This window comes from Lissotriton vulgaris, chromosome 1_1, assembly GCF_964263255.1.
Source record: "Lissotriton vulgaris chromosome 1_1, aLisVul1.2, whole genome shotgun sequence".
In the NCBI taxonomy this organism is placed as follows: Eukaryota; Metazoa; Chordata; class Amphibia; order Caudata; family Salamandridae; genus Lissotriton; species Lissotriton vulgaris.
Window position 1 is genome coordinate 36186828 of NC_141685.1, and position 205419 is coordinate 36392246.

Below are 205419 nucleotides of genomic sequence, written 5' to 3' on the forward strand. Positions count from 1 at the left end.
AGCTCAGGGGCTGGTGTGCCCCTGGAACTGGTTTAAGCCGGCATATGCACAGTGAGCACCGGGGTGCCACTTGCAGTCACCTTCCTCTCAGCCCTGCCTACCTGGGATACACAAAACCCTGTCTGGGATGGTGCTAGCACCGCCCCTGACAGGAAACCCTTTGTCCGAGCTCTCCTCGCTGGAAGGACTCCCAGCAGCAGGAGGTCAGACTTGTGTCTGTGGTGGCAGCATCCATTTTGTGATGCTGAGGCTCGAGTTAACTTTAACCGGGGTTCACAGTTACATACATGTCGTGTCCCTCTAAAAGGGTGGAATGCTAACCCCGTCGCCAGAATTGGCGAGGGTTTAGTATTCCAATTCGTATGACACCTTACTCGACATGTTTTGATAAAGCGATACCAACGTTGGCAAATAACCGGGAGGATTATAATGCACTTAAGAGGATATGGTACGCGTTATCATGGAACAGCTATTAGGACTTGGTTCCGCAAGCTGCAAACGGGCTCAGCTCATGCCAGAGCACCATCTCACATAATTCCAAGCACTCTGCCTTCAGGATTGTTAAGGCCTGCCATAGGAGTGACTGATAGGAATACATGTGTCCATTTTAGGGTTAGATATAGGGATACTATATCTAAAGCAAAGGGTGTTTACACTCCTTGCCCCAGCTGTCGTGCAGCCAGTTGTGTCAGATTTGGATGACCAGCCAGGGGTGGCACAATACATGCTGCCGCCCCTGGTAGGCCCTGGGTACACCTATGCCCTGGGTACCTAAGGGACACTGTACAGGGACTGATAAGGTGACTCAGTATCCAATTAGATATGTACCTAGGGTACATGGAATCCATTTTACAGAGAGAGCAGTGGGCCTGGGGCCCTGAATAGCAGGGTCCCAGGTCAACTATGTCGAAAAACCAGCAAAACACCAGTCAAAAAGGTGGGGGTAACAATAGTCAGATATCCACCTTCCTACACATGGAAGCTTCTATGCCTTGATAGCCAGTCCGCACATTTATTGCGTAGCTGGTCCCATGACTCTTGCTGATCCCTCTTTAAAGTAGGTACTCCTGCCAGTACCAACACATAAGGGCAAGCAGCAGGCGTCAGACTCAGGACATCTTAATTAGCCATTCATACTTGGGCCGGCAGGAACATTAATCAGGGGTGTGGAATTTAATGAAATATGTACTTGTCCATGGGACAAGTAGCTTCATAAATCTACTTGTCCTGTAACAAAATCCACTTGTCCCTTTGGTGCCACGTAGTGCGCCGTCAAATAATGGCAGCAATCTCATTACAGAAGAGCTCTGATAATAGCCTCTCTGGTTATGTCAGGCTAATACTGTAGATGGATTTGAATTTTGGGGTTTTTCACCAGCTCTTCTCTAATCTTTCCCATACTGAGAATAGTCAGAAATTTACCCCCGACAACGGCAGAAGTAAAGTTTCTTCCAGGGCTGGAAAAAATGTGGTTGGAGAAAAAGTGAACTTGTAAACACTCAACAGGTTTCCTCTGGGGCACATTCATATTTGCTCATGCTAAGATGCAATTCACAAATATTTTCTAGGACTACGGTTTCCTGGCCTACTTATGGAAATTCATTTGACTTGAAAAAAATGTAAATCTGCATTAATACAAAGACATATATCATGGGTGAACCTTTGTGACTTTCTTTAACATTTGAGCCCCTAATTAAATCGGAGTTGACCAAGACCTTTTGTTTTTATTAAAATGCTATCTCTTCCTATCTATCAGCTGGCTTCATTGCGTGTGACCGCATTCTGCTCTTTTTTCAGTGCCTGGAATTTCTATGGCAATGTAGCCTTTGTGAGACCAAATACTGGGGTCTAGTAAGAACACGCTGGCAAACACTACCTTATAATCCCCAGGTAGAGAAAGGAGCATAGTGTAGGCCAAGTGAGTAACCAGAAGATTAAACTACCCCCCACTTTGATCCAAAGTTCTTATTACACCAAGCAAGCAAAAAAAGTCATTGGAATCCTTTCCAGAATAGCTCTCTTGTCTCTTCCATCTAAGCATCTATCCATTCATCCTTTCACCCACTGATATCTAGCATTTCACCATTACATTGTCACCCATTCATTCTTTCATCCATTAGCCTTTTACCAATCTGTTCGTCCATCTGTTTATCCGTCAGTCCATCCGCTCACCCATATCCAAACCTACCCATCTATCTAAAACCTATCCATTTCAACCATTCATCCATCTGCTTATCCATACACCCACCCTTTCACTTCATCTATCCACCCTCCCTTTCACTCATCCATCCATCCATCCTTCCTTTCACTCATCCATCCATCCATCCTTCCTTTCACTCATCCATCCACCCACCCTTCTACCCATCCATCAATCCATCCTTCCACTCATCCATCCATTTATCCTTTACACTCATACTTCCTTTCGCTCTCTAATCCTTACGCCCTGTAACCCATCCACTCATTCACCCTTTCCTTCATTATAACATCCATTGTCCATTCACCATCCCGTCACTCAACCATCACTGTCGCCAATTCATTCATCCATCTAGCCACACTTACACTCCCTCATCCTTTCACCCACACATCCACCCATCCTTTCACTCACACCCTTTCACATTAATTACGAGTGTTTGTCTGCCGAGCAGCAGACAGAAGAGGCCCATCAAGAGCTCCACCTCTACTGTTGCTACTAAAGCGGGGCGTTTACGAAGCCCCTGTTCAAAGCTATCCTTCCATCTCCAAACCTATCAATCAAACTGATCCATCCCACCTTCCTTTCACTCATCCATCCTGTTGCTCATCCATCCATCCTTTCACCCCACACATCCTCCTTTTCACTCATATTCATCCACCCTTTCACTCATCCCTCCATTCACACCATCTATTCACTCCCTCCATCCTCCTTTCCACTCATCACTCCACCTACCCTTTCACTTCCTCCATTTATGCTTTCGCTCATCCATCCACCCTTTCACCCCATTCATCTTCCGTTTTGCTCATATATCCATCCACCCTTTCCCTAATCCCTCCATCCACCTCTACACTCAACTCTCCACCCACCCATCCATCCATCAATCTATCCATCAACCCTTACACCCACCCATCCCCCTACCCACTCAGCCATCCATTCATCTACTCTATCTCTCACCCATTAATCCACCCTTTCAATAAGCCATCCATCCTTTCACTCATGAATCCACTTTCAACCCATCCATCCACTCACCCATCCCTTCATTTACCCTTGCACTTAACCTACTATTCTTTCACACATCCATCCTTTTACTCATTCATCCACGCATCTATCCATTCACCCTTTGACTTCACTCATTCATCCATCTATCCATCCAGCCTTTCATTCATTCATGCATCTATCCATTCACCCTTTAACTCATTAATTTACGCATTTATCATCCACTTGTGAACGTATTCATCCACTCTTTCACTTATTCATGCATGCAGCTATCCATTCACACTTTCACTCATTCATCCATGCTTCTGTTCATCCAACCTTTCACTCACTCACCCACCCACCCGCCCTTTCAGGGCCATTATGGGCCTTTGTCTGCGGACCTGCATACTGAAGAGGCCCATCAAGAACTCCACAGCTGCTGTAGTTGCTACAGCGGTGTGTTCACAATGCCTCTGGTGGAGACACAAAGTGAGATGAGAGGCCTAGTGCAAGGACAGAATTGGGGGGTGGCCTTCAGCCTGCAAGAAAGCCTCATGGGGAAACTAATGAGTTTGAATGTAAGCCCTCGATGATGAAAGATATGAGAGGCCAAGGTGAGCAGGGCAGGGATGTCCGAGAGGGCGGCAGAGGGTGGGGGTGGGGTTAGCAGGTTCAGGCACCGGGTGTAACATAAGGTCTATAGGAAAGGCAAAGTGCAAAGGAGGGGTTGCATGAGAAGGGAAAGCAAAGTGAGTTTAAGATGAGCAGGGATATTGGGGCCCTATGAGGCCCAGGAGTGGAGCAGAGCATACAAGGCAGGGATCAGACAGTTCAAGTCAGAGCAAGGGGCCAAGAGGCAGCTAAGGCAGCCTCTTACATGCCATCGCTGCCAGTGTACTGGAGCTGCAGAAGCTCGATGTCTGTCTCAGTGGAGCAGAGCATACAAGGCAGGGGTCAGACAGTTCAAGTCAGAGCAAGGGGCCAAGAGGCAGATAAGGCAGCCTCTTACATGCCATTGCTGCCAGTGTACTGGAGCTGCAGGAGCTCGATGTTTGTCTCATGCTTGAAGAAAATAAAAGGACCAGGAAAGGGCCTAGAAGCCACACGAGTGCAGGCAACAGCTTTTGCATTAACCCTTTCACTGCCAATAAACTGCTCAGAGCAACTTATTAACTGGCTGTGACCTACAGGGTTGAACAGCTGTGTATCGGATTACCATAAAACTGTCTACTTGTCCTTTGGACAAAATACAAATTAAAACCTCTTGCACTCCTAGGAAATCTAGATGTCTCGGGCGTCGGGAGATAGGAATTCCCCACCCCTGATTAATGCACGAGGTACTAGACAACCTGTTCTGATTCGAGCCCCTGGGCCTGTTTAACCTATTAGCACCATCCCTGGCGGGGTTGGTATTTGAAATGGTTATTGGTATAGGGGGGTGGGGAGAGGGGAGGACCCATTTCTATCTATAGGAAATTGAGGCAGCCCCTGGATTTATCGTCTATCGGGTGAAGTGTGATTGCGGGAGCTGTAACTCTGGCGGTTTGCGACACAATTTCGGCATCTAAAATACTCATACCAACACCTACACTATCGATGGCCCTGCTCCCATCAACCTCTTTGATTTCGGCCACCTTTTCCCCCAATGTCCCCTTAAAATATTTGGCTACTAAAATAGCCACCCACCTTCTTATCCAGGTTAGATGAAAAGAACTGCTGGGGAAAGAGCCGTGACCTCATTCTATGCCAATCTTTGGAGAGGAGCTGTGTCTCCTGGAGGAGGCACACGTCTGCCTCCATGTTACCCAGGTAGGAAAGGATGGACCTCCTTTTATTGGGATTGTTGAGACCTCTCTCATTGAGATAGAGAATTTTCAGTGTGGGCTGGGAAATACTGTGTCATAGTGAGTGCACCAGCATTGGCCAGTATTTGGGTCCCTGTGATCCCTCTTCCCCCTGAGCTCCCAACGTCTGCCCAGCCTCCATTGCCCTTTGATCCTCTCTTCAACGCCTTTAACCTGCATACCAGTTCTCCACCCTCTCCTCCCTAACCCCAACTTAGAAACCCATTAACCTCAAATTGTCCAGGGCCCGCCATTCGTGCGTGCGCGTCCTTGGAAGACGGAATAGTTGGGAACGTGTGTGGCCAGTTCCCTGTGTCTCTACACTCCCGTGTCTCTACGCTCCCCGCAGACTTCTTCGCCGCCCACCCAGCCATGCCAATGTCACTTATCTGTCTCTCAGTTGTTCACAGTGTCATCATGGGGGAATGTCTCCTTCGACAATGGCCTCCGGTTTCCTCTGACTTGGCAGTCGGCTCCAGAGAGACGAATCCATGCCCGGGCTTCTCATCCATCGTCACCTTGTGATTCTTACAGCGTTACTGTTCATATCTCTTTCCCCTTATTGGATTTTGTCATTTTATTGTCATTTTGTTCAATACATTTTACTTTAATTTTCTATTTCGGTTTGGGTTTTTATTGTTTTGCATTTTGACTTTTACCTTTTTGGTTTCTGCATAAATATTTTACATATTACCTTAAGTTAAGCCTGCCTGTTCGGTGCTTAGGTACCAGGGGGTTCATCCTAGGTTAATTGAATGGCTTTGAAAGTTCACTCTGACAACGGTTGTGATTGTTCCTCATCTACCGCAAATAATAATTCAGTTTCTTACAGAAACGATCTGAAATTATCTGCAAAACTGCAAATGATAACCTACCAGGATTGAAACACCCTGTGGACAAACTGGAATATGGGACTAGTATTGTGTGGCAATAGAACCTCTAAAAAAATTCAGCTTGCAGATGAACCAAGAATCACGCTTGAATGTCACACCTTTTTCAAACAAGATAGCCAGGAAAGTGTGAGAAATATATTGCAGCTCTTTGCATTTTGACAGCCCTAAGCAAATTTGAGAACAGAGTGGATGTATGTAGCAGAGGCGAGTCTGTTCACCCAATGGGAGTGGTCAGTGGGGGGGGGTGCTGGGTTCTTGCCTTCACCGGTTTTTGATGCCTGCTTGTGATGTTCTGCCAATTTCTTTTTTGTTTGGCTCCTGAGGTCATAAAATCGTTTTTTCAGGTCCTCTGTGTCTCTGGTGGTCACCCCAACTGCATTTACTTTGTCCAAAATGTCCAGCCAGATTTTTCTTTTGGCAGATTCTGCCACAGTGAGGGACTGCCTGCCAAACAGTTTGTGGTGCACCTTCACCACCTCCTCCACAAGGACCTTCAACTCCATGCTGCTGAATTTGAGTTTTCCCCTCCTCTCAGGCTGCTCTTTATCTTTGCTGCTTGACATTTTGCAGTTTTAAAAGTGCACCAAACCCTTTCTGCTGCTCAGTGACTCAGCTCAGCTCCAACTGCCTTTCCAGAAGCTTCTAATTAGTTGCAGCTGCCTGTGTAGCCACTTCCTGGTAGGGAGGGGGGTAGCACCTGATTGGCTGCCTACTCAAGTTTCACTTTTGTTTGCTTTCCGAATCGGTATTTACCGATTCGGTCGGTAAATACAGAATCGGTGAATACAGAATCGGTAAATACATAATCGGTAAATACCGATTGGGTATTTTCCGATTGTCCGATACCGAATTTTACCGAATCGGTATTTTTTACCGATTTTTTTTTTCTACATACCATTTACCAATTCTAAAATATCGATTCGGTAAAATTCGGTATTTTAGAATCGGTAAAATCGGATTACCTACATCTGGCCCTAGATGTCTTCTTTGACTACTACGGCTAATTCCTGTACTATGTGCTTGCAGGCCATGGTCTACGGTTTCCTCTGACTTGGCAGTCAGCTCCAGAGACTAATCCATGCCTGGGCCCCTCATCCATTGGCACCTTGTGATTCTTACAGCGTTACAGTTCATATCTCATTCCCCTTATTGGATTTTGTCATTTTAGTGTCATTTTGTTCAATACATTTTACTTTAATTTTTCTATTTCGGTTTGGGTTTTTATTGTTTTGCATTTTGACTTTTACCTTTTTGGTTTCTGCATAAATATTTTACATATTACCTTAAGTTAAGCCTGCCTGTTCGGTGCTTAGGTACCAGGGGGTTCATCCTAGGTTAATTGAATGGCTTTGAAAGTTCACTCTGACAACGGTTGTGATTGTTCCTCATCTACCGCAAATAATAATTCAGTTTCTTACAGAAACGATCTGAAATTATTTGCAAAACTGCAGTTGATAACCTACCAGGGTTGAAACACCCTATGGACAAACTGGAATATGGGACTAGTATTGTGTGGCAATAGAACCTCTAAAAAAATTCAGCTTGCAGATGAACCAAGAATCACGCTTGAATGTCACACCTTTTTCAAACAAGATAGCCAGGAAAGTGTGAGAAATATATTGCAGCTCTTTGCATTTTGACAGCCCTAAGCAAATTTGAGAACAGAGTGGATGTATGTAGCAGAGGGTAGTCTGTTCACCCAATGTGAGTGGTCAGTGAGGGGAGGTGCTGGGTTCTTGCCTTCACCGGTTTTTAGGTCTCGGCTAAAAGACGCGCGGAAGCGCGTCTCCGCCGAGATCTTATGTCAGCGACTATCATTCCCAGGAGACAGTCCTGGCCACGCGCATCCTTCCAGGCGATTTGTAACTGGAACGCGCGCTGTGGCCAGGCGCTGTCTCCTGGGAAGCGCAAGCACCCCACACGCATGCGCATACACACACACACGCGCCCATGCACGCACGCACATACATACATACAGAGACACCACCCCTGACTCATACACACACACGCGCACACACACAAGTGCACCGAGGCCCCCCCTCCCCCTCCCCCGCCGTCACCGTTGCGCACATACATACACACACACACACGAGCATACACACACACAAGTGCACCAATCGCGCTCCAGAACTTACCTTACCTCAGCACGCGGCGCCCAACCTCCTGCTGGCGCGGCCCCGGGGCTCTACACCGCTCACAGGAGCCCCGGGCCGCGAGACGCTACGACTCCGCCTGCCTCCTCTTCCGGTGTGAACGTGGCCCCGCCCCCGTCACAGGCGACCGTGCCTGACTTCCGGGGCGGCCGCGAGTTCAATGAAATGCAATAAATACCATAAATGCAATTGTATTCAATAGCTGATTAATAGGTTTTCCAAGCCCTCACCTAACGGTGTTTAAACAGGATTTAAATTAATGCTTACAATTCTGCCCGGAGCATCCTGCTCCTGCTTCATTCTAAGAACAAAGTTACCATAACTCCTTGCTAAGCAAAGCTCAGCAGTTGTATGCACCCGTGTTTCATCTGCCAACAATTTACATGTTTAAATTATGAATGGTTGAGTATGCAATCATCCCCTTTTGTACAACACAAATACAACACAGGCAACGTTCCAGGGATTCGCTGTTAGTTCTCAAAATGGACACTGATGAAAGACGCTTTGTTTACATCACCCATTGATTGAACTCATGCAAGAAAATCGCTTGCCGTACTGCCAAATTCTGTCTCTCTCTCGTTGAACCCGCATCAACATTTTGGATTAAAGCATACAGTGAATTCCAACAGCCCTCAAGCCAACGTGCGATAGAATGTGAACGTTTATATTCAAACATATTCAGAAGGACGCGACCACAGAGTTAAAAACAAGCATTGGAAAAGCCAATAGGTCTCGTCTACATAAGGTATTGGGTTTGTCAATGCTTGGTGGTGGTGAGTGGTGAGTGCAGAGTGGTGAGGGCAGAGTGGTGAGGGCAGAGTGGTGAGTGCAGAGTGGTGAGTGCAGAGTGGTGAGGGCAGAGTGGTGGTGAGTGCAGAGTGGTGGTGAGTGCAGAGTGGTGGTGAGGGCAGAGTGGTGAGGGCAGAGTGGTGAGGGCAGAGTGGTGAGGGCAGAGTGGTGAGGGCAGAGTGGTGAGTGCAGAGTGGTGAGTGCAGAGTGGTGGTGAGTGCAGAGTGGTGGTGAGTGCAGAGTGGTGAGTGCAGAGTGGTGAGTTCAGAGTGGTGAGTGCAGAGTGGTGAGTGCAGAGTGGTGAGTGGTGCAGAGTGGTGAGTGCAGAGTGGTGAGTGCAGAGTGGTGAGTGCAGAGTGGTGAGTGGTGCAGAGTGGTGAGTGGTGCAGAGTGGTGAGTGGTGCAGAGTGGTGAGGGCAGAGTGGTGAGTGCAGAGTGGTGGTGAGTGCAGAGTGGTGGTGAGTGCAGAGTGGTGGTGAGTGCAGAGTGGTGGTGAGTGCAGAGTGGTGAGTGGTGAGTGCAGAGTGGTGAGTGGTGAGTGCAGAATGGTGGTGAGTGCAGAGTGGTGGTGAGTGCAGAGTGGTGAGTGCAGAGTGGTGAGTGGTGAGTGCAGAGTGGTGAGTGGTGAGTGCAGAATGGTGGTGAGTGCAGAGTGGTGGTGAGTGCAGAGTGGTGAGTGCAGAGTGGTGAGTGCAGAGTGGTGAGGGCAGAGTGGTGAGGGCAGAGTGGTGGTGAGTGCAGAGTGGTGAGGGCAGAGTGGTGGTGAGTGCAGAGTGGTGGTGAGTGCAGAGTGGTGGTGAGTGCAGAGTGGTGGTGAGTGCAGAGTGGTGAGTGCAGAGTGGTGAGTGGTGAGTGCAGAGTGGTGAGTGGTGAGTGCAGAATGGTGGTGAGTGCAGAGTGGTGGTGAGTGCAGAGTGGTGAGTGGTGAGTGCAGAGTGGTGAGTGGTGAGTGCAGAATGGTGGTGAGTGCAGAGTGGTGGTGAGTGCAGAGTGGTGAGGGCAGAGTGGTGAGGGCAGAGTGGTGGTGAGTGCAGAGTGGTGAGGGCAGAGTGGTGAGGGCAGAGTGGTGGTGAGTGCAGAGTGGTGGTGAGTGCAGAGTGGTGAGGGCAGAGTGGTGAGGGCAGAGTGGTGAGTGCAGAGTGGTGGTGAGTGCAGAGTGGTGGTGAGTGCAGAGTGGTGAGTGCAGAGTGGTGAGTGCAGAGTGGTGAGTGCAGAGTGGTGGTGAGTGCAGAGTGGTGGTGAGTGCAGAGTGGTGGTGAGTGCAGAGTGGTGAGTGCAGAGTGGTGAGTTCAGAGTGGTGAGTGCAGAGTGGTGGGTGCAGAGTGGTGAGTGCAGAGTGGTGAGTGCAGAGTGGTGAGTGGTGCAGAGTGGTGAGTGGTGCAGAGTGGTGAGTGGTGCAGAGTGGTGAGGGCAGAGTGGTGAGTGGTGAGTGCAGAGTGGTGAGTGCAGAGTGGTGAGTGCAGAGTGGTGAGTGCAGAGTGGTGGTGAGTGCAGAGTGGTGGTGAGTGCAGAGTGGTGGTGAGTGCAGAGTGGTGGTGAGTGCAGAGTGGTGAGTGGTGAGTGCAGAGTGGTGAGTGGTGAGTGCAGAGTGGTGAGTGGTGAGTGCAGAATGGTGGTGAGTGCAGAGTGGTGGTGAGTGCAGAGTGGTGAGTGCAGAGTGGTGAGTGGTGAGTGCAGAATGGTGGTGAGTGGTGAGGGCAGAGTGGTGAGGGCAGAGTGGTGGTGAGTGCAGAGTGGTGAGGGCAGAGTGGTGAGTGGTGAGTGCAGAGTGGTGAGTGCAGAGTGGTGAGTGCAGAGTGGTGAGTGCAGAGTGGTGGTGAGTGCAGAGTGGTGGTGAGTGCAGAGTGGTGGTGAGTGCAGAGTGGTGAGTGGTGAGTGCAGAGTGGTGAGTGGTGAGTGCAGAGTGGTGAGTGGTGAGTGCAGAATGGTGGTGAGTGCAGAGTGGTGGTGAGTGCAGAGTGGTGAGTGCAGAGTGGTGAGTGGTGAGTGCAGAATGGTGGTGAGTGGTGAGGGCAGAGTGGTGAGGGCAGAGTGGTGGTGAGTGCAGAGTGGTGAGGGCAGAGTGGTGAGGGCAGAGTGGTGGTGAGTGCAGAGTGGTGGTGAGTGCAGAGTGGTGAGGGCAGAGTGGTGAGGGCAGAGTGGTGAGTGCAGAGTGGTGGTGAGTGCAGAGTGGTGAGTGCAGAGTGGTGAGTGCAGAGTGGTGAGTGCAGAGTGGTGAGTGCAGAGTGGTGGTGAGTGCAGAGTGGTGGTGAGTGCAGAGTGGTGGTGAGTGCAGAGTGGTGGTGAGTGCAGAGTGGTGGTGAGTGCAGAGTGGTGGTGAGTGCAGAGTGGTGAGTGGTGAGTGCAGAGTGGTGAGTGGTGAGTGCAGAGTGGTGAGTGGTGAGTGGTGAGTGGTGAGTGCAGAGTGGTGAGTGGTGAGTGCAGAGTGGTGGGTGCAGAGTGGTGGTGAGTGCAGAGTGGTGAGTGCAGAGTGGTGAGTGGTGAGTGCAGAGTGGTGAGTGCAGAGTGGTGGTGAGTGCAGAGTGGTGGTGAGTGGTGAGTGCAGAGTGGTGAGTGCAGAGTGGTGGTGAGTGCAGAGTGGTGGTGAGTGGTGAGTGCAGAGTGGTGAGTGCAGAGTGGTGAGGGCAGAGTTTTATTTTTGATTTAAAGAAAAAAAATGTCATGCGCAATGCCAATAGCTCTACCTTTAATGATGCCGAGACCATTGCATTGCAAATGCTTGTTGATGCCTGCTTGTGATGTTCTGCCAATTTCTTTTTTGTTTGGCTCCTGAGGTCATAAAATCGTTTTTTCAGGTCCTCTGTGTCTCTGGTGGTCACCCCAACTGCATTTACTTTGTCCAAAATGTCCAGCCAGATTTTTCTTTTGGCAGATTCTGCCACAGTGAGGGACTGCCTGCCAAACAGTTTGTGGTGCACCTTCACCACCTCCTCCAAAAGGACCTTCAACTCCATGCTGCTGAATTTGAGTTTTCCCCTTCTCTCAGGCTGCTCTTTATCTTTGCTGCTTGACATTTTGCAGTTTTAAAAGTGCACCAAACCCTTTCTGCTGCTCAGTGACTCAGCTCAGCTCCAACTGCCTTTCCAGAAGCTTCTAATTAGTTGCAGCTGCCTGTGTAGCCACTTCCTGGTAGGGAGGGGGGTAGCACCTGATTGGCTGCCTACTCAAGTTTCACTTTTGTTTGCTTTCCGAATCGGTATTTACCGATTCGGTCGGTAAATACAGAATCGGTGAATACAGAATCGGTAAATACATAATCGGTAAATACCGATTGGGTATTTCCCGATTGTCCGATACCGAATTTTACCGAATCGGTATTTTTTACCGTTTTTTTTTTCTACATACCATTTACCAATTCTAAAATACCGATTCGGTAAAATTCGGTATTTTAGAATCGGTAAAATCGGATTACCTACATCTGGCCCTAGATGTCTTCTTGGACCACTGCGGCTAATTCCTGTACTATGTGCTTGCAGGCCGTGGCCTCCGGTTTCCTCTGACTTGGCAGTCAGCTCCAGAGACTAATCCATGCCTGGGCCCCTCATCCATTGGCACCTTGTGATTCTTACAGCGTTACAGTTCATATCTCATTCCCCTTATTGGATTTTGTCATTTTAGTGTCATTTTGTTCAATACATTTTACTTTAATTTTTCTATTTCGGTTTGGGTTTTTATTGTTTTGCATTTTGACTTTTACTTTTTTGGTTTCTGCATAAATATTTTACATATTACCTTAAGTTAAGCCTGCCTGTTTGGTGCTTAGGTACCAGGGGGTTGATCCTAGGTTAATTGAATGGCTTTGAAAGTTCACTCTCACAATGGTTTTGATTGTTCCTCATCTACCGCAAATAATAATTCAGTTTCTAACAGAAACTATCTGAAATATCTGCAAAACAGGCAGTTGATAACCTACCAGGGTTGAAACAACCTGTGTACAAACTGGAATATGGGACGAGTATTGTGTGGCAATAGAACCTCTAAAAAATCAGCTTGCAGATGAACCAAGAATCACGCTTGAATGTCATCCCTTTTTAAAACAAGGTAGTCAGGAAAGTGTGAGGAATATATTGCAGCTCTTTGCATTTTGACAGCCCCAAGCAAATTTGAGAACAGAGTGGATGTATGTAGCAGAGGCGAGTCTGTTCACCCAATGTGAGTGGTGAGATCTTCTTTGCTGATCTGCCTGAAGTTATGATGCTGCTGACAGTAGCGTGTCTGCTAAAAGCGTGACTGTGGGAACTATAAAGCCAAATAAAAGAAAGTTATCTTCCGACACCGCAGTCTTCGCGACTGAGAGCAGTAACACTGAAGACTCTGAGACTCACAGCAGTAATTTCTCCTTTCACAGCGTTATTGCTGCAGATGGAGTGAAGCCAAGAAGTAAGCACATTACCAAGGTACCAACAAAGTTTAATATTGTTCATTTGTATTAACTGTATCTCTTTTGCAGCATTTGGAAATGTATTTTCTAGTTTTGTTGCTTTTTCTTTAGTTTTTTATTGTAGGCTGTTATCTTCATTTTAAAGGGAAAGATGTTGTAGTGTGTGACCTTAATGCTGCAGTTTGCATTTCATTACCATCATTTGCTTATCCTGGAGAATCTCCAGGGTGGAGGAGGTTTGCTGTTCCAGAGTTCTTTCTTCAGCTTCTGGGCAGTTGTCGCTCTGTGGGGATCGGTGGTCCTGTTTCTCTGCTCTTCTTGTAGCAGCTCCTATCAGAGCTTCATCCTCCCGCCAACGATAATAAGATGTCAGGCATCACCCAGCACACAACACAGCCTATGATGGGCTAAGTCCATCTGCTCGGTGTAGTTAGAGCGCGGATAAAGTTCTCCGGACCCATCAGGCTGTGAATGTAACCTAAGGGCTTAAGATGAAATGTAGAGCTTACCTCCTTCCTGAGTGGCTCCAGTCTGCTGTGTGCAGACCCGATAGCTGGCAGCACCCTGCAGTATGTATGTATAAATCAGATTATGTTGGAAGTAACCTGCAATACAGTGGCAGCAGCACCCTGCCATAGAGTAGGATTTCTCATAGTGTATTGTTTCCTGGCACATTAACGGAGATTGTCTTTTAACTGGCAGAAGAACAACACTGACCATACATTTTTCTGGGTTTGTCTTTTAAATGACATACACATTAGGAATGGCACTTTGTTCTGCTGGAATAATAACAGTTATCTTGCGCTCTATGTTGTTGCCCGGATTGTTTTTTTTTTTTTTTGGAAAACCTTTATTTGAAAGTCAAGGCACACAGCTATTCAGCCTTACATCCCAGAGGCTAGGCAGCATTATAAGAGACGGATATATGGTGTACACAGTACAGGTTGAAAAATCGTATCAGGTTTAATTTTATAATACGGTAACAATAAACCTATAAGATAACAACCTAAAGAAACACTAAGAAAGGGTAAAGAGGCAAGGAAAAGTACGAAAGCGACAATACCCAGTTCCAGGGGGTGGGAAGGGTCATAAGCCCACAAAGTGCAACTAAACTGTGTAAATTAAACGACAACGGGGGGGAAAGAGTCAGGATGTCAGTGGAACAACAAGTAGGTTGGAAGTGAGGGCTAGGGGGAAAGTCGAGCTTCCAGTGGGTCAGCGTCGGGAGGTAGGCAGATATCACCTCTATATTCATTCCATGCCCCCCAAACCGTTCTCCACCTCCTAGGCTTGCCCCTGACCACATACACCGTCTTTTCACGGACCATGCACCAATCCATATTGGTCTTCCATAGTTCCACAGAGGGGGGCGAAGGGGCCCCCCACTTCTGGGCTATGTCCCGCTTCGCCACCATATTCCCCAGGGTAACCCATTGGGTTTGAGCATTATTGTAATCCGTGGGGCCCCACACATTCAACAGGCAACGCCGGGCCTCCGCTGACAAAGCCACACCAGTCACCGCACGCATCACCGCATGAACTCGCCTCCAGTAAGAGGCTATAGCGTGGCACTCCCAGATGATGTGCATGAATGTGGCTAGTTCTCCACATCCACGCCTACAAAGACCATCCACTGAGAGTCCCATATGGATCAGTCTGGGGCCAGTCACGTAGACTCTATGGAGAATTTTCAGTTGGACCAGACGTAATCTAGCTGGAATTGCCACTTCCTTAGGAGAAGACACCGCACACTGCCAGTCCTCATCATCCAGTTCCACACCATCACGCACCCATTGTTCCCTCACCCCCGACAGGAGGTCCGTGCAGACATTGATCAGTTTTTTGTAAATCAATGAAATGGCACTGTCCGGCATATGGCCGTTCAGTACCCTGTCCTCCAGCGGGGACGATTCAGGGACCTTCTCTCCCACCGGCAGCACCGCCATAAGAGCGTGTCGCAATTGGGCATATCTAAAGTATTCTGTCGCCCCCAGTTGAAACTCCGTTTGTAAAGCGGCAAAAGACTTTATCTCGCCCCTGACCATCATGTCATCCACTTTAGAAATACCAATGAGGTCCCACCGATCAAACCCCTTTGTGTGCCACAGTTTGCCCAGCAAGTCAGAGTCATAAAGCGGAGTAGCCAATGTAAGCCTGCCCTGCCACCCCTGCGCCTTCGTGACGGCCCTCCAAATATGTACAGCTGTCTTACTGGAACCTGTCATGCCTCCATCCAGAGATCTCGAATATAGCGCTCTGTAGTACTTCCCATCGTCGAGGAGCCACCGATCCATGGCGTACCCCGGATTATCAGCCGATCCGTAGAAACCGTGGTTAAGGGCGGCCAACTGGGAGGCCCAGTAGTACCGCCGGATATCCGGCAAATCTATACCGCCGTCGTACCAAGGGAGCATTAATTTGGTGATAGCAATCCGCGGCCTCCCCTCCCAAAGGAGGGTCCGCTGCAACCCTTCAATCTCCCTAAAGTACCCGGAGGGAACAGGGTCCTGTGTGGTCTGGAGCACGTACAAGAATCTGGGCAGGCACATCATCTTAAACAATGCCGCACGCCCGAGCAGGGACAGCGGCAACTTGCGCCACCCCTCCACATCGCGCCGAAGGCGTGCAAGAGGGGGAAGCAAATTATTGGAGTATCGCATCCGGGCATCGGTTGAAATATAAATGCCCAGGTATTTGAACCCCTGCCTCGCGATCTGTATAGCGCAACCCCTGGGAAGACGCGGAGTCTCCCCGTTCAGTACATAAAGGTGAGATTTAGACCAGTTTATAACCAGGCCCGAATATCTACCGAAAGTATACAGAACATCACAGGCCACAATCAAGGATTTACAAGGGGAGGTGAGGTAGAGCAGAATGTCGTCCGCGTACAATGACACGCGGTCCTCAAAACCGGGTGACCACTTCATCCCACAAATATCTGGGTGGGTCCGTAACCAGGCGGCAAGAGGTTCAAGCGCCAATGCAAAAAGCAGTGGCGACAAAGGACATCCCTGTCTGGTGCCTCTTCGCAAAGCAAAAGAAGCTGACACCCGCCCGTTGACCGTGACGTTGGCCATTGGGTTAGCATATAGAAGTCTGACCCATCTGATAAATTCAGGGCCAAACACGAACTTCATCAGTACTGCCCACAGGTAATTCCACTCAAGGGAATCAAATGCCATCGTCGCATCCAAAGAAGCCAAAGACGGACGGCTCCCGGAGTGTGTTGACCCTTGACATAACCGCATGGAGTCTCCTGAGGTTGAGGGCAGTGTTACGATGAGGTATAAAACCTGATTGGTCCGGGTGAACCAGGTCGGCAATCACACCCACCAACCGGTTGGCCAATAACTTAGCCAGGATTTTAGGCTCGGCATTCAACAGGGAGATCGGGCGATATGACCGGCAAAGGTCTCTAGGCTTCCCATCTTTATGAATGACCACAATAGTGGCCAGTCGCTGGTCCGGAGGGAGCTCACCCGCCTTGCGCGCCTCCAGGAACATGTTCCGCAAAGGCAAAGCAATGGCATCGGCCTTTATTTTGTAAAGCTCTACCGGAAGTCCGTTGGGGCCGGGAGCTTTGCCAGACCTTAAGGAGCGTATCGCAAGCGCCACCTCATCCACTGTAATACCTCTGTCTATGTCGTCACGTTCAGTATCAGACAAGCAAGGAAGTTCAATCCCTGCAAGGAGAGAGGCAGAGTCCGCCTCAGTCATATCAGAGGCCGATGTGTATACAGACTCAAAGTAGTCGGCAAAGACCGTAACTATAGCACTGGGGTCAGTGACAACCGGTCCGTCTTCACCCTTCACCTCTGGAACCACTCGGGAAGCCATCTCCTTCTTGTCAAGCCACGCAATAAGCTTGCCTGCCTTATCCCCTACATCATAGATCCTCCCCTGCTGTTCTCTGCCCATCCCCTTGGCTGCGTCAGTAACAGTGGCTCGGTACTCCGCCTGCTTGAGCGAGAGAGCATGTAACAGGGCAGGCGTCGGATCAGTCTTCAACTGGGAATCAAGATCCTCAATCTCTGATTCCAGCCGCACCACATCCTCATCCCTGCGTCTGCGCACCTCGGCTATTAAGGAGAAGGCCTCTCCTCTCAGGACAGTTTTAAAGGCCTCCCATAGAGACGAGGCCGACGTCACAGAGCCCGTATTTTCGGAAAAATAAAGGTCAATGGCTTTAGCCAGGAGGTCTCGAGTCTTGGGGTTACGGAAATACCACGGATTGACCGGCGCTACTCTAGAGGCCACTACGATGTCAAAATCAAAGGACACCCAGACCGGGGAATGGTCCGATATGCCCCTGGCCATCAAGCGGGCCTCAGAGATGGCTGACGCATGGGCAGCCAAAGCCAGTACGTAGTCAATCCTGGAGAGGCTGCCGTGCGCTCCCGAGTGAAAGGAGTATTGCCGCTGAGCGGGATGGAGAAGTCTCCAGCAATCGACAAGCCCCATGGTGTTCAAAAAATCGGGAAGCCAGGACTGCGAGCTGCGAAGATCTCTGGATGGAAAACGGTCCAAGGTCCCAGACCCAACTGCATTGAAGTCCCCACCAACTATAAGCAAGCCCCCTGGCAAGCCCAAAATGGCGCCTCCAAGATCTTGAAAAGTAGTCGTCTGTAAGCCAGGGGGGACATAAACAGAAACCAAAACCAGGGTACGTCCCTCCCATCTGCCCGTGACGGCGACGTAGCGTCCCCTCTCATCGACCACACTAGTCTCCACCTCAAACGGGAGAGACATGCGCACCATGATCCCCGCCCCGAGGAGAACCCTGAGTGTGCCACCATTTTAAAGCCTTTTCTGTTGAGTGCGTGGCATGTATTGCCAATGAGATGAGTTTCTTGTAACAAAATGACATCAGGCATGCATCTTTTAAACATTTGCAACATGTCCCCTCGCTTAATGCGATCACCCAGCCCATTAACATTCCAACTCAGAATATTTAGCTTCTTACCCCCCATCGTCGATGTACAGGCCCCCGCCAACCCCACAGGGAACAGCCGCTATAGCATATTCATCAGAAGAATAATTACCTTGCCATGGGAAAGAAAAGAGAAAGAAAACACACAAGAAACAGTTATACCAACCACCCCCCACCCTGCACCCCTGCATTAGACTAAAAAGCCCCCCCAACTAGCAGTGTGCCTGTCGCCCCAAAAAACTAATCTACGAAAAGCCCTTACAGGAGTAAGGAGTCAGCCTATCCCCCCCGTATCCCCCGTTCCCTGAGAAAGAATGTCAGCAAAACACAATAGTCCGTGACTAACTGCCTGAGCAGACTCATCGTCCGAAGATGGTCCGAAGGGACCTCTCACTCCTGAAGATCGGGGCCGCCCGACGCCCCTTCCGACTGTTCCTCGGGCATAGGCGTGGGCGGAAAATCCGTTCCGCTCGCGGATTTTGCGGATTTTCGGGAAATCCGCAATCCGCGAGATTTGCGGATTTCCCGCAAAATCCGCAAATTCGCACAGAGCGGATTTTTTTGGCGGCGCGCGGCGTTGGTGATACAATTTTTGCGGCGCGCGGCGTTTATCATCGTTTGCCGAGTTGTTTTTTTCGATAGTTTGCGAGTGCTGCGCCATTTTGGATCTTGCTGTGTGATCCCGCGGGAATTGGCGAGCGCGATTACGTCATCGCGGCTTGCCAGCGATAGTTTGTCAACGCGAGTACGGCGAGATCACGTCTCGCGGTACTTCGCAATTGCGAGATTTGAGATGCGGCGAGCGAAAATATAAATTTGCAATTCTGCACAAGAAATCCACCAGCAAGCAGCATAAACCTTCTAGAAATGATGATTTTTATGTGAATAACTCCTTAGTTTGACATTTGCCTGCACTTTTTTAGCGAGGAGTCCATTTTGGGGAGGGGGCAGGGGGGTGGGAGGAAGGAAGTGCCCCATAGTCTTCAACTTCCTGTTCCTGTTCAGCAGGCTCCTCCCAGTGCTTTGTCCATCTCCTGGTCACTTTTCATTTGGATGTGGACCTGGAAGGATTACTTTTTGTGGATGCTGCTGGATCTTTGGATTTGAGGCCTTTTTGACTTTGTTTGGATCACTGTTGGATTAGAAATTTTACAAGTAAGTTTGTTTGGGGCATTACAGTTGCTGCAACTAAAATTTTGGGATTTTCGATTTTTGGGCTGTTTTGGGGCCTTTTGCCCAGGGGTACTCAGTGGTGGGTGGACTGATTCTTTCTGTGGGTTGTCTTGAACTTAAACATCATGGAGGCCATAGATGAATTGGGATTGTGCTGATTTTTCTGTGTTTTTCGATTTTTTTTTTTGTAAAATTTTGTGTTTTTCGATTTTTGACCTGTTGTTGGGGCCTTGACCAGGGGTAGTGAGTGGTGCATGGGCCTAGTCTTTCTGTGGGCTGTCTTGAATTTAAACATCATGGAGGCCATGGATGGAATGGGATTGTGCTGATTTTGCAGTGTTTTTCGATTTTTGGGCCTGTACTTGTGGCCTTTTCACCAGGGGTATTTGAGTCTAGCATGGGCCTAGTCTTTCTGTGGGCTGTCTTGAATTTAAACATCATGGAGGCCATGGATGGAATGGGATTGTGCTGATTTTGCAGTGTTTTTCGATTTTTGGGGGTGTTCATGGGGAGGGACATGCCATGTGGCTGGTGGCCATTTTGAGTGCAGCTACAGGCACTGGCCATGTGCTGGCAGGCAAGTGGCCATTTTGAATGCAGGCTTTGTTGTTAGGCCTCCAACCATTTTGCCTACTTTTCAACCTTTATTTATGCCCAGGGGTAGTGAGTCTTGCATGGGCCTAGTATTTCTGTGGGTTGTCTTGAATTTAAACATCATGGAGGCCATGGATTGAATGGGATTGTGCTGATTTTGCAGTGTTTTTCGATTTTTGGGTGTGTTCATGGGGAGGGACATGCCATGTGGCTGGTGGCCATTTTGAGTGCAGCTACAGGCGCTGGCCATGTGCTGGCAGGCAAGTGGCCATTTTGAATGCAGGCTTTGTTGTTAGGCCTCCAACCATTTTGCCTACTTTTCAACCTTTATTTATGCCCAGGGGTAGTGAGTCTTGCATGGGCCTAGTATTTCTGTGGGTTGTCTTGAATTTAAACATCATGGAGGCCATGGATTGAATGGGATTGTGCTGATTTTGCAGTGTTTTTCGATTTTTGGGCCTGTACTTGTGGCCTTTTCACCAGGGGTATTTGAGTCTAGCATGGGCCTAGTCTTTCTGTGGGCTGTCTTGAATTTAAACATCATGGAGGCCATGGATGGAATAGGATTGTGCTGATTTTGCAGTGTTTTTCGATTTTTGGGCCTGTACTTGTGGCCTTTTCACCAGGGGTATTTGAGTCTAGCATGGGCCTAGTCTTTCTGTGGGCTGTCTTGAATTTAAACACCATGGAGGCCATGGATGGAATAGGATTGTGCTGATTTTGCAGTGTTTTTCGATTTTTGGGCCTGTACTTGTGGCCTTTTCACCAGGGGTATTTGAGTCTAGCATGGGCCTAGTCTTTCTGTGGGTTGTCTTGAATTTAAACATCATGGAGGCCATGGATTGAATGGGATTGTGCTGATTTTGCAGTGTTTTTCGATTTTTGGGGGTGTTCATGGGGAGGGACATGCCATGTGGCTGGTGGCCATTTTGAGTGCAGCTACAGGCACTGGCCATGTGCTGGCAGGCAAGTGGCCATTTTGAATGCAGGCTTTGTTGTTAGGCCTCCAACCATTTTGCCTACTTTTCAACCTTTATTTATGCCCAGGGGTAGTGAGTCTTGCATGGGCCTAGTATTTCTGTGGGTTGTCTTGAATTTAAACATCATGGAGGCCATGGATTGAATGGGATTGTGCTGATTTTGCAGTGTTTTTCGATTTTTGGGTGTGTTCATGGGGAGGGACATGCCATGTGGCTGGTGGCCATTTTGAGTGCAGCTACAGGCGCTGGCCATGTGCTGGCAGGCAAGTGGCCATTTTGAATGCAGGCTTTGTTGTTAGGCCTCCAACCATTTTGCCTACTTTTCAACCTTTATTTATGCCCAGGGGTAGTGAGTCTTGCATGGGCCTAGTATTTCTGTGGGTTGTCTTGAATTTAAACATCATGGAGGCCATGGATTGAATGGGATTGTGCTGATTTTGCAGTGTTTTTCGATTTTTGGGCCTGTACTTGTGGCCTTTTCACCAGGGGTATTTGAGTCTAGCATGGGCCTAGTCTTTCTGTGGGCTGTCTTGAATTTAAACATCATGGAGGCCATGGATGGAATAGGATTGTGCTGATTTTGCAGTGTTTTTCGATTTTTGGGCCTGTACTTGTGGCCTTTTCACCAGGGGTATTTGAGTCTAGCATGGGCCTAGTCTTTCTGTGGGCTGTCTTGAATTTAAACATCATGGAGGCTATGGATGGAATAGGATTGTGCTGATTTTGCAGTGTTTTTCGATTTTTGGGCCTGTACTTGTGGCCTTTTCACCAGGGGTATTTGAGTCTAGCATGGGCCTAGTCTTTCTGTGGGCTGTCTTGAATTTAAACATCATGGAGGCCATGGATGGAATAGGATTGTGCTGATTTTGCAGTGTTTTTCGATTTTTGGGCCTGTACTTGTGGCCTTTTCACCAGGGGTATTTGAGTCTAGCATGGGCCTAGTCTTTCTGTGGGTTGTCTTGAATTTAAACATCATGGAGGCCATGGATTGAATGGGATTGTGCTGATTTTGCAGTGTTTTTCGATTTTTGAGGGTGTTCATGGGGAGGGACATGCCATGTGGCTGGTGGCCGTTTTGAGTGCAGCTACAGGCACTGGCCATGTGCTGGCAGGCAAGTGGCCATTTTGAATGCAGGCTTTGTTGTTAGGCCTCCAACCATTTTGCCTACTTTTCAACCTTTATTTATGCCCAGGGGTAGTGAGTCTTGCATGGGCCTAGTATTTCTGTGGGTTGTCTTGAATTTAAACATCATGGAGGCCATGGATTGAATGGGATTGTGCTGATTTTGCAGTGTTTTTCGATTTTTGGGCCTGTACTTGTGGCCTTTTCACCAGGGGTATTTGAGTCTAGCATGGGCCTAGTCTTTCTGTGGGCTGTCTTGAATTTAAACATCATGGAGGCCATGGATGGAATAGGATTGTGCTGATTTTGCAGTGTTTTTCGATTTTTGGGCCTGTACTTGTGGCCTTTTCACCAGGGGTATTTGAGTCTAGCATGGGCCTAGTCTTTCTGTGGGCTGTCTTGAATTTAAACATCATGGAGGCCATGGATGGAATAGGATTGTGCTGATTTTGCAGTGTTTTTCGATTTTTGGGCCTGTACTTGTGGCCTTTTCACCAGGGGTATTTGAGTCTAGCATGGGCCTAGTCTTTCTGTGGGCTGTCTTGAATTTAAACATCATGGAGGCCATGGATGGAATAGGATTGTGCTGATTTTGCAGTGTTTTTCGATTTTTGGGCCTGTACTTGTGGCCTTTTCACCAGGGGTATTTGAGTCTAGCATGGGCCTAGTCTTTCTGTGGGTTGTCTTGAATTTAAACATCATGGAGGCCATGGATTGAATGGGATTGTGCTGATTTTGCAGTGTTTTTCGATTTTTGGGGGTGTTCATGGGGAGGGACATGCCATGTGGCTGGTGGCCATTTTGAGTGCAGCTACAGGCACTGGCCATGTGCTGGCAGGCAAGTGGCCATTTTGAATGCAGGCTTTGTTGTTAGGCCTCCAACCATTTTGCCTACTTTTCAACCTTTATTTATGCCCAGGGGTAGTGAGTCTTGCATGGGCCTAGTATTTCTGTGGGTTGTCTTGAATTTAAACATCATGGAGGCCATGGATTGAATGGGATTGTGCTGATTTTGCAGTGTTTTTCGATTTTTGGGCCTGTACTTGTGGCCTTTTCACCAGGGGTATTTGAGTCTAGCATGGGCCTAGTCTTTCTGTGGGCTGTCTTGAATTTAAACATCATGGAGGCCATGGATGGAATAGGATTGTGCTGATTTTGCAGTGTTTTTCGATTTTTGGGCCTGTACTTGTGGCCTTTTCACCAGGGGTATTTGAGTCTAGCATGGGCCTAGTCTTTCTGTGGGCTGTCTTGAATTTAAACATCATGGAGGCCATGGATGGAATAGGATTGTGCTGATTTTGCAGTGTTTTTCGATTTTTGGGCCTGTACTTGTGGCCTTTTCACCAGGGGTATTTGAGTCTAGCATGGGCCTAGTCTTTCTGTGGGCTGTCTTGAATTTAAACATCATGGAGGCCATGGATGGAATAGGATTGTGCTGATTTTGCAGTGTTTTTCGATTTTTGGGCCTGTACTTGTGGCCTTTTCACCAGGGGTATTTGAGTCTAGCATGGGCCTAGTCTTTCTGTGGGTTGTCTTGAATTTAAACATCATGGAGGCCATGGATTGAATGGGATTGTGCTGATTTTGCAGTGTTTTTCGATTTTTGGGGGTGTTCATGGGGAGGGACATGCCATGTGGCTGGTGGCCATTTTGAGTGCAGCTACAGGCACTGGCCATGTGCTGGCAGGCAAGTGGCCATTTTGAATGCAGGCTTTGTTGTTAGGCCTCCAACCATTTTGCCTACTTTTCAACCTTTATTTATGCCCAGGGGTAGTGAGTCTTGCATGGGCCTAGTCTTTCTGTGGGTTGTCTTGAATTTAAACATTATGGAGGGCATGGATGGATTGGGATTGTGCTGATTTTGCAGTGTTTTTCGATTTTTTTGTGCTCTATAACTTAACTGATGTTCCTCTGTCTTCCATTTTTTTTAGGTGCACAAGACTCAAGAGAACCACCAGTGCCAGGAAGAAGTCCTGCAGCGGTGTGTGTGTGCAGCATAACGTCACGCGACGTCACGTCTGGCCTCAGACAACTCTACAATTCGTGCAACTGCGGCCTGCTGTCTGACCTGCTCTGAAGAAGATGGCCCCGCCCCCAAAGAAAGTTCTCCGTAGCTCCTCTAGCAAGAAAGTTGCTAGTAAGGAGCAGAAGAAGCAAGTTACCAAGGAGGCTGGTGTGCCACCCGCCACTTTTTTTGGGAGCAAAAAAAAAAGTACGCCTGCAGCAGCAGGATCTGCTGGGGACCAACCTGAGAGCAGCACCCCTGCTCCATTGGGTTCAGTGCCTCCACCACCACGCCAACTTAAGTCAAAGCCCTTGAGTGCTTCAGAGGCAGTCAGTGTACTTCTCCAATCACCATCGACCAGTGATGTTGGCTCATCGCAAGAAAGTAGCAGCAATGTCCCTGAATCAACACAGGTTGTTGTAACTCATCTGACAAGTGTTGAACAACCACAGCCGCAACAACAACACCATGTGCAAGTACACGCCCAAGTACATGTGGAAGGAGAGGCAGCAAAAGGAGATGCGCAAGCAAAGGTGCATGGAGGTTCACAAGTGCCCACAATAGTTGTTCCTCCCGAAGTAGGGGCACATTTGGAAATCGACATTGAAGCTGAGGTATCATTGGAAGCCACTCCTCCTGATGATCATTCATTGTCTTCCACATCCCTAGCAAGGAAAAGATCAAGGGGGGTGTCTACATCTTCTTCAAGCCCACCTCGTTCTGGTGCAAGTGATCTGTCTTGGGAACCACAACTGCGGTCTGACAGTGAGGCAGAGGCACACCATGATCTGACACCGGTACCTAAGCGTAAAAGGAAGGTCGTCCAAAAACTCAAACCTATGGAGTGTGATGAGGCTCAACAAGAAGTGACAGATACTGCTGGTGATGAAGCCTCTCACGATGACGACGAGCCAGTCATCACAAAGGTCACTGCAGCCCCACCGGGCATGCAGCAAAGAGACATTTTGACCCTATCCCGAGAAGCTGCTGAGCGTGATGATGATGTCGGCGAGGAGGCAATGGAAATGGAATCATTAGATTTGGAGTTAAGTAGTACACCAAAACCTACCGCTTCCATATTTCTTCGCAAGAAGGTACCCACCTCGTCCTCGACCTCAATTCGTGGTGGTGAAAGTGCAAAACGTACTGAAGTTCGGCAATCCACATCCTCCACTTCATCTGTCATTAGCAGCAGGACCACCACCACCAGTATCGCCGCCTCCTCCGGCCCCCGAAGACATTTCAAGTCTCCAGTTTGGGACTTCTTTAGTGTTTGCCCAAAAAAGGAAAACGTAGCCATTTGTAGCCTTTGTAAGCTTCGATTTAGTCGTGGTAAGCTTGGTTCTAACTATGGTACCGGAGGCCAGAGAGGTCATCTTGAGAGAAGGCACGCTGTCGAATGGTTTCCGCACCTAGAGGCGGTCAAGAAAGCCGGAATTGCACGTAATGAAAACGTTGATTTGTCATCTGCTGATGACGAGGAGGTAGAAGAAGACGATTCAAACACTTCACTTACACCCAGTTCCCATGTCAGCAGCACACCCCATGGGAGCCACACTAAGAGTGTGGGAGAGAGTGAGACATCAATGCGGAAAAGTTCATCAGCGAGCGTAACTGGGTCGAAGAGATCATCATCATCCCGTAAATCATTGATCCAGGGCAACATTAAAAAGATGTTGTTTACAGAAGCGCAATATGAACGCAACCACCCAATGACCCGTCTGTATAACACTAAGCTGGCTAAAATGCTAGCTCTGGACCTTCTCCCTTTTTCTTTTGTAGAAGGGGTTGGTTTTCTAGAATTAGTGACAGCGCTCTGCCCTAAATGGAAGGTTCCTAGCCGGTTCTATTTTGCCCGAGTTGCGGTTCCAGCACTACATGAAGATGTTCTGAAGGTGATTGGGGCAGCTTTGCAGAAGAGTGCTGTTCACACTATACATCTGACAACAGACATGTGGACCAGTGGCGCAGGCGCTGATTACATGTGCATCACTGCACACTGGGTCTCTTTTTCAGGGGCTAAAGCAAAGCTAAACTCAGGTGTTGACACTAACATTGTTTTTAAAGGTGCTCGGAAACATGCAACACTAGCCATGTTTGGTTTGGAGAAACGTCACACAGCAGAAAACATTTTGGATGTCTTTAACACAAAGGTCCTTAACTGTCTGTCCCCACTAAAACGCAAGGTTGGTTATGTTTCCACGGACAATGGCTCCAATATAGTTAAGGCCATGAGGGACGGTTACTATTTCAGAGTGCCGTGTTTGGCGCACTGTATAAACCTGGTTGTCCAAAAATTCTTGGGTAATAAACGCAGTGCAGCGTACAGTGTATTGGAGAACTGCCGAAAAATTTGCAAGCATTTCAGGCATTCTTTTAAGGCCCGGAAGCAGCTGAGGAGCATGCTATATCAATGTCAAATGCCAGTGAAAGCACTCATCCAGGAGGTGGTAACACGTTGGAACTCAACCTTCTACATGCTTGAGCGTCTGTATGAGCAGTATACGCAACTCGATCAATATTTCTTGAAAGAGGGTATAGAGGAGCTGAGGATGGGTGGGCCGCAATGGAACATAGTTGAAAGCCTAACACGCATGCTTCGTCCTTTTGAGGTCTTCACGCGTGCAGTCAGCAAGGAGGACTCTAATTTGGGAAAAGCTATCCCATTGTTGTACATGCTGGAGGACCAACTGAAGGAGGTGTGTTCTGTGTTTGGAAAAGATGACAAAAAGAAAGACTCTTTGCTTCTGGCTGAGCAATTATTAGAGCTCCTACAAGGTGATGAACGTCTTAACAAGATCCACTCAGAACAGCATTACATTTGTGCTACTATTCTGGATCCACGCTACAAAAAGGCGCTGGCAGGCAGAGCATTCTTTCCTTTTGGTGATGAAGATGTTACAAAGTACAAACGTTGGCTAGCCTTGTCAGCCAAGAAGTTTGAAACAGAACGGCTGGAAATTGAAGGAAATGGCAGTACATCAGCAGGCCATCCCCAGTCAAAACAATCCACTTCTGCACCTGTGGCTGTGGCACAAGTGACCTCTCAGCCGTTAAAGACACCGGCAACCGGATCATCTGCACGAAAGACAACAGAAACATTGGAGGCTGAAGAGGATTGGCTAGCTCTGCGTGGGTTTGGTTCTCAAAAGGTCAGAGGCACAGCAAGAGCTACGCAAAGTGGAGGAACCTTGGAGGAGGACCTTGAGTCGATGGTGAAGGACTATCTGAATGACTCCACAGAGGTCTATGTTAATTCTGACCCATTGGCGTATTGGCATGGGAAAAAAGAATTGTGGCCACAGCTCACCAACCTGGCTTTAAACTACTTGTCTTGCCCACTCGCAAGTGTGTCTTCTGAACGGGTTTTCAGTGCGGCTGGTGGGATTGTAACTCCCAAACGGAGCCGCCTCTCGCCCAAAAATGTGGAGAGGTTAACAATGATCAAGATGAATCAGCACCTCATACCACCAGATATAAGAGTACGAGAGAGCGTGCCGGATGAAGAGGAGGTGGCCAGCAACATAGATGAGGGAATTTCTACTCTGTCAGGTGGCACTGACCTCACCCTGGCTGAATTCGCAGAGTATGATGACGAAGCCTTATTCTTATTCCTGGACCGTGATACCGACTTCGAGCCCTGAAAATGAGACAACGAATCAATAACTTTCTTTTTCATCCTTATTCACTTTTATTCCTGTGTGTCTGTCTTTCTTTGTTGTGCACAGTTAATATAATTCAAACTTTAATGACCTAATCACAAAAACAAGCCCATCAGCAGAACTGTCTTCACTTGTTTGCTTATTGATTTGAAGGTGCCGCAGTCGGCATTCCTCAGGTTCCCAAGTTCAGAAGAACATGCTCCTCTATCCTCCTCCTCCAGACTCCTATTTCCATCAAAGCAGAGGGCTGGTTTACGCCCAATGAAGAAAGACTCAGCACTTGTGGGGGTGTTGTTCTACCTCTTTGCAGGTGAGTTGACGGGTCTGGGGCCATTGCTGGGAAGCACTAAAAGTGGTTTGGACCAAATCCGAGGCGGAAATTTTTTTGTGTTTTTGATGACTTGCTTGCCTTTGAGGTGCTCTTAGGGGGGGTTCCGTCTGTTTGTGGGTGAGTTTCGTGGTCTGAGAGCATTGCTGGGACACTCTAATCTTGATTGCTTTTGCTTTTCAGGAAATCCGTCGTGCCAACCCCGACTTATGGCCTAGCTACGCAGCGCGTTTGGACCGAAGGCCCAGAAATATTGCAAGTATGAGATTTTGCTTTTGGCCTGTTTGGGGGTGTTATGCTTCTTGGCGGGTGGGTTGACGGGTCTTGGGGCATTCCTGGGAAGGTCTAATACCGGGTAGAAGTGGTTGGGACAAAATCCAGGCCGATTTTTTTTTGGCTATTTCTGACATTTTGCTCTATGTAGCGTTTTCGGGGGCCTGTTTGGGGGGCTTCCTGGTGTTTGCGGGTGAGTTTCGTGGTCTGGGAGCACTGCTGGGACACTCTAATCTTGATTGCATTTGCTTTTCAGGAAATCCGTCGTGCCAACCCCGACTTATGGCCTAGCTACGCAGCGCGTTTGGACCGAAGGCCCAGAAATATTGCAAGTATGAGATTTTGCTTTTGGCCTGTTTGGGGGTGTTATGCTTCTTGGCGGGTGGGTTGACAGGTCTTGGGGCATTCCTGGGAAGGTCTAATACCGGGTAGAAGTGGTTGGGACAAAATCCAGGCCGATTTTTTTTTTGGCTATTTCTGACATTTTGCTCTATGTAGCGTTTTCGGGGGCCTGTTTGGGGGGCTTCCTGGTGTTTGCGGGTGAGTTTCGTGGTCTGGGAGCACTGCTGGGACACTCTAATCTTGATTGCATTTGCTTTTCAGGAAATCCGTCGTGCCAACCCCGACTTATGGCCTAGCTACGCAGCGCGTTTGGACCGAAGGCCCAGAAATATTGCAAGTATGAGATTTTGCTTTTGGCCTGTTTGGGGGTGTTATGCTTCTTGGCGGGTGGGTTGACGGGTCTTGGGGCATTCCTGGGAAGGTCTAATACCGGGTAGAAGTGGTTGGGACAAAATCCAGGCCGATTTTTTTTGTGGCTATTTCTGACATTTTGCTCTATGTAGCGTTTTCGGGGGCCTGTTTGGGGGGCTTCCTGGTGTTTGCGGGTGAGTTTCGTGGTCTGGGAGCACTGCTGGGACACTCTAATCTTGATTGAATTTGCTTTTCAGGAAATCCGTCGTGCCAACCCCGACTTATGGCCTAGCTACGCAGCGCGTTTGGACCGAAGGCCCAGAAATATTGCAAGTATGAGATTTTGCTTTTGGCCTGTTTGGGGGTGTTATGCTTCTTGGCGGGTGGGTTGACGGGTCTTGGGGCATTCCTGGGAAGGTCTAATACCGGGTAGAAGTGGTTGGGACAAAATCCAGGCCGATTTTTTTTTTGGCTATTTCTGACATTTTGCTCTATGTAGCGTTTTCGGGGGCCTGTTTGGGGGGCTTCCTGGTGTTTGCGGGTGAGTTTCGTGGTCTGGGAGCACTGCTGGGACACTCTAATCTTGATTGCATTTGCTTTTCAGGAAATCCGTCGTGCCAACCCCGACTTATGGCCTAGCTACGCAGCGCGTTTGGACCGAAGGCCCAGAAATATTGCAAGTATGAGATTTTGCTTTTGGCCTGTTTGGGGGTGTTATGCTTCTTGGCGGGTGGGTTGACGGGTCTTGGGGCATTCCTGGGAAGGTCTAATACCGGGTAGAAGTGGTTGGGACAAAATCCAGGCCGATTTTTTTTTTTGGCTATTTCTGACATTTTGCTCTATGTAGCGTTTTCGGGGGCCTGTTTGGGGGGCTTCCTGGTGTTTGCGGGTGAGTTTCGTGGTCTGGGAGCACTGCTGGGACACTCTAATCTTGATTGCATTTGCTTTTCAGGAAATCCGTCGTGCCAACCCCGACTTATGGCCTAGCTACGCAGCGCGTTTGGACCGAAGGCCCAGAAATATTGCAAGTATGAGATTTTGCTTTTGGCCTGTTTGGGGGTGTTATGCTTCTTGGCGGGTGGGTTGACGGGTCTTGGGGCATTCCTGGGAAGGTCTAATACCGGGTAGAAGTGGTTGGGACAAAATCCAGGCCGATTTTTTTTTTGGCTATTTCTGACATTTTGCTCTATGTAGCGTTTTCGGGGGCCTGTTTGGGGGGCTTCCTGGTGTTTGCGGGTGAGTTTCGTGGTCTGGGAGCACTGCTGGGACACTCTAATCTTGATTGAATTTGCTTTTCAGGAAATCCGTCGTGCCAACCCCGACTTATGGCCTAGCTACGCAGCGCGTTTGGACCGAAGGCCCAGAAATATTGCAAGTATGAGATTTTGCTTTTGGCCTGTTTGGGGGTGTTATGCTTCTTGGCGGGTGGGTTGACGGGTCTTGGGGCATTCCTGGGAAGGTCTAATACCGGGTAGAAGTGGTTGGGACAAAATCCAGGCCGATTTTTTTTTTGGCTATTTCTGACATTTTGCTCTCTGTAGCGTTTTCGGGGGCCTGTTTGGGGGGCTTCCTGGTGTTTGCGGGTGAGTTTCGTGGTCTGGGAGCACTGCTGGGACACTCTAATCTTGATTGCATTTGCTTTTCAGGAAATCCGTCGTGCCAACCCCGACTTATGGCCTAGCTACGCAGCGCGTTTGGACCGAAGGCCCAGAAATATTGCAAGTATGAGATTTTGCTTTTGGCCTGTTTGGGGGTGTTATGCTTCTTGGCGGGTGGGTTGACGGGTCTTGGGGCATTCCTGGAAAGGTCTAATACCGGGTAGAAGTGGTTGGGACAAAATCCAGGCCGATTTTTTTTTTGGCTATTTCTGACATTTTGCTCTATGTAGCGTTTTCGGGGGCCTGTTTGGGGGGCTTCCTGGTGTTTGTGGGTGAGTTTCGTGGTCTGGGAGCACTGCTGGCTATATATACTTTACTTTGCAAGAGGTTTGAAGCAAATCCATGGTGGCAGAGGGGACTTAGGGCCTAGCTGCAGAGCGCGCGCGGAGTGATTTGGGAAATTTGTGAAAAAGTGACTAAGTCCCCATTTTTGTACTTTTGCTCTTTGGCTGTTTGGGGGTCTTCTACTCGTTTTCTCCTGGGTTGACGGCTCTGGGGCCATTGCTGGGAAGCTCTAATACCGGATAAAAGTGTTTTGGACCAAATCCCAGGCGGAATTTTTTTTGTGTTTTTGATGACTTGCTTGCCTTTGAGGTGCTCTTAGGGGGGGTTCCGTCTGTTTGCGGGTGAGTTTCGTGGTCTGGGAGCACTGCTGGGACACTCTAATCTTGATTGCATTTGCTTTTCAGGAAATCCGTCGTGCCAACCCCGACTTATGGCCTAGCTACGCAGCGCGTTTGGACCGAAGGCCCAGAAATATTGCAAGTATGAGATTTTGCTTTTGGCCTGTTTGGGGGTGTTACGCTTCTTGGCGGGTGGGTTGCCGGGTCTTGGGGCATTCCTGGGAAGGTCTAATACCGGGTAGAAGTGGTTGGGACAAAATCCGCGCGGAAAAGCCTTTAGTTTTGGCACTTTTTGTAACTTAGGGTTCGTTAGGGTTAGCCCTAGCAGCAGGATTGCATGTGTTTCGGGGTGTTCTAGATTTTTCAAACTGAGTTCTGGGGTCTTAGAGCACTCGTGAGAATGTGTAATTTTGGTTGCAAGTCATTTGAAGAAAATCCATGGTGGGAAAGGGGGGATTTGGCATAGTTAAAGAAAGCCTTTGCCACTATTCTTAACTTAGGGTTCGTTAGGGTTAGCAGTATTTCTATTGCATGTGTTTGAGTGGGGGGGATTTCCAGTCTTGGAGCGATGCTGGCTATGGCTACTTTTGCTTGGTTGCTTGCAAGTGGTTTGAATGCAATCCACGGTGGGTAATGGGTAATTTTCAAAAACATTGTACTGTCTACTAGGAAAAACAAATTGTGACTTTTTGCACTCCACAGCCTACATACCTTATATTTATTTATCAGTGGTGTTGTAATATTATATCACTTCCTGTTTTTCGTTGAATAATTACAGGCCGGGTTTCAGTCTCTGCAATGGGGAAAAAAGGATGGAGTCAGGCTTCACAGTAGCGAGCCACAATTCAGCATCAGGCAGGCAGTGGACAGGGTGTCTTCTGGTGACCAACATCGATGGACGAAGCGTCGGCTGCAATGGAGGAGTGCCGCTAATAGGAGGATTTTTTTTCTGCGGGCAACTTACTTACCACTTCCAACAGGACCACTACAACCACATAGATACAGTATCCCTTGCCTTTTTCTCTGACTGTGACTGCATTTCTTGGCTCTCTCTCTGCTTCTACATTGATCCCTTAACACATCACTTAGTCCACTCCACTATCACATCTGCACCACACATAGTCATTTGTAAGTGCTCCTACGTAATTCGCAAGTCGCAGCACGCCCCAGGCCGTAGAGGACTGGGATGGCCCCAATGATGAAGCATGTCACCAAGGGGCAACCCTGGTGAGTGAGGGGACACCTAGAAAAAAAGCAATTTCTCCTTTTCTATCTACTATACCTTCTGTCAGGTTACGCAGCCCCTAAGCGCCTACCGTACTATGAAACTACATTTCCCATGAGTAGGCGGGAGACTTGCAGACTATTTAGTGAGACTATATGAGAGTACCCTTGTATGTTAGGACAGCACTTCACTGATGCCTGTCTTGTCTTCTGTTACAGGTATCCTTTCCCTGCTGACCCTACCTTTACCCATCCCACATTTTTTATTTTAGTTTGTTATTTTTCTCCCCCGCCTAATGCCTCGAACACCCTGTGTTTACACTTCTGGGTGTTGGTGACATTTGGAGGTGGAACCATATTTGCATCGACTGGATCACGGGGAGTAAACCTGACACCTTCCAGACCAACCCCATTGAGTGTTGTTGTGAATGGATTTATAGTGACCAGCAAGGCTCTCAGGTATCTGGCTACAGAGACCTTATGTTGAATATAGTTATCAATATTTCCACCCACGCCCTGTACTGTCGCATTCTTTCTTCCACAGTTGTCGAAAGTACTACTTACTTTTAACTGTCATGCATGCAGTTACAGTAGTGTATGCACTTTCAAAGATTGATGGATAGGTTTGTACCCAAAGATTTGTTTATGTTCACAATTGTTCGTCCATGCTGTGCTACTTTTTCTTGTCTCCCAAAACCTTTCCCAAAAACCCCCGTACCCATCCATTTTTCAAACCCTAACCCTCTTCCCCCGGGCTGTGTGGTTTTGATTGATGTGTGACTAAATTACAGCAATAAATCCACACACTTGCTGGGGAGGATAAGGTGATAGCAACAGGCTGGTGAAGAAATCCCAGGATATATTCTTACTCTGCTTGACAAAGACCCATGGCTAATGTCAAAGAACTTCAACCGAATTAGTTATACTTTAACATTTGTTAGGCTACAACGTGGCACTGTTCTAGTGTACTTCTGTCACCTGCTATATTCTGTATTGTACCTTTGTATTGCTCAGGAGGACAAACCAGATTTAATTTTCTTTTTTTCATAGGCAAGCAACTGCCACTGTGTCACACCACTAGTACCACCGCTATGAGGAAATTTTATCCGCCCAGGATTGCCAACCTTATTTGCTGTTTCCCGTGGAGCCAGCCCTGGGCCTAGCCCTACTTGCAAACAGAAATTACAGGTAAGATAGGCGTTTGGTTGGAGGTAGTATAATGGAGTATTAGGAGAGACGAGAGATTTGATTGACGGTAGTACTACTAAAGTCCTAGGACTATTCAGGAAAACAAACTTACTGTTATGTTAAACCCCCACCCACCAGACTCAAAAGCAGTAAAAAACAGGTATGGTCAGATAAAGTTTCAAAAAGTATATTTTTATAGCCCTAACAAAAGAATCTCCCGCAAGACCCTCCCTAACCCCAACGATTGTCCTTCAAAAGTCCCCAAAAATCACAACTCCCAATTCCCACCCCCCAAAAGTCTCTAAAAAAGGGGCAAGGGACACTATGGCAGGGTGCTGTTGGAATTAGCAGCCAGGGCATCATGCTCCTTGCGGAGGGTGGCAAGTTCGAAGCGGAGGCCCTCCACCACGTTCTTATAATTATGGACCTCCTGCTCCAGGTAGGACAGTCTGAGGGATAAGCGGCGCCGGTGTGCCTTGCAAATCCTGTGAGGGGCAGCTGCTTTCTTTGCTGCTGGGCGGTGGCGTTTGGCTTTGGTAGCCCGGCTCCGTACCGCTGGAGCACTGCGCTGGCTGGCAGCCCGCACGGAGGAGGAGGCAGCTGTCCCAGTGGACGTTGTTGTTGTTCCAGACTGCGTCTCCTCCTCCTCCAGGGCCACCAGCTGCCGATATTCAGCAACAGTGGCATCCAGCCTCCGTTGCCGGGCCATTAGAGCCAGCTCCTTCCTCCTTGATGGTGTCTTGGATTTGGAAGGAGCAACTACATGAAAAAAGAAAGACATAGTCTGTAACCAATGCTCCTTAAGATTAACACAAAATGATTGAGCAGAAAGTTGTCACAGTACAAGTAGCAAATTGAAAGCACAGTGCATAACTATTGAGGACAGTATCTATGTAACCTCCGACTTCTTCATCCTTGCTCTAACATTAGTGGGAGTTTAAGGAACAAATTCTACGAGCACTATGGACTTCTATTACAGTCGACTATGACAGTACACCACTCTTATTCTTCTTCTTCTCTCTTGTTTAGGAAAATTGGTACGTTATCTTATGCAAGCCGGCATAATGCCAGCGCAGTGAACTTGCACCCGAGAAAAACAGACGCACACCATGGTGAGTGAGACAGACTTGCGTTACTGTACCGGTCCAGTACATGCAGGTGGTGAAGCTCTTACTTTTCTATTATGGGTGGCACTGAGAATACTCTGTTAAAAGGGCTACTGCTTAATTAATTTAGCTTTCACCCTACAGTGCAAATGAGTATTAGAAAAGGAAAATGAAGAAGCTAAATTATCTGATTATCTATCACTTCACATAGGATGTATTTGATGACATATGGGATGACTTTAGGTGCTTTGCTTATTATTGAGTGAACAGTGATACCCCCACACATGAATGACGTACTACTACTAAACTAAAGTTATTAAGGGAGGTAGGGAGTGCCCACCGTAATAACTGCATATATGCTGTGCTTGCAGTTGCAATACAAACTACTGCTACTATTCATGGTAGTCTTTGGACAACGTTACAACTTCTTTTCCTTGCCTTTCCTACACTGGAACGGACGTGCGGGTGCGGTGTTACATGCTCTTCAAAGTAACACTTAGTTCATCCAGTGACCGTCTACTCTCTCTAGATTCACATATGCTATCTAAGAGTCAGATAGTACCATGAATGATCCAGGCATCCATCCATTCAAAGTATATTGCACACATACAGTTTCTGTCTCACCCACCCAGGCTGTTCTCCTTCCACCCATCCTTGCTTCATCATTCACCCAGCCATGCACCATACCATTTTCTTACCTTCCCAGCCACCTCGGGGACCAATCAAACACATATCATTCTTCTTTGCCAGTCATCATTACATTTCTCGTGCTTCCACACTTACTTACACCCTTCTTTCGCTTTTCGTTCATCCCATCCATCAAGTTCACCTCAGATCTGATTGGGATTCTTCTCGCCAAAAACTTCACAGCTAAGTCGAAGTACATTTAGAGGAGGCTACTACCTGCTTTTTTTATAATACACCCGTGAAGAAAGCACACTCTGCAGTCTTCAATCTCAATGACTAAGGAATGTATAGCTTACCTCTGCCCGCCACCACCGTGTGAACCCTCACAGGCATGTTCTTTTCCGGCACTTGCACCGCCTCCTCCCCAGAGTTGTCCTCCTCGTCCAATGCCACCACCTCCGCGCTGGCCCCGTCTCCAGATGTTCCACCTACAAAGTACATTTAATAATGTTAGAATACACCACTCACTACTATATAATATTTGGTCTAGGAGGAAGAAAGAAATGTGAAAAAAAGTGTACAATTTAATAATTTTTGACTGTGTACTCTAGAGTAAAAATGTCCCTTTTTCCAGGGAAGGCTGTTGTCTTGCTGCACTTTTTGGCACAACTGATGAATGTTTGCTTTTTACTTTTTAACACGCACCACTTTTTCTCCTAACAGACAGAACCTTGACTTCTAAGAACACGAGCAGGATCAAGTTCAAACCAGGTGAGAGCTCGGCTCGACCACAAGAAATGTGTCCAATTAATCGTCAGCACTAAGCACTTTTCCATTTTCAGTTACACGTTCACTTTTATGACAAACTTGAATTTAATAAATGTGTTTACTTTTAATAAAGCTTTTAAACTTAAATAGACTCTGTGGTTTTTGGTCCTCCAGACTAGAGTGGATGAGCTAAAGGTTTTCGAATTTTTGCAAGCATGAGTCCGTGCCTCTGCCATCGGTGACTTTGGGAGCTAAATGACTCTGCCACACTATCTAGTCAGTAAGGAGATTGGGGGTTCAACTACAAAGTCTGTTATCACTGAGGTATGTGGAAAGTCTAACAGTTACAGCACCTATTATAATTGATAAGCTAAGCGATGCATTATTTAGTGTCCATAGTTCTGTTTGTGCAGATTTGTCCCTGCAACAGTAGTAGAATGGATTGTCCTATCCAAACCAAAAGTAAAGTAGTATCTTATTATTTCTTGGTGGTGGTCATTCACCTTTTTATTGTTGGCAATGGTCAAAGCATAAACATTTAGAATACTTGAAAAGACATTATGGACAATCCCAGAGGACTACACTCAGTGCATAGAGCTATTGCTGACTAGAATGGGAGTCCAATGGAAATGCCAAATGTGCAATCTTAGTTAGCTACACAGACAGACTAATAAGAATAATCTAGTAATACCACACGGAGTCATAGGGATAAGAATTTAGATCCTGTCTACAAGAAGATCAAAGACGATTTAGAAAAAATCGAATGAGGAACGCTAGGAAAAAATAAGTACTCTATATTAAAATTAAAACTTACTGGGGCCAGCAAAGGAGCCCTCGACTGCCCGGTCCTGGCCTGCATCGACAACAGCACCCTCCTCCTCCTCCTCCTGTGTCCTCCTCTTGCCCCTGGGGGAAGCTGATGTACAACATGAAAGAAAGAAAAACAGAAAACATGGATGATATTTATTTCTCAACCAAATCAAACATTTAAAAAAGAACTAACAAAGTAACAACATATTTTTGCGAAATAGCAAATAGGGAACGACTCCACGGGATATATTATTGACCAATCTCATGTGGTCGACTACATCATTACTTTAGTATTGCTTGATTTGCGGACCGTCGAATTGGAAACTACCCTATGTAACTCAGTAAACAAAGTACTAAAAAGGTTTGCCTAGGATTGGCAGGCAGCAGTCCGCAGCACGCAAAGTGACAGCCAAAGTCCATCGTGATTGAAGATCAGCGACAACACTAAAGTTTCCTACTACATTCACCAGTCATTAAAATACTCAAACTATTAATCCACCACCACTATTTCTTCTTATCGCCATGTGTACAAAGGAAGGACTGGACTTGAGTCTGTAGGGGCTGATTTATAAGGCCCTTGCGGCTCTTTTGCTCCATTGTTGCGTGACTTTTGTGACGCAGCGACAGCACAAAAGAGGCGCAATGGTGCGGCGTATATTAACAACGTGACGCATCTGGGAGATGCATCACGTTGTAAAGCCCTGCGCCAATAGGGGTGTTCCGGCGCAAGGGAGGGCGTTCCTGCGCAGGAACGCATCCTAAAAGTGGCTGAGGGAAATCTAGAAGATTTCAATCAGTCACTTTGAGGACAATGATGCGTGACTCAAACCCTGCGCCTGCTTGAAGCAGACGTACGGCTTGACGCAGCATTGGGGAGATAGGGCACCCCAGAGAATTGATGGAGCTGCACCATCGTTGCGACGCAACTCCAGCAATGCGCCACCTTTACGGCACAGATGCGTAACGCTTTGGTGACGTTTTGGGCCCATGGCGCGCCGCATTGTAATACGGCGCACCATGGGTGATGGTGGCGTGACGCACAATTACTGGCGCATCCCTGCAACTTTGCAGGGATGCGCCGGTAATTAAAAATCTGAACCTTAGTGTGTAGCATTGCGCAGTTCTTTCAACTACACTCATACATAATTTCACAGGCCAATGAAATGAACACAAAATCTAAAACAAATAAGCATAGTAGCAACACTACTGAGAAGGAGAGCAGTGTACCTGAAATGCACAGAAGATTTTGAAATAAAATGTACCTACAATGTAATGAGCAGCATTATTGCTCTTGGTAAAAAACAAAAATTTGCAATATAATAACACAGCAGGAGAAAACATAGTAGTAAAGACATAGCTACTACTACTCACCAAGCCCGGGGATCTCAAGGCCAAGGAGGTCGAGCAGATCTCGCTCACGGGTCAGGACATCCGTCCAGCGGTGGGTGGCCTGGTTGTAGGTGCGCCAGACCCGAGAGTGGTGGTAAATGGCCTGGCACACCTTCTCCCACCGCTTCCGGCGCTCCCGGGCCCCGTACCCGGCACTGATCTTGCCGCCTCCCATGATGGTCCTGGGGAGGCGGCGCTGAACATAAAAAATGAGTTGGGCCACCTCCTCCGGGGTAAAGATCTCCCGTGGCATCACTAGCTCCCCCCTCAAACGCCCGCACGGGAGCCGGACACGGGGTGCGGGACCCTTCCCCTTCTCGGGATGCTTCCCGGTTCCCTTCACCATGGTCTGGGCGGAAAGGAATAAAGAAAATAGAATAGGGAAGAGAAGAAAAGAAAAGAGTTTACAAAAGTAGTTTAAAATTAACCAAAAGTAGCAGTAAACACAAAAATATAGGGCTAGAAAAATAGAGGGATAGATAATAAGTAAAATAGATAAAAAAAAACTTCAAACAAGCAAAGGATGGCAGAGATTGACAGAGGATACAAAGACCATGCCCAGAACCATAGCAATGAATGAGAAACAAGATGGCCGCGCCCGTTCACGACCGCGCGGGTAAGTTCGCGCGAGATTTTCCTTGCGAACACGCGCAAGACTGTACTGGCAAGCCGCGGACTTTGCGAGATTACACTTCGCGCCCGGAAACGGAAATACGTCAGGCAAACAAGATGGCTGCGCCCTTGAACGACCGCGAGGGTAACTTCGCGTCTTGCGCTACGAGCGGCTCGCAAAAACGCACAAAACCTTGCCAACTAACACGCCGCAAAAAAAACAAATTGCATATTCGCACGAATTTGCGGCTTCCGAATCCGATCTTGCGCGTGTTCGCACCCCGCGAACCCCGCGAAATTGCAGAAAAACGAGTTTTTCAAAAGTGAAAGCACTCGGCAGGGGCAAGAGTTCAAACTCATCATTAGTAACAATTCCCGGTAGTGCTTCCTGACTGGGGCCCCTCCAGAATTCAGTTGCTAGTTGCAACAATTGTATGACCCTGCTCTGACCCTCACAGCAGGCTCATACAATAGCTACAAGTAGGCCACAAAGAAGGTCCTGGGGAAAAAAAATGCACTGCAACAGAAAGCAAAATTACAGATAAGGAAGCAGGTGCCAGACTGGAATTTTAAAACAGTGACACATTAATAAACTAACCCCAAATTAATTCATCTGAGTTGAAGCAGGGATGGTGTGCTTGCTTTTCCCCCCCATAATCTACAGTAATGATGAACCAGAGGGTGGCATTGATGTAACAGAGGGTTGCAGTGGTGAAACAGAGGGTGCTGGGAACCTGTGATGATGAACCAGACGTAGAAACAACATAATTCGCGACCGTTGCGCGACGAAATGTAAGTTCGCAATTGCGAACTGGTACGAAACCCTCGCGAACTGGCAGAAATCCTTGCGAACACAAAAAAAAAAAAAAATCCGCAAGAATTTGCGGATTTTGCGGATTGCGAGTTCGCAAATCCGCAAATTCGCGAACGCGAGATCCGCAAAATTCGCCCATGCTCGGGCACGCTCCGGTGTTGGGGAAAGTGTCCAGCCAGTCCCCAGCCGCTTCTGGCATGTCGAAGAACAATGCTCGGCCATCATGTTCGATACGCAGTTTCGCTGGGAATAGCATTGAGTACTTCATCCCCAACTCTCTCAGCCTACGCTTCACGCCCATGAAACTTTGCCTACGCTTCTGCACCGCTTGGGTGAAGTCCGGGAAAAAGTTGATGTCAGCGTTCTGAAACTTTAGCGGCCCACCTCTCCTCGAGGCCTTCAGGATAGCGTCTCGGTCCCTAAAATTGAAGACCCTGGCGATGATTGGGCGCGGAGAGGCCCCCAGTTTCGGTCGGCCTCCAGGTAGTCTATGCGCTCGCTCAACCGAGAAGACCTTGCTGAGTCCACCGGGTGCTAGATGGTTCTGAACCAAGTTCTCGACAAAGAGATCAGTAGCATCCTCCTCCGCACCCTCCGGAACTCCAGTAATACGGACGTTCTGGCGCCTGGCCCGTCCTTCAAAGTCATCAAGCCTGCGGGCAAACAACATGTTCGCAGCTTTTAGGTCGCGGATCTCCGACTGTAGGTCCGTCACGTCAGAGGTTAAACTCGACGATTTTATGTCGAGCGACTTGACTCTGTTGTTAGTCTTGCCGAGATCGGCCCTGATCAAATTGATCTCGATGGCTAGTGTATTGACCTTATTTGTTAACACCTCATGTTGCTTATGCATCCCAGCCTTGATGCCCGCAATGGCTCCCATGACGTCCCGGAGGGTTGGATCTGAGTCATCCGGCGACACATCTCGCTGCATGTCTTTAGGCCGTCCTGTGACTCCGGGCGATCCCTTTGGGAGGGCGTAGCGATCGGAGATAGGGTTGAGAAAGGGACGTTTTCCTGCTGACTCTAGGTTTTCCTTTGTCTGAGTCTCCTCTGCCCGCCATGTTGGGCAAGAGGGTCTTTCAATCAGGAAGACTCCCCGGTCGTTGTTGAGGCCCCAAGTTGGTAGGCGTTAGCATCCGCCCCCACCGCTCATCCAACACTTCAGTCCACAGGATGACCTGGCCAATGCCTCAGAATGGGGCGGCCTTCCTCTCCCCAGACTGCCACCTTGTAGCAGCGCTGCAGTCGCCCACCTAATTCCGGGCTATGATGGCGTCGTCGTCCCCAACTTTCAACACGGTGTAACTTCACCTAGAAGACTCGGATCCTCGATCGGAGAACGAGTCCAGCGTCAGCAGCAGTTCAACAGCATGTTCCCACTACTGTGGGGCAGGATAGGCGACAGGATTAATTCGGAGGATCGGAGGGTCTTCGGAGCTCCGAGCTCACGCGGCCATCTTGGTTGCCCGCGAAGCTCCTCCCTCATTGCACGGATTGTTGGCTGCAATGCATTCCATGTTTCATTCAAACGTGCTTTCTACAGGGCACATATATGATTTTTTGCTGTAGTGAAATAATGCTCCTGTGTACTGTGGCAGACTCAGAAATATTGAAAAACTTAATGATTTCTCTTTCAGCACTTCATAGTAAAACCTTTCAATTTTTGACTCAGTCATTTGGCAGAAACATAACTTTGTACCATTAAAATAGTTGTGATGGGGGACATTCATGTGGGGTTAGGACTGGCTCGACCAGAGTGCTTGCTGACTTGGAGGAGTATGGAGTTGACCACCTTGCCTGGTCCGGTGTGGAACCAAGCCAGCGATGCTTTGCTGCAGGCTCATTTGCCCTGATACCTGGTCAACAGTTTGAGGAGGAGGAGGTGAAGAGCTGGCTAAGTGTGCCATGAGGCTGGCAGTTCAGTGCATCCCTGAGAAGTGAGCTTTGAGTCAATGTAGTGTTCCTCTTATACCACATGCAATTCATACTCTCCAAAGCCTCAAGAATTCCTGGGTCTAAAGGGCGGCTGATTCTGATTGGGTGCTTGATAGTTTTCCAGAAACTCATGTTCTTGATTGTTCATGTTTGTCTATAGTTCATAAAACAGGCTCAGGCGTTTTATCTCTTCAGTTGACACAAGCTGCAATATAAGTTTCTTTGTCGTTGCAAAAAAATATGATTGGCCAACGAGTCTCTGTAGGTCAAAGAATGGAAGGGCTGGGGAACTGTCAGTCATCTCACTGCTAAGCAGAGCAGTGTCATGCTTCATCCTCCGTCAGGCCTCTGATTTTAACTAACATCGCTTAGAACACTGGGACTTTAGAGACTATCCTTTTAATGAGAAAAACAAAACTACAAGTCCCATAAGCAATAGTGGTGGAAGGTGTCACACATGACCTAGGACAACAACCGATTCAGCACACCCAGTTCCATTTTTTAAGTATTTGACACAATATTGAATTTATAACCTTTGTTTTTTATGGTCATGAGTCACCAGAATACTAAAAACGTGTCTTTTATTTTCAAGGTCAATTAAGTAATGGTCACCAGCTTGGAAGCTCTGTTAATTTTTCAGTATTTGTCATTCATCTCCACATGTGGCTGGTTTGGGTCTGCCCCTTCATCATTCCTGATAACTCGCACAGGTAAGGAGCTTTTAGCAGCAACAGGATAAACCCATACTCGTCTGTAAGAAGTGCTCTCCGAGGCAGGTATCCGATCATTTTTGCGAAACAAGGAAGGGCCAATATCTGCTATGTACATTTGTTAAAATAAAACAGTCAAATCACAGTATACTGTTCCGGAGGTTAGGTCCCAGAGACATTATCTGTAACTGAACGCAGACACCCTAGGAAGCATGTGCTTTTAAGACAAGTTGCGTTCACTCACCTAAAGGTGACATGCTTCATCATTGCGCTATACTCCTCACCTGACGGGCTCCACAAGAGGGCACTTTGTCGCAGATCTTATATTAAGTACGCCGGATGAGCATAGTAGGACAGAGGATGTTTTGTCATAAGATGTGAGATTGGTGAAAGTATGAATATAAGATCAACTATCGGCCAGTTGCCGCAATATAGTTAATGTGATCTTCCTGGTCCATGTTGAGATTAAAAACAGTGGCAGAGAAATTGAGGAACTAATAGCCCCTATCACTGTGTGAAAGTATCGATCACCTATGGGCCTGCTGGTAAGCTGGGGTCTATACTTCAGGTCAACTTTTTTTATGCCTTGTGTAGTCATGGAGCAATCTGTTGGCATTTCATCAGGACCAAATATGGGAAAATAGGTAAATGTGACCTAATCTTCTCCACAGCGTAAGGAGCTCTGTAACTCAAAGCCCTGCACCGAGCATAGGTGATAAGGTGCCTAGTACCATCTTACTACCACAGGTGAGCGCTGCCTACCAGAGTGCACTACATATGGTAACCCTCCTAAAATTCAGGACATTTTGACTTATCCAATAGTGCCGCATCAGAGGGCAACTGGTTTTAAAAGCACATGCTTCCTAGAGTGCCTGCGTTCAGTTAGAGATAATGTCTGTGGGACTGAACCTCCAGAACAGTATACTGTGAGTTGATTTATATGAAGAATGTGTTTACTGGACTGTCATTTTCCTCAGCATCTCTTGTGCTATGTAAAATAAAACACAACACACCTGGAGGCCAACAAATCTATCATAAATTTAATGCAAAAATAGCAAAAGGCCAAGCAAACTAACAAGTGACAATTGTCTGTGCAATGGACGAGAGCATCCACCCTATAGCACTTTGGAGTATATAATGCTAATGCTCCCCATGTATTTTTATACACTTTTCTCCTAATCAATGAAACATGAACACGTGATAGAAACGGTTACTAAAACAACACTAATGAGTAGGAGGCAGGATCTTCTCTCGAGAGGAATGTGAGGAGTCCATGAGGTGCAGATAAAAGATACACAGACAAGCTGCAGAACTCACTGTTTCTGGAAATAACACTTCTGTTTGTCAATATTAAATTTACTACAAGATGCAGGAAAGTGTGCAGATGGACATCACTAAATAAAATGGTTCTGGGCCCTAATACAATCATGTAACTTTGCAGGCATATTAAGGCGAACAGACACATCAAATTAATATAAGAATATTATAATTTGGTAATGTAATATATCAATGCATGTTGTGGCTTTCATGTGTAACCAATTATCGGTATTAAAGAAACCAGTATATCCAGTTATGCTTTCTCAACTCCTTCTTCCTAGAAGCCACCACTGCTGCTAGCCAGCTGTATTCAGCAGTGCCTCTTGTGACCTGGAATCCTGCATTTAATCAATTCCAAAGGTTGTCAATGCTTCTAGCCAACTCCGGTCACTTGTGCCACTCGCACCCCACCACCCTTGGGCCTGTTATTCTTTTAGCCAGCTCCAGTCAGTAGTGGCCCCTCGGGTCTGTATGTAAGCCTACTAGCCAGCTCCTGTTAGTACTGGCCCCTGGGACCTGTTATCATTCTAGCCAACTTGAGTCATTAGTAGCACCTTGGGACTAGTGATCATACTAACCAGCTTCAGGCAGTATTGGCTCCCTGAGACCTATTATCCTGCTAAGTAACTCCAGTCAGTAGAGACCCTGTATCTTTAAATCCTGCAAATATTCAAAACCAGAGGTCAACTCTACTGCCAACCAGATCCAGTCAATATTGACATGTATTGTTACCCTGCTTGTAATGAATACCAGAGGCCAACGTTGTTGCTAGCCAGCTCCAGTCACCAGTGGCCCGTCACATATTATCCTCAATAGGATCAATGCCCATGGCCTGTGCAGCGGCTAACCTCCTCTAGTCAGTAGTGACCTCCCAGACCTGGTATTCTGCATATAATCAGCAAGGCTTCGGCCCTAATAACACCACCCCAATAATTTATTTACATCATACGGTAAGTACCGCACTATTTCACACAATCCCAAAAACAAAGATCAAAATCAAACCGTTCAGCACTCCACCTTGTCAAAAATGACCAAATCACATCAAGCACTATAGCCTACCACATCACATGGCACACTCAGCCACAACATGACCAGATACGACGACAGGGATTTGGGGCCATTAATCCTCTGTTCGAGGCATGTATACTGTAGATGCACATGTTTTGCATACTCCTGCCATCTTGTGTTGGGTCCGGATGTTTGCAAGTTGTTTTTCTTTGAAGAAGTCTTTCAAGTCACGAGGTAAGGTGACTCCTCCTTTCGGTGATAGTGCGCATGGGCATCGACTCCATTGTTAGATTGTTTTTTATCCCCAATGTGTTCGGATGTCTATTGCTGCGCTCTAAAACCGCTCTTCGGGTTCCCCTCAGTACGCAGTCCACTCTACCCTCAACGGTAATGTTTCAGTACCCGTTTACCTGTTCTCTGCGTTTAAAATAGATCGACAAACTCCCCATTCTCAATAGAAAACCTCTAGGGCAACTGTCGGGCCTTGCTGCATAGGGCCAGCCATCTGCAAATGGAACGGACTCCATTTCATTTCTGTCCTGGGTGCCACGCCAAATACCCTCACACTGACCTACATCAAGTTTGTAACTTGTGCCTCTCTCCAGGGCACAAGGAGGAAGACTGTGACGCTTGTCCAAGAGGACTCTACCCGATCATCAGGCTCGACGATGAGAGAGGCTGCGTCAAAGCATTCAACACACTTTGCATATCTTCGGGGAAGAATCTGACCAAGACGAGATAGAAGCGTCTGCCACAGAAGAAGAGGCCCATCTCTATGCCAGAGCGCAATCGATGGGGCATGCTGTTGTGGCCATGTGATTGCAATTCTACGTCATGCCAGTACCATAGGCAACTGACCAAATGTATAGGTTATCTTGTGCTCTTCTGGCATCTAAAGAGGCCTAATAAATAGCATTTGGGTGTCAGCTCAATGCTTAGTTGTGTGGCATGCACCATTTCTTCGACAGCTAGTTGCCAGAAGGAGTGTATTTCATCGCAGGACCATGGTTAATGTAAGAAATCGGCCCCCACAGTGTTTCAGCGCTAGCATATATCTGGGCAAGACCCGACCATTCGATGAAGGTGTTGTGGCGTTAAGTAGGTTCTTTGCAGAAAATTATAATGTATTAATCGAAAATGGGCATTACTAGAAACCATGCGTATTAGTTCACAGGCCCGCTGCCAGTCTTGATCTTCCATTGGAAGGTAAAAGTCTAAATTCCAGGCCTCTTGGGTCCGTATGTAGTGTCTACTGTATGTGTCGCATTGTTCTGTAAAGATGCATAATTAGGTGTCTACACGCTCCATAGGTTAGCAGTACCTCAAGGGTTTGAGTATGTGGCGGAGCTGGCGGATAGCATGGCCAAGTGTGCTTAGTTGTGTCTGCCAAGCACGCATATTATTTTTGTTTTTAAAAACAAAGAGCTTTTCTGGCTGGATCCAAAGCAGACTACTATCTTTATTCACCCAAAGCCAACAACAAAGAGGAAACCAGACCATTTACCACAAATTCCAGTTCCTCCAAAGAAGATTCACATAGCGACTAACACTTCACCGCCACCACCTGTTAACCCTAATTTAATTATTTTGCCACCATACTCTCCAGAATCAGAGGATAGTGACAATTCACAAGGGCATGGGCAATTGGATGAAAACATAATGCCATTAGATCCTGATGATTCACCACACGAACCAGACCCATGGCATGATTTTAGTACTGATCCCGATCTAACAAATGATCCGCACTTCTACCCCTCAAAACCATCCCCACCGGATGACAATGCGGGGTTTGCCCAACTAATCAACAGAGCTGCTACATATCACATGCTCAAGCTTCATTTAGACCCCGTAGAAGAAGATTTTTTCTTATTGGAGACTTTTGCCCAACCACATAAATCTACTCATGTCGTACCCATGCTACAAGGCCTCCTTAGACATGCTCCTGAGGTGTTCAAAGACCCAGTTAGAGCTGCTAGGGGTCTTAACCCCAGAGTAGATAAAAAATACAAGGCAGCTCCCAGTGACCCTATGTACATTAAGGGCAAACTTCCCTTAGAGTCACTAGTAGTTGCCAATGCACGCAAATGTGCAAACTCCCAAGGGTCAGGTGACACACCTCCTCCTGACAAAGAATCCAAGTTATTAGACGCGTCAGGTAAACGTATGGCGTCTCAAGCTGCTAATTCTTTGAAAATAGCAAACACACAAGCCCTTCTAGCAAGATACGATAGTGCTCACTATGATGAGCTGGAAAAAGCTCATTCAACATCTGCCCCAAGAATATAAGGACAAAGCCAATGACCTTATACAAGACGGCAAACTTATAACCAATACCTCAATCAAATGTGCGCTTGACGCAGCTGACACCGCGTTACGTGCAATAAATACTAGTGTTCTGCCATCATAGACACGCCTGGCTCAGGGTATCTGGATTAAAGCAAGAGGTGCAAAATACGATCCTAAATCAACCATTTGATCAACAGCACCTCTTTGGACCTGCAGTTGACGCATCTCTAGAAAAAATAAAAAAAGACACAAACAGCAAAGTCTGTGGGAGCCTTACAGTCACCATCTGCCAGAGGCTCCTTTCGGCGCTCATTTTATAGAGCCGGTTCCAAATCAGAACACCCACATCATCCTATAAATGTCCCAACCAGGGCTCCTTTTCTAGGGGATACAATAGAGGAGGTTACGGAGGTAACAACAATAAGGGTAGAGGCAGAGGTAACCACACCCGCATCTCCCCTAACAATAAAGAGTGACTTCCCTGTGCTTCCCCCCGATCAGCTCACTCCTGTCGGGGGACGCATCTCACAGTTCCTACCTGTCTGGAATTCCATCACAACAGACAGGTGGGTAAGACAAATTACTGAGTATGGTTATTGCCTGGCACTCACTTCTACTCCCCCCAACATTCCTCCAAGACCGTGTCCAATGTCATTAGAACACCTAACGCTCCTCAAACAGGAAGTGTTAGCAATGTTGCAAAAAGATGCAATAGAGCCAGTTTCGATAATTCATCAGGGGACAGGAGTCTACTCCCTTTTTTCCTAATCCCAAAAAAAGACGGCTCTCTAAGACCAATACTGGACCTCAGACCGCTCAACTTTTACATTCAATCAGACCACTTCCTTATGGTCACTTTACAACAAGTGCTTCCACTACTACAGCAAAGCAACTTTCTCTCCACTATAGATCTAAAAGATGCCTACTTCCACTTTCCAATACATCTCGCTCAAAGGAAGTATCTCAGATTTGTGGTAGATGATCAACACTACCAGTTCAAGGTGCTCCCATTCGGAGTCACCACAGCACCCAGGGTTTTCACCAAATGCCTTGTGGTAGTTGCAGCCCATCTCAGAAGACAACAAATTCATGTCTTCCCCTATCTAGACGATTGCTTCATAAAAGCAAACTCCCACAGCAGCTGTGTTCAACACACACTCCGGACAATACAGTTGCTTCACAGTCTGGGATCCACAGTAATTCTAGACTAATCCTATCTCCAACCATCTACAATGCAACAATATCTAGGGACAACAGTGAATACTTCCACAGCCCTAGCATATCCCAATCCCATCAGGATAAATGCTATATAAAACCTAGTTCAAAGATTTCAGCCACAACACTATCAGCAAGAGTGTTCATGCAGCAAATAGGTATGATGGCATCTTTCATTTTCTCGTCCCTCATGCAAGATTGTAAATGTACCCATTACAAGAATGTGTAGTACGTCAGTGGAACCAAGCTCAAGGTCAACTAACAGATCTGGTGTTGGTGGAAAACCACACCCATCGCTCTCTGCAGTGGTGGATCACAAAAAATCTTTCCAAAGGACGGTATTCGTGTTGCAGATCGGCCGTGCCGTTTCACCTCCTAAATGACAATGCATGTTTTATTATTTATTTGAAATGAGTGGAAAGTAATTTCGATCAGAAGCATCAAACAAAAGGGTAAATGTGGTACCTAACCTGATAGGCAGATATAGTCAGTAACATAAACCAAAGTGAGTGGGTGTGGGGCAGGCTCAGATCTCAGTGAGTGAGTGGATGTGTGGGCAGGCTCAGATCTCAGTGAGTGAGTGGATGTGGGGCAGGCTCAGATCTCAGCGAGTGAGTGGGTGTGGGGCAGGCTCAGATCTCAGTGAGTGTGTGGGTGTGGGGCAGGCTCAGATCTCAGCGAGTGAGTGGGTGTGGGGCAGGCTCAGATCTCAGTGAGTGAGTGGGTGTGGGGCAGGCTCAGATCTCAGTGAGTGAGTGGGTGTGGGGCAGGCCAGATCTCAGTGAGTGTGTGGGTGTGGGGCAGGCTCAGATCTCAGTGAGTGAGTGTGGGGCAGGCTCAGATCTCAGTGAGCGAGTGGGTGTGGGGCAGGCTCAGATCTCAGTGAGTGAGTGGGTGTGGGGCAGGCTCAGATCTCAGCGAGTGGGTGTGAGGCAGGCTCAGATCTCAGTGAGTGAGTGGGTGTGGGGCAGGCTCAGATCTCAGTGAGTGAGTAGGTGTGGGGCAGGCTCAGATCTCAGTGAGTGAGTGTGGGGCAGGCTCATATCTCAGTGAGTGAGTGGGTGTGGGGCAGGCTCAGATCTCAGCGAGTGAGTGGGTGTGGGGCAGGCTCAGATCTCAGTGAGTGAGTGGGTGTGAGGCAGGCTCAGATCTCAGTGAGTGAGTGGGTGTGGGGCAGGCTCAGATCTCAGCGAGTGAGTGGGTGTGGGGCAGGCTCAGATCTCAGTGAGTGAGTGGGTGTGGGGCAGGCCAGATCTCAGTGAGTGTGTGGGTGTGGGGCAGGCTCAGATCTCAGTGAGTGAGTGTGGGGCAGGCTCAGATCTCAGTGAGTGAGTGGGTGTGGGTCAGGCTCAGATCTCAGTGAGTGAGTGGGTGTGGGGCAGGCTCAGATCTCAGCAAGTGGGTGTGAGGCAGGCTCAGATCTCAGTGAGTGAGTGGGTGTGGGGCAGGCTCAGATCTCAGTGAGTGAGTAGGTGTGGGGCAGGCTCAGATCTCAGTGAGTGTGTGTGGGGCAGGCTCAGATCTCAGTGAGTGAGTAGGTGTGGGGCAGGCTCAGATCTCAGTGAGTGGGTGTGGGGCAGGCTCAGATCTCAGTGAGCGGGTGTGAGACAGGCTCAGATCTCAGTGAGTGAGTGGGTGTGGGGCAGGCTCAGATCTCAGTGAGTGGGTGTGGGGCAGGCTCAGATCTCAGTGAGTGAGTGGGTGTGGGGCAGGCTCAGATCTCAGTGAGTGAGTGGGTGTGGGGCAGGCTCAGATCTCAGTGAGTGAGTAGGTGTGGGGCAGGCTCAGATCTCAGTGAGTGGGTGTGGGACAGGCTCAGATCTCAGTGAGTGTGTGGGTGTGGGGCAGGCTCAGATCTCAGTGAGTGGGTGTGGGGCAGGCTCAGATCTCAGTGAGTGAGTGGGTGTGGGGCAGGCTCAGATCTCAGCGAGTGAGTGGGTGTGGGGCAGGCTCAGATCTCAGTGAGTGAGTGGGTGTGGGGCAGGCCAGATCTCAGTGAGTGTGTGGGCGTGGGGCAGGCTCAGATCTCAGTGAGTGAGTGTGGGGCAGGCTCAGATCTCAGTGAGTGAGTGGGTGTGGGGCAGGCTCAGATCTCAGTGAGTGAGTGGGTGTGGGGCAGGCTCAGATCTCAGCGAGTGGGTGTGAGGCAGGCTCAGATCTCAGTGAGTGAGTGGGTGTGGGGCAGGCTCAGTTCTCAGTGAGTGAGTAGGTGTGGGGCAGGCTCAGATCTCAGTGAGTGGGTGTGGGACAGGCTCAGATCTCAGTGAGTGAGTGGGTGTGGGGCAGGCTCAGATCTCAGTGAGTGGGTGTGGGGCAGGCTCAGATCTCAGTGAGTGAGTGGGTGTGGGGCAGGCTCAGATCTCAGTGAGTGAGTGGGTGTGGGGCAGGCTCAGATCTCAGTGAGTGAGTGGGTGTGGGATAGGCTCAAATCTCAGTGAGTGAGCGTGTGTGGGGCAGGCTCAGATCTCAGTGAGTGAGTGTGGGGCAGGCTCAGATCTCAGTGAGTGAGTGGGTGTGGGGCAGGCTCAGATCTCAGTGAGTGAGTGGGTACGGGGCAGGCTCAGATCTCAGTGAGTGAGTAGGTGTGGGGCAGGCTCAGATCTCAGTGAGTGAGTGGGTGTGGGCAGGCTCAGATCTCAGTGAGTGAGTAGGTGTGGGGCAGGCTCAGATCTCAGTGAGTGAGTGGGTGTGGGGCAGGCTCAGATCTCAGTGAGTGAGTGGATGTGTGGGCAGGCTCAGATCTCAGTGAGTGAGTAGGTGTGGGGCAGGCTCAGATCTCAGTGAGTGAGTGGGTGTGGGGCAGTCTCAGATCTCAGTGAGTGAGTGGGTGTGAGGCAGGCTCAGATCTCAGTGAGTGAGTGGGTGTGGGGCAGGCTCAGATCTCAGTGAGTGAGTGGGTGTGGGGCAGGCTCAGATCTCAGTGAGTGAGTGGGTGTGGGGCAGGCTCAGACCTCAGTGAGTGGGTGTGGGGCAGGCTCAGATCTCAGTGTGTGAGTGGGTGTGGGGCAGGCTCAGATCTCAGTGAGTGAGTGGGTGTGGGGCAGGCCAGATCTCGGGAGGCCGTGTGGTCAAACGATGAAGTCCTAGAAGGTGGAATCGGAATGATGCAGAGTGACTTTGGGTGTGATAATGAGGTTCGCTTTGGCAATTCTCCTACATGACTGCCACATGTATGTTTTTAGGTAGTCCACAGAAATGCTGAGGGGCGCTTTGAATATGATTTTCAACAACTTGTAGAGAGTGTTCTTTGCTTTCGGCGAGAGCCCTGCAGCTCCGTGCTGAAAGGGTGTGGTCGTAGTATTGGGTCTTATCCAGTGGGGAGAACGGATACTGAGAGACTTCAACAGCAGTGGTAGTAATCCAATCTGCTGTTGAGCAGTGAGTGAATCAGTGCATTAGTAGCGTGGAATAGTAGACGTGGATATATATTATTCATCGATGTGTTACTTGGTTTCATCCTGTGGTGACGGTGATAGTAATGAGCGCTGTTATACACAGTGAATGGTTGAGAAGCACTCCTCAGTTTCTAGCAGAAGAGGAGGACAAGGTACGAGGAGAGACGGGGACCAGGAGAGAGTTACGTGAGGTGATGGTAGCAGAAGAGGAGGTAAAGTAGACCTCTGTTGAGGATGAGTTCAGCAAGAGGGTCTCAAGGGCTGTCAAATGTTGAAGTGCATTGAGACATGCTTGATTGGATATGGGAGGACAGGCAGTGGCGGCTCCTCTGCTAAGGCAGAGGGGCGTTGCCCCACTACTGCAAAGCAATGAAAGAAAGAACAAATACATTGATAATAACTTGAGATTATCGTTGTATTTGTTTCTGCTGGGCAGTTTTGTGGTACGGGCGGGGCTGCTCTGCTCTCAGAGCAGGGGAGGTAGGGTTTGCCCACTCCCAAGTGCACAATGACTGTTTGGCCGGCCTCTCGGGCCGGTAAAACAGTCATTTTTTTGTTTAGGTTTGTTTATTGGGTTGTAGCATTCATTATGACAGTTATGGTTCAGTACATTAGTGCTATGCTGTGAATACACAACAACAATAATCACCAGATAAACATTCTTCTACATAAGCATTGCATTGTCCGACCTCCCACCATTCAAGTCAGAGGCCACTGAAGTCATTTGCGGCGTGCCTCAAGGATCTTCACTCAGCCCCACCCTCTTCAACGTTTACATGAGCCCCCTCGCGGCCATCGTGCGCCAACATGACCTCAACATCATCTCCTACGCTGACGACACTCAACTGATCCTCTCACTCACCAAAGACCCTAACACCGCCAAAACCAACCTACATGAAGGAATGAAAGAAGTAGCCGAGTGGATGAAGCACAGCCGTCTGAAGCTGAACTCAGACAAAACAGAAGTCCTTATCTTAGGTTCCTCCCCCTCCGCCTGGGACGACTCCTGGTGGCCAGAGGCCCTTGGAAAAGCACCCATCCCGACGGACCACGCACGGAACCTGGGCGTCATCCTGGACTCCTCACTCTCGATGACCAAACAAGTCAACGCCGTCTCATCCTCTTGCTTCAACATCCTCCGCATGCTCCAAAAAACATTTCGCTGGATCCCCACCGAAACTAGAAAAACGGTCACCCACGCACTGGTTACAAGCCGCCTGGACTACGGAAACACCCTGTACGCCGGTACCACCGCAAAACTTCAGAAAAAACTCCAACACATCCAAAACGCTTCAGCCAGACTCATACTAGACATCCCTCGCCAAGACCACATTTCTGGTCAACTGAAAAACCTCCACTGGCTTCCCATCAATAAGAGGATAACATTCTGCCTCCTAACCCACGCACACAAAGCACTTTACGATCTTGGACCTGAATGCCTCAACACACGACTCTCCTTCTACACCCCCTACCGCCAGCTGCGCTCTTCCAATCAAGCCCTTGCTGCTGTACCTCGCATCAACAAAACCACCATGGGAGGAAGATCCTTCTCCTACCTGGTGGCTAAAACCTGGAACTCACTTCCCACTCACCTTCGCCTTACTCAGAACCACCTAGCATTCAGAAAGCTTCTTAAAACATGGACATTCGACAAGTAATTTCCCCACCCTTCCTCAAGCGCCTTGAGACCCTCTGGGTATGTAGCGCGCTATATACATTTAATTGAATTGAATTGAACTGTTTGGTCCGTGTTTACATACATCCTATGCCTGTATCGGCCATGTTGTGCACCTTATAATTAAGACCTGTCGGGGGCAGTTGACACCTCCCTTCCAGCGCATTATCGCGTACTTGACGGGTTCAATGTAATGTGCATCTCATGTTGTGGTCCTGTCTTGTTTGTCAAAATGCCTCCCCCCCCCCAAAAAAAAACTCTGGTGGAGTACCCCTTTCCAACTGAGCCTTGGTGGGCTGTCCTTCAGCTGCCGTGAGGTGCGGGGCTGTGGCAGCGCGTGTTATGTGGAGGGGGTCGAGGATTCGAGTCGTTGTGGTGATCCTTACTCTGTCAAGGGGTGGCCATTCTGTATGGGTTCCACTCCAGATTGGGCTCGGGGTGGCGGGCGTTGTTGTGCTTCCTCTAAAATAGGGGATGCCGGAACAGCGGCTGGGCCTGTACGTGGGCCTGTGAGGCTATGGGTGTCTCCGGTGGGTTTGTTGTCTGTGTAAATTTGTGCATTAGTTGTGCCCATTCCAAAGAAATAGGGTGTTTGCGGACTCCCTTCAATTCTTCCTCCCGATGTGTCTCTTCCTCAGCTTTTCCCCATTTGATCATGGCGCCTATCCAGGCTGCTTCCGGAGGTCCCGTAGGGGATCTCCAGTACATGGCTTTCCCCTTTTCGCCAATAGGATGGCTAGGGACATGAAACGACATTGTACTTTCTCAGTTTTCCGCCTGCTGAAAATCCCGAGCGTACCTGCCTCCCATGTGGACATTGTTGTGATGTTGGTAATTGCTGTGAGTGACCGATGAACCCGGTCCCAAAAGCCTATAAGTGTGGGGCAGTCCCAAATCATGTGTTTGAAGTCTGCTGCTGGGGCTTGACAGCGGAGGCATGCAAAGTGTGTATCTGGGAAGAATTGATGAAGGCGGTGCGGTGTGAGGTAAGCTCTGTGGAGGATATTTAACTGTATGTTCCGGAATCTCGCGTTTCTTGAGACTTTTTTGGGGTATTCCAGAGCTGTGTTCCATTCTTTATCATGGACTACCCTCCCTATGTCCGTTTCCCACTTTTGACGTAGGGGCTGAAGGGATGGAAGGATTAGTTTGCGCACTGCCTTGTAAAGCCAAGTAACCAAATGGCACCTCACTCCCTTGTGTAGTATTGTGTGAATTACTGGGTGTGTTGGAGGTTCCCCTGTGTTTGGATTCCAGTATCTACGGCTGCTATCTAAAATTTGCCTATGCATTAGAAATTGCCCGGGTGGGAGATCATACTGTTCCATCATTTGGGCATATGTCTTCAGCTGTCCCTCTTCAAAGAATGATTCCATCTCTGTGACCGCCAGATCCGTCCATGCCTGGAGGGCGCCCGTTGTGTAGTATGTGTCTCCTTTTGGAAACCTCACTGGAGGCAGTAGGGGCGAGTACGGCAGCCGCGTCCCAGACATACGATGTATTCTCATCATACAGGTGCAGGCTATGGACACCTGCAGTGGCCGTGTGCGTATGGGTTTAGTACCCGGCAGTAGTAATCTGTGGATTGCCTGTTGCGGCACGGGGGCCCACTATGGTGATAGTCTCTCCTATATGGCGCCCCGCCGTCCAATACGATAGCCATTGGAGCTGTGCCGACAAGAAGTATGCTTCGAATGCTGGCGCTCCCAAGCCCCCCTCCGTCGTGGGTAGGCGTAATGTGGATAACGCAACCCGTCGCCGCCCTCCTCCCCATATAAGCTCAGTGAGGAGACTATCCAGTTCTTTAATGAATGATCTCGGTGGGACAACTGGGAGGTTGGTGAAAAGATACAATAGTCGAGGGACCATTATCATTTTTGCTAGTGACATGGGAGCCAGAGGTAACGTTTTCCAAAACCTCACTGCCGACATAAGTCCTGCTAGCGCCTTACAATGGTTCCCCTCGTACAGATCCTCTGGGGTGTGGTGCAGCCGCACTCCCAGATCCTTAAGGGCCTCTGTGTTCCATATGAGAGATTGGGTCCTGATCCTGGCCTCGAATGGGGCCAAGGGATGGCTCAGTGGGTAGAGCGAGGATTTCTCCCAGTTCACCTTAAGGCCTGAGACTTCCGCAAAATCTTTTAGTGATCTCCAGATGGCCGTCAGGTCTCTAGTGGCGTCCCGGACATATATTAATAAGTCGTTCGCATACAAGGTCAAACAGTCATGCGCACCTCCATGTTCTTATTCAGGCTGCATTACAGCCTGCGTGGAGAACATGCCCGGCCCCCATTCACTGGCGAGCACCGATCCACGGCGCTCAGCCCAATTACAATGCTGCATTTCAGTATTGTGATTGGCTCAGGGGAGGGAGCATGGCTGCTTCCTGTTCCGGGCCCCAGAGAGACAACATGGGAAAGAGCAGAAGAGGAGAGAGGAGGTATGGTCCCTCCCCTTCCTCCAGCCTGCCTGACGATCCCTGATCCGTGCAAGCTGCTACTGAGAACAGGGAAGGAAAAAGAAGCAATTATTTGGGTTCTCAATGTAGCAGTGTCAGGAGAAGTTAACTGGCATTGGCAAAAAAAATAGGTTTCGCCTATGTGAGATCTGTTGGCTATGTCGATGATTTTTTAGACCTGTTGTAACGGTGGTTAGTAAAAGTTGCTAAACCTTTATCTTTTCAAAATACTGAACAAGCATTTGCAATGCAATAGGTCTTGTATTTTTTAAAGTTAGAGCGATTGGCGTTGAAAATAAGAATGTTTTTTGCTTTTGTTTTTTAATTTGCAGTGGAGTTGTTTATCTGCTTAGCACTATTACCAATGGTCTAAAAAAGCAAGAGAAACAAAATTGTCATTTTCAACCCCAACAGCTCCAACTAACAAATACAAGACCTATTGCATTGTCAATACAATCGGTCTCGCATTTTTTGGAGTTTGAGTTATTGGCAATATAAATGGCAATATTTTTCACCTAGCCATGTTGCAGGGTGTCGTACCATATGTGGCCAAAAGTGGGCCCATGAGACCTCTTTTGGCCACATATAGTACTGCACCCGGCAGAAGATATGGTAAATCCACGCTACCATAATGCATTGCAATTAAGACAGTGCCACGAGTACATTCAAATAGCTATGTCCATATATACAATTAGTAGCTCTAAAATGTGACAAAAGAATTATGATATTAATTCCGGGTTAGGTTGTACTCTGTGTTGTTTTTTTATCTGCAGTGGAGTTATCATATTTGCATACCACTATTATCAATGGTATAAGAAAGCAAAAGTAAAAAACATTGTCATTTTCAACTTTATAAGTTGGGGGATTAAGTCCTGTAGGCGTGTCAATAGAAATAATCACACTTTGTCTACAGAGTGAAAACAACTCTTGAAGCGAAGCTCTTCACTGTAAGAACCCACAATAGTCTGCTATAGAGCATGTCCAGCTCTTACACATTAGGCACCGAGCCTGGGCTCGACAAGGCACACCCAGGAGCGACGTTTATAATGTTTACATGTTAGATCGCTATCCTACTGCAGGATATTAAGTTTCATACAGCCAAAGCACAAAGGTGACCCTGGAGCCACGCTTTTACAGTTAAACATGTAGGTGTGTACATGTACTTTGCAGCCCGCGCACAGTGGAAGGCCCCTTGTAAAGTTTGACTGGTTTCATTTATTTTGCTATCTTAACCCCATTTAGATCACTGCAGTTTGAGGATCAGGGCCCTAAGGTGACACTCGGAGTTAGGAGGTCGAGTTTTCTCAGTTTGAGACCTCCGCTTCGAATAGATGGCGTCATTGCAGATCATGCCTGTCTTAATTAAAAAATAAAAACACGGCTATTTCAGTTGAAGTGCAGTGTGTGTTTCAATTAGGTCCTCAGTGGCAGCCCCAAATAGTCCTAGTTAAAGTAATCCCATCAGCCGAATAACGTGCACATTACTATTCATCAAATTATCGGGCCATCACTGTATCTTGATTATAATTCCTGCCTCCATGTTCTGAGTGCAGATAGGACAATTCACGTAAAATTTAGCTTAAAGTAATGCAGGCACTGTTAGCAGCAGTCGTAGCAGAAGTCCATAACCAACTGCTGGGTGAAATCAGAAGCTTGCACATCATCTATAGTCACTTGCATATAAGGTAAAACTCAACCAGTCAGCTCAACGCCCACTGCTACAAAAAGTGAAATTCCATAATAAAATAAAGTTGCATTGATCCATTACATAGATATTATAAAAGAAGCTCTGGCAGCATAAGTAAGGATGTACTTGTTCAAAGCTGTCCCCAGGGTTAGCCATTGCAGTCAGGCAAACCCGAGCCTCATTCTCATGATAGCACGGATATAGAAAGTACAGTATTTAAAACAGAACATTTTTGCATATGATAGCATAGAAATCAAAAGTATAGTATTTAAAACATAACATTACGAATGCTGATGATAGCATGGAAATCGAAAGTATAGTATTTAAAACATAACATTACGAATGCTGATGATAGCATGGAAATCGAAAGTATAGTATTTAAAACAGAACATTACGAATGCTGATGATAAGAAAACTTTGATGCAGGCCTTGGTGCTTAGTAGATTTGACTACTACAATGCCCTCCTATTCTCAGCTAATCAATCTGCCATAAAAAGACTTCAGGTGGTGCAGAATATCGCTGCCCGACTTACTGTCAACGCCCCAGCTAGAACACCCTCTGCACCTCTCCTGAACCAACTCCATTGGCTCTCTATAGGAAAAAGGGTAAAATTCAAAATAGGCTGCATTATTCACAAAGCCCTCAATGGTCAAGGCCCTTCGTATCTTGCAATTAAACCCTCTGCTTACACCCCGGCATGAACTCTTAGGTCATGTTCTGATCATCTGAGTCAAAAAGGCACGTAGTGGTGGGAAAGCATTCTCTCATCTTGCTCCAGCATTTTGGAATAATTTACCCTTTCACCTGCGCTCTGGACTTACTCTGGCTCAGTTCAGAAAGATGTTAAAAACCCACCTCTTTCAATCTTTCCTTCGTTTCTGGTATTCCCCACTGTCTTAAGCGACGAGATACCCTCATGGGTGATTCAGCGCTATACAAGTCAATAAACTTCAAACTTCATATAGGATATACATGAAAAGACAGGGTCTGTGGAGCAAATACCTATAATGACAATAGAAATTTAACTAAAACACAATATTCAAAAATAACAAGTAACACACCAGGGTTGTCAGCTGTGCCCACAGATCCTGGCGATCAAACCGGACCCGGCAAGATGGTAACAGCAAGGGTGAAGAACTAAATATACAGCCACAATAGACAAAGAGTTAGCAAGGAGGAGTGCTTAACAGGAAAGAATTGAAAACAAAGGGCACACTTGGCAGAAAGTGAGAAGCGAAAACCACTAGGATACAGGTAGCTAAGGCTACAGTAACAGGAAGACAAGAAGGTAGGAACTGGAATAAGAGGTAAATTAAAAAAAAGGCAGGGACTAGGAATAGATAAATACAAAAGGAGAGCGACTATAAGGGTGCACTAAATTGTACTGGTTCAGGAATCAAGAAAAGAAGGTAGCACTGAAGGCAGTGTTAGTTCAAGGAACAAGGAATTAACTCTATCTCAGAAATCAAGGAATCAAAGTACAGAAAAAAAGGGGAAGAAATTGCACACTTGGCAGAAAGCAGGTAACAAGCATACAGGGGAAACCAGTAGCAAGACCGTAGGCACAGGAAGACAGCAAACTTGGAATGGGAACAAAGGTAATGGGAGGGGAAGCAAGGACTGGCAAAACGGAAATACAGTAGGGAGGCTGCAGGGGTGCACTAAACAGTACTGGTTCAGGAATCAAGCAAACAAGAAGTAGCTAAGGCTCAGGAGTGAAGATAGCCGTGAAAGCAGTGCTAGTTCAGTAACAAGGAATCGCTATAGCTCAGAAAGCAAGGAATAGGTATAGCTCAGGAACTTTGGAAACATTGATAACAAAAGCTCAAGAAACAAGGGTCGGCCTCGCAGGAACACAGCTACAGTGACCAACACTGGACTGAAGGGAGCTGGGGCTTCAAAGAGCTCACAGTATTCACATGCAGCAGGTGTGAACAGGCTACCAGTTGCCAGCTACAGGTGTGCTGTATTCCTCCACCCATGCTTGGCCTGCAGGGGCGAAGAGGGAGTAGTGAGCAGGGCATTATAGGTAATGGAGTTTCAAGCATGATCAGAGAGACTGGCTTCACAAAACCCGGCATGGATTGGGAATGGATGGGAAGTTCCAAATAGCATCAAAATGGCTGGAGGTCAAGATATGCATAGATGGGAAGGTCCAGAAGCTTATTAAAACACTGGAGAGTCTCACAATTCAGCACAATGGTGGTGGGCACAAGAGAGCAGGGAGCGAGTCATGACATTTAGCATTTGGACCATGAGGACTGGAGTCAGTTGGCCAGCGTCTACGCCAGGAGGATAAGGGACCAGGACAACAAGGGTATGCAGGACTGAGAAGACAGAGGGAGCCATAACCAGCGAAGACAAGAACCAGTAGTCTCGGCTACAAGAACAAAGACGAGGAGGACAAAGAATACTAGGACATGGCCCAGAAGCACTTTGACCTCAAGAATGAGCTGCAGCGACAGCAGGACCAGTGGGCACTTGAGGACTAGGATCAGGAGAAAAAGCAAGAACATATGGACCAAGACCTGGATATCCAGATGTTAATGGTTGGGACCCGGCCTTGAGGACCAGATCTAGGAAAACCAAGGATCTAGATTAGTGAGACTAGAATGAGTTCCAGCTGGACGACTAGTGTTGTGATATCCCTCTAGGGATGGGTGTTGCGCTCTATAAATACAGTAAACAAAATAGAACCATGACGGCCAAGTGTACAAGTACCAGCGCCATGGAGGACAAGGAGAGCCTGTGGGACCAGACCGAGAAGGACCAGTTCCTGAAAGACCAGGACTAAGTGACTTATACTGCCTGGTGCCCACCAGACTTATACTCTTTCCAAGTCAGTGCTTGCCCCCCCTCGCCCCAACTCCACCTCCAAAAGATAGAAATTAGTGCTGCTGCTTTCACATTTATCCGGGATCCAGCAGCACGTCAAATACCTGCTTCCAGGCGATATATTTTGGCAGAAAAATCCATTTGAGATATCAAGTTCGGTTTTGTATTTTTTCCACACAATGTTGTTTATTAGTGCGACACTATGTGTATTTTGTACTACAAATGTGCGACTTTCTGTGTTCCAAGTTTCTGTAGTTTAACACTAGACTATATGAATGATCGTATTTCATCACAGGAAACAAGGGATTATTCATTGATGAGGTGCAACTTTTTATTACACCCCGGTACTCAAGTTCTTGCAGGATTTCCCTAACTTGTTTTTTAGCTTCATGCTTAATGGAGTATTATCTTTGAGGTTATGGAATTGTCCTCAGTGGTACTTCATGGTAAGGGCAACTGTCATACCACCCTCAGGGTTGGGGTATAACGTAGGAGCTAGTTCTAGTGCCCACTCCTTGGCATACAAGTGTATAACCGATGCTTGAAAACTTGAGCGCGTATGGAGGAAAAATTGGTCAACGGAATCCAAAAATGAGTACAGAGCCGCTATCAAGCTCTACAAGAACTCCATAAAAATTACACAGGCCACCTTCTTCGAAGGAAAGATTGCAGCAGCGGCCAATTCTGCGAAGGAAACTTACCGCATTGTACGCCTCCTGACAAAAATCCAGGATCCCCTACCACCGCCAGACCCAGAGGGCGTTAGATGCAATCAAATGGCCGACTTCTTCTCCGCAAAAATCAACAAAATACTTACTTCACTCCCTATACCCATTGCCCCTCACCATGCCACCGCACCTCCCCTTCATCCTGAGGCTCCATACCTACGAGCCTTTGATCAGATCACCACGGAGACTTTCTTAGCCACCCTGCAAACTGTGAAAAGTGGCTCCCCATCTGACCCAGCCCCCATCAGCAAGTTAAAACTGGTTGCCCCCACGGTAGCCCTACCCTTCACCAACCTCATCAATGCCTCTTTCAAAAAGGGCACCGTTCCAGCCAATTGGAAGAAGGCTACCGTCAAGGCCCTCTTGAAAAAACCCCACCTAGACCCCACGGATCCCAATTTCAGACCCATCTCGCTCCTCCCCGGGATCAGCAAAGAGGCCGAACGAATAGCTAACCAGCAACTTTCCAACTTCCTGGAGTCGAATCACTTACTACGCGACTCCCAGACCAGTTTTAGACCGGGGCAAGGCACCAATACCGCCCTCCTGGCAGTTGTCGAAGAGGCGAGAAGCATCATAGACGCAGGAGGATCAGTGGCAGTGATCCTCCTCGATCTAAGTGCCGCCTTCGACACGGTGGACCACACCATTCTGGTCCACCGGCTAAGTCGAGTGGGAATCACCGATTCTGCCCTTGCCTGGATTAAGTCCTTCCTTGAGGGAAGATCCTTTCAGGTGTCAGATGGCACTTCCACGTCCAAAGCTCTGCCCATGCAGTGTGGGGTTCCCCAGGGCTCCTCCCTGAGCCCCACACTTTTTAACGTCTATATGTCCCCCTTGCAGACGTTATCACTCTTTTCGGCGTCAAGACAGTGATGTACGCTGATGACACTCAGCTGGTGGTCTCCATCAATCAATCAAACACCAGCCTAGAAAATCTCGCCAGATGTCTCGAAGGAATCTCACAATGGATGTGTGATTCTCGACTAAAACTTAATGGTGACAAATCGGAGATCCTTCTCCTTGGCAACCCGAACAAACTACCTACCAATCTCTCCTGGCCACCCTGCATGGGTACCTACCCAACCCCAAAAACCGAGGTCAAAAGCCTAGGCATCTGGCTCGACCAGGACTTTAATTTCAAAACCCAGGCTAGAAAAACCTCAGGGTCCTGCTTCGGCCTTATTCGCATGTCCAGAAAAATCCTCCACCTGATCCCCTTCCAGTCCAGGAAGTTACTGATGCAGGGGCTGGTCAACTCCAGGTTAGACTATGGTAACGTCTTGTACCTAGGAGCCCCTGCAGCAGTCATCCAGAAACTTCAGGTGGCTCAGAACGCGGCAACTAGAGTCCTTACAGGAACCAAAGCGAGATGCTCGGCGAAACCAGCCCTCAAAAGCCTACACTGGCTCCCAGTGAAGGAGCGCATCACCTTCAAGACACTATGCATCTCGCACAAAATTATGCACGACAAAGGCCCCCCAATTCTCAGACCCCTGATGAAGCCCCACCAGTCTACCAAAAATCTAAGATCTGACGCACTTGCCCTTGCCAACATCCCAAGAATAAAAAAGTCAAGATCCGGCGGCCGTTTGTTCGCCTACAACGCGCCAAAGCTCTGGAACACCCTTCCAGTAGCCATGAGGAGAGAACACAACCTCTTCTCCTTCCGGAAACAATTAAAAACTTGGCTCTTCCCTTAAAACCCTGTCTTCCCAACCGTCCCCCTCCCCCCTGGAAAAACTAGGTCCTCTCAGCGCTGGGATGCCCAAGGGTAGCTATGCGCTCTACAAATCCAATTCCAAATTCCAAAATTGAACAAGCTCGGAAAAGGCAGGTAAAATCACAGTTTCTCCGTTTAGGCAATCCATTACGAAATCAGGTCGACAATCCTTTTTAGCCAAAAGAATATTCTTAACCTTTAGTGAAGTCCTTCCAAAAGAGAAAATTAATGTTTCTAGGTACCTCCCCCTCCAATAGAAGTTGTATTTTGTATAAAAGATGGGGGACGCTTAACCTAATATCGGTACGAGCATCATGGCCTCTGGGGTCTCTTCCTCCTGGTGAGAGAGCGCGGAGCAGTCAGCCACCGGAATTCAAACGAGAGAGGAAGTGTAGCGCTGCGAAGCACATCAAGCAACTACAGCGCATTTGGCTATTTCTCCCCTGAGGCGGAAGCCGGGGGCGCTCTGTACTATCCCTGTTTACTCGTGAATTTCCCGTTTTTAAAAACTGTAGATATTTTAATCTGTCATTTTTAATTACCTAGTCATCCGTACTTCGGGGCGAGATTTGCGTCGCACTGAAGGCACCAACACCTCGTTTCCTCGCACGGCGCAGCCGATTCAGGCGCTGACACCGTGACTTGATCCACCTTAGCCGCCATCTTGCTGGGAGGAAAGGGTTGTGGTCCAGTTGTTGGACGCCTCCCACCCTCCTCTAACATGTATAAAAACACCTGGCCTTCCCGTCTGCGCCCGTCCGCGCCTGGACCGGGCCCAGGGCCGCTACCCCTGGTCCAGACGCCCCAGCTCCACGTGTCTAATACTCAAACACTATGCTGCACAAGTTGCGCCCACGCGATCATAATGACTGCCTAATGCTTGATCCTATATTCATCTCTGGTCCATCCATGCAGTCCTGCCCCCATTGTAAGGCCTCCATTCTTCTGGCAAATAAAACAATTCTCTCCGGCAACAAAAATACCCCTAAGAGCACACTGATAGCCCTTACCAATGTCCGTTCACTTGGTAAACATAGACAGGATATAGCAGACCTGATAGAGGATCGGAAATTAGACATATTATTCATGACTAAGACATGGATGGACAGCACATCTGACCCAGACTTAGTCATTGCGGTCCCAAGAGGCTTCACGGTTCATAGACAGGATAGACAGCGCAAAAAAGGGAGAGGACTAGCCATCATCGCTCGCGACACATTTAATGTGAGGACCTTCGCTATCTCCTCATCCTCTTGTGAAGCCATGCAATTTGCCATCAATCTATCCCCCTCTAATAATTTCAGAGGGATTCTCGTATACAAACCACCAGGACCATGGTCAGATTTCCTCACTGATTTAAGCTCTATCCTCGAGTCTCTTGCACTTGAAGAATCACTAACAGTACTGGGTGACTTTAATTTTCACTTAGACAAATTAGAGGACAGGGACACGTCCTCCCTTCTCTCGGACATGAACACCCTTGGTCTCCCCCTATTGGTCAATTCCCCCACTCACGACGGCGGTCACACTCTGGATGGCATTTTCTCCAATTTGGAGGATTTTCATATAACTCACATCCTCCCACTCACATGGTCGGATCACAATGACATTCTGGGCTCAATCACCATCTATGAAACACCTACACCCAAAGTACCCATTACCTGCCACCAACCTTTTAAAGCCTGGAACGACATAGATAGCTCAAGCCTAAAAACTTTACTCGATAATTCCCAGCCTGTATTTTCTACTGACCCCAACACAGCCACTAAGCAATTCCAGGATTGGCTGGGCACTGCCACTAATTCATTGGTTCCTCTCAAACATGTGACCAGAAATAGATCGGCCCCCTCTGCCCCTTGGTTTACCGAAGACCTAGGGACCCAGAAACAACACTGTAGGAACAGGGAGAGGCACTGGCGGAAGTCCTACAGCGAAGAAAACAAAATTCGCTATAAGGAGACGTTGGTCAAATACAAATCCATGATCACTGAGGCTAAGAAGAAGTACTTTAGCGAACGGATAGAACTAGCCAAGAATTCCTCCAAAGAACTTTATGATACTACCAAGTAGCTAGCAGGGTACTCCCCTGATCTAAACCCACCTCCCTCTCAATCCCTCTGTGATGCCTTGGCCACTTTCTTCTTTACAAAGGTCAACAAAATTTTTTTCAGCCTTTTCGGATAATATCAATACCCCCTCAAGTACCACTAACCTCAAACACCCTGTTCCCAAATTTACTCACTTCAAAGACATCACCGACGCTCAAATAGCGGATATCATCACCACGATCAAAACTGGTTCTGCATTAGACCCATGCCCCTTTAAAATTCTCCCACCAATCATGGATTCCCTGATACCCGCCATTACCCAAATCTGTAATGCCATGTTTAGATCAGGAACCTATCCAGATTCACTCAAAAAAACTCTCCTTAAACCATTATTAAAAAAAACACATCTTGATAAGGACGAACTGAAAAATTACCGGCCAATAGCAAGCCTCCCATTTCTGGCAAAAGTCGCTGAAAAAGCTATGAACTCACAGTTATCTGAATTCATAGAAGAACATCACCTACTTGACAACACCCAATTTGGGTTCTGTAGGTTCCATGGCACTGAGACCGCCTTGATTAAAGCCGCAGATGACATTAGAACTATCGAGATCAGGGAGGAACAGCAGTACTACTAGATTTATCTGCAGCTTTCGACACGGTCGATCATTCGATCTTGGTCGACCGTGTCGAAAAAATGGGCATTCAGCAAACAGCTAAAAAACTATTGGCATCTTTCCTGTCTGAAAGAACTCAGGCTGTTATACTGGGATCGTTCCAATCGTCCAACCTGTCTCTGCCATGCGGGGTTCCACAAGGCTCATCCCTGAGTCTGACACTCTTTAACATCTATGTGTCAGACCTAGCTAACATCATTCGAGCACATAGGATGAGCCTAACCTCATATGCGGATGACACGCAGTTAGTCCTGGCCATCAAAAACAACGGCGACAAGGTGGCCGAGAGTTTTAAAGAAGGAATGTTGGCAATTGGGGACTGGATGGCCTCCAATTGTCTAAAACTCAACTCCAAAAAGACGGAAGTTGTCATATTTGGACAACTTACTCCAAGTTGGTCCCCCGCATGGTGGCCAACGGCTTTCGGAACCCTGCCTAAACCTGCCCTCAAGGTAAGGAACCTGGGAGTTGTCTTTGACGACCACCTCAACTTCGTCTCCTATGCCAACCAAATCGCCTCCTCAGCCTTCCACAAATTACTTAATAAAGAAAATCATCCCCTTCCTTCCTGAAACTGCCGGTAAAACCTTGGTGACCTCTCTAGTGCTGTCCACTTTGGACTACTGTAATGGTCTTTTTGCAAACGCTCAGGTCAGGGTCATCAAAAAAATGCAGACTGTTCAAAACTCAGCAGCAAGACTACTTGCTAGAATCCCTAAATACAAGTCTGCGACTGACACCATCAGAAACTTTCATTGGCTCCCTATCAGAAGCAGGATTAAGTTTAAAACTCTCTGCATTGTATACAAGGCACTGCATAAACAAGGACCCTTGTTTCTCAAAGAACAATTAATCCCTTATTGTCCATCCAGATTGCTTCGATCTACCACCCTCAACGATCTAGTGGTCCCCCGCACCAAAACTGTTTCTTGGGGAGACCGCAGGTTCTTGGTCTCGGCACCTAAATTGTGGAATACCTTACCCCAGTCAATCAGGACCAGTCCCACTCTCTGGTCCTTCCGTAAACAGCTAAAGACCTGGCTGTTTAACCAGTAACACCGGAACACACTTTACGCAGCAGGAGAATTATTTGCAGATGTTGCAGCGCCGAGACGCCCACGGGCATTTGTTCGCGCTTAATCAAATGTCATAAAATAAATAAAAAATAAATCAGGTGTCTCAACGGTGATGTACTCACTCAGCGCTACTTCTACTAGACAATCCATCAGGTTCTGGCGAACTATTGTGACTGCTGTTGCGCTTTTTAGCATGGTCACTGCCCAGTCCCTGCTCAGAAGCAGTGTCCTGAATATGCGGGGCATCCCTGACTGTAAGTCCAGCTACTTTCTTCTTTTTGAATTGAGGTTTGGAAGGTTTAACTTGTTTAACCTGTTTAATGATGTAGTCAGATGAGCATTGGGATCCTTTGGTTTCACGTTCTCCCCCGATCTGGGCTTTGACCGTCCACCTCTCTCCAAATGTTTTTCGGATAACTCCTGAAAGGAACGAGATGAACATGTATCAGTATCCTGATACCTCTTAGGTGGTCTAATGTTATCGCAGTTAAGCAGATTGTAGTTTTTTTCAGTAGCTTCCTGTGTAGGAGACCCACCCTGTAGTTTTATTTTATATTTGTTTTTCTTATTCTCCGTCTGCTTCTTTGTTCAAAAGTCAGGTGCTTGTTTAGAGTTATCATTTGCAGAATAACTCTTCATTGTGGTTTACCAGGTCTGGCACTCAAATTATCTCTATCCAGCGTAGCTCATGTTTCTTCGATAATTATAGGAAATGTGCGCTCCTGCTATGCAGGAGCCAAATCCTTAAACGCTGGCATATCGCCAACGCTGCTGCTTCCCTCTTTATGTTAATTAACATTATGGAGGACACTGTTGCAAAATTGCCCATCAGTTTTATTCCCAAGTCCAGGGCAGGTACTACCCCGTACATTCTGGATCGGTTTAAGCACTTCTATCAAACCAGCCAATGAAGGGGTACCATGTGTTCTGATATATACTGCAGCAAAAACTATACCTCAAATTGTACAGTCTTCTAGTGAGGGAGCCATCCCCATTGGCAAGCTAATTGTTAATATTCTACGTTTTTCTAGTGAGTCCGCATGGGAAACACTGTCTTGAGCTGTCTTGTTTTTTGTACTCGCTGCTGTAGACAACATCCACACCCTCCTCGACCAAAGGCACACTGCAGCTCTGATCCTACTCGATCTCTGTGCGGCATTCAACACCGTCTCCCACTGCACCCTCACCGGCAGACTTTATGACGCCGGCATACAGGGAACCGCCCTTGACTGGATCTGCTCCTTCCTCACTGGCTGAACCCAAAGAATCAGACTGCCACCCTTCCTCTCCGAACCCACAGAAATCAATTGCCGAGGACCTACAAGGATCGTCGCTCAGCCCCACGCTCTTCAAAATCTACATGGCCCTCCTCGCCACCATCATCAAACAGTACGGACTCAGTATAGTATCCAACGCACATCCAGGTCATCCTCCCTCTCACCAAGGACGCTACACAATCAGACAATAGTACATCTACTTAACCAGTTGGGTTTTACAATCATTGCACAAAAATCTCACCTGTGTCCGGCACAAGTGCAATCCTATCTGGGTGCTTCCATCAACACTCTCAAAGCTCTAGCCACTCCTAATATAGCCAGGATTCACAATATCCAGGCCATACTATTACAATTTCAACCCCACCAATCATTACCAGCTAGAGTCTTCATGCAACTGCTGGGAATTATGGCATCCTGCGTTGCAATCGTACCTCATGCAAGGCTTACATGCGTCCTCTGCAACAATGTCTAGCAAGTCAGTGGAATCAGTCACAGGGGACCAGATGTACGACGTTATTTTGCATGCGCAAACGGGTTTGCGAACCCGTTTGCACATGCAAAATCACTGTTGGCCATGTACAATTCCAAAATAGCGAGTCACAGTTTATTTGCGACTCGCTATTTAGGAATTGAGAGTCACAGTTAGTTAGTCCCTTCCTAATTGCGTTCTCAATGCTATGTGTGAATGTATTGCAACCACAATTGCGGTCGCAAATTACCACCCTTTTCAAGAGGGTTGCTCCCTCCTTGCTCCTCTCCCAGTACTGCTGCTATCTTCCTGGGGATCGCACTGCTGAATCAACTTCACGGTATCGCCTGCATTCTTTATTTCAGTGGTATCGCCTGCATTAGACTAAATAGCGCCGTGTTTAAAATCGGCTCGCCTGCATTTCACAAATTTGCGCAGTGTTTTGTTTAATCTCATAGCTCTCAGCGCTTGTGACTATAGCGCCGCCCGCCCTGCACTGCATTTAACTGTATTGGCCCACCTGGCAGCAACGTGCATAATTGGATTTATTTTCGCTGGCGACCTACTGCCCCTGCCTCGCCTCCCCTCTGACCTCCATCTTGTTTGCTGTTGTTGTTTTCCCTGCCCCTCCTCCCCGCTACCGCCTCCCAGCTGCTGACCCTCCCACGCTCCGCCCCCTCCACCCTCCATTTATGGCCAATGTCTCCACGCGCAGCGTCAACGCGCTTCGGACACGCCGAAGGTGCGCCAAAGGTAAGCCCGTCTACGCCCGTCCGCGCCCAGCGCCAGACCCCCTGCCCCTCGCGCTGCCCTGCCCCCCCGCGTTACCTACGATGCCGCCACCCTCCTAGCCCTTGACCCCGGTCGCGCCCCCAACTGCGTCCAAGCCGCTCCTGGACGCACCCACGGACCGTTCTCCTGCTTCTCCTGCAAATTTAGCGGCACCGACAACATCTCCGCTACGACCACACCACAGATTCCCGACCCCAATCACCTAGAATGCATCCTTCTCAACACCCGCTCGGTCCACAGGCACGCCATTGACCTTTGGAACCTACTAGACACCATCTCTCCTGACGTCGCCTTCCTAACGGAAACATGGATGAACGCTTCCTCCGCCCCTGACATCGCCATCGCTATCCCTGATGACTATAAGATCACACGCAAGGACCGCACCGACCATACAGGAGGTGGAATCGCTATCGTCCATAAGAAAACAATCCGCATCTCAACCAGCTCTGATGCCAACCTCGCCAACTCCGAACACCTTCACTTCCAGATCCACATCGACCCCAAGACCACACTCAGAGGCACCCTCCTCTACAGACCACCTGGACCACGCGCAAAATTCAGTGAAGACATCACGGACTTCATCACCCCACACGCGCTCCCCTCCAAAGACTACATCCTTCTGGGAGACCTCAACTTCCACCTTGAAAAGATCAACGACCACAACACCGCTACCCTCTTGGACAACCTCGCCAACCTCGGACTTAAACAACTGGTCACTTCCCCCACCCACATCGCAGGTCACACTCTCGACCCCATCTTCACCTCCAGCAACCATGTCTCCTTCAGCCACACTACGGATCTCCTCTGGACTGACACAGCTGCGTTCACTTCACCTACAACAAGCCGAAACCCATCAACCACCCCCAACCAACTCTGCAAAGAAACTGGAACAAAATCACCACAGAACAGATCTCCACATCACTCCTTCAATCCTCCCCAGCCCTCTCTTCTAACGCCAACGAAGCCGCCTCCAACCTCACCCTTTGGTTATCCAACACCGCCGACACCTTAGCACCACTGAAAAAACGTCAACACAAACTTGGCTTCAAGAAGGCCTCATGGTTCAACGACGACCTCAAGAAATCCAAGAAACTGTGCCGCTCCCTTGAAAAGGCCTGGAAAAAAGACCCATCCACCAGCAACAAGGACGCCTTCAAAAGCGCCATCCGTACTCACCACCAACTGATCCGAAAAGCCAAGAAAACAGCATTCAAAGATCGACTTGACAAAAACGCCCACAACAGCAAGGAACTTTTCAACATCGTCAAGGAATTTTCCAACCCCTCGGCCAACTCCAACGACATCACCCCCTCTCAAACCCTCTGCGATTCCCTAGCCTCTTTTTTCCACAACAAGATTGCTGACATCCACAACAGCTTTGACAACCAACCCGGAAGGCAACCCACCCTACCATCAGCTGACCATCTTCCCCCCGTTAACTCCCTTAACGCCTGGAACCCAATCTCCACTGAGGACACCATCCGCCTGATGAATTCCATCCACTCTGGATCCCCCACAGACCCATGCCCTCACCACATCTTCAACAAAGCAGACTCCGTCATAGCTCCGCACCTCCGAGACGTCATCAACTGCTCCTTCAACTCCGCTACCTTCCCAGAAGACTGGAAACACGCTGAACTCACCGCCCTTCTGAAAAAACCAACAGCAGACCCCACCGAACTCAAAAACTACCGCCCCATCTGACTTCTTCCATTCCCGGCCAAAGTCATTGAGAAAGCTGTCAACAACCAGCTCGCCGCCTTCCTCGAAGCCAACAAATCACTCGACCCCTCACAATCTGGCTTCCGAGCCAAACACAGCACTGAGACCGCCCTCATCGCAGCAACAGACGACATTCGAACTCTACTGGACAATGGAGACACAGTCGCCCTCATCCTCCTCGACCTCTCTGCAGCCTTCGACACAGTCTGCCACAGCACCCTTCTACAACGCCTCAGAAACATCGGAGTCCAAGGAAAGGCACTGGAATGGATCACCTCGTTCCTCACCGGAAGAACCCAGAGAGTCCGCCTCCCACCATTCAAGTCCGAGGCCTCTGAAATCATCTGCGGCGTACCACAAGGATCCTCACTCAGTCCCACCCTCTTCAACGTATACATGAGCCCCCTCGCAGCCATCGCCCGCCAACACAACCTCAACATCATCTCTTACGCGGATGACACTCAACTGATCCTATCTCTCACCAAGGACCCCAGCACCGCCAAAACTAACCTACACGAAGGAATGAAAGAAGTCTCCGAATGGATGAAACAAAGCCGTCTGAAACTGAACTCAGACAAAACAGAAGTCCTCATCTTAGGTAAATCCTCCTCTGCATGGGACGACTCCTGGTGGCCGGAAGCCCTCGGAAATGCACCCATCCCGACAGACCACGCTCGGAACCTTGGCGTCATCCTGGATTCATCACTCTCAATGAACAGACAAGTCAGCGCCGTATCCTCTTCCTGCTTTAACATTCTTCGCATGCTCAGAAAAACATTTCGCTGGATCCCCTCCGAAACAAGGAAAACAGTCACCCACGCTCTAGTCACGAGCCGACTGGACTACGGAAACACCCTCTACGCAGGTACCACCGCTAAACTCCAGAAGAAACTACAACGAATCCAAAACGCCTCAGCCAGGCTCATATTAGACATCCCACGCAACGAACACATCTCTGGTCACCTTAAAGACCTCCACTGGCTACCCGTCAATAAGAGGATTACTTTCCGACTGCTTACCCACGCACACAAATCACTCTACGACATCGGACCAGATTGTCTCAACTCTCGACTGTCCTTCTACACCCCCTCCCACCAACTTCGCTCTTCCAGCCAAGCCTTCGCCACTGTACCTCGCATCAACAAGACCACCATGGGAGGCAGATCCTTCTCATACCTGGCTGCCAAAACATGGAACTCACTCCCCGCTTACCTTCGCCTCACCCAGAATCACCTAGCGTTCAGAAAGCAGCTTAAAACGTGGATATTTGACAAATAATCCACCTCCCCTTCCTAAGCGCCTTGAAACCCTCTGGGTATGTAGTGCGCTATATAAATGTTATGACTTGACTTGACTTGACTAATGCAGTTGCAATTTCGAATGGGTCCCCTTACTTTGTGACTGTGTCTAAAAATATTTTTTAAGAGCAGGCAGTGGTACCAGGGACCACTGCCTGCCCTTAAAGTATGAAACGAAAACGTTTCACTTTCTAAAAATTAAATGCATCCCGTTTTCCTTTAAGAAAAACGGGATGCATTTAAAAAAAAAAAGCTGCTTTATTAAAACGCAGTCCCAGAAGTGGTGGTCTGTTGAGCCCACCATCCGTGGCCTGCTGAGCTGGGGAATTGCGAGAGGCTCATTAATATTAATGAGCCTCGCAATTTACAAGCCCATTGGGAACCGCTAATTAGTGTAATAACAACAACTGTGCATTTCATTTAGCGCCTCACAATAAGTCGCAAATTGCGAGGCTCAAAATGAAAGGGTCGTACATCTGGCCCAGGGTCTATTAACTGATCTAGTGTTGGTAGACCGCCGCAACCATCGCTCGCTGCAGTGGTGGAACCCTCAAAACTTAGCAAAAGGACAGCCTTTCATAGACCCGATTCCACAGACACATCAATAACCGGTTGGGGTGCCCATCTTCAACATTACAGAGTCCACTGGCTGCGGTCGGACAAACACAAACGTCTCCACATCAACTACCTGGAACTTCTAGCAGTGTTCCTGGCACTCAGCTTTTTTAACCCAACGCGTAGGCAAGACTGTCTTAGTGTGCACTGACAGCATGACAGCAATGTACTACCTACAGAAACAGGGAGGGACTCACTCTCTCCAGCTGTCGTGCCTTGCACAAAGCATTTGGTATTGGGCGATTCACCAGAAAATCAATCTCCTAGCAGAACACCTCCCAGGAGAAGACCATTAGATGCAGACCTGCTCAGCAGACACAGGCAGCAAGTCCACGAGTGGGAACTTCATCCCCACTTCTTCTTCCCTACGTGCAAAAATGAGGTTTTCCACAGATAGATCTGTTTGCCACATTGCACAACGCAAAATGCCCAAACTCTGCATCCAGATTCCCACACCCAGCATCCAAAGGCAATGCCTATGGACGATTTGGTCAGGGATATTTGATTACGCTTTTCTGCCTCTCCTGCTAATTCCATTACTAGTTCGGAAGCTCAGACAAATGTCCCTCACTGATCTTATTTGCCTCCACATGTTCTCGTCAACCTTGGTACTCTCAACCTTAACACTATCAGTGGTTCCACATCAAAAGCTACATCTCACAACGGGGCCCCTGCGGGAGAAGTGGACGCATGATTGTGGGAACATTGAGGATTCGGAGTGGCAAGAGGCGATTGCGTCCCCGAAAGAATTAGGCATCCCCTCACTTCTCCGCTTGGTACAACTACGCATATTACATAGATCATATCTCACTGGTTAGAGGCGGCAGACCCGAGAGCAGAGGACGGCCCGGGACCAGGGTTCGATTCCCGGCGCGACAGGTTTCTGGACCAGGGTCAGCGGACTCGTTAATTCTCTCGCCTCGGTGCCCACTCTGATCAGCGATCACACTCGGCAACTCTGGGCATTAGCTTGCCTCATCTTCACTAACGGCCCCACCAGACCGCCGGGGATGCCTGGTCTCACCCTGGAGATACCCATTAAGGGACCATCTCTCAGGGAAGCCAGGAAGGGTTTCGCAGCGGTCGAAGCGCCTTGGGACCCTACGGGTAAGTAGTGCGCTATATAAATGCCTATACATTTACATACATTTACATACACTGCATAAGATGAGACGAATAACACATTCTTACTGCCTGCGGGGTTGTAGTGAGGAAAGGACCTTCTATCACACTATATGGGACTGCCCGAAAATTGCACCCTACTGGACACAATTGATGCGAACCATGTCTCAATCGGAGGGGGTCTCAGTACTACCAGATCCTAGACTTAGACTAGACTATCGCTATCAAAATCCCCCCCCCACCCTGCCTCCCTGCCAAGCAGATACAGAACCATCCACCACCCCCAACTGAGCAGAGTGCTTACTTCCCAGAACAAAATGTAGTGTTCTTGAGGGTGAGACTACCGTGACTGCTATAGCCTCCTTCCCACCCATCAATGTCCATGCAGCGATACCAACATCACGGTAGGTCCTACCTGTAGGAGTCTTCATAACTTGCCTGTGTATCGCGTCCTTAATCGACCCATTGTAAGGAAGGTCAATGTAACAGTACCCACCACCTTGTGCTCACCGCCCAATCTCGGGCCGTGTCCATATCATAGTCTCCTACTGCGTTGTTGTGAAGCGTGGCAGCCTGTGAGTTCCTTAATCCTTAAAAAGCCAAGTCATAGCGTCGCTTCTGTGATGCAGTTTGTTGTGGGCTTCTGTCTTTTCCATTATCGGTTATTATGTCTTGCGTCCCGGTTCCTGGGTTTCTCTGTCTGCCGCCAGCCCTCCAACCATTCTTGCGCATCTTTGGGCGATTCAAAAAACCAAGTTTTTCCCTCCGCGTCAACACGCAGCTTCGCTGGGAAGAGCATTGAGTATTTGAGTTCCCTAGAACGGAGTTCCCTTTTCACTTCCGTGAAATTTTGTCGTTGTTGTGCCACCGCTGCCGTGTAGTCTGGATAGAAGGTGACCTCTGCGTTGTCAATTTTGACTGTTGGAGCCATTCGAGCTGTCTGCAGGATGGCATCGCGGTCGCGAAAGTTGAAGATCCTCGCTAAGATTGGACGCGGTGGTGCCCCTGGTTTCGGTTTCCCCCCTGGCACCCGGTGGGTACGTTCCACTGAGAAATTATTTGACAGGCCCTTCGGTTGCAGCGTGGTTTGGATCAAGTCTTCTACAAATAGGTCCAACGCAGGCCCCCTGTTGTTTCCGGTACACCCACCAGGCGTACGTTGTTGCGCCGTGAACGGCCTTCCTGTTCGTCAAGTTTCGCCTTTAATAGCAGATTGTCATCTTCCAGTTTCTGTACTTTGTGTTTCAAGGCCGCCGTGTCGTCAGTTAGCCCCGATGTAGCTTTTTCCGCCTCAATCAAACGGTCTGACAACTTGGAGAAGTCCGCCCTTAGCAGGGAGATATCAGTGGAGATAGTGCCCATTGAAGTTTGCATTGTCTGCAATGCCGCCATGACGTCTTTCAGGGTGACCTGTTCGGCGTCACCAGGCGGGTTGGTCGTCTGGGATGATGTGCGTGGCGCTTTGCTTTCGAGTGACCATTCTGGGGTTCTTTTACATAGGCATATTTTTCCAAGCGCGGAGGCTGTTGCACCTTGGGCCCCTTGCCCGTCATGGTACTTGATCGCAGTGGACACGCACCCAAAAATTCGTGAGGACAGGAGAAGAGCCCTGTTTGTCAACTGTTCCTCGATGTGTTGTACAGTGTGTTCCTTGGTGACTCCGGGAATGCGTGTGGGCCTGCGCTGCGCTGGGCTGGTCCGCTGTGTAGGACCAGCGGCCTGTGGTACCTCCAGCTCCTGTCTTTCAGCCTTGGAACTGCTCCCTATAGCCCCCGCTGAGCTCGTGAGACTGCGCCGGTTGTCTTCTCACAGTGCTATCTAGGGTATGCCCCTTAAAATGCCTGCTGGTGTCACTGATTTGCAGCTAGTGCTTCGTGTGGGGCAGGTGAGCAGGCTGGTATGCTCAGCGGCGGTAACAGAGAGGCCGGTGGTTCCAGGATTAAGCCGCCATTTTGTGCCGCCATTTTGTGCTGCCGTACTGCGGCGTCCCCAGTCCCTGCCCGGTAACATCGGGTTTTCACTCAGAGCCCCCTCGCTGCCTCCTCTAGCAGTCGCCAGTACCTTGTAGTCCGAGGATGTCCTGTGCGCGCAGCCGCGTCCGTTTTGGTTTTCGCCGTCTTTATTCTGTGTTCAGGAGCAGTTCTTGTCGGGTCATCTGTATGCCGGGCCGCCGTGAAACTTTAGTCCCCGGCTTCCGTAGTGCTGTTAGGCCTCGGTTGCACTGTCTCGTAGCCGCTTGAGTTTTAGGAGTCTGGAGTAGCGGATTGCTTCACCGGGAACCAGAAGATCTCCCGTTTTTATACAGCCGTAGCAGCGCCTGCTGAAGTCAGGATTATTGTGCGGATTGTCGAGGAAGGTGCCCTGCAGTCACGGAGCTCTGCTGGAACGCGGCCATCTTTCTCGGCCGGTAGCCACGCCCGGAAGTGGTTTTTTATTAGTTTTTTTTCTTTGTTTCTTGTTAGATTCATAATTACTTATCCCATGTTAGGATGAGTTTGTCCACACTTTTTGGCTATTCCGCATACAACACCTCGGTGGAGCAACCTGGAGAAATTACCGTTACAGAAGGCCGTTGAGTTTTCTTTAGACCTATCTGCTGGCTTAGCAAAGTTGCATGATCTTTTTTTTCTTTTTTATCTTTCTCTCTAAGCTCCGGGGCATTTAGAAGCTGTATCTTTCATTTGGCTTATCTAATAAGAGGAGGAGCTGATTTATATTGATCAATGCACTTTGTCCACCTGTTATAATTCTGTTGAGGCTTTCTGATCCCCTGCGTGGGACCAAGTGATGATGTAATTTTTGCCTGTGGACTGTGGAAAAAAAAATTAATAAACACATTTTTGACATAAATCAGGTGTCAGGCCAAGGCTCCTCTGTGCCCTCTGTGCCCTGCAGCAGCCACCGCATGAGCAGCACCAGCAGCGCCTTAGCACCGCGGTGCTGGCAGCGGCCATTCCTGCCTCCATCGCAGATCTGTAGAACCTAAAGGGCCCGTATACCAGGACGCGGGTGAAGCGGGAACCGGTCACAAAACAAACCCTGGCAGTCGTCCCAGGCTCCGCTCCGCTTGCTCGTCAACTCCTCCTTTGCTCGGCCCCTCGGCTCTAATCGATACGCTCTGCACTCAACACCGAATCACAGGCCGACAACAACTGTGAACACCAACAGAGGGAAGAATTGTGTGTTTCCCCCAGTTAGTGAAAAAAAACAGCATAAGTCTTAGCTGCTTCTCCTGCACCCAGAGTCTTATGCGTCTTTTCAGTCTAAGTTTTCTGTCTGGAAAAAGATTGTGTCCTGGTTTTCTGCGCCCAGTAAATCCAGGTGCAGAAAAACCTAACAACTAATGATCAGGTGGAATAAAATGAACACATGAAAGTACGCCTTAATTTCATTGCCCTTGATTCACACTCTGGACCATAGTTGAGGGATAGGTCTAGGCATAGTCCTCACAGCACACAATAGATTTGCTTGAGGCAGAGGCCAAAGTAGGTGGTAACTCAGGGCAGGGGAAAACACCTGTTGTCTGTGGATGAGTCATTCCCTTCCCAGAAATCTGCATTACAAATTAATTAATAGTATATATTTTTTAAATATCTGTTTGGTGCCAGTCCATATGACTTTCATATCTGCCTTTGGGATTCTATGTTGCAACTCCATAGGGTACATGTATCCTTTGTGAGCTTAATAAAATGTTGAATATTCTACAAAACCTCATTCCTACATCCAAGTACTCTCAGGCTACCATTCTACACTCTGCTCTGTCTGAAAAACAGCTCAGCATATTCAAAATTCTGCATTGATTTGGCTTGTAAATTATATTTTTGGAAATGTACATGTATTAACTATTTAATTTGAATAATATAAGTGATTGAAATTACGGACGAAGAAAGCAAGATTTAGCACTAAGCAATTGAATGTCAGTGCCATAAGAAGGTTTATTTTGAAAAACTGAAGGACATCCAGCATTCTACGTTTAAACAATTTCCAAAAATCTAAGTGTGGCGAGGAAAGTACTATACCTGTAAGTGAAGTCTCTAATTTTGCATTTCATTAACCCAGAGCAGAGCCATATCTGTGCACACAGCATCAGAAATAATGTAGAAAGACCGCTTCAGCATCCTCATCTGAAATATTATCAGAAAGACAAATTGCCTCAGCATGACAGAATAACGTTCATCTGAAGCATCATGTAATTCTAGAGAGAAAGCACACACTACATAAAAGAAAGTTACAACTAAAGGCTTCTTCTGGATCCCATCAAAGAAAAGGCGCTGAAAGGAGACTCCGAAGCTGACACGTTAACAACCAAAAGATTGGAAAATCACCTTTGTTCAACAACCGTTTTTAACCAGTTATGCAAGTTTGAGACTATCTGCCTCGGGATATAACACCTCGACCCACTCTGCTCACTCTTGCGAAAACCTTAAAAATTCACCACTTTATTGTGTTCATGACCATCTCAGATTGTTTTCTTTTTATTGTGTACTGTTCTGTAATTCTAGGTAAATCGCCTCAACATTATCTGTTGTGCAGGAGTGATATCTAAAACTGTTAAATATAAAAATGGATTAAAGGAGCACCGTTGCGCTATATCTAATGTAAATAAATCCTCATCCTCAGAACTACAAACCTTAACCTTACCCCAAACATAGAAAGGGTAGAAGGAACTGATGTTCTGCGACTAATGATCCACAATAGTACTCTGCACGTTCTAACGCCCTCAGTTACTGCCATTACACCAGTGCAAAAAGGTGCTTATCAGTTTAATCATTAAATATCAGACTAACACCTTAATACTGCATTGCTAAGAACCTATACAAATAGATTTGAGAAAAACTTTAGTCACAAATTAAGTTGATGCCGGAGAGGCTATTACCTAAAGACTCTTATCTGTTAGAAAAATTTCAACAGGTGTTACAGGACTGCTTCCCGACATTTTTTGTTCCATTCAAGTGTTGAGAAGATTACACACAATTTCTTTTAGAGATAAGTGCTGAACATTATCTAAACAAGCCCGACTCTAAAATCGAGGCAAAATAACCGAAGTTAGGGAAAAAAGTTACCTGTGCCCAAAAAGAAACAGCCATAAATCTTATCTCACAGAATTTGACAGAATGCACACAGGGGAAAACCACTCTCAGTGCAAAATATGCCAAAAAAATTTAAGGCGTAAATCTTATCTCACTGAGCATATGAGAATCCACACTGGGGGAAAACACTCTCCGTGCAAAGTATGCCACAAAAGTTTCAGGCGTAAATCTTATCTCACTGAGCATATGAGAATCCACACTGGGGAAAAACTTTTTCAGTGCTCTGAATGTCAGAAAAGGTTTAGTATCAAACCGAGTCTATATCGACATGAGTTAACCCACTCTGTGGAAAAACTTTATCAGTGCTCTGAATGCCAGAAATGTTTCAATGAAAAAAGACATCTCATGCTGCATATAAGAACCCACACTGGGGAAAAACCTTATCAGTGCTCCGAATGCCCAAAAGATTTCAAACTTAAATCACTTCTAACTGCACATGTGAGATCCCACACTGGGGAAAAACCTTATCAGTGCTCTGAATGCCAGAGATGTTTCAGTGACAAAATGAGACTCACTAAACATACAAGGACCCACACTTGGGTAAAACGTTATCGGTGCACTGAATGCGACAAATGTTTCAGTGAAAAAAGCAGTCTCACTCAGCATATAAGAACCCACACTGGGGAAAAACCTTATCAGTGCTCTGAATGCCACAAATGTTTCAGTCAAAAAAGCAATCTCACTGAGCATATAAGAATCCACACTGGGGAAAAACCTTATCAGTGCTCTGAATGCCAGATATGTTTCAGTCGTAAAAGCAATCTCACTGAGTATATAAGAATTCACACTGGGGAAAAACCGTATCAGTGCTCTGAATGCCAGATATGTTTCAGTCAAAAAAGCGATCTCACTGAGCATATAAGAATCCACACTAGGGAAAAACCTTACCAGTGCTCTGAATGCCAGAAATGTTTCATGTACAAAAATAGTCTCACTAAGCATATAAGAATCCACACTGGGGAAAAACCTTATCAGTGCTCCGAATGCCAGATATATTTCAGTGTAAAAAGCCGTCTCACTCAGCATATAAGAACCCACACTGGGGAAAAACCTTATCAGTGCTCCAAATGCCAGATATGTTTCAGTGTAAAAAGCCGTCTCACTCAGCATATAAGAACCCACACTGGGGAAAAACCTTATCAGTGCTCCGAATGCCAAAAATGTTTCAGACAAAAATCTCATCTCACTGAACATGTGAAAATCCACACTGGAGAAAAAAAATTATCAGTGCTCTAAATGTCAGAAAAGATTCAGAGGTAGAGATGGTTACAAGGGCCATAAGAAAACACACCATCAAAATAATCAGTTCTCTGAATGCCAGAAAAGCATACATTTTAAACTCAATCTCACTCTACATGAGCAGACGCACACAGGGGAAAAACATTACCAATTTCTGTGAATGCCAGAAATTCCTATTTGATAGGCACAGCCTCACTAACCATAAGCGACTCCATACTGATGAAAAACCTTATAAGTGCTCTGAATGCCAAAAAAGCTGCAGAAAAAACGCTATTTCACCATGAGAAACTCCACATTAGAAAAATCCTTATGCCATAAAAGGTTGAATCTGAAAGACAGTGTTATGCTTTATGAGCGATCTCACTCTGGGGAAAAACCTTATGAGTGCTCGAAATGCAAGCAATGTTTTGGGTACAAATTACTTCTCACTTGACATGAACGAACTCACACGGGGGAAAAAAGCCTTATGTGTGTTCTGAATGTCAGATAAGGTTTAGTCTTGAATACAATGTCATTTCACATGAGAGAATTCACACTGGACTAAAGCCATATACAGGAGGGGAAAGCCAGAAACGTTATACTCAGAAAGGAGATATCACTAAACATGAGAAATGCATCCACACCAGGTGAAAAGTAAGGCGTATATTGAGTTGCAGAAAAGCTTCTAACAACATGACTTTACATGAGAGAGCACATATTGTAGTTGCAATAGAATTCACCAAGAAACTCTTGCAGGATAACGTAGGCTGCCGCATGCAACCTCCAAAGAAATGTCAGGCCTGGAAATATTTTTCATTGCAACAGAATCCACAATTTGAGTATCTGAAAATTACAAAACTCTCAAGGTCTTTACTTTACACAGGGAAGTGTTAGTGCTTGCAAAAATCAACTAATTGCCCAAAAAATCACAATAATAATGTCTTATATTTTACTTCACCCAAAAGGTTTCTACTCACCCTTGTTTCTTAACATATGACTGATATCTATTTTTTCATGATAAGATTAAGCCTATGCGGAGTTCCTCAGTGAGGAACTCCGCAAAGTGACAAAAAAACTCTGGCGGTCTACGCGGAGTTCCGCAAGCAGCGGAGTGCGTAAGGGTCATGCAGTTTGTGGTGATTTCATCCCATGTCGGAGGATCATGCGGCCTCGTGTACCACTTCTGCCAAGATTGCTGAAGAAGATCAAACGCGATCAGTCCCAAGTCTGGTACCCCGAGCTCTTGAGCATGGCCTTCGCTCCTATTATTAACAGATTTCTGAAGTGCATTACTCATCTCTTTTCTCCTTCTCCTTTCGTAATGCCCTAGTGGGAGTTGACCTCACTTATCTTATGTGTGCTCCCTTTGAGCGCCTACATAATTGTCCTCTTCGCCTCCTTAGAAGACTGCTTTTTTGCTTGCCATCACCTCTGCTTGCAGGATGAGTGAGATTCAGGCTTATCTTCCAGACCTCCCTTTCTTGCTGTCCATCCGAACAAAGTAGTCCTCCGTGTAAGCCCTATTTTCTGCCCAAAGTGATTGCCTCTTTCCACATAGGTCAGACCATCAGATTACCTACCTTCTTCCCACCTCTGTTGTGTTTTTCTCTGCCAGGCGCACGACATATAGACTGTTCACACACTTTCTGTAGTATGCTTTGTTCTGGGCAGATAAACTCTAATCCCCACTCTACTTCTATCCTCGTGTTAGTGCAGACCGATGTAAACAGTAATTGTAATGTATTTAGATTTACATAACACTTACTACCCCATACGAACTTTGAAGCGCTTTTTCGGCGAGTAGCACACTACTCTAGGATCCAAAAATGATTAGTGGTGAATTAGTATAGGGAAATATAAAATGTATATGAGAGCTGGACATGTTGGCCTGTTAGTTGGGTTAAAAAAGAATGTGGGGGGATAGAAGAGGGAAGGTTTTGCATTTATATAGCGCTTGCTACCCCTGATGAAGTGCTTTTCGGCGAGTAGCATGCTAATCCAGATCCCAAAAAGACGAAAAGACAGATCAATTATGGTGGGGAGGTTGTTTTATTGTATACACACAACTGTACACAAATTAATAAAATTCCGTTGTAAAGTTGTATCCAAGAGGCAAGTATAGTCTCTTATAATAATGTATACAATATTGATAAGTTTTAAGTTGGCTTGCCATCAAGACTGATGCCCCGTAATGTTGATGCAAAGTCATCTGTGCTGGAGTATCTTAGACTCTTGTTGAATTGTACCATCCACCTTGTAGGTACTGCTATTTGTATCAGGTCCACGTTGTAGGCAGACACAAACGCCTAAATTGTGCACTATTTAAATTAAGCATAATAAGCATAATGTAAGTGAGCAGATGACAGAAAGCACCTTACAAGCTGTATTCGGTGCTTAGAAGTAGAGTGACATAGAGGGCAATAAACACTCACTAAATCTTTTTTTATTATTATTAACAGTCCTCATAAGACCATACAATTCAATACGATGTACAAATAGCCCATTGGGGAACAGTTCAGGCATCATCTGGGGATTACACATCCGAGAAACACAAGTGTCTTTCATGAATACAAATTGACTACTCCTCCAAGGACTGCACTGTATTATTGACACGGGCGAAAAGGCAAACAAGCAGTCAGGAGGCGCACTGATTGTATACCCCCCACCTGACAGGATAGTGACAAACCCCAACCACCTGCAGGGGAAACGTGCCACCTCATTTAATAGCTGCCAGACGCTTTACTATGTTAACAGACTGGTGGTTTACAACTGCGCCTATGTTGGGGCACCACATGTTTTTTCCAGCATAATCTGGTGTGCTCCCCCCTGTGTGGGATGATAGCACCCACTGAAAACTGCACCGTTGTGTAGTCTGGGACAGTGCACCTTCCATGTAATTCTGAACTGGGCCTTTAAATACTGTACTATTTTGTGTGCCTATTTAATTCAGGTATACAAAGAATGTGGCACTACTTGTATACTAAGGTAGGGCAAGGAAGATTGAATTCCTACGGTGGCGGCAATGTTTTTTGTCAAAGTGCTTTATGCCCTAAATACTCTCCTGTACCCTGAACATAATGAGATTACATAGAATACACCTCTGTGTGCCTAATGCTGCCATTTGTATTTCAAGACCAGTGATTAATGTGGCTTTATCAAGTTTAAAGCCATTAGGCGTTTCCGACCTGTCTGATACTTGCATATGGAAAAGATGGGTCATTTGAACCTAAAGATAGATAAACATATTCATAGGTCACGATTTATGTCTGCATCTAATATAAAACTGTAAATTAGGAAAGGTGATAAGTGAGAAGTTAAAGGCTGCCGCTAATCGAGCTGCATTTGTACATAGGCATTCCTATATTATGATATCTATTCCTGCTTAAGTCTTTAATTGTAATGAATACTTTAATACCCAGGCATGGTGCCATCGTCGAGCTGTTTAGATAATCCACCTGTCTCGCCACCTCTTCCCGACTGCATCCTTAACCAGTGGCCTAGCCAGTGTGCCCTGGGCCCGAAGGCAAGAAAGGAAATGTGACCCCTGCCCTTTATTTGGACTGTGGAAAAAAACAATAATCATTGTTCTGTGGGCCCCTCAGGCCTCTGTTTGAACTGTGACAAACAGTAGTTATCAGGGTTCAGTGGGCCTTTAAGGCATCTGGGACCTGGTGCCACTGCACCTGCTGCACCAATGGGAAGCTAAGCCCCTGCCCTTAACAGCTTCTATTCTAGCCCCACTGGAGAACCGAAACAGCCAAGTACTGATCTGGCCATATATGCAGGCATGCAGCCGCCTCTTCCATTGAAGGGATTTAAGTCGCATGAAAGCAGCATGCGGGAAACAACCATTATCTGAGGCAAAGTCAACCAAAACCTCTTCTGTTCCAACCTGAATCCATTTAAAACCAGGGACGAAAAAACGGTTCATCGTCATCCCTTGCTTATCAGAAGGGTAAAACAGATGAATCCAACATTACAGTGTACCACATAACAAATTGTGATTCTGTTTACAAATTAAACTTGCAAGCATATAGAAAGGGCAGCCTTTGGCCAAAATAGCCATTTTCCCTACCCATACTTTTAACACATCTTATACAAAAAATGGTAATTACATTGTCATCCAGAAATAGTCAATAGCGCCTACTCATAACCAAATGCCACCCATAGAATTGTCTTTCACTTCAAGCTTTCAAAAGTAAATTGATATAAAAGCAGTATTGAATTTTTTGACGTTGTGCACTCTTACCAAAATTTAGAGCATCAATTTTATATGACACCATAGAAAAAAGGAGTTGTTTATATATACTAAACCTCCAGAAACGTTTGACTAAACAGTTATAAAGTCACGTCTAGCTTAATTAGTTTATAGTCTTCTTTTTTTTAATAGTAATTATTTCATATTGTTACTGAATGTGCATGGCTAAACACTTATGAGGTCCCAAAGGCGAGACCTATTGGCTATGACAATGCTTGTTATTGATTGAGTACATTGAGCGGCAGAACTTTTGATTAAGTCCTGAAGAATGCTGCAAACACCTCTTTGGAGGGTTAATAGGCTGAAACATGTTGACCTCTTATTGACTCTAACAGTGCATATATATTTCTCCCAAAGTGTCCTGTTTTTAATCCTGGCCCAGGGGCGTACAAATAATGAAAACCAAATACCCTTTAGCAAGTTTTAATTTTCACTCTGCTGCCCCCACTACCCTGAGCTCATTATTGTGATATTTAGTATACCTTTCTCTATAACAAAATATGCCTGAACTCCTCCCTCTTAGTGAGTGGGTTGTTTCATGGTGCAAAGAGATTCCCAATAAGGAAGCATGCCAACTATGTTGGGTGAGGGAAATCGTCCTTTTAAAGGGATATTTCATCTTAGCTAGGTCTTCATTTGCAACAGTAATCGTCAGAGACCCAAGGGTTTCCTGATTGTGGTAGAAATGCATTTTTACACCTTCATTGTTCGTTCAAGCACAGACCATTGCATGAAATGTTGTGATCTATGTAGGGAAAATACTCTGTGCACTGAGAAAATGTGTTAAAATAACAGAAAGTTGATACTCTCATTTAATACCTTCTCATACCTGGATTTATCTAGAAGAGAAGTCTGTTAATTCTATCATATTTTTGATACCACAAGGTATAAGAAATTAGGGGATCTTTATCTGATATCTTTATCAGTAAATTATCTGAAATTATTGAACATAAACTTTTCCAAGTATTATTTGTAAAGATTAAGGAATTGGTCTTTTCTAAACTAACCCAGTGCCTATGACTACAATAACCACCTCTCTCAAATCAATATTGTGCTTGTTTTAGTGAGAAAGCTAAATGATCTAGGAGAAACCAGGAACTGGCGTCAGTATTTTTCTTAGGAAGCTTCAAGTTAGAGAGTGAAAACACTTTTTAGAATGCCCCAAAAATTGTGATAAAGATATTTCAATATGTTTGACAAAAAGAATAGGTACATTTCATGACAATATTGAAAGGGGAACTAACAGGAACAAATATTTACACAACATTACAAAAATATTTGAGACTAAATTTCAGCAATTTAGGAAATACTGAGATTCATGTACTAATAATCCATTTGGTTAAAAGTGGTTGCTTGTAGAGTCTGCACACCACTTTGTCTGTGATAGCTTTTAAATAAGGCATTTTTAATGCACCCCATTTTACTTTCAGATTCACAAATGTCCCCTTGGGTTACTACCTCCTGTTACTGTTTTTCAGTCCACATATGGTTTCAAAGCTCAATATATTCCTTAACAATGTATTAAATATTCAGAAGGGAAACTATTAACATTCCCCTTCCAAATTCTGAATTGTTAATTGGGATTAGTACATTTCAAAAAGGGGTTTAGCATTTGCAAATTCTGTGAATCACTGAACCAGTGTATTTTTTTAACAATAAAACATGAGGCCATTTTTCTCAATTCCCTCCAAATTAAGTTTGCTAATAATGTTAGTTGGATGATAACCGGTGCATGTACTTATTTAGTGTTAGTGTTGCTTCAGATCAAATAAAAACCATCACACATAACTCTTACACAATACTTAAAGACAGAATTTCTGACATCCAGCGTTAATGTTGTGTTAAATATAATTGCAAATGTCACTTAAACAGGAAAGCAGCTAAAGCAGTCTCTGGACATAAAATAGGATGTAATCATAATCTTTAGATACATTTTCTGAGTTTCAGGAAAAATGTGTGTCTTCTGGGTTTACTCTAAACCACTATAATAAACATATTCAATGATTTTAGATTTGATCTGTTTGTACTGGTTTCTATTGCAGACAATAATCTGGATTTAGACTAAGGATCGATTCCACCCATGGCTTTTAAAATCTATTTATCAATGATCTCTATTAGTGTTATCGCAACTAAAACTGTACTAGAACTAATCTGAGAGATGGACCTTTAAGTATTATGCTCAGTCAATTTATTGAACACACTATGGAGTTTAAATCTGAATAGATTAGATGCACAGGCATTGCCTGACCACTGTATTTTACATCAATAGATTACTTATCAGCACATTTTCTCTAAGTACAATTCAGTCATCTTCTATTTTTCGGTGAGCTTGTGCTGGGTCTAATAGAACTCTATCAAAAATATGACATTTAAATGTCCAAAAAATCAGGAATTCTAGTTTCAAGTCTGGTCAAACCTTAATAAATGCTACACCAAAATATGCCCTTGTGTTCCTACATTTTATTGTGCACCATGATTCAGAAATGGCATGTTTTTGCTTTCGGAGGTTAAATTCTAAACATATTTATTGTTGTTGCCAGCCGAAACATTATCACTAATTGGGAAGATAACAAGTGGTCTTATGATGCTTGCTGGAATGGGGAGAGTTTAATCAAAAAGTGGATGGAATTCAAGTTTAGAAGACAATTTTACAAAAGTGTATGGATTTTGTATATATTTCAAATTGTTGATCTCTAAAATGGCCTAAATCAATAAATTGAATTGAAATTCAAGTTTATCATTTGAATCCTATTGTTGGAAAAGATGTGATTTTGAACCCCATGAGGTGGTTCCTTTCCAGAAAGCATTCAGGATGTAATCATGAGTCAAATAATGCTGAGGAGGATACAATATTCAAATTGAATTCTAATTACATATGAAATGTTCATTGTTCAATATATTTCTCTTAGTATTATAATGTGAGGACTTTATTGCCTAAGCAAAATAATTAGTATTTTTGTTTTTCTATATGTAGGAAGCATTATGTTATGTTATGTTAAGTTGGTTTTATATAATGCTCAGCTACTCCGAGGAGCAGCAGGGGCGGACAGACCGAACATAAGACTATTGGACAAAGGGCCAGGACTTTAGCTCCCTCCTGAAACCCAGAAGATTAGTGTTCAATCTCAGGGAGACAGGCAAAGAGTTCCAAAGTTTAGGAGCAAGATAGCGGAAGGAACGACCACCAATTCGGGCTCTTCTGATAGATGGAACATGTGCCAAGGCCAGAGAAGCTGACCTCAGAGTCCTCGAAGGCAGGTAGAAATCCAGTCGGTTTCTGATGTATTTTGCTCCTTCGCCATGGAGAGCCTTAAAGGTCAGTGTGAGAGCCTTAAAGGCCACGCTTTTTTTGATGGGAAGCCAGTGAAGTTTTTTTATTAATGCCGTTGCGCTTGTTCTGCTGTGAAAGCCAAAAATGGCTCTGGCAGCAGCATTCTGCACAACCTGCAGGCGAGAGAGGAGAACCTCCGGCAGGCCCAGGTAGAGAACGTTGGAGTAATCCAGGCGCGGACCTATCAAAGCCTGAACAGTCACTTTCCAGTGACAGAGAGAAAGCATCGGAAGAAATTTCCTAAGCATCTTGATGATGCTGAAACACTTGCCGACGAGGCCCAAGATCTGGGGTTTCATCGTGAGGCCATCATCGATCTGCACTCCCAGATTCTTGGCCATGGGGGAGGCAGCCGTGGGGGGAAACATGGCCGGCGGCCACCAAGATTGCCATCTGGGGTCAGAAGGACAGCCGAAAAACAGCAGCTCCGATTTATCGGAGTTGCATTTAAGGCTATGTTGTTCAAACCACTTGAAGACAGCCCCCAGACAGCCTGTGATCTGCCCGCCATCGAAGTCTGCACCCTTCTGACCGGTGAAGAGAAGCTGGGTGTCGTCAGCGTAGGACACGATCTGGGCGCCGAAAGACTCCGCCAGAGCCGCCAGGGGTGCCAAATAGATGTTAAACAAAGTAGGGCTCAAAACAGAGCCCTGGGGCACCCCTACCTCCAATGGCGGCATCTCGGCCGAGAAGGGGGGGGCCCAGACCGTTTGGCGGCGGCCAGCTAGGAAGGACTTAAACCAATGGAACACCGCTCCCCGCAGCCCGATCTCCCTTAATCTGAGAAGGTGACCGTCGCGGGGAACGGTGTCGAAGGCCGCCGCCAGGTCCAACATTACCAACATGGCCTTGCCTCCTGCGTCCAGCACCTCTCTGATGGCATCAGTGACCTCCAATAATGCCGTCTCCGTACTCATATTGGCACGGAAACCCGACTGGGTATCATGCAAAATGTTATTGTTTCCCAGGAAGTTTGAAAGAGAGGCGTGGACGTGCTTCTCCACAACTTTAGCCAAAGCCGGGAGGAGGGAGATAGGCCTGTAGTTAGCGTGCAGCAAAGGGACTAGATTAGGCTTCTTCAAAAGCGGTAGGATCAGGGCATGCTTCCAGGCCTGAGGGACCACGCCCGTGCTCATTGAACAGTTGAGCACCGGGTTGATAAGATCATTGATCACTGGGGCCATTTTTCCCAGGCACTTTGCAGGACAAGGATCCAGAGGTGAGCCAGATTTGAGTTTAGAAATCAGATCTAGAGAAGAAGTCGACGAAAGAGGGGAAAAGTTGGCCAGAAAAGAACCATCATCAGGAAGGAACATAGAGGAAGGGGCACCTATTTCAGACGGAGTTGTTAAAGTGGTAGGGGGAAAGGAATGGTCTTGATTTTAGAAATGAAGAATTTGGCCAGTTGAGACACCCAGGGTTCAGAGTGATGGTGCGTGGGCAGAACAGAGCTAGGTACAGTAAATTCCTTAACAATAAGGAAGATTTCCTTGCTGGCAACAGCTGCGGCCTCAATTCTTTTAGCGAGATATGCTTTCTTTTCTAAAGTGATGCTGCAGTGATAGAGCTTGATGGACTCCCTATATACATTCTTGTCCGAAGGATCATAGTAACGGCGCCAGACTCATTCCGCTTTCTTACAGCTACGCCGCATATCCGCAAGAGAAGCTGTAAACCACGGGGCAGAAGCCCGTTTACAGTTTTTACGTGAGGTAGTAGTGGGAGCTAGTTCGTCAAATCTCTCAACCAGCCAGCTTTGTAGGAGGTCTAGATAGGCTTCGAGGCTGCCAGTCAGCTGGCAGGGGTGGGAAGAGAGAGCTTGCACCAACATATCCGATTGAAGGCTCTCGATGTTTGACGCGAGCATTCTAAAAGTCGGGATGGATGTTTATTGGCCAAAGAGATCTGGAACTTAACAAGATAGTGGTCCGACCATAAAACGGGTTTGGGGGGAAACACAGCAATGGAGGTGGTGGAAAACACTTGGTCCAGGGTGTGTCCTTTGTTATGTGTGGGAGTAGTGATGAAAGGGACCAAACCCAATGGGGTGCTAACGTCTAATACCTTGATGGTATCAGCATCAGTGCCTGAGTCCATGTGTATGTTGAAGTCCCCCAGCAGCAGACACTGGTCCGTTTTAAGGCACAGAGCTGTCACAGCTGTGTAAAGCTCTTAAAAAAAAAGAGCCTAGGGGTCCCGGGGGTCTGTAAACTAGAAGCCCAGCCCAAGTTTGATGAGGGGATAAGGAGAGAGAAAACCCCAGGGATTCACAGCCCGCAATATCGTCGGTGGAAATGATAGTGCAGGGAAAACGTTTATCGACTATTAGGGCTAAGCCGCCTCCTCTGCCCTGAGCCCTATCTTTCCTGAAGATAGCATAGCTGTGGGGAATGGCTGACGCTAGGTCGGGTCCCGAACATTCACCCAATCAAGTCTCTGTAAGAAAGAGACACAGAGGGTTTGTGTCGGCCAAGAGATTGTAAATGTCCAGGGAGTGTCTAGTAAGGGACCTAGTATTAAGAAGAAGACAAGACAGAACTATGGGCTAGTCACGAGGAGATGACACAGGAGGGCCACCCGTACCCCATCCGCAAGCCGAACAACGTTTTTTACAGACATGTCTTCCGGGGAAGAATCTGTAGCAATTACTAGACTTTCCTCTTAAGGAAAGAAGCTCCTCAGAAGTGTATGTGCGCATGCTGTAAGAGGCCTAAGACCAAAAAGGATGAAGCTCCGCCCGCACCCGTCCGCCTCTGGGATGCTGACGGGCGCAGACGGGCTTACCTTAGGCACTCCTTTGGCGCGATAGTAGGTGCACCCGCACCGCGCGTCTGCTGCGCGGAGATGAGGGCCTCTAAATTTATAAAAAATCCGACGAAGGTGAGGAAGACCGCACCACTGGTCCGCCGACCAGCGTGCCAGAAATCCTCCTAAGATGGCCGCTGAATACAGAATGCAGCCTACTAGCCTACTGGTCCCAGGATACCTTGCGGCCCCTAGTCAGCCGGGCAGGTATGGGGAAATGAGCCAGAAAATCCACTGCGATGCTGATGCCACCCAGCAAGACGGGGAAAAGAGGTAAGGAAAAGATACGAAAGTCAGGAGCAGGAGAACACCCGGCTTTCCGCCTCAGGTGGTGAAAATGAGGAGAGCAGGAAAAAAGATGTACCGTCAGGTAGGCAGTGACACACAAATGAAACCAGCGCTAGCAATCAGCACGCAGAAGGTACAATACAGCACTAGAACAGCTATCTGAAGCGCTAGCAATCAGCGCGCAGTAGCAATAATGCACCAAAACAAAAAAAAAGATTTAAAAAGTTTTAAAAGGCGCTCTAAGTCAGCGCAAGTAACAGTTGCATTAATGAAATCACTGTATCCTACCTTCTTTGTTTCCTTTCCTGTTCTTTATGTACATTTCTATTGTTGAACTTTAAAGATTGCCCGAAATTAGGAATTGTGCTCTACAAAACTTTGCTGTGTTACAGTATGTTGATTTTTATGTACTACTTTTGTGTCTTATGTGTATGGCAACGGACGTTTTGTTTTGCTTTAAAAATCAGCTTATGTTTATTAGGTTTTATTATTTAATAAAATGTTTCAAACACAACAAATGGTAGTTGATATGTATTTACAACTGCAGCATTTTTATTGTATGGGCAGTTTCAAAGGGGCCAAAAATATGGTCTGTGGGATGACGGAGGACCACATTGGCATCAGCAGGGAGAGGTTTGGGCAGGTGATTGGGGGTACATGTAAGGTTGTAAGTGGGGGGAACAAAGCATGTATATTGTGTGGAATGTGACTCCTAGAGTTATTGTGAAGGATACCATGCTACCCGGAAAATGAATCCCCTAGTGATTATTATCAACAAACTTTATTCGGTTTTATAAAAAAAAAAACTTCTTCCAAGTTACAGATTGACAAATATAATATGTCCAAGTTAATCAGAACACAAGATAAAAATTCATGAATTACAGCAGTAGCATTTTGCGTCTGTGAGATCTCAATGAATGCAGTTATCAGAATCAGTAGCCGCTGGGGACAACACAGTGCATGGGCCGTTACTGGTTCAACCAAAGTATCAACATCCGTTGGCATGACTGATGGGAGTGTGAGACATGTGTCTAACACACATTCTTCTCCGCATAGCAGGCAGCATAGAACAGGTAGGATGCAATCTTGCCAAATTGGTCTGAATGACAGAAACCATGTGGTATTTAATTCTCTTAGACGAGGTAGTCCCAACATTTGGACGATGCGCTCACGACACTTCGTTGCTAGTAGAGTTTTCTCCATGGAGAACTAGGTGTCGTTTGTGAAATGACTTACCATATCGCAGCAATAGGAGCAAAAATAGTATTCCTGCAGCGAGTTCCAAAATGAGAGGCAATCCGCCAAACACAGAGTGCACAAAGTTTGGAAATATTACTAGGACTGCTTCTAAAGGTGCTAACAGTCCAGAAAATACGGTCTTAAATACATGTACAATACCACTCGTATCCGACATGTTTAAGATACGACTTAACATTTCTGAGAAACCTATAGGGCAATTTGTAGTTAAGAGGGCATGTAACTCTGCAGAAGTCCTTGCGACTTGCAGATCATAGGTTTCTTTGGCCGAGGTCAGTGGCACAGTTTTTAAAAAAAAGAATGGCTTTCATTCTGCTTAAAGTATCAATTTGTATAGAAGAGATGTTCAGTGAAGGCCAAAGTGGCGACTCGTGGCTGTCTTGGTTTTAGGAAACAATACTTGCATACAGCAAGTGACCCTGGCTGACAGTTACTAGATATGGTATGCCTGGCAACATGCCACAGCAGCTGCGATCATTCAATGTAAGGTAACTCCCATTCCAGAGTTGTCCAAAAATTGGATCAATCACCGCGGCTGGTGAACCTTGCAGGTGGCAGGATAAGTTTTTAAAGGAACTATTGCAGGCCCCGTTTATACCCTGAAATAGGAGTGAACCGCTTGGTACATTTTTACAATTTTCCCCGCTAAGAAGCACTTCACTACCCCCACTCCAACATCTGTATGTGTACGGCAATTCCCTGGATGTCTTGATGTATTATTTACCCAACCTTTTATATGTGCCTACTGGTATATGTTGTAGGCAATATTGAAAATAGAAAATTGTAACAGGCAGAGTGATTGTTCCATGTATAATCCATTCCATAACTGGCTTTTCAGCGACAGTAAAATGGCAATCTTTCCAGTTTTTCAATGCTCAGCACCGTATTGTCTGCTCCCCTATGTGCCAATTTGATCTGTTTATCAGTGAGATTGAATTCTGAAAACAGTGACGTAGTATTGATTAAATGTCACAGCACATAGCCTGAATGAAGGTTTTGCAACGTCCAGCCTAATAGCATGATAGAACGTAATTGCGACTGACCATGTTGCAACATGACCGAGTCCTGTTCCATGATGTCTATGGCAGAAGACACTATGCTACATAAAGAATATATCCTGGACCACAGAGTTGTTAACCCATTGTCAACCACAGAGAGAGATTTCTCAAAATGAATACGATCAATTTCTCGTATTCGTTCTGCAGTCTCTGCTTGCGTAATTTTCCATGCTTCATTATAAGCAGCAAAGACACCAGCATATATAAAATGTTTATGACGTGATGTTCTTGGTCCTAGCAACAATTCCCTAAGATCAGCGCCATCTTTAAGTAAAAATAAGTGTTGCTTTACTTCCTTAAGTGTAGATCTATGTATCCAATCAAGGCAAAGTTTCCCTACACTGTATGTTGTTACTATTCCTGGATGCTGTCCTTGAACATATCTTGGTTCTGGCCTAATGAATGTGAACCCCATTGTTTTATTCAGGAATCTATCTTGACAGTTGTTTGTGTCTGTGGGCCAAGATCAACCATTTATTCCAATCTGGATCTGTTCTGTTGTGATGCAAAATAGTATGTACATCGACTCCCCCCTCTGAAGTGTTATCACTAGCAGGTGTAGGAGCAGGAATAGACGGATTGTTCAAGTCTTTTATCTTGGCTAACCCAAGATAAGACATCTGTTGGACAGTGTCATTCAAAAACATAATTTGCTCAGGGACGATGTGTAGGAGAGTAGGGTCTGCTATCCTATGGTCACCCCATTATTTTTTGCTTTTTGCTTCACTTATTTTTGACTTAATGTGGCTGTGGGCCTGCTAATCAGACCCACAGCCCTGCTGTTCTCTCTCTAAATTCACAACCATGTATTTTAGGTACATCACCAATTGGGATTGGGTCACCTTATGAGCCCCTGTACAGAGTACTATAGGTATCCAGGGCATAAGTGCATCCAAGGCCTACCAGGGGCTGCAGCATATCTTTTGCCACCCCTGGCTGGCCATCCAAACTGACATAACTGGCTGATCACTCAGATGGGGCAAGGTCGTGTAATCACCCCTTGCTTAGATATTGTATACCTATGTCTAACCTTATATCTGGACACATATACACCTATAAGTCACTCCTATGGCCGGCCTTAACAATCCTGGAGGCAGAGTGCTTGGGTTTATGTGAGATGGTGCTCTAGCATGAGCTGAGCCTGTCTGCAGCTTTCGAATCCATGTCCTTATAGCTGTTCTGGGATATTGCCATACCATATACTCTTAAGTGCATTATAATCCTCGCGATTAGATGCTATCTTTGGTTTGGCTTTATCAAAACATGTCGTGTAAGGTGTCATACGCTTTGGAATACTACCCCCTCGCCAGTTCTGGCAACGGGGGTAGCATTCCACCCTTCTAGAGGGAGAAGACATGTTACTAACCTTAATCCCGGTTAAAGTTAACCAGAGCCTCAGCATCACAAAATGGACGCTGCTGCCACAGACACAAGTCTGGCCTCCTGCTGCTGACCGAAACTCTGGCAGGGGAGGCCTGGACAATAGGTTTCCTGTCACAGGGAGGTGCTAGCACCACCCCAGACAGGAGATAGTGGATTGGGGCAGGGAGGGCTGAATGAAACCAGACACTGCCTGGGGCACACAAGGTGGCCCATGCATAGCCCAGTTCAAACCGGTGCTGGGGCACTCCAGCCCCAGCTCTGGCGCGAAACTGGACAAAGGGAAAGGGGTGTAGCCACCCCCTTCCTGGGTCCCACCCGTAGGAGGGACCTAGCAGGTAATCCAGCCCCTTGATTTGGAATAAAGGTAGGAGCTGTGTACATAGACTTTAGATAATCCTGACTGAAACTTTGAAACGGAACTCTGGACCCTTCGACATCCTACTCGACGTAGAAGACTGAGGAATCTCCCTTGTGGTCAAGGAGGGACCACCCTGTGCAAGCAGGTACCATCAAGCGCTCAACGGTTTGCTTTATCGTTGCTCCCGCCGGAGCTCAAACAACAGAGCTGAAAAACCGGGCCTTATGGGCCTGACGGCGCAGGGCATGCCTAAAATCTCCGGGTTCACCTGCCTTGTCGGACGGAGACACGAGACACTCCGTTAGGCGTAAAAAAACAGGTTTATTAGCTGCAGCTGAGCACAGTTGTCCCAGAAGTACAGAGTAGGTTCTCAGGAGACTGCCACTTTGTGGCGCACAAGCTTTTATAGCACACATATTTACAACATATACTCCCAATACATACAATGGTAACCAATAGGAAAAGTTGGAAAACAAGCTATCAAGTGTCCCAAATACGCCCTTCTTTCAGGCCCTGTGTGTTACCCCTCCCCACAAGTTAATCAGTGCTAGTGCCTACAATCCAATTTGCAGGTGGCGGGACGTATTCGTGTGCCTCAAAGGATAGTTGTGTAATGAGAATACAAGAAGAGAATAGCGAAGGCCAGTCGGATAAGATAAAGTAAGGGAAGAATTGGGAAAGCCAAACAGTAAGTCAAGACAGGGATCAATCAGCCTAGAAATTGATTAGTGGACTTGGACAGACCCTGACATCGGTTTCCTAAACCAGGGCAGGGGATTACTTTTTAACAGAAAGACACATAGCAGCTGGAAAAGGCAAAAACACTCAGTTCGCCGCTTCGCCTGAGTGAGGGCAACACAAAATGGTGACAGGACACAAAATGGCGGCCGCATAAGGCGATGTCGGAAACCAAAGAACCTCAGAGCCTGACAAGAACCGGACTTCCAGACATCCAACAGCCCGATCCACAGCCACAGCAAAGCTGAGACCTGTGGAGGAGACGTGAGACGTGGGACCGGCCATCTTTGAAAGCCAGCTAAGTGCTTTCTGTGCAGCTTCTGAGGCACCCTCAAAGCTGTGCATTGGGGATTGAGAAGCCCCAGCCCCGAGCAGCTTTTGCACCGAAGATCCCCTCTCCACACTCACCGAGTGCTGCGTGGAGCCCTTTTGCATTTTCCTGCTCGATACGTCTGTCCGGTCACTTGCCCGTTGGCTAGTGGCCTCTGTGACGACGAGCCTTCGAATTTTCAATGCTTGTCTGGTTGCTCCAGACTGGCCCTTGCTCCCCTGAAAAGGAGCAGCCCATCAGACCTTGCTGGTCTGATCCAGAAGCCATCTTCGAATCGTGCGTGGGTTGCATTTGCCAAGGCCTGTTGACTCCGAATCGAGAACCAACACCGCCGACAGCGAGAGCCTTCGTGGGACAGTTTGTGTCCACCACCTGGTCGTCGTTGACACCTCCTGGTCCACGTGGCAGCGGAGACAAGCTTCACGACATCACCTGATAGCAACCCGACATCACCTGGTTCCTTCCTGGTTCCTTCCTGGTCACTGGCTAGTGACCCAGACTCTGCCCCCTTTTCTTTCAGGTACTCTACATCTTCGATCAACCCATAGATCCAAACGGACTCTTCTCTCCTGGTCGCCTGCAGCACCTTTTCTCCAAGGCTCCATAGAACTCCACGACGAAACCCGACACACTTTGACACCTATGCACCTGCTTCCTGTGGGTGAGGTAACGCGAGTACTGTGGTGCTCCTGTAGAGATTTACATCCCTAGTGTCCTAGTTTTAAGTGGTTAAGTTCTAGTCCAGCCGGAAGACTTCCAAATCTGCAACTTTCTAACTTTACGCACCCATTGACTTCTATAGGTGCACCCATGTGCATTTAGACACTGCACCCGCATCCTGTGGGCCTCCTGCTCCCTAACTGCTGTTAGTCCAGTGTAGCCCCAGCGATTCCCAAGGCCCTAGGCCTTACCATTGTTTGTGACGTGGTTCTTATACCACTATTTTAATATATGGTTTTAGGGGCCACCAGGGCCTATCCATATTTGTGCAACTTTTGTATGCTATATTAAGTGTCTTGTTATACGCTTGTGCTCCTGTGCTCATAAAGAGTTAAGGGGATTTGTTTAGAAATAAATACATATATATTTTGAATATATAACCTGTGTGGTGTCCTTTCATTTGGTATTAAAAGGTTTGCATATGGTAAAACAGCTGGCTTCAATGCCCTCTTGAGTTTAGCCTAAGACTGCTTTTGTCCATGCTACCACTAGGATAGCTGGTCTATAAGGTTGACTTTAAACCATGAGCATAAGGGTTGTTTGGACTGGTGCAAGGTGCTCACTAAAATAGTGAACATCATATACCAGGCTAACTTCTCACATGATGCAGGCTCTAAATAAAGCTTCTATCCCCTGCACTTGCCAATCTTTTGTGCCCCAGACAGTTTTTGTCTCAATGTTGTCTTTCCAAGATTAAAAACCTAGTGAAGACAGTTGAGCATAAAAGGCTGGAGAATAAATTTGCTTGGTATTTGTTAACATACTTTTCATTCCTGTTTTTGTTTACATTTTTTTAGTGAAATGATTCCGGATTGGATACATTGAACTCTGAAAAGTACGGACATTTTCTAAAAAACGTTTTTGAGCTACCCTTTGGTGGCGTAGGACAATGTTCCCATTGGTTATACATTAATAAATTTCTAGGATTTGCATATTTGTGCAAGAAATGATGACCATAGTGATTATAACAATACATGTGTTCATAATCTGATGAACTTTCTAAGTATTCATGATTTGTAAAGTCCGACATCATATTATTAACAGTCTCGAAGTCCCAATCATCAGAAAATTTACTAGATGAAACAAAGTCATTCAAGGAAATCTTGAACTGGTGTGGAATCTTCAACAGCTCTGACGGGCCAAACATGTCATAATTAGTTCTGTCCCAAGCTATACTCCCTGGTATAAGACCCGCTGTGATGTTCACTGATGACAAGTCTCTTTGTTCACGATGAGATGATTTGTGTGGCTTGAGAAGTAAGTTGATGTTCTTACTTGCTGTGTCCATTGTGACATATCTTCCATTTATCAGCATTCCCAAAGTTATTACCAGAGTCAACCAAAGTAGAATAAAAAGCACACCCAACACAATCCAAAGTTCAATCCATGGTGAAACCAAATAAGTCTTTTCCAGGTGATGAAAAAGGTCTGTTGGTTGTTCTTTCAAAGATCTTTTTACTGGCGCAGTTTTAGGTTCGCTTGGATCCTCGGAAAATGTATCAAAGTTAATGAAATAGCCAGAGGCAGTTCTGTCAATTGTTGGGATTGCATCGGGATTCGTTGAACTCGCTGGAACCTCAGGATTACTTGTAACATTTGTGAAGTCAGATGCTACTTCATTGTAGACAGGCGTTTCTTGACTAACTGTTATTTGGGTTTCAAGAGGTACAAGTGCCATAGCTTTGTTGCTTAGTCCTTCATTTCGCACTGCAGATTCTTCAAAGGTGATGAGTCTCTCAGTTTGAATCTCTTGGATAGGAGCCAGAGCTGGGCGTCTGCTACATTGGCGGAGTCCTCTTGGCCTACTGCTTATGATCGGCCACATGAGGTGGTTTGACCAAGTTGATAGACACGAACCTGCTCTCCTTTTTTCCAGCAAGGGGCGGCAGTAATACTGTTCTTGATCCGTGGATTGCTAGGACAGGTACGGGTTGTCAGTAAGAATGCCCAAATTCCTTCTTGTCCACGATCTTTTCTCTGACCAGATCACCAAGCATTGGGATCCAGAAAGGCCTTGCTGGGACGGTCCGTTTCTCTTCAGTGGTGGTTGGCTTCAGGAACACGTTACTTTGTTTTCTTCTTATTTCATTTAAGTCCTGTAAGACAGCCAAACTATCTTTGATATCAAAGAGTTTTTGGTCTACCATTAAAGTCTGACAATCGAGGTCCGCTCATCGACGCAGGCCGTTGGGCCTATCCACGCCGTGAGGCCCACACCTCATGGAAAGGATGCCATTCAAGAAATGCCCTGTGTGTGAAGCAAAGTTTCCATGCAGTGACCACCACGAGGTCTGTAACCTGTGCTTATCGCCAGAACACGACGAATTCAGCAGTACAGCCTGCGCGTCCTTTCGATCCAAGAAAACCATCCGAGATCAGAGAGCCCGTCGACACGACATGAAGAGATCAGCTCTGGAATCGGTGGATATCTTCGACGAGGAGGTACCGCTCGTTCCTGAAGAGGATTCCGATGATCTCCAAATCGAGGCAGACGACTCGGATGACTCCATACATTGGGTCAGTGCATGAGTACTACTGCCCCTGCACCACACACAGCACCCAAATCGAAGGCAAAGGTCAACACTCCGCCTCCGGGGCCCAGTCGAGACCGAAAAATCACTTCGAAAGCCCCGCCATCGAGCCCGGCTCCGAAGAAAATAAGTAAGCCTTCCGAGCAAGCCGCACGTGCAGATCCCACCAGCTCCATCGGCAACGAAACCGAAAGTCGTCTCTGCTCCTTTGACTTCTAAAGACAAAGGTGCGAAGCCAGCATCTGAAGCCTCGAAGCCGACGAGACCAGCTTCCACTCCGAAGCCATCTCCTTCGGTATCGAAACCGACTAGGTCTGATTCGGATGCACCCAAGCACTCGAAATAGCCTACCACACCGAAAACAACACCTTCGGTGCCGAAAACTACGCCAAAGGACACTGTAACACCTCCTAAGGCTAAAGACAAGCAGCAACCTCGTTTGGATCCGAAAAAATCGGCGCCGGCAAAGGTTACACAAGGAGAAGAACTTTATCAACCTGATCCTCTGCAAAAGAAGATCTACATTGATCCAAAGACAGGTGCTGTATCCACCATACCACACAAGAAGAGAAAGGCAGATACAACACCCACTGTAGTACCTACCAAGAAGAAGGACTCTGCCACATCTCCTGTGCACCGTTCTTCTCCTATACTTCCTTCTCCTTCATCCCCTGTTCCTCTTAACAATTCAATATAGTAATACCAACAAAACAATCTGGTGGTCTATGATATCTAAAAAACCAAAGGAGAGAGGAAACATAGAAAGAAAATGTTGGTACTTACAGACAAGTCGAATTCAAATTTAAACAACCTAAGAAATACGCACAACCCTATTCAGGGAAGATGAAAGAAGGATTTCCATCAACTGCCCTTCGTGGCCAGTGTCATCATTTGGAATCCTAGCTTCCCTGTCACATCACCCCATTAACTCAGGGGATGATACCGTGATCTGAGATTGTGACCCAGAGAGTCAGAACATCTTACACGACAATGTTAGATGACTAAAAACCTATAGTCCCAAGTACTCAGATTGAAACAAAAAATTGCAGTGCAGTGTTAGTGAGAGAATTTAAAAAGAGCATAGTAGTGAACCCAACAATTTTATTAATGTCCACTCATATGCCTTTTAAAAACAGTGCAGGTGCTGCGTTTCTAACAAATATGCCGCAGGTCTTAGGTCAACTAGTTTCAGCCAATAGAGCACACTGCCCCGGCTTTCTTCAGGACCTTCTTATATATTAGCTACTGCAACAAATAAAACAATAAAGAAATTGTAAAAAGAAAAAACATAATCACAGTGTTCACATTTGTGAATACCACAAATACCTCTATACAGGATGGAGGATTCCCACACCTACAGAGGAAGAAACACAACTATACCTTTAGATTAATCATGAACTGAGTACCACACAGTCCCCTCTCTTCTCCAATATAAAACTTGTAAGTAGGTACACTCACCTATCCTGTGTAGGGTTAGGCCTCACCTCACCTGGCACAGACTCAGGTTTTGCAGGAGACCCCGCCCTAGAAAAGAATGTGATGATAAACTCTCATTCACATTAAAACACATAAAAGCTATGTATGAACCACAGTGATTGCCTAAATGACGATCTCTGATACACTGTGATCTCTATCCTGTCTCCCTAACAAGCTAGACTGTCTGTCCTATTCTGTCAATGTGTATATACAAGGCATCCACAAGGTTTGATTTTAAATCCTGTGTCTTGTAAAAATGGAAGAGCTCGATTAATTGTGTGGAAAATGGTGTCACGAGGATTTAAAAGCGCTTCCCTTGTCAAACGGAGCCTGATTGACTCGGAAAAAGTAACCTGCCAACTGAGCTCAGACATTGCTCACGGCATCACCAGAAACACATGCGTGAGTGAGAACCCAGCTCCCAAGAATATATTAACCACAGCTTCATTATGCCGATTTGGGTCCCAATCCAAAAATAGAAAGCTGTAAAAGGAATATGAAATGCTACACCGAACTGAAAGAAAAACAAGGCCTGAGGAATATGTTAAATATGTAAACCACAGCTCCATTCTGCCGGTTTTGGTACCACCCCAGTTACCAAGTGCTGTCCCAAAAATATGCGATGCTACACAAAGCTACAAACCACTTGACCTAAGTAATTTATCCACCCTGCTTACCTTTCCGTCGGTGTCCCAGTCTGTCTTCTGAGCCCGGGGAAGGTAGCAAACACCAGCAAGCGGCCATTGTTAACTTTGAGTACGAGTCACATGCGACCAGTCACGTGGTCTCAAAAAACAAGACAACTACAAAATGACATCATCGCCATTCAAGGAGTAGTTCATTTATTATTCGAAACACCCTCACTGATCATAAGTGCAGATCTTCAATACCCGCTCTATGTCTAATGTGCGTGGTTCGTAAAGGACCAAAACGAAGTACAAAAGTCATGTTTATGTAGACTAAAAGAAGAAATCTAAATGTTCATAACCCTATTGCAAACGGCAGAAGCAGAAATTCTTACTGTTGCCAATTCTTAAGGTCACATTTAGGCATTTGTATGTTGATAAACACAAGCTGTAATTCATTTTGCCACATTCAGTCTGTTACTCCTATTTCTAGTTTGAAACACAGACTGCTCAATATCGTCGTCATGTCGTGCACTGTAATTGCCCAATATCGAGCTTCCAGAAATAAAAAGATATTTATTAAGATATTTATTTGAAAAAGCGAGGTCCAAAAACTTTGTGCTAATGTGGCCCTATCTTGATGTCTTAATGTTGCCTGCCTACCCCTAGGTAATCCATGTCGATATTTTGCTGTTAATAATTCCTAAGAGTGCATACACACATTTGCATGGTGATAAACATAGAAAAGGGGCCTTTTGCCAACTACAGTATGATACTCCTATTCTGAGGATAAGCCACTCATTGACCTCATCATATCGTAAACTGTAATTTCCAAATTTAGCACACTTGGAAGAACCCAGAAACGCGATAGTTGTACCACGCCAGCGCGGTTTAGCAGTTGTCTATCCTTCCAGCATCTGCAGCTGATAGATCTTCGATCCATCTCCATAAGACAAAGTTTAATGTGCCCACCACTAGAGTGGAACTAAAACATTGGGACGAACAGTGTCTATATGGGAATCAAGTGGCCCTCATAATAGGGTCCAAGGAATCTATGCAACCCCTACTAGTCTGGCAAGTGAACTATTCCGTAAATCAATGGCATGTAAATCACTACTGCAATATGACAGCCAACATCCCAAGTCTTTAAGGGACAATTTACCGTTTGGCAAATTTTTGCGCGTGAGGCGCAACTGTTCCACTATGGACAGGTATAAACATCATGCCAGTAACTTATCGATACACCAGATTGTTTTGTTGTTATTAAGTAGAGGATTGGGGGATTCAATCTGCTGTAGGTCTTTAAATATGTTCCCCTTGACCCTTACTTCATAGAGGATTTGTGTTTGTGGCAATTGTGTGCAGCTGATGGCTGCGGGTCTTTTATTTCACATTATTTGTTACCGGACAAGTACACACACGTGGGTGTATTGTGTTCTGTCCTGGTTCTCTAAAAGTAAGAGCCAGTTGATCTCTATATCCTGTCTTCCTTCTATTTGTGACTAGAAGTTTTTATCCTGTTCCAATCTTGCTGATCAAGACGTCGTCTGATCATGGCGGAGTTCAGCGGTTTGGCATTTGATGATGCCACCTATCAGAGTATACTTGATAATACTCCTAGTATATTAGACAACTTTATCAGTCCATCTACATCTGCAGCTGATGACTGGGATTCGGTTACCACCCTGAAGAAATCCCACTCACTCACCGTCATACATGGTGCCATTATGGCGAAGTATTTGCGCGGTAATTGCGCACCTCCAGGATTGATTGTGACCAATGCATCCAGGCTACTTTTTGCAGGACAAAGCAATTCGCAAGCATTGGTCCCTAATAGCCTGGGGGGTGTATCAGGGACTGGTTACTTTTAATTATATGCACTGCCAAGAGGATAGCTGATGCTATTTTGATGGAAATACAGGTGATGGAAGCCCAGATAAAGACCAAGGTCACTAGCATTATCTTCAAGAAAAATCAAGAAGAATCCAACAAAGCCAACAAAGATCTTAAAGATTCCATTCTTAAATCCAAAATTGATAAATTCAAAAAGGATTTGGCAAAGTTCAAGCATGAGGTGGTGTATCCTTACACCAGTGACGATTATGTGGCACCTACCTTTAACAACAGGGGTAAACGCCTGGGCTCTACATACTCTGGGAGTAGTTTGGATGGGATTCAAGTGATTCTGATCTCACAGTTAATAATTGTCAAAAGTATAGAGGCGGGTGGAGGAGATCTTTTAGGAGAGGATACAGTGGCCCAGCTTATCAACATTGGTGGCCACTGACCCCATGGGGTTTTCCTCCTCATTTTCAACCACCAGGCCCTTGGCAGTCATATCAACCGGAATTTCCTCACCAGCCTTTTTTAGGGGCAGGCCAAGGCAGATCAAGGGGCCGATGTTGGAACCAACAGAATTATCAAACACAGGTCCATTGGAACCAACCTCCGGAAGTACCCAACCAGATTGAGACCCGCTCCAAAACCAAACAAGGCCAGAATCAGGAGTAGAGGGAGGGACAATGCAACAAGATTTGATAGTCAACTTGAGTAAGAGGGTACTGACACAAGATGAGATCGCAGTCCTGAACAGGGGCCTGGGTTTTGTGACAACTAATAGTGGAGATGATTTCACAATACATTGTGAACTAGCACATTTTTTCCGCAAGGTTTGTTTGCACCATTTCTTTAAAGATAAAAACAGCCTGAAAATGAACAAGATCTTATCAATACGGGGCTGAAGAATCGGTCTACATTTAACCCTCCTCTGCACAGTGTGCCCCCTCAAGTACTAGCATTTGAAAGGGTGGTACTAGAAGAAGTCAAGACCCTCTGTGCCAACAAATTGGCTTTTGTAGTTTGGTTTGCCCTGTTCCCATCATGCACTGGGACAGGAACAGACTAATTTGCATACAGCCAGGTTCTGAAACTGGGATGGTGCAGTGAGCTAAAAAACGGTGTTGGATCTAGCCCAGATCTCTTGACTGGGTGAGAGTTTTCTGCTTAATTCAGAGACTCTGTCCCTCACCACCCCTTGTTGTAAATATTTTTGTCCACCCTAAGCGTGGAAGGGTATACTCAGACATGAGTCCCTTGCTCATTGCACCATCAGGATTCAAGCAAACCGGGCCGAAGACGGCTGTAATGCCAGAAACCGGTCCCCGGGAGCTTGTTTCCTTCCCAGTGTAAGAATTGGCTTTTGTAGTTTGGTTTGCCCTGTTCCCATCATGCACTGGGACAGGAACAGACTAATTTGCATACAGCCAGGTTCTGAAACTGGGATGGTGCAGTGAGCTAAAAAACGGTGTTGGATCTAGCCCAGATCTCTTGACTGGGTGAGAGTTTTCTGCTTAATTCAGAGACTCTGTCCCTCACCACCCCTTGTTGTAAACATTTTTGTCCACCCTAAGCGTGGAAGGGTATACTCAGACATGAGTCCCTTGCTCATTGCACCATCAGGATTCAAGCAAACCGGGCCGAAGACGGCTGTAATGCCAGAAACCGGTCCCCGGGAGCTTGTTTCCTTCCCAGTGTAAGAATTGGCTTTTGTAGTTTGGTTTGCCCTGTTCCCATCATGCACTGGGACAGGAACAGACTAATTTGCATACAGCCAGGTTCTGAAACTGGGATGGTGCAGTGAGCTAAAAAACGGTGTTGGATCTAGCCCAGATCTCTTGACTGGGTGAGAGTTTTCTGCTTAATTCAGAGACTCTGTCCCTCACCACCCCTTGTTGTAAATACTTTTGTCCACCCTAAGCGTGGAAGGGTATACTCAGACATGAGTCCCTTGCTCATTGCACCATCAGGAATCAAGAAAACCGGGCCGAAGACGGCTGTAATGCCAGAAACCGGTCCCCGGGAGCTTGTTTCCTTCCCAGTGTAAGAATTGGCTTTTGTAGTTTGGTTTGCCCTGTTCCCATCATGCACTGGGACAGGAACAGACTAATTTGCATACAGCCAGGTTCTGAAACTGGGATGGTGCAGTGAGCTAAAAAACGGTGTTGGATCTAGCCCAGATCTCTTGACTGGGTGAGAGTTTTCTGCTTAATTCAGAGACTCTGTCCCTCGCCACCCCTTGTTGTAAATATTTTTGTCCACCCTAAGCGTGGAAGGGTATACTCAGACATGAGTCCCTTGCTCATTGCACCATCAGGATTCAAGCAAACCGGGCCGAAGACGGCTATAATGCCAGAAACCGGTCCCCGGGAGCTTGTTTCCTTCCCAGTGTAAGAATTGGCTTTTGTAGTTTGGTTTGCCCTGTTCCCATCATGCACTGGGACAGGAACAGACTAATTTGCATACAGCCAGGTTCTGAAACTGGGATGGTGCAGTGAGCTAAAAAACGGTGTTGGATCTAGCCCAGATCTCTTGACTGGGTGAGAGTTTTCTGCTTAATTCAGAGACTCTATCCCTCACCACCCCTTGTTGTAAACAACAATAAACATGCATATAGTAACATCCCCTCCAAAGAGTTGAAAGCCTTGACTGCACTGACCAAAGATCAGACCATTACAATCAAACCCGCTGATAACGGCGGGGCCACGGTCATCATGGACACTGAGATGTACCGGGCTGAGTGTCTACGCCAACTGAGCGATAGAAGGTGCTATCGCCCCCTCAAAGAAGATCCTACTCCCAAGCTAAGCAGGATAATAATGGATTCTGTGGATGAGGCCCTGAATGAAGGATGGATCACGAGCCAAGAGTCGACTTATTTACAGACAAGTCACCCTGTGATGCCCTATTTTTATATCCTTCCAAAAGTGCATAAAGCACAGAGGCCACCACCAGGAAGACCCATTATATCAGATATTGGCTCATGTTTGGAACCATTGTCTACCTTTGTAGATTTTTTCCTGAGACCCATTGTACGGAATATGCCCACCTATTTGCAGGACATAAAGGATGTGCTGAGGCTTTTACCAAATGTGGATTTCGACCCTGAATGTGACCTTTTGGTTTCATTCGATGTCGAATCCCTCTATACCTCCATACCCCAGGACGAAACCCTGGAAACTATTTCAGACATTCTAAATAATACTGAATTGAATTCCATCACCCCAGTAAGTTTCATTATGTCATTAGCATTTTTGGCTATGAAGGAATTTTTTTTCCAGTTTGAGGACACGTACTATCTTCAAGTGTCCGGCACGAGTATGGGTAGTGTTTATGCGCCCAGTTTGGCGAACTTATACGTGCATAATTTTGAACAGAACCATGTGCTGACAAACACCAACCCCTTCCACAAGACGATTAGACTGTGGAAACGTTACATTGACGATATCCTGGTGGTATGGCGATGCAATAAAGACTCTGTACAATCATTTCACTCGTGGCTAAATGCACAGAGTGACTACCTGAAATTCACCCTAGAGGTGGATAGGTCCAAAGTCTCTTTTTTGGATCTGTCAATCTATGCAACCCCTACTGGTCTGGCAAGTGAACTATTCCGTAAATCAATGGCATGTAACTCACTACTGCGGTATGACAGCCAACATCCCAAGTCTTTAAGGGACAATTTACCGTTTGGCCAATTTTTGTGCGTGAGGCGCAACTGTTCCACTATGGACAGGTATAAACATCATGCCAGTAACTTATCGAAACAACTGAATGATAAAATGTATCCTCATAGATTGATCAAACAAGCGTGCAAACGGGCCTCTAACAACCACAGAGAGGTTCTTCTTGAACCGAAAGTGGAGAAAACTCCTCTGGGCCGGATGACTTTCGTAAACACCTTCAGTACCCTGAGTAATGGGATACAGAAATGTATCCGGAGAAATTGGCGGTTTCTGAATACTAGGACAGAAAAAATTCCATTGCCCCTGTTTGCTTTTAAACGCGGACGGAATCTGCGTGACACCCTTGTACATACCCGTCCAAGTATCCAAACACAAATTGAACCTAATACCCTGTGGAACTTGCCTCCGGTGCAGGGGCACTTTCCAAGTTGAAATTGTTCTGTATGTCCCCAAACAAGACAGTCGAAAACGGTAGACATTGGGACACCAAGACCATGGATACAATCGCATTTTTCGAATTGTAATAGCAACAATTTGAAATACGTCCCTTTCTTCCGGAATCAGCCATTAAAACATTGGTCACCTCTCTTGTCCTCTCTGCTCTGGATTACTGTAACGGCCTTTTCCTCAATGCCCAATCCAGAGTAATAACCAAACTACAGACAATCCAGAATGCAGCAGCACGTCTGCTCTCTGGTAAAACAAAATACGAATCAATATCCAAAAGTATAAAGGATTACCACTGGCTCACCATTCGAAACAGAATCCATTTTAAGTCCCTCTGTATCGTGTTCAAGGCGCTTAACAACCAAGGACCCCACTTTCTGAAAGAACAGCTACAACGATACAGACCTAGCAGAGTTCTACGCTCAAATACTCTCAGTCAACTGGTCGTTCCTCGCACAAAAACGGCATCTTGGGGCGATCGTCGCTTTTTGGTGGCTGCCCCAAAGCTCTGGAACACCCTACCCCTAAACATCAGGGAGAGTTCCTCCCTCCTTCAATTCCGCAAGATCCTAAAAACGTGGCTCTTCGATCAATAACTGCTCCTTCCTCACGCTAATTATCATAAATAACTGGTTTTATTAGCGCCAAGACGCCTGAGGGTATATGATGCGCTTTACAAATACCAAAAATAAATAAATAAATAAACATGATCGAGTGTCCCTGTAGAGATCGTTATGTGGGAATGACTACCCGTAAAGTGCGTCAGCGGATGTTGGAGCACAAAAGCACCTTGCGCTGTAGAAAGTCCAACACTAAATTGACAAAACATTTTACAGAGGCTAATCATAGGCCAGATGACTACCAATGGACGGTGTTAGAAAAACCCTGTATACCACCCCATGTTAAAGATAGAACCAAGTTCCTATTCCAAATAGAACAAAGATGGGTTTTCAGGCTTAATAGTGATACCCTAGGTCTCAACGACACGATTCCTTGGACCCTATTATGAGGGCCACTTGATTCCCATATAGACACTGTTCGTCCCAATGTTTTAGTTCCACTCTAGTGATGGGCACATTAAACTTTGTCTGATAGAGATGGATCGGAGATCTTTATTTTATTTATTTATTTTTTTTATATTCTTGTAAAGCGCCAGACTAGACCCCCGAAGGGGTATCTCCGCTCTATTGCTGCAACAAGGAGAGTTCTAATTTAAATTGTATGTCCAAACTAAAATAAAAAGCTACAGGGCATTATTTGCTAGGGTACAAATAGGTTTTTAAAATTTTCCGGAAAGTCAGGTGACTAGAGAGAGATCTTAATTCCGGAGGCAGAGAATTCCAGAGTATTGGTCCGGCATGGGCTAGTGCACGGCCGCCTTGTCTGGTCTTTTTTACTCTGGGTACTTGCAGTAACTGCTGATGACTTGAGCGCAAAAGGCGCCCTGGGGTGTAGGGCTGGAAAATTTTGGTCATGTATTTCGGGCCCTCCCCTATCATACTCTTATGGATAGTACATAGCGTTTTAAACTGGACTCGTTTCCTCACTGGGAGCCAGTGGAGTCTCATCAGCAGGGGATATGAGGGTGTCCTTGGAGGGGCATTCAGGATAATCCTTGCAGCTGTATTTTGGATTACCTGCAGTTTACTAAGTTGCTCCTCGTTAGCTCCAAGGAGCAAACCATTGCAATAATCAACCCTGCTGATGACAAGAGCCTGTACAAGCGTCTTTCTATGATGGTCCGGTATGAAGGGGAAAACACGTCTTAACATACCAATAGCCCGAAAGCAGTTTCCAGCAACTTGGTTAACGTGGCCTTTAAAAGTAAGTTGCTGATCAAAAAGCACTCCCAGGTTCCTGACTGTACTCTTGGGAATAGGGACAGGGCCCAGCTCTAAGGGCCACCAGTCGGATGCCCAGTGTGTCGCCGCTTGCCCAAAACACATGACCTCCGTCTTCCCTACATTACACTGCAGACAGTTAGATGACATCCACTCTGCAATGGCTCTCATGCCATCTGCAAAAGATCTTTTTATTGCAGGTGTAAGGTTTTTGAAGGGAAAAAGGAGTTGGGTGTCGTCGGCATACGACACTGGGGTGAAGCCGAAAGATCTAGCTAAGTTGGCTAAGGGGGCCACATACACATTGAAGAGTGTAGGACTCAAGCACGAGCCTTGTGGCACTCCCTTATTGAGCTCCCTAAGAGTGGATTTGTGGGAGCCCAGCCTAACTTCTTGATAACGACCAGTCAAAAATCTCTTCATCCATGCCAGAGCCTCTCCCTCTACACCCACCTCGCCTAGGCGGCTGAGGAGCACCGTGTGAGACACCGTATCAAAAGCGGCGGAAAGATCCAACAGCACCAGAATCATTGAGCTGCCTTCATCCAGTGCCATTTTGATGTTGTTGGTCACCGTCTGAAGGGCTGATTCTGTGCTGTGTTTTGGCCTGAACCCTGATTGCGAATGGTCCAGGCCGTCCGTCGCCTCAAGATGTTGAGAGAGATAGGTGTTCACATGCCTCTCCGTAACCTTGCCCAGGTAGGGTAGGAGGGAGATAGGTCGTAAATTGGAGAGGTCTGTCCATGGGGAAGATGCCTTTTTCCTAATCGGGTTCACCACCGCCTTTTTCCAGTCTGCTGGAACCTAACCTTTAGTTAGTGAAATGTTCACCAAATCTAATATGGGAGGTCCCAGGAGGGAAGTCATGGGGCCAATCATCTTGGCGGGAATAAGGTCACTTGGCGATCCTGATTTAATTTGGCTGCAAAGGGAGAGGAGCTCTGTATTAGTAATTGGGGGAAAGGATGTTAGAAGTATTTTATTGTTGTTTGTTGCCGGGGTCAGAGGATGACCATTGGTAGTTTTATTTATAGCGCTGTTGGCTGCTACTATTTTTTCATAGATGTTATTTATTTTATCCTCAAAAAATGTCGATACTTCATCACATAGGTCTTGTGAGAAGTCCTCTGAGCTCTCACATGCGGTCGGTTTAATGAAGTTCTGAAGAATATTAAAAAGCTCCTTAGAGCAATTGCCTGCTTGTGATATCTGTAGCGTTATGTGCTGTTTTCTGGCAAGTTTAATATTCTTGTAGTACTTTGATTGAGCGTCTAAGAAAACTGCTCTGCTACTCTCGGTTTTCCTTTTTCTCCAGGCTTTCTCAGCTCGCCTACAGTTTTGCTTTTCTGCTCTCAGTTCGTGGGTATACCAGCTATCTTGTTTGGACACAGGATATTGTTTATGCTTTTTTAAGGGGGCTACAATGTCGATGGCTTGCTTTATAGAAATGTTAAGTTTAGCTAAAGCCGTATCGGCTGTGTCTGTTGCCAAAATTTCCGGATCTTTCCAGAATTCCTGGATTTTGTTAGCAGTGACTTTGTGCCATTGTCGTCGCCAGATGGGAGGAAGAGAGACACTCTTAGCAGTACTTAATGGAGTTACTAATAAAAATTCTAACATTGAGTGGTCTGTCCATGATACTTCTTTTGCTGGAGAGCAGATGACTTTGGCACAATTAGAAAAAAGTAAATCCAGCATATGTCCTCCTCTATGAGTGGGACCTTGGTTTTGTAATTCTAGACCTAGATTAGAAAGGTCAGTAATCAGGTCAGTGGATTCGGAAAGTGTGGGTAAGTCTACATGTATATTAAAATCACCCAAAAGAAGAAAATCTTCTTTGGATTTAATGTGAGGGGCTAAAAATTCCTGCAGAGTAAGTGCAAATTTAGGGTTAGGTCCTGGGGGTCGATAGACCAGAGCACCTTTCCAGGTGATGTGGTTAGTAAGTGTAAGTTTAAAAATCATTGTTTCTAGCTGTGGGTGCATATGTTGTTCACTAATAGTCACTTTTATACAATCTTTATATATAATAGCAAGACCCCCTCCAGTTTTAATGTCTCTGTCTAAATGTTTGATTTTATACCCAGAGGGAATCCCCATAGCGATGGCAGTAACTGTGTGGGGTTTTAGCCATGTTTCAACAAGAAAACAAATATCTGGCTGCATAGTATGAATTAGATCCCAAACCTCATGTTGATGTTTGGGTAAAGATCGCACATTTAGTAGAAAGCTCTTAAGGCCCGGTAAGGGGGATTTAGGGTCTGAGGGAGGTATGTCATTCTTTGCAAGACGCCGACATTGCAAACAGGAGAAGGCTCCCTCTACACGGTGCCATGGTATTTTGGTGCTACATAGCAACGGTGGTCTAAGGGTCAGTAGCGTTTGGCGGGAATACGTAATTAGCCGTGAACCCTTACCGGTAGAGGCATTTTGCGAAATATCATAGTCCATAGCCCCTCGCCCCGTCCTGTCGCGGACGGGCGCAGACGGGCTTTTCTTCGGCGCTTCTTAGGCGCGCTTCTTAGGCGCCCCCTGCGCGCAACCGCTGCGCGCTTCCTGGAAGGGCGTGGCTAAATAGCCCGGAGTGAGGTAGCCACTAGAGCGCTAACCTCAACTCCGGGACAACCGGAAGTGCTGCCTGCCTGGCTCTGCCTGTCCGCCCTCCGCTCAACGGCACTGGTTGCCGAGTCGGACCGAGGCGGGCAGGCGATGGAATCGAGCCCAGGCTATCAGCTGCAGATGCTAGAAGGATAGACAACCGCTAAACCGCGCTGGCGTGGTACAACTATCGCGCTTCTGGGTTCTTCCAAGTGTGCTAAATTTGGAAATTACAGTTTACGATATGATGAGATCAATGAGTGGCCTCGGGATAAGAGTATCATACTGTAGTTGGCAAAAGGCCCTTTTTCTATGTTTATCACCATGCAAATGTCTGTATGCACTCTTAGGAATTATTAACAGCAAGAATATCGACATGGATTGCCTAGGGGTAGGCTGGAAACATTAATCATCGAGATAGGGCCACATTAGCACAAAGTTTTTGGACCTCGCTTTTTCAAATAAATATCTTTTTATTTCTGGAAGCTCGATATTGGGCAATTACAGTGCACGACATGACGACGATATTGAGCAGTCTGTGTTTCAAACTCGAAATAGGAGTAACAGACTGAATGTGGCAAAAGGAATTACAGCTTGTGTTTATCAACATACAAATGCCTAAATGTGATCTTAAGAATTGGCAACAGTAAGAATTTCTGCTTCTGTCGTTTGCAATAGGGTTATAAACATTTAGATTTCTTCTTTTAGTCTACATAAACATGACTTTTGGACTTCATTTTGGTCCTTTACGAATCACGCACATTAGACATAGAGCGGGTTTTGAAGATCTGCACTTATGATCAGTGGGGTGTTTCGAATAACAAATGAACTACTCCTTGAATGGCAATGATGTCATTTTGTAGTTGTCTTGTTTTTTGAGACCACGTGACTGGTCTCATGTGACTCGTACTCAAAGTTAACAATGGCCGCTTGCTGGTGTTTGCTACCTTCCCCGGGCTCAGAAGACAGACTGGGACACCGACGGAAAGGTAAGCAGGGTGGATAAATTACTTAGGTCAAGTGGTTTGTAGCTTTGTGTAGCATCGCATATTTTTGGGACAGCACTTGGTAACTGGGGTGGTACCAAAACCGGCAGAATGGAGCTGTGGTTTACATATTTAACATATTCCTCAGGCCTTGTTTTTCTTTCAGTTCGGTGTAGCATTTCATATTCCTTTTACAGCTTTCTATTTTTGGATTGGGACCCAAATCGGCATAATGAAGCTGTGGTTAATATATTCTTGGGAGCTGGGTTCTCACTCACGCATGTGTTTCTGGTGATGCCGTGAGCAATGTCTGAGCTCAGTTGGCAGGTTACTTTTTCCGAGTCAATCAGGCTCCGTTTGACAAGGGAAGCGCTTTGAAATTCTCGTGACACCATTTTCCACACAATTAATCGAGCTCTTCCCTTTTTACAAGACACAGGATTTAAAATCAAACCTTGTGGATGCCTTGTATATACACATTGACAGAATAGGACAGACAGTCTAGCTTGTTAGGGAGACAGGATAGAGATCACAGTGTATCAGAGATCGTCATTTAGGCAATCACTGTGGTTCATACATAGCTTTTATGTGTTTTAATGTGAATGAGAGTTTATCATCACATTCTTTTCTAGGGCGGGGTCTCCTGCAAAACCTGAGTCTGTGCCAGGTGAGGTGAGGCCTAACCCTACACAGGATAGGTGAGTGTACCTACTTACAAGTTTTATATTGGAGAAGAGAGGGGACTGTGTGGTACTCAGTTCATGATTAATCTAAAGGTATAGTTGTGTTTCTTCCTCTGTAGGTGTGGGAATCCTCCATCCTGTATAGAGGTATTTGTGGTATTCACAAATGTGAACACTGTGATTATGTTTTTTTCTTTTTACAATTTCTTTATTGTTTTATTTGTTGCAGGAGCTAATATATAAGAAGGTCCTGAAGAAAGCCGGGGCAGTGTGCTCTATTGGCTGAAACTAGTTGACCTAAGACCTGCGGCATATTTGTTAGAAACGCAGCACCTGCACTGTTTTTAAAAGGCATATGAGTGGACATTAATAAAATTGTTGGGTTCACTACTATGCTCTTTTTAAATTCTCTCACTAACACTGCACTGCAATTTTTTGTTTCAATCTGAGTACTTGGGACTATAGGTTTTTAGTCATCTAACATTGTCGTGTAAGATGTTCTGACTCTCTGGGTCACAATCTCAGATCACGGTATCATCCCCTGAGTTAATGGGGTGATGTGACAGGGAAGCTAGGATTCCAAATGATGACACTGGCCACGAAGGGCAGTTGATGGAAATCCTTCTTTCATCTTCCCTGAATAGGGTTGTGTGTATTTCTCAGGTTGTTTAAATTTGAATTTGACTTGTCTGTAAGTACCAACATTTTCTTTCTATGTTTCCTCTGTCCTTTGGTTTTTTAGATATCATAGACCACCAGATTGCTTTGTTGTTATTAAGTAGAGGATTGGGGGATTCAATCTGCTGTAGGTCTTTAAATATGTTCCCATTGACCCTTACTTCCTAGAGGAGTTGTTTTTGTGGCCTCTTAACAATTCACCACAGATTTCCCCTTCACATTCTCCTCTTCTGTCTTCACACTCACCTGAAAATGATGATGAGTATAGTTTAGGAAGAGGGATAGACCCAGATGAGCCTTTCCCATACCCTATAGATGATACAGACTGGGAGTACCCGAACCCACAGGATGCACCAGATATTCCTGACCCACAGTCATACCCATCAAAACCTTCTCCCTCAGAAGATAATATTAGTTTTGGACACCTGCTGAACAGAGCTGCCATTTACCAGGGAGTCACTATGCACTGTGATGAGGCAGAGGAAGATTTTCTTTTAGACACATTTTATTAATCGCAAAGGTCTGTTCAAATTCTTCCTATGATTAAAGGGGTCATCAAACACGCTCCAGAGATATTTAAAGACCCTGTACGTACTAGGATCCTAAACCCTAGAATTGAGAAAAAATATAGGCCTGCACCTGCAGATCCAGCCTACATTAAAGGACACCTACCATTAGATTCACTAGTTGTATCAAATGCTAGGAAAAGGGCAAATTCACAAACGTCAGGTGAGAGACCCCCACCTGACAAAGAATCTAAAGTAATAGATGCTTCAGGCAAAAGAATAGCTGTGCAAGCTTCGAACATATGGCGTATAGCTAACACACAAGCCCTCCTTTCAAGATATGATAGGACTCATTATGATCAGTTAGAGTAACTACTGGAACATCTACCTCACCAATATAAGGTGCAGGCAAACAACCTTATACAAGAAGGCAAGCTAATTTCCAATACCTCAATCAAGTGTGCACTTGATGTGGCAGACACTACACCCAGAGCTGTCAACACTAGTGTCATACTTAGAAGACATGCGTGGCTACGCATTTCAGGATTTAAACAGGAAGTGCAAACTACCATTTTAAATCAACCATTTAATCAAAAACAATTGTTCGGACCAGAGATAGACACATCACTTGAAAAGATGAAGAAGGATACATACACTGCCAAATCTATGGGAGCTTTACAGTCCGCACAAAGCTAAAAGTTCCTTTCGTCGCTCCTTCTACAGAGGAGGCTCCAAACAGTCTGGAGCAGACAATACAACATCCTTCAAATCTAACACACAAACATCCTCTAACAAGGGGTATTTTAGAGGAGGATATAGAGGAATCAACAACAAAGGAAGAGGTCGGGGTAACAACAATAATCAAACCTCTTCCACCACAAAACAGTGACATTCCTCTGCTCCCCCAACAGCATTCCACTCCTGTGGGGGGCAGATTAACACAGTTCCTACCTGTCTGGAATTCCATCACAACAGACAAGTGGGTAAGACAAATTATCCAGTCTGGCTACTGCCTGGAACTTACAGCAACCCCTCCACACATACCACCCAGACAGCGTCCAATGTCGGAAGAACACCTTACTCTGCTCAAACAAGAATTCCTGTCACTTCTTCAAAAGGACGCAATAGAAATAGTTCCTTTACAACACCAAGGAACAGGGGTTTACTCACTGTATTTTCTAATACCCAAGAAAGATGGGACTCTAAGACCAATTCTAGCCATCAAGCCCCTCAATAATTACATACAATCAGATCATTTTCACATGATCACTTTACAAAAAGTGCTCCCACTGCTGCAACAAGGCGATTTCCTTACAACACTAGATCTAAACGATCACATTCCTATGCATCCTGCTCACAGGAAGTATCTAAGGTTTGTACTTGAAGGACAACATTATCAATTCAAAGTCCTTCCATTCGGAGTTACAACAGCACCAATAGTATTTACAAAGTGCCTAGCAGTAGTAGCAGCACATCTAAGGAGACAACAAATACATGTCTTCCCTTATCTAGGCGATTGGCTCATAAAAGCCAAGTCATTCAATCAGTGTGTTCAACATACACATCAAACAATTCAAACATTGCACGACTTAGGGTTCACAATCAACTACACCAAGCCACACCCTCTCATACACATCAGTATCTAGGGGCTACAATAAACACGTCAACAGCTCTAGCGTATCCCAGTCCAGCAACGATACAGAGCATTCAGTCCTTAGTCGCAGTCTTCCAACATCAACAATCTCTGCAAGCCAGAGTGTTCATGAGACTGATAGGCATGATAGCATCTTGCATTTCCATAGTACCATATGCAAGACTGCAGATGCGTCCGTTACAGGAATGTCTAGCACAACAATGGAACTAGGCTCAAGGGCAACTAACAGACCTAGTGTTGTTAGACAACCGCACACATCGCTCTCTGCAGTGGTGGAACACCAAAAACTTGACAAGGGGGCGGCCGTTCCTCGAACCAGTTCCAGAAATAGTACTCACAGCAGACGCATCTCTCACAGGATGGGGAGCTCATCTCCTACATCATACAACTCAAGGGCAATGGACCACTCAACAAAGACTGCTCCATATCAACCATCTAGAGCTGCTAGCAATATTCCTAGCACTCAAAACATTCCAACTACAAGTACAAAACAAAGCTGTCTTAATCCGGACGGACAGCATGACAGCCATGTATTATATACAAAAACAGGGGGGGGGGACGCTCTCTACAACTGTCCCAGCTCGCACAGAACATTTGGAGATGGGCCATCCCACAAAACATATATCTTATGGCAGAGCACCTTCCAGGAGTTCACAATCAGATAGCCGATCTGTTGAGACGGCAGACACAACAAATTCACGAATGGGAACTACATCCGCAAGTTCTTCAACCATTCTTTCACAAGTGGGGGCAATCAAACATAGATGTGTTCGCCACACATGAAAATGCAAAATGCCCACTCTTCGCCGCCAGGTTTCCACACCCGCTGTCCAAGGTCTATGCGATATGGATGAACTGGTCAGGCAGATTTGCGTACGCTTTTCCGCCAATACCACTAATACCACTAGTAGTACGCAAGCTCAGACAACAGTCTCTCAAATTAATCCTGGTAGCTCCCACATGGGCATGCCAACCATGGTTCACCACACTGTTAGAACTCTCTCTAGTTCCACACCAAAAGCTACGTCTCACACCATCTCTGCTAACGCAGAACCATGGAGACATCAGACATCCAGACCCAAATCATTTGAATCTGGCGATCTGGCTCCTGAAGTCTTATAGTTTGGTTATCTTAACCTACCACCAGACTATATGAACATCATTAAAGAGGCCAGGAGACCTACTACTAGAACTATGCTGCTAAATGGAAAAGATTTGCCATTTATTGCACCAATAACCACATTGATCCTTTGGATGCTTCTATCCAAAATATTATTTGTTACCTTCTACATTTACAAAGATGTAACTTGTCACATTCATCTATACGCCTGCACCTATCAGCAATTGCAGTATATTTACAAAACAGACAACATCTGTCTCTTTTTAGAGTACCTGCTATTAAAGCATGGATGGAAGGATTAAAGAGAATCATTCCCCACAGGTTACCACCTTCTCCAGTGTGGAACCTAAACGTTGTTCTTACAAGGCTCATGGGACCACCTCATGGGGCCACCTTGTGAACAAATGTGAACTGCAATTCCTCACATGGAAAACAGCTTTCCTTATTGCTATTACCTTTCTTAGAAGAATTAGTGAGATTCAAGCTTTCACAATACAAGAACCATTTTTACAACTACATCGTAACAAAGTGGTTCTAAGAACTAATCCCAAATTCCTTCCAAAAGTCATTACTCCTTTTCATTTAAACCAATCTGTAGAGTTACCTGTGTTTTTCCAAAACCCTGACTCTGTAGCAGAAAGAGCTCTACAAACACAAGATGTTAAACGAGCTCTTCTCACCTATATAGATAGGACTAAATCTTTTTGAAAAACAAAACAATTGTTTGTATCTTTCTCTCCACCGCATAAAGGCAACCCCATCTCAAAGGGTGGAATTGCAAGGTGGATTGTAAAATGTACACAAATATGCTATCAAAAAGCAAAATGTACATTAACAGTTTCTCCTAGAGTGCACTCCACACGCAAACTAGGAGCCTCTATGGCTTTCTTAGGGAACATCCCCCTAGAAGACATATGCAAGGCAGCAACATGGTCTACAACACACACCTTCACTAAACACTACTGTGTTGATGTGCATGCCAAGCAGCAAGCTGCAGTAGGCCAAGCTGTCCTAAAAACTCTCTTTCTAACTACTGCAACAGATACAGGTGACCACCGCTAGGGTAGACACTGCTGCACAATCGATGCAAAGTGTAGTATCTGCAGCTCATATGCCTGGAACGGACAATGCTACTTACCAGTAGGCATCTGTTCTTGGCATGTAGAGCCTCAGATTACTGCACGCCCTCCCGCTTCCCCGGGACCTGTATCTGTTCCAGTTTTATCTTATTTAGATGGACATCCTTTTCTTTACTTCTGCTAACTCCATCATTTCCCATGGCGAAAAACAATCTAAGGATGGAGCCGATGCCCATGCACACTATGCCCAAGGGAGGAGTTACCTATCTCCTGACTACAAAAGACTTCTTCCAAGACGACGACAACATGCAATCATCTGAGCCCAACACCAGGTGGCGATCTAATGCAAAGTGTAGTAATCTGCAGCTCTACATGCCAAGAACAGATGCATACCGGTAAGTAGCATTTTCCTTCTCCCACATTGCCCCGATTTTAATCCTGGTCCAGGGGCGTACAAATAATGGAAACCACATACCCTTTAGCAAGTTCTAACTTTCACTCTGCTGCCCCCACTACCCTGAGCTCATTATTGTGGTATTTTGTATACCTTTCTCTATAACAATACATGCCTGAACTCCTCCCTCTCAGTGAGGGGGTTGTATCACGGTGCAAGGAGATTCCGAATGAGGAAGCATGCCAACTATGGTGAGTGAGGGAAATCGTCCTTTTAAAGGAATATTTCATCTTAGCTAGGTCTTCATTTGCAACAGAAATCCTCAGAGACCCAAGAGTTTTTTGATTGTGGTAGAAATACATTTTTACCCTTCATTGTACGTTCAAGCACAGACCATTGCTTGAAATGTTGTGATCAATGTAGGAAAAATACTCTGTGCACTGAGAAAATGTGTTAAAATAACAGAAAGTTGATACTCTCATTTAATACCTTCTCATACCTGGATTTATCTAGAAGAGAAGTCTGTTAATTCTAGCAGATTTATTATACCACAAGGTATAAGAAATTAGGGGATCTTTATTTGATATCTTTGTCAGTAAATTATCTGAAATTATTGAACATAAACTTTATTTCTAAAGATTAAGCTCTCAAATAAATATTGTGCTTGTTTTAGTAAGAAAGGTAAATGAACTAGGAGAAACCAGTAACTGCGCGTCAGTATTTTCCTCAGGAAGTTTCAAGTTATAGAGTGAAAACACTTTTTAGAATGCCCCAAAAATTGTGATAAAAATATTTCAATATGTTGGACAAAAATAATAGGTACATTGCATGACAATATTGAAATAGGAAATAAAATAACAAGAACAAATATTTACGCTACATGACAAAAATATTAGAGACTAAATTTCAGCAATATAGGAAATAATGAGGTTCATGTACTAATAATCTATTTGGTAAAATCGGTTGCTTGTGGAGTCAGCAAACTACTGTGTCTGTGATTTAAATATAGGCATTTTTTAATGCACCCCATTTTTTGGGGGGAAAACAGATTTTATTAGTCAAGTAGCACATATCAAGCAGCACCCTGTAACCCAGAGGCAACTGCACAATCATTACAACAAAGTCACAATTGCCCTTGACTGTTCGGTTCAAAGTCTTTCAGCCCCCCAGGAATTTCTGTCCCCAAAACAATAGCGTACAGAAACCCCCCCTCCCATACTCCCAACTCCCCCCCAAACATCCCCCCCAGGTCACTCAAGTTCACAGTTCCATAATCATAGTTATACAGAATAACCATATACCACAAGGCACTCACAGTCCACCCCACCACTCCTTCGGCACATTCCTTTGTATTCGCCTGCAATCTCCCCCTAACCCGGCAGTAACTGCTCATCAGGAGGGTCCAGCCACAGTCCCCGATATTCTGCCCACCTGTTCCAGATTTTATAATGCTTGTGTGGACACCCCCTCGCCACAAAAATAGGCTGCTCCAGCCCCATGCAAAAATCTAGATAATTTTTCAAGACTGCTACTGATGGGGCCCTTGTCGGTTTCCACGCCTGTGCAATGTCTCGTTTTGCTAAGGTGAGTCCTAACAATAAGAGGTGCCGTTTGTATCTGTTACCTCCCACCCCCTCCATATGCACCCCATTTTACTTTCAGATTTACAAATGTCCCCTTGGGTTACTACCTCCAGTTAATGATTTCAGCCCACATTTGGTTACAAAGCTTAATACAAACCTTAAGGATTTACTACAGTATCCTGAAGGGACCCTATTAACATTCCCCTTCCAAAGTCTGAATTGTGAAGTGGGCTTAGTACATTTCAAAAAGGGGTTTAGCATTTGCGAACTCTCTGAATTACCGAACCGGTGAATTTTTGAACAATAAGACCCTTGGTACATGAGGCCATTTTTCTCAATTCCCTCCATATTAAGTTTACTAATAATGTTAGTTGAATGATAACCTGTGCACGTACCTGTTTTGTGTTAGTGTTGCTTCAGATCAAATAAAATCATCACACATAACTCTTACACACTACTTAAAGACAGCATTTCTGACATCCAGCTTTAATGTTTTGTTAAATATATTTGCAAATGTTGTGACTTAAACAGGAAAGCAACTAAGGCGGTCTCTGGACATGAAATAGGATTTAATCATAATCGTTAGATACATTTTCTGAGTTTTAGGACCAATGTGTGTCTTCTGGGTTTACTCTAAACCACTATAATAAACATATTCAATGCTTTTAGATTTGATCTGTTTGTACTGGTTTCTATCGCAGACAATAATCTAGATTTAGACCAAGGATCAATTCCAACCATGGCTTTTAAAATCTATTTATCATTGATCTCTTTTAGTGTTATCGCAACTAAAACTGTAATAGAACTGATCTGAGAGATGGACCTTCAAGTATTAGGCTCAGTCAATTTATTGAACAAACTATGGAGTTAAAATCTGAATAGATTAGATCCACAAGCATGTATTTTACATCAATAAATTACTTATCAGCACGTTTTCACTCATCTTCTATTTTTCGTGGAGCTCGTGCTGGGTCTGTTTGAACTCTTTTAAAATATGACATTTAAATGTCCAAAACTTCAGGAATTCTAGTTTCAAGCCTGGTCAAACCTTAATGAATGCTACACAAAAAGATGCCCTTCTCTTCCTGCATTTTATTGTGCACCATGATTCAGAAATGGTATGTTTTTCCTTTCGGTGGTAAAATACTAAACATATTTATTGTAGTTGCCATCTGAATCTTTATCACTAATTGGGAAGATAACAACAAGTGGTCCTGTGATGCTTGCTCGAATGGGAAGTGTTTGATTAGAAGGTGGATTGAATTAAAGTTTAGCTGACAATTTTACAAAAGTGTGTGGAATTTGTATTTATTTAAAATTGTTGATCTCCAAAAAGGCTTAAATCAATAAATTGAATTGAAATTCAAGTTTATCATTTGAATCCTGTTGGAAAATATGTGATTAGGAACCCCATGAGGCGGTTCCTTTTCAGAAAGCATTCAGGTTGTATTCATGAGCCAAATAATGCTCAGGAGGTTAAAATATTCAAATTGAATTCTAATTACCCATGAAATGTTCATTGTACAATATATTTCTCTTAGTATTTTAATGTGAGGACTTTATTGCTTAAGGAAAATAATTAGTATTTGTTTTTCTATATGTAGGAAGCATTACATTAATGAAATCACTGTATCTCACCTTCTTTGTTTCCTTTCCTGTTCTTTATGAACGTTTCTATGGTTGAACTTTAAAGATTGCCCGAAATTAGGAATTGTGCTCTACATAACTTTGCTGTGTTACAGTATGTTGATTTTTATGTACAACTTTTGTCTCTTATGTGCATGGCAACTGATGTTTTGGTTTGCTTTAATAATCAGCTTATGTTTATTAGGTTTTATTATTCAATAAAATGTTTCAAACCCAACAAATGGTAGTTGATATGTATTTACAACTGCAGCATTTTTATTGTATGGGCACTTTCAAAGGGGCCAAAAAGATGGTCTGCGGGATGACGGAGGACCACATTGGCATCAGCAGGGAGAGGTTTGAGCAGGTGATTGGGGGTACATGTAAGGTTGGAAGTAGGGGAAACAAAGCATGTACATTGTGTGGACTGTGACTCCTGGAGTTATTGTGAGGGATACCACGCTACCCTGTAAATTAATCCCCTAGTGATTATTATCAACAAACTTTATTCGGTTTTATAAAAGAAAACCATAAAAGTCATATATAAAATGATAAAACATTTTCCAAGTTACAGATTGAAAAAATATAATATGTCCAAGTTAGTCAGAACACAAGATAAAAATGTATTAATTACAGTACAGAAGTTAATCGCAGCTTGACCTGAGTCTAACAGCGACCCGTAAAAAGTTAAGCGTATGCAAAACAGTGTCATCAGAGCAGTTATTAAAAGATAAGAGCTGGTCTCACCCTCCTAAAGAGGGAATGGGAATAATAAATAACTTTCTAGGGACAGCATAAAAACTACAAAACCTTAAAAAGTGCATCATGTCCTGAGGAGACTTCCCATTGCAGCCACAGGGCATGAGGCACAGGCCTCTGTGGGAGCCACGAGGGTGTGCCAAGAGGTAATGGAAGAGGTTGAGCCGAAACAGGGTCAATAGAAAACGATCATGGATGCTTTTAAGCCCTAGAAGATAAGGTTCGGTGGTTGGTACAGTTTTTAACACAATGTACTTACTCACACTGGACTTACACAGCTCATTTCCCTCTCTTTCACAGCAGCTCATTCTTAAAAAACACTCTTTGACCAGAGAAAGGTCCCTCTTACGTATGCACTCGGTTTAGCAAATAGTTTCTACCTACCCTGGAGAGACCAACTCTTATAACTGGAGCCATCGGATGCTTGAGACATGATCAAGTGAAAGTCATTCCGTAGGACATCTTTGCAAGTGTATTTTCTTAAACCCTTGGCTGCAGGGCATATTCCCCTGCTGTGCCGGGGGAGGGGAGGGGCGCGCACAGTGTTCCAGTGCTCATGACGAGCTCAGCTCGTCATAAGCCACGGTTCTTGTGTGCTCATGACGAGCTGAGCTTGTCACAGACACGCCCGTTTCAATAGAACGCTCAGCACAGCAGGGGAATAATCCCCGGGTGTGAGCATTCTAACGGCCGTGACGAGTTCAGCTCGTCATGAGCACACGGGAACCGTGGCTCATGACGAGCTGAGCTTGTCATGAGCATGGGAGGGGTTCATAAGCCCAAATATTAAGCCACAAAGACAGGGGACGGAAAGCCAGTACATCTGAGAGGAAAGAAATCCCCAACTCTTCGTGCATGACATAAAATGGGTTGCTTTGTGGGCAAGTCGCTGGAAAGAGTTTTCAACACTTTGCACTGACCCTACCCCAATGTGACCGCATATCTCACTCCCATAACTAACCTTTGAGATATATTTGGCTTCATATATCTTCAAAAGAGCCCCTATTGGCTTCCCTTCCACTCTGCTGGCAAAGTTAAGAACAGCTGCAAAAGCTTTCACTAGATCCCCTTTCTTGCAAGTCAGCAAAGGGCACCAACTCAAGGAATCGTTACACAACTCCTAAATAGGAGAAAAAATTGGTCTTCGGTATTGACAAAAGGTGAACTGCTTAGCTCTACGAGGTCCCACCTGCAAAAATGAACAAATTGGAATGATTAAACGAAATGTTCAAGTCCTTCATAAAAAGGGCAAAAGAATTAAGAAGAAGTTGTTGGCCCCTAGTTGTCCTCGCCCAAGGACTGCGTCGTCCGCGTAAAGGAGGACTGGCAGGCTACGCTTGCCTACCTGGGGACAATCAGCATTTGTGCTTTGCAACATCTACATGAAGTCATTACCGGTACTGATCATTCAATTTCACCTCACGTGCTATAACTATGCCGACGACACACAAATACTCCAACTGGAACACCCCAAAGACATTGGAAAATCCCCAATTTTCTGTTGTCTCAGAGCTGTGGATCAGTGGATGACTTGGAGCCATCTCAAATTGAATGCTTCCAAAATGGAAATACGCAAATGTGGCGATTGGAATCATTATGATCGCTTGCCGCCTGGCCTGATGAACTGGGATCACCGCTTAAAGTATCGAAGGAAGTTAGAAACCTCTGAATGACCATAGACTCCAAGCTATCAAAGAATACCCAAGTGGACAAACTAGCAAGATCAAGCTTTGTCACTATAACAACACTGCAACAAATTTTCCCTCATTTGGGATTTCCACACAAGGTCCAAGCTATGATCTCCCTTGTTCTGTCCAAACTCGATTACTCCAATAGCCTCTACCGCGGATCACATTTAATGACCATGAAAAAACTACAACGGATCCAGAACTCGGTTGCCAGACTACTCTTGCATATCAAACCAGGAGACCACATCTCATCTGCCTTGAAAGCCCTGCATTGGTAACCGGTTGCCAGAAGATTCACATTCAAGCTACTTTGTATCACCCACAAAGCACTACATGGAATGGGACCGCTCTTCATTAGGAATAAAATCACCAAACATATTCAACAAAGGAACCTCTGCTCTAAAGGGGGTTCTTGCCTCAAAATCTTAAGATACCAGAAAAAAACATGGGTGGCACATCCTTCTCTGTTCAAGCAGCCAAACTATGGAACTCTTTACCACCCTGAAGGAGGTAGACTTGAATGTGAACTCTATACCAAACCAATGGCGAGGAACTCTCTACTTGTTTTCAATAGTCACCACCCACGGGCCCTTACGTGAAAACCTCCCCGTCGGCCAATTCCTGCGGGTAAGAAGAAATTGCTCCTCCAAAGCATTGTTTGATAAACATGCAAAAACTCTATCCATGCAACTAAAAGAGCGACAATATCCTAAACATCTGGTCAAAAAGGCTTGGAAACGGGCATCCAATAATAACCGAGAGGCCCTTCTGGATAAGCGGCCTGAGAAGGCTCCACTAGACAGGCTCACTTTTGTAAGCACATTTAGTGCCCTCTCAAATAAAATACAAAAAGCAGTACGTAGGCACTGGGGCATCCTCAATGTAGCAGACACTAGCATACCTCTTCCTTTGTTCTCCTTTAAGAGAGCACCGAGCTTACGTGACAGCCTGGTCTATACGAGACCTAGAGTACAAACAATGGACAGCACCAATACACTTTGGAACCTCCCACCAGTCCAGGGTCACTATCCGTGTGGCTCTTGCAGCGTTTGTCCACAGACCTACAAAACAGATAAAGTAGACCTCTGAATGGGAAAACCTTGGCTACTCAAAAAACATACGAATTGTAACTCAGAGAGAGTTATTTATATGATAACTTGTCCCTGTTCACTTGGGTACATTGGTCATACAACCCGTAAAATTAAGCTTAGGATTAGTGAACACAAAAGCACTATCCGGTGTCACAAACAATCCACTCGCCTAACGAATCACTTCCTGTCCATGAAACATACACCTGAAGACATGAGGTGGGTGGAAATTTTTAATAACAGAATTTGTGGCTCCTGAAGAAGGCGTCCCTTGAAACGCCGAAACTCGCGTTGAGAAAGCATTGATTGCCACTCCTTGGTTCTTTTAAATATTATGTGATTATATTGCTGTAAAATTGTATAATCTGTTTTTTCTGGTCTTTGTCTAATTCTATGTAATGTTGATGTATGTGATATTTGGTTTTAACATGAACACTTATTAAATGAAATAGAGTTTTTTGTATCTAATTGAATTTGTGGTTCTTTTTTGCAATTACCCTTCCCTTCTGCTTGCCATGATTATTCTGTGATATACGCATTGTTTATAAACAGACACAACATTGGTGGGCAACTTGCAAGATCAAAAGATGCCTTAAAGATAAGCAGCAAAATTTGATTTATTCACCGTTTCAGTACAATTCGGTGATTGAGTTCACCACCTATCAGTATAAACATGTATATTGTAGAGGTATCATTGTAAGCCGCCAAAAACAAAGGCACTGGATGTAACCACTTGGTAGCAGGGCTCGGAGAACAGAGTAGCACAGCCCTGCCACTGCTGCTTTGTCTAAAAATAAAGAAAATGTCTTTACAACCAATTGATCTTCAATAGCCCGGTACGTCAATACAGATACATGGCCTAGAATACTCAAGTCGTTCTAATCTTACTGGCACTAGTCCTTTGGTGTAAGCTGTAAGACCGTTGTGCATTATAAGCAAACATCCAATTCATACATATGCCAACAGTCAGTTTGGGCTCCCACAGGGACTGAACAACCATATATCTGCAGTGGGGCACTCAACCTTTGAGTGAAAGACGGGAAGGGGGCCAGAAATGCTGCCCAATTTCCCATTCAGGAATACCCACCCTACACCATCAACCAGGTACTGGGCTGTGCCATCTGTGCCCCCTCTGTTTGCACCTGTGGCCCCTGCGCTGTACTGCCCTCACTGCCTACTCAGCTCTCCCCTACTGTGCCCCCTTGAGAAGCACTGAGGTCCTGGAAGCTATTGTGCCGTGAAGCGCTGTACCTGAGAAGCGCTATTACTTAGACTGCCTGTCCTGCTAGAACTGCTGTGACTGCCCCCATAGCGCGTGTCACCCAAGCGCTGGGCCCCCAGGAGAAGCGCTGCGTAGCCTTGCTAGCTCTGTGCTTTGAAGCGCTGAGGAGAAGCGCTGGTGGCCCCACTCACCGCCGTGGCCCTTGCCGCCCCGCCAGAGCCTCAGGCGCCGTTCGCGGCCTGTGCAGGCCCAGAAGCGCCGACCTCATCACCCCCACGGTGGCTCCCGGGGGCCAGGAGAGGACTGCCGAAAATCTTAGTCAGGCCGCGATCTGAGGAGAGGGCCGCGCTAGGCCCTGAAGCCTGCCTCCACCATCACGTCACAGGGGCATCGTCCTGGATCCTGCCCCCGTCAAACGCCACACAGCCAATGGTCCCCCACACCGTTGACATCACGACAGGCCCGGGAACCAGCAGCTTCACCATCGGAGGGCTCCGTAAGAGCCTGAGAGCCCCTCCGAGTTGTGACGCCCTCTGGGCCGGCCCTACCATCAGCGCGGGGCCCGTGCCGCCCTGCTGTGTCTGCAGCCGGTCCCTCTCACCCAGAGGCCTGCTGACATCGCCGCAAGGGGCCGAGGAGGCCTGAAGAGACCAGGTAACACCCAGGGAGGAGGGAGGAAGGCTATTGGAGGCCCCTAGTTCACCCCTCCCCTGGGGAATACTGTTGTTGGGCCCCGTTGGCCCTGTGAAATCCTTCCAAAGTACTGGAACTGGGCCGGAGCCCCAAGAGACACCTTTGGGGCCTAAGTTGGTCCAAGTTAACCCCTGGTTGGGCAAAGTAGTTGGTTACAGGTGACTGTTAGACCCTACTACCAGGAGTGTGGTGATTGCCTTACATAATGTTACTCCTGAGTAAGGAAATGTTTATACCTGCCGAAAGAGGAGGTTCACGCTGATTTAAGGATGTTGCCTAGTTTTCAATGGAAATGTCTATCCTGGCCTGATGTAATGTTCATACTGCTTATTTATTGAGAAGCTGATTGTGACCTCATGCACCAGATCTGCCCCTGCTAAATGCAATATTGAAGGAGGTTCCCACTAGTGAATTCCTTGAAGGGGGTGATACGATCTAATTTTGAAAAATAAGTTATTACCGTGTATTTTCTTACAGGTACTGACTAGGAGCAAGGCTGATGCCAGGCCTACAGTTATTTACTATTTATTATTTATTTATTTATCTGTTTATGGCTGAGAAATGAAAAGTATACTCTTTCAAGGAAATGTGAATTGAGTTAATGCTATTGTTATAATTCCTACGTTTTTATGTACATATTACACGTTGCTACAATTGCTACAATTGCTACAATCCACAATGTATTTATATACATGTTATAGGTCGCAAATAATCCTTTTATTAAGGTTGGCTATGCGCTAGCCCTACACAGGTTAAGGTATGTATTTTAGGTATGATGTTATTAATTACTTGGTATCTTCCTCCACCCCTCCCTCTCATTCCCCGTTGGAATGTTCCTTAGCCCTGGAGGCTGCTTTACAATGTTGACAGCCAGGAGTTGGATCTTGAGGAGAGCGATGTACTGAAGGGTCCTGTTATACTGGTGGCACTGTGGAGGCCGTGATTAAAGAAGAAGTTTAATCAGCTACCTGTCTGGTTTACTTTTTAACACTGGCGACATCTGGTCTGCATGAGGGAGCAGAGCGGCCATCCTTCCCTTTTTTATCATCCACCAGCTAACCTTGTGGCCCGCAAGGTTAAGATATTTTTATATTTCAATGCCATTGGACATTTCCTCTCCTTCATCAAGATATTAAGCAGTAGCAGCAGTATCAGCGCTGTAAATTATATTTTTCCTGAAGTAAAGCTGCCTTTGGAATAAACTGTCTTAGAGGTTAATTGAGACTTTGACATTTCCCTGCATTTAACACGTTCGAGAATTAAAGGCTTGTTGTTTCTGGCTATTGTCATTAATAGATCCAGTCTTTTTTTTTTTTCTTTTTTCTTTTTTTTTGTGTCCTCATATATGCCACCAGAAAGTATGAACTCTAGATGGGATCTCTCAGGGCCACTGGACAAACCAATTTTGATTCCGCCCCTGGATTGAGTGCTAGGCCTACAGAGGTCACCCAGAGTTAGGCTGTCTCCTTGTCCAACTCCCAATGCTCCCTCAGAGGACCGGACCACAAACCTCTGGCATAATCATATTTTTCGGACCATGCTTTCAACGCAGACCAGACCTTAATAGCACCCTCTTCCCTACATAACATATCAGACTGACTAATAGCCATGATGTTTCTTAGGCAATCGGCAAATCTTGGGGGGGGGGCTCAGATTTCCACTCTCAGCATATCTCCCTCCTTGCAATGACAAAAACATAGAATAGAAACTGTGAGGTGCTGTCTCTGATGTTATATCCATGTGGCAGGCCGAAGAGGATCAATCTTGAACTGCAAGTAACTGGTGTTAATAATACCTCCTCTAAAAACCCACACACCTGCCGCAAGTAACTAGTAATTTCTGGGCAGTCCACAAACATATGTATATCGTCGGCTGTAGGGAATTTACATCTTGGACAATAATATGAGTTCGCTGAAATCTTTGAAAGATTTCCGGGAGTCCAGTATACCCTACATGCAGTGAACAGGTGGTTCCTTCTGAGATTAGCAGGTTTTATGATCTATTGTGAGATTATAAATGAGTCTGTCCAGACCTTCAACATCTCATCAATATTGTCTATTAACAAGTTATCCCAAAGTTTCGTAATTTCAGACTATACTATCCTTTGCACCCACTAATGAGTTGTACCAAAATGAGACTTCCCCTTTCCATCCTATCCCTCTATTGACTGAGTCTAAGATCTGGATCTCCTCCTCTTTCCCCCAGCACTGCCTCCCCCACCAAGAAGACAATTGATAGTATTTAAATCTTGTGAGGGACCCCCCGTTAAGTTTGATAAAGATTCCCAGTCCATTAGTTGAAAATAATCGCTGAGGTCACCCCATTTCACAAAGCCTGCCTCCCTCAGTGGGAGAGCCAATCAACATTCTGGGGTGCCTGGGGAATCCCATATTGGGGCTTGGACATTATAGTACGGGATCCCCATAATCTTGCACTTAGACTGCCAGTTCTTAAGTGCCGCCTGTAAAAGCTTCAAGCGGACCTTTTTGTAGTATTTTTGGTCTCCAAATTGTAGAGGAAAAATTCAATGCCTTGTGGCTTGTCTGATAACATTGCTCGAAAGAGACGGCCATGCGAGGAAGGGTCCAAGTTATTGGCGAGGAGTCTGAAATTTTTAAATTGAAAAGCATAACAATAAAAGAGCAAATCAGGGAGAGCCAGACCCCCCAATTTTAACCTCCTTCTTAATTTCCTCCACGCTATCCTACGGGATTTAGTGGCCCAAATAAAGGACCCGATCTTCCCTTGAAGATTACTGATGTCTTTATGATTAAAGATCAGGGGAATATTGTTGAATAAGAAGGTGATTTTAGGGAGGATGATCATTTTGATCAAATTAATTCTACCATAAATATTCAAGGATAAACTGCCCCATCTGATTAACAGCTTGCTTATCTCCTTTACCACTGTCTGCCAACTAGTTTTTGAAACGTCCACTAATTTCTGGGTGAGGTATATGCCCAATTATCAGATTTTTTGTTTGGCACCTGGTATCGGGGTCGGAATATTCCAACTCATTATGTCAGTTTTTTCTTTGTTTATTTTATATCCTGACACTGTGCCAAATTCTTCTGCTAGCCTAAATAATCTGGGAATAGCTCAGCGGGGTTGGCAGTGTAGAGTAGAAGATCATCAGCATATAATTCAGTCTTTAATTCTAATTCTCCCAATTTAAATGGTATGATTACAGGATCTCGTCTCAAGGAGCAGACAAAGGGCTCAATATATATATCAAAAAGAAGCGGGGACAGGGGGCAGCCCTGCCTCGTTCCTCTGGAGATATTAAACCAGTTGGTTAAGCCGCCATTGATCAAAACCTTGGCACAGGGGCTCCTATATAGTGATTTTACTCCTTCAATAAAGGAAGATGGGAACCCAAACTTTGCCATAGTCTCCCATAGAAAGACCCAGTTGACTTGATCGAATGCTTTTGCAGCATCAATCGCTACAATGGCAAGTGGCAGTCCTCTCTCCTCAGCTACGTCTATTGCTCCAATCACCTGAAATGTAAGCTCGTTTAGCTGCCGGCCAGGTATGAATCCCCTCTGGTCTGAGTGAATTATGGTCTTGATCACTTTAGCCAGTCTAGTTGCTAATAATCCAGAAAATATCTTAAGATCAGAATTAAGGAGGGAGATAGGTCTAGAGGATTCGATCTTTTTAGGGTCTTTGTTTGGTTTTACTATCAAGGCGATGGTGGCTTCTGACCATGAAGGTGGAATATCACCTCCCTGTCGAAGAATTCTATTAAAGAGTGACAATAATACAGGTAGAATTTCCTCGAGATTGTCTTTATAAACCTCAGTCGGTAACCCAACCGGGCCTGCAGCCTTACTTCTACTCATCTTATTCACTTGTGCTCTCATCTCCCCCTCAGTGAAATCACTGGCTAAAACAATTTTATCAGACTCGCTCAGTTGGGGCAGTTCCCTCGAGTTCCACCACTGCTCCAAATCCTCAACTCCCAGACAACTATTTTCTTGATATAGTTCCTTCATAAAACCTCTTGCTTCTTCCCTGATCTCTTCATCATTCGTTAGCAACACGCCGGTGTCTCGCTGGATTAAAGAGTTGATGTTATTCCTACTCCTCTCAGATCTTGCTTTCCAGGTGAGAAGAGCACTGCATTTCCATACTCAAAGTTCCTAAGGTTACTGATCTCCCATCTGTCCTTGATTAATTTTTCCGCTCTTGCTTTGAATCGTGACTGTAAATCTAAAAGTTCCTTTTCTAATTTCGGGATTTTTTCTCTATTCTCCAGGACAGCCAGCTGTAACTGTTGTTCCTTCTTTTTAATAGAATCAAGGTCGTTAGAGTCCCTTTCCTTGATAGATCTTCTTTTATAGGCCATCTGAGAACTCAAGATTCCTCTCATATAAGTCTTGAATGATTCCCAGACTATTTGTTCTGTAGCTGTGCCTATATTAAATAAAAAGAACTCAGTTGCACTATCCTTGACCCTGACTATGATTTCCTCATCTAGAAGGAGTGTTCTATCCAGAGTCCATCTGCAATCTAGAGGTCTGGCCTTAGAAGTACCCTTTAATTCTACCACTGAGTGGTCAGGGAGACCTACTGGGATATATGCGATTGATAACTATGTCTGGTATAAGCACACGGTCTACCAAAAAATAATCAATTCTGGAATATTGCCTGTACTTTTTGCTGTAAAAGGAATATTCCCTTAAAGCTCCATGTTTAGCTCTCCATACATCTTTCAAGTTAAACTCCTTCATGATATTATTAAGAGCCAGAAAAGAGTTTCTTGGAGCATTATGCTTAGCTTTAGAGGTACGATCCAACTGACTGTCAAAAACTAAATTAAAATCGCCTCCAAATATTAGTGGCGCTGTGTGCTGTATCAAAATTGTAACTTCAGAAGGAAGCTGGAATTATCGTCATTAGGGCCGTAATATACTGCACACGTATAGGATAGACTGCCAAAAAAAGGACTGCCACCAACCATCTTCCAGACTGGTCAGTTTCCCAACTCTGGACCCTAATCCCCTTGTTTGCTCGAACAATTTAAGGCTACCCCCCTTTTTATTCTTTTTTTGCCTGGAACATAACACATCCTGAACCCAACTGAGTTTCGCGAAAACTTGATTACATAACTCGGCTTCTAGATGTGTTTCCTGTAATAAATGGACGTGGGCTTGAGTATTTTTTAGAAATTCACAGACCATTATTTGTTTTTTACAGCTCCCCATACCATTTAAGTTCCAGGAGAGAAATGTATTATTTATTAGTATGCTAACAGCCATTATCTAGTTTAATCCAACAGGTGGCCCCTCTCTGTAGTTTAAACTGCTGGCAGAACAAGTTTTTTCAAGTTTCAAGGCTTTATTCAACAGCATTGTCATAAAAGCATTTTTGCCCTACTCTATACATAATAAATACTATTCTAATTTGCAACAATTAAAATACACATTAAACAAAAAGTGCTGTCGCAAACATATTAAAAGGTGTACAACCGATTTAAAAGTAGAAACCTGATACACAAAATGGATAAAAAAAGTCATCTACAGACGTTCTACTAGTTTTAAACACAATTCATTAAGATAAAGTGCGGGTGCGTAAGATCCATGCCCAGCCCAAATATTTGGCTAGTGCAATGGCGAGACAAGGAGAGCAATTTGTTCTTAAAATTCTAAGCGCTTCTTGATAAAATCCTTGCAACGAGCACAGATGTTAACGTTACCAGGGGACCATTTTAATGTAAATGCATTAAGTGGTAGACAACCCACCCTGAACTGAAAATACAGCTTTCTGTCCAACGGTTTTGTAATCAAGTCCCAGTAATGTTCACAAGTTGGGACTAATTTATGTTCCAAATACTGGGTTGTTAACACCGAAGGCTGGTTAGATGACAGAACCGAGCTGAGTATCATGTCCCAGTACATTTTCTTTAACAAATCCTTGGAGGGAAAAGCTGCAGGGTCAGTAATGGTCCATAAGTGGTCAAGATGCAACTTGTTTAATAATTTCCTGATTTCTTTTAACCACGTGATTGTATGGAACGGTCAGAGTTGACAATGTCCATGAGTGCAGCAGCGTAGTGGCCCAGTTCAGGCGTGGTCTTTATGCGCCTCCAAAATAATAATGGGCGCAGCCGAGCCTGGTCCTCGATTTTTTTCCTCCCTAGATCATAGAGGAGAGGATGGATGGAGTGCTCTGCCGAACGCCAATCAGCCTACGTAGAAATGTATTCTCTGCAACTGTCAACTCATTGATATTGGCAAACCTCTATAATTCTGCTCCATAAAGACATGCACCAAGAACTTTCATGCTATAAATCTCCATAACCGGTTGGATAGGTTTTGTCAATGAAGATTTATGTTTCAGCGCTATAGCCCCTGACAGCTGATTGAACTTTAAAACCTCGGAGACAATATGCAATTTCCACTGCATGTTCCCTTGCAGATTAATACCCAAGTATGTAAAGGCATCCACCTCTTCTAGAACGGCCCCATTAAAATACATAGCTCCCTTAAACGACTTGGCAGGGTTCATGTTCATGAACTTGGTTTTTGCAGTATTTAGTTCCAAACCCCAAATCCTACAAAAGTCCCCAAAAGCGTTAATTGTCTTTTGTAGCCCACTAGGCGTTCGCGATATCAGCAGGGTATCATCCGCGAACATGAGTACCGGGACCCGCACCCCATCTAAAATAGGGGCATCAGTTGGTGATTTTCTAAGATGGTCCACTACTCCATTGATATAAAGAGAGAATAAGGTGGGGGCCAGGACACATCCCTGTCTCACCCCACGCTCTACGGGGAAAGAATCAGTGACCTCGCCCTGTGTCCCCCATCTAATCTTGGCGTAGTTACCCTCACGCATACGCACTAGTAATGACAATAGTTCAGGGCTAATTCCAAGTTCGCCTAGCACATTCCATAGTTTTTGCCGCGGAACTAGGTCAAATGCCTGTTTTAAGTCTACAAAGACAGCAAACAATGGGCCATCGGCTAGGGTGACATTTTTCCAATACAGGGTTAGGAAGTGGAAAACCTGGTCAATTGAGCTGGTTAGGGGGCGAAAACCAGCTTGGTATGGCGAGAGAACTCTGTTTTCATCTATCCAGTCTTGTATTTTATTTTGAATCATTCTACCCATCAATTTTTGCGCTGAATCGATAAGGCTGATGGGTCTATAATTAGATGGTAGGGCCTTATCTCCTTTTTTAAAGACTGGAATGAACTCTGCGCCTTTCCACGAGGCCGGTATTGCTGCTCCTTGTGCTATAGAGTTTGCAAGCCAGGAAAAGTACAGGCACCAATTATCCCGGTCCGATAAAAATACGTCGGCCGGTATGCCATCAATGCCCGGTGCCCTCCCTCTTGTCACCCTGTCCAGTGCTACACTTACATCGTTTTTTGTAAATACTTCCTCTTTGTAGAATACTGTGGGCGGGGTAATTTGACACTCAGGGGCATTGTACAGGAATATTGCGGCTTAAAGAAGTCAACCCAACATTCATTTGCCACATTGTTTTTTGGGCATTCAGCTATTCCACCCCTATCCCATTTTATAATTGACCAAAATTCTTTTTGTTGTTTAGCTGCACAAGCATTCTTTAAATCCTGCCACTGGCTTTCATCCCACAATCATTTTGCCCTGTTCTGGGCTTTTCTGTACTCGTCCCTAGCCTTCAGGACTTCTCCTCTATTTTTACTTCTTAATACCACGCTTAGATTCTGTCTCGCCCTTCTGCAGGCTTGATCATACCATCCTACCATTTTTAAAGGATACACACCCTTTTTCTGCTTGGCTTCCTTTAAAAAGAACCCCTGTATCTTTAAGAAGAATTTGGGATGTGCCTCTTCAATTAATTTATAAAAATCGGTGTCATTGCATCGGTCCTGCAAACCACTCACTTCGTTTGCCACCACCGCTTTTAAATCTTGCAGTTTTTCAGGCCTATCTAACAGTGCAGCCCACTTTATATGGCGTAGATTGTTAGTGGAGATTAGATCCAGGGGCAGGAAGCCCTTACCCAAACCTGGCACTGATACCCCGTGATTTAATTGGAAGAGCAAGCACAACGGGTTATGGTCACTCTCCACTCTAGGGGTGACCCTAATGTCCCTGACCCTGTTCCAGACTCTGACATCTACAAGGATGTAATCAATCCTGCTACTTGCCCTGAGGTTATCAAAAGTAGAAGCACCATATTGGTCTGAAGGAGTGCGTCCGTTTGCAGCCCTCAACCCCCTGGCTAAGCACATGCTCTTCAATTGAACGGCTGCCTCAGACCACTTCTTTATCGGAGTAAGTCTAGCTGCGGTATTCCCCATTTGGCATCCTCTTCTTGGGAAAGTTCACTATCTTCAGGACCCAAGGGTTCAAATGTGGTATTCACATCACCCCCCACCATGATTGTAGTATGCTGTGGCAGGACTTCCATGTTGTTATCTAGTGCTGTTACCACATCTGAACCTTTCCCCCCAGGAACTCCCCTGGCATAAATGTTAAAAAGGGCCATCTCAGAACCATTCCCCCAAGTAATCACAACTGATAGTATGTCACAGTTATTCACTGGCCTTACTTTTATGGTACATTGTAAAGATTGCCGTACCCATATGATTAGCCCGCTGATGGACACCCCTTGGGGTTCTTTTTTGCAGGAATAAAAAAATGTAGAAACCCTTGCCGATGGACAGGGAGCACTGCCCAGGTTTCCTGTAACATGATTATATCATGGAGCTGGATGAACTCCCCCATTCTGAAGACTCTATTTTGCTCAGGATTCCCGCCAAGTTCCATGATAGAATTTGGAGGCCCTCTTTAGCTAAGCCAACCCTCTCTTCTGGTGACAACAAATTGTGACTACAAAGAGGATATTGTAAATTAAGTGGAGGGCTACACGCCCTACGGTCATTGGGACCGCTGGCAGCAGAGGCTAAGTACCTAGCTGGGCCATGCACCACCTTACCCCGAGAGTGTTTACTCCCTTCTACTGATTTGATGGCAGGTAGGGGGATGAATTTAGGTACACTCCTCTCTACAATGACAGCCTCTCCAGATGGAATGTTGGCTGTGCGATCCATCAAGTCACTCTCCCTCTCATGCAGTCAAGCACACTCGTTTAGGCCTGATAGGGCTGAGAATCTGTTCTCCAAGGGCATACCCCAGCTACTTTTTGCGTCAGAAGGCTTTCCTCTCCGTATCACCGTGTTCCATTTCGTTCTCAGCACAGAGGGATTAAATTTATTACCTCTCCTTGCATAAAAGAAGTCCAAAGTTAGGGGGACTATCTCTGTAGATCTACGCTGTGGAGGATATATATTAGCCAGGACATTTGGCAACACCTCTGGATCGGAGAAGTGTAATACCACACAGTCCTCTCTGTATTTTTTGTTACTTCCCCCGATCCACTCTACTCTTCTAGCCTTTACCACCTCTTGGGCCAGTTGATCCATACCCCCCAGGGAAAAGGCCATATTTCGCGAAAGCCAGTGCAGTGATTTATTTATCAGAGAAGATGGATTCTCTATGTGCCCAGGTTCCAGATGAGGGACATTCGCAAGGACAAATACTAGTGGCGAGGCCTCGACGATCAATTCTACTGGGCCCTTTTCTATATTACACTCTTCGGATCTATCCCTTCTCCCCAACTCTTCAAAAGCCCCGCTTTCACCCAGTCCTCCCGGATCCTCCCCTCCAAGAGCATTACCCAGCGTGGACATAAGGGGGATGTTAACCAAGGGTTCTAGCCTGTGGGGTGTCTGGGTTTCTTTCGTCTCCACTCTCAGGATCTCCTGTCTAGGGGGATTTTCCTTTTCCTGAGTTGCTTTATCCAGGAGCCCCCCTAGTCTAATTACCTCTTCGGTTAGGTAGTCATTTTTGGTCAGGAGGGGTTTAGTTATGTTCTTAATTTTAATTTCTAGGGCACGCTTACCAGCCTCTTGAATTGATCATCGTCCAGCGTTGCCTTCCTTTCAGTAATATCTCTTTCATCTTCTCTACTCTTTTTACCTGGGGAGATGTCAGGACGTTTTTTGCCTGATCGGAGCCCGCCCCTCTTTGGCAGATTTTTGTCCCCCCCCTTAGTACCTCTAGGGGCTGGAACCGGTACTGGGGGCTCATCTTCTAGTAGAATGATTTCTTCATCTGGTATAGCATCAGCATCTACCTCAGCTAGGACCGCTACTAGCTGTGTCAGAGAGTTATTCTCCTGGGATGGCTGATGGAGTACCGTGCTACTAGTGTTAGGATCAGATGTAACAAGAGGCAAAGTTTTTAATGATGGAGTTTGGGGTGTTAAACTCAGGCCCAGGGAAGATCTCCTATCGTTATTTATCTTAGCGACAACTTGGACGAGATAATTGTCAAGTGTATTAACAGTTTGGGGTGTTTTGGGTTTTGACATTTTCAATAGATATTTCACTATGTTACCACAGTTATAACCCTTAAATGTAACAGAAAGGAAAACGCTATGTCCAAAGTCGAACAGATATTACGAAATGTGATTAATAGAGGTGGAGACTCACAGATGAAGAGTTGGGCAGAGTCCCTGGCCCAGTCCAGTACCGGCTGGTCCGGGACTGTCATAGACTGTCCCGCCCTTGTCCCGGGCTTAGCCCGGGCGCTCCCGCGCTCGTCTCGCGGGGTGAGAGGGCGGACTGTCCTTAAATGGCGCCTCCGGGCGCCCTCTGCGCGTCACGAGCGCGCCGCCCCAGAGGCTGCTGGGGGATGTGGTCCTGCGGGGCTGGGAATCTCCCGGCGCTCCCTCTCTGCCAAGGGTAGATGCAACCTGGTGCAGCCGCCGCCGTTTACCTCACGGCTCCGCCGACCCCAGAAGTCAGGTCAATCAGGGCTGGGACCTCCGAGCTGCTTGCAGGCGAAGACAAGTAAGTGGTTCGCACCCAGGGGCTCCTGGGCGGACTGTCCTTAAATGGCGCCTCCGGGCGTTCTCTGCGCGTCACGAGCGCGCCGCCCCAGAGGCTGCTGGGGGATGTGGTCCTGCGGGGCTGGGAATCTCCCGGCGCTCCCGCTCTGCTAACGGTAGATGCAACCTGGTGCAGCCGCCGCCGTTTACCTCACGGCTCCGCCGACCCCAGAAGTCAGGTCAATCGGGGCTGAGACCTCCGAGCTGCTTGCAGGCGAAGAGGCGAAGACAAGTAAGTGGTTTGCACCCAGGGGCTCCTGGGCGGACTGTCCTTACATGGCGCCTCCGGGCGCTATCTGCGCTTCACGAGCGCGCCACCCCAGAGGCTGCTGGGGGATGTGGTCCTGCGGGGCTGGGAATCTCCCGGCGCTCCCGCTCTGCCAAGGGTAGATGCAACCTGGTGCAGCCGCCGCTGTTTACCTCACGGCTCCGCCGACCCCAGAAGTCAGGTCAATCAGGGCTGGGACCTCCGAGCTGCTTGCAGGCGAAGGCAAGTAAGTGGTTCGCACATTTATACAATGTTATAATTTGAATGTTAAATGTGGGTTGTATAAAGCTTGGGAAAATGAAATTAAGGGGAGGGAACATAGAATCACGAATTTAAAGGAATGACTACATTAGTATGGTGTGGTGACCTCACCTCATCTTCTTGTCCAATCAGAATGGGGGAATACACGAATATTGAAACATTGAGGGGTGGTACATACACTAGAAAAGGGTATAACTAAGGTAAGGTTAGTTAGTTAGATGTCCGACTTCTCACAGACCTGTCACTGACCCAACTTGCTGTAGAAAAAGTGGATGTTGCTGAGGTTAGAGGGCTAATCGAGCACTCTGGAAGAAGAATCGAGTGAGGTAGAGGGAGAAGAATCATTGAATGCAGATGAGGAATCGATCCACTTAGAAGGGGAATCGTGAGAGTAGCATCAGAGAGGGGTGTAACGCTGGTGTTGCACTTAGAAGAGGGAACCTGTCCTATCCTGTACCTGTCCTGATCTCGGCTCCTTCAGCTGAGGAGTCTTACTTTGCAACCCTTGGACAGGGGTTGATCACCGCATTATTCTAGGTAAATATAAATCTGTGTGGTATGTCCTTGTACTGTTTCCTTTTCTCACCCATCCCAGGTGCCACTGTCATGAGAGTTTACTAAGTCATATTTTTGCTTTTGAAGTAATATGTCCTCTTAAATCTTGGTGTTTTGACATGTATTGGTATTTGACTCACAAAATATTTTGCATAGATAAAGGTTTTAAAAATCTCCTGCGTCTGTGATTATTTAGAGAAATATGATAAATGTTTTTTTATGCCTATTATTCTAACTACTTGATCCATTGACCAGAGGAAATCGAGACTAAGGATTGATAAGAAACAGGTATAAATAAATCCTTCAAATTGAGGAAAATTTGTTTTCTGATCATAGCGTGGTATGGCCAGCTTATGTATGAATGTTTATGGGCCCAGGTGAGTATGGTGTATTAAATAACCCAAGCTGGCATCAGGTGCCCTGTCTCTTCACTCAGACCTTGGTCAGCCTGTGGGTTCACTGTATGTTCACTCAGACCTTGTTCAGCCTGTGGGTTCACTGTATGTTCACTCAGACCTTGTTCAGCCTGTGGGATGTTGTATGTTCACTCAGACCTTGTTCAGCCTGTGGTCACGCTGTATGTTGACGCAGACCTTGTTCAGCCTGTGGGTGCGCTGTATGTTCACTCAGACCTTGTTCAGCCTGTAGTCGCGCTGTATGTTGACTCAGACCTTGTTCAGCCTGTAGTCGCGCTGTATGTTGACTCAGACCTTGTTCAGCCTGTAGTCGCGCTGTATGTTGACTCAGACCTTGTTCAGCCTGTGGTGGCGCTGTATGTTGACTCAGACCATGTTCGGCCTGTAGGTGTGCTCTATGTTCACTCAGACCTTGTTCAGCCTGTGGGATGTTGTATGTTCACTCAGACCTTGTTCAGCCTTTGGTCGCTCTGTATGTTGACTCAGACCTTGTTCAGCCTGTGGTCACGCTGTATGTTGATTCAGACCTTTTTCGGCCTGTTGGTGCGCTGTATGTTCACTCAGACCTTGTTCAGCCTGTGGTCGCTCTGTATGTTGACTCAGATCTTGTTCAGCCTGTTGGTGCGCTGTATGTTCACTCAGACCTTGTTCAGCCTGTGGTTGCGCTGTATGTTCACTCAGACCTTGTTCAGCCTGTGGTCGCTCTGTATGTTGACTCAGATCTTGTTCAGCCTGTTGGTGCGCTGTATGTTCACTCAGACCTCGTTCAGCCTGTGGTCACACATTATGTTGACTCAGACCTTGTCAGCCTGCGGGCGCGTTGTATGTTCATGCAGACCTTTTTCAGCCTGTGGGCGCGTTGTACATTCACTAAGACCTTGTTCACAAGGGATCATGGTTCATGCTGTGTTCATTGTAGTGCAAGGTTTGGATTTGGAGGAAGTTGTGTGTTTCGTCGTAAATACCAGGAGAATAAAATAAAAGGTTTTTAAAACAATTCTATTTAGCTGTAGACCAAAGGCGCTTTACACTGGTTTTGCTGATAAAAAGTGTTCCTTTAGCTTTGTAAGTTAAGGACGGTTGTTTGAAAGACAGGATGAATTGTGAATCATGTTTGATGCAAAAAAGCTCTGGTTGAAGCGTCTCTACTTCCTTTTAAGGTATTCTGGGACAGACCAGGCGGTGCGGTTGCCTCCCTCAGGGGGGCAATCAAAAACAAAACAACCGTCAGGTAAGCTTTCCTTTTACCTTCTGTTTCCTTTTCTCCTATTTCTTCTCTAATCTGTCTCTCTCTCTCATTTTTAGGTCTCGCCTACGCAGCGCTGCTTAAGAGCAGTCCTTTAGCCATTGGTCCCCTTTTTAAGCCACAACTGTGCACGCGTTCCATTGCCTTCAATGGCAACGCGTGCACGTGTGGCTATTCCCTTGCGGGCTTGAGCGCTGACACCATATGTTTGTAATTAAATTGAAAACATATGGTGTCAGTGCTCGTTCCCGTAAGGAAAGCAGGCGCAAGCCCCCTCCCCTCTCCCTCCCCCTGCTGCCAGCGCGAGGCGCAGCGCGCTTGTTTTTTTATGTCAGTCCCCCCGAGGCACAAGCAGGCATCCGCTTCTGTCCTTTTGTCTGCGATCAGCTGTAATGACAAAAGTGGATGCCTGCTTGTGCGCCCGGGGAACTGCAGGACTTCAGACACAGCTGCACATGCACAAACAACAAAAGTGCGTGCATGCCTGTCATCTGTATTCTTGTGTAGTTCATATAGCATGCGCGGACTCACCTCCAGGCACAATCTTCTGTTCAGATTTCTTTCATGCCTTCCCCAGGGACCGCCCCCAAGCCCTCCGATGGCCCGTGTACCGAGCCCAGCGCCGTGCTAGATCTAGCAGGGCCCCGCCACGCGCAGACTGTGCGCCACGCACCACACCGAGTGCAGCCGGGCACTACCTCCATATTTAATATTCTGATTATCGCACCCTCTTTATTGTAGACTCTCCGTGGCATTTATCACAGTTTAGATGGTGATCTAAGGGGGGTTGGACGTGTGCACTTAAATACACAAATTAATTCGTTTTTCAGTATATTTTATACTTTACTTTACTCAAAATTATATTTTTGCATTAATGAATGTGTATATCCATGTGTGCCTTGGTATGTTTGTATGTGTGTGTGCATACACATATATATGTGTGCGTGTTGTAGTGCGTACACGCACAAGTGCCAACTGAATTATACGTTTCCAATTATGTATATTCAACCATTGGTTATATTCTGTAATACACAATATAATTTCTATTTAAAAACAAACACATGCCCATACATTTTCGCGTATACAGATTTATGTGAATGTAGGCGTATGCACGTTATGTTATGTTAATAACAACTTCTAAAGCGCACGGTCACCTGTAGGTTTCATGGCGCTAATCATAAGGAATGTCGCAGCGGAGCGACTTTGCATAGGCCTGCTCGAACAGCCAGGTCTTCAAGGCTTTCCTAAAGCCCAGGAGGTTGTCACAACTCCTAAGTGCTAGGGGAAGAGAGTTCCAGAATTTTGGGGCGAGGTAAGCGTAACAGCAACCTTCTTGCCGTTTCCGTTTAAAAGAGGGGGTGGTGAGCAAGTGGAGGTGGGCCGATCGGAGACTTTGTAAGGGTACATGCTTTAAGATCATACTATTAATAAATCTGGGGCTTTTACCGTGTAGGGCTTTGAAGGCTAAGCAGCCAGTCTTAAAGGCAACCCGCTGGGCCATCGGTAGCCAATGGAGTTTCAACAGCAAGGGTCTGGCAGAGAGCCACTTTGGCTGTTTGTGAATAAGTCTTGCTGCCTGATTTTGAACTATTTGCAGGCGTTTTAATAGAAAAGCTGGCAGGACGAGGTAGATTAAATTCGAGAAGTGAAGCCGCGAAATGACCAAAGCTATCACCACCTGCATAAGGGCGAGTGAGTCAACAAATGGGCAATTTTCTTGATTTTATGTAATTGATGGAAGCTTGAGGAGATCATCGCTCCCACCTGTCCTCTGAGAGAAAGATCTGCATTGATGGTAACCCCTAGACTTTTCAACGAGGGGGAGGGAATAGGAGGAGGCCCCAGTTCCACCGGCCAATAATGCGGATCCATTCAGCGCTGGATGTGAAGCATGGTGGCCTGGAACTCAGCAGCGGAGTCAGCGGAGTCCAATGGGAATACAAGCTGAAGTTTGTCAGCATAGTTGAAAATGGTGAACTTTATATTTTTTAAAGCGTGGATCAGGGGCCTGAGATAAAGATTGAACAGCAGCGGGGAAAGCGAGGAGCCTTGTGGGACTCCACACGTGGAGGTGAGCTTGGGGGCAGTGAAAGCCTTACTGATTGAGCACGATCAGCGAGGAAGGATTTGATCCAGCTAAGTGGGGGTCCTCGCAGGCCTGCCTTCTCAACGCGGTTCAGCCGGATGTTATGGTCGAATGTGTCGAATGCGGCCGACAGATCCAGGAGCACCAGAGCCTGGTGGATACCCCCGTCTGCATTTGCTCTGATAGTGTCCATGACTGCCAGAATCACAGCCTCGTTGAGTGCGCTGGACGCAAGCTTGCTTGATTTGGCTCTAAGTATTCTGGTAATTCAATGAAGCTGGACAGGCAACTGGCCACATAGGCTTCCAGTATTTTGGCCAAGAAGAGGAAGAGAGAAATAGGACGGTAGTTCGAGGGATTTGCAGGGTCGGCACCTGATTTTTAATAAGGGGAACAACCGTAGCATTCTTAAAGGAGGAAAGGGAGTACACTGTGAGGCATAACGGAAAAGATGTCTTTTAAGACATGAGGGGGGCAGCTGTCGTTAGGTGACCCAGATCTAACACGGGTCATAAGCTCTGATAGTATTTCGGGGTCAATAGGTGGAAAAAAGTCTAATGTGGATTGGTTACTGGACATATCTTCCAGAGGTTCCAAGCTGGCGTTATCAGGCATGCTGACTTTGATGGCGGAGATTTTGTCCAGAAAGAAGTTGTTCAGGGAGTTGCATAGCTCTTGAGTAGGTGCCTGTGTGTGCAAGGTTCTCTCGTCATTGCACAAATCATTAACTATCTTAAAGATTTCCTTAGATTTATTGTGAGGGTTAAGTATTCTAGTACAGAAGTAGGCCACTTTAGTGTCCAAAATGGCTTTTTTATACTCTCTACGAGCTTTCGAGTACTGCTCCATGTCTTCAGTGGAGTATCTTAATCTCCATTTCCTCTCTATTTGGCGCAACCCGAGTTTTTGTTTTTTGAGGACGGAAGTGAACCATTTGTGGGCTTCTGAGTGGCGGGTGCGGGAGAATTTAGCAAGTGGGACGTGTACATTACATGCTGACAGTAGCCATTCAGAGATCTCCTCTTCCATAGATTGACACCAGAGCTGAATGTGAGTAGAGAGCTGGCTAGGGTGTTGATAAATTCAGCTTATTAAAGGACTTCCACTTCCTTGTCACACCACCCGCCGAAGTAAAGGGCTTGTTCTGACCACCGATAGTGATTGTGAACTGTATTAAGTGGTGATCCGACCAAATGCAAGGGGTGACTGTGGGCATTGAAAGTGAGAGATTATGGGACCAAATTTTATCCAAAATGTGTCCCTCTACGTGTGTAGGAGTGTGTAGATGCTGGGCCAGGTTCAAGTTGGAGAGGAGCTCGGAAAGTTCTGCAGCGGGGGGCCCGCCCGAGGCATCATTGAACCAGTAGTTCAAGTCTCTAACGAGTAGAACCTTGTCATGATTTACAACTAGGGTGGCCATTTGCTCACTTAAGGAGATAGGGAAGGTGGGCATTGCCAGAGGTGGTCAATAAATAAGTACTAGCGCTAATGACCCTGTGACAACAATATTCTAAACCTCCGGAAGGATAAGGGAGGTAATGGTGGTAAATTTGTGGTCTTTGTGGATTATGGTGGCAACACCGCCACCCCACTTCCCTGGGGGCCGGTTAGCCGACAGGATGTAGTAATCCGAGGTGAGCGCTGCTAGGATGTTGGGCAAGGAATCCTTGGTTAACCAGGTTTTGGTAATTAGGAGAACATCAGGTTTGTCCGATGTAAACAGCAAGAAGATGTCGAGTTGGTGCTTTACCAGGGAGCGTGTGTTGTGGTAAAGAAAGCGGAGGATGGTTTGACTCATTGTTGTGAGATCAATAATTGATGGGGGATGAGGGCTGGGAGTTGGAGGAAAGACAAGCTCCGGCTGAATTTGAAGGATGCCGTTAGCCAGTATACGACTGTATGAAGCAGGGTCCTAGGGAGGGCAAGATTGCGTGAATGATCTTAGCTTCCTGGAGGAGTAGTTGGTGATTTCACCATAATCCGTGGCCCCTGGGCCCGGCCGGTGGCGGACTGGCGCAGATGGGCTGGCCTTTGGCGTGACATCGGTGCACCCACTGCGCGCGTCCGCTGCGCTGCCCCAACATGACAGCGTTTTATACCTAGCCCCGCTTCTAGCTCCTCCTCCTTACAGCCGATTGGCTAAGGCCTAGGGGATGGAGAACGGGCAAGGGACGCCAGGGCTTAGCAGTAAATTATTGCAGTTTTAGTTTCAATTCTATGTTTTAATTCTATGCACAGGTAATTTTAAAACAAAGCAAATTACGAAGAGATTAATGCGATTTTAAAAACAAACGCTGGCAGACAAAGGAACTCGCAGCAACATTCAATTCAATTGCCCGTTTCCCGCGCTGCAGCCGCTTTTATACCTAGCCCTACTTCTAGCTCCCCCTCCTTACGGCCGGTTGGCTAAGGCCTAGGGGATAGAGAATTGGCAAGGGACGTCAGGGCTTAGCGGTGAATTATTGTAGTTTTAGTTTCAATTCTATGTTTCAATTCTAAGCACACGTAATTTTAACACAAAGCAAATTGCAAAGAGACTAATGCGATTTTAAAAACAGACGCTGGCAGACAAAGGAACGCGCGGCAACATTCAATTCAATTGCCCGCTTCCCGCGCTGCAGCCGCTTTTATACCTAGCCCCGCCTCCAGCTCCTCCTCCTTACAGCCGATTGGCTAAGGCCTAGGGGATGGAGAATGGGCAAGGGATGTCATGGCTTAGCGGTGAATTATTGCAGTTTTAGTTTCAATTCTATGTTTCAATTCTATGCACAGGTAATTTTAAAACAAAGAGACTACTGCATTTTTAAAAACAGACGCTGGCAGACAAAGGAACGCGCGGCAACATACAATTTGATTGCCCGCTTCCCTCGCTGCAGATGCTTTTATACCTAGCCCCACCTCTAGCTCCTCCTCCTTACGGCCGATTGGCTAAGGCCTAGGGGATGGTGCATGGGCAAGGGACGTCAGGGCTTAGCGGTGAATTATTGCATTTTTAGTTTCAATTCTATGTTTTTATTCTATGCACAGGTAATTTTAAAACAAAGCAAATTACAAAGAGACTAATGCGATTTTAAAAGCAGACGCTGGCAGACAAAGGAACGTGCAGCAACATTCAATTCAATTGCCCACTTCCCGCGCTGCAGCCGCTTTTATACCTAGCCCCACCTCTATCTCCTCCTCCTTACGGCTGGTTGGCTAAGGCCTAGTGGATGGAGAACGGGCAAGGGACGTCTGGGCTTAACAGTGAATTATTGCAGTTTTAGCTTCAATTCTATGTTTGAATTCTATGCACAGGTAATATTAAAACAAAGCAAATTACAAAGAGACTAATGCGATTTTAAAAACAGACACTGGCAGACAAAGGAACGCACGGCAACATTCAATTCATTTCCCCGCTTCCCGTCTGTTTCTTGTTTTTGTCTGTCAGATTCCTTCTGACTGTGGTGAGTTTTTGGATAGCGAGGCAGTAGCCTCATTACTCCATATTCATTTTGAATTTTTTTAGTCGCTGTTTAGGTTGTCCTATTGATGTGTGACGCTTTGTCACAGTTTAGGTTGTATCACAAGGTCAGCTCAGTGATGGCCCGCGCTGCAGCCGCTTTTATACCTTGCCCCGCCGCTAGCTCATCTTCCTAACGGCCGATTGGCTAAGGCCTAGGGGATGGAGAATGGGCAAGGGACGTCAGGGCTTAGCGGTGAATTATTGCCGTTTTAGTTCCAATTCTATGTTTGAATTCTATGCACAGGTAATTTTAAAACAAAGCAAATTACAAATAGACTACAGCGATTTTAAAAACAGACGCTGGCAGACAAAGGAACGCGCAGAAACATTCAATTCAATGAGGAGCAGCAGCTGTCGTCTCACGCACTCGGGGCACACACCATGCCCGGGGTTCTTTTGCAGCTCACTCGGGGCGCACGTGCACTTGTGGCGGCCGATTGTGCTGCAAGCAGGCGCGGTTCCTCCATTGGGGCATGGGGGCGAAGCCCCCTCTGCCGCCCGCAGCTCCCTCTGCATTTTTGAGTTAAGACTGACAATCATGTCAATGAATCAACATGACGTCAGACCGCCCTGCCCCTTCAGAGTCTGAAGGGGTGGGCGGTCTGGCGTCATGTTGATTGATTGACATGATTGTACAGTCACCAGGCAGGCAGCAACACAAGTGCGCATGAGTGGGGACAGAGGGTGAATTTTTACCCGTGCCCACTCATGCGCACTTGTGTTTCTGGTTCGTTACGCATGCCCATTAGTAGCCCTAATGGGCGTGCTGCGGGCGAGAAGGTACCTGTGCCCCTGGCGCCAGGATTGGCCGAGAGGGGCTGTGAGTCACAGGCTCAACCCCTCTCGACCAATCCTGGCAACAGGGGCGCTGTGAGCCTGTGACGTGAGGGGAGCAGAGCCCAGAGGTGGCGCGGACTGGGACCGGCTGTAAGGTAAGAGTGTGTGTTTTTCTTTTATTTTAAAGTGTTTGGTGCGAGCGTGCGTGTATGCATGAATGTTTGGTGGAGAGTGTTGCGAATGGATGTGTTTGTGTGTATGCGTGTGTGAATACATTTCTTTGAGTGTTGTGTATGTGTGTGGGTCCTGTGGGGGATGTATATGGGGGCTATTCTGATACGTGTCCAAACGGGCCCTAACAGTCAGTACTGGGGTCGAGCGAGACAGCCGGAAGTTGGAGAGTATAAAGGGGATGACGCCCTACTTAATCTCTAGGAGGCAGGATAGCTTTTTTGGGGGGTGGGGGCTGACGATTGATCACTGACTCGGAGTTCTTGAAGTGTATTTGACATCCGACCAAACAAACATATCAGGCGCCCACTCACCTGCCTACAGGCACCTGGAACACTCAGCAGGAAACGGGATTTACAGCTGACAGATGAATAAAAGGGTCCAATTAAATCGCTGTTTTCTCACAGAGTGTGAAGGGACCCGGAAAGCCCCTTAGCTCTATCCATACAGAGCGCACGAGGTTTCGGGATGTTTACCTTCAGTGCGTATTGATATTTGAAGGGCAGCGAATCCCTTTTGACAGCTTAGACAAATGTGCCTGCGCAGTGTTTCCAAAATACAAGTCGAATATGTTTATGATGATGTATCTATCTTATCCAGAGGTCTGCATTTGTGCACGTTTTTGCAAATTGCATTTTGAACATGAGCATTTGAAACCAGACAGCAGGACTTGTCATTAAGTGCATTTCTGTCAGAGTGTCGTGGCCGTGGGCCCTGAGGCAAACCCAAAACATTGACGGAATGGACAGTATTCATTGCATGCAGGCTTGCTTATCCGTTGGGTCCTCTTTAGTGAGGGAAGCAAACAGGCCATAAAGCAGAGGTGATCGGAGGGGCTTGTCATTTCTGCTGGAAACTTTTGTTAAATGGTGATATTGGAGTAAGGCTTAATGTCGATGAAAACGCATGTTTAACGGTGCAAGTTTGCCACTATCCATGTGTGCTATCTTCAAAGACATTGCACCGGCTCCAACCGCTAGCTTTATTGGAAATTGGAAATGCAAATGTCACTGGAACGAAAAGTTGAATAGTAAACATAAAGAGAATACTAATTGAAGAAAGACTGTTCTTTTATTTTTCAAGGGAAATACTTCCTGACAATCTTAAACAGTGATTTGTAGAGCTGCTTATCAAGTATGGTGATTTTTAGGTTTGGCCTTCGAGAGGACCTTTTATTTTAAAGAAAACTATATATACTATGCATGCTTACTTATGGGGCTGTCAGTCAGCTCTCTTCATCCACTGGCCTGCTGTATTGTTACTCACATTTTGCTTCCACCCACCACAGCATACCGCATGGGTTACAGCATCAGCATGGGTTACAGCATCAGCATGGGTTACAGCATACCGCATGGGTTACAGCATTAGCACGGGTTACAGCATCAGCATGGGTTACAGCATACCGCATGGGTTACAGCATCAGCATGGGTTACAGCATCAGCATGGGTTACAGCATTAGCACGGGTTACAGCATCAGCACGGGTTACAGCATCAGCATGGGTTACAGCATACCGCATGGGTTACAGCATCAGCATGGGTTACAGCATCAGCACGGGTTACAGCATCAGCACGGGTTACAGCATCAGCACGGGTTACAGCATCAGCACACTTGCACCATTGGCTTACCTGACTGTGAGTGACCGCATCCATTTCTTGCACAAAGTGCACATCTACATCTAGCCTGTGCGTGTGTGTGTGTGTGTGTGTGTGTCTGCATATATATATATATCTATATCCAATGCTGGTTTTACTTAAGCAGTGGACAATAGCTCCCCCCATCACGGATACCGGGACTCTTGTGTGAAAATATATGAACTAAATAAGCAAAGCCCAAAGGTCGGCAGCTAATGCCAATCCAGCTGGCTTTGCCAATGTTTGTTTTAGTTTTACACATACTTAAATGCATTGAGGTTGCTGTCTGCTTGTGTAGCCAAATGATATCTAATTCGTGCAAGACCGTTTGTTGATACATAGGAACCTTTACTTGAATGAGCGTGCATAGGGCATCTTATTAGTTCAAAAAGCAGAGGCACATTTTTCCTTGTGTTTTTTTCTAAAAGCATTCCTCTTCCCTGTTATTGTTGGCTATGAACCGTGTGCACATTTTGTTTTCCATGCATGCGGTGTTACTGTTGGTCAATGGATGTCTCATGAATGGTTTAAATGCTACATTTCTGTAGATTGGTATAACTAAGACTCCGAGGGGCATATTATCAAGGGGGTTTATCTCCGCTTTTTTGGCTTTAAAAGCCAAGAAAGCGGAGATAAAATTATCTCCCTATTACCAAGCTGTCGCTAACACCAGTTAGTGACAGCTAATAGGAGATAGCGACCATCTTGGGCCCCGCTTTGCATGTCAGTGATATTTATCACTAATGACATGCAAAGTGGGTGTGCCAAGATGTTAGCTACTGGAAACAGTCCCTAACATCGCTATCTCCTATTACCAACTTTTGGAGATATTCGCGCTAAGCGCGAATATCTCCAAAAGCTAACACCTGCCCTGAGCAGTTCTTAGCCATGTTATCCAATGGGAGGTGGATAACATGGCTAAGAGCATTTGCTCGATAATGCATGAATATCGCTGACTTTTCAGCGATATTCATGCATTGCGGCCGTTTTTTATCGCATTTGCGATAAACCTTGCTAATAGCAAGGTTTATCTGCGATAAAAATCGCCGATGTGCGGCGATAATTTTTGTCTCTAAACAAGTTAGAGACAAAAATTATCGCTAGTTGTTGGTTATATGCCCCTTAGTCTTTTGGCCACACACTTATAATAGTGTGAGTGTGCCCCGTCTGCCCCAGTGGAACAGGGGGCAGAAAGGCAAACAAGACGTTATTTGCAATGGCGGGTTTTAGAACGGGTTATGGGGTTTCCTGTCCTCTTATGTAGAGGGTCCAATCGCCGACACTACAGGCCACATCAGCGCTGGATAATGTCACCATCATTCCAAGCTATTCGCTTAACAGAAAAGACCCCTCAGTGCTCATTAGTCGATGAGAGGGCCATCTTCCCTTCATCTCAGCAGCACAATTAGTCTGACACCTGCATCTATTGATGTGAAGGGAAAATACTGCCATTCTAGCCTACCAGGGTATATACGTCTCGCATTCCAATGTACAATTCATATAGCGCTTCATGCCCCTGAGCTTGCAAAGCTCTCCAGTTTGTATCGGGTCCCTTGTTTATTTTATCACAGCAGTCGGTGCTGCAATCATGGCGCTTCTCGGCGCTGTGAGTCGCAATGTTGCCTCAGGAGGGTGGCTGAATCTAGCCTATGGTCTTCAGGTTTCACACCGATCTCTGCAGCAGGGGTATTATCCCACTGAGATATAAGAGCACAGCCAGAGCCACTGGAGGACAGGCAAGGTCTTCCTGCAGTACCAGTCATACGGGGAAGCAACTTGTCTGTATATAGTGTTTGCTGTGAAAGTCCCGTAGGTTCGCAGCACCATAAAAATGCTACAACACACTAACAAAAGCATGCACCCTAATATGACAATTCTCCTTGCATTTTGAATATACTAGTGTATTTGTTTTTTGAAAGAAGTAATTCTAATGCTTGAGAAAAGGTCAATGCAAGGAGAATTGGCATATTAGGGTGCATGCTTTTCTTCTTAAAAATGTATTACTACCCAGAAGGCCGGAAATATCATATTATGTAAATTATTTGTTTTTTCTTACAGCGTCTTTACTTAAGTTACCATGTATTTTTGGATATGCATTTGCAATTTGTTATTATCTAGACCGTTAGATCAAACTAGTTTCCTAAATTTCTTTCAGTTTGTCTGCGCAGGCTTTAGCAACTCTGCTGATTGCAGCTCATACTTAATGACTTTTCATTCCAGCGCCACCAGGTATTGCTTGGTGCTATGCTCATTTTCTCATCGTTTATGAAGGAGCAAATCTTCTTTCTTTCTGTCATTTCCTGAATACATTGTTGTTGTGTGTCTTTTCTCGGCCTCTTTAGCTTAGCTGGGAGCAGGTTTTTGCGCAGGTCACAAAGTAGAAATAGAGCAGGATTTTTATACGAATCCTTGTTCAAACCAGATACATTACTGGCATCCGTTTCTAGCACTTACATCCCTGTAAGAACAGAGAAGCACCAATTTTGCATTTTTTACATCCATGGTATGGATCAGAACTCCCTCATGAGGTCAGAGCACTGCCAAAGCCAGCAACCGCCCTGCCATCCTCAGGCACACCTTCGTCAACTAGCCACGGTCCACCCAAAGATGCACAGAGTACCCTACAGCCAGGAACTGGCTCCAGATAGCAAAGCACAACCACCTTGTCACCGGTCAACCTATCTGATAACCAGGCACACCCCATTCCTGTCAAGGAAGCCAATTTGACTTGGAGAGAGCACTTAAAAATGCTCTCTAATGGGAGTGATCAGGGTGTTTGAAATTCTAGAATTGTCACTTTTCAGTGGTAGCAGGACCACAAGAGTATATTACCTTAACATCGAGTATTTGAACAGCTAAACTCTGATGACAAGATGGACCCAATGAATGTCTTTTCTGTTAGGGCTATGTATGTGCTCACTCTCCAGGCCCACAAGCAGTGTCTGTTTCAGTGCCTCCAGCAACCTCTATGGCACAGTATTTGTGAGAAGTTGGCCTGATATGTAGTGTTTCCAATTCTGGAACCACTTGGTATCAGTCCAAACAAACCCCAAAGATGTCTGGTTGTAAGTCAACCTTGTTAGACAAACTATCCTAGTGGTAGCATGGACTAAGCAGCCTTAAAGGCTTAACTTAAGAGGTCGTGTTAAGCGAGCTGTTTTACCACATACAATCCTGTAATCAAATGAAAGGACACCACACAAGTATATATTATAAAAATATATGTGTTTATTTCTAAAATAATCCCTAGTACTCTTTATGAGGAAAGGGGCACAAGCGTTAAATCAAAAGCACAGTATAACATACAAAGTTGCACAATTTTGGATGAGGGCCGGTTGCCACTCAAACCATATACTAAAAAAATGGTATAAGAGATACCAATCGAACAGTGGTTAGGTCTAGGGAATCGCTGGGAGCAGTCAAGACTAGCAATGCTGAAATCGGGAGTAGCCCACGGAATTCGGGTGCAGCACGGAAAGTGCGGCTTGCACCAATGCAATGTCAATGGTGCGTAAAAGTTACACAAAGTGAGTTTAAAGATACTTCCGCTGAACCTAGAGGAACAAAACCTAAGACACAGACCCTAGAGGTGTGTACCAATGTGGGAACACCGACGTTGCAATGTTACCTCACCCACAGGAAGTGGGTGCACAGGGTCGAAGTGGCGTCGGGTTTTGACACGCAGGCTCTTGGTGCTTGGAGCTGAAGAAGCTGCAGGCGATGTGAAGCAGAAGTGTCCGGTGTGATCCAAGGGTGGATCGAAGTCGAAAAGTACCTGAAAGCAGAGGGGACAGAGTCTGGGTCACTCAGCAGTGACCAGGGTGGAACCAGGACGGAACCAGGCAATGTCGGGCGCAATCAGGTAGTTGTCGAGAGGCTTCTCTCCGCTGTCACGTGGGCTCTGGGGCATCTGCGACGTCCAGTAGCAGGTCACGATCTGTCCCACATAGGCTCTCGCCGTCAGCACCGTCGGCTTCAAGATTGCAGCAAACAGCACTTGGCAAAAGCAATCCACGCGGAACCGGGAGATTGCTTCTCACTCAAACCAGGAGGGTCAGAGTGGGGGCTCCTTTTCACAGGAGCTGGTGCAGATCTGGAGCAACCAGAAAAGCAAGTCGTATTCAAGGTTTCGTCGGCACAGGGGCCACAAGCCAGCTGGCAAGTGACCGGGCCAACACGTCGAGCCAACACAAGCAGAAGGGCCCCACGCAGCCCTCGTCGAGTGTGGAGGGGGTAGCTTTGGTGCAAGTGTAGCTCGGGTGGGGGCTTCTCAAACCCCGGTGCACAGCTTCGAGGGTCACTCGTGGGCTGCACGGTCAGCGTCTCGTGGCCTTTTCAAGATGGCGTGCCCCACGCTTCCGGTCGCCTCCACTGGTCTCAGCTCTGCAGGGACTGTGGATCGGGCTGGGAGAAGGCAGGCAAGCTTGATCTCGTCGATCTCTGTCGCTCAAGTTCCGGCGGGAACTGCAACAAAGCAAGGGTCGAGGGCTGGATGGTGCCTGTTTGCACAGGGTGGTCACTCCTTGACCACAAGGGAGATTCTTCCGTCTTCTATGTTGAATAGAATGTCGAAGGGTCCAGAATTCGTTTCTTATGTTTCTTCAGGATGATCTGAGTTGCATTGGCACTGCTCCCACTCTTATTCGAATCTGGTGGGCTGGACATCCTGCTAGGTCCCCTCCTATGGGTGGGACCCAGGAAGGGGGTGGTTACACCCCTTTCCTTTGATCCAGGCCGCGCTGGGACTGGGGCTGGAAGGCCCCAGAACCGGTTTGGCCGGATTATGCAAGGGGCAGCCTTGTGCTCCCCAGGCAGTGTCTGGTTTCTTTGAAACCTCCCTGCTGCAATCCACTATCTCCTGTCTGGGGTGGTTTGACACCGCCCTGCGACAGGAAACCCTTTGTCCAGGCCACCATTTGCTGAGTTTCGGTCAGCAGCAGGAGGCCAGACCCGTGTCTGTGGCAGGGGCATCCATTTTGTGGATCTGAGGCTCATTTTAAATCAACCGCGTTTCAGTAAAGTAACATGTCTTATCCCTCTAGAAGGGTGGAATGCGACCCCCGTCGCCAGAACTGGCGAGGGGGTAGTATTCCAATTCGTGTGACACCTTACACGACATGTTTTGATAAAGCCAAACCAAAGTTGCTATATAACCGCGAGGATTATAAGGCGCTTAAGAGTATATGGTATGGCATTATCCCGGATCAGCTTAGGGAGTTGTTCCCGACAGCTGCAGACAGGCTCAGCTCATGCCAGAGCTCCATCTCACATAAAACCACGCACTCTGCCTCCAGGATTGATGAGGCCTTCCATAGGAGTGGCTCACAGGCTTATATGTGTCCAGATATAGGTTTAGATATAGGTATACTATATCTAAGCAGGGGTGATTACACCCACTTGCCCCCAGCTGAGTGATCAGCCAGTTGTGTCAATTTAAGAACCAGCCAGGGGTGGCGAAAGCTATGCTTCAGCCCCTGGTAGGCCTTGGTGGCACCTATGCCCTGAGCACCTATAGTGCATGGTACAGGGGCTGACAAGGAGTCCATTTCCAATTGTGGTATGTACATATAGCACATGTATTATAAATTTAGAGAGAGAACAGCAGGCTGGGGGTCTGATTAGCAGGCTCACAGCCTCAGTAAGTCGAAAACCAGTGATGCAAAAAGCAAAAATTGGGGTGACCATAGGATAGCAGACCCTACTCTCCTACACAACCCCCCCCCCCCAAACGCAGGGACATTAAACTTAACCTTGACCAGATAAGTCTTCATGTTCTAAGTGGAAGTACCTGTAGAGACCATCTGCATTACCATGGTCAGTCCCTGGGTGGTGCTCCACTGTAAAGTCCATCCCCTGTAGGGAAATGGACCACCTGAGCAGTTTGGGGTTTTCACCCTTCATCTGATTTAGCCACAATAGGGGCTTATGGTCTGTCTGAATTAGGAAGTGAGTACCAAACAAGTATGGCCTCAACTTCTTCAGGCCCAAACCACAGCAAAGGCCTCCCTCTCAATAGCTGACCAACATTTCTCCCTGGGGGTCAGCCTTCTGCTAATAAAAGCAATGGGCTGGTCTTGACCATCTTGATTAAGTTGTGAAAGCACAGCTCCCACCCCCAACTCAGAAGCATCTGTCTGTACAATGAACTGTTTGGAGTAGTCAGGACTCTTCAGGATAGGTGCAGAGCACATGGCCTTCTTCAGGTCATCAAATGCCTTTTGACAGCTAACTGTCCACTGAACCTTTTTGGGCATCTTCTTGGATGTCAAGTCATTCAATGGTGTCACAATGGACCCATAGTTCTTTACAAATTTTCTGTAATACCCAGTCAGGCCCAAGAAGGCTCTGACTTGTGTCTGGGTAGTTGGAGGAGCCCAGTCCTGTATGGCCTGGATCTTGCTCTCCAGTGGTTGAACTTGACCCCCACCTACTAGGTGGCCCAAGTACACAACCTTGCTCTGCCCTATCTGGCACTTGGTAGCCTTGATAGTCAGGCCTGCCTTTTGCAGGGCCTCCAGAACCTTCTTCAGGTGGATCAGGTGATCTTCCCAGGTGGAGCTAAAGACAGCAATATCATCTAGATATGCTGCACAAAAGTCATCCAACCCAGCAAGGACTTGATTCACCAACCTTTGGAAGGTGGCAGGTGCATTCTTCAAACCAAAGGGCATTACCACAAACTGATAATGCCCACTAGGGGTAGAGAATGCTGTTTTGGCTTTTGACTCTTCAGCTAGTCTGATTTGCCAGTAGCCAGCTGTCAAATCAAATGTGCTCAGAACCTTGGCAGAAGCCAATTTATCAATGAGCTCATCTGCTCTTGGAATGGGATGTGCATCTGTCCTAGTGACAGCATTGAGACCTCTGTAGTCCACACAAAACCTCATTTCTCTCTTCCCATCTTTGGTATGAGGTTTTGGCACAAGGACCACTGGGCTAGCCCATGGGCTCTCTGATGGCTCAATCACTCCAAGCTCCAACATCTTTTGCACCTCAGCCTTTATACAATCCCTGACATGGTCAGGTTGCCTGTAGATCTTATTCTTCACAGGCAGACTGTCACCAGTGTCCACCTCATGGGTGCACCAATTTTTCTGGCTGGGTGTGAGTGAAAACATATGTCTGTGGGCCTGCAACACTTGTCTGCAGTCCACCTGTTGCTGATCAGTGAGGCTGCCTGCCAAGGCTACTCCATCAACTGAACCATCATCAGGGTTCTGAGAAAGCAGGTCTGGGAGAGGGTCACTCTCTTCCTCCTGATCCCCATCTGTGGCCATGAGGAGACTCATGTCCTCCCTGTCAACAAATGCTTTCAAACGATTTACATGGAGCACCCTGTGGGGGCTCCTAGGGGTGCCAAAGTCAACCACATAGGTGACTTCTCCCTTTTTCTCAATGATAGGGTAGGGTCCAGTCCATTTGTCCTGGAGAGCTGCTGGGCCCACTGGGTCCAACACCCACACCTTCTGCCCTGGCTGGAACTCAACCAGAACAGCCTTTTGGTCATGCCAAGCTTTCTGTAATTCTTGACTGGCCTCAAGGTTTTTGGATGCTCTCTCCATGTACTCAGCCATCCTGGAGCGGAGACCAAGTACATAGTCCACAATGTCTAGTTTAGGCTTTTTGAGAGGTAACTCCCATCCTTCCTTCACCAAACTCAATGGACCCCTCACAGGGTGGCCAAACAAAAGTTCAAAAGGGCTGTAGCCAACCCCCTTCTGTGGGACCTCTCTGTAAGCAAAGAGCAAGCAGGGTAAAAGGATGTCCCATTTCCGCCTAAGCTTCTCTGGTAAACCTTTTATCATTCACTTTAGGGTCTTGTTGAACCTTTCAACAAGCCCATTGCACTGTGGATGGTAGGGTGTGGTAAACTTGTAGTTTACTCCACACTCTTTCCACATTGCTTTTAAGTATCCAGACATAAAGTTGGTACCTCTGTCTGAAAGAACCTCCTTTGGAAAGCCCACTCTTGAGAAAACTGCAATGAGGGCTTTTGCCACCACAGGAGCTGTGGTGGTCCTCAGGGGAATTGCCTCTGGGTACCTGGTGGCATGATCCACTACCACCAGTATAAATCTGTGCCCAGATGCTGTTTGAGGATCCATGGGACCCACAATGTCTATTCCAACTCTTTCAAAGGGTACCCCCACCACAGGTAGTGGTATCAGGGGGGCCTTTGTTGTGCCACCTGACTTACCACTGGCTTGGCAAGTGACACAGGAGCGACAAAACTCCTTGACATTTTCTGACATGTGAGTCACAGGTGACCAGATATATGACGTGATTTTGCATGCGCAAACGAGTTTGCGAAACCATTTGCACAAGCAAAATCACTGTTGGCCATGTACAATTCCAAAATAGCGAGTCGCAGTTTATTTGCGACTCGCTATTTAGGAATTGTGAGTCGCAATTAGGAAGGGTCATTTCCTCCCTAATTGCGTCCGCAATGCTATTTGTACATGTTTTGTGACCACAATTGCGGTCGCAAAACACTTGCAAATGACCACCCTCTTCAAGAGGGTGGCATTGCAGTCGCAATTTCGAAGGGGTCCCCAGGGTACCCCTTCCACTTTGTGACTGTGTCTAAAAATATTTTTTAAGGGCAGGCAGTGGTGCCTGCCCTTAAAGAATGAAACAAGAACGTTTAATTTTTTTAAAATGCATCCCGTTTTCCTGTAAGAAAAACGAGCTGCATTTAAAAAAAAGAAAGAAAAAAAAGCTGCTTTATTAAAAAGCATTCCCAGACATGGTGGTCTGCTGAGCCCAGCAGGCCACCATCCCTGGTAGGGCTGGCATTCCCTATGGGCTCGCAAATTGCGGGATGCTCATTAATATTAATGAGCCTCGCAATTTGCGACCCCGACCTAGTGTTGGTAGACAGCGGCAACCATCGCTCGCTGCACCGGTGGAACCCTCAAAACTTAGCAAAAGGGCGGCCTTTCATAGGCCCGATTCCACAGTAACCGGTTGGGGTGCCCATCTTCAACATTACAAAGTCCAGGGCTGAGGTCGGACAAACACAAACGTCTCCACATCAACTACCTGGAACTTCAAGCAGTGTTTCTAGCACTCAGCCTTTCTCACCCAACTTGTAGGCAAGACTGTCTTAGTTCACACGTACAACATGACAGCAATGTACTACCTACAGAAATAGGGAGGGACTCACTCTCTCCAGCTGTCGTGCCTTGCACAAAGCATTTGGGATTGGGCGATTTGCCAGAAAATCTATCTCCTAGCCGAACACCTCCCAGGAGTAGACCATCAGATTGCAGACGCAGGTAGCAAATACACAAGTGGGAACTTCATCCCCAAGTTCTTCTCCCTAGGTTCAAAACTGAGGTTTTCCAGGGATAGATCTGTTTGCCACAGTACACAGCGCAAAATGCCCAAACTCTGCATCCAGGTTCCCACACCCAGCATCCGAAGGCAATGCCCTATGGATGATTTGGTCAGGGATATTTGCTTACGCTTTTCCGCCTCTCCTGCTAATTCCATTTATAGTTCGGAAGCTCAGACAAATGTCCCTCACTGATCTTAATAGCCCCCACATGTTCTTGTCAACCTTGGTACTCTCATCCTTAGAACTCTCAGTGGTTCCACATCAAAAGCTACATCTCACATCTTGTCTCCTCACTTAGAGCCATTGAGAAAGCAGACATCCAATTCCCAGAGAACTCAACCTAGCGATTTGGCTCCTAAAGTCATAGAGTTTGGTTATTTACAACTACAACCAGACTGTATGAATATTCTCAAGGAAGCTAGAAAGCCTACTACTAGAGCATGTTATGCAGCAAATGGAAACGTTTTGTTGCCTATTGTAAGAACAACAATATCAATCATCTTGATGCGTTTGTGCAGAACATCATTTGTTAACTGTTGCATTTACAGCAATGTGGATTCACTTACACATCCATTTGTTTACACCTGGGAGTCGTAGCTGCATACTTGCAAAATAGACAACACCTACCTCTCTTCAGAGTACCAGTGATTAAAGTCTTCATGGAAGGATTAGAAAGGGTTATACCGTCCAGTATTCCCCCTGCTGCAGAGTGGAACTTAAACATAGTTCTTCCAAGGCTAATGGGCCCGCCTTCTGAACCAATGCACAAATGTCAGTTACAATTCCTATCATGGAAAGTTGCTTTCCTCATAACGATAAACTCACTAAGGAGAGTTGATGAACTTCAGGCATTAACTATACAAGAGCCTTTCTTTCAACTTCACAAAGATTGAGTGGTTCTACGTTCCAATTGTAAATTTCTCCTTAAAGTAGTTTCTGCTTAGGGGTACTTCATGTGCGATATCAAATTAAAATAACATAACATTAGCGTTTTCATTATTAATTGAACCATCATTATTCTTGTATAGAATTTATGTGCTGCAATGATAATAGAGCAAAAGCACACAATTGATGGACGGAATGCAGAACAAATCAAAACATTCACCCCCAGTCAAGAGATCTGGGTAAATCCATCATTAGTTTGATCACCAAGCCACCCCAGTTCAGACATGGCCATATGCAAATCAGTCTTGACCCTGTACCTAATGGGAACAGTCCAACCCGAACTGCAATGATAATAGAAGCAGATAAAAATAATTAGCAAAATAAGCACATTGAACAGAATAAATAGTTCCACCATCTTTCTAAAACAACGTACATATGCCAGCATATAAAAACTGTATAGAGCGTTTTCCTACTATGCTTTCCCGTGTGTGTGTGTCTGTTGATCTCTGTGTTTCTGTCTCCCATTTCCTGTAGGGAAAGTATGTAGCTCCCCGTTGTAGAAGAGTCGGTCAAGAAGGAGCACACTGCATTGAATAATTTCTTTGTATGCATTTTTTATTAGTATTACAGGAAGTCACAATGATTGATTGTCTCTGTTATATTCTTCTTTCCCACAGGGTCTTCCTCTTCAGTCCCTTAGGTGTGCCTCGGCCGCCGTCGTCCCTCGGACAGAAGGAAAAGACTCAGGTAAGTGTTTTTGCTTTATGGTTTAGTCAAGGGAGGATGTGAGGGATAAATAATAGCTATGCATAAATGTGAAGGGAGGGTGTAGAGGTTGGAGCAACCAAAAGAAAAAGAGTAGCTGATGATTTCTGCTCTTGTCTTTGTTTCCGTCTCACTTATTTCCTTTTCCCTTGGTCCCTTTCACCCCTCAGCCTCCCCTCCCGTCCCTCTCTTACTCAGCTCCTTTCCAAAAGCCCCGTAGACGCCCACGCACCTGGAAGAGCCACATCACCCCGGGCCGTGGCGTGGTAACTCCGCGTCCTTCAGTGAGGTCTGGTGTTCTGCTTAGGCTTTCCCTCCTCTGCCAGGTTCGGGTGTTCTGCTCGCCGACAAGCTGTGACCTCCCCTGGGCGCCGGTTCTCTCTCTCGGAAGGCTGTTAGGCCTTCTCTGTCTTTCCCGTCTTCCCCCGCTGGTTTCTCCGCCTCGCGTTCCTGTGCTGCGTGCAGCTGGATCAACTACTGACCAACCTGACGCGCTTTCCACCCCTCCTTCTTTAAGCGTGTATCCTCTGATGTCCGTACTCTGCTTTGGCTTAAAGGGGCTGCCTGCCGATTCCCCTCTCTCCACTTCTTGATGACAGCAAAGTGGGCAACTGGTAAAAGGGGACTGTGTATATAGGAGGGGAGAAATATATGAAGGGATGCCATGGCACTCCTTATCCTCTATCCCATCGTCTACCACAGGGGCTACCTGACACACCCCAACCCCAGACACACCCAAAAATAGCTTATCCTAAAAACCCACCTCCCAAAAACAAGATACCAAACAAAAGGAAAATCTTAGGCGCTTCAGGTGATGTCCCTAGTGTCTGATTACTGGTGTTTGTTTAGGTTTACAGGAGTCCAGAGGTTACATAGCAGACCTTGTCTATGCATGTCGTGTATTTTTCATTCATTATTGTAGTGTTTATGTAATCCACTCATCGTGTGCCAGAAGGGAGATGTATTTGGCTACAGTTGTTTATATAGCGCCAGACTAGATCAGGTCTGTGTCTCCTGCTCCCCAGCTTGTACCCGTAAAAGTGCATCAATGTCTCCTTCCCTTGGAAGCAAATCCACTTGTATTCCAGTTTAAGCATATTTATTCTCATAGAATCACTTTCAAAATCCACTGTTCCGCAAGTAAATTCAAATTCAGTCTGCCCAATTCATTTTGGGGGTTCTCCCTTCATCAGGGGGCGCACGTGAGGAATCTATGTTGTATGTTGTGTGTGGAAAATATTGACATAAGAATTAACCTGCAATGCAATCTAATCCTACAGATACATAAATTAATAGTTTACTACATGTCCTGGTAGAGACTAACCGCAAGTCTGCGTTTGTGTTATACCAGGGTCTTCGCCTTTTCAATAGTGAGAGCTACTTCTGATCGAAGAGAATCATCCTGATCTACTGCCTTTATCATGTGGCTTAGCTAAGGGTAGATAAATGCCAAGCAACTCCATTGTTCTCTCTTTGTGAGTGTGAAGACAGAAGACTTCTATTATCTGGTGAGCTGCCCTCCTGTTCATTGGCTCCTGTACAGATCCTGGCCCTGCTTTAACAGTTCAAGATTAATGTTCAGTAGTGGCAGTCACAGTATAAGGTCTGTGAGCAAGACCTGCTGTAGAGTTTTCCCTGTCCTAGGAAAAATGTCTCAATGTAGGAAAGGGTCTGTTTTGGACATGGTTAGCCTTCACTTTTTACCGGGAAAATCATATAGTTTTGACTGTAAGTGCACAGGGTCCCTGCCAACCAGGTTCCATGAGCCCGATCTCCTTCCCTTAAGTGTACCTGTCGTTTCCACCATTGTCACCCCATTAGCTCACTTATAAGTCCCTTGTAAAAGATGCCTCTGGTACCAAGGGCCTTGTTGTTAAAGAGGGTATCTAAAGGCTGCAGCACAAATTATGCCACCCTAAGGGACCCCTCACCAATCACATTACATACATACATACATACACACATACATACTGCCACTGCAGCTGTGTGTCTTGGTGCAGACAAAACTGAAGAGTCGACATGGCACACATCCCTGCATGCGATGCCCATAGGGACTGTCTGAGATATCGGTAAGACACCCCTCTAGCAGGCCTTATAGTGCCCGCTGCTTTATGGATATCTCCTGTGAGGGCATATCTGCATGAGCAGATATGCCCCTGCAATATCCTTGTCAATTCCGGGATATTGCAAGTGACCAGGCAAGCTCTATAGTAAGTACATTGGCTGGACACTTGTCATTACGAGTTCCCCAGCCTCATGAAGGTTTCTCTGAAATATGGGATATTTGATACCAAACATCTCAGCATATTAAACCTGCATTGATTGCAGTGTCCGATTTATTAAAAATTGCGCACAGAGTGCCCCTTAGAGGGGTCCCCTAAGATCTACCAATCCTTAGTGTGATCATCGACTGGCCTGAGCCAGCCTGCTACCACCAGACAGTGTCCTGTCCTCATGGGTAGAGTGCCTGTGCATTCTGAGGTTGATAACAATGCCTTTCCTGAGTGGAGGTATTCACACCTCCCCCTGGTCAGGCAGAGCCATCTGTGGCAGGGATTTTCAAAGGCCTTGCCGCCTTGGTAATGCGACCCCAGCCTCTTCTGTTAGAGGGAGCAAGCGATCTTTCTGTCCTCACCCCCTTTTAGGTGCAATGACAGGTGGGAAACCTTAGATAGAACAGGAGGTGTGCCCCCCGCCGCCTCTGTTAACTCCATCCCTCAGGTGCTGGAGGCGAGGTGAAGTACACTTTGTAGTGCCCACTATCCTGAAGATGATGGGACTTATCCAATCAGGGCTAGGACTGTGCCCCCTTCCCACAGGAGGTGGGCATGATAGAGGGTATAGACACCCCAGGAAAGGGGCCCATTACCTGTCACTGCCTTGTAACACCCTTAAATCAAGATTTAAGGTGGCATCCCCAGACCCTGAATTTCAGTTCTTGGCGACCTAAGGGCACTGCAGCCTTCTCTGCTGGTGTGGATCTGCAGGGAACTATTGTCTTGGTCCCAGTCATACTGGCCTGTCTGCATCCCTGGATGATCCTGAACCAAAAGTTAAGTCGTCTTGCAGCCCAGCGACCTCCAGAACCTTGGGAGGACTACCTGCCTTCGATAAAGGGCAATCTAGTTTTATGTAGTGGGATTTGGCCAGGGAGTGTCAGGACAGGCCAAGCTATGCTACTCACTCTATATTTGCAGACTTTGTGTTTTTGGTCTAATCACTCTCACTAATGTGCACCGTATTTTCGGTGTCAACACCATCGATTGAGCACTAGTTCAATAAAAAGAGATTTACAAAGTACCTGTGTCTTGGCAAGATAAGCAGCGTGCAGGTCATTTATTCAATCGAGTCTGTTGTTGAGCTCTGAGTTCAAGGTGCCCTTTAATGTAAACAGGGTCATTGATTTGGCAGTATCAGTATCTGCAGTTAAATTAGACAAAAATGAGTTCTAAATGCCTCCTCCCTAGCATCCTGAATGGCCTCCACCCAATCGCCATCGCCAAGCGTGCCTAGATCCCTCTCCCACACAGCTCTCTGCGTCCCCACGGCATCCAGAGAATTGTAGATCAACTTCCTATAGATGGTTGAGATTGCTTTTTCGGTTGGGGATTAGTTAGCAGCTGGTCCTCCAGTCGGGATGCATCAGGCAACTGCCCCCCTTCCCGGATGTGACTTTGCAGAGCGTGGCCACCTGCAAATGTCAGAACTGTTTTTAGTCACCTAATTTATACTTTTGTTGTAGGATCGTGAAGGACACAAGTGCCTGTCCCCTCCACACATCGCCCGGCCGTTATAAGCTAATCAATCCCCATTTTATGAAGCCCTGCAATCCTCCCACTGCACTTAAGATATCACCATCATACAGTGGAGTAATTTCAGTCAGCTTACCTTCTCAGCCTAAATACTTGGTAGCCTCTTTCCTCACCCTTACCAATGTTTGGGTATGAGTAGGTAGGGTGCACTCATACTTTCTTCGATACAGCACCGGGGTGGGGTAACCTCTCTTGCCCATGGCCAATCTATCTACCCGGTAAGCAGGTTCCTCACAGTCCGCAAAAACCCAGTTGTTGACTGCCACCAGCTGCGTGGCCCAGTAATACTTGTGAATACTCCGGACCGCCGGTCCACCTTAATAAACTCCCCACTGCAACTTACTCAGCGTGACGTGCCACCATCCCACAACAGAAGCTGAAGTTCTCAGACTACCTTTTGAAAAAAAATGTCTGGTGGGAACTTAAAGGACATTTTTTGCACAATGTACAGGAGACCCTGGAGGGTCATCACTTTAAATAGGGCCACCTGGCCCAGTAAGGAGAGCGGGAGCGTCCGCAAGTGTGGGGCATCCCAGCGAAGACGGTCTAATTTCGGGAGTATGTTCCTGCCTGTGCTCTCTTGTAATGAATACAACCAAATAATTAAAGCCATGTAGTGCCCCCCGAACTGTGCACCTAGACTGCAGCCGCAGGGTCCCTGCCACCAGCAGGAATATTAAGGACTTCTTCCAGTTGATAATATATCCTGATCACTTGGAATACCCCATTTGAGAGGTCCTGGTGAACCCAAACAAGTGTGAAGAGCATAGGAGACAAGGAACATCCCTGTCGGACGGCAAAGACTCGGTAGACTGTATTATTGAGGCGCATGCTCGCTAAAGGGGCCACATACAAGAGCTTAATAGCAGCGCCACTGGTTCAGCAAAGGAATCCCCTGTTGCATGTGGTACTCCATTAAGGTGTCGGAGATTTAAGCATGTTCCCTGGTGTGGTATAAAGCCCGATTGATCAGGATGAACCACTGTTGCAAATACAGTCCGCAGGCAGATTGCCAGGGCGTTCGCAAGGACCTTAGTCTCAATATTAAGTGGGGAGATAAGTCTATAAGACCCACACTCAGTTGCCGGTTCGTCCTTTTTGGGATGACCGCCACCTCAGATGTTCTTTGGTCCTCCGGGAGACACCCTTATTTTCATATACTCTGGAGGTACTCTCTGATTTTATCCATCATGCTTTTATATAATTCTAACGGGAGCTAATCAGGTCCAGTCGCTTGCCCTGTTTGCAAGGTTCCTATTGTGTAATTTATTTAGTCTACTGTCAGGTCTTGGTCTAGTGCGTCTAGGTCCTTATTTGTTAGCATTGGCAGGGTCAGGTCTTTCAGGAAGTCTCTTACAGTATTTCCGTCCCCTTGTTGTCTGTGTCCTCAAGGATCCAGTTCCGTCCTATGTCTTGTCTCTCTAACCATGTAAGCAACTCATTGGCTTTATCACCGACATCATAGAAACAATGCTGGGTAGCCAGCGCATGAGTGCCCGCTATTTTCCATTAGTGCTCTTAATGTGTGCTGCTACAGTTGATGGTGTAATGGGAGAGAAACTGATTCCCCACTTACCAAGCGAACCTCCAGGAAAGCATATTCCTTGTCCTGAGCCTCGCACTTCAATTTACGTTCCTTCGACATTCTCCCAATCAAGGCTTGTGTCTCGCCTCGAATCACTGCCTTGAATTCATCCTATAGCACGCAAGCTGATTCAACAGGCCGCCCATTCTCCTTAAAATAGAATTCTGCTCTATCTCTCATATGAGCTTTGAACGTCTTGTCTTTTAAATATCACGGATCAACCCTTGGGGGTAGGATGAAGTCCACAACCGGACCATCAAGTTGCACCTCCACCAGCGAATGGTCTGAGATTCCCCCTGCTATGTGCGTAGCAGCTCTAAAATCAACTTTATGGCTAGTCTGGGTGAAAGGATGGTGCAGGCATGCCAGACTACCATGTGCTGCAGGCAGGTGCGTCTGGTTCTCATACCCTCTTCTCCTCTAGGGGCATTTAGGAGTATCATGAATATAGTATAGGTGCAGTTCTGTCACTCCAGTCACCCCAATGCGTGTATGCTCTGTCGTAAGCGTCTTATCCTTCCAAAGGATGAGTCAGTCTTGTCTGGGTCTCTTTCCTGTTTCCCGGCACTTGAATGGCACGCCCGAGCACTCAAGAGAGCAGTGACCGACCAGCAGACTATTGTGGAGCGCTTTTGTCCTGGATGTAAGGCTGCATACAGTAGGGCACTGACTCTGTCTTTTCTTTACCTTTGCCTGAAGATCAGCAGTCCCAAGGTAGCAGTCACACCTGGCCTGTCGGTAAGTGCAGCCCCTCTGGAGGCCCGACCGTCAGCAATTAAGCCCACACTGTGGCCGGCTGGACCACAGGCGTAAGCTCAGACAGGGTGTTCGACACTGGAGTAGTTGTAGTCCCTCATGGGCCTCTGACACAGAGTAGTCAGAAATTTAGCAGCTAAAAGCCCAACACAGGCTCTTCAGGAAGCCAGTAGATTCAGACCCTGTTGTGTTAGGAATTTGGCAAATGCAACCTTGAACGGGCCTGTTGGCAGCACACAATCGTCCTACTGGGCCTCAACAATCACGTTGTTGTAGAGTTTTATTTTCTGCCTTGAACTGCTGGGAGAGTCTTGGCATCCCTTAGACTTGCTGGTCCTGCTGGATGGCTCTCCGGCCCGCCCTACAAGTACCGGGGATGTGTCAGACCTGCTTCTTCCAGGACAGCCTTGTCCTCCTGCTGGATAGTCAAACTCCCTTCCCTTTCTTACAAGACAGGCAAGATTCTAGGCAGACTTCTAGGCTCTTCAGGACAGATACACAGCTTCTCTATTAAGTAATTCTGCCTGCAGGTGATGTCCCCTCGACTTAGATAGACTGTCAGGCTGACACAATCCCTAGTGGCACAGCAGGCCCCTGAGTACTTTGTAGAGCACATTATTCCTTGGTAACAGAGGACTTTGAACTAGGGTTTAAAAGAGGGATAGATGGTCCCACTTGCATACACAACTGGCAGGCAGGAGATGCGGTTTATCCTGTCGCACTCTCACATTGCTTTTATGCTACGCACACGAACACCCTAAACACACACTTGATGTTAGTGCAAAGTCTGGGCACAGGCATAGAAATGGAGCATTACATACGTGTGTCAGTAGGACGCCACTCCACTAACCATGATGCAAAGATCTCATCAGGCTATTGATCCTTACAACAGGATTCATTGCCATCACCGCTCTAGCTGTTAAACCCATGACAGTCCTCTGCCTTAAATAAGGGCACACTTGGTGTGACCCTCCAGGTCACAGGACCGGTCCAAGACTTCTCATAGTCCCTTGTTCGAAGTTGCACAGTACTGGGGTGTCAGAAAAATCTCATGTAATTGTTTTGTTTTTTTACTTTGTGGTACATTTACCCCAGTAACGTGCAGTCACAAGTTTGACGCCATGGACTGGGGAGTTGCCACGAGGAACAGATTCTTCTGCCTGTCAAACCACATGCCATTCTCTATTTCATAGTGTTTTTCTGCTTTTATTTACCACTAGTTTTAAGCAGGTGGTAGATATATGCATGTGGTTGGTTGGGGGGGGGCGATGGGTGAAGCAGGGGAGGAAAGGGTAAAGAAATGTCCAACAAAGGGAAGAATTGTGTGTTTCTCCCAGTTTGTAAAACAACAGCATAAGTCTTGGCTGCTTCTGCTGCACCCAGAGTCTTGTGCGTCTTTTCAGTCTAATTTTCCTGTCTGGAAAAAAATTGTGTCCTGTTTTTCTGCACCCGGTACATCCAGGTGCAGAAAAACCCAACAACTGATAATCAGGTGGAATAAAATGAGCACATGAAAGTACTCCTTAATTTCATTGCCCTTGATTCATACTCTGGACCATAGTTGAGGGATATGTCTAGGCATAGTCCTCGCAGCACACAATAGATTAGGTTGCCTTTGGGAATCTATGTTACAAGTTCATAGGGTGCATGTATCCTTTGTGAGCTTAATAAAATGTTGAAAATTCTATAAATCCTCACTCCTACATCCAAGTACTCTTGGGCTACTATTCTACACTCTGCTCAACATTTTCAAAATTCTGCAACTCTGCATTGATTTGGCTTGTAAATTATATTTTTGGAAATTTTCATGTATTAACTATTTAATTTTAATACTATAGGTGATTGAAATTACTGACGAAGAAAGCAAGATTTAGCACCAGGCAACTGAAGTCAGTGCCATAAGAAGGATTATTTTGAAAAACTGAAGGACATCCAGCATTCTACGTTTAAACAATTTCCCAAATCTAGGTGTGGCGAGGAAGTGGAAGACGAGGAAAGTACTATACTGTAAGTGAAGTCTCTAATTTAGCATTCCATTAACCCAGAGCAAAGCCATATCTGTGCACAGAATAACCTTCATCTAAAACATCATGTAATTCCAGAGAGGAAGCACACACTGCATAAAAGAAAGTTATAACAAAAAGTTTCTTCTGCAGACCATCAAAGAAAAGACGCTGAGAGAAGACTCCGAAGCTGACACGTTAACAACCAAAAGATTGGAAAATCACCTTTGTTCAACAACCGAGACTATCTGCCTCTGGGTAGAAAACCACGACCCACTCTGCTCACTCTTGCGAAAACCTTAAAAACTCACTACTTTATTGTGTTCATGACCATCTCAGATTGTTTCCTTTTTATTGTGTACTGTTCTGTAATTCTATGTAAATTGCCTCAACATTATCTGCTGTGCATGAGGGATATGTAAAACTGTTAAAGATAAAAATGGATTAAATGCGCACCGTTACGCTATAGGTAATGTAAATAAATCCTCGTCTTCAGAACTACAAATCTTAACCTTACACCAAACATAGAAAGGGTAAAAGGAACTGATGTTCTGCGACTAATGATCCACAACAGTACTGTGCACGTTCTAACGCCCTCAGTTACTGCCATTATGTCAGTGCAAAAAGGTACTTATCAGTTTAATCATTAAATATCAGACTAACACCTTATCACTGCATTGCTAAGAACCTATACAAATAGATTTGAGAAAATTTTCAGTCACAAAATAAGTTGCTGCCGGAGAGGCTAGACCTAAAGACTATTATCTGCTAGAAACATTTCAACATGTGTTACAGGGCTGCTTCCAGACATATTTTGCTCAATTCAAGTGTTAAGAAGATTACACACAATTTCTTATAGAGATAAATGCTGAACATTATCTAAACAAGCCCGACTCAAAAATCAGGTTCCCTCTTACCGTGGCATATAAGCAAGAGAAAACGAAACATAGAGATATTAACTCTAGGAATACACCTTATAAAAACAATGACTGTGAGAACAAATTCAGTGTTCAAAACCGCCTCAATCAAGGTAAAATAACCTAAGTTGGGGAAAAAAGTTACATGTGCCAAAAAAGATACAGCCCTAAATCTTATCTCACAGAATTTGATAGAATGCACACTGGGGGAAACCACTTTCAGTGCAATGTATGCCAAAAAAGTTTCAGACGTAAATCTTATCTCACTGAACATATAAGAATCCACACTGGGGAAAACCCTCATCAGTGCTCTGAATGCCAGGAAAGGTTTTGTAACAAAGAAAGCCTTTCTCAACATGCAATAACCCACTCTGTGGAACAACCTTATCAGTGCTCTGAATGCCAGAAATGTTTCAGTGTAAAAAGTAGTCTCACACGGCATAGAAAGATCCACACTGGGGAAAAGCCTTATCAGTGCTCTGAATGCCACAGATGTTTCAGTGAAAAAATCAGACTCACTGAGCATATAAGAACCCACACTGGGGAAAAACCTTATCAGTGCTCTGAATGCCACAAATGTTTCAGTTACAAAAGCAGTCTCAATCAGCATATAAGAACCCACACTGGGGAAAAACCTTATCAGTGCTCTGAATGCCCAAAAGATTTCAAAATTAAATCACTTCTAACTGCACATGTGAGATTCCACACTGGGGAAAAACCTTACCAGTGCTCTGAATGCCACAAATGTTTCAGTAAAAAAAGCGTTCTCAATCAGCATATAAGAACGCACACTGGGGAAAAACCTTATCAGTGCCCTGAATGCCACAAATGTTTCAGTGATAAAAGCGTTCTCAGTCGGCATAAAAGATCCCACACTGGGGAAAAACCTTATCAGTGCTCTGAATGCCAGAAATGTTTCAGTGAAAAACGCGAACTCACGGTGCATATAAAAACCCACACTGGGGAAAAACCTTTTCAGTGCTCTGAATGTCAGAAATGTTTCATAAACAAAGGAAGTCTTTCTCAACATACAATAACCCACACAGGGAAAAAACCTTATCCATGCTCTGAATGTCAGAAATGTTTCAGTTACAAAAGCAATCTCACTCAGCATATAAGAACCCACACTGGGGAAAAACCTTATCAGTGCTCTGAATGCCACAGATGTTTCAGTGAAAAAATCAGACTCACTGAGCATATAAGAACCCACACTGGGGAAAAACCTTATCAGTGCTCTGAATGCCACAAATGTTTCAGTTACAAAAGCAGTCTCACTGAGCATATAAGAACCCACACTGGGGAAAAACCTTATCAGTGCTCTGAATGCCACAAATGTTTCAGTGAAAAAAGCAGTCTCACTCAGCATATAAGAATCCACACTGGGGAAAAGCCTTATCAGTGCTCTGAATGCCACAAATGTTTCAGTGAAAAAAGCGGTCTCAGTCAGCATATAAGAATCCACACTGGGGAAAAGCCTTATCAGTGCTCTGAATGCCACAAATGTTTCAGTGAAAAAAGCGGTCTCAGTCAGCATATAAGAACCCACACTGGGGAAAAACCTTATCAGTGCTCTGAATGCCACAATTGTTTCAGTGAAAAAAGCAGTCTCACTCAGCATATAAGAATCCACACTGGGGAAAAGCCTTATCAGTGCTCTGAATGCCAGAAATGTTTCAGTGAAAAAAGCAATCTCACTCAGCATATAAGAATCCACACTTGGGAAAAACCTTATCAGTGCTCCGAATGCCTAAAATGTTTCAGCCGTAAATCGCATCTCACTGGACATGTGAGAATCCACACTGGTGAATAAAATTATCAGTGCTCTAAAGGTAAAGATTCAGAGGTAGTGATGGTTACAAGCGCCATAAGAAAACACACCATCAAAATAATTCAGTGCTCAGAACGCCAGAAAAACATCAATTTTATACTCAATCTCACTCTACATGAGCAGACGCACACACGGGTAAAACATTACCAACGCTGTGAATGCCAGAAATTCCTATTTGACAGGCACATCCTCACTAACCAAAAGCGACTCCATACTGATGAAAACCTTATGAGTGCTCTGAATGCCAGAAAAGCTCCAGAGAAAAACGCTATCTCACCATGAGAAACTCCACACTTGAGAAAATCCTTATGCCATAAAAGGTTGAATCTGAAAGACAGTGTTATGCTTCATGAGAGATCCCAACCGGGGGATAAACCTCATGAGTGCTCGAAATGCAAGCAAAGTTTTGGTTACAAATTACTTCTCACTTGTCATGAGCAAACTCACAAGGGAGAAAAAAGCCTTATGTGTGTTCTGAATGTCAGATAAGGTTCAATCGCGAATACAATGTCATTTCACATGAGAGAATTCACACTGGACTAAAGCCTTATACAGGAGGGGAAAGACAGAAACGGTATACTCAGAAAGGAGACCTCACTAAACATGAGAAATGCATCCACACCAGGTGAAAAGTAAGGCGTATCCTGAGTTGTAGAAAAGCTTCTAACAACCTGATTTTAGATGAGAGAGCACATATTGAAGTTGCAATAGGATTCATCAAGAAACTCTTGCAGGATAACTTAGGCTGCCTGCATGCAACCTCCAAAGAAATTTCAGGCCTTGAAGTTTTTTTAATTGCAACAAAATCCACAATTAGGTAGAGTTCCTCAATGAAGAAATCCCGCAAAGTGACAAAAAAACTCTGGCGCTCTACTCGGAGTTCCGCGAGCAGCGGAGTGCGTTAGGGTCATGCTCTTCTTGGTGATTTTGATCCAGGGGTGTTTGTCCCGCCCTGTAAAAATAATCGCGAAAGGCACCATGTGAAGCACAAGAGGGTGCAGTTGCTTCTACTCGAGCTGCAGCTTTGTCAATGTGAAGGAAGGTTTCTCAATGCGAGTGGTTGTGACCTGCCGCACCCACTTGCATTGAGAAATCCGACGACCAACTTTGAGAAATCTCGCCAGGAGGTTGATTTTCCTTGCCAACTAGACCTTGCTACGCCCCATGGAGCTGAGTTTTTAGGACTCTACGAGCTCCGCTGAGTTCACCACCCAGAATTAGATAATATACAACAGCAGGAAAACATAACAAACCAGTTACTTGCCTTCGGTAACGCTCTTTCTGGTGGATACTCCTTTACCTGCAGATTCCTCACCCTGTGAATATTCCCCACACACCAGACTGGATCCTCAAACTTTAAAGCAGTCTTGCTACATGCAGTAGGAGACATCATGCAGCTCAGTGTCGATGTCATTCTGCTCCAGAAGTGACAAGCGTAGACGCATAGAAGCACTTCCCATGTGCACTGTGAACAAATACAGGGGTCTGTGAGTTCATTATCTCACAGGTCTGTATCACATATACAGGCCCTGGCCAGATATTAATTCACAATTTTTATCATGATTTGAATTCAAATGAGGCCTTTTCATTTCCAAAAATTCTAATTGTATTCTCTGCAGCAAGTGTATATATAAAGTGTTGAGTGATGACTGCGCAGGGCTCAAGATGAAAGTGATATGATGATAAAACCGTCCGATCCACATTTTGTTCACAAAAACAGGGCTGAAAATACTTTCGTACAATAGAAGTTATGCAAAGGCGATTCTTAGAAGACATAATTTATATGAAATAGTCCCTGTATAGTCAATGTTTCGACCGTTCCAGTTAATTACCGTGGTCTCATCAGGACGTAAGATCGCCGCCTCTCCAATATGCTTCTCAACTATATTCAATACAACCCAGTACGGATTCTTCTGTATCTCGGGGCACCGTACCTGGGAGGAACTCACATTCAACTAAGCAGTTCCAGCGCCCGTTCGTCGGACCAAACAACTGCAGCAGGTGAATCCTCGTCTCACTGTCAAACAAGTTCAAGTGTGACACTTCCTAATGAGGCCATCGTCATTGACTGTCTTGTCTGTGAGAAGCTGCACCAGCCCTCCTGTGATGGTGGGCCGGAAGACCTTCACCGCCAAGTGAAATGCTCGCAACTCCAACAGCTTGTTGTGGAGTTGGGTCTCTGCCGGTGATAAGGGTTCCCTAGTCTCTGTCTCCCATATGGCCTTCCCAACCCAGAAGTGATACATCCGTCACCACTGTTAAGTCTGGGTGGAATAGGGAGAGGGGTCTGCCACTGGCATGATCTAATTCACTGGAGAAAATGTTGGATTCTGCCAACAATAGGGTGAGTCATCGTCTGGAAGGACACAAACAGGTTTTGCAGCTGCACCAGTTGTAGCAGCAGGTCACTCAGTGGCATGATATCCCGGACTTTGCCTTTATGTGCCATGGCCATGAAAGAACTGGGAGACCTGTTGGGTTTGCAGCAGGGTCTGGCGCTGGCAGTGTTGAAAAACCCCTCTGTAGCCAAAAGGGGACGAGATTTGTGATGAAATTGCGTGGCGGAGGGAGACAAGCAGTAAGGAGGCGCACTGATTGTATACCCCCCACCTGACAGGATGGTGACAGACCCCAACCACCTGCAGGGGAAACGTGCCACCTCATCTCATAGCTGCCAGGTGCTTTACTATGTAAGCAGAATGGTGGTTTACAACTGCGCTTACGTTGGGGCACCACATGTTTTTTCCAGCATAATTTGTTGTACTCCCCCTGTGTGGGATGACAGCACCCGCCGAAGACTGCACCATTGTGTAGTCTGGGACAGTGCACCTTCCCTGTAATTCTGAACTGGGTCTTTAAATATGGTAAATTTTCTGTACCTATTTAATTCAGGTATACAAAGAATGTGGTACTACTTGTATACTAGGGTAGGTCAAGGAAGATTGAATTTCTAAGGTGGCGGAAATGTTTTTGTCAAAGTGCTTTATTCCCTTAACACCCTCCCGTACCCTGAACATAATGAGATTACGTAGATTACACCTCTGTGTGTCTAATGCTGCCATTTGCATTTCAAGACCAGTGATTAATGTGGCTTTATTAAGTTCAAAGCCATTAGGCGTTCCCGACCTGTCTGATGGAGCTGCATTTGTACATAGGCCTTCCTATATTATGAGATTTATTCCTGCTTCAGTCTTTAATTGCGATGAATACTGTAATACCCAGGCATGAAGTCATCGTCGAGCTGTTTAAATAATCCATCTGTCTTGCCACCTCTTCCCCTCTGCATCCTTAACCAGTGGCCTAGCCAGTGTGCCCTGGGCCTCAAGGTAAGAAAGGAAATGCGACCCCTGCCCTCTGTTTGGATTGTGGAAAACATCAGTAATCATTGTTCTGTGGGCCCCTCAGGCCTCTGTTTGAACTGTGACAAACAGCAGTTATCAGGGTTCAGTGGGCCTTTAAGGCATCTGGGACCTGGTGCCACCGCACCTGCTGCCCTAATAGGAAGCTAAGCCCCTGCCCTTACCAGCTTTTATTCTAGCACAACTGGAGAACCGAAACAGCCAAGTACTGATCTGGCCATATCTGCAGGCATGCAGCCTGCCTCTTGCACTGAAGGGATTTAGGTCGCATGAAAGCAGCATGCGGGAAACAACTATTATCTGAGGCAGAGTCAACCAGCACCTCGTCTGTTCCAACCTGAACCCGTTTAAAACCAGGGACGAAAAACAGTTCATCGTCATCCCTTACTTATCAGAAGGGTAAAATAGATTCATCTAACATTACAGTGTACCACATAAAAAAATGTGATTCTGTTTACAAATTAGAACTAGCATGCATATAGAAAGGGGAGCCTTTGGCCAAAATAGCCATTTTCCCTACCCATACTTTTAACACAGCTTATACAAAAATGCTAATTACATTGTCATCCGGAAATAGTCATTAGCGCCTACTCATAAGCAAATGCCACTTAGAATTGTCTTTCACTTCAAGCTTTCAAAAGTAAATTGATTTAAAAGCAGTATTGAATTTGTTGACATTATGTACTTTTACCAAAATTAAGAGCATCAATTTTATGAGACACCATAGAAAAAAGGAGTTGTTTATATATACTAAACCTTCAGAAACGTTTGATTAACCAGTTACAAAGTCACGTCTAGCTTAGTTAGTTTATAGTCTTTTTTTTAACAGAAATTATTTTACATTGTTGCTGGATCTGCATGACTAAACACTTATAAGGCCTCAAAGGTGAGACCTATTGGCTATGCCAATGCTTGTTAGTGATTGAGTACATTGAGCAGCAGAACTTTTGATTAAGTCCTGAAGAATGCCGCAAACACCTCTTTGGAGGGTTAATATGCTGAAACATGTTGACCTCTTATTGACTCTAACAGTGCATATATGTTTCTCCCACAGTGCCCTGTTTTTAATCCTGGCCCAGGGGCTTACAAATAATGGAAACCACATACCCTTTAGCAAGTTTTAACTTTCACTCTGCTGCCCACACTACCCTGAGCTCATTATTGTGGTATTTAGTATACCTTTCTTTACGACAAAACATGCCCGAACTCCTCCCTCTCAGTGAGGGGGTTGTATCACAGTGCATGGAGATTCCTAATAAGGAAGCATGCCAACTATGGTGGGTGAGGGATATTTCATCTTAGCTAGGTCTTCATTTGAAACAGTAATCCTCAGAGACCCAAGGGTTTCTTGATTGTGGTAGAAATAAATTTTTACCCCTTCATTGTACGTTCAAGCACAGACCATTGCATGAAATGTTGTGATCTATGTAGGGAAAATACTCTGTGCACTGAGAAAATGTGTTAAAATAACAGAAAGTTGATAATCGCATTTAATACCTTCTCAAACTTGGATTTATCTAGAAGAGAAGTCTGTTAATTCTAGCAGATGTTTGATACCACAAGATATAAAAAATTAGGGGATCTTTATCTGATATCTTTATCTGTAAATTATCTGAAATTATTGAACATAAACTTATGCACTTATCTATACTAGTATTATAAAGAGAGAACTTGCACCTTTTGGCCAGGTAAACTCGGGAACCACAGCACCAATCACAACACCCAATACAGCGTTGGAAAGGGCACTTGCAGCAGAAGGACATAGGCTATGCAGACGCCCACCATATACATTTAAAATGTAAAAGAACCGTGCCAGCAAAGTAGTCCCTTTTGGGCGTGTCTTCATTGTGCTGTGGGTGTGTGCTGGGGGCGTGACAATCGCTGGGGGCATTCCGTCACGAGTGTTGTTTTTTCTTCCCAGGTTCTATACATTCCTGCTCCCTTTAAATAGTAATTCAGTGGTGGTCCCATTCTCTTAGAACCACCCCAAGCACAGTTATGGGCAAAAATACAACTAAAAGACCCTGCAAAGCATTATGGGATAAGCTTAGCATAATTTTTAGCATTCATGAAAGGGTTTCAATGTTTTTGAATTTTACTCATCAGGGACATCTTGGGACGACGAGGTGAACTGCAGCTTGATGTATAATATTTTAAATGCTATTGCATTTGCCTCATCAGGGACATCTAGGGACGGCGAGGTGAACTGCAGCTTGATAAATAATATTTTAAATGCTATTGCATTTGCATCATCAGGGACATCTAGGGACATGAGGTGAACTGCAGCTTGATGTATAATATTTTAAATGCTATTGCATTTGCCTCTTGGGGACAACTGGGGAGAACGAGGTGAACTGCAGCTCTTTGTAGAATTATTTGGATACTATAATATTCACTACCCACTGCTAATCTCGTCCCATAATGGTTTGCAGGGGCTTGATCTCAAAATCATCACCTCTCTCACTGCTTGCTGGAAGCTAATTTCACTCTTGTGAAATGACTATATGCATTTTAGCATGTAGAAATACTTGTTATTTTACCTTGAATATATGAGGTTTCTGTTTAAATAATTGGAAATCTGACTGAACGAAATATTGCGGATTTATTGTACCAAGTTTGCGCCAATTCCGCCCACCCCTACTTTAAATACCCCTGCACCCCATAATCATAACCCACCCTTACTCTATAAAAAACCCCAACACCCTTAAACACTAACCCATCTTAACCCTATAAATCTACCCTGTACCCCAAACCCAAACCTATCCCTAAACCCTAAAAATACCCCTGTACCCCAAAACCAAAACCTAGCCCTGAATCCTATAAATACCCCTGTACCTCAAAACCCAAACATACCCCTGAACCCTAAAAATACCCCTGTACCCCAAAACCAAAACCTAGCCCTGAACCCTATAAATACCCCTGTACCTCAAAACCCAAACCTACCCCTGAACCCTAAAATACCCCTGTACCCCAAAACCCAAACCTAGCCCTGAACCCTAAAAATACCCCTGTACCCCATAACCCAAAACTATATCTAAACCATTAAAATACCCAAACACCCCAAAACATATACCTCAGTACCCCAAAACATATACCCCTATACCCATTCTTGCCTTATCCAAACATTTTTTAAAAATATGCTTTTACCATTCATGCATTTATAACAAATTTCGTTGTAAATGTATGCGTGGTAAAAGCATATAAAATGTAATGTCATGCATTATAATGGCATTGCGGAGTCATGGTACTTTCGTAATGAAAGTATGCAGAGTGATGGTATGCGGAAAGAAATTTGCGGAATAATGGGTGTTTACCCTCCCCCGTAAGTACATTGGTGGCACGGCGGCCCACATCTCCAGCAACATACTCATATTTTTTCACCACCAATTGGAAAAATGCACAGGTCTCTCTCATTGATGCCCATCACCGACATACACTTTTAGACACACCTCCCACCACAAGTTCTAGAATTGCGAACTTTAGAGATGGGGAGCTACGTTAGAATCTCGGCATCAGCTCAACATCCTGTGATTCCAAGCAAATCGCTTTGTCTCCCCGTGCCTGCCACAAATCAATGTGTTCTTCTGTAATGTAAATTGTGCTCATGCCATGTTGTCGAGTTTGCGCTATATAATATTGCAAGGAAAATAAAGTAGGGAAACTCGAGTTCACACACTACTGAACGCGCACTCTTAAGTGCATCAGCAGTGCACTGTGAATCGGAGCGTTTCACAGGCCTGTCACAGATAAGAAATGCTATCAAAACGAAATCCTACGAAACAATATACTACTGGCCGGCAGCAATTCATACCCGGACAACGTCGGGACGGGCTGCTAGTTATTTCTAAAGATAAAGGAAGTTCTATATTTCTCTTTTCTAAACTAACCCCAGTGCGTATGACTACAATACCCACCTCTCTCAAATCAATATTGTGCTTGTTTAGTGAGAAACCAGGAACTGCGCATCAGTATTTTTCTTAGGAAGCTTCAAGTTAGAGAGTGAAAACACTTTTTAGAATGACCCAAAAATTGTGATAAAGATATTTCAATATGTTTGACATAAATAATAGGTACATTTCATTACAATATTGAAATGGGAAATAACAGGAACAAATATTTACACAACATTACAAAAATATTAGCAATATAGGAAATACTGAAGTTCATGAATTAATAATCCATTTGGTAAAAGTGGTTGCTTGTAGAGTCAGCATACTACTGTGTCTGTGATTGCTTTTAAATAAAGGCATTTTTAATGAACCCCATTTTACTTTCAGATTTACAAATGTCCTCTTGGGTTACTAACTCCTGTTACTGTTTTCAGCCCACATATGGTTTCAAAGCTTAATACATACCTTAAGGATGTATTAAATATTCAGAAGGGAAACTATTAACATTCCCCTTCCAAATTCTGAATTGTTAAATGGGCTTAGTACATTTAAAAAAGGGGTTTAGCATTTACAAACTCTTGTGAATTACCGAACCAGTGGATTTTTTAAACAATAAAACCCTTGGTACCTGAGGCTATTTTTCTCAATTCCCTCCAAATTAAGTTTACTAATAATGTTAGTTTAATGATAACCGGTGCACGTACCTATTTAGTGTTAGTGTTGCTTCAGATCAAATAAAAACCATCACACATAACTCTTATACAATACTTAAAGACAGAATTGCTGACATCCAGCTTTAATGTTTTGTTAAATATATTTGCAAATGTCGTCACTTAAACAGGAAAGCAGCCAAAGCAGTCTCTTTACATAAAATAGGATGTAATCATAATCTTTAGATACATTTTCTGAGTTTCAGGAACAATGTGTGTCATCTGGGTTTACTCTAAACCACTATAATAAACATATTCAATGCTTTGAGATTTGATCTGTTTGTACTGGTTTCCATTGCAGACAATAATCAAGATTTAGAGCAAGGGTCAATCCCACCCATGGCTTTTAAAATCTATTTATCAATGATCTCTATTAGTGTTATCGCAACTAAATCTGTAATATAACTGATCTGAGAGATGGACCTTCAAGTATTATGCTCAGTCAACTTATTGAACAAACTATGGAGTTAAAATCTGAATAGATTAGATCCACAAGCATTGCCTGACCACTGTATTTTACATCAATAGATTACTTATCAGCACATTTTCTCTAAGTACAATTCAGTCATCTTCTATTTTTCGCGGAGCTCGTGCTGGGTCTGTTTGAACTCTTTTAAAATATGACATTTAAATCCAAATGTTCAGGAATTCTAGTTTCAAGCCTGGTCAAACCTTAATGAATGGTACACCTAAAGATGCCTTTCTGTTCCTACATTTTATTGTGCACCATGATTCAGAAATGGCATGTTTTTGCTTTCGGAGGTAACATTCTAAACATATTTATTATTGTTGCCATCCGAAACATTATTACTAATTTGAAGATAACATCAAGTGGTCCGGTGATGCTTGCTGGAATGGGAAGTGTTTAATCAAAAGGTGGATTGAATTCAAGTTTAGGTGACAATTTAGCAAAAGCGTGTGGATTTTGTATATATTTAAAATTGTTGATTTCCAAAAAGGCCTAAATCAGTAAATTGAATTTAAATTCAAGTTTATCATTTTAATCCTATTGTTGCAAAAGATGTGATTTTGAACCGCATGAGGCGGTTCCTTTCCAGAAAGCATTCAGGTTGTAATCATGAGTCAAATAATGCTGAGGAGGTTAACATATTCAAATTAAATTCTAATTACGCATGAAATGTTCATTGTTCAATATATTTCTTATTATTTTAATGTGCAGACTTTATTGCTTAAGGAAAATAATTAGAATTTGTTTTTCTATTTGTAGGAAGCATTACATTAATGAAATCTCTGTATCCCACCTTCTTTCCTTTCCCGTTCTTCATGAACGTTTCTATTGTTGAACTTTAAAGATTGCACAAAATTAAGAATTGTGCTCTACATAACTTTTCTGTGTTACAGTATGTTGATTTTTATGTACAACTTTTGTCTCATGTGTATAGCAACTGAATGTTTTGCTTTAATAATCAGCTTATGTTTATTAGGTCTTATTATTCAATAAAATGTTCAAACACAACAAATGGTAGTTGATATGTATTTACAACTGCAGCAGTTTTATTGTATGGGCACTTTCAAAGGGGCCAAAAATATGGTCTGCAGGTTGACGGAGTACCACATTGGCATCAGCAGGGAGAGGTTTGAGCAGGTGATTGGGGGTATATGTAAGGTTAGAGTAGGGGGAACAAAGCATGTACATTGTGGAGACTGTGACTCCTGGAGTTAATGTGAGGGATACCATGCTACCCTGTAAATGAATCCCCTAGTGGTTATTATCAACAAACTTTATTCGGTTTTATAAAAGAAAACCATAAAAGTCATACATAAAATGATGAAACATCTTCCAAGTTACAGATTGACAAATATAATATGTCCAAGTTAATCAGAACACAAGATACAAATTCATGAATTACAGTACAAATTCATGAATTACAGTACAGAAGTTAATTGCAGTTTGACCTGAGTCTAACAGCGACCCGTAAAAAGTTAATCGTATGCAAAACAGTGTCTTTAGAGAGGAGTTGTAAAAAGATAAGAGCTGGTCTCACCCGCCTAAAACCCACTTTTTTGAGAATGGGAATAATAAATACCTTTCTAGGGACAGCATAAAAACTACAAAACATTATAAAGTGCATCATTTCCTGAGGAGACTCACCGTTGCAGCCACAGGACATGAGGCACAGGCCTCTCTGGGAGGCACGAGGGTGTACCAAGAGGTAATGGAAGAGGTTGAGCCAAAACCGGGTCAATAGAAAACGATCATGGATGCTTTTAAGCCCTACAAGATAAGGTTCGGTGGTTGGTACAGTTTTTAACACAATGTACCTACGCACACTAGGCTTACACCACTCATTTCCCTCTCTATCACAGCGGCTCATTCTTAAAAAAAACTCTTTGACCAGAGAAAGGTCCCTCTTACATATGCGCTTAGGGTTAATAAATAGTTCCTACCTACCCTGGAGAGGCGAACTCTTATATAGTGGAGCCATCGGATGCTTGAGACATGGTCAAGTGAAAGGCATTCCCGTAGGACGTCTTTGCTACGTGTATTTTCTTGCTCAGCCCAAATATTAAGCCACAAATCCAGGTAACGGAAAGCCAGTAAATCTGAGAGGAAAGGCATCCCCAATTCTTCATGCACGACATAAAACGGGCTGCTTTGTGGGACGGAAAAGGCCCATCACAGGAAAGAGTTTTCAGCACTTTGCACTGCCCCTACCCCAATGTGCCCCAATATCTCACGCCCATAGCTAACCTTTGAGATATTTTTGGCTTCATATATCTTCAAAAGAGCCCCTATTGGCTTCCCTCGGACTCGGTTGGCAAAGTTAAAAACAGCTGCAAAAGCTTTCCCTAGATTCCCTTTCTTCCAAGTAAGCAAAGGGCGCCAACTGAGGGAATCGTCAAACACAACTCCCAAATAGGAGAAAACATTGGTCTTCAGCGTTGATGAAAGTCCGAGTTTAAAAGTGAACTGCTTAGCTTTACGATCTTCCACCTGCATAATGAACGACTTGGCATGATTAAACGAAAGGTCCAAGTCCTCCATAAAAAGGGCAAAATAATTCAGAAGAAGTTGTAGGCCCCTAGCTTCCCTCCTATAGGACTGGCAGGCTACGCTCGTCTACCTGGGGACGATCAGCATTTGTGGCCAAAAGGGCCTTCTCTAAGGAATTAATATATAGGTTAAAAAGAAAGGGTGCTAAAATGCACCCCTGACACACCCCTCTCTTGAAGTCAAGCTGACTGGACACTTACAGATCCTTTGAATAGCGGATAACCGATGTTGAATCACGGTGAAGATCCCTCAGAATTAAAACAATGTTACTGTCAATGCCAATGGAGGACATCAGCTGCCACAGCTTGAACCTATTGACACAGTCGAATGCTGAGAACTGGTCCATGAAGGCTAGGTATATGGGGCTGGAACTAGCCACAGTGTAATTGTTCAGAACCATGTATAGGTTTAAACACTGTTCCACAGTGGAACGACCTGATCGAAAGCCGTTTTGGATATCAGATAAAAAGTCGTTTTCATCAGCCCAGGATACAAGTGTGTCAAAAACCATGCAGCCCACCACCTTCACTACAGAGTCCAGAAGAGAAATGGGCCTATAACAGTAGGTCCTGTCCCAATCTCCCTTTTTAAATACCAGGACTATAATCGATAAAGCCCAAGAATCTGGGCGGCCAACCTGGACTGCAGCATTGCTAACAGCTGTGAGGACAGGCACCCAGGTTTCTACGTGGGAGATGTAGAGATCTGTCGGGATCCCATCTGGCGCGGGGGCCTTGTTTTTAGACAGATTTTGCGTGGTGAAAATAAGTTCTGACTTGCCTTCCACCCTTTCCTGCCCCTCAGTTGGCGGGGTTCTGACTGGAAGATGCCCTTGAAATGATGTACCCAATCGTCCTCTGTGATATGGGCATCCAGTAAATTAGCATTATTCCCAGATAGAAATGGGCTGGTAATAATGCCCCAGAACTTTGAGCTATTACGCATTGTACTAGCCTCCACTAAATCGATCCAGGCCTCCTCCCTCAGGACAGACTTGCAAGTTGCTAGAGCAGCCTTATATGCTCTTTGTAGGCCTTTGACCGCCACTCGGTCTCGGGGCTTAACACCCAAGGCCTGTCTCAGGTTCCTGGAAGCCTGGGAGCACGCCGAGTCAAACCATTGTGGACCTGGTTGCTAACGGCCGCAACCCGGGTCCCGTGGTAACCTCCATATGACAGTAGACACGGATCCAAATGCACCCATGATGTCCGGAGAACTTGCCTCATCATCGAGACAGGTGGCAAACTCGGTGCGACACAGAGTTAAAAGGGACTCGTGGAGTAGCTCTGGGACAATACACTCCCACTTTACGCTCCTTCCCGCTTCCACCTCTTTAAGGGAGACACCAGCCTCCCGCCCACCTTGGTGTGTCTGAGTGTTAGGGTCCAGCCAGTTGAGACACAAATGGGGTTGTGGTCACTGCATTCACTCGCCTGCACTGAAAAATCGGCAACCAGAGAGTAAAAGGGGGTTCATACAAAGGTGAAATCAATAACGGTCTCACACCCTCTCCCAATAAAGGTGGGAGTAATGTCTGTTTTCCTCAGAGGCAGCTTATTTATTACAGATGTTAGATCAAATTCAAGCAAGATGGAGTTAAGCTCAACACCCTTGGGAGTATGTTCCATGTGTAAGCCTGCTTGTCGTGCACAGCCCATAGCTTCCACTCCTTACATGATGTCCCTACACAGTTATATTTCCCTCATCCGGGTGTGTAACTCCAGCGTTGAAGAAGTTACCAGAGCAGCTTGCTCCTTCCACTGGACAACAACATCACATGCAAATTGAGAGAGACATACAGTGAGGTATTGTAAGAAACTGGCTCTGTATACTGCACCAAAGTGAGGTACAGTGTGTATAGAGTCCAAGGGTCTCCAGAGGTCTGTACACTGCTCCAAAGTGAGGTACAGTGTGTATAGAGCCCAAGGGTCTCCAGAGGTAGGCGGAGGTTAAAGTTAGATAGAACCTTACTCTCTAAAGTGGTAGCTTGGACGAGCAGTAAGGCAGTATCAGAGGACAGTGTTAAGCATTTGATGTACACACTCAGTCAGCAAATGAATTCACACACTCAAGAACTGAACTCTAGGCCAATTGTTTTTGTATAAAAAAAATATACTGTTGTTTTATTTCTAGAACCAAGCAAGCCTGGTACAGGTAAGCATAAAATACTTTGCGGTAATCATTTACTTGTATGAACACAGTTCAAGTATGCAGTAGAAATTTTACTTTGTTTGATTTACAGGGGAGCAGTAGTATGCAACACTTAGCAAATACAGTACATTGAAATGAATAGGCTTTTTCACTAAATTGCAGGTAAGTTACTTTTTGCTTTACTTTTCTTACTCAGTGCTGGATACCTAGATTCAGCACTGGTACATTTCCTAGAAACAGCTAAGTAATTACGTTTTGGTTATTCGCATGATTTTTAAAGAATATTTTCTGTTTTCAAAACTCCACACTTGGAAACTTTTTTGAGCAGTACATTGAAATGAATGGGCTTCTACAATACACTGCAGGTAAGTTACTTTTCGTGTTACTTTTCTAACTCAGTGCTGGATACCTAGAGTCCGTCCATCATGCCCTTTTGTATCGCTTTGTTCGCCCTAAGTTGGCAGGGTATGCTCAGACGTGAGTCCCTTGCTCACCTTGCCACTTGATTCAAGATAGCCTGGCTGATGAGGGTTATGAACCTGAAACCGGTCCCAGGATACTTGTTTCCGGTCCAGGGAAGACATGGCTTGGCAGTTCGGGCTGGACTGTTCCCATGAGGCACAGGGTCAGACTGATTTGCATATGGCCATGTCTGAACTGGGGTAGCGGAGTGAGCTAAAGAATGGTGATGGATTACATCCAGATCAGTTGACTGGGGGTGAGTGTTTAGTTTGCTCAAACGCTCCGTCCATCATCCCCTTTTATATGACGTTGTTCACCGGAGTTGGCAGGGTATGCTCAGACTTGAATCCTTTGCTCACTATGCCACTGGATTGAAGAAAGCCTGGCTGATGAGGGTTATGAACCCGAAACCGGTCCCGGGATGCTTGTTTCTGGTCCAAGGAAGACATGGCTTGGCAGTTCAGGCTGGACTGTTCCCATGAGGCTTAGGGTCAGACTGATTTGCATATGGCCATGGTGAGTGCTTTTATTGTCAACGCTCCATCCATCATTTCCTTTGGTTTTGCTTTGTTCGCCATAAGTTGGCAGGGTATGCTCAGACGTGAGTCCCTTGCTCACTTTGCCACTGGATTCAAGCAAGCCCACCTGAAGACGGCTGCAATGCCAGAAACCGGTCCTGGGCAGCTTGTTTCCGGTCCAGTCAAAGTCAAATAATTTATATAGCGCACTACATACCCAGAGGGTCTCAAGGCGCTTGAAGAAGGGTGGGGAATTTACTTGTCGAATATCCACGTTTTAAGTTGCTTTCTGAATGCTAGGTGGTTCTGAGTGAGGCGAAGGTGACTGGGAAGTGAGTTCCAGGTTTTAGCTGCCAGGTAGGAGAAGGATCTTCCTCCCATGGTGGTTTTGTTGATGCGCGGTACAACAGCAAGGGCTTGGTTGGAGGAGCGTAGCTGGCGGGAGGGGGTGTAGAAGGAAAGTCGAGTGTTGAGGCATTCGGGTCCAAGTTTGTAAAGTGCTTTGTGTGCGTGGGTTAGGAGGCGGAATGTTATCCTCTTATTGACAAGGAGCCAGTGGAGGTTTTTCAGGTGACTAGAAATGTGGTCTTTACGCGGGATGTCTAGTATGAGTCTGGCTGATGCGTTCTGGATGCGTTGGAGTTTCTTCTGAAGTTTTGCGGTGGTACCGGCGTATAGGGTGTTTCCATAGTCCAGGTGGCTTGTAACCAGAGCGTGGGTGACCGTTTTTCTAGTTTCGGTGAGGATCCAGCGAAATGTTTTTTTGAGCATGTGAAGAACGTTGAAGCAAGATGATGAAACGGCGTTGACTTGTCTGGTCATCGAGAGTGAGGAGTCCAGGATGACGCCCAGGTTCCGTGCGTGGTCCGTCGGGATGGGTGCTTTTCCAAGGGCCTCTGGCCACCAAGAGTCATCCCAGGCGGAGGGGGAGGTACCTAAGATAAGGGCTTCTGTTTTGTTTGAATTCAGTTTCAGCCGGCTGTGCTTCATCCACTCGGCTACTTCTTTCATTCCTTCATGTAGGTTGGTTTTGGCGGTGTTAGGGTCTTTGGTGAGTGAGAGGATCAGTTGAGTGTCATCAGCGTAGGAAATGATGTTGAGGTTGTGTTGGCGTGCGATGGCCGCGAGGGGGCTCATGTATACGTTGAAGAGGGTGGGGCTGAGTGAAGATCCTTGTGGCACGCCGCAAATGACTTCAGTGGCATCTGACTTGAATGGTGGGAGGCGGACTCTCTGAGTTCTTACGGCAAGGAACGAGGTGATCCATTCCAGTGCTTTTCCTTGGATTCCGATGTTTCTGAGGCTTTGTAACAGGGTGCTATGACAGACTGTGTCGAAGGCTGCGGAGAGGTCAAGGAGGGCGCTGAGTTCGGCGTGTTTCCAGCTTTCCGGGAAGGTGGCGGAGTTGAGAGAGCAGTTGATGATGTCTCGGAGGTGTGGTGCTATGATGGAGTCTGCTTTGTTGAAGATGTGGTGAGGGCATGGGTCTGTGGGGGATCCTGAGTGGATGGAGTTCATCAGGTGGATGGTGTCCTCAGTAGAGACTGGGTTCCAGTTATTAAGGATGTTCAAGGGGGGTGAAGGTACGGCAGAAGGTTGGGTGGGTTGGTCACCGGGTTGGTTGTCGAAGCTGTTGAGGATGTCTGCGATTTTGTTGTGGAAGAACGAAGCTAGGGAGTCGCAAAGAGTTTGAGATGGAGTGATGTCATTGGAGTTGGCAGTGGGGTTGGTAAACTCTTTGACGATGTTGAATAATTCCTTGCTGTTGTGGGCGTTGTTGTCTAGTCGGTCTTTAAATGCGGCTTTCTTGGCAGTCCGGATCAGTTGATGGTGTATGCGGGTGGCGTTTTTGAAGGCGTCCCTGGTGCTGGTGTTTGGGTCTTTTTTCCAGGCCTTCTCAAGGGAGCGACAGAGTTTCTTGGATTTCTTAAGATCATCGTTGAACCAGGGGGCGTTTTTGCTGCCTAGTTTGATTTTACGTTTTTTCAAAGGTGCTAGATTGTCGGCGCTGTTGGTTAGCCATTGAGTGAGGTTAATGTTTCTTGGTTGGGGTTTGAAGAGTGGGCAGGGGGGTTTTGAAGAAGCGATGAGGAGATCTGGTCGATGGTGATTTTGTTCCAGTTTCTTTGCAGAGTAGGTTGAGGATGGTTGTGGGTTGTGGTCTTTTTGTAGACAAAGTGAACGCAGCTGTGGTCCGTCCAATGGAGAACTGTGGTGTGACTGAAGGAGATATGTTTGCTGGAGGTGAAGATAGGGTCGAGTGTGTGACCTGCGTAGTGAGTGGGGGTATTAACAAGTTGTTTGAGTCCGAGGTTGGCGAGATTGTCCAGAAGGGTGGTGGCGTTGCTGTCGTTGCTCTTTTCCAGGTGGAAATTGAGGTCGCCCAATGGAATGTAGTCCTCGGATGGGAGGGCGTGTGGGGTGATAAAGTCAGTGATATCTTCATTGAATTGTGCGCGGGGTGCTGGTGGCCTGTAGAGGAGGGTGCCTCTGAGTGTGGTATTGGGGTCGGTGTGGATCTGGAAGTGAAGGTGTTCGGCTCTAGCGAGGTGGACTTCTGAGCTGGTTGAGATGCGGATGGAATTCTTATGGACGATAGCGATGCCTCCTCCTGTTTGGTAGGTGCGGTCTTTTCGGATGATCTTGTAGCCTTCCCGGATGGCAATGGTGATGTCTGGGGCTGAGGAGGCGTTCATCCATGTTTCTGTTAGGAAGGCGACGTCCGGAGAGATGGTGTCTAGTAGATTCCAAAGGTCGATGGCGTGTCTGTGGACCGAGCTGGTGTTGAGCAGGATGCATTTTTGGTGGTTGGTGTCAGATCTCTGTTTGGTGTTAGTGGATGAAGAGTTGGTCTTGGTGCCGTCATACTTGCAGGAGTTGCATGTGAAGGGTCCATGGGTGTGTCCAGGAGCGGCTTGAGCGCAGTTGGGGAGTCAGCCGGGGTTTAGGGCTAAGAGGGTGGAGGCGTCGTATGTAATGCAGGTGGGGTGGGTGGGACGGGGGCCAGAGGGTCTGGCGCTGGGCGCGGTCCAGGCGCGGATGGGTGTAGACGGGCTTACCTTTGGCGCACCTTCGGCGCGAATGGGGCGCGACCGCTGCGCGTGAACGCTGCGCGCAAAGACATATGTCATATGTGGATGGAGGTGAGGGGAGGGGCAAGGGCGGGGCAGCTGGGAGGCGGGGTCGTGGTGTGGAACTGGGCTGGGCTGGGGGTTAAACAACAAACAACAAAATGGCTGCGAGCCAAGAGTCTACCACAACAGATGAGGGCACAACCTGAGTTAGGCTAGGGAAAGGGCAATGGCGCCAGCACAATCAAGGCAAAATCGATTCCACAGTTTAAAGGCACAAGGCGAAAATTATACAACACTCTGGTACACGTGGAAATGGCAGTAGTTTATTTATTTATTTTATTTATTTAGAAGTTTTCTATAGCGCTAACAAGACCCGAAGGTAGCAGAGCGCTTTACAATAGAGGGAATGACAGGAGAACAAAATGACACAAACCCAATAAAAGCGATCAGCGAGCGACAATTTGGAATGCGGAAATGTTCGGACAGCAGGACTTCTTGGTAACAGGATTCAATGTTACCGCATGGATTCAGGGGCCGCTTGCTGATCCAGGTAACCCGCAACCAAGGGAACGGATAAGGCACAAGGATTTGAGTTGGCTCTTGAATTCTGAATAGGACGGTATAGTTCTGATGTGCGGGGGATGGCGTTCCATATTTTGGGGGCATTTCCTGAGAAAGAGCAGTCCGCAGTTCTCTTCTTTCCGGTTTTTGGTAGGATGAGCAGCAGGGAGTTGGAGCTTCTCAGGTTTCTGGCTTGGCCTGCTTTTTTGAGCTTGTTTGCCAAGTATTCCGGTTTGCCGGTGTGGAGGGCCTTGTGGATTTTTTGCAGTCTGTGATCATTCTCGCTGCCGCATGAAGTGTTGTTTTTAGTGGGGCCAGGTGCGATTTGGGGATGCCTGTTAGGATTGAGTTCCCATAGTCCAGTCTTGATAAAACTAGAGATTGCGTGGCTAGTTTGAGGTCCTTGTTGGGAATGTAAGGTTTGATTTTGTTCAGAAGTCTGAGGTTGAGAAATGCGCTTTTCGCCGAGTTCTTAATGTGGTTTGTCAGGGTTAGTTTGGGGTCTAGGGTGAAGCCCAGGGATTTGACGGAGTCGGCTAGCGTGAGGTTACCTTTGAGAGCATCGATCAATTTTAGCCACTCAGTAATTTGAGGATTGTCTTCTTTGTTTGAGATGAGGAGTGTTTCTGTTTTGTCGGGCTTGAGTTTCAGGTGATTCTTTGTCAGCCAATGTTGAACTTCATTTAGGACATCGTTAAGTCTGTGGATGTCTTTAAGGGAAGAGGTTTCCAGGTAAATCTGCGTGTCATACGCGTAGAGTTGGAAGTGGATGTTGGCGTTCCTGAGTAACTTGGCGAGCGGTTCCATGTAGATGTTAAAGAGCTGAGGAGAGAGCACTGATCCTTGAGGGACACCCTTGTTGACCTGCTGGGTTTCGGAGGTGAAGTTCTTCATTTTTATTATTTGCGTACGGTTATGTAAGAAGGAGGAGAACCGCTTGAGAACTACCTCGCCAAGGCCGGCTCTTTCTTGAAGGGTCAAGATGAGGAGCTTGTGGTCCACCGTGTCGAACGCTGCGGAGAGATCAAGGAGTATGAGGAGGTAGCAATTGTCTGCGTCAAGAGAACCATGAATGTCGTCTATGATGTTCAGCATCGCGGTTTCTGTGCTGCGGCCTTGTCTGAAGCCGGATTTGAGGGGGTCCAGGAGATTGATGTGGTCCAGATGTTGCGTTAGTTGCAGGAGTACGCAGCGTTCAAGTGTTTTCGAAAGCAAAGGGAGGTTGGATATCGGTCTGAAATTGTTCAAGTCAGTTGAGTCGAGACCGGGTTTTTTCAGCAGAGGAGTGACTTGCCCTATTTTTAGACAATCAGGGACCACTCCGCTTTGTAAGGAGCTGTTTATGATTCTTCCCCAGATGGGCGCTAGGGTAAGCTTCATTTTTTTGATTAAAGAGGGGGGAATGGGGTCTGAGACGTGTGCTGATGGTTTGGAGGTCGAGATCAGAGAGATTATCTCAGTTTCCTGGACGGGGCGAAAGCTTAGCCAGGGGGAAGGAAAGGAGTCGGATGGGATTGCCAATGGGAAGGCCGGGTTGCTCTTCTGGAGGTGCGGGTTGTTGATGTCTAGAGACAGTTCGATTTTTAAGACCTTATCGTTGAAGAAGTTGGCAAAGTTATCACAGAGTTCTTTGGATGCCTGCAGGGATGAGGGCCAGGGCTTGGATGTTTGTTGTCTGATTATGTTGAAGAGCTCTTTGGGTCTGTTTTTGGATTTGACCAGTGCCTCGCGGAAGAAGCTGGATTTTTTGTTTTTGATATGGTTATTGTACTTCCTGCGGGCAGATTTTAGTTGGAGGCGGAGAATGGCGGTTGGGTTGTTTCTCCACTTTCTTTCTTTGGCTCTCAAGTTTCTTCTTTCTGCGTTGAGGTCCGCAGTGAACCAGGTTCTAGATGGAGTGGCTCGGCTTCTTTTGAGCTTTAGAGGAGCTAGATTGTCGAGTATGGAGACTAACCCCGCGTTGTAGTGGTCGACGAGATCATTGGTCGAGAGGTGCAGTGTGTTATTTGGAAGAAGTGAACTTAGCTGACCTTCCAGGATATCTTGGGGTACTTGGGAGAGGTTTCTCGACCATTTGGGGGGTCTTGCGGAGGTTTAAGTGAGATGATGGGGTGATTGATATGAAATAGGATCATGTGGTGATCTGACCAGTCAACGGGTAGTATGTGGTTGACCGTGATAGAATTCTTTTGGGCAATGATGGCATCCAGTGTGGCTCCTTTGTAATGAGTCTCCTCGGTACAGTGTTGGATGAGGTTGTTATCATAAAGGAGGCTAGATAGCGATCTGATTAGAGGGTTATGGGTCTCATTCCAACGGAGGTTCAGATCACCAAGAATTAAGATTTTGGAATCGCCAAGTGCGTCTTGAGCAATCAGGTTTGATAGTTGTTCTCCAAACTCATTATTTCTGCCCGGGGGGTGATAGAGTAGGTGGCACAGTAGAGAGTCGTTGTCTTTTGTCTTGATGACGGTGGATAGACATTCAAACGAGTTGTACTCGAAGGAGGAGGTTTCTGTGATGCTCCAGCTATCCTTGTGGATGATAGCGATCCCACCTCCTCGTTGTTTAATCCTGTCTTTGGAGATGAGGGAGAAACCGGGTGGAACCAGCATGTCTAGGCAGGGAGGGGATGTCTTATTAAGCCAGGTCTCCGTGAGGAACGCAACGTCAATGTCATCTGTGAGGATGGCTTCAGCTAAGTCTGTTGCATGTAGTGAGGCCGATCTGCAATTGATTAGGAGGCAGTTGGTGAATTTCTCTTGATTGCTGGTGGTTCTATCTTTAGTCTCTCTGGGTATAGCGGTGAGGACTGGTAATCTCTGTGGTTTGACGATGGGTAGGACTTTCCGGTGACCTGTGATAACTTGGATTTTGGATTTAGGTGAAGCAGCAATGGGGGAGTCGTAGGTGGCGGCTAGTAAGGCTGCTTCCCTGTCTGACATGGGAGCTTCCGATCTAAGCGGCCTGGATGTTAGGTGTTTTGAGCCCGCTGGAGTGGGAGAAGAAATGGAGAACAAGGGTCTGGTGCAGGGGGCTCTTGTTGTTTCGGGTTTTTTTAATCGGAACCCTGGACCTTGGGGAGGGGATCGAAAGGCTGGGCACTGAGGGCTTTTAAGGGCCCTTGGGAGATGATGGTATTGGCGTGGAGGGGGGTCTGGGGAGAGAGACTATGGGGGTTACAGACTATACCAAGGTTAGAGAGGATTTCTGATAAACCTTGGGTGAAAGTGTCGACCTGGTTTTCCAGGGCTGCGAGCCGTTTTGTTATGGACTCAAGGGAGGGGATGTGGGCATCCGGAGTGGGGCCGAGTGTGGTAGGGTTCGCGAGGGAGGGTTGGGCGATAGGGGTCAGGGAGAAGGACGGAGGGGGATTCAGGGGGGGGCCGGGAGGAGGATTAGACAAAGGGGAGGTAGGGAGGAGGACAGGAGGAGGTTTGGGCATGGGTGGTTTGAGAATTGTAGGGAGATTCGCGGGGATGAGGCTCGTTGGCTGAAGGCCGCCTGTTGGCGTGGGGGTGATTGTCGTAGGAGGCTGTCGGAGACTGAGGCTGGGGGAGGTGAGGTAGTTGGAGGAAAGGGTAGAGGGAGGGGATTGAGTGTCCTGCTGATGTTGGGTGGCTGTGTGTGGGGGGTGAGGTATGGCTGGGTGGGGGGGGGCCTGTCGGGCTGAATAAGGATCGCAGAAGGTCGTATTGAGGTCTTCTCTGTTAGTTGTGGTCTTGGTCGGAGGCGGCGTTGGGGCGAGGTTAGAGGGGGTTGGGAGGGCTGACCTAAGTGCGGGAAATATGGAGTCGAAAGCTTCCAGGTTCTCGTTGTTGGCTTGGATGACGACCGTGCCATTGGTGAAGATGGTCACAGTTATATAGCCTCTACCAGCTGATCTGAACGGGAGAATCGTGAGAAGTGCGAGCAGAGCGCTAATTCAGTCAACAGTCATGCACAAAGTAAAGCGTCAGTAGTGCTATCAGAGCGGGAGCCAAGTTGACTCTGCAGTAGTGCGAGCAGCTGAGATGTGAGCAGAGCGGGCACAAGAGCGCTACTTCAGTTAAACAATCACGTGTATAGTAAAGCGGCAGTGGTGCGAGCAGAGCGGGAGCCAGAATAAAGCAGCACTAATGCGAGCAGCTGAGATGTGAGCCGAGCGGGCACAAATTAGGTCTGCAGTGATGCGAGCGCTAATAAATTAGATTTCAGCAACAATACCAGCTTCTGGGTCTGGGACAGGTCAGGGAGCAGCGTTGGGAGCGACCGCTTCTGGCGAATCCAGGACGGTCACAGCGTTAGTGCACGACGGTAGAGCCTGACTATCAGTGGAAGGGCGAGGCAGCTGGGAGGTGGGGTCGTGGTGGGGAACTGGGCTGGGCTGGGGGTTAAACAACAAACAACAAAATGGCGGCGAGCCAAGAGTCTACCACAACAGATGAGGGCACAACCTGAGTTAGGCTAGGGAAAGGGCAATGGCGCCAGCACAATCAAGGCAAAATCGATTCCACAGTTTAAAGGCACAAGGCGAAAATTATACAACACTCTGGTACACGTGGAAAATGCAGTAGTGCGAGCAGAGCGCTACTTCAGTCAACAGTCATGCACAAAGTAAAGCGTCAGTAGTGCTATCAGAGCGGGAGCCAAGTTGACTCTGCAGTAATGCGAGCAGCTGAGATGTGAGCAGAGCGGGCACAAGAGCGCTACTTCAGTTAAACAATCACATGTATAGTAAAGCGGCAGTGGTGCGAGCAGAGCGGGAGCCAGAATAAAGCAGCACTAATGCGAGAAGCTGAGATGTGAGCCGAGCGGGCACAAATTAGGTCTGCAGTGATGCGAGCGCTAATAAATTAGATTTCAGCAACAATACCAGCTTCTGGGTCTGGGACAGGTCAGGGAGCAGCGATGGGAGCGACCGCTTCTGGCGAATGCAGGACGTTGCAGGAGGGCATGGCTTGGTAGTTCGGGCTGGACTGTTCCCATGAGGCACAGGGTCAGACTGATTTGCATATGGCCATGTCTGAACTGGGGTGGCAGAGTGGGATAAAGAATGGTGATGGATTAAACCCAGATCAGTTGACTGGGGGTGAGTGCTTGTATTGTCAACGCTCCGTCCATCATTTTCTTTGGTTTTGCCCCATCTTTGATGAAAGCCCGATGTCCCGGAGGAAGATTCTGAGGAACTGGAAATCGTGTCTGAAGCCGACAACTCCGACTCAGACCACCCCATCCCTCCAGATCAACAAGTGAGTACCACTGCTGCAACCCCAACCCCATCTGCAAAAAAGAAGGCCCTGGTCAAGACTTTGCCTGTTGGCCCCAGCCATGACCCAAAACAATGTTCAGAAGCCCCGCCCCCGGGCTCGGCTACAAAGACAAAGGACAAGCCTTCAGGTAGCTCGTGATCGAGCAAGCCGCATGTAAGTGTCCCACAGGCCCCATCGGCACCGAAGTCTGGAGCACAGCCTACTCCCAGAAATAAATCAGCATCGACCACCCCGGCACCGAAAGAAAAGGCATCTGATCCGAAACCAACACATTCTGAACCGAAAAAGACTTCCGCCTCCACATCGAAGCCGAAGGATCCAAAAACACCTACAAAGGCTCCGGAGCAGAAATCCAAACCTCGCTTGGACCCGAAAAGATCGGCACCGAAAGAGTCTACCGAATAGGAAGAACTTTTTCGACCGGATCCTATCGATCTGAATAAAAAAACACTCCACCATAGACCCTAAAACCGGACATGTGTCTACTGTTCCACACGAGGAGAAAACTGGATACACCAGGCATTCCTGCAGTGCCTGTTAAGAAAAAAAACTGTGCTACTAAACCCATACAACCCTCTTCTCCTGTTCTTCCTACCAATCCTATCTCTCCTCCACACTCTCCTATACTTCCACCAAACTCACCATTACCACAGGTCGATGATGATTTAGGGGATGTGGGAGGCAACAATGACCCTTTTACAGACCCTGATACCAACACAGACGTACCACAGGATGACTGGGACGATTATGACGACCCGGTCGACCCTCCAGACCGCCCTGATCCCCAGGCATACCCAACAGGCATACTCAACAAAGCCATCTACCCCAGAAGACAATATTGGTTGAAGTCAGTTGGTAAATAGGGCAGCTACAAACCATGGTGTTTCAATGCATTCAGACACTTTTGAGCAGTCACTGAAGACTGTACAAACCCTGTGAATGTTCAAAGGTGTCATTAAACATGCCCCTGACATATTTAAAGACCCTGTAAGGGCTAGAATTCTCAATGTGAGAATTGACAAAAAATATAAATCTCCTCTCAATGATCCCGCCTACATCAAAAGTCAACTCCCTTAAGATTCCCTGGTGGTAGCTAATGCTAGAAAACGGGCTAATTCTCAGACCTCTGGTGAGGCACCACCTCCGGCAAGAAGTATAAATTATTAGATGCTTCCGGCAAACGAGTTGCTGCTCAAGCAGCTAATCACTGGCGGATAGCCAACACACAAGCATTACTTGCTAGGTATGATAGGGCTCACTATGACCAACTGGAAACCCTATTGCAAAATTTACCAGATCAATACAAGAACAACGCCAATGATCTCATCCAAGAGGGTAAATTAATTACCAATGCATCAATCAAGTGTGCCCTTGATGCAGCAGACACCGCTTCTAGGGCCATTAACACTACCATGTTACTCAGACAACATGCTTGGTTGCACATTTCTGGCTTCAAACCGGAGGTGCAAACAACTATCCTCAACCAGCTGTTCAATCAGCAACAACTTATTGGACCGGCTGTAGACACCACTCTGGACAAAATAAAAAAGGACACGGAGCCTGCTAAATCCATGGGAACATAACAGTCTCCATCCACACGTGGTTCCTTTCGCCGCTCTTTCTACAGAGGATAATCCAAGAACATTGGTACAGACACTACTTCCTCTTCATACAAAAACACCACACAAACATCTACCAGTAGGGGATATTTTAGAGGTGGATACTGGGAAAGTAACAACAAAGGGAGAGGTTGAGGTAACAACAACAATTGCACCTCCCCCGCTAGTAAGCAGTGACTTCCCTCCAGCCCATTCCACTCCGGTCGGAGGGAGACTTATTATGCCATTTGATCAGTAAAATCTGTGTAGTCTCCAAATAGAACAAACACTACAAAACTTTTAAAAACAGAGATAACAATGCATTTCTGAGTACCTCAATCAGTATTTTTTTTAATCATCAAACAAGTAGCAGCATTCACTTTTTGTAAATGAAATCCGCATGTCTGTCTTTCAGTGTAGCAAACTTATCAATTACTTTCAGGTTGAAGTCCGGTATTTTTTAAACCAGCTTGCTCTCTACAGAGAGCATCGCCAAAGCATTAAGTCTTTCCTCAAGCATGGTGTTCCTGAGGAATGTCTTTATTCGCTTTAAGGCTGAAAAACATCGTTCAGCTTCTACTGCGGTCATAGGCGTCGTAATCACAATTTTTATTAAAGTCACTGTCTGTTAGTGAGTTTTCCATATGGAGTTTATGAATTAAACTCAGCAAAGTCAAGGCGCTTGTGGCCTTCCGGTACACAGGCATTCCGTAGAGTACACTTAACTTAGTCCTCAGCTGCTCTTTTTTGAGCATAGGATATGCTTCCACAGCCTGATTCAGAGCACCCTCAGGGAAGGATTCATCATATTGTGCAAACTCTTTACTTTGCAATAAAGTGGCACTCACCAAATGTTTCGTGAATGAAAAACGTTCTTGTGCCTGCACAATTACAATGTCACATATCTCCTTTCCAGAGAGGTGATGTTTTGCCTGCGGCTTGCAAAAATAGAATGCTCCGGCAGTTTGCTCTCTAAATCGTCAACCCCATCTCTCACTTTCTTTATCTTTTGTACAAATGTCTTTTCGTTGTAACTGATCGTATAACGCATCAAAATGACGCATTATGTCATGAAATAAAAACAGTAAGAACTGAAACTCTTTGTCTTGTAGTGTTCTAATAAAGCCATGGGCTTCATTCTGACTTGTGTGATCAAAGTCTGTCTGGATCCTATGGCGACAAAACATTTCTCAAGGTCCTTCCTATGTTCAAAGATTAAGTTGACTGTACGAATGTGAAAGTACCAACGAGTTGAGGATCCCCTCGGAACACTTTTGTCCACAATCTCATGAAGGGCTTCTGTTCTTTTGGGGGAACGTGTGAAGAATACTGCTATGCCTCCGATATCCTGAAAGAAAACTCGTGTCTATCTGATCTTTGATACCGACTGTTGCATAATAAGATTGAGTTGGTGGGCGTAACAGTGCACAAAATGAGCATTAGGGTACACATCTCGAATTCGTTTCTGTACTCCGCCAAGGCTTCCACTCATTATGGACGCACCATCATAGCTTTGTGCGATAAGTTTTTGTTTTTGAGGCAGGTCTGGGAAAATTAAGTCCAGTTGACACAGTACAGCTTCAGTGACGGTTGCTGCACTAGAGTCTCTTAAATGTGTGAAACCATAGAACCTCTTCACAACGTTTCTGTCACTATCAAGGTACAGAAACACTAACACGGACTGTGTTTTAGTGGCCACATCAGTGGTGTCATCAGCCTGAATAGCCACAAAGTCTGTGTTTCGCAACTCTTGCACAATATGGCTTTTTATAATTTCGAGCATACAGTCAAGGAGTTCATTTTGTATTGTATTAGAGGTGCCCTTTTTGACTGTAGCACGTGCTAAATGTGTTTCCAATCCTTGTCTATGGTTGACATTAAATCCACTAGGCCTCGGAAGATCCCAGGTTTTGAGGAAGTTTCTGATTCGTCATGGCCTCGCAATGCCAGTTCGAAAGCACCACAGAAATGAATGCAATCAATGATCTTGGATAGATTTTGTCTGTTCTTATCAACAGCTTCATTGTGTTTTTGAATGGATTTGCGATATGCATCATTTATCTGCTGCTCAATTGGTGCGTCTTCCCCCAACATTCTCAGTCTTGTCAGGTTTTCCAGATGATTTCTTGTGAGTGCATGCTTCTTTATTTTTTGAGATATAGACTTCAAGTCAACCATTCCTTGACGTGTCCAAGGAAAGTCACCACCAAACAGCAAGCAGGGGAAGCAGAACAGAGACTTTTGTATAGGGCACCCTGCAAGCCAAATCGCTTTTGTGTACCAGGCATTTGAGAATGTACGTTTTGACATTTTTCCTCTGTCCTGTGTAGTTTGCTGTAGGTTTATTTCAGGCTGATGAGGTCCTAATTGCTTTGTCTGTAGTTTTTTTCAAGTGGCCGTGCCTGGAATGACCTTGCAATCAGCTCTTGTACTGTATTCATGATGGTGTGTTGCTGGCCTTACCAATATATATATTAAAGAAACCTGTCAATAATCAAAGTACAACTTATAAGGTGCAGTGCAATAATATCAAATTTCAGTATAAATACATAGATCTTGTGCACTATCGTAATGCATCTCAAATGACTGCTAAAAATACAGCTGTACTGCCTCCTGCCTCTCTGTGCCATAGTGGTTGCTGGAGGCACTGAAAGAGACACTGCTTGAGGGCCTGGAGAGTGACCACATACATAGCCCTAACTTCCATGTAAAAAAATATAGCATCAGTTTGCTTACCTTCAACACTGGTGTTTGCTGGGTGGTAGCCGGGGTGAAAGAGCAGCAAAGGAGGTTGGGGTCCTCTTGTTGTTTGCTGAGAAATGGCACCAAAATGCGGTAATGTTTCAGGTTGTCAGGTGCTGAAAATGAAAAGATAACAATTTATTTTTGAAACAGTAGGGTAATCAAACAAAGACTGTGGTTAAAAAACATAACACTCCAATTTTGTCCTTGCAGTTTGCATCCAGCTCTTAGATGACAGTTAATAGCTCGCTGTTGTATGTTAGGATTTTTACTTAGAAACTGCAAGTAACAAAAGGATCTCTCTGACAAAAGCAGTCACTCACTGACCTATTTACATCATGTGCTCCAACCGGGGATCAATAAATTCTCCCTGAGGATGTTTGGCAGCCAGAAAGCTGTGCTCATTTCATTTTTGAGACCCACTAGATACATAGACTGTATTTTATGTTTGTAGATAAAGTAGTACAAGACACCAGCACAATGTTATCAGCAAGTGTTTCATTTTAGGGTTAAGGGCTATGCACAGAAGTCTGAGTTATTTCTACAGACTGTAGGATTCGATCAGGTAAATTAAGAAATTATGTGGACATTTTTCCAGCTAGACATTTTCAGGGCATACTTTTTAAAAATATTCAAAAAACAGACTAGCGTACAGAACTTTCCTGTTGTGCAAGTCATGTGCAAAATGTTCATAGCTTGATACTGGCTCATGTCCCTTTGATTCTGGTGCTTGAAGTTGTACATTTTTATGTATTAAATATTTTATTGAGCATAGGCAGAAAATGCACCTCAGCGACATCAGTAGGGGCCGGCACCACTCTAGGGAGGCCAAGGCCAGCGACCCCGCAGATACCCCACATGGGGCTAGCGGGTACGTCATCATATTAACACAGCAAGCCGCCTACAACCCAATGGGCCGGCCGCGTCTTAAGAGGTGCTACAACGGTGCAAGCTGATCAGTGCTAGTGCATTTTAAGAAAACCACGATAAACAAAGAACTTCAAACAACCCCGCCTCCCACCCCACCCCAGCCCTCCCTTCTCCTTGTCCATGTCCGGAATTCCGCTCTACGTTGTGAACCACCCTCAACAGTTAGTGGGCGCCACGCGCGCGGGGCCTGTGCGCTTACGAGTGTGTGTTTTGGGGTCCGGGAGAGGTGTGTCTGCCAAGCGTAGCAGACGCAGGTAGCGTGGGCAGCTCACCTCCCGAAACTCCCCGGTAAGCAAGGCGAGGAATGGCCGCCAGAGTTCCGCAAAGTCCGCCCCCCTCCCTGATGCTGCCAGCGATAGTTTCTCCATGCCCAGGATCGCCCACAGTCGGTGAAGCCACCCCAGTTGGTGCGGAGCCTGTGTCGCCCTCCAGTGCGCCACGATGTTTTGGACCGCGGCCCCAAGCGCAAGCGCGATCAGGCGCCCGCGCCAGGATTTCAGAGGGTACATGAGTGCGTTTGGGAGGCCTAGTAGAATGTACGCTGGGAAGCGCGGCAGTTGTGTGTCCAGATGTGCATCTATAAGATCCAGGATAGGGTCCCAATAGGGGCGCAGCGCCTTACAGCTCCACAGCAGGTGTTCCAGTGTCCCCAGTTCCCCACATCCCCTCCAGCATCTGTCACTGATTCGGGCATCCCAGTGGTGTAGTCTCTCAGGGGTGTGGTACCAGTATGTTGCTACCTTAGTCAATGTCTCGGTAAGACCAGTGTGGTGCGCCGAGTGTCTGGCTCTATGGTATACCCCCTCCCATTCCTTCCTAGTGAGCTGCCTCCCCAGATCCCTCTCCCACCGGACCTGGCCCGCATTGTATGTGTGTGCCTGCGTGAGGAGCAGCTGCTGATAGAGGTCCGATATCAACTTCCTATCCGAGGTGCGTGTCAGTAGCCATCGTTCGTAAGGCGTGAGGTGCCGTTGGGCTCCGGGCTGGATCGAGGGGTGGAGCACCCAGTGGCGCACCTGTAGGTATTGCAAGCGTTCCGATTCGGCCACGCCGTAATCCGCCTTGATCTGCTGGAACGGCAGGATGCCCTTGATATCGAACATGTGTCCCGCCGCACGACAGGGTGTCGTCCGCCACGTCGTGAACGTGCCGGTGTCCAAGCCCGGCGTGAAGTCTGGATTCTCGAAGATGGGAGTCATGGGCGAGGGGAAGGTGGTCAGCCCCTTGGCCACGGCCACTCTATCCCACACTCGCAGGGCGGTGCTGGTGATTTCAGAGGCGTACAAGTTAGGGGGGCGGTGTCGGCGCGGAAGGAAGGGCACGCCCTGAAGGGTGCGGCCGGCCACAGCCTGGTCCAGGAAGAGCCAGTGCTTACCGGACTCCAGCTGGAACCATTCCACAAAGGTGCGCAGCTGTGCCGCCTGGAAGTACAGGGTAAGGTCGGGCACGCCGACCCCACCGTTCGCGGGGGGTAGGGTGGCGAGAGTATGCTTGAACCTGGGTCGCCGGCCGTTCCAGATGAACCGTGACAGTTCCGATTGGGTTTGTTGAAGCCAACCCGCCGGGGGGTTCAGGGGGAGCGTCTGGAACAGGTATAGGATCTGCGGCAGCAGTGTCATTTTGACTGCGGCAATCCTGCCCAACCATGACAGCGTAAGTGGCTTCCAACGCCGTAGCTGCTCCCGGAGCTTGCGGGTGAGGGCCTCGTAATTGGCCCGCGCGGTGCCTCGGACAGTAGGAGCCAGGCGAACGCCCAGGTACGGGACAGTTGCGTCCGACCATTGGATTTGGAATTCCGATTTAATCTCGGCCACCACATCCGGGCTCAGTGAGATGTTCAAGGCCTCAGATTTGGCTTCGTTGATTTTGAAGCCCGAGGCCAAGGCGAAGGTGTGGAGCTCTACAAAGAGAGCACGCAGGGATCGCATTGGGTCAGTGAGGGACAGTAAGACGTCGTCGGCGTATAGGCTGATCTTATGTGTGTCGGCCCCAAATTTGATGCCCGAAATGAGAGCATGTTGCCGCACCCTCTGGGCCATCGGCTCCATGTACAATGCGAATAGGAGCGGCGACAGCGGGCAGCCTTGGCGCGTGCCTCTGCCAATGTCGAACCTCGGGGAGGTATGCCCGTTCACTCTCACCGCGGCGTTGGGCCGGCGGTAGCAGTTGAAGATGCGGTGGCGGAGTTTCTCTCCAAAGCCGAAGTGACGGAGGGCCTGGTCAAGGTATGGCCAGTGTACTCTGTCGAAGGCCTTCTCCGCATCGATGGTGAGCAACATGCAACCAGGTTTAGTGCGCGATCCGGCTTCAATGAGGTGCAGCACCCGCTTGGTGTTGTCGCTGGTCTGCCGTTGGGGGATGAAACCCGCTTGGTCGGGGTCTATCAGCTGTTGCATATATGGGGCGATGCGGCTCGCTAGTATGCCAGTGTAGAGCTTCAGGTCAACGTTCAGTAGCGATATGGGTCTGTAGGAGCCGCAAACTGCCGGATCACGGCCCGGTTTGGGAATGACTGAGATAGACGCCTCCAGCAAGTCCGGATGTATGGCGCCGGGCGTGTCAAATGTGTTAAACAGGTCGCGCAAGAGGGGGGCAAGCTGCTGGCAGAAGGTCTTGTAAAATGCCGCAGTATAGCCGTCGGGTCCCGGGGATTTCCCGACCTTGAGGCGGGCAATGGCCGAGATGACTTCCTCCAGGCCAATGGGCCGCTCCAGAAAGTCCGCTTGGGCCTGGGTAAGGGTGGGAAGCTCCGCACCCCGCAGATAGGCCGGGCCGGCGTCAGGGTCTAGGTGATCTGCGTCGTAGAGTGCCGCATAGTAATTGCCGAAGGCCGTCGCAATCGCCGCGTTCTCTGTGACCAAGTCGCCATTGGGCAACTGGAGAGAGCGCACTTGTTGCCTCTGGGTTTGCGCCCGAAGCCTACTCGCCAGCAGTCTCCCGCAGCGGTCGCCACCGGTATAGTAGACGTGTTTGAGGCGCATAGCGGCGTATTCCGCCACGTCTTGGTCCAAGGCCGCTAGCATTTTCCGCTCGGCGCACAGTTGACGCCATGCTCTGGCTGCCCCCGTGCGTTGGTGCATCTGTTCCAATTCCGCCACGCGTTGGGAGAGCTCAGCTCGTTTCAGTTCCCTCTCCTTGTTGTTGGCCGTGGCGATGGAAATGATTTCCCCGCGCAGGACCGCTTTGAGGGCTGCCCACTGGGTAGCTTTGGTGGTGTCATCATTGGCGTTGTGCTCCAGAAAACTGTTAATCGCTGTCGTGAGTCGGGCCTGGGTGTCAGGCAGCTGCAAGAGACCGTCCCGCAGCCTCCAGTGCCGTCGTGGAGCCGGCATGGCTCCCACCCGAACCGTCGCCACCACCGGGGAGTGGTCCGAGAGCGCGGCTGGCAGTATCTCCACGCTCTCCACCTGTAACGCCAACTGCGAGGAGCCCAGAAAATAGTCCAGCCTCGCATACGTCTTATGCGCAGCCGAGTAATACGTGTAGGCAGTAGTCTGGGGGTGTGTGTGCCTCCAAAGGTCGATGAGGCCCAGGTCCGTCAGGTGTGCGTGACCCGCCGCCGTGAGCCCCCCTACTTGACCGGACCTCTGACCTGAGCGATCCGCTGTGTTATGAAAGACTATGTTGAGGTCCCCCCCCAGCAACAAGTGAGTGTGTGTGGTGGCCGTAACGGTCTCTAGAGCTGAATGCAGGAACTTTTCCTGACCCTCGTTTGGGCCATAAACAGAGCCCACAAGCAAGGTGTGGCCCGCGATTTGGAAGCTATAGAGTAGGAGCCGCCCTCTAACTTCGGCCTCTTTCTGGAGGACTTTCCCCTCAAAGGACTTAGCCACTAGGATCGCCACCCCTGCGGACTTCTTCGGGGAGGAGGAAAAGAACTGCCACGGAAACGCGCGGGATTTGAGTCTATGCTGATCGCTGCGCACAAGGTGTGTTTCCTGGAGAAGGCAGATATCCGCCTTGGAGCGCTCGAGATAAGATAGTATCGCCCTGCGCTTGTTCGGACTGTTGAGACCCCGCACATTAAGCGTAAGCACTATGAGGTGTCGTGTCATATCTGGGATCGTACGGGTAATGCCAAGCCCGCCCGGTGGCAGTGACTGTGGGCCCGCGGGTCGCGGGAAACGCCGCGCTGGGGGCCGCGTCGGGGCACCTCTCGGCTACCGAACCCCCTGGACAAGGAGAACCCCCCCGCCCCTCCCCCCTCTCTCCCCAAAACTCCCCCCCAACCCCAACTGGTGCAACTCCCCCCTCCCCACAATCATCTTGGACGCAGTGTCCGAACCTTGAGAAGGGTGCAAGCATCGATGCCATTCCATATCCCCCCCCCCCCCCCCTCCGCCCATGTCAACTCAACCATAAAGAAGTCTGAACCATCATAGTCCCAGATCCAGGTGGATGTCCGCTGGACCTGTGGTAAGGAAAGCACTTGGAGTGTAGGCGATGGCAACGGTGACGGCGGACAGCGCATGCCACCGTCCGGGTCGGCCATCAAAGGGCCGGCGAAGGAAGAACGCGGGCTAGCGAGGCTTCACCCCCGCCGCCGGCGCGGGCCGTCTCGGCCGAGCCGCAACCTCTCAGGTTCGTGGGCCCCTGGCCCGGGTCAGTCGTTTTCTTGATTCACCAGGCTTTGTCCGACGGTCTCCACTGCTGCTCGTTGGCCGTCTGCGATCTCTTTAGTGGCGGGACGCCGCGGCCTATGGCGCCTCCGCTGCTGCCGCCACCCTCCCGGTGCCTCTTCACTGGGGGTGCCCCCGACTACCGGATTCTCCGCTTCGGTCGGCTCCTCAATGTTGAGGAGGTTGCACGCCTCCTTGAGGGAGCGGACCTGGTGTAGATTATTGCCCATCCTGAAAACGAGCCGAAAGGGGTGTCCCCAGCTGTAGGAGATGTGGCGTTTCCGCAGTTCTGCTGTGACGGGTCGGAAGATGCGCCTCTTCTCTAGGGTCAGCGCCGCGAGGTCTTGATAAAGAGCGGGGGAGTGCGCACCATAGGTCACCGGCGCCATCTGGCGCGCCTTGTTGAGGATCTCCTCTTTGGTCCGATAGTCCTGCATGCACACAAGGATGTCGGCCGGGTGGGCCGTAGCCGCTCTAGGGGGGCCTGTCCTATGCACTCTGTCCAGGCCCAGGGGAGAGTCTGCCGGCCGGCTTAGGATATGATTGAACAGGCCCTGAGTGAAGCGAAAGAGATCCTCCGTGTCCGGGGAGTGCTTCACCCCCCTGATCCTGATGTTATGCCGCCTGGAGCGGTTCTCCAAATCCTCGGCGTGCGTCTGGAGGTCTACTTGCTGGTCGTGTATTCGCGCTAGTTCCTGTCGCAGCGCTTCAATTTCCAGGTCCCTTGCGTCGCTCTTCGTCTCTAGCTCCGCCACCCTCTCGCCAATGGCGTCGGTGTCCCGGCGCACCTCCCTTATCTCGTCCTGGAGCTCTTTCTTCAGCTCCTGGATATCGTCGCGCAGCCCCCTGAAGAGCGATTCCAGAAAGGAGCGCGTGACTGGGTCCTCCGGGTCCGTCTGTCCCTGGGCTGGCGAGGCCTGGCTCTTCTTCTCGGAGCCTGCGCGCTGGCTGGGAGTTGCGACATCAGTCTTTTTCCCCACTGCGCCAGGGGTGAAGAGCTCGGCAATGGAGCGGTCCTTCCGTGTCCTAGCATTGGACATGGCTCCCACGGTGTCCCCTGCCCAGCAACAATCCGCTACTGGCACTGCTTGCTCGGGCCGCAGACGCTGCTGTGTCCCCCGGCGTCCGGCACGCGGGCGGCGGAGAGGTGGCGCTCCCCGAGCGATGGCTGTGCGTCCAGCTGGGCGTCAGCGTCGCGGTGTGGCCCTCGCAGGGGGGGCCCAAGTATGAGGGATCCGCCAGGGGCCTACTACGCAGGCAGG

The 205419-nt window shown here is 46.4% G+C and overlaps 2 protein-coding genes across 2 annotated transcripts; both read left to right on the forward strand.

Moving 5' to 3' along the window:
- The first annotated feature begins 42362 nt into the window (after nt 1–42362).
- LOC147737086 (uncharacterized) lies at nt 42363–180705 on the forward strand. Its single transcript, XM_086963485.1, has 5 exons — nt 42363–42457; nt 141071–141141; nt 160287–160356; nt 168366–168534; nt 168684–180705. The coding sequence occupies exon 5, from the start codon at nt 169593–169595 to the stop codon at nt 171255–171257; it is 1665 nt and encodes a 554-aa protein (XP_086819611.1). The 5' UTR covers nt 42363–42457; nt 141071–141141; nt 160287–160356; nt 168366–168534; nt 168684–169592; the 3' UTR covers nt 171258–180705.
- Nucleotides 75719–103636, forward strand: LOC147737087 (uncharacterized). Its single transcript, XM_086922796.1, has 5 exons — nt 75719–75766; nt 79191–80198; nt 80673–80784; nt 87857–88332; nt 103271–103636. The coding sequence occupies exons 1-5, from the start codon at nt 75719–75721 to the stop codon at nt 103634–103636; spliced, it is 2010 nt and encodes a 669-aa protein (XP_086778922.1).
- Nucleotides 180706–205419: the final 24714 nt, after the last annotated feature.

What these genes read in the sequence shown, in the direction of transcription:
- LOC147737086 (XM_086963485.1), top strand. Translation starts at nt 169,593, where the DNA reads ATGTGCCAAAAAAGATACAGCCCTAAATCTTATCTCACAGAATTTGAT.
- LOC147737087 (XM_086922796.1), top strand. Translation starts at nt 75,719, where the DNA reads ATGCCTGCTGGTGTCACTGATTTGCAGCTAGTGCTTCGTGTGGGGCAG. An exon ending in CTGGAGAAAAAAAATTATCA is followed by an intron (nt 80,199 to 80,672) that starts GTGCTCTAAATG and finishes GGGGGAAAAAAG; the next exon opens with CCTTATGTGTGTTCTGAATG. An exon ending in GTGAAGAGAAGCTGGGTGTC is followed by an intron (nt 88,333 to 103,270) that starts GTCAGCGTAGGA and finishes ATGGAAATACAG; the next exon opens with GTGATGGAAGCCCAGATAAA.